General features: G+C 39.6%; 6 protein-coding genes across 11 annotated transcripts; 3 read left to right on the top strand and 3 right to left on the bottom strand.

Annotated features, from left to right (window-relative positions):
• The first annotated feature begins 52323 nt into the window (after positions 1 to 52323).
• rsrc1 (arginine/serine-rich coiled-coil 1) lies at positions 52324 to 215003 on the top strand. Of its 5 annotated transcripts, none has more exons than XM_058080729.1 (15): positions 52324 to 52554; positions 52695 to 52815; positions 54077 to 54249; positions 69084 to 69226; positions 78588 to 78720; positions 81110 to 81198; positions 83837 to 84022; positions 88622 to 88738; positions 111471 to 111647; positions 132843 to 132879; positions 146955 to 147006; positions 188084 to 188155; positions 210716 to 210822; positions 212970 to 213074; positions 214789 to 215003. In XM_058080729.1, exons 7-15 carry the CDS (start codon positions 83853 to 83855, stop codon positions 214879 to 214881), a joined length of 930 nt encoding a protein of 309 aa, XP_057936712.1. In that variant the 5' UTR covers positions 52324 to 52554; positions 52695 to 52815; positions 54077 to 54249; positions 69084 to 69226; positions 78588 to 78720; positions 81110 to 81198; positions 83837 to 83852; the 3' UTR covers positions 214882 to 215003. The 5 variants fall into 5 exon arrangements, with proteins under 5 accessions (XP_057936712.1, XP_057936711.1, XP_057936713.1 ...); XM_058080728.1 differs by having other exon boundaries at positions 52695 to 52781; XM_058080730.1 differs by lacking the exons at positions 52324 to 52554; positions 52695 to 52815; positions 54077 to 54249; ... (1 more) ...; positions 78588 to 78720; positions 81110 to 81198 and adding an exon at positions 83367 to 83464 and having other exon boundaries at positions 83823 to 84022.
• Positions 71841 to 80789, bottom strand: shox2 (shox homeobox 2). Of its 2 annotated transcripts, none has more exons than XM_058080734.1 (5): positions 80198 to 80789; positions 78604 to 78806; positions 76369 to 76426; positions 76115 to 76203; positions 71841 to 73056 (listed from the first exon to the last, which is right to left on the bottom strand). In XM_058080734.1, the coding sequence occupies exons 1-5, from the start codon at positions 80460 to 80462 to the stop codon at positions 72799 to 72801; spliced, it is 873 nt and encodes a 290-aa protein (XP_057936717.1). In that variant the 5' UTR covers positions 80463 to 80789; the 3' UTR covers positions 71841 to 72798. The 2 variants fall into 2 exon arrangements, with proteins under 2 accessions (XP_057936717.1, XP_057936715.1); XM_058080732.1 differs by having other exon boundaries at positions 71841 to 73092.
• LOC131134977 (POU domain, class 4, transcription factor 2-like) lies at positions 90345 to 95324 on the bottom strand. The gene is made up of 3 exons (XM_058080736.1): positions 94914 to 95324; positions 92702 to 92797; positions 90345 to 90535 (listed from the first exon to the last, which is right to left on the bottom strand). Exons 1-3 carry the CDS (start codon positions 95052 to 95054, stop codon positions 90368 to 90370), a joined length of 405 nt encoding a protein of 134 aa, XP_057936719.1. The 5' UTR covers positions 95055 to 95324; the 3' UTR covers positions 90345 to 90367.
• A 485-nt stretch (positions 215004 to 215488) lies between the features above and the next one.
• Positions 215489 to 222704, top strand: mlf1 (myeloid leukemia factor 1). Its single transcript, XM_058080726.1, has 7 exons — positions 215489 to 215687; positions 216971 to 217127; positions 220712 to 220795; positions 220879 to 221004; positions 221151 to 221310; positions 221395 to 221533; positions 221911 to 222704. Exons 1-7 carry the CDS (start codon positions 215638 to 215640, stop codon positions 221963 to 221965), a joined length of 771 nt encoding a protein of 256 aa, XP_057936709.1. The 5' UTR covers positions 215489 to 215637; the 3' UTR covers positions 221966 to 222704.
• med29 (mediator complex subunit 29) lies at positions 222536 to 224043 on the bottom strand. Its single transcript, XM_058080735.1, has 4 exons — positions 223860 to 224043; positions 223701 to 223759; positions 223541 to 223625; positions 222536 to 223233 (listed from the first exon to the last, which is right to left on the bottom strand). The coding sequence occupies exons 1-4, from the start codon at positions 224010 to 224012 to the stop codon at positions 223006 to 223008; spliced, it is 525 nt and encodes a 174-aa protein (XP_057936718.1). The 5' UTR covers positions 224013 to 224043; the 3' UTR covers positions 222536 to 223005.
• Positions 224044 to 224357: 314 nt separating this feature from the next.
• ppp2r1bb (protein phosphatase 2, regulatory subunit A, beta b) lies at positions 224358 to 232632 on the top strand. The gene is made up of 15 exons (XM_058080725.1): positions 224358 to 224526; positions 225346 to 225436; positions 225588 to 225688; positions 226859 to 227091; positions 227178 to 227325; positions 227407 to 227562; positions 227716 to 227830; positions 227903 to 227973; positions 228886 to 229020; positions 229511 to 229684; positions 229796 to 229856; positions 230855 to 231009; positions 231479 to 231621; positions 231760 to 231851; positions 231941 to 232632. Exons 1-15 carry the CDS (start codon positions 224449 to 224451, stop codon positions 231955 to 231957), a joined length of 1770 nt encoding a protein of 589 aa, XP_057936708.1. The 5' UTR covers positions 224358 to 224448; the 3' UTR covers positions 231958 to 232632.
• Positions 232633 to 236994: the final 4362 nt, after the last annotated feature.

Consider the following 236994-nt stretch of genomic DNA (forward strand, 5'->3'; position numbering starts at 1 on the left):
CTCGACAAGATTTTGGGGAATCTAAGAACAATTTGTGCGGTTTCAAAGGTTAGATGGGGTTTAGGTCAGGGCTTTTACAGTTATTCCACACCGGCCTCATTCTGGGATGCATTTACAAACCGTGTATTGCTTACCGGGGCATAAAAGTCCACAAGAATTGTCGGAAATATGTATTTAACACTGAGAATAAAGTCACGGACCGGCCAATGAATCCATTCAAAGTGTGGAATAAGAAACAGTTATCCGGATAATGTTCCTGCTGGCCAGAAGATGGCAGCACCCAGCTACACTTTGGTCCAGTCAGGTTCTCACCGGCGTGTTCTTTGGCATGCCGGGTCCAGTGGTGGATTGAGATGTTCTGTGGCCGCTCCACGGCGTAGGTCGCCAGGATGATCGGAAGCCCGTGAATCCACAGCTCATCCCAACTCTGACTACTAAATAAAAGTCAAGAAATATCTGTCTGGGGAAATGAATACGTAAGCGCATGCCTTTTAGCCCGACTGCTGAAACTTTGCAATAGCCTTGAAGTAATAGTTGTGGTCCTATTGTTAGACATAGACAGCGGAGGTTTATTTTTATTTGTTTGTATATGCTGCAGGGGATGCTAGCGCCGCTCCTCTCGGCCCTGTTATTTGATTTCCTGTCTTCCAAAGGCCACAGTCAAAGCTCATGTCAAAAGAATGCTAGCAATAACAAAACAAGCCTGACTGATAAATAGCATGTTTTCGGCGTGCGTGCGCCATCGCTTGTGTGTTTTTTCACGTCGTGTCGCTTCAGGGCCGCGCTGTGAGTGATCTTCCTCGAGCGCGTTTGACGGAAACAGTCTACCATGCAAAACCGAGGCGGCTTCAGAGTCTACCCGACCCTCTAATGATGCTTAATGATACCCGTCGCTACACACACACACACTCATACACACACATACACACTCCTTCAGGCCCCTCTAGGCGTAACTGCACCTTGCCGACTGTTGAATTACAGACAGGCGGTAATCAGGTCAGCCCGCAGGTCCTCGGGGATCGGAGGTGTTCATAAACATTCCTGCTGCTCTTTTGTGTTACTTCCTGCGGTAAAACAGCGAGGCGCTTTCCCGTTGAGCTGACACAGGCTAGCTGGTGCATCGGCTCGCCCGTGGGTACGCCGTCATCGTCTCCGTGTGGAGCTCGCACACACACACACACACACACACACACACACACACACACACACCTACTCTGGGATATTAAAACACACTCGGGCTTCATGTAGACATATCATCGGAATATTAATGGCAGGTATTAGCATAAAGAACCCTCCTAGTCATCTGCATCTGATTTGACATTTGGCATTGAAATCAGTACCTCGGCTTAAAATAATAATCTCACAGCATTATACATTTTAAAGACGGAACAAACGAGTGTGCGTTCAAACGTGTGTATGTGTGTGTGCGATATTACTCGGGGTTGGTGCACCGTGCCAACCACCACCTCCTCCGTGTGTGAACCTTCTACAAACAAAGACCAAAAGAACACAAAGGCGTGGGTTCTTTTCCCAAAGATGTCAGCCTCTGCTTTTCAAAGATTTGACTCTTGCTCGGCAGTCAAACAAAACAAAAAAGCCAACCTTTCGCTAAATTGATTAGACTCCCCGAACTTCAGGTTGTTCTGATGGAACTCGAAGTGAAGAGTTCAATACCGACTACAAAAGTTTCCAAAAAGCTGAAGGCTTTCCGTCTCTCCATTATAGCGGGAGTGACCCGGGGGCCTTCTGTCGACGCATCCCGCTGGGGTTTAAGTCCGGATAAGAGGGAGATGCTTGTGTGACAGCTCCATCTGTATTTTCTTTATCAGGAGTTTAACTTTTTGGAGCATGTTGTCGGATTTATATCCATTTCGTTATTTTGGCCGATGACGAGACGTTTGCGGGAAATTATGTTCCAACTCTTTGTGTTTTATGTCTAGTCCATAAACTCTTTGGTTTGACTCACTCGGCCTTCTTCTTCCTGCAGGTACTGCAAATGCACTGCAATGGTGCTTATGATTGACTATTAATCATTCAAATCAATTGCAGATTTTTCATACACAGCACTCATTTTGACCCCTGAATACTTGTACGCATTGCTGCTCTCAGGTACAGTAGAACCTTGCTTGGTAACATGAATCCATTCCAGAAGATTCCCAAAATGTACTTTTGTTAACCCTTAGATGCATAAGGTTGTTGTCAGGTTGTTTTCTTGAAATATCTTCATAATTATTATTTTTTATCATTTCATATTCCAGGTATTCCTCAAAAATATTTTTGATGCCATTCACATTTTAACTTACCTTTTTTACATTACCTTTTAAATCTTCCATAAGTGGGTGAAAAATGACCCGCATACATTTTCTATGGAATCCAATAGGAACCTTTGATTCTTATCAACTTTGGCTGTCAGGAATAAATGAACTGTAGACCACACAGACTATATCAGAAGTGTCACCTCTCAGGAAGATGACTTTACACATAAAGCGCTAATACATGTAAATATTATCTTCAGTGGACTTTGGTACATTGGATGACGGAATCATACTGGGTCTGGACATGGGTCTGATGTTGTCCCGGTCTCTACGCCAGCCATTGTACGACGTTAAAATGGGCTCACTGTACAGATCCACAGTCAAGACTGATAGATTGAAGGAGGCTTAGCTTAGCTTACCTTGAGGTTTAGCAGCAGGGGCTGAGCTCGGCTTTCTGGGTACTGGAGTAGCAATGGTAGGGCCACTTGAAGGGGGCGTGATAGAAGTCTTGTGTCCCGGTTTTGTTTGGGTGACCACCGGGGGCCGTGAAGCTGGCCGGGGTTTCTCCTGAGCGGTTTTCTGGACTTTGCAGGAGGCCGGGTGGAGGACGGAGACTCTGGTCTGTCTTTGCCATCAGAGTTCACGGAGCTTTCTGGAGGGAAAAATAAAAAGTTTAACATCACCAGATCGTGCTATGTATTTTATATTTAACTGTGTTCAAAATAAACAAACATTAGCATTACCGGTCAGTCCACAACAGTCACACAATCCCTCGTTTTTATAGGCCCAAGTGGGGAGAAAAGTAACAACAAAATAAACCAAAAATGCTCTGCCCTTGTGGATTTAAAGATGACATTTTTGTTCCACTTAAATCATATTTCCTTTTTTTTTTTTTTAATACCCACCCCACTTTTTTTCCTCCTCCTCCAACCAATTTTATTTCCCGGTGTTGACTTGTCATCCTCAACAACGGGCAATAAGATCTAAATACTGTCCAGACCTTGAGAGCGGCACCGCCATTCATCTCAGCCCTCCTCAATGTCAACATGTCTCCATTGGAGCTATGTAAACAGCTCAGCCACAGCGCAGCGCGCCGCACACTGTCAAAAGTCTGATTGCCCCACAACAGTCCCCAATCAAATGGAAATATGAAATGAATCACAAACGACAGGCTCTGCTTCGGGGGCTTTGCATTGGTTTGCTCTTGTGGGCCGAAACTGGGGGTCGGGTTGACTGCATCCAAATAAACCACCACTGCATTGTTACACTACTTTATACAGCAGTATATGTTTTATGTTTATGTTTTGCACGTTTGTCCTGACCTACAAATGTATTAAAATGTCGTATTCTCGTGTTAAACGATGCCAAAAATTCAGATAATTAGGCTTGCACATTTGGAAGTGAGCCTTGAAAGAAGTTTGGGATGGCTCAAAATGCTCGGTTTCAGGGGGCGTGGTAAAACTGTTTCTTTGTGATGTCACAAAGGAACAGGCTGTAGACCCTCCCCCAAGCTCTGCTTCTGTTACTAACAATGGCTCGTAAAAAGGGTTTCTTTGCATGTAAGGGAAAGCCATATTTGTTTACAATTCCTGAAGACACAAGTTGTTGGAGTTCCTGATTCCCTACCAGCAAAAGAAATGTATTTTGATCTGTCAACGGCATTTCACACTGGACTGTTTAGTAAACATGGGCCACTATGCAGCTGGACTAGCCCACAAACATGCTGAAGCCTAACGCCTTCCCGAATGAGGAATCAGAAGAGCAAGTAGTAAGTAACAATTTAACTTTTTTAAACACTACAAAACACATTAGACGTTACCGATGCTGTAGAAAACGCTGAAATGCTCCAGCTACTAACCTCTTTTCTTGAGAAACTTGGGACTGTCCAGTCTCTATTTGCGGATCGGATGCGAGATCCAACCCAGTGAGAGCCATTCTCCAAAAATGGTGAAAACATGGAACAGTGGTGGCCGGCCAACCAACATTACCCCAAGCAACAACTCATCCAAGAGGTCACAAAAGACCCCACAACAACATCTAAAGAACTGGAGGTTGCCTCAGTTAGGAACAGTGTTCATGTGAAAACAATTACTGAACAAAAATAATATTAAGGCTCGTCTCAATTTTACCAGAAAACATCTTGATGATGCCCAAGACCTTTGGAAAAATACTTGGTGGTCTGAGATAAAACTTTAACTTTTTGGACAATTAGCCCCCCATTACATTCGTTTATTTGGTCAAAGAACATCATATCAACAGTAAAATACGGTGGTGGTAGTGTAATGATCTGGGGCTGTTTTGCTGCTTCAGGGCCTGGAAGACTCAGCTGTGTCCCAAAAAATATCTGGCCATCTGTTGGTGACCCCAAACAAACAACGATCCAAAACTAAAGTCCACTTCTGAATGGCTAAAAAAAAACAAAATGAAGACTTTGGAGCGGCCTAGTCAAAGTCTTGACCTGAATCCTGAGATGCCGAGGCATGACCTAAAAAGGCTCTTCATGGCCAGGTGACGACCTGTGAGGCGTCTTTGTGTTAAACTACACACGCTCAGATATTTGTGCAGCGTTTTTCTGTCCTTGTTAGACCCAGTTTGTGCTGCTCTCTGAAGGACGTAGTTAACAGCATGGTAAGAGATTTTAGTTTAGATTTTTAGATATAGGTTTGGATTTTTTCTCTCTCTTAATAATAAAAAGTTTCATTTAAAACCTGCCTTTTTTTGTTCAGCTGTGTTGTCATTGACTTAATATTTTTCAGCCAAGAGACACTCAACAAAATGAAGACACGACCGTGAGACTGGAATAAATGAATACAAATGAAACAAGCACACATATTTAAGGCAACAGTAATACTTCCTGCAGTGTCTGCCTACATTTACGCTCCGAGTTCCAAAGTCAAATTAGCAGGCTTAGGGCCTAAAGCTGATATAGCTAACTGTGCGTGTGGGACTCGGGCAGCGGTTGCGGCGTGAACATGATGCTTTAAGTGTGATAGCTGTCTAATAGCATGTCATTAAGCTGTTATGGTTACACAGCTGAGTGGAGGAGAACAGTGGGTGTTTGACCTTGGACAAGGCAACAGCTCTCCGAGCATCAGCCTCGTAACTATTCACTGAGTAGAGGCCACAAAGGATTTGTGTATCCAGCCTTACAGTTAAAATAAGCACACAGTGCCTGTGCCACTTTTCAAAATCTGATCAAAATCCAATATATCTTGGTTGAGTTCAGCAGGGCTATGGTCCAGCACCCAAAGAAAATACACTGACAAACCATATTCAGCGTCAAGTCTTTACACAGACGACAAAGCAAGAGGGGAAGTTGCGGGGATTTTCCAATTTGAGGTATTTCCCAGTTGTTACCGTATCCCGACTGCCGTGACTCAAGTCCATCGTTTTATACCAAAACATGAAAACATGAGCCAAAAGTCCAAAAAAACTCATATCTTGATTTGAGTGTTTGTAAAACGCGGCCTCACGGGCTCCATTTTCATCTTCATTTAAATGTGCTAACACTTGGCCCCTCAGTGCTAGCATCTTTTTAGCCTCGCTACAGCTGGCTTTGCAATGCCTCACCGAAAGCACCCAAATTGGTTTGGCATCCAACAATCTGTGCTCTGACCCATGTTGTTAAAGCCAGTAAACACTAATGAAGGCAAGCAGAAATGTGACCTTCTTGCGGATTTATGCAGGCTCGCTGTCTGGCTGGGTTGTGATGGTTCATGCAGACTGGGGCCGTTGTCAGCCTCAACGCCGGCTCTCTGATCTCCGTCTTCCCCTGCCTTGCTTTTTCCTCTGCTAACAAGCCCTTTCATTTCCTGTTTGGGAAATCTGTTCTTCGTATTATCACACACACACACACACATGTACACAAAGCTAGAGTGGGAAAGTGGGAAGGCGCCAAAGAGAAAGGCAGAGGCAGTCAAATTTAGGACCATTTCCAGGACTTGATTGGTATTTTTATTCCATTTAGATGCGTGTGGGTTTCAGTGATGACGACTGCTTGTTGTGTGCTGGTCAAAGTCATTGAAGGTTGTACTCCGGACATTGATGCTCCACCATTGGACAATATGTAGAATAAGTGTGCAGGGTATGACTGAGCAAAACCCGAAAGACAAAGTACAGAAACACAATTACAGCCTGAGACGTCAAAACAATTGTTTTGGGGATTTGGACACAATTTAACTTTTTCGATCCCAGCCATTTCTTAAAAGCCGTCACTCTTGGTACAAGCAATTTTTTTTTAGGATTTTGACAGATTTTTCAAGGCACACAGAATATTGTGTTCTTGGCCTATATAGAGATGCTATACACTACCGCTCAAAAGTTTGGGATCAATTGGAAATTGTTTTTGTCCAGTCTGAGATATGGCTTTTTCCTGGCAATCCTGCCATGAAGTCCAGCATCTTGAAGTGGCCGCTTCACTGTTGATGTTTGACGGCTACTATTTAGTGCAGCTGCCAGGTCTTTGTCTTAAACTACACACACTCAAATATTTGTGCAGCGTTTTTCTGTCCTTGTTAGACCCAGTTTGTGCTGCTCTCTGAAGGGAGTAGTTAACAGCATGGTAAGAGATTTTTAGATGTCTTTTCTAATCACCTATTAGCCTTCTAAAATGATCAACTTGGATTAGCAGCCATACCAGGAGATTGATGCAGAGGACTGACAGTTGTTGATAGTAGGCCTCGATGCAAAAATATACATCCTTCTTTCTAAATCATCTCATTCATTTTCATTGTTTGGGAAATGGATAAAAATGTGTTTTTCTTTGGAAAACCAATACATTTGCAAGTGATCCCAAACGTTTGAGCGGTAGTGTAATTCAAATATTATTTACGTTTTAAGAAAGAAACACCCTCTTCTTTTTGCCGTTTGGGTAAATAAACTTCTCCGGTTTTGGTTGCATTTCTCGGTAAGGTTTGCTATTCTATGGCTCGTGAAATCACGGCCGCAAATCATAAGACAGGGAATTTGAGAAAGGGAGGACCTCCGTTTGACTCCCTTTGTTTACCCTTGTATTCTTCCAATTTTCCTGTGTTTTCCTTTCACGACTCGACCTCCTTCTCGGAGAAAACGCCACATCAACAGAAACGTCACATCCAGGATAAGCGCTTACCTTCTATCTTCTAATTGAAGTGCCTTCCTACCTTAGTGTCTGACAGCTCCTTTTGACAAGTGATGCGTTTTTTGAAAGTGAATCAGCTTTCTTTGGCTCTGAGTGCTATAGACAGCAGAGATCAGTGAGGGTCAAAGTGAATGCTGGTCTCCACGCTGACTTACTGCTGCCTCTCGCTATCACTGGGCTTGTCATTCATGTTCTATCATTAATCTAGGTATCTTCTCCAGGTTGATTCTGGTGTTCTTTGTGTGTTTGGCTTGACTACTGCTCCGTACGACCACGATGCCGGGACGGAGCTTGAGCAATAAGCTTTTGTGCTAATGTTTAAAGCCAAAGTGATGGTTGTATGTACTGTATGTTGGCAATGCATTCAATTAGGGACGCTGAGAAGTGACTTGTGGCTGATGAGCCAGCACAAGGGGACTGGTATCTGGGATGTTTAGTGCCACAACCACTTGGGGGGAGAGGGGCGGCATATGATCAGAAAGAGTCCATTTAAAATGCCCGCTAGTGGCATTTGGAGGGTTGAGTTTGATTAGCATAAAATCTAACCCCAAGTCATTTAAAAACACTAAATGGGGCAATTTAGGATTGGTGCCAAAGTGAAAATTGGAGATGAAAAAGAGAACGTGGTATAAAAAGTAACATGAAATTGTGCTGACTTACTTTCAAGGCTGCAGGTTTTCTGTATAAACATTGCAATGTTTTATGTTAATGGCGACCTATTACGCTCATTTCCCTTTGTATTGAGTTGTGATTTGTGGACTCTATAGAGCAGCTACGCTCGATAACCAACACGGAAAGCTTTATAGATCTTCCAGAATCTGCACCTATTGATGACTCATAAACTTAAAATAATACATTGAACTGTCATTGATGGGGTAATATATATAACTATATATACACCTATATATCGGTGAATGACATTGTATGTTATCTCCCGCATCTGTTTCCCATTTTCTGTGATGCCTATTTAGTGCAGAGGTCTCAAACACGCGGCCCAAATGTGGCCCGCAGGACACTAGTTTGAGGCCCCCGCCTTGATATGAAAGTTTGATATGGATGCTGTATGGTATCATGTACCCAGAAAAAATGATTACGTTTGATTCATGTTCATGTTAAAGGTTAAATAACTGTTAATAGTTATCCTCCCTATCCGTGTGGAAGTGGTAAGTTTTTGGCTATTTAAGTTGAAAGGAAATAACTTGAAGGCTACCGTTTAGGTGGCTAGCTCTCTAGTTTGCGAGTTAGCATGTGTCTCAAGACCCTGCAGTTGCGCAATATGTTGTAAATAAAAAGAGTATAAATGTGACTATAGTCGTGTTTTGTCATGTCTACATGACATTTTTTGTATTTGCTTTCTAGCAAGCCACTACTGTTGTGGTTAGTAATCTCTTATGTCTTCTGGAAGTGCAGTTTTTGATTTTTGGTGCAAATCTGGATATACCAGATGCTTGCCACTCTCAGTTTTATTGCTGTTAATGCTGAGCATTCCATGTCCAGTTGGGGAAAAAGACCCACATAAAATTTAGTGCTTGGTCCAGTCCTTCCATCGACCCGGCCACAATAATTTAGGTGTCTGTATGGATGCCTGATGGCTTCAATTCAAGTTGATGAATAGTATGAAAAGTGGTATATTTGTGTACTTTCTGTACTTTTTTGGAAATTCCAATGTTCCCGGCCAAAGCTGTGACATACATAAATACGTAAATGTAATCAAATAAAAAGAATATGAATATGTGGATTGTAGCAATTTGTAAATCCACTTTAATTCCCCGGCTGTTCATTAGTCAATTAAACGTAAACATCTGAAATGAGAGGCTTTAATAAAATATTTTTTTTTCAATCTACACTTTTCCTCCCTTCATCCTGGTCCATACATCCCCTCTTTCCTGTCTGCTCACCCCGGTTGTCTCGCTCCCCTCCCTGGAGTTCCACATTGAAAGCACAACAGCGGAATTTGTTTTGCCGCCTCTGATCAGATTAGTGTTGATTTTTCTGCCGCCAAGCTGTAGTTCAGCGGAGCGGATGAACTTCTTTAGCTGTTTATCACAGGCTCAGCGGCCCAGCGGTTTGTTACCTGCCATTTACTATGAAATGAAAATCAATGGACGCCCAAATTTCATTACGGCGCACATCGTAGAAAGCGTTGACGACTTCCTGCTGAGGCGGATATGGAACGTCGGTCGGTGATAACCCGAACCTATCGTTTAGCGCTAATGGTGCTCGTCAAGCCGGACGAGCGGCAAGTTAAAGTTCGGCATCCGATCGCAATATTTATGCCACACGCTCTTAGAAACGCCCTCGATAAAGAGCCCAAGTAAACCCAAAGCCTCATCACTTGACTGCAGCGGTGCGCCAATGATGACACAGTGTCCTGTCAGAGCGGCAATGACTGAGATTTACGCTCTATTATTAGAGCCGGGCCCCTATGAGTTGCCCTCGGAGACCCCTCATTGTCTCCTGCTGCTTCTGGATGAGGCTGCTAATGTAGCGAATCAGCAGGCGCGGGATAACATGCTGATAAGCACCAAAATAATCCTGTGTGTGTGTGTGTGTGTGTTCATCCCCTCTGTACTTACAAAGTCAAACATCAGATTACAAGATAGTGATTTTAATCATTTCTGCATTACGGCCTCTCAAGGCAGACAATAAATGAGGAGCAGGTTTGTATGTTTACTGCCGTTCATAACACACCTTGAGCAAGGAAATCATCTTTAAGTTACATTTTTTGATATTTTTTAAACATGTACATACACTACCACCTCAAAGTTTGGTATCACAGTCTGAGATCTGGCTTTTTCTTGGCAGTCCTGCCACCAAGTCCAGCATCCTGAAGCGGCCGCTTCACTGTTGATACTGACACTGGTGTTTGACGCCTACTATTTAGTGCAGCTGCCAGGTCTTTGTCTTAAACTACACACTCTCACATATTTGTGTAGCGTTTTTCTGTCCTTGTTAGACCCAGTTTGTGTTGCTCTCTGAAGGGAGTAGTTAACAGCATGGTAAGAGATTTTTAGATGTCTTTTCTAATCATCTATTAGCCTTCTAAAATGATGAACTTGGATTAGCAGCCATACCAGGAGATTGATGCAGAGGACTGACAGTTGTTGATAGTAGGCCTCTATGCAAAAATGTATCATCTGATTCATTTTATTTGTTTGTGAAATGCATGAAAATGTGTTTTTCTTTGGGAAAACACTCTCAGATATGTCTTCTTGCAGAGTTGTGCAGCGTTTTTCTGTCCTTGTTAGACCCAGTTTGTGCTGCTCTCTGAAGGGAGTAGTTAACAGCATGGTAAGAGATTTTAGTTTAGATTTTTAGTTGGGTTTTCTAATCATCTATCGGGAGGCTTGTGTGACACGCATTACGACACTGAAATGTGGGTTTGAATTTCAAAATGTACCACTTGAGAGGCGTGTGACTTTGGTGACCGTGGTTGTACGCACACTCACGGACACGCTAGAGGAGACCTGTGAGCTCCAGGCCCGGGGGGGGGGGGGGGGGTCTGCTGCCAAAGAAGGCCCACAAAAGTGAGACAAAAAGTGTCCGCTATCTCAACAGGCGGGCTCACAGCTGTCTGGCAATGTCACCGTGTCATCGCCATGGGAACACAGAGCCTGCAGACTCTTTTTGGACTAATAGGCAGTTGTCAAGGCAATGATAAGATAAATGCCGCGTTTGATGGAAACACAGTGCGATGGACACCGAGAAGCCCAAGCAATCAGGAGACAGCCAAGAGGGGAGAACCATGGGTGTCATGGGGAAGGCGGTTGCAAGGCGGGGGGGGGGGCAAACGGAGACGGCGAAGGAGTTGAGAGAGGGAATGAGGGGAAGAACATCAAACCATTTCTGTCCTGCTTTCTCTTTCGTCATTTTTCCTTCCTTGTTTTCTATCTACCCCTTTTGCTGTCCTCCAAAGGGTCTGGCAAACCCCAAAACATATGGTAATGGTAATGGTAATGGTTTAATTTCATTAGAACATGCATCAGATTCCAATTGAGTGCATCCCATAATCAGTTCCCAGTTCCACATGTCCAAAAGGAGTAGGAAGAAGCAAAGCTTATTAAATCCTACCCCTCCATCTGGTACTTTTACAATCAGTAACTGATACATTTGTTCACTTCCTGCTTTCCTAATATAACTGAAGTTATTTATTTCTTTATTTAATTAATTTTTGTATTTTTTTAAATACATTTTATATTTTTTAAATATTTTTTAAATATATTTTTTAAACTAATTTTAAAAAATTAAATATTTTTTTAAATATTTATTGTTTAAATAATTTTTAAACATTTTCATTTTAATTTTTTCCATTAGAACATGCATCAGATTCCAATTGAGTGCATCCCATAATCAGTTCCCAGTTCCACATGTCCAAAAGAAGTAGGAAGAAGCAAAGCTTATTAAATCCTACCCCTCCATCTGGTACTTTTACAATCACTAACTGTTACATTTGTTCACTTCCTGCTTTCCTAATATAATTGAAGTTATTTATTTCTTTATTTAATTGATTTTTGTATTTTTAAAATAAATTTTGGTATTTTTTTAAATACATTATTTTATTTTTTTAAATATATATTTTTAAATAATTTAAAAAATATTAAATGTTTTTTAAAAATAATTTTCATTTACATTTTTTTTCATTTGAACATGCATCAGATTCCAATTGAGTCCAATTGAGTGAATCAGTTCCCAGTTCCACATGTCCAAAAGGAGTAGGAACCTACTAACCTAGAACGTGGGTCATTTGAAAACCGATAACAAAATGAAAGAACCAAGGTTTGACTGTATGTGTGTGTGTGTATGTGTGTGTGTGTGGTATGCTCCAAGTCGCTTCCACACATGCAGACGGGTGAGGGTTGTGTGCTTATCTAATGTGGAGGATCGAATTCGGTTAGCCCCCGTGGGATTGGGTTAGGAGATGTCACAAAGATAGATGGGCGTCATGCTCCTGGCTGCCATTGTTTTGCATGCAGGTGTGTGTGTGTCGCTTACCGTGTTGCCGAAACACTCCACATGTCACATGTGTTTTTATGTTTTGAAATCGTGCAAAATATTCGTCTCTAATGGGCCATTGTGGTGGAAGGGAGGATTCCTTCATTGGTAAGCCCATATTTTTCAAACAATCTTACTGAAATTTTATCGACGTGTGCTTATAAGTCACTTAAAGGCATGTACCAAACTTGGTGGTGATTCGGATGAAGTGATTACGTTTGGTTCATGTTCATGTTAAAGGTTAAATAACTGTTAATAGTTATCCTCCCTATCCGTGTGGAAGTGGTAAGTTTTTGGCTATTTAAGTTGAAAGGAAATAACTTGAAGGCTACCGTTTAGGTGGCTAGCTCTCTAGTTTGCGAGTTAGCATGTGTCTCAAGACCCTGCAGTTGCGCAATATGTTGTAAATAAAAAAGAGTATAAATGTGACTATAGTGTTTTGTCATGTCTACAGGGCTCTAATAATGCTTTGTTCATTTTAATATGAAAAAAATCATTTGTCTACCCACCAACTATATGTGCTTTCTTAACTTTTTATTATTATTATTATATTTATTTATTACTGATTGATTGATTTTCTTTATTCTTGATTTGTTTATTTTTCATCTTATTTTGTGCAGAAAAATAAAAAGTAAGATATTTGAGAACAGTGGAATGTTTTATCAGAGCTTTTATTGTAGAAAATCGGAACCAAAGCACTGAAAAAGTTTGTATATTTTTCTGTTTTTAATAAATGCGTTGTTGTTGTTTTTTTGTAAAACCTGATGTGGCCCAGCCTCGCCCAGACTCTAGCTCCAGTGGCCCCCAGGTAAATTGAGTTTGAGACCCCTGCTCTGGATGAAAACATCAAATTTTTGATCAAATGGTGCAAAGATTAGCCAACAAATAAAGCCAGTGGAGTCATTTGAACGCAGCATACGTATATTTCTAAGTTGTCTTTGTTGCACCAAGCACACCGCGTACGCCTCTATGGGTGTGTACGCGCCGTATGATCTTTCTCTCAGGAGAGTCTGATAGACCGGGATGCCCTGCAGTAATGGCTACCGTACCTGGCCATCGCTGCCTTTCTCATGGCCTCGGGCAACTGCTCAGCAATTCCGCTCTGAATACAATAGACTCCACACACGTACACACTAAACAGAGCGCTTTCAAAGCTCCTGTCCAGTAATGAATTTCCAGACCTTGGACGGCTCCTTGTGATTCACTTCAAAGAGCGACTAACTAAAGTAGGCCCATTCTTTCACCTTTGTGTGCCTCAGTCTGCTTGAAACCGAGATAAAATGCAATTTTAGCCTCAAATAATTTAGTTGCATTCTCCGTTTAGGCATTGTCGTCTTTTGTAGCGTCATTTAAATTCAGCATCCTCCACCAGTTTCTTTTACGGGCAAATATTTGTACTTCTATTAGTCGTTTGACACGGCTTGTTTGTAAAATAAAAGACAAGAGCTTGTGGAAGAACCGGGCGCCACATATGAAGACGTGCCAATCACAGAGAGGAGACCAGACAAGCGGTTTATACAACGCCGGCTGGGGGGAAGGCCGCCGTTTAAAAAGAGAATACATTTCTGTCACACTCACTCGCCGTCTGTAGCGTCAGATGGTTTTTTTTCCCGCAGTCATTCAGACGCTGAAGTACACGGAAGTGACACAACATTACATTACCACGCCGGACTCCTTAGTCGTGGACGCATATGGACGCCTGGATATCCGTAACCATGGCGGCTGGATGCAGGGATCACCGGGGTGATGTTAGAGGCGTGTGGATATAAAAAGCTTGACTTCCTGCCGTCTCCTCCATTATGGTGGCTACAGAAACGTAATATGGCTGAGCACCGCCAGACTGCCTTTCTTTTCAGCTGCCCTGATCCGATGTTGGGGCCGCATCGTTTTCATAATATAATCCATTCATTTTCAAATGACCCATATCTGATGTTAATACAACATGGAGTCTAACAAGCAAGCAATAGCAAATACTGGAATATCCACGTATACATGGAGCCAAATATTCCAATTCCATTCAGGATATTTGCTCAAAGGGAAAGAATGTAACCTTTGTATACACCTCATTCCCAAAGAAAAGTGCCAATCCCAATGAATATATCATGGGATTCCCAGGGGTGGAATATTCCTTTCCCCAATCCCATTGAGGTATCTTGTACCCGCTCAAACGGAAAGTTGTCAGACTGCGTTCTTCTTCTTCTTCTGTTGTTTATTGGCGGTTGGCAAGCAGCTTTGGTGTGCATTAGCGCCATCTGTGGAACACAATCTAAACCCTTCTATACGCCATTCACAAGCCCAGTTTTTATTAAAATATTTAATATATATATATATATATATATATATAATATATATTTTTTATTAAAAATAAATAAAATATATTTTTTAGATTTTAATAAAAACTTTAATGAAATATATATGTGTATATATATATATATATGTATATATATATGTATATATATATAAATATTTTAATAAAAAACTTATCTAAAAAATATCTATATAAAAAATGTCCCGAGTTTAATTATAAAATATTATCTTTAAAACAAGTATTTGGAAGTACCTCCTGCACTAAAACTGCTACATAGTGTCCCAAATCTACACTGAGGTGGTACTCCCCAGATTTTGCCCACATTTGCAAGTACAGAAGGTTAGGAATTTTACAAGAATAAAGTCAAATTTTGAATTTTGTCAATTTTAGAAAATTTACAAGAAGAAAATTGTTGGGGAAAAACAGCTGTAAATTTACAATATTAAAGTAAAAATATTAAAAGTTGTATTTTTGAGAATAGTAGCATGATGTTGAAAATTGTAATATGCAAATCAAACAAAAAATAATAAAGTTGTCATTTTTGGAAAATGTTTTGGCCAAAAAGTCGTAATTAAAAAAAAAAAAAAAATTACTTTAAAACAAGTATTTGGAAAAGAAAAAAAATCGGAAAAAAATAGTCTGCTTTTTCTCCTGCGATGTCGCAACTCGTGTTTTGCAAAATATCCCAGCGGCCCTTCATTTTACGGTACGCGGCCCTCGGTGGGAAAAGTTTGGACCCCCCTGCTTACGCCGTGGGTGCGGTGACCATGGATGCCATTATTCCGGATTTTTCCCTCCTCCCTACATTGACCTTGCGTGTGGAGGGTATTTCCAGTCAGCAGAACGCTTTATCTCGGGGAGCGCCAATCAATAAGGATAATTAATGATGCCCGCCGCAATGATAGCCTCAGCAGTCATTACCAGGCATTAATCCGTGCAGTCAGAGGAGGGTCAAGGCCGGCCGCATCGCTCACCTGGAGGCGGGGCACAAATTAAAATAATCTACACGGCTGCTCTGTCAGGCCTTTTCTGATGCATTCTCCTCCGTCGGGCCGTAATTAAAGATGGCCCATTGCGAGGCGCAGGGGCGCCCGGGTGACAATCGGCGCCGATGTCTCTTTAATATACAACACTTAGCTCGGAGGATGACACTAACAGCAATCTGCGAGAACTCATCTCAACCGCAAGCGCGGGAGGGTGGATGTTTTCCCTTTTTTTTCTGTGGGTCTAGATGCGCCGGGACATAAATCAAACGCACAACATGCAATTTTCTAATAACGCGGCACGGTGAGGAATGCGATTTAGCAGTAAATATCATTTGGTGTGGGTGGGGGACAGATCAAGTGGATGTATTATCTTTGCTGTAATGCTCCGCTTAGGGAAGGAAATATCACCCCTTTAACAGGTGATCTTGGGACAACTCGGATCACTGCTGGAATGTCGGAATATAAGATTTAACGTTACATACTGTGATAGACCACGGCGGACCCACAATGTTCTTGGATGTCAAATGACTTTGCATATGAGATCGTTTGTTCAAGTGAACCATTCGCTCATTTTGATGTCTTTCTGATTGGCTGTAGCGCAGGGGTCTCAAACTCTCAAAAAAATTTACCTGGGGGCCACTGGAGCTAGAAAAAAAACAAACGCATTTATTAAAAACAGAAAAATATACAAACTTTTTCAGTGCTTTGGTTCCGATTTTCTACAATAAAAGCTCTGATAAAACATTCCACTGTTCTCAAATATCTTAATTTTTATTTTTCTGCACAAAATAAGATGAAAAATAAATAAATAAATCAAGAATAAAGAAAATCAATCAATCAGTAATAAATAAATATAATAATAATAATAAAAAGTTAAGAAAGCACATATAGTTGGTGGGTAGACAAATGATTTTTTTCATATTAAAATGAACAAAGCATTATTAGAGCCCTGTAGACATGACAAAACACGACTATAGTCACATTTATACTCTTTTTATTTACAACATATTGCGCAACTGCAGGGTCTTGAGACACATGCTAACTCGCAAACTAGAGAGCTAGCCACCTCAACGGTAGCCTTCAAGTTATTTCCTTTCAACTTAAATAGCCAAAAACTTACCACTTCCACACGGATAGGGAGGATAACTATTAACAGTTATTTAACCTTCAATATGAACATGAATCAAACGTAATAATATTTTTTTCTGGGTACATGATACCATACAGCATCCATATCAAACTTTAAACTTTCATATCAAGGCGGGGGCCTCAAACTAGTGTCCTGCGGACCACATTTGGCCCGCGGGCCGCGTGTTTGAGACCCCTGCTGTCGCGCCACAGCCTCGTTGTCAATGACGTTTAAAGTCATGGAGAGAAATTGAACCTGATTCCATAATTCACAAGTGACATTTTCATTGTGTCTAAACTTCAGGCTAAAAATTGGAAATGTGAGATGAAATTTCCGGTAATGTTTCAATGACTTTTGGGCTTGGCCGGCGTCCAAGCGCGGGGGAGCGCCGCGGGCCAGAGGGGAGATGTTTAAGCAGAGGTTGCGCTCGCTGCCAGCGCCAAAGTGTGGAGAATCTATAATAATGAAAAATGCATTTATCCCTCAGCTGCCGTTCCTGGTTTTTTTTTGTTTTTTTGTTTTCCCGGGAAAAACAAAACGTGCAAATGTTAGCGAGAATAGAATTAAGCGAATGTCACATTCAACAAGCACAAGTCAAGCGGAAAAATAACTACATCAACATCGGATAACCTCCAGTGCGTCCGCTTGGAACGCCGCTCCTCCTGAGTGATTAGGAAGAGTCAAACCGCGCGCATCACGCCGGGCTGCTTGATGATGATGGACAAGCGGCGGCTACGTCGGACTCCCACGCGCCATTATGCTGCATTCATCCGTCCTCCTCCGCTCGCTCTCACCTTCAGCTCGGCGAGGAGGCGTTGGGGCGCCGGGCAGCAGTTATTACCAAGTTAACTTGTGTTTATTGTCGGGTTTAAATGTCATATCGTTTAACATATTAGTGGTCGGGAAATCAATACGTCTTGAGTGTGAACTGTGACCTCCAAAAAATGGCCGACGTGTGCAATCAAACCTCGGTTTTTGAACACATTTTCTTATTTGTTTTTTTTTTTTTTAATGGAAATTTTCACCCAAATTTTACCTCAGTTTTAGTACAATGTCTCACTTAACAAACTTGAAATTAGAGATGCGCTGTTCTCGTATGCGGAAATCAATCACATCTGAAAAACATATTATTTTGGTATAATTCATTTTGGACATGCGTACACTTTACATCGGAATACTTCATGTTACGATTCCGCATGTGGGAAGAAGAAGAGCTTATTGGATCCTACCCACTTTCCGCGTTAGATCAATTGTGAATATATTTGATCACTTCCTGTATTCAACATGTACCATTTACCAGATCAAGAACTTTAGCAGTTAGCCAGTTAACTTATATATTTATTATATATATATATTTTATCAAAGGTTTTATTAAATTAGAAAAAATATAAATATTCATTTAAGTTTTTATAATATAAATAAATTTTATATAAATATAAAATATATTTTTTTATTTATTTTATTTTTTCATGTTTAAATTTTTTTAATTAAAATATATAAAAAATATATATTTTCATTAATTAATTTTTATATTTTAATGAAAATTTTAATAAAAACTGGACCAAGTATGGTCAATGGGATTGGGGAAAGGAATATTCCACCCCTGGGAATCCCATGATATATTCATTGGGATTGGCACTTTTCTTTGGGAATGAGGTGTATACAAAGGTTACATTCTTTCCCTTTGAGCAAATAACACCAATGGAATTGGAATATTTGGCTCCATGTATACGTGGATATGGACTGGTTGGAGGAAGCGGGATTGAGCCAAATGACCGATTCAGAGTCCGCATTACTGGCACCAATCTGGAGATACTTAAACTCCTCACTCTGGGGAAGGATCCCAGGCAAGAACCAATGGACTCGGACTTCTCATGCAAAATGAGCATCACAAAGCCACATGAAGTTTATGGATCAGCGGAAGAAGACTGATGCATGGAGAACTATTATATTTCAGTCCAAGTCCGGACTGAAGCAATGATAAAAACTGGATAGTGGAAAGTTATTTTTCAGCGAATAATACATAAATCCTAATACCGATACTCTGCTGTATGCGGGGTGGAAATATAGATAGCGTTTCATCATGTCTACCAACAACCATACAGTGTTTGTTTGTGGAAGCTAACCCTTCTGTTCTGGGACCGCTGCACACGAAAGAACGAATAATATAAAAAAATACAAAACATGCACCCCCGCTGTGTTGTCTGTGCTATTATTTCTGTGACAAATACACCAAAATGTGGAAAAGCCGGATTGACTCACACAGCTCAATGCACCCAACAATATGGTGAAGCATATTAAACACTTCCTGTCCGCTATACACAATTTAATTACGTTCATTAGTGTAATTTCCAATATGTACTCCAGTCACAACCGCGTATACAGCCGACAGATCCCAAACACAACACCCGCTTCTTGTTTCTAATTGATGGTTTGGGAGCGTTCGGCAGCCCAGCGAGGTGATGGAGAATTACAGAGATTAGTGGTATGCATATGAAGGACTGTCAATCATCTGAAATTCATTCTCTTACGCCTCTGATGACGTGATTGCTAGATTGCTGATGCTTAGACTATTAGCTACTGTCAGACAACACAATTGCCATGCCCGAAATTGCTTTCTCCGCCTGGAATTTGGGTAACACAATGCTCACGGCTTCGTTATGTATTTAGTCAGTTATTATTAATATTAACATATTGAGCGGCAGTGGGAAAGAATATTACTTGCGCAGACCAGTTATGGATAATCTCACCTTTCTTTACACGCAACGATATCGTCACCATGTGGCGCTAACCTTCCCCTTGCTGACGTCACGCTGTGCTTCCTTAACGGGAACCCATTATGCTATCTTCTGCTCTTTGTATTGACTTCCAGACTCCTGTAGAGCAGCTACACACAATAACCAGCGCAGAAAGCTTTCTGGATATGTTGCCCAAACTGCAGATGATTTATTTATTAATTATTATTTCATTTATTTATATAATAATAATAATAATAATTATTATTATTATATAATAATATAATTATTATTAGAATTATTATTATATAATAACAAGAATAATAATAATTATATAATAATAATATAATTATTATTATATAATAAGAATAATAATTATTATATAATAATATAATTACTATTATATAAACAATAACTTTAATAATAATAACAATAATAATAATAATAATTACATAATAATATAATTATTATATAATTATTATTATATAATAACAACAACAATAATAATATAATAATAATTATTATTATATAATAACAATAATAATAATTATTATATAATAATATAATTATTGTTATTATTAAAGTTATTGTCTATATAATAATAATTATTATTAATATATATATTATTATTATTATAGAATTATTATTATTATATCAACTATTTTTTATATCATGCCATTCACATTTTTAACTTACCTTTTATACATTTTAAGAAATTTTAGTTTTTGTGTTACTACCCCAACCTTCCATAAGTGGGTCAAAAATGACCCGGTCAGGTTGTTTTCTTGAAATATCTTCATAATGAAAATGTTTTATCATTTCATATTCCAGGTATTCCTCAAAAAACATGTTTTTGATATCATGCCATTCACATTTTTAACTTCCCTTTATGCAACACACAATGGATCCTCCCATTTTCTATTGTTGTACGGGGTCATTTTCTTTTTCAAAGATGTAAAAAAGTGAAAAATGAAGATGTTTCTAACATGAAATCATTCTTGTGTGGTCCTAAATATAATACTAAATATCATACAAGTGATTATTCCTAACCAAAATGGCAACATTGTCCTAAAAAGGCATTGATTCTAGTATGGGTGATTTTTGATCCACTTATGGAAGAGTGGAGGGTCCAGTCACTCGTGCATCCAAGGGTTAATGGCTGTTAAGTTAAGTTAAGTTAAGTTAAGCAAAGCCTCAGTGGATCTTCAATGGCAGCCATTGTTGATGAATTGTTGTGTGCAACATGCATGCCTCTGATTGTGTGATTGTTGGCGTCATGCGGTCTTCGTCGTCAGGTTGTATTTTTGCGTCAAGCTGCTGGCCGATTAATTCGAGCTGACTTGCATTCACCCCGCCTTCATTTGACTGTCAGCCCACCGAGCCACTTGCCGGCTAATTTCCTGCCTAAATTAGGGGGGCTTTGCTATCTCTCACCCAGGCCGAGTGGAACTTCTCCTTCATCTCCTCCGTGAAGCCCAAAGCAGGCCACTCCAGCAGGACGCTACGTTATGATTACAAGGCCAGGCTGGAAAGTTCAGGGAAACTTTTTCATTTTGTTTAAACGCCGCTTGGTGACAAGTGTGTGTGTGTGTGTGTGTGTGTGTGTGTGTGTGTGTGTGTGTGTGTCCGTGCCCTTCCTTGTCTTGGGAGTGTTTTCATCATTGCTTTTGTCCACCCTGTCCAACGGCCTTTTTCCTTTTTATAGTTTTCCCTCCATTAATTGAAAACATGACGGGGGGCTCTCAGGGCCTGATGGATGGAGCAGCAGAATTGAGAAAGCCATTAGCTTGACTGGAATCACAGCCTGTCAAGTAGTCCGTACACACACACACACACACACACACACACACACGCTAGCAAAGATGGCACAATTATCCCTTTTTATGAGGCAGCCATACACACTCTGTGCATAATGGGCGAGATGGCGATCATCTAAAATCAGCCATTCGTTACTGTCAGGTACACCTGATTCCAAGTTATTAAAAACACACATAATAGGAAGATTGAAAAACGTAATTAGTAAACAATTAGATGAGTCATCTTTCTAATTGACATGCTTGTGCCTTCCACTTTCAGACCACTTTTATATTCAATTGGAGTCAAATTAATACAGGTGGAACAAAGTATCCAAGTACTTTTCCCTCGCGGTGCTGATGCACAATATTATTATTGGCAAACTATTCTCAGAATTCGCTTTTAATTTTGGCAGTTGTTTTAATTACTTCATGCTGCAAGTATAGTAGATCCACGCTTTTTTTTCCTCCAGCAAATGCTAAAAAGTGTAAAAAGTGACTGATAAGGCCATACAAATGTCAATTCCGAAGTACTCATTATAACAATTAGACATCTTACAAATACATTAAATTCATCACACAGCAACTATCACTCAAACGTTATACCTCGGAAGTATAAAATCATGTATCAATACAAGCTTTCATGAACACCCAACACTTGAAATTGTGCTATAATGCTGATTCTGACCACCAGAGGGAGCCAAAGAACCCGAAGCCCAAAGCAAAACTGAGGAAGCTGACGTCACTGCAGCCCCGATGAATGTATTACTAAGACATAGTGCCTTTTCTCTTGCAGTATTATATTGATGCACAATATTATTATTGACAAAATATTCTCATAATTTGCTTTTAATTTTGGCAGTTAGCAATGGTTGTTTTCATGGTTACTTCATACTGCAAGTATAGTAGATCCACGTTTATTTTTTTCCTCCAGCAAATGCTAAAAAGTCTAAAAAGTAACTGATAAGGCCGTACAAATGTCAATTCCGAAGTATACTCAATATAACTCATGGCTTCATCTTACAAATACATTAAATTCATCACACAGCAACTATCACTCAAACGTTATACCTCGGAAGTATAAAATCATGTATCGATACAAGCTTTCATGAACACCCAACACTTGAAATTGTGCTATAATGCTGATTCTGACCACCAGAGGGAGCCAAAGAACCCGGAGCCCAAAGCAAAAATGAGGAAGCTGACGTCACTGCAGCCCAATGAATGTATTACTAAGACATAGTGCCTTTTCTCTTGCAGTACTATATTGATGCACAATATTATTATTGACAAACTATTCTCATAATTCGCTTTTAATTTTGGCAGTTGTTTTAATTGTTACTTCATACTGCAAGTATAGTAGATCCACGCTTTTTTTCCTCCAGCAAATGCTAAAAAGTAACTGATAAGGCCATACAAATGTCAATTCCGAAGTACTCAATATAACAGTCAGACTCGTGGCTTCATCTTACAAATACATTAAATTCATCACACAGCAACTATCACTCAAACGTTATACCTCGGAAGTATAAAATCATGTATCAATACAAGCTTTCATGAACACCCAACACTTGAAATTGTGCTATAATGCTGATTCTGACCACCAGAGGGAGCCAAAGAACCCGGAGCCCAAAGCAAAACTGAGGAAGCTGACGTCACTGCAGCCCCGATGAATGTATTGCTCAGACATAGTGCCTTTTCTCTTGCAGTATTATATTGATGCACAATATTATTATTGACAAAATATTCTCAGAATTTGCTTTTAATTTTGGCAGTTAGCAATGGTTGTTTTCATGGTTACTTCATACTGCAAGAATAGTAGATCCACGTTTATTTTTTTCCTCCAGCAAATGCTAAAAAGTCTAAAAAGTAACTGATAAGGCCATACAAATGTCAATTCCGAAGTATACTCAATATAACTCATGGCTTCATCTTACAAATACATTAAATTCATCACACAGCAACTATCACTCAAACGTTATACCCCGGAAATATAAAATCATGTATCAATTCAAGCTTTCATGAACACCCAACGCTTGAAATTGTGCTATAATGCTGATTCTGACCACCAGAGGGAGCCAAAGAACCCGGAGCCCAAAGCAAAAATGAGGAAGCTGACGTCACTGCAGCCCCCATGAATGTATTACTAAGACATAGTGCCTTATGGTAAAACTTTACATGTTTTTTTGTTGTTTAATTTAACCGTACTTTACGGTTGTACATTGCCATAGTTACATTTTAGTCATACATTTTTTTATTCTACTTTTCTTAAAAGTAACATTGAAATGTTGTCTGTTTCTCTTTTGTATTTATTATTATTATTATTTTGATATTCTCGCCCAAAGTCATACACTTGCGACCCTGATGAAATAAATGGATGGATGTTTTTTTAATATGACCTTAAAAGCCAAATATAGTTTATGGAACCGTGATTATGGCGTACCAATAAACTCGTAGTTTTTATCAATTATGGTGCATCCACTCAAAAAGATGATATTAAATTTATGCCAAAATACATACAAGAATCAAATAATCGTCGGCTTCTCCCGACATCCCTGGCCTTACAACCCCTTGTGTGTGTGTGGGGGGGGGGCGTCGGGGGGGTCATGCCCCTCTCTGAGCGGTGCTGAGCATGAGCAAGAGGTCAAAGGTTCATGGCAATGGGGCTCTCTTTGGTAATAGCAGGACACTGCGGGCTGTCTTTTTTGGGGGGGGGGGGGGTGCAATCAATACAATGCAGGTAGGGGGGCCACAGTGGAAGAAGCTGGGGGGGGGGGGGGGCGTGTCTGAGGGGATTAGCATTGTCAATATACGTGGCGTAGAAAAGTACACATTGTAAAAAAAACAACAATTGAAGGCACTTGAGTATATAGTATAGTATGTACTGTGTATTATATGTACTGTAGTACTGTGTGTGTGTAGGAGCGGAAATAACGGCAAATAAAAGAGAGAACCGCAGTATCTATCTCTGCCTACACTACTGTATATACGTAAGCACTTTACATAAGATTTATTACATCCAAGCAGAAATATTATCTTCTGTGGTTGTCATTCATCATCCGGGCTGTGAATGATGCCAACAAATTATGGAAATCAACCAGCTTGGTAACCTTGGTAACCCCCAGGTGCTGCCTCCCGACACATCCCCACTTGTGATGGTGGTTTCTCCACAAAAGCTCAAAAATAATGTTGGTCAAATTCAAAATTATTATTAATCATAATGTCTATTTTTAGTCACGGTTCTTGGACTACATTTTTATTGTTTCTGTTGTTTGTCACTTTAAAGGTTGTGTTAACAATCGGGTACAATTGCATAAGGAAGGGGTCTCAAACTCAATTTACCTGGGGGCCACTGGAGCTAGGGTCTGGGCAAGGCTGGGCCGGACCAGGTTTTCCAAAAAAAAAAAAAAAAAAAACATTTATTAAAAACAGAAAAATATACAAACTTTTTCAGTGCTTTGATTCCGGCAATACAGAGTTATTCCAACAAGTGAAAGAAAAACTGGAGGAAGTCGGTATCACGTGATGTTGGTGTTTACGTTTTACTGGGCATGCCCCATTGACTATTCTGGTTGATTATAGCGGCGCATGGAGACAAGAGATTGGAATATTCCTTTCCATGGATACCATTGTTTTCGGAAAGGTCATTGGGAAAGAGAAAAACTCATGTAAAGGTGGCTAACAACAATCTCACTAAGAAGTTTTATAATCGTGTCATATACAGTAAACCTGGGATATATCGGATTCAATTGTTCCCACTGGTTTTGTCCGATATAAGCGAAATCCGTTATATGCGTATACCGGAAAATGTGCGTTTTCCGCATATATGGGATTTATATCGGGTATATGCGTAAATGGGATTTTATCCGTTATAAAAAGGCACTTCCTTGACTATGTTTCCAATGTACCTGGACGCGCAGGCAACGCTGCAAACGCTGCAAATGACGTCGTATAGCGGCCTGTCACCATTCGGCCAATCGGAGCGCCACGATGCGGCCATCCGATATATGCCAGGGAAATTTCATGGAAATGCATTGGAACGGGACTGGAGATTTTGTCCGAAATAGGCGAAATCCGTTATAAAAAATCCGATATATGCAATGAATTTTTATTGGAAATGCATTACAGAAAAATGGGTTCTTTTTTATCTGTCCGTTCTCCCTTCACTGGCGCTTCTCGGTGCGCTCAGCTGACTCAATTATGATGCAAAAGGGCGTGTTTGAAAAGCTGGGCTCGTTCCTCATTAAGCCCCACGTTGGTACCTATTTGTAGCTCGTGTCCTGACATCATGCAAATGTTATGGAAATCAACGGCACTGATCCGCCGCTAGCGGGGTAGCGCCGGTGCGCTACTTTGTACGGGTTTGGTGTCTCATTGACGGCAACACAGAAACGGATAGGCTGACATTTGAATGAGAGAACATACTCGTACTGTAAACACTTGTTGATGATCCATATTCCTTACTGTAGTCTCCGAATGCCTTTACAGGCTACAAGTGACCCCCCCCCACCCCCCCCCCCCCCCCGCGGCTTGGCTCATTAACGTGCTCAGCCTGCCGTCACTGAACGAGCGCACAAAGGCTGGTTAGGCAGCCGACTGACCGTGACTGACCGTGACTGACCGTGACTGACCGTGGCGGCGTGTTATGGGGAGGTTAAGGACGTCAGGCTGTAACACGTCATAAACGTCTGTCATGGATGAACGACCACCGGAATTACATTAACTATAGTCGGCCATAAATTACCAGAACACATCGCATAATTATTCTCTTTTTTTTTTATGAGAAATAATGCAATAGAAAGTTATTTTTGTATACTCAAGCTAAACAAAACATTGTGCTAAATAGTCAACAAATCTGTGTAATAATTACTTAAAATTTTTATTTTTAATTCATTTCTAATGCTCAGACCTTGTATTAATGAGTTAGTTATATTTTCATGAAAATATTAATAATTTAATTTCTACAACAAAATGATGGTAATGGTAATGGTTTAATTTCATTAGAACATGCATCAGATTCCAATTGAGTGCATCCCATAATCAGTTCCCAGTTCCACATGTCCAAAAGGAGTAGGAAGAAGCAAAGCTTATTAAATCCTACCCCTCCATCTGGTACTTTTACAATCACTAACTCTTACATTTGTTCACTTCCTGCTTTCCTAATATAGTTTACGTTTTTTTTCTGTTTTGTTTTTAATTTATTTAATTAATTTTTATTAATTAATTTATTTATTTTAATATTTTATTTTTGGTTTATTTTTTGTCCCGTACCAAAGTACTGTGTGATATGAGCATCCAATGCCATAATGTGTACCATAGTGTGTGTCAATATAGTGATATATATAGCACATCATGACTGGTTCAAGACTCTTCATCCTTGGATTTAGCAAATTTATTTTATTTTTTTTATTTATTAATTTATTTTATAAATTTTTTTGTTTTTACTTTTTTTTTTGTCCCATACGAAGAAGTAAAGCTTATTAAATCCTACCCCTCCATCTGGTACTTTTACAATTAGTAACTGTTACATTTGTTCACTTCCTGCTTTCCTAATATAGTTTAAGTTTTTTTTTGTTTGTTTTTATTTTAATTTATTTTATTTATTTTTTAATTTTGTCCCGTACCAAAGTCTGAGGTGATTAGCAAATTTAATTAATTAATTAATTAATTAATTTTATTAATTTTTTTTTTGTTTTTAATTTTTTTTAATTTTTAAATTTTTTACAAGTATTGGATGACATTTTTTTTAGCTAATTGCTTATATTTTATTATTATTACATTATTTGAGCTGTTTGAAGATGAACTATATATGTATGTTATTGTAAATGGCAAACGTACTGATGAATGGTCTTTTTAACGATTTAACTATATTGTTATGAAAGTCTTAATGACTTCTGAATCTGAGTTTCATACCAATAGTTTGGAAAAAGCGTATTGATGTTGTGAAAACAAAAAAAACAAAAAAAAATGTATTTTGGAATGAATGAACAACAAAAAAACGAGGTACCAAATATTTGTGTCTCTAAATTTTCATTTTTAAAGTTGTGATGTTAGAATCCACAATCTGCCATTTTAGTTCACATTGTTGTGTCGCGTTGCAGACTTGGTCTACCTGAGTCATGTCTTTGTGTTGGTGTTCTGTCTGTCTGGGCCGTGCCGTCTATTAATTCCTTAATTGCGGCCCAACGTTGCCACATGCCTGAATGAAAATAAATTGCTTTCCCTTTTTGTGCTTCACTTAATTGCATTAGCGAAGAACCTGTGGAGCGCTTTTTCAAAAGGTGTCATCTCATGGACGCACTTGAAAATGAAAAGAAGCCCCCCCGAGCACCCGTAGCACCCCCTTTTTTTTTTTTTTTTTTTTTTTCTTCTCTCCCCTCACTCTCTCTCTCTCTCTCTCTCTCTCTCTCTCTCTCTCGGCGTCTCTGTTGCAGCGCCTCAATTAACAGAATGGTTTCCTTTCAACTAAAATGAATGTTATTGAAAGCAATTAGCATGGACTGGAAAATCTCTCGTTAATGAGGGGAGTGTGGGTGAGTAAACAGGAATGAAAAGATCAAATTAGAGAAGAGCCTCTTCTTGTTGGCCCGGAATAATGACATGCTTAGTCGCCTAATTGTCTGCTGAAAGGCACGGCTGCGATGGTAACAGATTGCGGTGTTTATTAGGCGGCGATGGGCCACCTGCTGCTGCTGCGGCGAGCCCGTGGTCCCCCCCCCCCCCCGTACACGTGTTTATCCCAGGGGGCGTTTTTTTTTTTTTTTTTTTTTTGGACGCCGCACTCACTGTGAAAAGCAAATGAGCTTGCCAATATGCTGCAATGCTGCGGCCTTATTGCCAAATATGTCAAATGAAATGAAATGAATGAAACTAAGTAGAGCTTCCAGTATTTTACCTTTGCGCCAGTCCTATGTACACATTGTGCAATTTGGATTGTGCTATGTGAGTGCGGTCGTCTATGCCGTTTATCCTCGCTAGGGCACATGTACACAAAGAAAAAATTATATTGGAATGTGGGAGGAAAGCGGAGTACCCGGAGAAAAGCCACGCATGCACGGGGAGAACATGCAAACTCCACACAGTTATTTTAGTTATTTTAGTTATTTTAGTTGACTACTGTTTATGAAAAACAAACCAAATAAATGGAGCGCTATCATTTACTTTGCAGTATTTGTCTTATTTTGCGTTTATTTGTGATAATATGAATAATATGTTGATAAGTTTGAGGCAGGCGTTCCCAAACTTGACCAACTCAGGGCCCACTTGAAAATCTGAAAAATGTCTGCGGCAGAGCACTTCATTATTAAATTATTTAAAATGTATCAATTTAAATAATAATAAATTATAAATAATAATAAATAATATAAATAAAATAAATAATAATTACATTACATTTTTTTATTAACTTTTAAATAATAATAATATTAATAATACAATATAATATATTACACAATTATATAATAATAATAATAATAATAATACATATTATTACATATAATAATAACAATAATAAATATTATTATTACATAATATAATAATAATTTTAAACTTTTATTATTATTATTAAGATTATTATAGTATATTATATAATAATAATAATAATATAATGATAATGATAATAACAATAATAATAATTATTATTATATTATTTAAAAGTTAATTTACAATAATTTAAATAAATAATTTTTGATATTATTATTATCTAATTATATATATATATTATATACACAATATTATGTAATATTATTATTATTATAGTATATTATATAATAATGATGATGATTATTATTATTATTATTATTATTATTTAAAAGTAAATTTACAATAATTTAAATTAATTTTTTATATGTTTTTAATTTATTATTATTTAATTATATATATATATATATCATGCATTATATATATAATATTATATAATATTATTATTACATAATTATATTATTATTAAGATTCAGGATTGAAATGAAAGCAGGGGGATAAAGGAAGCCCAAACTTTTAATCTGTGGTGTACACATAAGACCGTATTAATGCTCATACTTTTCATAACTGCATTCATGACTGGCATGATGACCATAGAGTTATGTTCCAATCATAAACTCCATAAGGTTCCTAAAATATTGTGACAGATCAATAACACTCAATAGGTTATTTTTTGGGTCTATAAATATTTTCTTTTAATCGTGCTATTTATATATTTTAATAGCTATTTTACAATAACAAAAATTACAAAAATAATATTTGGAAAAATGACTCATATTTTTAATGACCTGGGTCCACGGAATGAGTGGTTTGAGGGCGGCAATATCGGTATGGGTATCGGTATCCTGGGCGATGTGGCGTATCGGCAGGGCAGCCAATATGGATGAAGTGTAGAGGTTGTAAATCCATAAGATAAGGACGCCATTCATCACTCCTCTTATCATTTCTCATCACAGGCCTCTTTATTGCTGCTCATAAGCAGCACCAGGCATCATGCGCCTCTAATTGCAACGCGCATCAGGATGGGTGAGGCAGGGCGGGTGGGGGGGGGTCTGGCGTTCTCCCAGCATTTATACCCCACCCCTCCCCCGCATGAAATATTTAATAGCTCGCCGGGAGAAATAAACTACACACATTATCTAATTCATAACCCGAAGACGTGCATCCATATCTTCTTTGTCTCGCCCGCATTATCCCTGACTTCCAAGGAGCTGCTCCGTAGTGTCATGTTAATTCATCCAGAATTCCTTCCCACATTAGGACTAAGACTAAGACTAAGACAAGACTAAGGGGACTCAGTGGCTTGCGCTGTCGCTTTAAGGCAGACGCCGTGCGACAAAATAGCGTCGGCCGAGGCCTCTTATTCTGCAGCCCGTCTTTTGTGTACAAGTATTGATTTGTGTACATATTTGTGTGCATGCCCGACATACTCGGCGAATGCTAATCGGGTCCGCGTTGTTCGCTTCTACCGCTGTCGGCCATAATTATCTTGCAGATAACTTAAAGGCTGTCAATTAAAATGCTGCTTTTTTTTCTCTCCCTCCACCACTCGCATCTCTCATAAGTGCCCCTCCCCTCCATCCCCACCGTCTCCTCCTTCCTTGCCGGGAGTTAAGGTCAAAGGTCAGGGTGGAGGTGAGAGAGTGTTGGGTGGCTCCGGGGTGTTGTGAGCGTTATTTTGGAAGGCTAGCTCGGCGTCAGACCTGAAGGCTGCATCACGGCCATTCCGTGTTTTAGGACAAAGCTGTACCCCCCCCCGCCACCCCGGGGAGCGGGTCGGGTTCCACAAGGCTAAGCGTACCCAGGATGCCTGCCCCCCCCCCCCCCACTAACCCAATCCCGCCACCACCTCTGCTCACCTTCATCCCTGGGAGTATTCTCAGACGTGTTTATTAATACCTGGCATCAAAAGTGCAAATCCGAGAAGCCATGTTGTGTGTTTTGGAAATCCACAGGGACACTTTCACACCCCCCCTCCGTCCCCAGAGAGACTCACCCCCCGTTTAATTGATTTACTTTGTGTGCTGTGACACGCCCCGTTCACGTGTCCGTCTGATGGCGTCAGCGACACGAGCCCAGACCTAAATGATGGCCATCGGTGGCTCATCAGACCATGAGGGAACAGGACAGGACACTTCCATGCTTATCTCGTTACACTTTACTCCTGGAACACGTCACGACCTCTGTTAACCTTGACAAATTACACCAGAATAACCAGTTGTCCCAGTTAGGCCTATTATTGGGGGAAAAAAATAGTTTAATTATTTATTAAATTATATATATAAAATATATATATAATTTTTTATATATTAATAAAAATAAATTAATAAATATATTTTTTATATTTTTATAAAAACTTCAATTTAAATTTTTTAAAAAATATATATATATATTCTATTTTAATAAAAACTTTAATTAAACAGACAGCAGGCATCATGTACATTAGCGCCATTAATTCACAAGTCCAATTTTATTAAAATATAAATATATATATATATATACATATAATTTTTTATATATTAATTTAAAAAAATTAATTAATTAAAATATATATATACGTATATATTCAATAAAAACTTATATATATGTATATATAAAAAATGTCTTGAGTTTAATGATAAAATATTATCAAGATTGAATGTTATCTTTTCCTGTTTAAATTGATCCCGGGTGCGTTCTTTCAGCGAATGCTGAGATATGACGTAACACGCAGATCCAGACGTTCTTCACTTTTAAAAAATGGAGGCCAGCAATCGGCACTGGACTGCTAAGGAAAGTTTGTTTTTGATTCCAACTAAATTCCAAGACTGGACGAAGGAAAAACTGGCAATACGGAGTTATTCCAACAAGTGGAAGAAAAACTGGAGGAAGTCGGTATCACGTGATGTTGGTGTTTACGTTTTACTGGGCATGCCCCGTTGACTATTCTGGTTGATTATAGCGGCGCATGGAGACAAGAGATTGGAATATTCCTTTCCATGGATACCATTACTTTGGGAAAGATTCCATTGGGAAAAAGAAAAACGTGGCTAATAATCCATGATAAGGTGATATATTTATATTTTGTGTGAGAAAGTGATGAATGTGATGATAAAACAACTTAAAGAGCAAAGCAGGTATTGGCTAGTGGTCCATCCGTAGGGAAGGAGAGAGAGAACAGCAAGTATTGATGAAGGAATGACTCAGGAGTTATTGACTAGACCCATTGATTGGAAGCCAATTCAGGCTGAACGGATGCCAATAGGTCGTCTTGGTTCTTGAATAGCGGATCAGGTCCAGCGGAACGGTGGATGACCAGGATGGACCGGGATGGACCAGGATGGACCAGGAAGGACCAGGATGGACCAGGATGGACCAGGATGGACCAGGATGGACCAGGATGGACCAGGATGGACCAGGATGGACCAGGATGGACCACAACAGGCTGAACGAATACGAGTCTGATGGACTAAAGTGATTATTTGAACGTGTTGAAACTTTCTCTTCCTGTGCGGCTTGATAATCTAACTCTGACTTCCTGGTTTTATCATCTGACATTTCCTGTTTGGTGGTGCATTTCCTCCTCCTGGCGTTCACGGAGGAAACGCCACTGGAGTTGATTAGAAGGAAGTGTGTCTTTTATACACTCCGTGTTTGACCTCAGGGAGACGTTTATTGTGTTAAATGTCCGATGTGTTGTTGGAGTCGGACACGCCGGTATTCCGTTTCGATGGATTGACAATATTCTTCTGGACAATATGGCACATTTATCTGCTTTTTATTGCAGTTTTTTTTTAATCAATTAGTTTTGTAAAAGCTCTTTACTGGACTAGCATGACTGCAGTTTTTCTTGAAATATCCAGTATATAACTTCTTATTTTGGACTCCTCTGATTTAAGGCAAAGGCCTTAGGCTTTACAAAAATTCAACTTAATTAGATTTTTTATTTCCCAACAGGTCAATATATTAAGAGGGAAAAAGTTATATTTTAACAACCCAAAAAAGTTATCATTTTATGAGAATAAAGTCAAAATATTAGGAGGGATTATTTTTGTAGAAATGTGCTCAAGTTCAGGAAAAAATACATTTTGAAGTCATAATATTATGAAAAACAAACAAAATAAAGACAATTAGGTTGGGTAAAAATTTTAATTTCACTTTATTAATGTCACTTTAGTCGGACGAAGTTAAAATATTGAAAAATATGTTATAGAAAAAAATATATATATTATGAAAAACAAATAATAAAATTTATAATTTTCTCGACTTTATTCTCGTGACATAACTTTTTCCACAAACTTTCCAAAAATTCAAATTAATTATATTTTTTATTTCCCAACAGGTCAATATATAAAGAAAGAAAAAGTTATATTTTCACAAACAAAAAAGTTATAATTTTATAAGAATAAAGTCCTAATATTAGGAGGGATTATTTTTGTAGAAAAGTGCTAAAGTTCAGGAAAAAATACATTTTGAAGTTATAATATTATGAAAAACAAACAAAATAAAGACAATTAGGTCAGGCAAAAAAGGGTTCTAAAATTATGGAAATAAAGTCATAATATTACAAGAAGAAAATGTACAGAGAATATTTAAGAATATTTGGAAAATAAAACAAAATCAGCAAAAACGGGGGAAAAAAGATTCTTGAAATATCCAGTATATAACTTCTTATTTTGGACTCCTGATTTAAGGCAATTAAAATGAATGTAAATTCAATGAAATAAAATAAATGGAAATTATGAGAATAAAGTCCTAATATTAGGAGGGATTATTTTTATAAAAAAGTGCTAAAGTTCAGGAAAAAATACATTTTGAAGTCATAATATTATGAAAAACAAACAAAATAAAGACAATTAGGTTGGGTAAAAAAGAGTTCTAAAATTATGTGAATAAAGTCATAATATTACAAGAAGAAAATGTACAGAGAATATTTAAGAATATTTGGAAAATAAAACAAAATCAGCAAAAACGGGGGAAAAAAGATTCTTGAAATATCCAGTATATAACTTCTTATTTTGGACTCCTGATTTAAGGCAATTAAAATGAATGTAAATTCAATGAAATAAAATAAATGGAAATTATGAGAATAAAGTCCTAATATTAGGAGGGATTATTTTTATAAAAAAGTGCTAAAGTTCAGGAAAAAATACATTTTGAAGTCATAATATTATGAAAAACAAACAAAATAAAGACAATTAGGTTGGGTAAAAAAGGGTTCTAAAATTATGTGAATAAAGTCATAATATTACAAGAAAAAATGTACAGAGAATATTTAAGAATATTTGGAAAATAAAACAAAATCAGCAAAAATGGGGGGAAAAAGATTCTTGAAATATCCAGTATATAACTTCTTATTTTGGACTCCTTAATTAATTAGGCAATTAAAATGAATGTAAATTCAATGAATGAAAATAAACGTAAATGATGAGAATTTGATGTATTCCACTGGCGGTGGATCCGTATCGCTCTTTGAACCCACAAATAGAAACGTGTTAAAACAACACAGTGATTAATGCATGCAAAGCACATAATTGGACTTGTAATTAACAGTAACTCGTGTAATTTGCTCCCACTGTGCTCCTTATTAAATCCCCTTAAAACAAAAAAAATACGTGACATAAGAATCGTGGACGCGAGCATGACTTTTTCATGTTAGGAACACAGCTTAAAGAGAAACATTTATTATTTATTGTCTCTTTTGTTTGCGCCTGGGATGGCGGCGGCGAACACGCCAGCGATCGTTAGCTCTTTTTTTTTTTCTATCGCTGCAGACAGAACACAAAGTGCTCTGACTGATGTGGAGATCTTCACTTTATGCTACATAAATAGATGGGATTGGTCTCTCATTGCATGGGGGGAGTATTGCAGTAGTATTACTGTCAAGTTATTCACAATGTGTATTTTGGCTTCAGGGCACCCCAGCTTTATTTTTGGTCAAAACATATTTGCCTAAATGAATCATTTTCAAGCGTAAAAATGACAAAATGAACAAAAATACAAGGTATATAAATGAGACATTCATTGACGTTGGTTGATGAAATGTAGTACTCTACACCGGTCACTAGGTGTCAGTAATCTTACCAGACAATAATCCTTATTTATCCCTCGTAATAAAACCAAAAAACATTGAAAACAGGGGCTACTACCTGCTGTCAGTCTCTTTTTCAGGTCACACAGGGAAGACATTTATAGTAATAGTAGTAATAGTAGTAGTACACAAGCACAAGTAATATTTATGTCTTACATATACTTATTTGTTCCGATTATGTCTACTATATCGGGTGTCACAAGCGTAACAGAGACTACAGGGATGTTATTTAATGTGTAGAATAATGTAGAAAAATGTATTTAGATGGTCAAAAATATTCAATTCCTAAATAAGGACTCTTACTTCACTGATTAGTCGGGTCTGGAACTAATTCAATTTGTCTGTCAAGACGAGATATTGGCATATTACTCTCATTTCTACTGCACACCAAAGATTAATGTTCATGTTCTCCTCCGTCTGATACTGTATCATTCATTATTTTTTTTATTGTTATTATATTTATATAAAGTATATTATATAAATAATAATTATATAATTATAAATTTGTATTTTGTATATATTTTGTATATGTATTTTTATAATTTGTTATTAATTGTCAATTATCTGATTATTTATTATTATTTATTAATATTATTTTATTTATTTATTTATTATTGTTATGTATTTATGCTTTCGTTTTTGAATAAGTTGTAAATTTTTCTTTTATTATGTTTTCTTATGCGTGAAAAACGAAGAGAAAGCAATTGAAATGTTTTCCACTACTTGATATCGGAGATTTGTATTTTATTTGCTCAAAAATATGAATTATATTCATTTTATTTTTATTTTTATTTTTATTTTTATTTTTATTTTTATTTTTATTTTTATTTTTATTTTTATTTTTATTTTTATTTTTATTTTTATTTTTATTTTTATTTTTATTTTTATTTTTATTTTTATTTTTATTTTTATTTTTAAAATGAGTTCTAATTGATTTTCCATCTTCTTAGTTTTTCACCCATAGACAGCTCTGTAGTTTTCATGTTGTTTTCACCTCTAAATTCAATAATCAATAAGCAATGCTATTTATACTTAATCTTATTATTTCTTCTTTCGGGATGGAATAAACTGGTAGCAGGCATGCGAGCTAACATCCTGCATTTGTTGTTAGCTGCTGCAAGAAGAAAAAAGAACCAAATGGGAAATGGGCTATCATCAGGCTAACTGGGTGCTGCAGTCCACTAATCAGTTCAGGAAGCTGTGTGTGCTTTTAAATTGGGGCGGGGGCGGGGGGGGGGGGGGGTGACCCGTCAACACAACAACACGACAGTGACACACTAATATCGCTTTTAGGAGACGGCCGACGACAAGCGGGTGGGGCGTAAGGGTTTTTCCGAGCGTGCCGTGGTCCTCAACGCCAGTCAGCTGGCTGGTAGACCAGGGTAAATATTGACGTCCGGGCAAGGAAACAAGTATTTCCCTCCCTCGCTGAAGAACAATAATTACCTCCTTCTCCTGCTCTCTGGGTCTGCTTCTCAGAATAGCCTCAATTATCACACTTCCCTGCATTCATTGGAGGGCCTCATTGTCCTCAGCAGCCTGAAGGAGAAGAAAAAACCAAAGACCAGTTCTTACAAGGGCCTGGGGGGGTTAAGAACAACTTAAGGAAAGATGAGCTCATCAAGGATATCTCAATCTCATACAAACTCTTACATACTTTTAGTGCTTTTACTACAGTAAGCAGGGTATGTAGGAAATGGGACCACTGCATCAAAGAGGAGACTATGGAGTATCATAGTGGAACATCGAAGGAACGACATCCGAGCCACGTCGAGCTAGCGTTCACTAGCCAATCCAAGTCAACCACAGTGGAAAAAAATTATTCGGATCCCGACCACCTCAAAAGTGTAGTGCATAAATGTTATCGCACAGGTTTGCTTTAAACTGGCCACAACAAAAGGCTTCACAGAAATGTGTAGTTTTATGACACAGCACACACAAGTATTGAATGAGCATACAAAAGATGCGGCGATGCAGTAAAAAAAAAAAACACATGTTGGGAATGGCCTTTTATTGTGGCCAACCTTAGGAAACACCTGTGTAATATTCACGTTGCCTAATCAGCAATCTGTCCAGTGTTTAAGCTAATGTTGGCTTACTTTTAGTATTTCAATACAATAACACAGCATGACAAATCTATATATCAATATTTCTTTTGTAATTGTGCCCACAAGTAAAAATTAATGGTAATGGTAATGGTAATGGTAATGGTAATGGTTTCATTTCATGTGAACATGCATCAGATTCCAATTGAGTGCATCCCATAATCAGTTCCCAGTTCCACATGTCCAAAAGGAGTAGGAAGAAGCAAAGCTTATTAAATCCTACCCCTCCATCTGGTACTTTTACAATCACTAACTGTTGTATTTGTTCACTTCCTGCTTTCCTAATATAGTTAAAATAAAATAAAATATTTTTTTATTTTATTTTAGTTTATTTTATTAAAATTTTATTTTATTTTATTTTAAATAAAATTGTATTTTATTTTATAAAATGATATAAAATTTTATTTTATAAAATAGAAGTATTGGATGACATTTTTAGCTAATTTTTAGCTAATTGCTTATTTTTAGCCTTATGCGTAATTTTAGCTGTTTGAAGATGAACTATATCAGCAAGTTGAAGTATTTGTGATTTTAGAAATAAGGAGTTAGTATGTTCTCTGTAGGCGGCATTATGAATTATCCTTACTGACCTTTTTTGCAGTACATTTAGCCAGTGAAGATTGCTTTTATAGTTATGATCCCATATTTCCACACAATAAGTAAGATATGGTAGAACCAGAGAGCAATAAAGAGTGTGGAGTGATTTATGATTGACAACAAATTTAGCTTTGTTCGATATTGAAATATTTCTGTCCACTTTATGTTGTATATTAGCTGTTTGAAGATGAACTATATGAGCAAGTAAAAACCATCCTAAAAATGTATAAAGTCCATAAAGTGTGGCTTACAACAAATAGCAAATTGAAATAGCAGGAAATGTAATAGGTGCTCGTGAGAAATCCAAAATCAATACCTGCAGCCATCAAAGGAGGCCGTGAAGACAGAGAAAGTGTTCCGTTTTGAATAAATACCCCCCCCCCCCCCCCCCCCCCTTCATAACAATCAGCACATTGATTGGAAAGCCAATAGCACTCAGCCGGCCAACTAACTGGAAAATGCCAGCACGGACAACAAATGATGCGAATAAAGGCTAGCTTCACGCGAGGGGAGCCGTTGCGAACGGGACGGACTTGAGGACGGATCAAGTGTGCGTGTGAGGGCCTGTCAATCAAACACACACACAATTATTAGCGTCTGAGCTGATGAATCACCATTTGAAAGGCGTTCCGTCGGGCAGGAGAATCTCATCTTCTATACAATAACCCGACTACGATATTCCTGATGACAAATCAATCCAGTGAGGAAAAGAGGCAGAGAGTGACGGGAATGTGGGGAGGCGGGTTTATTTGGGAAGCTTCATTCCTAAGTATGCATGTTGATCCTGTTTGGCCGGAATGCAATAACAGACTCGCAGGGAAGCAAAGAGCCTCCCGACTCTTTTTGACGAGCGTCTATTTATCATCGGCGTATGGACTGTCGCCGGAAAGATGATATTGCTTTAAAAATTCGCCGCTGTAATAGCGTTGATACAATTTCCATACATTTTCATGGCAAATTTGATATTTTCTTCATCGGCGAACAACATAAACTATTTAGAGGATACCCATGCCGCCAACTTTTCCTACCGTTCCTAAATTTGCTTTTGGATATTCCGACTTGATGGATACTGCAGAAATAAAGCAGCGGGATTCACATATTGGGCAGTATAAGCCGGCTGATGGAGGAGGAGACGTCCGCGACCCGGGATGGTCCGTTCATAAATCTTTTACTCTCCCTGCATGCCGACTCTTCTCCCGTACAAATATCTACAGATGATGCCCGTAAACGTCCACTTTGTGATATGATGTCGTCTATTCACCCACTTAACTTCCTTTTTTATTCGCTTCGGTTACGTCAGGGGTCTCAAACATGCGGCCCGCGGGCCAAATGTGGCCCGCAGGACACTAGTTTGAGGCCCCCGCCTTGATATGAAAGTTTAAAGTTTGATATGGATGCTGTATGGTATCATGTACCCAGAAAAAATGATTACGTTTGATTCATGTTCATGTTAAAGGTTAAATAACTGTTAATAGTTATCCTCCCTATCCGTGTGGAAGTGGTAAGTTTTTGGCTATTTAAGTTGAAAGGAAATAACTTGAAGGCTACCGTTTAGGTGGCTAGCTCTCTAGTTTGCGAGTTAGCATGTGTCTCAAGACCCTGCAGTTGCGCAATATGTTGTAAATAAAAAGAGTATAAATGTGACTATAGTCGTGTTTTGTCATGTCTACAGGGCTCTAATAATGCTTTGTTCATTTTCATCTGAAAAAAATCATTTGTCTACCCACCAACTATATGTGCTTTCTTAACTTTTTATTATTATTATTATATTTATTTATTACTGATTGATTTTCTTTATTCTTGATTTATTTATTTATTTTTCATCTTATTTTGTGTAGATAAATAAAAAGTAAGAAATTTATTACATTTACATTACATTATTACATTATTATTAGATTTCATTTTGAAGATTTTAACAAGATAATTTTTTGTGGAAAAAATATTATTCAAAGAGTATCATTTGAATACATTAAATAAATCTTTAATTATTAAATCAGAATTTATTTTAAATTAAAAAAGATAACATAATTGTGATAATTGCAATGTTTTAATAATATTATTATTATTATATTTTATTATTTCTTTTGATTATTTCTTCCCCGTATACACACAAAATCACACATACAATAATATACTGTAAAAAAAATCATCAAAATCCATTTGACAGAGTTCGGATGTTAACTGAAAAGCCTGCTAACCAGGGCGTACATTAACCAAGGTTCTGCTGTAATTTGTGACTTTGAAGAATGAATAACATCATAGACAGGCTTCCCATTTCCATTCATTAGCAAGCTAATACGACGCTAATGTTTTGCGATCAAAATCCATGAAGATCACAGTTTGATAGAATTTGGATGTTAACTGAAAATGACGCTAACCGGGGCGTACATTAACCAAGGCTCCTCTGTCATTTGTGACTTTGAAGAATGAATAAAGACATGAGTTGGAACTGAAGCGTAAAAAAGTGGCGGGAGCGCCACGCCGTTCTTGTTGCCGTCATCAACTTCCTCACTCGGTCACATGGTCTGCGACTTGACCGTCGTCATTCCGGGGAATGTTCCGATCCATCGGCCGCCAATCAATACCAGCCGATTCCCATAAAAACGTGTGATCCACATATTGTATGTTGATAAGAACTGATCCTAAAAAAATGATCGATGACATGGGGAATTGTCAACCACCCGCATCTGGCCGATACGACATCAATAAATTGATAATTCCACAATGAATCCATGTGATCGATATCGGCCAATCACAGTCAAGGATGAATGATCAGAGTATCCTGACTAAACACAATTAAATGCTAACTTTTAGCACATTTACCTTGGAAGACTTTAAGTCAACTAAGCTGGGGGGGGGTGAGAGAAAGTCACATGACTCCTGGATGGGATCAACCAAACAGGGGCGGCTTGGTGACCCGGGTAGGTTTTTTGTGGGGGGGGGGGGCGTGAAGCAAGGACGTTAGACTGAAGTCGAATAAGTCAGCCGGCGGGGGGATGAAGGGTGGTGGTGGGGGGGGGGGGGGGGGGGGTATGTGGCTGCAGGTGAGAGAGCGCCGTCAGTGGGGGGGCGGCGGGGGGGCGGATTCATCTGTACCGGGTTCAGACGGGGCCTCATTAGTGAGCAGTGAATTACACTCCAGACACGTCTTTATGTAGACTAATCATATTACAGCTAGCGTGCTCAGCGTCACCCCCCCCCCCGCCCCCCCCGGGGAGGGGGAAGGGGGGCATGGGGGGGGGGGGCATTTGCAGAACTTTCCAATGTGATTTGTTGGGGCCCAACTCAATGTAATCTAGCACCTCTGACTGACATGGTTTTATCTAGCTGTCCATCTATCTGGCGGCGTGCGTCTCATGACTCCTCCCCTCCCTCGCTCACTCCCTCGCTAGCGGTCTTCCCCCATCTCTTCCTGCCCCCCCCCCCCCCCTCACTGAATGCTGTCACTTCTGACAAGCTGCTTTAATGGGCGCTGTGGCGCGTGCCTCTGACCACTGAGCACAGTCATTAACCTTCACTGGCATAATTGAATTCAAGGTTGATTGCTCCTGACCCCCCCCTGCACCCCCCACCCCCCACCCCCACCCCCACCGAGGTCCCTCTCAATGTACATATTCATTACAGGGCCCCGGCTCTAAATGGATTGCACAGGGAAAGCTGTAGCAATCATGCAGGCTGCTCGGCGGGGGCAACGGCATGCAGCTCAGAGGCCGCGAGGGGACCGAGGACGGAGCGTGGGGGGGGGGGGTTAGGGCGGCAGACGGGGGGGGGGGACTAATTGCATGCTAGAGGAAGAGGATCAGATTATGAAAAGAGTGAGAGAATGAAGATGGATCTCTGTGACACTGTCAAATTAAGGGCACGGCTTGTAACGTGGCGAGACACCCAAATGTACAGCGGGACCGGAGGAAGCGGGGACCGGGGGTATGGGTGGGGGGGGGGGGGGCGCAGATGGAGGATGGATGGAGGGAAGAAAGGCAGTGAGAAATGAATGAGGGTGCAGGGGGAGAGAGATGAGAGGGAGGCCATTGAGGCTAAGAGAGAATTGAATGTAGAAGAATGAAGTCATCGCCACACACACACACACACACATACACACAAACACACACAAACACATACACACACACACACACACACACGAGGGGAAGCATATATCATACCGCCCCCAACGCCATCGCCACCCGCCACCCCAAGCCAGCAGGTCCCTAACCCTACGCCCTCTAATAGCTGTCAGATTACTATCAGCCAAACAAGACATCCAGCCTTGCCTCCTCCCTCCTTCCCTCCTTCCCTCCTTCCCTCCTTCCCTCCTTCCCTCCTTCCCTCCTTCCTCCCTCCATGCTGTCTTTTTCCACATCACTCTCCGTTCCTCCTCCACTCCCTACCGAGCATCCCCCGTCTGTGTGCCTCATCCTTCTCCATCCCTTAAGACAAGGGTCTCAAACATGCAGCCCGTGGGCCAAATGCGACCCGCAGGACACTCGTTTGAGGCCCCCGCCTTGATATGAAAGTTTAAAGTTTGATATGGATGCTGTATGGTATCATGTACCCAGAAAAAATGATTACGTTTGATTCATGTTCATGTTAAAGGTTAAATAACTGTTAATAGTTATCCTCCCTATCCGTGTGGAAGTGGTAAGTTTTTGGCTATTTAAGTTGAAAGGAAATAACTTGAAGGCTACCGTTTAGGTGGCTAGCTCTCTAGTTTGCGAGTTAGCATGTGTCTCAAGACCCTGCAGTTGCGCAATATGTTGTAAATAAAAAGAGTATAAATGTGACTATAGTCGTGTTTTGTCATGTCTACAGGGCTCTAATAATGCTTTGTTCATTTTAATATGAAAAAAAATCATTTGTCTACCCACCAACTATATGTGCTTTCTTAACTTTTTATTATTATTATTATTATATTTATTTATTTATTACTGATTGATTGATTTTCTTTATTCTTGATTTGTTTATTTATTTTTCATCTTATTTTGTGCAGAAAAATAAAAAGTAAGATATTTGAGAACAGTGGAATGTTTTATCAGAGCTTTTATTGTAGAAAATTGGAACCAAAGCAAAGTTTATTAATTTTTCTGTTTTTAATAAATGCGTTTTTTTTTGTAAAACCTGATGCGGCCCAGTCTCACCCAGACCGGAGCTCCAGTGGGCCCCAGGTAAATTGAGTTTGAGACCCCTGCCTTAAGACGTTCCCCAGCTCTTAGAGCTAATAGATGCGTATGAAGGCTAAAAATAAAGAAATAAATCGATGTCGTGGAACTAATTTAGCAGCAAGCAGCTCCTCACTGCGGTCAACTTAACGATTTCTAACTCAGACTTAGTCTACTGCCGTCTTACCGGCGGACAGAAACACAAAGTCCATTCATCTCATGGAATAAAAACGATCATTACGATGCTACATCACTCATTAGCGTCATTAACGGTTACGAGCGTTTAATGACGAGCTTGTCAACACATCAGAAGCGGCAGGAGGTCATGACTCAACCGACCAGTCCGACCGCAGCCATCGTGCGCCTAAAAAAGGAAGTTACCGGAAGTTGACGTCACTCCCGGAAGTGCTCTTTCAACACACTTCCAAACTACTATTGTGGGACCTTCCAAAGTATTTGAAAACTAGTACTATATAGTAGTACAGTCGTCCCTCGCTATATAATCATGTTTGAATAACGCTACCTCAATACGTCACGTTTAGAAAAATAATAATAATAGTCACTCTTTCGGGGTTACGTCTGGTATATTATAAGTAAAAAATATTGACAAACAAGTTATATGTAGTATTCTGCTCACTAGATGTCAGTAATGTTGACATGATCAAAAAAAATAATGTTAGATTAATTACTATTCAAAAAAAAATAGCTTCTCGTATTCCATGTGGAAGTGGTAAGTTTTTGGCTGCATTGTTCACTCCGATTGAATTTTTATTTTTAGTTTAGTTTACAATAAGTCAATTAGAGAGGCTAACGAGTTGCAGTGATACCGTAGCCTGCGCTATGGGATGTAAACAATGAATAATAAGAGTGTAAAAATGACCATAAGGGCGTTATAAGTTCATGTCAACAGGGCTGTAATAATGTTTAAGTTCAGCAGTGTGGTTTTGCCATGAGATATTTCTGGAATTCACTATTGTTTCTCACCACAAGTCGCTGGCTTTATTTGGAAAAAAAAATAGCTTACATTCAAAAATATCTCACAGCAAAACACAACAGTGGTGTCCGTCTCACTTTTTGGCAACAATCAAATCTTCAGTGAAGGTAAAAGTAACTGTAATGTTGATATGTTTCCTTCATTCATCATTAATATCAATTTCAAATTATTTTTGCATGTAAAATTATAAAAAACTACAAAAACATTTTTGTGTTAGTTGGCAAAGAAATACAGAAATATGATAACATCATAGACAGGCTTCCTATTTCCCAGCTAATATGATGCTAATGTTTTGCGATCAAAATCCTTAGCTGAAAACCGTGCTAACCGGGGCGTACATTAACCAAGGTTCCGCTGTAATTTGTGACTTTGAGGAATGAATGAAGCCATTAGTTGTAACCGAAGCGTACAAAAGCGACTGGAGCGCCATCCCGTTCTTGTTGCCATCATCAACTTCCTCCCTCGGCCACATGTTCCGCTACCGTCGTCTGGCCGGAAATCTCCTCGCCCTTCCACGTCGGCCGCCGGGTCCGCAGAGAGCCATCCGACTGTCAGGGCTCCATACTGTTCCAACCTGGCGTATGTGTGTCAGATTGTCTTTTATTTCCCCTCATCATCACTAACTGGCTTTCCCAGGCTCTGGCCAGCGAGAGGGTGGGTCACAGGGCAGGAATCAAACAGCAGAACAATGGAGAGGTTCCTCCACTTAACCTCCTAATGGGCTCTCAATGGCTCCCCTGACTCCCTCAAAACTACCAGCCACTGGATTCACTTACTTCAACACACCGGCTTGTGTGTGTGTGTGTGTGTGTGGGTGTGTGTGGGTGGGTGGAAGTCTGAAAGCCAGACCATAGACAGGATCACCCAAAAGCTCTGATTTGATGACTTTGTGATTTTTGAGAAACGGCACCAGGACACAGGAAGCACTTTTCCCAGGACTCCAAAGTTTGCTAAGCTGTTTTAATATTCAATCTGGTCAAACTTTGATTTTATGGAAAATATCGGGATCCCAGTGGGATTCATTGGATTTGGAGACCCAAATTTGGAGACCCAAAGGCGACAACAAAGTCTTGGGCTACAATTTGAATGGTCCCCCACGTATGACGTTGGATCTGGAGGTCCCGTTCTTCAGTGTTCATCGGTCGAACCCTCCTCCGCTTCCGCTCTGGTGTCAAATGCTCAAGACCGATTGAATAATATCCAAATGGGAGTTCTACCAAGCCAAAACAGGAACTAGAAACCTATCAAATTAAATGTGAGGAAGTAAAGGTTTTTGCTGAATCGTCCTCATGATGTGCATCTCGGACTGGTTTTTGGTCATTTGGTAATTCTTGGTTTTTCTTATGGATTTATTCCAAAAAGTCAGAGAAAAATTGAAACACACAAAAACCAAAGCAATTTTTAAGTAAATTTTAAAGTAAATCCAATCTCAAGTGACTCTCATGCCAGTTCTAGATCAGGGGTCTCAAACTCAATTTACCTGGGGGCCACTGGAGCTCGGGTCTGGGTGAGACTGGCCTGCATCAGGTTTTCCGAAAAAAAAAAAAAAAAACGTATTTATTAAAAACTAAAAAATTTTCTAAATATTAAAAATTTCTAACTAAAAACTTTGCTTTGGTTCCGATTTTCTACAATAAAAGCTCTGATAAAACATTCCACTGTTCTCAAATATCTTACTTTTTATTTTTATACACAAAATAAGATGAAAAATAAATAAACAAATCAAGAATAAAGAAAATCAATCAATCAGTAATAAATAAATATAATAATAATAATAAAAAGTTAAGAAAGCACATATAGTTGGTGGGTAGACAAATGATTTTTTTCATATTAAAATGAACAAAGCATTATTAGAGCCCTGTAGACATGACAAAACACGACTATAGTCACATTTATTTAAATTATTTCTTTTTATTTACAACATATATGAACATGAATCAAAGGTAATAATTTTTTCTCCATATCAAACTTTGGATGCTATATATATATATTTTTTAATATATTTTATATTTTTGTAAATAATATTTTATATATTTGTTATATATATTTTATATATTTTTTTACAAATTTCCCCACTGAGGGATGAATAAAGGCATATCTTAAGGCATATCTTATTTTTTGAAATAATATTTTATATATTTTTTAAATAATATTTTATTTTTTTTTAAAGTTTTTTTTAGTTTTTATTAAAATAGAAAATATATAACTATATTTTTCATGAAAGTTTTTATTAAAATGAATATATATATAATTAATTAATTTATTATTTTTTTGAAAAAATAATATTTGCCTAAAAGTGTACTTGTGAATGGCGTATAGAAGGGTTTAGATTGTGTTCCACAGATGGCGCTAATGCACACCAAAGCTGCTTGCCAACCGCCAATAAACAACAGAAGAAGAAGAAGAACGCAGTCTGACAACTTTCCGTTTGAGCGGGTACAAGATACCTCAATGGGATTGGGGAAAGGAATATTCCACCCCTGGGAATCCCATGATATATTCATTGGGATTGGCACTTTTCTTTGGGAATGAGGTGTATACAAAGGTTACATTCTTTCCCTTTGAGCAAATAACACCAATGGAATTGGAATATTTGGCTCCATGTATACGTGGATATTGAAAACCGAATCCTGGGGCATTCGAAACCCAAGTTTAGACAGGTTCAAACGTCAGGGTACCACGGAATGGTGGTCAACATGTGCTCCGCTGTACTCGGCATGGCGGCACGTGACTCCCCGAGGTCCACTTTAACAATGATGACTTTCGGTGCTACCTTCTGAGTCCCCGGAGCACATCGCAAGACAAGTGGCCTCATTTATTTCCACGGAGGGAAATAATTTAGCAGTGTCAGCCGCTAACGAGCTCCGGCGCTGGGGTTTGGAGGGGGGGGGGGGGGGTTCCTAATTAGATTCACTTTGTTTGTGTCATTTTAATTACGTTGCGCTTTTCCCAGCAGTCGAGGCGCCGAGTGATCCTCGTGCGTCTCTCAATTCTGCTGCCATGCACGCTGCTGCAAGCGAGTCCCAGCAGGACCTCGCCGGGAAATAAACTAACTTAGCGAGTCAACCCCAGAACTGTGGACCAAAGCTGCGACAGGCTTAGGTTTATGTTCATTTGTTGATGCCGAGTACGTTTTGGATGCGGCGCCGCTTTAATCTCACAAAGCGCCTTAAAGGTCAGTGTCATGTGACGCAAAACGCATACAGCCTGTAAAGTTTTTTTTTTGGTGATGAATCGTTATTTATTGGCGTGAATGAAAGACGCAGGGGACAGCTTTTTGCCGCCTGTGTAGTCCTGAGCGGTGTGTTTATGTTCGCTTTTTGAAGAGAGCGCTTCGCTAAAACCGAAACCACTTTGAGGTTCTCTTTGAAGTGTTCCCCGGAGACGCGGTCGCTAATTATTTGCTGTTTCATGATGAATTCAGGCCGGCTTCATTAGGGTTTTTAACTGATGATGCCGTCTTAGATCCCGTTTCTTCAACGCGCACCATGAACCGTTTAGGTAATTGAGTGATTGATTGATGGCTAATGATCAACACGGACCTTATGTTCCACTTTCATTTATCACAATCCTTTATTGCAACTTTTTTGTTTGCATCAGAAACTTTTGTGTAGCTCACAAGGTTTCACCTTCACGTGACGAAGACACAAAAAACAAACCTTAAACCCTTGAGGTGTTGGTGTGTCCCATCGCCGGTGTTGTTAGGTAAGGTTTCATCATGTGGTGTGATCGTGATCAGTCTTTAGGGACCCACCTCCACTGATGAGGTCAGCCTCACCTGTCAATCACACGGGTGCGGGCCAAGGCCCGGTCTGCAGGGGTCACCTCAAACAAAGGATGCCAGACCCTTACGCCTTCAAAGTGTCTGTCGCCTATCTATCAGCGCTTGGCTCTGGAGTTCTTTGCTTACTAACGCAGCTACGCCGCAAGTCTTTATATATATATTTTACATTTTTTTTATACTTTTTATACCTGACTGCTTATACCCGCTTTTTCTCATGTTTTAACTGTGTATTAACCAATGAATGTTTTGAATCTTTTACTCTGTTTACTTGCTTTTATTCAACTCCATTCTTCTGTAAAGTGTCTTTGAGTATTTTGAAAAGCGTTATACAAATAAAATGTATTTTTATTTTTATTTTTATTTTTATTTTTATTTTTATTTTTATTTTTATTTTTATTTTTATTTTTATTTTTATTTTTATTTTTATTTTTATTTTTATTTTTATTTTTATTTTTATTTTTATTTTTATTTTATTTTTATTTTTATTTTATTTTTATTTTTAAATATAATTTTTATTATTTTATATTTTTTATAAATTTTAAATTTTTTAAATATATTTTTTCAAATGTATTTTTGACATTTATGAATCCATTATGAATGCATATAAATCACCAGTGATAGGGATAAATGAACAATCAACATGGATACCACCTTTGTGTTTATTTCTTGAATTCAGTCGTGTTTCTCACCTTTTTTCGAAAAATGCGTTTCCAACGTTTTCCAACGTTCTTTGACTCCATTTTGGGTTATTCTGCAGCTGTAATAAAAAAAAAAAATCAGAGACCTTATAAATAACCGAATTAAAAATATCTTCAATGAAGGTAAACATAACCTTAAATGATCATTTATCCAATTAATTCATCATTTACAATACATGTATACATGTAGCAATATGCAAAGTATGGTTTTCAGGAATGGATCAATTGTATGAGTAAAATTTCTTATTGAAAAAGAATTTTGGTTAGAGTACATTTCGGTTAAAGTCGCACTTTCTGGAACAAATTAAGGACACTAACCAAGGTTGTACTGTAAATGAAACCATTATGCATAGTCCGACTAAAACGCTTGTCATATCAAACCATGTACAAGTGATTCTCGATTTACGGGGTTTCGTGTTTACCAACATATTCCCATAAAATTATTTAAAAAAAAATACTTTTGGACTTGCTTGAGAACCTGGTACAGCTCACAAGTTCACGATGTGTCCAATATTGACAGGCTACTCAACTGTCAGGTATCCTTGAACATGTTAAAGGGTAGCAGTGCAGCTTACGCTAAAACTCTATTTACACGAGCGTCTCGGAACGGAACCGGGGGCCCACCTGCACGTTAACGGAGATAACGGAGATGATGAGCTGTGTAAACAACAGAGCTGAGCCCAGATATCCTTTTGTCCTGAAACAATATTTGAAACTCTGGAACAATGGATGCACAGCTGTGTGTACACCGTCGCTGTCCTGGGTCATCCCACTCAATCCCAAATTCTTTACAACAGGAAAAACTGGAGCTGGGGGAAAGGTTATGTCAAGTCTTATGATAAGTTTTATGATGCTGATGCTATTTTATGATGTACAATGGAAGCTTTGGATTTCTAGGCCCCTGTGTTTGACATTGTAGACTTGAATCCAAATGTTTGGGAAAATATACTTGTTAGCTACATCAAAAATATATGTGAAAAAGCCTATTATTAGCATGAACTTGAACTATGAAACTTTCTCCTTCAGTCATCTTCAGAGGTTGTTCTTATTGTAATATTATGACTTTATTTACATATTTTGACTTTATTCCCAAATTGTAACTTTTCCCAACCTAATTTTCCAGAGATTATAACTATATTTTTGTAATGGTAATGATAATGGTAATGGTTTTATTTCATTTCAACAACAATTCACTCAATTCCAATTGAGTGCATCCCATAATCAGTTCCCAGTTCCACATGTCCGAAAGGAGTAGGAAGAAGCAAAGCTTATTAAATCCTACCCCTCCATCTGGTACTTTTACAATCAGTAACTCTTACATTTGTTCACTTCCTGCTTTCCTAATATAATGGAAGTTATTTATTTCTTTATTTAATTAATTTTTTGTTTTTTTATACATTTTTTTTTAATTTTTTTAAAATATTTTTTAAAACAATTTTAATTTTTTTTAAATAATTTGTTTTCATATTTTAATAGTTTTTACAAATTTTAATTTTAATTTTTTTCATTTGAACATGTATCAGATTCCAATTGAGTGCATCCCATAATCAGTTCCCAGTTCCACATGTCCAAAAGGAGTAGGAAGAAGCAAAGCTTATTAAATCCTACCCCTCCATCTGGTACTTATACAATCACTAACTGTTCATTTGTTCACTTCCTGCTTTCCATAATACAGTTTTTTTTGTTTTTTGTTTTTTTTTCTCAAAATATTAATGATCAGTCTACTAGATTTGATGCAATTATTAAGTGTTATTAAGTGACTCAACATATTTATTGCTCTGAATGTGCTTCGTTCTGTTGCTGTTTGGCTGTAGCGTTTTTATATCCTTGTTAAAACATAAATTCATGAAAAAACATTTTAAAAAATCCAGTTGTCACCACTTTGGCCCCCCATAAAGCCCCCTTCCAATATGAACCGTATGTTTATGCTAATATGGAACATCCCTAGTTTCCACTACCTCCACAGTGACCGATTTAAGCCTTAAATGTAGACACACCGAGGGTGCCTCAAATAATATCGCCAAACTACGAAGCAAATAAATTCCAGTTAAAGTGACATAACCTCGAGTTTGAGGACGCCGCCGCTGATTTGCCGCACGAAGCTTTAATGTCGGATGAAATGTGACTGGAGACGTTTTTACTGAGGCGAGCAGGGTAATGTTATAAATCCGACACACTTGAGCATAAAACAAAGCTTTTAAAAATGATTTTAGAGACAAGCATCGGCCCGGCATGAGCACTTTTAATCAAAACTTCACCGCGGGAAAAACGGCGGCGAAGAGAAGTCTGAGAATCTGTCACAGTTGTGACAACTGTGATATTTGTATAATTAAAAAGGAGAGGGTATCCGATATGACTCCTGCATTGATGAAATTATCCGTCTTGAAATAAATTAATATGTTTATCAGGTACAGGGGACAATTTAATAACTCAGCTGTCAAAAGTAGCCGATTATGTCGAGGGAAAGCGGCAACTGGTAATTACCCACAATGCGAGTCGGCGCTTTGAATCTTGGCAAAGCACAATTGATGAAACACAATCTAAATTAGGTACAGTAATCTGTTCCCGTGTCGTGATGGGAAAAGGCCCCGTTGCGTTGCGGATAAATGAAGATGCCTCGGCTAGATCCATATACCCGTAAGAGCTCTTACAAGCTCGCTTTCGTTCACCGGGTCCTTCACTCTTAAGTTACACTAGCGCTCATCGTGCGATCCATTACAAGTGCAATGATAGAAGAGTGTCTCGTGTTCGAAACCACCTGGATGTGCATGAGAAAGCCACATGCTAAGTGCAGTCTCTGGTCCGTGCTTCGCTATCGGGTTAATACCGTAGATGTCTCTTAATGCATTCTGTGGTCGTTTACGGAGAAATGAATAGCGGCCCGAGCGCTCTCCACCTGTCTCCTATTTTCAAACAAGAGCATGTGTGAGGCGTTCACTGACCCAGGATTCTGAAAAACCTTCTGACCACAAACTTTACCAGATAAAAGTTCCTAGTAAAGCCGTGGGACTTTTCAGGGAGACGTGAATAATCTGAAAGGCTATTTCTACGTCATTAGAACAACATGACAACACTGTGGGACTCAAGTTCTTATGTGGCACTCACTGGAGCCAATCGAGTGCCTGAGTCAGTGAAACTCGAGTCATCGGAAAGCACCCTTGAGTCTGTGAAACTCCAATTTTAGTCAACTCGTTAGTCAGGAAAACTCAACTCTTTGTCGAGCACCCGTGAGTCGATGAAACTAGAGTCTTGTTGAACACTTTCGAGTCAGTTAAACTCAAGTCTTCATCATCCCGTGAGTCAGTGAAACCCAAGTTTTTGTTGGGCCAATGGAACTCGAGTCTTTGTTGCACACTCATGAGTCAGTGAAACTCAAGTCTTCATCATCCCGTGAGTCAGTGAAACCCAAGTTTTTGTTGAGCCGATGGAACTCGAGTCTTTGTTAAATTCAAATTTAAAAGTTAAATTCAGTTCATATGATTAAAATTGTTAAGGAAAAACTTATTCAATTATAGAAAATTAGCAAAGAAATTTAATAATTCCTAACTTTATATAATAGTTAAAAATATTTAAAAGTCTATTGGAGTTCGTGTTTTTATAAGATTTTGTCTACATTGTTAAAAAGTGTACTTCCCCTTTAAGAGCGCATAGAGAAGATATACTTCCTTCTTTAGATTTTGTCGTCAAAGTCTATTGGAACTCATGTTTTTATTATTTTTTTGTATACATTTTTAAAAAGTGTTCTTCACCTTTAAGAGCGCGTAGAGCAGATATACTTCCTTGTTTACATTTTGTCGTCAAAGTCTATTGGAATTCATGTTTTTATAAGATTTTGTATACATTGTTAAAAAGTGTATTTCCCCTTTAAGAGCGTGTAGAGCAGATATACTTCCTTGTTTACATTTGTGAAAGTCTATTGGAATTCATGTTTTTATTATTTTTTGTACACATTGTTAAAAAGTGTACTTCCCCTTTAAGAACGCATAGAGCAGATATACTTCCTTGTTTACATTTTGTCACAAAGTCTATTGGAATTCATGTTTTTATAAGGTTTTGTATACATTATTAAAAAGGGTACTTCCCCTTTAAGAGCGCGTATACTACTTCCTTGTTTACATTTTGCCGTCAACTCGAGAGTTAGAAGGCATACGATTTTCTTGCCTCTTTTGTCTATTTTCAGTTAGTTGAAAACTATTGTGTTAGCCAGCTATTTTGTTTGTATTTTTGGAAATAATAATAATTATAATTTCGTTACAAACAAAACGAGCTACGGACACGGCCTGTGGGATTCAACTTCTGGCAGTGGACAAAGCTAAAGGCTCTCAAGCTAATCAAACCTCTACACATACCACCTAAAGTAATGACTGGCTTTTATGGTTGCAGATACAGAATATTGCTCTGCATATGCAGATTAACTGGATATATATTTTTTTATCACACTCTTTTTAATGTGTCCGTCTGTGTCTCCTCTCTGTCATTAACCTGCCGCCCTGACAGCCTGCTCCCTGCGACACTGACCTGCTTCACCTAATGAGCTACCAATTACTACAAATTAGGCGAGAGAGAGGACGCTCATCTCAACAGGTCGGTGGGATTGGGATGCAGCATGGCGCTCAAGGTAGTAGCATAAATAATAACGAGTGAAGAATCTGTTAGTGTGCACCTACCTGACTTGGTGTTTAGCCTGGCACCTCTTGTGAGTTTCAGCGATCATTTGTATTAGCACCTGCTCCCGCTGTGTTTGTGTGTGTGTGTGTGTGTGTGTGTGTGTATTTGCACGCCTCCATGGTTGCTCTTTAACCCTGCCCACCTGGCAACCACTGTGAGACCAGCCTCCTCTCTGGCCCAGCTCAAATGTTTATTCATTTATTTATGGCAGGCCCGGAAATCATCGCCCTCGTCTCTTGTGGCGCCGAGAGGGAAGGCAGCCCAAATTTATGCATGGCAGCAGAAAGTAATTAGGCATCAATTAACTCATGCTAATGTGTACGCATCGGTTTTTTTTTCCCTAATAAGAGCCCGCCTGTTCGCTAATTTGTAAAAACTGTTTCACATAAGCGTATGCGGTTTGGAACAGACAGCGTCTTGTAGGCTAGTGGAATAGGAAATCAGAGTAGAATTTGGGGAAAGGCTGGAGATGTTAACAAACAAAGATGGGTTCAGGGGTAGTGGAAATATGGCCTCCATACCTGGCCTGGATCGGGAGAGAGAAGGGAAGCGAGGCGTTTATTTGTTGATTCGATCTTAACAGGCAGCTGGTGAGGTAAGAAACCCCCAGAGGTAGAGTTCAGAGGAACACAGTGTGGAAATGTGTGTGTGTGTGTGTGTGCTTGAAGCCCACTCCTTCCTTGGCAGTGTCTTTTTGCCAGGAGCTTTCAAACATCTCTCGCATTAACGGCCGGCAAGCTGGTCCAGCGGCATAAAACACTGTCACGTGATGCTTGGGGAGAAAGCTCAAGGGATGCTGCGCTCTTCTTAGCCTCAACGTTACAGACCAGTGATTCTCAATTTTTTTTCATGCCAAACCTGAAATGAAAACCCAATAATTCTGTAATTGATTGATTGTGAATTTATTCATTTGTACAAACAACTGTATGAATCGCTGGCACCCACATTATTAATGCATGAAGAAAGACTAACAGACCTGGAAGAAATGTTATCCAAAATGCAAGGAAAAGGATTTGGGAAGTGGTCTGTGCCTGTGACTGGGCCACTCCATCACAGCCTTTACAATCTGCTAGTTTTGGGACGTGCAAGTGTAGGATATGCTGGTCTCTCAACAGGAACATAATCCAGACTGAACTCAAAACTGAAGCCAACAAAATGCAGCAAAATGGTCAAAAAGTACACTCTAAAGTCTTCATTTGATTTTCTTTCAGCCCTTTAGGTGGACTTGCTGGGGTGTTTCGGATCGTTGTCCTGCTGCAGAACCCAAGTTGGTTTCAGCTTGAGGTCACCAACAGAGGGCCGGACATCACAGAAAGTCTGCCAGGTCCAGAAGCAGAAAAACAGTCCCAGACCATCACACTACCACCACCATATTTTACTGTCGGTATGATGTTCTTTTTCTGAAATAGTTTTCTGACATTTTCTGTAATAGGACACACACCGCCCAAAAAGTTAAAATTTGGAGTACCCCCCCCCCCCCCAAAAATTAGGAAGGGGTCAAACCCCCCTGTGTCGGCATTGCACACTTAACTACCACATTTCTACTCATAAAACGGTAAAAGGGGTATTTTAGGATCTAACATTTTAGTGTAAGCTTATGTGGTGAGCCTTAAAAATGAGAAACAGCAACCACAATAGTTACCATACTATAAATGACTTGTGGCTGTAGGCAACCCCCTGATTTATTTTCTATGAACTCAACATGATGGCAGTAGCTGCATTTGTATCATAAGTATCAGGAATTGTTTATCTACCTCAGCATCTACCTCCCAAATGACGGCCTGCCTCCAGTAAAATCCAGCGTTTGTGTCATGTGACGGCTGCTACATATGATGCTTATCTGGCTGGTCTTCTGTTAACCTTGTAGTCCGCGCTCATTGAGGACTGTTAGCGGGCTACAGGGCAGCTTGATCAATAGGTCAACATGCTGACAGCAGTCCTCAGGGTGCTACTGGACGCCATGTGGTTACCATGGATGGGCCGAGGTCCTCATTTCCTTGATCCACCAGAAGGTAAAAGATAAGGATCAATCAGATGTTTTCATCATATTTTACCGTATTTTCCCGACTATAAGTCGCACTTTTTTTCATAGGTTGGCTGTTCCTGCCACTTATACTCCAGAGCGACTTATAAATGAAAAACGTGTGCAACTTAATGTATGTTTTTTCTACCTGATTATGCATTTTTGGCCTTGTGCGACTTATACTCCGCAGCGACTTATGTATGGTTTTTTTTCTACCTGATTACTCATTTTTGGCCTTGTGCGACTTATACTCCAGTGCGACTTATGTATATTTTTCTGTACTTGATTATGCATTTTTGGCCTTGTGCGACTTATACTCCAGTACGACTTATGTATGTGTTTTTCTACCTAATTATGCATTTTTGGCCTTATGAGACTTATACTCCGGAGCGACTTATGTATGTTTTTTTCTACCTGATTATGCATTTTTGGCCTTGTGCGACTTATACTCCGCACCGACTTATGTATGTTTTTTTTTTCTACCTGATTACTCATTTTTGGCCTTGTGCGACTTATACTCCGGAGCGACTTATGTATGTTTTTTTCTACCTGATTATGCATTTTTGGCCTTGTGCGACTTATACTCCGCAGCGACTTATGTATGTTTTTTTTTCTACCTGATTACTCATTTTTGGCCTTGTGCGACTTATACTCCAGTACAACTTATGTATGTTTTTTTCTACCTGATTATGCATTTTTGGCCTTGTGCGACTTATACTCCGGTGCGACTTATGTATGTTTTTTTCTACCTGATTATGCATTTTTGGCCTTGTGCGACTTATACTCCGCACCGACTTATGTATGTTTTTTTTTTCTACCTGATTACTCATTTTTGGCCTTGTGCGACTTATACTCCGGAGCGACTTATGTATGTTTTTTTCTACCTGATTATGCATTTTTGGCCTTGTGCGACTTATACTCCGCAGCGACTTATGTATGTTTTTTTTTCTACCTGATTACTCATTTTTGGCCTTGTGCGACTTATACTCCGCAGCGACTTATGTATGTTTTTTTTTCTACCTGATTACTCATTTTTGGCCTTGTGCGACTTATACTCCAGTGCAACTTATGTATGTTTTTTTCTACCTGATTATGCATTTTTGGCCTTGTGCGACTTATACTCCGCAGCGACTTATGTATGTTTTTTTTTCTACCTGATTACTCATTTTTGGCCTTGTGCGACTTATACTCCAGTACAACTTATGTATGTTTTTTTCTACCTGATTATGCATTTTTGGCCTTGTGCGACTTATACTCCGGTGCGACTTATGTATGTTTTTTTCTACCTGATTATGCATTTTTGGCCTTGTGCGACTTATACTCCAGTGCGACTTATGTATATTTTTTTGTACCTGATTATGCATTTTTAGCCTTGTGTGAGTTATACTTTGCAGCGACTTATGTATGTTTTTTTTCTACCTGATTATGCATTTTTGGCCTTGTGCGACTTATAGTCCAGAAAATACGGTAAATGGGCCTGGAGAGTCACTTGTTGAATGTTCTGGACTCCTGTTTGAAAACAAGTGAGGCGGTTGCGGGGACGAGGTCTTTCTTACTTATTCACTTTTCCACCCCTTCCCATCAGTTTCCGTGCTATTTCCTACCGGTTCTCATCAAACTAAGAGTTTCCTTGAATGATTCCCACTCATGGGTGATCACCCACCTTCGCATCCTCCTTGACTGTCAAACAGGGGCTGCCAGTTTGTCGACCCCCAGTCCGTCCTCTCCTTTCGCCACGAGCCGTGATCTTGAGAAGGAGCTTTAAATTGGAAATTATTAGACATTAAACCGGCTGCGTGCAGGCCTGGATCGAACGCGATCAATAACTTGCCCGGCACGATAAATCAGATGCTTTCTCTCTCCCCTTCTCGGCTTTCCTCGCCTCTCTCTTTCTCAGGTGGCTGTAGGCCACTGTTGCACTGGGACATATTTAAATGTTCTTGTAACAAATTAATTCCAACATTTTCTCTTGATTGAATTAGGGCAAAGCGCCGGTGCTGTCACAAGTGTTTGGGCCGCTCCCGGGGAGAGACAAATTGCAAGGCCTGGACACGGGTAACAAGCGGCGGTGTTGAGTCGCTGATAATCTCCCCACTAATTCTCCATTACAGCAAAATGAGGCCATAAATCTTCCTGACAGATGATCGATGTAAACATTGTTTCCCCCATGATTGCCAGCTCTCCCAGTGGAGCTACTGTCCGCTCACAATCCGCTGAAATTACTCCCGAGCCAGCCTTCCCTCCCCTTCCTCTCCTCCGTGTAACGCGTGTGTATGTGTGTGTATGTGTGTGTATGTGTGTTGCATTGGCCTGGCGGGGAAACCAAAGTCACCGCCGTCCTGCCCGGGGAAGAGGTGGCCGTCTAATTTTAGCTCAAAGCCTGCTGAATAAATGGAGAATATGAATCAAAATGTCGCCACATTTCACCACTGCTCCGCATGCGTTATGAAATGCCCGTACAAATGAAAGCACACGCCGCCAGTAGAAGCGACGCTTTGCTTTGGTAACCGTAGCAGTCACTCTTTGTCCTTGTTTGTGTGTGCGTGGAAGAGCATCGGTATCGAACCAGTGAAAGATTGACTTGACAAACCGTGGAAGCGGCTCGGTGATCAGACTCTGCGATGATGATATTGGACGCTTTTATGAAAAGCCGATATGCATGCAATTACACAAGCGGAGATGCTGTAAAAAATCACAACTGGCGCTGACTTCATGTGGGCACTCGGGGTGGAATAGAATGGTATATTCAAGGACCGTAATATTAGGTACAGGAATTACAGTTTGCGGTTTTACGCCCAATGGATTCAGTGTTATCCAGTGTCTGGTTTAATGATCCTCTTTCCACTTCTACTTTATTTATATAGCACATTTTATAAACACACTAGCACAGACTAGCTAAATAAAACGACAAAATAAAATCAATAAAAGTACAAATTGAATTTCATTATTTTTAAATTTAATCAGGAACTAAAAGAAGAATGACATGTAAGACAGTAAAATATTAAAAAACCAGAAGCAAAGCAGTAAAAGTATAAATTTTTTTTAGTTTATTTTATTTTAGTTTTTATTTTTGTCCCGTACCAAAGTACTGGGTGATATGAGCATCCAATGCCATAATGGGTACCATAGTGCGTGTCAATATAGTGATATATATAGCACATCATGACTGGTTCAAGACTCTTTAGCTTCGTAATTTGGCCAAGTTATGTTTCTAATCTTGTTTTAGTTATTCATTCATTCATTCATTTTCTACCGCTTTTTCCTCACGAGGGTCGCGGGGGGTGCTGGAGCCTATCCCAGCTGTCTTCGGGCGAAAGGCGGGGTACACCCTGGACTGGTCACCAGCCAATCACAGGGCACATATAGACAAACAACCATTCACACTTACATTCATACCTATGGACAATTTGGAGTGGCCAATTAACCTAGCATGTTTTTGGAATGTGGGAGGAAACCGGAGTACCCGGAGAAAACCCACGCATGCACGGGGAGAACATGCAAACTCCACACAGAGATGCCCGAGGGTGGAATTGAACCCTGGTCTCCTAGCTGTGAGGTCTGTGCGCTAACCCCTAGACTACCGTGCCGCCCTGTTTTAGTTATAGTTTATGGAAAAAAGCTAAGAATATATCCAAAATGCAACACCGTAGCAACACTCATTGCGGCCATCATCTCCAAGTCACATGACCACAGGTGGCTCTGAGGCATCCCAAGCCACAAACTGAGATGCCCCCCCCCCCAACCCCCTCCCGAGTCAGCCTCTCCTGACTGAGTCGCCGGCATTATGACTTCATCATCACCCCCACCTTCCCCATGAGAAGACAGGCAAAGAAAAACAGTTTGCAGTCATCCGTCAATGTCCATCTGAAATTACAGCTCCACCAATCACCAGCGAGGATCAATAGGGAACGGCTGGACCGGCGGTGGGCGGGGGCATGCGGAGAAGAAGCGAGGTTCTGCAGATTGCCGCTGAAAGACAGAAGAATAACTGATCAATGTCAGAGATTGCCGACATCCAGCAGGCAGCGTGTTCGCCATCGTCACAACTTTTCCGACATGACGGCAGCGCCACATGATTTCATTTTCACTGGCGATCAATTTGCGTAGCCGGAAAGGGCATCCTCAAACGACCATCCGTCTGTGCTCGGCTGTAATTGCAAATTCATACGTAGCAACCGTCCATCGGAACGAGAGTGTAGTCGCTGATGAACTCGATAATTGGCGACGTTGTGTGTTCTTAATGGTTGTTTGATTGCAAGCCGACGCTTGTATTGACAGGTGAGAGCGCTGATTAATGGGAGCTTAAGCTAGTGGCGCTAACAGTCCTTCACACGGCTTATTTAACTCCAAAATAGTGACTGATGTTCCACGGCGGGGGCGTCCTCTAAATCGCTCCCCACTGTGAGCACCGTAATGGGGGCCGTTTATGCGCATCCCTGCAGGAAAATTTTAATACATTTTGCGCACTTGAAGCTAATTATGAGCTCATAATGAGAACCGTGAATATGTTGGATATTCTATGTTAAGGTCAGAGTAGTTTTTAATTGTAACGGCTGACATAATAAGTTTTTTTTTTTTTTTTCCGAAGGCACTGTGAAATTCCGGAATGTGCTTTGAACGGGAAGTAATTACTTTCTTGGTGGTAATTAATAACCTCCATGGTAACCCTGGGTTAAAAATGTTTTTAATTTTCCGAATTAGATTTAAAATATGGCAAAAGGCACAAATCCTCTCCTAGTGCTGGATGAATTATGCTGATCGTTTGACCTTGTGAACATTGCTTAACAGCGCCCGGGCAGTCCAAAGCAAAAGTCTTCTTCGTGCATGAATACAGAGTAGCGGGATTGTGTATTGTGTATGTCATGCGGGGTCAAAGGGGACTTGTTTGGGCTGGGATGGAGATCTGGTTTCAGTTTAGTGGATCAGAATAGCATAAATTGACACCAGGACCCATCTGCCCACTGAATTAATCCCGAACTGTCTTTCTTCCATTTGGCTGTTTTTGTGTTTCTTTATCAGGCCGATGCGCTTCTTTATTCATTCACTTAACTTTTAAAAGGGGAGAGGTGACATGTCCTGGGGCGTCTGTGTGTGTTTGGATACATACATATATACATATATATATATATACATGTGTGTATAAATATATCTAAATATATAAAATAACATGATTTCTGCAGGGTCCCCGCACCCAACCCACTTTCTCTTCCCCGTGAAATCGATTGTTTTGCTGGTAGCTCAAAAACATTTGCGTACACTGTAGAGGGATTCGGTGCCTTGCCGGCAACACCAGAGTAGAAATGCTGGCGGGGGAAAGAAAGAAGCCGGCGAATGGAAGAAAAGTTCCCCGGTCATGCTTAAGACCTCGGGGCCTGCAGGGAGGAAGCGTAGAGGCGGAGACATCGCACAAGCCGCCAACCTGATCTGTCTGAGCGACTTAACCGCATAACATAAAGCGTGATTTACCCCTCCCTTCCCCGACCCCCCCGCACTCACGCTGGCTTCAGCCTGCAACGTGTGCCGTCGCTCCATGATGCAACATGGCTTAGCTTTCGTCCTCTACTGGGTACAAGATGGTGGCACAGGAAGGATCTTTGACCTAAAGCAGTGGTCTCAAACTATCGGCCCTGGGCTCAATCTGTATTTAGTGGCCCCCCCTACTTGACATCCACTGAGCCGTAGCTGAGCGTGAACTCGTCCTCGCTCACCGCTGCCGTGCTGTCGTTCTCTAGGTTGTTCGGGCAACGCCTGGATTGACTCCATGTCCAGTTTGAGCAAAAATACCATCCATTCTGGTGGAGAAAGTTTTCCCACAAAATGTATCATAAAAAACAGATTTGTACACATATACGCATACATATACGCATACATATATGCATACAAGCAGCGGACTGTAGGCCACACATGGCCACATTATAAAATGACATGCATGAGTTGGTGAGGACAAGGCAGGTCTTTGCCAGCATCTTCTTAACACTCAAAAGGTAGACGGAAGTTTAAGGAAAAAAAACAACAAACAAAAACGTTATTATATTAATTATATATTATTATACATTATTATGGATGGATGGATGGAAGGATGAATGGATGGAAGGAAGGATGGATGGATGACGGAAGGATGGATGGAAGGATGGATGGAAGGATGGATGGATGGAAGCATGGATGATGGATGGATGGATGTTGGATTGACAGAGATGGATGATGGAAGGATGGATGGATGGATGATGGAAGAATGGACGGATGGATGGAAGGATGATGGATGGATGGATGGATGGATGGAAGGACGGATGGATGGATGGATGATGGAATGATGGATGGATGGAAGGATGCATGGATGATGGAAGAATGGACGGATGGAAGGATGATTGAAGGATGGATGGAAGGATAAATGGATGATGGAAGGATGGATGATGGAAGGATGGATGGAAGGATGGATGATGGATGGATGGATGGATGGAAGGAAGAATGGAAGGATAGAAGGATGGATGGATGATGGAAGAATGGACGGATGGAAGGATGGATGGATGGAAGGAAGGATGGATGGATGGATGGAAGGATGGATGGATGGATGGATGAATGGATGGATGGATGGAAGGAGGGATGGATGGATGCGACCAGTCCAGGATCAACCCGGCCTCTCGCCCCAAGTCAGTTGGGATGGTACGGCATACCGCCCTACCCAAGTGAGGCTAAGCGATATAGGAAATGGATTTGATGGATGGCGCAACAATGCTGCCTCTGTCCAGCCAGAAGAGCCCTGAGCCCAGAGGGAGGCTGACTTCAATGCAGCGCCCCCGGCAGACACCAATGATTGCTTTGCTTGGACGGACGCAGTGCATAATGGAAAAACACTCAAATTGTTCTTGTTTTTATTTTAAACTCATGTTAGTACTTGTTGGTGTTTATATATTTCTTAGGTATACCCTTTGAGTGTTAAGTTGCTGTGTGATGAGTTTAGTGCTCTGTATAGGATGACGCCATGAGTCAGACTGTTATATTGCATAATAGTAGCGCAGATTACTACAAACCAGGTAGTGCTGCATGGCCTTACCAGCGACCACATTGTAGATGCTCAAACGGGAAAACAAAAACCTAAAAATGACAGGAAAGTAACACTAAAGTCCAACTTATCATGTGGAATCCAATCCAATCCACTTTATTATTCTAGCACATTTTATTTAATGTTGGTAAGAAAGCCACAATGGAGCATCTCTCATGGCAAACCTTAAATTGGGACAAAGCGCCCCTCAACAAGAAGGCCGAGCAACAGGTGAGCCGCTTTTCCGCACGCCCGCCGCCCCTTTAGCGGGGACAAAATCAGACGGCTCGCTGACATTGGCTATCAAACAAACGGCACGGAAAAGATGTCTGCCAAGGAAACAGCCTCCGGAGAAGATGACAGGACGACACGCCCGGCGCGGACGTGTTTATTTGCCGAGAGACGCTACCCGGACTCTCTTGTCGCTGCGTCGCAGCGGCGAACCGAGGTGCCGCAGCCCCACGGGGGGTCAGCCATGTACGGAACATAAAAGGCCAATTTAATTTAGCACGTCCGGCGCCGCAAAGTATTTTAATTCCGACAGCTGTGACTGAGGAGTTAATATTTGAGGTGTCAGAAGCCGGGCGGGGGCCAGTGAATCATTGTAATTCTCATTAAGAGGCTTTCCCCCAGCAGCCACCTAATGCGCAATAATGAAAGTCAAGACGGAGGGAGCGTCTAATGCCGGTTGAGGCCTATCTTTTAATATTCCGCTCTTGATGGATTAGGGAAGCTGGAAATTCATCTTGGATCATAGAGCCTAATTGAATCAAGGATCATTCCAGGAGTATTGCGTTTTATAATAATGTCATTTAAAGTGTCGCCTTCCATTTTTGCCCGTCCCGTATGTACGCTTATATGATGGCGCCACCGGGATGTGTTTTTTGGCGCCGGTCTCTTCTCCGTACGCTCCGACGTAGCCTCTCTGCGGTCTTCTAGCTGGCTTGTTTCATTTTTTAATTTTTTTTTTTTTACCATCCTGGAGCCAATTGAATGAGCTGTTATGAGAAGCGCTGTTTCTCCGGTATGCGCCCCCCCCCCACGCCAACTCTCCCGTCTCTCACCAATTGTATTTGAGGGTAAAATCACGGTGGATGTGAGTGTTGGGATGGTGAATATCACCCAAAGGAAATCTTATCAAGATGTATTACATTTGCATCACCACTTTTCCCACTACTTTCTCAGAGAGGGCGTGTAGTATTTACCCGGCCCGCTCCAGGAAGAGAAATGGCTTTTGGGCAATAACGTAAACAAACGTGATTAATATGAAAACGTGTTGACGTTCGCGGCTTCCAGTACCACCTGGTGGAGCCGTGAATGGACTGTTTTGTCTCCCGGGTAGAAGGTACTACCACATGTTCCTCAACTTATATTACTTCTTTACTTTTCAGTGTCCAGAAGCAAAACTCATCTTCCCGTCGGATGCCACCTCGCACGTAAACACCCTTCTCTTTTCACCGGTCCTCTGTTGGGGTCATGCATTGTCCAACGCCGCGCCCGATTTAGACGCCGCAAACCGAACTTGTCGATGGTACAAGGGTGAACGCCTTGAATGTGACCCTTCTGAAGGGGTCGTTAAGATAAGGGGGCGGGCTCTCAAAGGAGCAAAGTGTTCCCTCTTTGACGCACTCGTCTCAGACGGCTTGGTCCAACTTCCGCCATGTTCCTCACTCGCTGCTCCTATCAAGGAAAGGAAATACTGGGGCTCTAAGTTCCATCGCAATTCCACTTTACGACTATCAGCGATTATGTTACACTTTTATTTTGTTAATATTAAGGTAACAGTATATTAATATTATGGAAAACCAGCTGAAATACAAGAATACCTTCCAAATATTAAGAGAAAAAAGTCCCATTCTGAGTTTAACATTTCTATTCATTTACTTAGCCTTTATTTAACCAGGTAGAAAACACATTGAGATCAACATCTTCTTTGCAAAAGTGACCTGGCCAATACATAATACGTCAATACATACATTTACATTATGCAACAATACAGACAATACAAAAACAATTGGAGTTAAAATGCTAAAGTGACTTTTGAAAACAAATAAAACAAAAATATATATATAAGTTGCATTTTTTTTAAATAAACTATATTATTATAGTATTATATTATATATTTATAAAGATATAATAATATAATTTTTATAATATAATATAAATATATGTATAAATAAATAATATATATATAATAATAATCAAAAAATATATATATAATATAATATATATTATATATTATATTGTGACAAAAAATGATACAAATAAAACAAAAAAATATATATAAGTTGCATTTTTTAAAATAAACTATATTATTATAGTCTTATATTATATACTATATTTATATATATATTATAATATAATATAAATATATATAAATAAATAATATAATAATCAAAAATATATATATAATATAATATAATATAATATGATATATATAATATATATTATATATATCATATTATATTATATTATATTGTGACAAAAATGATACAAATAAAACAAGAACATATATATATATAAGTAGCATTTTTTGTAAATAAACTATATTATTATAGTATTATATTATATTATATATTTATATATATATTATAATATAATTTTTATATTATAATATAAATATATATATATAAAGAAATAATATATATATAATAATAACCAAAAATATATAAATATTTATATATTATATTATATTGTGATAAAAAATGATACTTTAAAAAAATATATTAAACAAAAAAATGTTTTTAAGTCATAATATTCTGAGAAACAACCAAAGAAAATGAAGTTAAAAAAATTGTGATAAAAAGAGTGACGTTCATACTAATGATACACTTTTTCACGGATTTTTCCACAATATAGTACATAGAACTCCTTAGCATAGCTACATGTGTTGCTGTATAAAATGTCAAAATGTCATTTTTCCGTACATGGAAAAAGTTTGGACACCCCTGTCTTCCCTGCTGGGGTGAATTAGCATATAGCAACACTGTCAATACGGCCGTATCGGCGAGGGGACACAAGTGGTGGGATCAATGAAAACATGGGAATCAGACGAGCACTTCCCTGCTTTAAAATTCTATTACGTGCAAAGCTCTCCAACTCTCAGCCTCCACACCTATTGATAAACACTAGCAAAACCTCTTGGATTATTTATTAGCCCTGATGTGGATGTGATGTGGTCCATCAGGAGATCTTCATGTGGAAATAATATTACCAGCAATTAGGGATTAAGATAGCAACGGTCGGAAAGGGCGGGGCTTCAGGGTAATGGTGCTGATAAGGCAAAAACGATTTCTTACACCCGAGTCCAAACTAGCAACATCATCAACAGCATTTTTGTCACAGTATTATGAAGTTCCATTGAAGTACTTTGAACTCAAGCGGACACCGCAAAGCAGTTCCGTGTATTTAGCTCGGAGGTTTTCATGGCACGCGTCCTGTGACCTTGACCTCATCGTCATAATAAAATGGTGACACGTGCCAATAGTGGTGGCTGCTTTCATGACTAATGTACCTTTGATCAATTAAGGCGGATTTGGTGGTCGCTAGTTGTGTGTAAAATTACTACATAGGGGTCATTAGGACAGAGTTATTATTACGTCCAGCTAGCATTGCTATCAAACATTAGCGGTATGCAAGAATTGATTGATTGATTGAATTGAAGAAATTATTACGCAAAAGACAATGCAGCCAAAGTCATACGTCGAACCCTACTACTTTGGTGATCTAACGTTCTTTGAATGTCCCATTCTGCACCATACACCTAAATGCACCACTCTTCGGAAAAAGCTAGCAGCACTGATAGCGGTTTGCTAGTTTTGTTCTTGCTTGGTTAGCATGACGTGCCCAGTATCTGACTGGAATCTACCTATGGTGTCCCAACTCTGAAATAACCACGACCCCCTTCTTCGGAATAGCCTCATTTTTGCATGACTTTCCACTCACAGTAGCCATGTTTACAGGAGTTTTTCCAATGGAATCTTTCTGAATGACCTTTCCGAAAACAGTGGTATACATGGAAAGGAATATTCCAATCTCTTGTCTGAAGTTTTTTTTTAAATATATATAAAATATAAAAATATATATTTGTTTTTTAATTGTATTTATTAATATATTAAAAAAATATATATATATTTTTTTGTTTTATTTTTAATTTTTATATTTTAATAAAAAGTGTACTTGTGAATGGCGTATAGAAGGGTTTAGATTGTGTTCCACAGATGGCGCTAATGCACACCAAAGCTGCTTGCCAACCAATCTGATTGGTCCAGGACTCCAGCCTCTTACACAATTTTGAGTGTATAAAAGACCGTGCAGGGAAAGGAAGGGTGCTTTTTTGCAGCTACGCTGTAATAAGACCCGCTTACTTGTAGGCATACAGGGACGTCTGTATTAGGTATTGTTGTCAGAAATAAACAATCTGGTTCTCATTCTATGATTTCTTTAAGATTCCCTTATCCTCTATTCGAAACCCACTTAGAGTCCTCGGGGGGGTTTCTACACTAAAAGTTTTTTCATATTTCTTCACCTATTACCTATTGGTAATATACATTAGAAACATTCTTCGACTGCTTGTTGATCCTACCAGTGCGAGGTTGCCTGCTGAATGTTTGAAGTTAGCTTTCTTTGTCTCATTTGGACCACATTAGCGCTAACCCTGTGTTGCATCCTAAGCAGGCCAAATGGAAACAATACAACCCCCAATGCACTGGCTTGTTATGTCTTCCCCCGAGGGCAGGGAGTTAGTTATGGGCTATGTTATCTCATGCCAGCTGCAACTGGAAGCAAATTAATAACAACGTGAAAATGTATAGAATGCCCAAGGGCACCTTAAACAGGAAAGAGTGAAACAATTAGACTTCTTGTTTGATTCCGACCTCCGTTTTGTTCTACTTGGAAGCCAGATAGGCGTTGTAGCGTTTCTTTTCCCGTCTTGTAATCACCACTCTAAAGCCTTTCAAGTCCCAGCAGGGGTCAACGCTGTGCAAACACCCACTTTTCATCCTACGGTCAAATCAAATATAGCGTGCTCCGCGCATGCCGACTGCAACCCACACCGAGCGCCGCGGTCAGCCACCCGGGCCCGCGCGCATGCGATAACAGCCGGAGATACGCCGTCCTAATTGCTCGCCTGAGTCGCACGGGAAGGAGTTTATCGCAGGTTTTTTTTTCGTTTTTTTTTTTTCCACTTTCACTCCTTTTGATGTCTTTGAAGTCAGCTGCTTTTGTTCCTGTCGGCTGTTGTCTTTGTGAAGAAGACAAACCCTCATTGGGGCCATCTTTAGGTACCCCCGCCCCGGTACTGCTTAATAATCGGCATTTTTAGGAGGGACCCTAAACGCTCCAACCAGCACCTCGAGTCGCCCAACCACAGAGACCACGATGGTTGGCTGGTGTGGAAACCACCGTGGTCTCTAATTCACATAGGGCCAAAAAGGTTAGACTGTGGCTGTAGGCGACTTCATGATGTATATTTTTTTTAGAGAATGGATTTTTATTTATTTATTTATGTTTTATTTTAATGAAATCGGAAATCCACAAAATGTCCTCTCTAATTCATACAGGGCCAAAACGGTTAGACTGTGGCTGTAGGCGACTTCATGATATATATTTTTTTTAGAGAATGGATTTTTTAAATTTATTTATGTTTTCATTTTAATGAAATCGGAAATCCACAAAATGTCCAAAAAAAATTCATTTTGTCTTGTTAGTTTTGCCGTTTTTTTAATTATTATTATTACTATTAATGCTTGCTGAGTAGTTTGCTACTTACAGCTTTTACAACATTGGTTCTGGTGCTGCTGTGCGAGCGAGAGGCGGGGTACAACCCTGGACTGGTGGCCAGCCAATCCCAGGGCACATATAGACAAACAACCATTCACACTCACATTCATACCTATGGACAATTTGGAGTGGCTAATTAATTGGCAGATTCCAATTGAGTGCATCCCATAATCAGTTCCCAGTTCCACATGTCCAAAAGGAGTAGGAAGAAGCAAAGCTTATTAAATCCTACCCCTCCATCTGGTACTTTTACAATCACTAACTGTTACATTTGTTCACTTCCTGCTTTCCTAATATAGTTTTTATTTTTATTTTTATTTTTATTTTTATTTTTATTTTTATTTTTATTTTTATTTTTATTTTTATTTTTATTTTTATTTTTATTTTTATTTTTATTTTTATTTTTATTTTTTGTCACATACCGAATTGCATAGAGAAGTATTGGATGACATTTTTAGCTAATTGCTTATTTTTAGCCTTATGCATTATTTGAGCTGTTTGAAGATGAACTATATCAGCAAGTTGAAGTATTTGTGATTTTAGAAATAAGGAGTTAGTATGTTCTCTGTAGGCGGCATTATGAATTATCCTTACTGACCTTTTTTGCAGTACATTTAGCCAGTGAAGATTGCTTTTATAGTTATGATCCCATATTTCCACACAATAAGTAAGATATGGTAGAACCAGAGAGCAATAAAGAGTGTGGAGTGATTTCTGATTGAGAACAAATTTTTGCTTTGTTCGATATTGAAATATTTCTGGCCACGTTATGTTGTATATTTGTAATATGAGGTTTCCATGTGGGAGGAAAGCGGAGTCCCCACAGAAAACCCACGCATGCACAAGGAGAACATGCAAACTCCACACAGAGATATCTGAGAGTGGAATCGAACTCAGGTTTTCTAGCTGTGAGTCCTGCGTGCTAACCACTCAAGCACCGAATGAATCATAAAAAAGTTGAAATTGTGGAAAGAAGAGCCTCTCTCCAATCAGGTTGAGGGAAGTGAGAGCGCGGTGCATTGAGTTTTCGGGGGGGGGGGGCGGTGGCGAGGTAAATATAGCAACAAGATGGCACCCGTTGATACGAAGGATTCCAAGTGGTGTGCGGTGCTCGTGTTTGTGTGCTGATGATGTGCGAGGAAGTCCGGGCTTATAAGCACGGACCGTTTTAAAGTTATTACCGCAAATACTTATTACTGCTGTGTGTACAATGATCCATCACTTGGGTAGAAGGTGCTGGGGGGGGGGTGGCTGGCTCCCGGCTGGCTGGGTGTGTGTGTGTGTGTGTGTTAAGTGTGTGTTGAGAGGAAAGCGGGTCGTCTGTGTGTCTAATCAGCAGAACACTTGTGTGTCCCCGTCTCATTGTCTCCAGGGCCCCTCAGCAGCGAAGGCCCTCCAGTCCTGATGGCTTCCATTGCTCTCCTTCTCCTTCACACTTCAGTCAGGAGTCAGGAATTTGGACCAGGGAGAACGATACGTCCTAAAAGGATTGGAAAGGCAACAAATATGGAATTGGTGAGCTCAGAATTCCAAGCGGTTTTTGGAGAGTTACTATTTTTCTTACCGACCGTACCCCCCCCCCCCCCCCTAACTGCACCGTACAACATAATATATACAGCACATTTCAATTTCCTTCACAATATAAAATGTATGTAATAGATGTACAAAATATTCAAATGAATTCATTAATTAATCATAAAAAAATCTGCATTTAATTTTCATTTATAGTTGAAATAAACCATAAAAGGCCGAACTTTTCTACCTCAAACGACCCTTCGGCTTCATGCGATACAAGAATTCACTTTTTGTAAACGACTTATATTATACATATTTATACTCCACTACAGCTCCCTTCGCCGAAATAATAACGTTTATTTGAATTCATTTAACAGTATTTTTATTATTGTGATGTCGCCTGTCATCATAAAAAAATATAAATATCACAAAAACAGGAAATAAATATTTAGATTTTTCGCTTGAATTGTGTTATAAATGGATTTTATGAATTTTTAAAGCAAAAATTGCAGAATTTGCACAGAATTTGAGTTTATCCAATTGGATGGTAACTTCAGTTTGGAGAAACATTTATTATACACATCATTTAAAAAAAAAATTTTTACACATCATTATTCTTGCTAATCTGACAATAAACGGCAGACAAATGTTGGACAGTTGGCAGTACCGGCACAAGCTAGCTTGTGCTTGTTGCTGCCGCACTTCCACAGAAAGGAAAAGACATTTTGAAGATGAGAAGCAAAAAAGAAGTTTAGCAACAAAATAACAGGATTGGATGTATTTAATATAACAATGAAATGGGATTAAAAGATGAAGATGACATTTTTCCAAAACCAAACGACAAAAGCTAACATTTCTTATCAATACTGGTTTGATAGAACAGATTATATTGGAAGGTCGAGGTGAGCGCTAGCATCTCTGGTCAGGTTTCGGGGAATTGGGCTTGTGGGATGATTGTCCAGAGAGCGTTGAGGCGTACTAGCATGTTCATCGGACAAAATGGTCACTCAAAAGGACGGGAAACTTTCACCATCGACCGGCAAAGTTTGAAAGAAAGTTTGTTAGGTTGGCAATACTTAATTTTGGTACCGATAATTAAATGTTTTTGTCAGATATTTTTCCCGATCATGAAAATCGATATTAAAATAAATAATTCGATAATAATAATAATAATTACAATTAAAATAATAATACAAAAATAATAATACAAAATAATAAATAATAATTCGATATAAAACTTTCACCATCGACCGGCAAAGTTCGAAAAAAATTGCAATTGTTAGGTTGGCAATACTTAATTATCGGTACCGATAGTTAAATTTTTTTATGAGATATTTTTCCCAATCATGAAAATCTATGTTAAAATAAAAAATTAAAATTAAAATTAAAATTAAAATTAAAATTAAAATTAAAATTAAAATTAAAATTAAAATTAAAATTAAAATTAAAATTAAAATTAAAATTAAAATTAAAATTAAATAATCATAATACAAAAATAATAAATAATAATTCGATATAAAACTTTCACCATCAACCGGCAACGTTCTAAAAAATTGCAATTGTTAGGTAGGCAATACTTAATTATCGGTACCGATATTTTTCCCGATCATGAAAATCGATATTAAAAAAATCTGTTTCATATATATATATATATATACATACATATATATATATGTTACACATATCAGTATCGGATTTTAAAAGTTGGACAAAATCTGTTTTGGTGAAAAACGCCAATACCGGACATCCCTATCTCGCCTCGGGGACCAACCAACAATTGACTTTCATGTTGTTAAAATGGGCTGCCAACGATAGCTAACGGGATTAGCTAACAGGAGGAGTCGGGACATCACCCTCGGAATGAGCAACCCGTATTAACATCGATTAGACGACGAGAATTCCAAGTTAAAACGGTACGATGTACATCTGCATCGGGTGGTTTCTAACACTTTGGTACGCCCGCCGTCTCCGTAAACCACATGTGGGACATTGGTGCCTGCGACCTAGCCGGCCGGGGCAGCCCTCCCACGTTCACTTCAGTTTCCCAGTTCCGTCTCCTCCATTTACCGACGAGGCTCCCGATCAATAATTCAATAGATTTGGCGTCTTAATCCTTCCAGACGAGTGCAGACTGTGTGAGACGGCTATTAATTAATAGCTCGGGACACTCGGTTGTTGCTTGTGTGCACAAATTTTGGAGGGGACGGTAAGGTGATCCGGATGTGGAAGATTGGGTTAAATGTTCAATAAGATGCGATTAAGATGGCGGGGATTGAATCCGCTCCACATGAAGTCGTATTAACAGAAGGTTCCAGTACCAAATAACAACAGCATTTCGTAAGTTTTAGAAAAAAAACAGGAGTGACCAATCTCTTTATCCGCCATCTTCCTGTTTTGTTAGCTTGTCGACTGAAAATGATCAGATCAGTCCTCCTCTCCAAATGTTCCACAACCAAAAATCATGAATATTGCATGAGTTTGGCACGGGAACAAGCGATGTTCCTCACACAGACCTGTCACTCGTCACGCTATCAAAAGACTTCCGCCAAAGTCATGAATTATTAAAAAAAGGCTTTACCAATAAATAATATTCAGCAATGAAAATGTCAACGCATTCAGTAAAGAACCTTTAGTTCATTTATTATAGGAACAAAAAAAAACATTTTGGTTAAGTGGATTCACGTTTCACATGTGATGGAAAATTTTATGAATTTTTTTCTTTTTTTAAAAAAAAAAAAACAGTGCCTCAGGTGAGTTCACTTTCACTGTTATTAAAAAACATTTTTACATACAGGAAGATCGGGACTTTTCATACACGGAAACAAAAATACAAAAAAACTGCATAATAATTTGTTAATACCTGTCAACATTTGCGTTAAAAAATAAGGGAAATTTCTGGGAAATTGGAGCAAATTCTGATATAATATCAGAACTGTTTTTTTTTTTCATGAAAGTGAAAATACAGGAAATTATAATTCCAAAAAAGCGCTGTTAGCTGTGTATAAACATATTTTACACGTGTCGTACCGCTTGTACAGTATTTTGTTATATACTGTTATTAAATATAACATATAGAACATAACGAGCTCCTTTAAAAGGAGATCAAATAAAACACACCTTAGAAAAAAGAAAAAAAAAGCACATATATTATGATATCACATTTCTGGCTTCACCTTCACGGGAATGGGCGGGTCCAAAAAAAGGGTGAAATATGGAAATGAGAGTTGACTCATGCAAACGTTTGGGCTTTGTGTTGGACGAGAACGAGGCCAGCCTCTGTAAATGTTCCAAGTGGAGTCCGAATAGTCATGGAATAATAAAACAGAGTGCAGAATGGTTCGCCTTGTTTGACAAAGTATGGACCTGCCAGCTGCATCCTCCTCCATCCATCCATCCATCCATCCGTCCATCCATCCTCCGTTTCTTCTTCACCGTCAAGACGTAGAAAAAATCCCCTCCGTAGGCTATCAGTCACATTTCATAATCTCATAAATAGCCTATATTCTTATAGTTATACTCGTCGTCCTTCATTAGAAAAAAAAACAATAGTTCGTTTGCGTCCTTCTGTGACGTCACAGGCCCAACGCCGCCGCGTGTTTTTTGGCCTTCAGTCTCAGGTCGGCGATGCTGGAGTTCTTGCTCGTGTTCTTAGCGGCGGCGGCGGCGGCCACCACGGATGCGGCGGACGCCGACTCTGCGGCCAGCGTGGCCAGCGGCAAGCCGAAGGGCGGGGCCGGGAACATCATGTAAGGGGCGTGCGCCGCCAGGTGGGAGTGCAGGTGGTGCTGCGCGTGCGCCACGGCGCTGTCCAGTTGAAGCTGCGCCTGCACCTGAAAGGAGAAGGGCGGCACGTTGCAATGACTATCCTACAAGGGACGCACGCATGGGGGGGGGGGGGAAGAAAGAAGCGGAGAACATGCGTTAAGTTGGCAGTCGCTGATGGCTCATTCACTTCTACAGTAAACCTCGGACATATCGGACTCGGATATATCGGAAATTCGCTCACAACGGACAGATAAAAAAGAACCAATTTTTCTGTAATGCATTTCCAATAAAAATTCATTGCATATATCGGATTTTTTATAACGGATTTGGCCTATTTCGGACAAAATCTCCAGTCCCGTTCCAATGCATTTCCATGAAATTTCCCTGGCATATATCGGATGGCCGCATCGTGGCGCTCCGATTGGCCGAATGGTGACAGGCCGCTATACGACGTCATTTGCAGCGTTTGCAGCGTTGCCTGCGCGTCCAGGTACATTGGAAACATAGTCAAGGAAGTGCCTTTTTATAACGGATAAAATCCCATTTACGCATATACCGGATATAAATCCCATATATGCGTAAAACGGACATTTACCGGTATACGCATATAACGGATTTCGCTTATATCGGACAAAACCAGTGGGAACAATTGAATCCGATATATCCCAGGTTTACTGTACTTTTCTTAATAGCGCAGGGGGTGGCTAGCCGTTAAAAACACAGGTGTCCAAAATCCGGCCCTGGGGGCATTTACAGCCATAAGCTTATTTGACATCGGAAGTAAAAATGCTTTGTCATCAACAAAATTACTCACAGTCACTTCTGGATTGGGGTCCAAATGCTTCAGGGGATAAGCTAGCATTCGGTGGATTTCATAGATTTTATGGTTTCATTTCATTAGAACATGCATCAGATTCCAATTGAGTGCATCCCATAATCAGTTCCCAGTTCCACATGTCCAAAAGGAGTAGGAAGAAGCAAAGCTTATTAAATCCTACCCCTCCATCTGGTACTTTTACAATCACTAACTCTTACATTTGTTCACTTCCTGCTTTCATAATATAGTTTAAGTGTATTTTTTTTTATGTTTTTCATTTTTTTATTTTGTTTGTTTTATTTATTATTTTTTAATTTTTTGTCACATACTGAAGTAGCATAGGTATATATCATGAGGTGATATGACCATCCAATGACATAATGGAACAAAAAACAAATAAGGAACAAGAACCAAGATATCATTTTCCCACTTTTGGACAGATTTAGTCGAAATACTCAATAGTTTTAGGCCACCATTAAATGTACACAAGTACACACAATCTATACTGCAAAACCAGTGGACAGTGCTCAATGATATAATAACCATTATTATATTATTATTATTATTAGCTTGTTATTATTACTATCATTATTATTCTTCTTCTGATGATTACTACTACTACTACTAGTAGTAGTAGTAGTAGTAGTAGGCTAGTATTAGCCTGCTTATTGGCTTTCTTATTAGCCTGCTTTTGCCCTATTATATGAAATTTGTCAGAGATTTTTTTTTGGCTTAAAAAAATCAATAATTTTTTTTCGAGTTTAAAAAAAAATCAAAAAATTTTTTTCAAGTTTAAAAAAATCAATATATTAAAAGGTTCAAGGCTCCACCTGGCCTCCTATTCCATCATCCATTATTGGCGAGTACTTATCGTTTTATACTACTATACTGTAAGGGTCCGGCACCTTATCTAATGTATCATTTACAGCAGTCACTTTTATTGCAAATATTGATCTGAAATCGGAGGAGAAGGTCACTGTCAAGCTCAAGGAGTGTGTGGACGTTTCGATTCGCCAGGTGTCCTTGCACGTAATCCCCCGAAAAGTGGGGACCCAATTTCCTACTGATTCAAACAAACACTCTAAATGCAAGGTGGGAGGTTTGAGAAATTTCAAGTCAATCTGACTTATGGGGCTTCATTTATCAGTCAAGTCAGTCATGTTTTGGTAAATTTGAATATTTTATATATTATTTTGTTTCTCATGACTGTACAATACAAATCTATGATGGATGTTTGGGTTTTTTTTACATTTACTGCCTACCCTGATTTCATAAATATACGAGAATTATTCTTAAAATAGGGGTTTCAAACTCAATTTCGGGTCTGGGTGAGACTTTTTATTTTTCTAAACAAAATAAGATGAAAAATAAATAAACAAATCAAGAATAAAGAAAATCAATCAATCAGTAATAAATAAATATAACAATAATAATAAAAAGTTAAGAAAGCACATATAGTTGGTGGGTAGACAAATGATTTTTTTCATATTAAAATGAACAAAGCATTATTAGAGCCCTGTAGACATGACAAAACACGACTATAGTCACATTTATACTCTTTTTATTTACAACATATTGCGCAACTGCAGGGTCTTGAGACACATGCTAACTCGCAAACTAGAGAGCTAGCCACCTAAACGGTAGCCTTCAAGTTATTTCCTTTCAACTTAAATAGCCAAAAACTTACCACTTCCACACGGATAGGGAGGATAACTATTAACAGTTATTTAACCTTTAACATGAACATGAATCAAACGTAATCATTTTTTCTGGGTACATGATACCATACAGCATCCATACTAGGCCTCAAACTAGTGTCCTGTGAGCCACATTTGGCCTGCGGGCCGCGTGTTTGAGACCCATGCTTAAAATCATTTAATTTTTCTAAATGCATTTGCTGGAAACAGTGTAAACATAATATCTGTTATTTAGGAATGTATAAGTACAGTGATTGGGGGCATTTTGATAGGTTATGAATTGCTGGACAATATGGATATATCGGATATTGGTATTTTGTATCTTCATTACATCTAATCGGTCTTTGGTTGTCAGCATACGGGCCAAACCCCCCCCCAACAACTGCTGCCTGCCAAAGGCCCCTGCAGGGCCAGACTTTGGACACCTCGGGTGTAGGTTCAAAACAAAAAAAGCATAAGATGATCGTTGCAATAACGGAGACGCCACCCAATCCCAAGCCCTGCTGTGTTGGCACAACGTTTGCGTGGCGTGGCATCCGCTCTCCGTGTGCCAACACAGCAGCGTGTGTGTCTAGCGGGCCTTACAAGGGGCCCCGCAAAGCAACTTGCCTGTTGGAATGGCATCCGTAAAGCCCCCACGTTGACATATGGCGCCACGCGACAAGCTTCAAACTGGTTGGCCGCTCCGATCAGGACTCCTGAAGAAGACAACAGAACCAGCAATGAGACGCTAGGAAAACAGATTAGAATAGAATAGAATAGAATAGAATAGAATAGAATAGAATAGAATAGAATAGAATAGAATAGAATAGAATAGAATAGAATAGAATAGAATAGAATAGAACGCGGTCAGTACTTTATACCTTTATGTAACTGGTTCTCTTGCTTCCTGCATTTGGCTCTTCTGTTCTGGAACCAAACCTGCAGGGAATTAATTACAAATTACTCATTGCCACTTGCTTGTCTAATATCTCACTGCATGTGACAACAAAAACTATCCCAAAGGGGTCTCAAACACGCGGCCTGCGGGCCAAGTGCGGCCCACAGGACACTAGTTTGAGGCCCCCGCCTTGATATGAAAGTTTAAAGTTTGATATGGATGCTGTATGGTATCATGTACCCAGAAAAAATGATTACGTTTGATTCATGTTCATGTTAAAGGTGAAATAACTGTTAATAGTTATCCTCCCTATCCGTGTGGAAGTGGTAAGTTTTTGGCTATTTAAGTTGAAAGGAAATAACTTGAAGGCTACCGTTTAGGTGGCTAGCTCTCTAGTTTGCGAGTTAGCATGTGTCTCGAGACCCTGCAGTTGCGCAATATGTTGTAAATAAAAAGAGTATAAATGTGACTATAGTCGTGTTTTGTCATGTCTACAGGGCTCTAATAATGCTTTGTTCATTTTAATATGAAAAAAATCATTTGTCTACCCACCAACTATATGTGCTTTCTTAACTTTTTATTATTATTATTATATTTATTTATTACTGATTGATTGATTTTCTTTATTCTTGATTTGTTTATTTATTTTTCATCTTATTTTGTGTAGAAAAATAAAAAGTAAGATATTTGAGAACAGTGGAATGTTTTATCAGAGCTTTTCTTGTAGAAAATTGGAACCAAAGTGAAGTTTAAAAAAAAAATGTTTTTAATAAATGCGTTTTTGTTTTTGTTTTTTGTAAAACCTGATGCGGCCCAGTCTCACCCAGACCCTAGCTCCAGTGGCCCCCAGGTAAATTGAGTTTGAGACCCCTGATCTACAGTGAAATATTAACGCTGCTGCTTAATTTTCACTCTTACACTTCAAGAGGCAAATGTGCAAATAATCCATGAAAAAAAACTCAAACACTCAAAGGTATTGAATCCCATTTGAGGCAAATAGAAACAACCCTTGTGGAGATGAGCAGGACGATTGGAGTATAATAAATAACCTTGTCAGCGTCCGTTTCATCTTTCTATACAAGCGGCGTCCCTGAAGACTTGGATGGACTCGAATAGCAGCAGTTTTATCATCATGCTCATTTCTGCCTTCTCTTCTTGCACTGCTTTTGCTTTCATTAAACCACCACTACAATTCATTATTGTTGCCTATCCATTAAAAAATACCATTTTAAGAATAAATATATTTATTACATTTTTCCCAATTATTGATTTGATGTGAGGGTTTCTAAAGGTGCTTGGATAAAAGAAGAAAAGCAAAGAAAATGTTTCTATAGCAGATTTAGATTTGGGCTGCATGGGGAAAGAAAACATTTAATGTATGCAAATCCCTGACACAATGCCTCTTATTGGGGGGGGGGGGGTCTAATTCAGGCTTGGGGCACACCTCCACAAAAACAAGCCTCATGAGCTGCGGTATTATTATTATTATTATTATTATTATCCGGAATATTGAATATTTCTCCCATGAAAACTATGGAGTGGCAATGACATTGGTGATGAATCAAATAAGAGGAGCTACATTGTGTCACCCCCCCCACACCCCCCCACCCCCTCCCAAATGCTCTCATTACACATGTCTGAAGACCACCACCACCCCACCCTCTCCATCCTCTTTTGGAAGCCTTACTGGGTTTCTCGCCCAGATGGTCTTTGCTCATGGGCCCTCATGGTAACATGCACCAGGCCATGTACACGCACACGCACACGCACACACGCACGCTGATAGTGCTGCATTCAATGTGGATAATGAGGATATGAGGATATGAGGATATGAGGATTCAAATCAAGCATTCATGGATGAAAATGCGCTATTTATTCATGGCACCATGTGCGCATGCTCAGGTGGCTTTCAAATCGAATTAAAACCACCCCAGGATTGGAAATGTATTCATTTTTGTTAAAAATAAAAAATAAAAAAGCAAATAAGGCAAAAATAATAATGAGCAGAATTAAAAACATGATTTAAATATAACAATTAGAGTCCTGTCCTGGTTGCATTTTTTAAAAATCGGGTCCAATTATTAATATAAATTAGGACGTATAATTATTTAGCAGAATAAATGAGATTTTTTGTATGCAAAGTGATTTCCATGCATTATTATGATCACTTAATGATGTGTTTTGTTTTGTTTTGGTAAAAAGCTGGCATGTTCCTAACCTGCACCCGGGCCTCGGACAGCCCCAGCCTCTGGCTCAGCTCCTCCCGCATGAAGGCGTCCGGGTAGTGGGTCTCGTCGAAGAGCCTCTCCAGCTCGTTGAGCTGCTCCAGGGTGAAGTTAGTCCGGCTTCTTCTCTGCTTGATTTTGGTCTGGGCCTCATCCTCCATGGGCTTGGACTCCTCTTTACTCTCCTTCATGCTTCCTGTCCGGGTGGAAGCGACACGTCACTCTTTTTTTTTTTTTTTTTTTTGCAATTTTGCGTGATTGACATGTCATTCCAAATAATGACATTTTAAGCCAAGGTTATTCTGTGCGGAAATTTTCCAAATTGGAATCACGTAAAACGCAGTGAGACCTAGAACCGTGTGATCCGGAGACGTACCCACGCACCCCCCCCCCCCCCTTTTCCAAAACCTCAAAAAACGATCAGAGCTCGGATGTTTTGTCGAGCTACATAAAGCTCTTTAATTATTAACTGCTTATAAATATGCAAGCGCTGTGCCCACGGATGCTGTGTGTGTGATCCACGCACAAAACACACGGTCACATTTTAACAACCTTTTTTGATCGCCTTTTGATCACCTTTTTACATTAAAAAAATGCTTTTTATTAATAAAACGTCAGGATTGAATGGACGCAAAGCAGACAAATATTAAATATGTGCACTTTAAATTTAGCTTCCTCGTCTAAATCTTTATCATTTATTCACTTCAATGCACTTAAACAAGCCTGCATATGTTCCTAAATAAAACGTGTGATGAGCAGATCTTCCACCTGTGCACATAACAGGACTTGCATCATTCCCCTCTCTTTTTTAATGCATAAACATTATTATTTTTAATACACTATTGTACTGAGATTCTGTTTGTTGTTGCTGCACCGTGCATATGACGTAAATTGTGCAATTTATTATGCACTTTATCATTAAAATACTCATTTAAACAGTCAACGGCAAGGCATTCTAGAAAGTATTTTATGCAAAAAATACAATTAAACAAGTTTGATTAATAAAATGAAATTTTTAAGTTCATTCATTTATTTTTGGGGGGCTAAAAAACAATAATATAATAATAATAATTGATACACTTCTGATGTATGGTGAAACTCAATGTTGGTTATAAAGTCATTTCGTATGAATTTGACCATAAATGATATTTTAAACATTCGATGTGAAGTAAACAATCATTTTAGAATGCTTTGTTTGCAAAAAAGAATAATAATGGACTTGAATTACGGCGAGTATGCAATTCATGCATTTAATAATGATTATGCTTTTTTAAACAGGCAACAAAAAAGGCTGCAATTGTTTTAGATTTAATTAGGCTTACTAAACGCCACTTTTTCGAATAATGTTGTATTTTTACAATTCCTGGTGTTTTTTTTACGAGTTAATGTAAATATTTTTGTTCAAAGAAAATCGCTGCAACAATAATAAACGAAAGTGAATCTAAAGCATGTTGATAATAATGGATGCCTTGCTCATCGGACCTGATAATCAGGCAAATTCAGTGGATTTAACCCAATGGAGAAGGTTTATTTAGCCTATGGACTTCCTCCCTAGGAGATCCATACCCAAGTATCGACTCTCCTTACCGTCGATGAGTTTGGGACTACCGGCGTCTCTGGTTCTCTCCGGCCCGAGCACGTCCGTGTCCCTGCCCGGCGAGAGCGCCACGTTCCGGGCTACAACCGCCGCCGCCGCCGCCTCCTCTCGACCGCCGGACTCCGCGGTTAAACTCTCCCGGCTCCCCGCTCTTGCCGCGCCGGTCTCCAGCACCTCCCTGTAGGTGATCACCTCCTTCTTCTCCTTGACTTTTTGATCGAAAGACTTCGACACGAAGGCGGTGAGCTCTTCCATCACTCTTTCTCCTCTCCTCTCTCAAAAGAGAAGAAAAAAGAACACGCCACTCTCTCTCTCACGCACACAGACACGCACAAACACGCACTCACTCACACGCACACACGCAGGCTCCCTTTGCTCCACGACAGCTTAAGACATCAATGGTGGGGCCCCCTTGAAAACGGAGGTGATGCTGCCAACTCTCTAGGAAGGCACCGCAACAACAACAACCCCAAAAATGGCACTTAAAGACGCGCGTCTTCCTTCTCGGCCAATTTCTCCTCCTTTGGTGCTGCGGACTTGGGAACCTGCTGGTGATCCTCTATTGAAGTCACACTATTTATACTTGGCGGCGCCTTGCCCCCTTGATCCGTGCAAATTACCTCCCCTCAGGATGCCGGGATGAGCCCCCCCCATACACCCCCCCCCCCCCCCCCTGTACTCAACATCGTCCACCCTCCTGGAAGTGAGAGAGTAAAAAAAAAACATTAAGCTGCACCTCTGCTGCTATTGGCTATTAATCCAAGATTGACAAGAAGGACTAATTAATTTAATTAAGCTCTCATTGGCTGCTATTGTCCTCAGTTACTTTTTAAACACCCCAGAGAATGCAATGGATCTAGCTCTCTTTTTTTACTCTCTCTCTCTCTCTCTCTCCTCTGCAGGGGTGTGGCTTACTGATACGTGGAAATGACAAGACTGGAGCCCACGGATGAGGACTTCTGACTCACTTCATCACTAAAATCACAGTCAGGTACCAAAATACTAGGATACCAAACAAAAGCAGTTGGTGTGTATCTCCTTCAACGTAAAGTGACCACGCATGCGTCATTAAAATACATTCAATTCAATCAATAATATATTATATATCCTTATTTGTGAAGTATTTATTTATTTCATCCTATAGACTATTCTTAGAAAGCAGTAACAGGTGTTAAAACACACACCACTTCTGCTTCTTCCTGCTCCTTTTCGGACATCACTCTCAACTCATTGACGTTTGCTTGGGGGCCACTGGAGCTCGGGTCTGGGTGAGACTGGACCATCAGGTTTTCCAAAAAAAAAAAAAAACGCATTTATTAAAAACAATTTAAAAAAAAAACTTCGCTTTGGTTCCAATTTTCTAGAATAAAAGCTCTGATAAAACATTCCACTGTTCTCACATATCTTAATTTTTATTTTTCTACACAAAATAAGATGAAAAATAAATAAACAAATCAAGAATAAAGAAAATCAATCAATCAGTAATAAATAAATATAATAATAATAATAAAAAGTTAAGAAAGCACATATAGTTGGTGGGTAGACAAATGATTTTTTTCAGATTAAAATGAACAAAGCATTATTAGAGCCCTGTAGACATGACAAAACACGACTATAGTCACATTTATACTCTTTTTATTTACAACATATTGCGCAACTGCAGGGTCTTGAGACACATGCTAACTCGCAAACTGGAGAGCTAGCCACCTAAACGGTAGCCTTCAAGTTATTTCCTTTCAACTTAAATAGCCAAAAACTTACCACTTCCACACGGATAGGGAGGATAACTATTAACAGTTATTTAACCTTTAACATGAACATGAATCAAACGTAATCATTTTTTCTGGGTACATGATACCATACAGCATCCATATCAAACTTTAAACTTTCATATCAAACTAGTGTCCTGCGGGCCACATTTGGCCCGCGGGCCGCGTGTTTGAGACCCCTGCTATAAATCAACATAAGTGCGATTTCACGTTTAATTAAAAATGCTAAACGTACCAGTATAGAATTAAGCCACTTCTTTTTTTGGTTTAGTCATTCCGGTGTTGCCTTCTAATTTGCAGATGATGAGGCTTAAAATGATGAGCATTAGTAATAATAATAATACCGCTACATAGTAATCCTCAGCGGGCCTTTTAGGGCCATGGTTATGGTGTTAAATAGCAGCTAAACGTTCAATTAACGCGCCACGTTGCCAATGGGCTCTAATTACTGCTAGAGAAATCACTGCTATTAGTGTTATTGTCTGTGTTTGCAGAATAAACAAAAACACTCAAAGAAATTAAATACCCATTAAAACAGGTTCATTTTTTAAATTTTTGATCAAATGAAAGGAAAAACTCCCGGATGAGTTTGATGCTAAACGTGTTTATTGATAATGTGTTTCCACGCCATGATAATAATTCCTCCGGATTAAATATTAACGACTTTTTTTTTCCAGCGCGAACCTTTAGGCATTAATTACTGCATGCTGAAAGCAGCATGAATCCCTAATTGAGGTGATGAGCATCCTGTTTACCCTGCAACCCGAATTAATTTGTTGCAGGCAAATTGTATTATGGATTCATCTGCACCTACTGCCTCCTAATGTGTTTGCACTCTTCATTTTTCCATGCTGCAATTAATGCTGTTTAGCCCGGACTCGTGTGAACGATGCCTTCATGTGTGGCAAAGATCACCTCATTCAAATTAGCTCAATGCTGCAAACGAATGTGCATGCTTTTCATATATATAGTCTATATATATATGTGTGTGTGTGTGTGTGTGTGTGTGTGTAGCCTATGTCATGCATAAACATTTATCTTCAATTAACTGCAGACCCTACAGCATGATACTTGAAGGTAAATCGATGAAATTAATCTCCGTTGAAACAGAGCGTTAATTAATTAAATGATCATTGTCAAATCACTGAGACATCATTTTATTGTTTTTGTGTTGTTACTTACTATAATACGACCTATATGCGGTGTTGTGTTTAGATTTAGAATATTGTTGAAATCACCTGACTAAACTTCATCTTTCTAAAGCGGTTTTATTAATAAATGTATTGGAGAACAAAATATACATTAGAATTAACTTCTTAAGGGGAAAAAAACGACGAAAAGACACTCAAAACGTCATAAGACCAAAGCAGTCGATCCATCGATTGGTTTGCGCTTAACTAGACAGACTCCTACTCAATCGAGGCTCTCAAATTTGACTACTTTTGCCCGGCTGTGCATCGCATGTGTGTTGTGTAGCTCTACAACGCCGGTGAGAAGCTATATTTATAAATTAGATTATATTATTTTCACTCGTTTACCCCCCGTAAGAGAAATTCGGCATCTTTGTCATTGGTGCGCCAAAGTGGACGTCTGTAAAGTCACAGATTTAGAACGTACGTTGTTTGAGTTAGCCGTGTTAGCTTGCTAGTTAGCCAGCTAGCTAACCACTCAGTCCAAACAAAACGTCGCTAAAGAGATGGTGCTGTAAGACATAAATATGCAGCAGGAATGCTCGGTTTTCCTCCAAGGTCCATTTAAAGATAAACCGCACCTTCTGTTACTTGTTTAAGCTGTTTTTTTGTTAACTTGTGAAGCGTTGATAAGCATGAACCGTCTCTGCGTGTATGTTTGTCCCCCCAGCTGACAGCCAACCAGCATGGGTCGCCACACATCCAGCAGTGACGAGGAAAGCAGGAGCAGAAAGAAACGGAAACAACGTCGCCGTTCATCGTCCTCTTCATCGTCGTCATCCTCCGGAAGCAGGGTGACAAGCAGCAGGAGCCACAGGTCCAACCGCCGGAGCCGATCACGGTCCAGGGACAGGAGGTGAGGGCGTGAGGTTGCTGGGTCGCAACCTTCACTCATTTTGCCTCCTTGTATTTTCCTGCAGGGACACTACATGGAGATGCATTTAGTGCATCTCTCACCCCATAATCACACCAGACAGTTTTCAAAAGACCCCCCCCCACCACTGGCAATACCAAAAGAAAGATTAGACTTTTGTCTTTCTTTAGAAAACAAAGTTTGTTTCTGCCTTTATCTCGTTCTTCAGCAGTAGAACATAGCTAACTTTCAGCAAAATATCATTTCTTGACAACAAAAAGGGAGAAATTGTTTAGTAGCGCAACTTAATTCTCCTAAAAAATTACATTATTCTGAATAATATGACTTTTTTTCCCTAAAATGACCACAAATTGACAAAAAATAAGGACTTAATTAACTAAGGACTTCATTCATTCATTCAGCGGGGGTGCTGGAGCCTATCCCAGCTGTCTTTGGGCGAGAGGCGGGGTACACCCTGGACTGGTGGCCAGCCAATCACAGGGCACATATAGACAAACAACCATTCACACTCACATTCATACCTATGGACAATTTGGAGTGGCCAATTAACCTAGCATGTTTTTGGAATGTGGGAGGAAGAAAAAGTTAAGAGATGAAATTGTATTTTTCAAGTTTAGTGCAGCTTTAGAGGTGAAATTTTGAAGAAAATGTTGCTCCAAGTATGAAATAATTTCTTTTAGGGGCCTTCAAATTCAACATTAATGGTTAACATTAAGCACAAAACTGTGGTGTGTTCAAGGACTGCTGGGACACGCTCTGTAACACAATGAAACAAAACAACATAAAGTGAAAAGTACCAGCTTTCTGGTATGTCTGACATGATTGTGACAAAAGGTTCTCCCATTCCATGTGGAAGTGGTATGTTTTCCATCCATCCATTTTCAATGCCGCTTATATTCATTAGGATCGCAGGTATGCTGGAGCCTATCCCAGCTGTCTTGGGGCGAGAGGCGGGGTCCACCCTGGTCTGGTGTCCAGCCAATCACAGGGCACATATAGACAAACAACCATTCACACTCACATTCATACCTATGGACAATTTGGAGTCACCAATTAACCTAGCATGTTTACTCGGAGAAAAGCCACAAATGCACGGGGAGAACATGCAAAATCCACTCAGAGATGCCCGAGGGTGGAATTGAACTCGGGTGAAAAAATACATTTCAAGCATAACTTTCACTTTGACACAAATTTAGACATATAAATTTAGCCAAAATATCTAAGCAACTTTGCCACAACATGAACAACACACAAATGGTTGTTTTAAAGCAAAATCATTTATTTACAAATATAACTCTATGAATTATGTTACAATTTTTTTAAATTACCATTACAATTTTACACGATGTCGTAACATGCAACAACATACAAAGAGGACCACCTATACCATGTGCACTGTGTACGGTGTATGGACTTCTTTTAAATTTGACACCAACATTTTGCCTTGGTTTAAGTACATTTTCTGGTTAGCATACTGTACCGCTACAAAATGCCAACGGAGACCGGAAGTCAGCTATGTCACCCGTCTATATATTTCTGGCTTTCTGGAACAGATTCATTGGACTTCCATTATTCCTTATGGGAAACATTGATTTGGTTAGCATTCATTTTGGTTACAGTCGCCTCTAGTGGAAGGAATTAATGAGGTTCAACTTTAACGGAGTCCCTGTGTGCTCATTTTGACAGTGTCGTGCTGTTGCCGTGGTTCCACATTCATGATCGCCACAATATCTATCTGCTTCTTCTTCTTTTCTCCTTTTAAAATTGGGAATTGTGAATCCCTCCTCTTCCGCCACGCAGCCGGGATGGCAACATTCGGTTACTGACATCGCATTACTTCTCGGTCAATCATAGTGTGCAACTATGCACTTTTTGTCCTCAATAAGCAAAGTCAAAAGTGTGTATCTTTGAGGGAGGACAGAAATACCGCATCATGTTTTGTAAGGGCATGCCTCAAATGTCACTTTCAAGCTTCTACAAAGTTTGAAATTCCGTTATTATTCATGATTGTTCTTGGAGATGAGCTTAGTGAAGTGGAAAGTGGAAAATAACCCCTGTCCAATACCCTATTTGTCTACTTCTACTAGTTTGGCCCCACTTGAACACGACTTAATAGTGTTTAGAGTAGTAATAATTCATGCAAAACAAAAGGCCAGGATAAATGAAGTATCACACCCTGCTTCAGCTGCTATTTATTCATCATATGCACGGAGAAAGGAGTTTTTTTTTCTTTTTGAAAGGCTACAGCGGATGGAGCCGATCCCCTCCGCCAAAGCATCCATCCACTCCACGGCTGCCACCGCCTGCGTGCGGCTCTGCTCAGACAAGGCCAGTTGATGGTAATTATTTATGAGGTCTGGTCAAGGTCCATTACCACTGATGGGAAGCCATTGCCTGTCTACACAGGGCGGGGGGGCTGTAGTAAAAACCCTGGGAGCTTTCGTCTCTCATCTACTCACCAATACATTTTGATCAATTAACATGCGTATGTGGCGGAAGAAAAAAGCTAGTTACATTTTGATGACATAATTACAACGGTGGGACCTGAAGAGGCGGCTCCAGAGGGGACCGATTACTTTTGCTTCAGATGAATCCAATAAAAATAATTATTAGTTCAAGCCCTAAACATTCGTGTACATAACTTTATTGCAACACAGCTCACTTTGTGGCACTCACATTGTTCTTCTTTAATTATTAGCGGGATCACAAGATCTTGCGGGATTCAAACGATTTCTTGGCCATAAAAAAAGTCTTGTGGGCACCAGGCCTGGGACCATAAGAAATAAATTAATCACACAATAATCATTTTCCGAACCCCCGATACATTGCCATGTGTCTGTGTTCCTATCATATCTTGCCTCCAAAAAGGCCTCACTCTGCACATTGATTTCAGCACCTTGGAGTGTTTTTTCATAGAACAATGGCATGAATGGAGTGAGACCTTTTGTCAGTCATACAGTCTCTTTTTCCGGTAACATACATCATGTAGGAGAGTGTAATGCAGTAGAAATTAGTCGCTATATTGTCATCCATCCATCCATCTTCTATGCCTCTTATTCTCACAAGGGTCGCGGTTATGCTGGAGCTAGATATATTGTCATATTTTTTTACGTTTTCACATTTTTTATTACTTTTCTTAAAGGGGACATTTCTAATCTAATCTAGAAAATAGTTTTTTGATGCATCGATTCATCTGATTGATTTTTAAATCGGATTTGATTTCGATGAATTAAATACAAATTTTTTTCTTTCCAATATATTTTTATTAACAACTTAAAAACTGAATTGTGTTGAACAATAAACAATTAAGTGCACAATTGAATCCTTTAATTAATGGTAATGGTAATGGTTTAATTTCATTAGAACATGCATCAGATTACAATTGAGTGCATCCCATAATCAGTTGCCAGTTCCACATGTCCAAATGAATTAAAAATTAATTTTTAATTAAATATTTTTATAATTAATTTTTAATTAATTAAAAAATAAATACAACTTCAAAAAACATAATCTAAACCAACATGTCATCAACATAAAATAAATTAAAAACTAACAGCTGCAATTTTCAAAATGCACAGGGTGAGATCACAGGCTAACGACCAATTGACCCAAATGAACGACTCTTTTTAGTGAACGGTTAATGAACGGTTTTGCCCCCCACTAATTCTGAGTGAAGGCGCATCGACATGCAGTTCTTGGGACGCGTCCTCCCAGTCCTGGTGGAATCTAATGTCCGGTTCAGCAGGTTCCCAAAACCTAAAGTAGGCTCTGACTGTTGGCTCGTTCTTTGGCTCTTTCTGCGCGATTGAGTTTGACACCCCTGCTGTCGATGCTCACTCGGTATACTTTCGAGGTGTATTTTTTTCGAGCAAGACAAGAGAAACGAAATGGGCCAATGAACAAGAAGAAAAGTATAAAGGTTCTGGATCAGCAGCTTGTTTCAGTCTTTTTTTTGTTGACTTTCATTTTGGGTGAGCCAACACTGCACCTACAGAAAAGGGTTACTAGTGTTGGGAAAGTGTGCAGTGTTGGAACGTGGATCAGTTCTCGCTCGTGGGATCTAACTTTTCCAATACTTTTCACCTTTTCTGCACCGCTTGAATCTCGTTTGTGCCATTTAGCTAGTTGTTCTGTTTTTATTTGCCTCTCTTCCATCCCCACGCAGCATCCCCCAAAGGACGCAGGAGGAGTGGTGGATAGAAACTAGGTGTTTTTTTTGGCTTTTTGTTGAAACAAAAGATTTTTTTTTAATGAATGTTGCTCTAAGTGTTTGCACTGCTCATTCACCCACTCATAAATGCCTCCTGCTAGAAGATATCAATAGGAGCGCGGTGTGAGTTGCTTGTGCGGTAGATGCTATGCACATCGCTTGCAGGAGAGCACCAAAGGGCCCCCACGGAGGAACTCGTAGGGCAGTCCACATGCTGCCCCTCAGCTGTGTGCGCTGATGCAGAGTAGCTGTTGGAACCCTCCGACTGAGAGCTTGTGTGGGACATCGGGGCTCGTTAGAACGGTTTCAAGTGTTGCCTGATTGTGTTATTTGCAAGTCCCGTTTGACTTAAATATGCCTTTGTGTTTCAGACGGAAGAGACGCTCCAGCAGCAGCTCGTCTCACAGTTCATCTCGCAGGAGGAGGAGTCGTAGCGGCGACAAGGGGAGGAGCCGCCGCTCGCACAGGTCACGCAGCCGAGACAGACGGTAAAAAAAATAAAAGCACACACTCATTCTCCTAATTAAACACAGTATTTACTTTTAATTCATCAATGATCGGTTGAGCTACCTTGTCCACAACCACGGAGCGGTAATGTGTGGCAGAAAAATACAGCAAATATAAAATAACCAGCCGAGACGGTCCCATCTAGGTGTGATGGGAGACATTCATTCATTCATTCATTTTCTACCGATTTTCCTCATGAGGGTCGCTGGGGTGCTGGAGCCTATCCCAGCTGTCTTGGTTCGAGAGCCACGATGGGAGACAGAAGCCACGTTTACATGAGGAGTTTTTCTCTTTCCCAATGACCTTTCCAAAAACAATGGTATCCATGGAAAGGAATATTCCAATCTCTTGTCTCCATGTGCCGCTATAATCAACCAGAATAGTCAAAAGGGCATGCCCAGTAAAAGCGCCATCTGTGGAACACAATCTAAACCCTTCTATACGCCATTCACAAGTACACTTTTAGTCAAATATTAAAAAATACAAAATAAATATATATAATTTTGTATATATTAATTTAAAAAATAATAAATTAATAAATAAAACAATATATATTTATAATAATAATAAATATAATAATATATATATTTTAATAAAAACTTCATTTCAATGAAATATATATATATTTTTTATATATTCATAAAAATATATATATATATATTATATTTTTATAAAATCTTCAATTAAATATATAAATATATATTTATTAAAGAAGAAAATACATAACATTCTTTCCCTTTGAGCAAATAACACCAATGGAATTGGAATATTTGGCTCCATGTATACGTGGCTACTGAGTCATTAATAAATTATTTATTATTTCTGTACGGACCGGTACTGGTCCCCGATCCGGCGGTTGAGGACCCCTGTTGTAAACCACACCCACAACATCTATGATTTAAGTTGTGAGCTTCCATTGTAGTTCAACCAACCAATCAGATCGCTGACTCCATACACCACAACGCAGATGGATTTCATTCAGTTTGTTATTTTTTGCGAGGCAGGTTGGTAGTTCTGCATCAATTTTATGCGGTACAAAAATGTTGCTAATAATCTATCAACTAATAATCTATGGACCTATTTATGACATAAATGCAGGCAGTATCCTTCTCAAATCTCTTCTCATGCCAATTGTCCATTAATGAAGCCATTCATGTGATTAAAACACCATTACCACACATTGATTTGTTTATTATTGTAATCACTATATCCAATATCGCTTGTTTTCTTTTTTATGTCAAGAAAGTAATGAATTCATGCACAACACCTGCAACTCACTCACACACACACACACACACACATTTAGGGAGCGAGCGAGCGAGCGAGTGAGCAGTGTATCCCTTTCAACAACATAAAGGCAAAGTCTCCCTGTGTGGTGCTCCATGTCATTAGCATAGCTAATCTGGTGCTAATGAACCAGTAAACTGTTCATTTTTTTTCCTTAATCCCTTGCACATACGCGAATGCACAGATGCACAACTGAAGAGTCCTAATTTATGCGCGAGCGAGGCCCTTTGTTTGTTTGTGTGTGGCTGCGGGGGGAGAGCAGAGATCATTTTCATCACAAAAGAAAAAAAAAGCGTTTTAATATCCTCATTACCGAGGTGTCATCATGAGACTTTTGACATATGAGCAGCTTGATGATGATGATGATGATGATGATGATGATGATGCTGCGGCAACGTCCGGCCTGATGTTGAAACTTTTGACAACGTTGGCGGGACGGGCGACGACCGGAACTCGGCAGTCGATGGCCACGGTGCGGGGGATTCAAACATCTGTCCAGAAAAGGGTTTTATCGGGAGATGAAAGGTGTGATGGATTTGTGTATTTATATGAGATTTCCAACTACAGTCGATGACACGGGTGCATACCGACACCCACAAAGCGCTGGGATTATGATAGTTGTGTAATCGGCTTAGTGGGGTGCCAGGGGGACTGGGGCAGGTGTGCAGTGGTGGACTGAATGGTTGTCACGTATTTGCGGCTTTTATTGGGGGGGGGCGGGGAAATCTGTAGTACTAGTTATTGTCTGATGGGATATTTTTTCTTTTCTGCGCAACCACTTGTTAGCATGTTAGCATGTTAGCCACACAGTCAGAAGATGGGTAAGACCTGGAATCGAATCTCCGCTGATGTTGTGGATTGATGGAAGGAATAGTTTGAAGATCTTCCAATGAGGCCTGGGGACTCCACGGTGGGCTCTTCTATCCCCGGGGCTGAGGTTGTCAAAAAGGTCGTTAGTGGCAGGGCCCCGGGGTTGGATGAAATCCGCCCGGAATTCCCCAAGGCCTGGATTCTGTGGGCGCGTCTTGGTTGACACGGCTACGCAGCACCGCATGGTCATCGGGGGCAGTACCTCTGGATTGGTTGACTGGGGCGGTGGTCCTTTTTAAGAAGGGGGACCACCGTAGGGTGTGTTCCAACTATCACGGAATCACACTCCTCAGACTCCTCAGCCTCCTTGGTAAGGTCTATTCAGGGGTCACGGAGGGGAGGATCCGTTGGATAGTTGAATCTAGGATTCCGGAAAAGCTCTGTTTTTCATCCTGGTTGTGGAACTGTGGATCAGATCTAAACTCTCAGCAGGATCCTTGTGGGTGCACGGGAGTTTGCCCAACCGGTTTCCATGAGTCATGTGGACTCATCTCTGGGAATTCTGTGGCGAGTACTCCGGGAGTATGCGGTATCGGAGCAGCTAATTCATGCTGTTTGTTCCCTGTTGAGTGCCTCTTAAGTGGACACGGCAATTAATTGAGAAACAACATCTTTTGGGGGGGGGGGGGGGCGTTGTTTGAAATGATACAGTATATCAGGGGTCTCAAACACATGGCCCGCAGGACACTAGTTTGAGGCCCCCGCCTTGATATGAAAGTTTAAAGTTTGATATGGATGCTGTATGGTATCATGTACCCAGAAAAAATGATTACGTTTGATTCATGTTCATGTTAAAGGTTAAATAACTGTTAATAGTTATCCTCCCTATCCGTGTGGAAGTGGTACGTTTTTGCCTATTTAAGTTGAAAGGAAATAACTCGAAGGCTACCGTTTAGGTGGCTAGCTCTCTAGTTTGCGAGTTAGCATGTGTCTCAAGACCCTGCAGTTGCGCAATATGTTGTAAATAAAAAGAGTATAAATGTGACTATAGTCGTGTTTTGTCATGTCTACAGGGCTCTAATAATGCTTTGTTCATTTTCATCTGAAAAAAATCATTTGTCTACCCACCAACTATATGTGCTTTCTTAACTTTTTATTATTATTATTATATTTATTTATTACTGATTGATTTTCTTTATTCCTGATTTGTTTATTTATTTTTCATCTTATTTTGTGTAGAAAAATAAAAAGTAAGATATTTGAGAACAGTGGAATGTTTTTTATTGTAGAAAATTGGAACCAAAGCAAAGTTTAAATTTTTTTTGTTTTTAATAAATGCGTTTTTTTTTTTGTAAAACCTGATGCGGCCCAGTCTCACCCAGACCCTAGCTCCAGTGGCCCCCAAGTAAATTGAGTTTGAGACCCCTGCAGTATATGATCTTGCATACAGTGGTGACGCAAGGTCGGCGTGGACTGCTCAGGTGCTTCTCCTGCCATTATTCAGTGTGTGTGTGTGTGTGTGTGTGTGTGTGTGTGTGTGTGTGTGTGTGTGTGAGGCTGTTAGCTGATGGATCAGGGGACGATTGAGTGGACAGGGCCTCATGATGGATACACAGATGGGATATGAGCTGCCGCATGTTACCCCCACACCATCCTGACACCGACACAGGAATATGAAAGAGGGACAGGAAGTTTGAAAGCAGCAGAAAAGTTGAAGAGGAGAGAAAGAACCAGGAATAATAACACCCAAAGGGAAGATTAGGACTTAGCGAGTGAACATTACCTTCCCGTATGAATAAAAATAAAAAGATACACAAATGAAGAACACTACTCCGCAGTGTGGTTACCATCAATCGTGGCTCTATTGCTCTCTCTTCCTCTTTTTGTTCTGTGCCCTCAATCAAGAGGGCCCGCCCGGCCCCCCAGAGGCAGTCAATCTTGCCCTGAAATGTAAAACAGACAAGAGGAGCAGATTACCTATTTGCCATTAATGTTTATTCTCTTTGATGTGAGCAGGCATAGCATAGCGCGCCTCTGCCTGTGTGTGTGTGTGTGTGTGTGTGTGTGTGTGTGTGACTGATTGAGCGTATTTATGCGCGTCAAGGTGTGCAGCATTCCGACGTGTGCGGCGGTGTCGGCGGTTCCGACATCGACGACGCAGCCGCTCATCACAACCGGATCACAGGCTCGTCTTGCGGGGCGCCGAGCTCCCGTGTGCGACCACCGACATGTCGGCGTGGTTCCGTCAGTCATTCTGTCAGAGAAGCCCCCCCGCTTGAACCGTCCGTACCTGCGCCATGTTAGCACTAGCATCTTTGCATGAGGATAGGCCTTGGGTTACATATGACCGCAGCTTTGTAATAGTCCAACACACAACCACTCCACTTCTCCCTGTGTGTAGGCCCGCTATTTATTTCACTCAGCAACCCCCCCCCCCCCCCCCCTCGTCTCCTGTATGAGATGAGGTGTCGTACATCTGCTAGATAGCTTTCCCCGTCTCGCCCCAACGTGGAGTGTGCAAGGTCACACCGGGGGAGAAATGAAGACAAGAAGCGAGCTGACGAAATCAACGTCTTTTTCACCACGCCACCTGGAGATCAGTACCCCCCCCCCCCCCCCCCCCCCCAAGTGTCGCGTATCAATGTGCAATGTTGCAGGTGGTTTTGGGTGTCACTTCCTTTTTTATTTTATAGGGAGGACATGTTTGAGGACATGACGTGAAATCTGGTTTCCTTAAAGATTTGGCTATTTATTATAAGAGCCTTTTAGGGCTTCATTGGATTGAACTGAGTTTAGTAAACAAGTCTAAAGTCCTCTCTCATTGCGGATTCCATCAGGGGTTCCTGGACACCTGGGCCTGTCATATTGGAAAACCACCGTGTGGCCCCCGTTTTCTGTGCTTCACCATATTTGTGCTTGTTTGCATGAACCGCAGATCAGATCATCAAGGCTGAAGAAAATTGACAATCTGTGACCAAATGGACTTGGGTCCTAATTGAAATTATATATCGTTTTATATGCTAATGGTAATGGTAATGGTAATGGTTTTATTTCATTTGAACATGCATCAGATTCCAATTGAGTGCATCCCATATCAGTTCCCAGTTCCACATGTCCAAAAGGAGTAGGAAGAAGCAAAGCTTATTAAATCCTACCCCTCCATCTGGTACTTTTACAATCAGTAACTATTACATTTGTTCACTTCCTGCTTTCTTAATACAAGTGAAGTTATTTATTTCTTTATTTATTTAATTATTGTATTTTTTAAAATTATTATTTTTTTTAAATACATTTCTTAAATTTGTTTAATATTTTTTCAATCTTTTTTTTATTTTTTAAATAATTTTTTACAATTTTAATTTTTTTCATTTGAATATGCATCAGATTCCAATTGAGTGCATCCCATAATCAGTTCCCAGTTCCACATGTCCAAAAGGAGTAGGAAGAAGCAAAGCTTATTAAATCCTACCCCTCCATCTGGTACTTTTACAATCACTAACTGTTACATTTGTTCACTTCCTGCTTTCATAATATAGTTTGTGTTATAGTTTTTTTATTTTTTTTGTCACATACCGAAGTATGAGTTGATATGACCATACAATGACATAATGGGTGTTTTTATTTTAGTTTAGTTTAGTCCCGTATGGAAGTACTGGGTGATATGAGCATCCAATGCCATAATGGGTACCATAGTGCGTGTCAATATAGTGATATATATAGCACATCATGACTGGTTCAAGACTCTTCATCCTTGGATTTAGCAAACATCAACTGCTTGTATTGTTTCTTGAATTGGCTCATCGTTGTGCATTGTTTGATTTCCTTACTCAATCCATTCCATAGTTTGATTCCACATACTCAAATGCTATGGCTAGCATAACGTAGTCCTAGCATAGAAGTGTTTCAAATTTATATCATCATATCGTGATACGTCCCCAAATTATATGATATATGCTCAGGTCCATATTTCATGTTGGGAATCTTCCGGCTTCCCGGCATGCTTTGCGGCACCTGTAACTTTGTAAAAGTTACGTGTTTAGACATGGTGTGTTCACTTACCTGATAGATGTTGCCTTTTTGCATTTGCACGGTGGTTCCAGGTCGTGTAAAAATCAAAGTAACATCAAATATATGTCTCAGTACCAGTAAAGTGTCGGATGACGGAGAGGTTCTGATAATATGATACAACATACGGTACATTATGCCGTGGAGCCATGTGGCGTTCCTCAACAGGGCAACACTTTTCCTCTTTCTTGTTCTATTAGCGGACGTGCTAGGTGTTGATTCAAGCTGAAAGATGACCCGGTTTACTCCGTACAACTCCACATGCTCCTCGTCATGAGATGTGAACACAATAGCGGAGTGTTGTGTGTTTCCCTCTCCTTTCACTCCTGGACTCTTTCTCTGTGTTGTCTTTTTTTATTTATCCGCTCTAAAGGCCAGTCAAGCGCCGCTCGCCTTTGTTGTCAGAAAACCTTTATTTACCAAAGGGAGGGTATAAGTGACTGACACAGACAGCCGCTTTCATCCTCGCCTCGCCGCAAGCAGTAACCCCCCCCGCCCTCCACCAGCCATCCTCCAAAATCTGATTCCACCACCACTCCACCCCGCAGGCTCCAAACACGCTAACCAAATCCCCGGGGGGGCTGCCTTGTCTGCACTGTGTAACAGGCACGCACTCCAACATCACCTGGAAAAAACAGCTATCACAAGGTCTCGTGTACGTGGTCACGTAGGTCACGGGACTCTTCCTAAATATGGAGGCGGCGCAACGACATCGCCAATAATATATACCATGTACATATGATCTTTATGCGGCTGATTTCGATACCGATCATCCACATGGATTTCAATGCATGCATTGGACAACAAAGCATGTTTTTGAAATGATTCAAGTTGTTATACTGAAGCTTCTTACCATAAATATAACTCCAAAAGTGTTTGCTCTGCAGAAGTTCTAAGCTGATTGTTTGTTTGATTTGTTCACCTCACAATGACCTGGGGAGGCTAGCACAGTATCCATTAATGATCATGTTTTGGTGTCTAACCATGAAAATGCGGTAAGGACATATAATACACACCAGTGTGTATTATATCTTCAATCTTATTTTTAACACTCATTTCTGTTATGTTTTACTTTACAATGTCAGCAGAAAAAAATGATCATGTTAAGAAAAATAGAACCATAGTCTCCCTACTTCTGCTTTATGCCGTAGTCACACTAGAGGAAGAATGAGTTACATTTCCTGGATATTCCAGGTGCATTCTAAAAATTCTCAAACGCGTTCTGAGTGCGTTCCTAAAATGAGGGCACATTCTTGCATTCGGCCCAAATGATTGCCGGGCCGCATCAGGTTTTCAAAAAAAAACCTTAAACGCATTTATTAAAAACTGGAAAAAAAAACCTACAAAAAAAATCTTCAATACCTTTGCTTCTGCTATACCCTACACTTTTTCAGTACTTTGGTACTGGTTCCGGTTTTCCACACCAAAATATCTGATAAAACATTCCACTGTTCTCAAATATCTTCATTTTTATTTTTCTACACACAAAATAAGATAAAAATAAATAAATAAACAAATTAAGAATAAAGACAATAAATCAATCAATCAGTAATAAATAAGTAAAATAATAATAAAACAGCAAATAAGAAACGTAAGAAACCACATACAATTGGTAGAGAAATATTTTATTTCAGATTGAAATGTACAGTATTAATTTCATTTCCTGCAATTTACTTGTACCCAGCGTCATAAGCCTTTTAGCTTCATTGCTAATCCAAAGCAAAACGGGGCGGGGTAACAGGGTAGGGTAACAGCACGGGCGGGGCAAAATCATGTTAATTGTGTCCGGTGTGCACACAGCTTTAAGCTGTCATTTCAACATTAAACTTTGGTATCAAGGTGGGGGCCTCAAAAGAACGTCTCGCGGGCCGCGAGTTTGAGACCCCTGCATTAGAATATATTTCCTTGCAACTATTCGACTTGTTTGTTGTTGTTTTTCCCAGACCGGCATACAAAAACTCCATTATGATCAGAAGGGATTTGTCCTTTAAAGTAACCAGGGTACCAGACAAGTTAGCAAGTATCCAAAAACCACCCGTCCAATGTCAAATAATGCAGCCTGGCTCATTGTGCCGACTTGACAACGATGAAAAGACTCGCGCTTCTGGCCAGACCAACAAAAAGACAGACAGAAATGCTTTTAGCACCGGCATCAGAAAATCCACACCAAATGTATCTCTCTCTCTCTCGCTCTCTCTCGCTCTCTCTCGCTCCTTCCTGCCTTCTCCCCGTCTATCTTTCACTCTCTCCCCCATTTAAGCTTCTTGAAGTTCTTCCAAATTGGGTTTTAAATGCCAATTAGGAGGTTGAATGTAGTAAAATAAAAGAAAATGCAGGCAGGATGGCCTCACCTTCTGGCTGCTTAGGCTTCAGAGAGAGCCGAGCCGGACCTTTGGCTTCCAGCGAGGCTTTGAGAGAAATATCCTGCCTAATGAACACATTAATTAGAACCATAACTATTTATAAGATGATAATTAGAAACGAAGGGAGGTAAACTGGGCTTTTCCTGCAATTAATGGCGGCTTAATTATGGGAGCTAATGAAGTGGATTTTTGAAACGCGTGGAGGTGAAGTACAGAGATGTGCGGCTCGCTTTGTGATCACTGGCATAATTATTTTCTCCAGCACCAAAGCTTTGGAGGCCGCGGCCCTCGCTGGCTCGGGCCGCCTAATAAGCATCATCGCATCGTTATATATGCACTTAAAAAGACTCGCCACCGCAATGGCTGTCTAATTATTTCTAATTGGCGGACCCTGTGTGTTGTCATTGAGCCGTTTGGATCTGCGGCGCGGCCTCGCCGTCTAATAACACCCCGGGCCGCCGAGCAAAGAGCGAGACAGACACTGAGAGAGAGACACCAAAGGAAGTTCTACCAGTTGCTTTGCTTCTTAGGACCAGACAACAAGCCGCACGTTTATTACTGTGGCTGTGTCACCTTGCCTTGGAAGCCTTTTTGGGAAGTTTTTACTGACTGTTACGCCGCACATTTATTTGCATATTCTGTATGTACGCATTTTGGACTGTTTGGGAGGTCGGTGTAGTGATGTTGTTACCCGCATCAAACCTTAATGATATCATGGCAATTATGCATATTTTTTAATTTAATTTTATTTTTTTAATTTTATTTAATTTCATTTTTTATTTTATTTTTTAAATTTTATTTGTATTTTTTTATATTATATTTTAATTTATTTTTATAACGATGCTGTAACATTAGCATGTGTTAGAGATGCTCAATCCTAGGTTCCATCCTCCGTGCTCCCGTGAGAATGTCAAAGTATCCTCAGGCAAGATTCCTGATGCTCCGCCATCAGTCGGTAAATGTGCTAACAGTAGCCACGTTTACATAAGGAGAATAGAATCTTTACGAATGATGTACCAGAAAACTGTGTATACATGGAAAGGAATATTCCAATATTTCCAATATCCTGTCTACATGCGCCGCTATAATCAAACGCAGTAGTCAATGGGGCATGCGCAGTAAAACGTAAACAACATCACGCCATTCATCAAAGATGGCGGACAAATGAACAAAGCATTATTAGAGCCCTGTAGACATGACAAAACACGACTATAGTCACATTTATACTCTTTTTATTTACAACATATTGCGCAACTGCAGGGTCTTGAGACACATGCTAACTCGCAAACTAGAGAGCTAGCCACCTAAACGGTAGCCTTCAAGTTATTTCCTTTCAACTTAAATAGCCAAAAACGTACCACTTCCACACGGATAGGGAGGATAACTATTAACAGTTATTTAACCTTTAACATGAACATGAATCAAACGTAATCATTTTTTCTGGGTACATGATACCATACAGCATCCATATCAAACTTTAAACTTTCATATCAAGGCGGGGGCCTCAAACTAGTGTCCTGCGGGCCACATTTGGCCCGCGCGCCGTGTGTTTGAGACCCCTGCCATAAAATGAGTTTTAACACACAAAATGGTATTCGTGTAAGCACTGTCTAAATTAAGTGTAGATTTGGGCCAATAAACGTCCAACACCCAATTGTGATATCTCAGCCAACCAGTTAGCCATTAGCTTTAGTCATACAGCACAAGTCAGAATTGAATTACCAACCCCTCTAAAATAGTCGAGCACTAGTGTCTTAATAAGTGATGGTGTACACACACAAACACGGAGGTAATCCGAGGTGTGTGATGGAGCAGGCAGGTTTGGACCAAGTCCTTAGAGACGCATGGACAAACCTCAGTCAATCAGCTTTTACCTTGAACTCCGGTTGTGATCCGGCTCGAACCATATGGACATTTTCTGGAAGGATGGTCTTTATAGCGTGTTGGCACAGTGACTTTTAGGTCACATTCATCTGACGACACAGCCTCGGAGTATGAGTGAGCAAATGTACGATATTATTATATGGGCGGTACCTTTGCTTTCGTTATTAATTTGTTCCAAAAGGTCAATCTGAAATATCTGCTAAAATTAGGCAATTTTTCCACAGAAAATAATATAACTCCAGTGAATGTGCTCCAGACATCCTAAAATATTAGCACTATTAAAACTATTTAATCAAGAATAAGTATACTTTTATAAAATATGACATATATATAACAAACAACAGCAATTCATCATCTGTTTAGGACTGTCCCAGAAGAGCTGACAATTTTTTTACCCAATTGTAAATATTACAATATCTGAGTATACGTCTAATACAAGAAATATACCTCTTAGTTTTACTTTTCATGACGTGTTTTGATGTCATGAGCGTTTTAATTCAGTTTGAGCAAGTGTAGAATAACTACAGCTTTTGTTTGGACGACCAACCATCTTCTATCACCAACAGGTTTTGAAAGACAAACAATTTTTTCCATTTCACAAACATTTTTATCCATTTCCCAAACAATGAAAATGAATGAGATGATTTAGAAAGAAGGATGTATATTTTTGCATAGAGGCCTACTATCAACAACTGTCAGTCCTCTGCATCAATCTCCTGGTATGGCTGCTAATCCAAGTTCATCATTTTAGAAGGCTAATATATGATTAGAAAAGACATCTAAAAATCTCTTACCATGCTGTTAACTACTCCCTTCAGAGAGCAGCACAAACTGGGTCTAACAAGGACAGAAAAACGCTACACAAATATGTGAGAGTGTGTAGTTTAAGACAAAGACCTGGCAGCTGCACTAAATAGTAGCCGTCAAACACCAGTGTCAGTATCAACAGTGAAGCGGCCGATTCAGGATGCTGGACTTTGTGGCAGTTTTTTTCGGCGCATGCTGAGATATGACGTAACACGCAGCTCCAGACGTTCTTCGGTTTTAAAAATGGAGGCCAGCAATCAGCACTGGACTTCTAACTAAATTCCAAGACTGGACGAAGGAAAAACTGGCAATACGGAGTTATTCCAACAAGTGAAAGAAAAACTGGAGGAAGTCGGTATCACGTGATGTTGGTGTTTATGTTTTACTGGGCATGCCCCATTGACTATTCTGGATGATTATAGCAGCACGTGTAGACATTCCTTTCCATGGATACCATTGTTTCCGGAAAGGTCATTCGGAAATTCATGTAAACGTGGCTAATGAAAGAAAGAGACTGACAAAGTGTGTGATGAAAGAATTATAAGCTAACGTTCAATGATGACGTTTGAGTGGTGTTAGTTCCGAAGTGGAGACTAACATGGTGATTGACTTTTTTTTTGATAGGACTGGGTGATATACTTTTCAAATATTGATATTTCTTTTAAGCACCATATCAAAACAAGCATATTGTCTTGAGTGTATGGTGATGGTTGGTGGTGGGTCCAAGACGGGTGAATAAACGAGCAAGGCTGTGATTTTTGTCCATCCGCATCTTTATTAGTACCACAAGGTTCAACGTACCAAAGGGTCAACGACAACAATTTCTTGCGTTCAATCGTGTATAAGAATCAAGGCAACATTTTTATTAGAAAGCCCAATCATTTGTAAACAAACACAAATACTTATATTTGTAAAGGATAGCCCAGGAGTTATGTGTATGTTTGACTCTCAACTCATTCTAAGAACAGCCATGTGTGTTGTCTTGCCAAAAACAGAACCCCGTGTCATCGCTCATCCACCCCCCAAACTTGAGAGCAAATTACAGCTAATGGAACCACTGCCCGCACTTGTCCGTCAAGTAACACACACGTACTTTCATTCGCACGTCCGTTCATTTATTTGTGGTAAAGGAATGAAACGAGGAACCTGACTGCTAACCCTGACAGTTTTTAAAAAAGTAATGAAACACTTTCCTAGCATGCAGATGACGTTTTCCATTGAACTTTTTGGTCCCCTCTACGTCCACTTGGGCTTTTTGTCCGAGCGGCGGACCCGAGGAGGAAGTGAAGATAGACGGGGGTCAGCCAAAGGATACACGGCCAACTGTCGTGTGATTGGCCCAACACACAGCAGATCACTTTGTGTGACTCTTGGAGCCAAATCAAGAAGGGGGAGGTTTAATTATTATTTGGAATGGCAGTCAACAGCTCCACGGACGCCAACATATGCCAGATGCCTCACTCGTGGATGGGATATTAAAATAACATCGCTGCGTCGTCATTGTCAATAATAGCAACTTTACATACCGCGATATCACCACAGCAGCTCATTTTCCTCCTGCAAATGTAAATATCCATTTTTATGGTGTTCACCACAGTCTTTTTTTCACTTATTCATTTCCTGATCGGCCCCTTTGGTGTTGGCTCTTGTTCATGCGGACATCAGCTCATGATGTCTGTCAAACGACAACTTTATGTTTGAAACCGATAGCCTCCCTTCCCGCTTGTTTTCTTGGGTGTTTAATTAAGTGTAGTTTCCCTTTTAGTAGTCGGAATGCGCGTCTGCTTTTTGTCCGCCCCTTCCTCGGCGCCTATTACAGTCCGCCCACATGGTTTGTTTCAGCGTTTATGATTTTTCTTATACCGCACTTGTGAGTTGGCCCTAAATCACTTAAGCACACGGGGCCCACGTTTAAACAATAAAAGGCTGCTGCGCCGAGGGCCCTCAGATCTCGCTGCCACTTCATAAATACGCGATGTGTAGAAGAAGCAGAAAAATACATCTTCTCCCCGAGCTGCTGGGAGTGAGAGCACACCTGCTAATTGGAGCCAGCTTGACGTGCGGCCATGTTTTATACACATTTATGTTCTTTGGGCTCCACTTGTCACACCCTGGGCGACCCAACGCCTACATTCTGCATGTTGGAATTATTTATTCTCAACGCAAGTTCCGTTTCTTCAAATAACACTCACACTGTACACATAATACATAAAATACAGTAAAAAAAACACTAAATACAAGAATTTAATTAACCCTTAGATGCATAAGTGGGGCAAAAATGACCCGGTCAGGTTGTTTTCTTGAAATATCTTCAGAATGATCATTTCATATTCCAGGTATTCCTCAAAAAACATGTTTTTGATATCATGCCATTCACATTTTTAACTTATTATACATTTTAAGAAATTGTAGTTTTTGTGTTACTACCCCAACCTTCCATAAGTGGGTCAAAAATGACCCGGTCAGGTTGTTTTCTTGAAATATCTTCGTAATGAAAATTTTTTTATCATTTCATATTCCAGGTATTCCTAAAAAAACATGTTTTTGATATCATGCCATTCACACTTTTAACTTACCTTTTATACATTTTAAGAAATGTTAAGAAATCTTCCATAAGTGGGTGAAAAATGACCCGCATGCATTTTCTATGGAATCCAATAGGAACCTTTGATTCTTATCAACGTTGGCTGTCAGGAATAAATGAACCTAAATATAATACTAAATATCATACAAGTGATTATTCCTAACCAAAATGGCTAAATTGTCATAAAAAGGCATTGATTCTAGTATGGGTCATTTTTTTTTCATCACCTGGTCGGGGTACAATATACAATATACAATATACAACATACCATCTTTGGGAGGAGCAGTGTATCAATACGGGGTATCAAAACTATGTCCTGGGGGCCGTTTGTGGAGCACTGTATTTTCTTATTCTAAAACAAGAAAACAATAACAAAAAGGGGGAAAAACAGCAGTGATTTTATGATCTTGACGTGGAAATATTTGTTAATCATGTACTTAAAAACATGCTAGGTTAATTGGCCACTCCAAATTGTCCATAGGTATGAATGTGAGTGTGAATGGTTGTTTGTCTATATGTGCCCTGTGATTGGCTGGCCACCAGTCCAGGGTGGACCCCGCCTCTCGCCTGAAGACAGCTGGGATAGGCTCCAGCGACCCTTAATTAGTTTCAAATAATGATATTATTATTTTATGTATGTTCATTTTAGTGAAAAAAGTCCTATTATTCGGAATAATGTAATTTTTATAATAATTTTATAAAATAACAATTTAAAATAATAAAAATATATTTATTTTATAATTATTTATTATATTATTATATATTTTATTATTATTTTATTACAAATAATAATTTAAAATAATTAAAATATGTTTATTTTATTATTATTTTATTCATTATTATTATTTTAAAATAATAATTTTGTAATTTCAAGAAAAAGTTGTCATGTTCGGGGAACAAAAGTGTTCACGTTCCAAGAATAAAATGGTAATATTCCGAGGAACAGATTTTTAACCTGTTCAAGGATACTGCCAGTAATGTGTAGTGCCAAAGAGTTTGATGATTTCCTACTTTCTGTGAGGCCGTGAACATGACACAGGCTATAGTGTGTTTTGTTTTTGCAATAAAGTGTAAGAAGTACAATAAGTGTAAGATGTAAAGGTTTTAAAGAAGTCCTGACTCCTAGCTGTGCCCCCTTCCAGGCCACAACCAAAAACACCCCTCCCCTAAAAAAGCATAACTAATCACGATGGAGAGATTGGGGGTGTCCCAGTACGCCTGAGTGACTGTGAGCGAGTTGGCAAGTTAGCACCTAGTCGAAGCGCGACCTTCACTTGACCTTCAAGCACCCGCCCGCTTCCCACCTAGTCTCCAGCTGCTAATGGGTGTCATGTCAAGCTTGTGGCTGCACAGAGGTCAGAGGTGGCGGCGGGGGGGGGTCGCGCTCGCCAGACCACCAAGTTTAGGATTGCGACGGCGAGGCTGAGTGACGCTCGGCATATGTGGCGGCGAAGGTGGCGGGTACGTCGGCGTGCACGTTTAAGCGCACGTCTCTCTGCAGAAAGCGGTCTTCTCCCTCCTTGTGGCTTCATATAGATCTGAGGCAGGGGTCTCAAACGCATTTTACTTGGGGGGCCACTGGAGCTTGGGTCTGGGTGAGACTGGGCCGCATCAGGTTTTCAAAAAAAAAAAAAAACGCATTTATTAAAAACATTTTTTTTTTTAAACATCCAATTTTCTACAATAAAAGCTCTGATAAAACATTCCACTGTTCTCAAATATCTTACTTTTTATTTTTCTACACAAAATAAGATGAAAAATAAATAAACAAATCAAGAATAAAGAAAATCAATCAATCAATAATAAATAAATAAATATAATAATAATAATAAAAAGTTAAGAAAGCACATATAGTTGGTGGGTAGACAAATGATTTTTTTCATATTAAAATGAACAAAGCATTATTAGAGCCCTGTAGACATGACAAAACACGACTATAGTCACATTTATACTCTTTTTATTTACAACATATTGCGCAACTGCAGGGTCTTGAGACACATGCTAACTCGCAAACTAGAGAGCTAGCCACCTAAACGGTAGCCTTCAAGTTATTTCCTTTCAACTTAAATAGCCAAAAACTTACCACTTCCACACGGATAGGGAGGATAACTATTAACAGTTATTTAACCTTTAACATGAACATGAATCAAACGTAATCATTTTTTCTGGGTACATGATACCATACAGCATCCATATCAAACTTTAAACTTTCATATCAAGGCGGGGGCCTCAAACTAGTGCCCTGCGGGCCACATTTGGCGCACGGGCCGCGCGTTTGAGCCCCCTGATCTGAGGGGTCTTTGAAGGACTTTGAACTCTGCCAAATGACTTGACCTCTGGGCTGGCGTCTGTAGCCGTGTGTGTGTTTGGGTGGGATCGGCGGAGGCGGCGTCTGGGTGGGCCCCCACGTCGTCTCGTTTCGGCCTCGCAGCTTCCAGCGACGTTTGTGTTAACGGCGGCTTAAATTGAAAGCAAACAGCAGATTATGACAAATGTAAACATGGCTTTTATGAAGCGGAGAGGGAAAAATCTCTCTGTGGATCTTTCATGCTCTGCCTTTGCTGTCTTAATTGTGTTCACAATCAGCTACTTTGCCGCCATTCCTTGCGTGTTTCGTGTGTACGCGTCTATATGTGTGTGCGCTGTGAACCCAGGGAACGGATAATGTGACTTTGGAAGGAGGAAGCAGCTTGGGAAATGATTTCAACAGCTCTCATAATTAGAGGAATATCATAAATTAAACTTGTGTCTGCCGCGGCGTTTGAAGAGCACTCAAAAGTAATAAATTCTGGATGGTTAACATATTTGCATTCCGTTCAGCTGGCAGCGTTAGGCAGGAACAGCTGTTTTCCACGTCTTTTGGCAGCAGGAAATACACATTTGCTCACTCAAGGTGCTTTTTAGACACATTGAAACGCCAGGGAGGAATAAAAAAAAAAAGTGACTTTTAAGTCCGACGCTAAGCTGCTGCTGTGTGCTCTGTCAGTGGAAATAACTCGGCAGGGAACAGCGCATTAATGAACTTCTTCAAATGTGGACTCTTTCTGTTTCAGTTTGTCTCCTACTTGGAAATGTTGTTGCCAAGCAAGCATTTTTCTAAGCTATAGTTCTTTTTCTGTGTGCTGGTGGGGGGGGGGGGGTGGTTTGTTTATGTCAAATTATTGCTACTGGATGCGGGTACGCTGGTTTTGAACTTATAGGAGACGCTCCTCTTATATTCATCACAATCTTTCATTCTTAACATTTACCGTAAACCCGCCAAAGTTCGGATTTACATTTTTTTTAAATAATAATTTTTATAAAATAATAATTTTAAATAATTAAAATATATTTATTTTATTATTTTATTATTTATTATATTATTATATATTTTATTATTATTTTATTATAAATAATAATTTAAAATAATTCAAATATATTTATTTTATTATTATTTTATTCATTATTATTATTTTTAAATGAAGAAAAAGTTGTCATGTTCGGGGAACAAAAGTCTTCATGTTACAAGAATAAAATCGTAATATTTTGAGGAACAGATTTTTGTAACATGTTCAAGGATATTGCCAGTTATGTGGAGTTTCCAAGCTATAGTTCTTTTTCTGTGTGCTGGTGGGGGGGGGGGGGGGGGGGTGGTTTGTTTATGTCAAATTATTGCTACAGGATGCGGGTACGCTGGTTTTGAACTTATAGGAGACGCTCCTATGTTGTTGTAAATGTTGTCCTCCCAATCTGTGTGGCAGTGGTACATTTTTAACATCGTGTTATTAATACGCTATGTTGTTTGGTTATTATGTATTTATAAATTCTTACTAATCCACGCTGAATGAAAAAGGGGCTTATTTTTAAAAAACTTTGAGGTTGGTGTATTTTTCGATTTATTTTGAAAATGTTAAAAAAAATTGCCTCGGTTTGCGTTCAAACGGGTATTGTTGTTATTAATACGCTATGTTGTGTTTGGTTATTATGTATTTATAAATTCTTACTAATCTACGCTGAATGAAAAAGGGGGCCTATTTATAAAAATGTTTGAGCTCAATTCTGTGAATATTCAGGGTCATAAATGCAGAACTGCAAATCTGCGAGGATCACTTGCATATATGCAAAGTGCTGGTTTCTCATTGGTTGAGTCATCGTCGCATCATTTTAACTTTTGAGCAATCATGACTAAAAATCACAACATGGAAATATTAGCTAGCTGGTTCATTTTCTTTCCGCCCTCAGTCTCCTCTTGGATAAAATGTGTCTCCTCACACGATGACGTGATGACAGCATTAGTCGGGTTAGCCTCACTCATCACAGCGTTGTCGCTGGTAACACAAATCCTGGTCACGCAGAGGTCATTATCGCCGGTGTCAACTGCAGCGGGATAAGCTTCCAATCACACGGGCATTCATCTCGGGGCCCTAATGGCCAGTGACTCTTCTTGTGGGGCGGCAATGAAACCCTCACAGGCTTTGTTAGTCGGCGGCTATCTCTGCGTTTCTGGATAAAGTACAAACTGGTTTGATTAGCAAATGGAGGAAACGCAAGAAGTCGGTAGAAGATAAGGTTCACTGTAGCCCCCTCTGTACAAAAAAGGGGGCGCATTGTGAATAATGACTCAGCCGGGGTCAGATGCCAGCAGAAGCTTCCTGTATCTGACTGGAGTCGTATCGCGTAGCTGCCGTTAATGTCCAATTTTCTATAAAAAAACAAAAACAAACAGCATTCAGACTGATAAAGTTACCACACCATTCAGCTTCACACCCGGCCACATAATTACCCCAATGGGCCGCGGCGAGGGATCATATCCCGGCGCCCACCAGTGGGTCAGCGCGATAAGCGTTAGCACAGCTCCCGACATGCAGCATAATTACTCCATTGATAATTCACCCGCAAAACGGAAGCGACCAATTGCCAAGCTGGGATTTAATGGACTGGACGGCGAAAACCAGAAAGGAATGGAGCGAGGTTGGGGGGGGGCGGCCTACGTGTCAGGGGCTCATACTAGCAAGGGCCTTTTATTAGAAATGAAAATATGTTTCAGCCATAGGGGACCTATTTTCCCCGGAGATAATAAGGCCAATAAAATGTAAAGCAGAGGCAGGGCTCGGCATGGGGTCCGGCTGGGGCTGTTTATCTGTGTGTGTCCCGCATTAGCCCGTTTATCCACTGCCTCAAATTAGCTAATCATTCTCCAAGGGGAAGGACTTGGTCAGGAAATTGACATTTAGCAGCATAGGCTCACTCTATTAACTAGAGTAAATTTCATTTTCCGCACACCCCAGAAGTGGGCTGTTTTCTTCACAGGGAGAAAAGCGAGCGAGAGACAGAAAGAGAGATGGCGTTTATTGCATCTGCTGCTTCTGGCCGCAATTTGCTTGGCCGTGAATGTGAGACTAAGGACTTGGAACGCTGCAGTTCTGTCCTATTTTTTTCCCTCATGTACTGCTGATTACAAACATGCGCAGGCATTGTCAGCACACAGAGCCGCTCATTCCAAACTATGTTTGCGCCATTGATGAATTATCTCGCCTGGAGATTCCAAACCCCCAAAATGCCAAAAATGTTTTTCTTTTCCCTTTTTTCCGCCATTAGCTGTGATTCTGTGTGCAGCCTAATGGCCGCTGTGGTACACGCTGATAAATGAAACCCAATCAAATGTGCAGCGCTTCATGAATACTTTTACCTCTGCATCAGATGTTTGATTAGAAATGTTGTTGTTGAAAAGAAGGGCTGCCGTTAGCGGTGCTTCGCCCAAACCATTCAAAGGTCACGCAGTCAATTAGTCGGTAAAGAGGGCTTACAGCATGTCACGAAGGTGAATGAAATGTCTCATTCTTTTGCTTTGTCCCAAAGCAAGCCAAGCGGTTCATAGGAGTAAATGTTGAATTGAATGCATCCCGCATAGGGCGTCCCGATAGGGTTTGATAACCGATATGCAGACAATACCGATATCAATCCAGCAAAAACCATCATGTCATCATTATCATCATTATCCATGGTAATGGTTTCATTTCATTTGAACATGCATCAGATTCCAATTGAGTGCATCCCATAATCAGTTCCCAGTTCCACATGTCCAAAAGGAGTAGGAAGAAGCAAAGCTTATTAAATCCTACCCCTCCATCTGGTACTTTTACAATCACTAACTCTTACATTTGTTCACTTCCTGCTTTCCTAATATAATTGAAGTTATGAATTCATTTAATGAATTTTTGTATTTTTTTAATATATATATTTTTTTACATACATTTTTGTATTTTTTTAATGTTTGTATTTTTTTAAATAAATGTTTGTATTTATTTATATATTTTTTATTTTTAGAAGTATTTTTTAATTTTTTTTAAATAAATTTTTTAAATAAAGTTTTTTAATTTAAATTTAAATTTTATTATGTCCAACAGGAGTAGGAAGAAGCAAAGCTTATTAAATCCTACCCCTCCATCTGGTACTTTTACAATCACTAACTGTTACATTTGTTCACTTCCGGCGTTCCTAATATAATTGAAGTTATTTATTTATTTAATAATTTTTTGCATTATATATATATATATATATATATATATATATATTTTTTTTTTTTTAAATACATTTTTGTATTTTTTTTAAATAAATGTTTGTACTTTTTTAAATATATATTTTTATTTTTATATATATATTTTTTTTAAATAAAGTTTGTAAATGTGTAAACGTGGCTACTGTGAGTGGAACGTCACACAAAAATGATTCCGAAGAAGGGGGTCGTGGTTAAAGATAAAAACCCCTCATGTGAACGTGGCTGGTGAGGACAGTATCTGACTTAATGCAGTCCTGAACTTCAAGTCCAAAAAAACCCCCCACCAGAATTGAAGGTCCTTTTCCCAACAGCGATGGGAACGTCGTCCCGTGCTCCTAATGGACTGCAACAGTTGTCAGACTGTTGTCTGTTCGGATGGTGACAGGCGTCTGAAGAAAGTGATTAGTTTTCCGTCGGCAGAGAGACAGCTGTGGACGTCCCAAACTGCAAACTAATAAAGGTGGGGGGGGAGGGGGGGGGGAAGCAATAAAGCTTGCGGACAGCAGGTTTGACTCTTTTTATAGACAAATCAATAAAATGATAGATGATGGAAAATAACGGTATCGCATCCGCTGATTTCTACTGGGGGTTGAAGCTAACGTTGCGTTAGCTTGAATGGTGTGACAAGTAGCGTTAATAAGTCATGATGGTTTTTTGGTTTGAGGTTGAGGTCATGCTCGGGGTTGCGATGCGTGTAAACAACTATTTGACTCGTGGGCTTTAACTACCAGAGTAAATCCTCCACTGTAAATCTTTTCCAGACCAGAGGGTCAGCGTCTGGGATCAATACCGAGGATGGGTCCTCCTCCGAGCCCGCCTCTAATTGGCTCCATCTCTGCTCCGTGTGTGTGTGTTTGATTTTATGTAAGCGTGTCGTTGGAGGCAAACGGTGAAGGATGAACTTCCACGCTTTAGGAAGACGGTCCCAAGAATGACATGGCCTCTATCTCTTATAACGACTCCATGAAGGCAGCGTTACATCAGCCGGGCTGTCATCTGCAATCGATTTCTTTTTTTTTCACCTTTAATGTCATGTTTTTTATGTTTTTATTACATAGTGGATATGTTCTTGTCAGAACTATTGACAAAAGTGGGGGTTACGACACAGATCCATTTTTCCTATCTCTACGGGACTGGTAATATTTGTTGGAGCAAAAATCATCTGCTTTAAATGTCTCTTCCTCAAACTGGGAAAAGTTTAATATACATCGGTATCTTGGTTTTTGTTCTTTTTTTCCAAAAAATGTTGTTTTTCAAACCTTTTGGACATGTTAAAATTAACATTTTATTTAAAAAAATTATTTAAAAAATAAAAAAATATATTTATAAAAATAAAGAAAAATATTAAATACAAAATGTATACAAAAATATATATATATATATTATATATTATTATATAAGAAATATATATTTAAAAAATACAAAAATGTATTAAATAAATAAATAAATAATTATATTAGGAAAGCAGGAAGTGAACAAATGTAACAGTTAGTGATTGTAAAAGTACCAGATGGAGGGGTAGGATTTATAAGCTTTGCTTCTTCCTACTCCTTTTTGACATGTTAAAATTAAAACATTTTATTTAAAAAAATATTCAAAAAATTAAAAATATATATATTTATAAAAATAAAAATATTAAAAAAAAAATTTAAATACAAAAATGTATTTAAAAAATGAAAAAAATATTTATAAAATTAAAAAAAATACAAACACTTATTTAAAAAATACAAAAATGTGTTTAAAATATATATATTTAAAAAAATACAAAAATGTATTAAATATATAAATAACTTCAGTTATATTAGGAAATCAGGAAGAGTGTTAACCCAATTATCGCTTCAAGACCCCCAAATATATAATAAAGAACAAAAAATACTGCCACCCTGTACTGGTGGCCAGCCAATCCCAGGGCACATATCGACAAACAACCATTCACACTCACATTCATACCTATGGACAATTTGGAGTGGCTAATTAACCTAGCATGTTTTTGGAATGTGGGAGGAAACCGGAGTACCCGGAGAAAACCCACGCATGCACGGGGAGAACATGCTAGGAACATTCCGAGGATGGAATTGAGCCCTGGTCTCCTAGCTGTGACGTATGCGTGCTAACCACTCGACCACCGTGCCGCCATACAGAAAGTTGTTTCTTGAATTCAAAAGTGTTTCTCACCTCCTTTATCACAATTCGGCACTTGCAACCTTCTTGGGCCCCGTGGCGGGTTATTTATCCGTCACCGACACTCGTGGGATTTATTTGTCTGACTAGTTTGGTGCTCACAATATTGTACGATACCCGAGACCGTGTATGAACATGAAGGCAAACATTTGGGTCTATAAACGTACGTCTAAAAGTAGCCTCCATCTTTGTAGGTCCCACTCTCGCCACCGGCGTTCCCGCAGCCGGAGCCACGGCCGCCGTAGGAGCCGCAGCAGAGAGCGGAGCAATCGCAGCCGACACAAGGGCCGCGACCGGGACAAAGACAAGGATAGGGACAAGGGACGGGACCGAGGCGGCGAGAGGAGCAAGGACAAGTCTGAGAAAAAGGGGTAAGTGATTTGTAGAACCCCGAACCAGTGGACTCAAACACGATCTCACTTAAAGTCCACTCCACAGAGGACATGCGGACTAAGACGCTAAATATGAACCTTAGCCTCACATCATCCATCCTTTTACCGTCAGGCTTTTCTCCTCCAATTTCCCTCCGCAATCAAACATCGCCTTTACCTTCCTGGTAATCTCATCTAGTTCCCTCTTGGAAGAGAAGATACAAGGCTTGTAACCTCCTCAGTTCCTTTTTTGGCAGCTGGGTAGAAGTTGGCCATCTCCAAGCCAACTTAGACCCACCTGCATTGGGTTCATAACATGATCTTCAGCATCTCCGGTGTCTTCAGCGCGTCCACCCAGGGTGAAAGACAACACAGTTATAGCGTCGTAGCGACAGACGGACATCAGCAAATCACATTGCAGACTTAAAGGTGGAAGGATGCTCTGCTTCAGGTCAAAACTACCTTAGAGGTCTCTGCCTTCATTCTTCCCGACCATGGCATGCTCCAATGGGACTGAGGACACCCAAAGATGAGAGCCTGGTACTGCAAGAAACCAATTGCACTTCATTTTTTGCTCAAATTTCTCAAAACAATAAAATACAAATACAAATACTAACCTCCTTAAAAATCCTCAGACGCTAACGAGCCTAATCAAAGTAGTCAAAGATTTGAGGTGAGGCATTTATTTAGTCAAATGGATGCTAATCAACTGAGGCATGGCTTCTATCTAGAGCAGGGGTCTCAAACTCAATTTACCTGGGGGCCACTGGAGCTAGGGTCTGGGCAAGGCTGGGCCCCATCAGGTTTTACAAAAAAAAAAAACAACGCATTTATTAAAAACAGAAAAATATACAAACTTTTTCAGTGCTTTGGTTCCGATTTTCTACAATAAAAGCTCTGATAAAACATTCCACTGTTCTCAAATATCTTACTTTTTATTTTTCTACACAAAATAAGATGAAAACTAAATAAACAAATCAAGAATAAAGAAAATCAATCAATCAGTAATAAATAAATATAATAATAATAATAAAAAGTTAAGAAAGCACATATAGTTGGTGGGTAGACAAATGATTTTTTTCATATTAAAATGAACAAAGCATTATTAGAGCCCTGTAGACATGACAAAACACGACTATAGTCACATTTATACTCTTTTTATTTACAACATATTGCGCAACTGCAGGGTCTTGAGACACATGCTAACTCGCAAACTACAGAGCTAGCCACCTAAACGGTAGCCTTCAAGTTATTTCCTTTCAACTTAAATAGCCAAAAACTTACCACTTCCACACGGATAGGGAGGATAACTATTAACAGTTATTTAACCTTTAACATGAACATGAATCAAACGTAATCATTTTTTCTGGGTACATGATACCATACAGCATCCATATCAAACTTTAAACTTTCATATCAAGGCGGGGGCCTCAAACTAGTGTCCTGCGGGCCACATTTGGCCCGCGGGCTGCATGTTTGAGACCCCTGTTTTTAATGTAGAGCCCTGTTCTGACTCCAATGGAACTTATGATGTTATAAGTTTAGTTCCGGACGAGATTCGGAATAACAGGACATTTGCTAGGGATGCAGCTTTGGGATGTGGCATCATTTGGGATGCTGCATCTGACTTTGGAGGCCGACTGGCGGGGCCGGTCCCAGCAATCCGCCCCCCGGTTGTGCGAGTAGACGCCAGGATATCCAGTTTGAACCGTATTAAAAAGGTGGACAGCACAACCGTGTGTGCACGTGTCTCATATAAAAAGACCAGCGAGAGCGAGGTCAGAGATAAAGCGTCAGATTCCTATCAATGCTGAAGGATATTGAAGCCTTAATAAGAAAATGGATATAGCCGTCTGGCTTAAAAATATGTATTTTTTTTGTCCTAGCTTTATTTGCTTTGCTGATACGGATCAAAGAAAGGCAATATACAGTATAATGTATAATGTATATATATCATGTAATAATGTATGGACAACTGTTCCTTGAAAATGAATGTTGACAATGTTGAAAGTAATACGCCTTCAATCAAACCACTTTGAAGTGATGATGAATTATTTTGTTGTGTTTTCATCTCAGCGTATCCGTCATATAAAATGGTCTACTTAATACATTGGAAGCACAGAATTCCTCAAATTCCTCAAAAAGCAGCACTTCCACAACCTTCACCTTGTCCTTAACTCTAAGAAAACCAAATGCATCGTCTTTAACCGGAAACCTGATCTCACTCCAACTCCCAAAATGTTCTGTGTCAACGGGTCTGAAGTGGAGTTTGTGACCTGGTACAAATATCTTGGCCTCTGGTTGGACACGTCGCTTTCCTTCGCCACGCATATCAAGCCAGGGCTCGACATTAAAATGTTAACATGGCATACCATACTACCTTACACATGGTAGTCGTAGTAAGCAGTGATATTTACAAGTTGTGCACCACAATCAAACATTATTGAATAGACACATTTGTGTACTAGTAAAGTGTTTTTAATCCAGAAAAAAATGCTCAATGGTCAAACAATAATTTGTGAAAAATACACAGAGAAATGGAAGCGCTAGATTTTGTAGCTTGTAGCAAAATCAGCACTTGGTATTGGATCTAATCAGGGGTCTCAAACACGCGGCACTAGTTTGAGGCCCCCGCCTTGATATGAAAGTTTAAAGTTTGATATGGATGCTGTATGGTATCATGTACCCAGAAAAAATGATTACGTTTGATTCATGTTCATGTTAAAGGTTAAATAACTGTTAATAGTTATCCTCCCTATCCGTGTGGAAGTGGTAAGTTTTTGGCTATTTAAGTTGAAAGGAAATAACTTGAAGGCTACCGTTTAGGTGGCTAGCTCTCTAGTTTGCGAGTTAGCATGTGTCTCAAGACCCTGCAGTTGCGCAATATGTTGTAAATAAAAAGTATAAATGTGACTATAGTCGTGTTTTGTCATGTCTACAGGGCTCTAATAATGCTTTGTTCATTTTCATCTGAAAAAAATCATTTGTCTACCCACCAACTATATGTGCTTTCTTAACTTTTTATTATTATTATTATATTTATTTATTACTGATTTTCTTGATTCTTGTTTTGTTTATTTTTCATCTTATTTTGTGCAGAAAAATAAAAATTAAGATATTTGAGAACAGTGGAATGTTTTATCAGAGCTTTTCTTGTAGAAAAGAAAAGTTTGTATATTTTTCTGTTTTTAATAAATGTGTTTTTTTTTTTTTTTGTAAAACCTGATGCGGCCCAGCCTTGCCCAGACCCTAGCTCCAGTGGCCCCCAGGTAAATTGAGTTTGAGGCCCCTGAATTAGACCATGTTGGCAGGGACGCCATGATAGATGTTTTCCTAGTCAAACCATCGCTGATTGGTTGATCGCCAACAACCGACAAAACGGTCTAAATAAAGGATTCTGATTGGTCCATTTCAAGATTTGCAAGGATTGGTTTGCAAATTAGCACCAGAATTGCCCGACGGGAATATCACTGATTGGATTTATTGCCCCAATTTAGTTAGAACTTGTTTTAACCATCGGTACATCGTTATTGTCCAGCCCTGCAGAATAGAAATGGATAGTAAACTTCTTCTCTCTACTGGAAATGTCGCCGGCCTATCTTTGGTTCTTGTCGTATTGTCATCAGCATCCAAAAGCGGGATGACACGGATGCTTCTCAGATGCTTCCACAGGAGATGAGGTTCCTGACAAATGCTCCTTGAGCCCAGGAAAGACAGCTGACAGATGTGGCAAAGCTTTCAGGAATATTCCTTGCCATCTTGTCTTCTCGCTCATTTCCTCTCTTCCTCTTCTTGATCTAATGCTGATGATGGGGGGGGTTGGGTCTTATTTTAAGCGCCGTGATCCTTATCGTTTAGTCGCTCACACACACACACACACACACACACACACACACACTGCAGTAGTACTCCAGCCTCATTTACATCCAGGTTTGCTTGCTGGGTGGTATTCGGCAAGCGGCATATTGATGGCAGGGAAGCACGGGAGCTTTTTCGAGAGTCTGTCAGGATGAAAGAGGGAGCCCCCCCCCCCCGTCAGAGCGAGCGGCACCACCCTGACAACCGACTGTGTTGCGCGCGTGCTGTTGTCGTCATTAAACATTTAGCACTCCTCTAGTATGACAGCGTGCATCTCGGTGTTCCGCCGCCATGTTTCCATGCAACATTTATTGAAAGCGACGAGCTCTTGTTAAGAGATCTTGTTGCTTTTCAGCGGTGGCAAAGGCTAAGCGGGTGATGCTAGGGGTGTGCGAGTGCGAGTGTTTACCCAGACTTGTGTACGGGGTCGGAAGGTCAGCCTCGTGTTTTGTTTCCCCTTGGCTTTGGAGTCTGACTGCTTGTCTGCTTTGGCTTAATTGAGGCTTTCCCCGGCAAAGTCTGTTTATTATGTTAGCCTACAATTCACACTTTTGAACGTTGTTGGCAGGCTGCTGTCGGGGGTGCGTACTCCAACGCCAGGGGAGCGACAGGCCTAACTACTAACTGCTGAATATCAACTTTCCTTGCCACTATTAAATGCAGGAGACTGCTTATAATATTGTATATATTTATTATAGTATAAAAAAAAACAAAAACAAACAAAAAAAAACTCAAACTGTATTATGGAAAGCAGGAAGTGAACAAATGTAAGGATAATTCATAATGCCGCCTACAGAGAACATACTAACTCCTTATTTCTAAAATCACAAATACTTCAACTTCCTGATTAGGTTCATCTTCAAACCGCTAAAATAAGGCATAAGGCTAAAAATAATCAATTAGCTAAAAATGTCATCCAATACTTCTCTACAAGAGAGGAGAAATATGATCTCAGGGAAGAAGTACATTTGAAACACTTCTATGCTAGGACTACGTTAGCGTTAGCATAGCATTTGAGTATGTGGAATCAAACTATGGAATGGATTGAGTAAGGAAATCAAACAATGCACAACGATGAGCCAATTCAAGAAACAATACAAGCAGTTGATGTTTGCTAAATCCAAGGATGAAGAGTCTTGAACCAGTCATGATGTGCTATATACAGTAAACCTCGGATATATCGGACTCGGATATATCGGAAATTCGCTCACAACGGACAGATAAAAAAGAATTTTTCTGTAATGCATTTCCAATAAAAATTCATTGCATATATCGGATTTTTTATAACGGATTTGGCCTATTTCGGACAAAATCTCCAGTCCCGTTCCAATGCATTTCCATGAAATTTCCCTGGCATATATCGGATGGCCGCATCGTGGCGCTCCGATTGGCCGAATGGTGACAGGCCGCTATACGACGTCATTTGCAGCGTTTGCAGCGTTGCCTGCGCGTCCAGGTACATTGGAAACATAGTCAAGGAAGTGCCTTTTTATAACGGATAAAATCCCATTTACGCATATACCGGATATAAATCCCATATATGCGGAAAACGGACATTTTCCGATATACACATATAACGGATTTCGCTTATATCGGACAAAACCAGTGGGAACAATTGAATCCGATATATCCCAGGTTTACTGTATAGCACTATATTGACACGTACTATGGTACCCATTATGGCATTGGATGCTCATATCACCCAGTACTTTGGTATGTGATAAAAATATAAATAAAATAAAATAAGTAAATAATAATAAAAAAAAACTACCACCACCATATTTTACTTTTGGGATGATGTTCTATGTCTTAAATGCAGTGGGCCAATAATCGGTCGACAACTACTTCTCATGCACGTCCTGATGTGTTGTCCGTACGGCTGATGTGTGTCATTCGTAGGTTTTGCTGGCGTCGGGTAAATGTTTTCGTACATCGCACTTGTGGAGTCCTATGTGTGTCGTGTGCAATACGCATCCACCACGTATGTAATCAATGCGGCCAACACACGTTCAGATATTTTGTACGTATGGTCACCACAACTACTACTTGATAAAAAAAAAAAACACAAAAAACACAAAAAAAATCTAAATTTTGTGGTCGGTGCCTGGGCTTTAACACCCCAACGTTCCATTGGGTGTCGTGAAGAGACGCATGTTTTTGTATTTTTCCCCATGAAAACAGAGCAACTATGTAGTAGTTTGTTTGAAGCGTGTGTACAAAAACACGCGTGCATTGAGCTCCTTTCATGAACGAGCGTTTGCCTGCACCCAAACGCTCGGCTGACAGAAGCATCCTGCCATTCCTCACCTATTGTTGTGATCCGCTTCCCAACTGCAAACAACACAAGCGCACAAGTGTCGACTCCAGTAACAGATGGCACTTTGTCACAAAAGGTGGAATACTTTTCATGACAAATTTGAAAAGAGGCCGCTATCGTTATTAAGTACTGCGGTTGTTCAGACTTTGATCATTTTTGCAGAGGAGTACACTGAGGTGGCGAAATGTAAAGGATGTGTTGCTGTTGGGTTGGCGTAGGTGGGATTATCAAGATTAGCAGCATCACGTACGCAGTCATCAAGTTGATGAACCCAAATATTCCAATTCCATTCAGGATATTTGCTCAAAGGGAAAGAATGTAACCTTTGTATACACCTCATTCCCAAAGAAAAGTGCCAATCCCAATGAATATATCATGGGATTCCCAGGGGTGGAATATTCCTTTCCCCAATCCCATTGAGGTATCTTGTACCCGCTCAAACGGAAAGTTGTCAGACTGCGTTCTTCTTCTTCTTCTGTTGTTTATTGGCGGTTGGCAAGCAGCTTTGGTGTGCATTAGCGCCATCTGTGGAACACAATCTAAACCCTTCTATACGCCATTCACAAGTACACTTTTACTCAAATATTAAAACATTAATATGTGTATATATATATATAAATCCAATCCAATTAAAAAAAATTAAAATAAAAACTTTAATAAAATATATATATATATATCTATATTAAAAATATTAGCAAGACGGCAATACGGAGTTATTCCAACAAGTGAAAGAAAAACTGGAGGAAGTCGGTATCACGTGATGTTGGTGTTTATGTTTTACTGGGCATGCCCCATTGACTATTCTGGTTGATTATATGTTGACACGCAATTGGAATTTTCCTTTCCATGTATACTATTGCTTTCGGAAAGGTCATTCAGAAAGATTTCATTGGGAAAGAGAAAAACTCCTGTTGGTGTTTACGTTTTACTGGGCATACCCCATTGAAAAACTCCTGTTGGTGTTTACGTTTTACTGGGCATGCCCCATTGAAAAACTCCTGGAAAGATTTCATCGGGAAAGAGAAAAACTCCTGTTGGTGTTTACGTTTTACTGGGCATACCCCATTGAAAAACTCCTGTTGGTGTTTACGTTTTACTGGGCATGCCCCATTGAAAAACTCCTGGAAAGATTTCATCGGGAAAGAGGAAAAACTCCTGTTGGTGTTTACGTTTTACTGGGCATGCCCCATTGAAAAACTCCTGTTGGTGTTTACGTTTTACTGGGCATGCCCCATTGAAAAACTCCTGGAAAGATTTCATCGGGAAAGAGGAAAAACTCCTGTTGGTGTTTACGTTTTACTGGGCATGCCCCATTGAAAAACTCCTGTTGGTGTTTACGTTTTACTGGGCATGCCCCATTGAAAAACTCCTGGAAAGATTTCATCGGGAAAGAGAAAAACTCCTGTTGGTGTTTACGTTTTACTGGGCATGCCCCATTGAAAAACTCCTGTTGGTGTTTACGTTTTACTGGGCATGCCCCATTGACTATTGTGGTTGATTATAGCGGCGCATGTAGACAAGAGATTGGAATATTCCTTTCCATGGATACCATTACTTTTGGAAAGGTCATTGGGAAAGATTCCATTGGGAAAGAGAAAAACTGGTGGCTAGTGTGTCCATCACCTGAGTACTCACCTTGTCAGTCTCCGCCTCTTTGTACCGGACTACGGAGGTAAGAACGTGGCCTCAATCCTTAAATCCATGGAGCTCTTCCCAATTAAGGTGAACTCCCCATCTTTGCAGGGTCGGCCCGCCTCCATGTCATACCACTAGCCTGACTTTGGGATCACGCCGGCACAGGGATCAGCGTGGAGAGACTCGTAAAACCCAAGTTGGTTTAATGAGCTTTGGGGTTGGACACAAAACCAAATGCCCGTCTCCGTTTCATTAGAGCGTCTTGTGATGTCTTTGTCTACCAGCGAGTCGCGTTGGGAACGTGTGAAGGAGCAGGAATAGAGGAGGGATTGCATTTAGATTCAAGCCTTGAACCCCCCCCCCCCTTTCATCCGCTTCTTATTCTGTTGACCAAATTCTCCCATTAGCACATTTTTACCCTCGACAAACAGAAGCCAGCAACACGCCACCGGGGTCTCATCGGGGCCCGCAGGCCTGAGCTTGGCTAGCATTGCTCCATCTCTCAGCCTTCACCTCTGCAAGACAAGACGCTTTAAGGCAGACAGAAAATAAAATAACACAAACACAAACACACATGCACTTTGTGTTGTTGTTTGACTCCCTTCTCGCTTGACTCTGAGGAAATGATTGTGTGTTTTTTGCGTCTGTTGAACATCTATCAGCTCATTAGTGTAGTAATACACACACAAAGTACGAGTACGCAGGCAGCCAAAGCCTGCGGCATCTGCTGGGCCTGTTGGGAAGAGCGTGTATGGGTGGTATGGATGCGACTGTGTGTGTGTGCGTTTGTGCGTTTGTGCGTTTGTGTTGCGTTGTACTCTAGGCTGTGTCTGGTTATGGAAGCGGGACTTTGGGAGGTGAGAGAGACTTCAAACGGCGTCCTCGGAAGGTTAGGATGTTCTCACATCGGCTCCGATCAATGAGCTCTTATTCGTGCGGGGGGGGGGGGGGGGGGGGGGGGGTTGTCGTGGGGGTGAGGTCAAATCGGAATGATGCCTGCTTTTTACGTATTGTTTCTTGGCCCTTGGCTGGATTTAGTCATTAGGTACGCTTTCCATGATGATGATGATGATGATGATGATGATGATAATGAACATTGCATCCAGACTTGAAAACACATGAAACCGCCTTTTAGGATGAATACTAGATCTTTTTTTTCCCAGCTTTATATCACTGCTGCAGAAAGAAATGTGTTTTTTATTGTAATAACACAACCTGAAGTCATAATTTGAATGAAAATTTCCTTGACTTTGTGGATTATTTCCACTCATTTAGAGTTTTTGTATATATTATGCTTAACCTTCCTCTTGTGTTAGCTTTCTAGTATCTCTTACAGGGGTCTCAAACTCAATTTACCTGGGGGCCACTGGAGCTAGGGTCTGGGCGAGACTGGTTTTCCAAAAAAAAACCCAAAAAGGCATTTATTAAAAACAAAAAAATTTAAAGAACTTCGCTTTGGTTCCAATTTTCTACAAGAAAAGCTCTGATAAAACATTCCACTGTTCTCAAATATCTTACTTTTTATTTTTCTACACAAAATAAGATGAAAAATAAATAAACAAATCAAGAATAAAGAAATCAATCAATCAGTAATAAATATAATAATAATAATTTATATATATATATATATATATATATATATATATATAAATAATAAAAACATTAAAATGAACAAAGCATTATTAGAGCCCTGTAGACATGACAAAACACGACTATAGTCACATTTATACTCTTTTTATTTACAACATATTGCGCAACTGCAGGGTCTTGAGACACATGCTAACTCGCAAACTAGAGAGCTAGCCACCTAAACGGTAGCCTTCAAGTTATTTCCTTTCAACTTAAATAGCCAAAAACTTACCACTTCCACACGGATAGGGAGGATAACTATTAACAGTTATTTAACCTTTAACATGAACATTAATCAAACGTAATCATTTTTTCTGCGTACATGATACCATATAGCATCCATATCAAACATTAAACTTTCATATCAAGGCGGGGGCCTCAAACTAGTGTCCTGCGGGCCACATTTGGCCCGCGGGGCCGCGTGTTTGAGTCCCCTGGTCTAATTCTTCAACAACTTGTGAAGGAAAAGAGCAAAAAGTGATGAACCAGTGCCTCCTAAACAAGTATTTTATTACCACTTCCACACGGATAGGGAGGATAACTATTAACAGTTATTTAACCTTTAACATGAACATGAATCAAACGTAATCATTTTTTCTGGGTACATGATACCATACAGCATCCATATCAAACTTTAAACTTTCATATCAAGGCGGGGGCCTCAAACTAGTGTCCTGCGGGCCACAGTCGGCCCGGGGGCCGCGTGTTTGAGACCCCTGATTTAATGCGAGACCAGCATGGGATAATTAGTCCAGCCGTAACGCTGCATGAGTAAAAGTGTGTGAAAAGCGTTTTCGGCGCCACTTTCTATCATCAATCCAACCTTTGCCTTGGAATGACCCGTTTGGGCTCCATGTCCAAATGTGTCCATGTGTGCCTGTTTGTTACGGAGAGAGAGCGAGGGGGGGTGACGTGGGGGGGGGGGATCTGGCCACTTTTAATCACAGGAGAGACACCCCCGGTGAGCGATAGCGAGCTGTGACAATCCACTTAGTGCGCTCTGTAATCTGGTTAACCATTTAGTGAGTTGTTAAAGGAGTATGCAAATACTTGCATGGAGGGAAAAAAAACTACACACACACACACACACACATAGACATAGACACACTGGGGGGGGGGGTCATGGGACAAATCTGGCTCCTGGACCGCTGGCGATTTGTAGCGCTAACACATTTAGCGTTGTGAGCGTGCACGAGTGTGTTGATGTGTTTGAGACCTGCTGCAGGGGCAGAAAGAAGCCAGGCCTGGAGCGCGATGACAGAGACCAGACCCGGCCAAATAGAGGACCCCCCCCCCCCCCCCCCCCCCCCACACAAACACACACGCCACCGATCCAATTATGCCGTTCCCCTCCTTTTATTCTCTTATGTCCTCTGTTTGCATACATGCATACTACGTATAGTCTTCCACTCATTTCCACAGTAAACAGTCAAAGGTCTTTTCTCACGCTTGTTTTAGCTAACAATAACAATCTTGCACAGGAAAAGACGATACAGGCCGCATGACACATAATTAGGATATCACACTTAATGATATTTGTGGTCAAAATGCTTATATTTGACCACAAACAGTAGATGATACCTCTACCCCTGCAAATATGTCCTGATGTCTAGTTTTACACATTCCATGTACTAGTGTTCATTGTATTCATCAGGCGACATGCTTGTAGTAGTACAGGCTGTTAAAATATACAACAAACTATCTATTCTATCTATGACTGTAGTAGTATATAGTACAAAAGGTGTCCCTGTTGGTACCGGCCATTTCTGATGATTTTGACTGATTTTTCAAGGCACTCAGATTATGTTCTAGGACTATATAGACATGGTATTACCAAAATGTTTCATCAGAAAAAAAAGTTTGTTTCTACCTTTTTCTGTTCTTTACTAATGGTAATGGTAATGGTAATGGTAATGTAATGGTAATGGTTTCATTTCATTTGAACATGCATCAGATTCCAATTGAGTGCATCCCATAATCAGTTCCCAGTTCCACATGTCCAAAAGGAGTAGGAAGAAGCAAAGCTTATTAAATCCTACCCCTCCATCTGGTACTTTTACAATCACTAACTCTTACATTTGTTCACTTCCTGCTTTCATAATATAGTTTTAATTTTTTTTAATGTTTATTTTTATTTTTGTCACATATCGAATTGCATAGAGAAGTATTGGATGACATTTTTAGCTATACTCTTTTTATTTACAACATATTGCGCAACTGCAGGGTCTTGAGACACATGCTAACTCGCAAACTAGAGAGCTAGCCACCTAAACGGTAACCTTCAAGTTATTTCCTTTCAACTTAAATAGCCAAAAACTTACCACTTCCACACGGCTAGGGAGGATAACTATTAACAGTTATTTAACCTTTAACATGAACATGAATCAAACGTAATCATTTTTTCTGGGTACATGATACCATACAGCATCCATATCAAACTTTAAACTTTCATATCAAGGCGGGGGCCTCAAACTAGTGTCCTGCGGGCCACATTTGGCCCGCGGGCCTCGTGTTTGAGACCCCTGGTGTACAGTATACATAAGTTTTCTATAGTCTCTTGTTTTCTCGAGTGCATGCACGCTCCTGACGTGTCTCCCTGCAGGCCAGGCTGAAAGCGCTCGGGGCCATGTTGTTTTGTATTCTGACGGACAGACGGGAGTAAAAAAAAAAAAAAAAAAAAAAAGACTTACCCCCGCAAGTGATTACGCCGCATTGACACCCGCAAGAGCAGCGAGAAAAGAAGACAAGTGGAAAAAGGCTCGCCGTGCAGATGAAATGAATAACAAATGTATGCGACGTGTCTCCCCGGACCCCCGATAACCTTGCAGACCGGACCCCGGTCCCTGTGACAGGCCGGCCTTTGTGGACGTTTTATCCTGCCTGTACACTTGGAAGGTAGAGCCGGGATAATCGCACCTAATCTAATTAGGGCTAAAGAGGGCCATGACTGAGGCTGGCCAGAGGCTGACGGGACGCACACACACACACACACACACGCACACACACACACACACACACACACACACACACACGCACACACACACACACACGCAGGTCAACAAACACAAATCCCGTTTGCATCAGAAAAATAAGGTTGTCATATTGATTATGCAAAGGAGACGCTAACCGCGGCTAACTGCCTCTGGAGCCAGCCGGTTCCAGCTGACAGAAGCTAAAGAGGAGGAAAGGATTAGAACAGGTTTAGCTTTGTGTTCTTTCTCTCTCTCGACCGTTCTACACGTCCTGCTTTGCCTTTCTCTCCAGCTTTAGCTCCAACGCTGCTGCTGTTTTCATTTAGTCCATGCAAGGGTGAATAAATATCACCTGGATCAATTGTGTTCCAAATGATGCCGTCTTGTGTCAAACTTTGCTGAAAATAATGTATTGGTTTTCAATCAGGGCCCAATCAAATTCATTTTGGATCCTCATTCAATTGTTCTTTTACATAAAGGCACAGCATTTATGTCAGATTTATGAATGTGATATGAAAATGGATGGATGTCAGGAATGTTTTGTTTCAGAGTAATTCTTTGACCCAATCAGCTGCAGTCAATTAGTCACGTCAATTACGGCTCATTTTAGAGAGTCGGTTCTTTTGGCTCTTTTGTCTTCATTTATGACCAAATGAATTACTAACGATGTGAAATAGTTCCTGTTTTTGATTGATTGAAATCGTCACTGAACAGCTCCAAGAAAATATATTGTAATATGTTCTAAAATACTAAAACAAAGACCTGTCTCAGTAGACAAGGTCAATTGGTCATTCAAAACTGGCCACCATTTCATCAAAATAATAATATAATATAATATATAATATTATATTATATATTATATTAATATAATATAATTAATTGAAAATATTGAAATACAATATTATATATTATATTAATTAAATATAATTAATTCTATTATCTTATATTATTATTTTTATTATATTATTATTTTATGATAATGCCAATATAATATAATATATAATATTATATAATATAATATATTATATTAATATAATATAATTAATTGAAAATATTTTGTTTGGCATCACTTGGAAATTGTTTTGGTCCAGTCTGAGATCTGGCTTTTTCTTGGCAGTCCTGCCATGAAGTCCAGCATCCTGAAGCGGCCGCTTCACTGTTGATACTGACACTGGTGATTGACAGCTACTATTTAGTGCAGCTGCCAGGTCTTTGTCTTAAACTACACACTCTCACATATTTGTGTAGTGTTTTTCTGTCCTTGTTAGACCCAGTTTGTGCTGCTCTCTGAAGGGAGTAGTTAACAGCATGGTAAGAGATTTTTAGATGTCTTTTCTAATCATCTATTAGCCTTCTAAAATGATGAACTTGGATTAGCAGCCATACCAGGAGATTGATGCAGAGGACTGACAGTTGTTGATAGTAGGCCTCTATGCAAAAATATACATCCTTCTTTCTAAATCATCTCATTCATTTTATTTGTTTGGGAAATGCATGAATTTTTTTTTGGGGGGGGGGAAACAAAAACAATATTCAAGTGAGTAGTGTATATCTAATATAAATATAAATATAAATATAAACACCCAACAATCCAGACCACATTAATCGTCAATTTTGATGTGAGTTAAGGGGCCGGGCCCCACTCAATATGTGGAATCCACTTCTTGCTTCCACCGTCCAATATTAGGCCCTCACTGACAATATAAAAAAATCAAAAGTTGTATTATTAAGGGATGAAAACAGAGCGTCGTTGAATTGCGGGATAGCTTGAATCGTCGTCTGGTAGCCGTTCATGGACGGGTAGCCCACACCACCGTTACACCGCGTGTGCAAATGTGGCGATGATGATTGCGTCTTCAGGTGTGTGGCGTCAGCCGGCAGCCAGATTGCCCCCCCCCCTTCCCAGCAGTCCCAGGCTCTTTTCAGGATGAAGGTGCGATGTACAATGGAATGGCAGGATTGAAAGTGATTACCTTGTTAACTCCTGGCACCCAACCGCTGGCTGGAAATGGAGCCGAGCGCCGGGGCCTGATTTGCAAATGAATAACCTCTTGCCCGGCCCCCTTCTTCTTCCTCCAACCCCCCCCCCCCCCCCCCCCACCACCATTCCACTGTCGCCCTCCCTCTCTTTTTTTTCTTTCTCCATTGGATGCCAAGATGATGGTTTTATATTGTGCCATGACAGATGCTACGCGGGGCTGCCATTGTTCCCCATCAGCTTTCTGGGGCCGCGAGGCGAGCCAAAAGATTTCCACATGTGATTTTAACACTAACCCACGCCCTCCCCTCCGCACCCCCGACTCCATAGCAGCCCGGCGCTCTAGTCTTTGTGTATCAGACTTTCAGGAGCACAATGATGATGGGGGGGGGCGTCATTGTCTCCTTCTCAATAACGGAGAGGTAGCTCTGATTAGGGAAGCATCTAATTGGGAGATATGAAAAGGGTCGCCTTCTATTGAGGGAACCACAGGGAAATTGATCGCTCTTTCCCGATGTATGCTTCTGTACCACGCTCAGTCTCTCTTTTTTATCAACTCCATCCCTCCAGACCGCGTCGTCGTGTACAGCCGGAGAAGTCTTTTGCTCGGTGACGTTCGCGTCAAAATGATGTTGATTTTTTAAAATGTATTTACATTTCAGTTGACAGCGTCAAAAGCTGAGGAAACATGATTGAAGAAACATTACCAGTTGGCTCGTGGGTCTGGAAAAGGAAAGTGACAGTACGGCCAAGGGAACTATACATCTAGTGTTACCTGCTGTTTACTGGTTACATTGGTTTTGTGGCTCTAATTGGGTTTACATTTGGTAGATTTGGTAGAAATGATGCTAAAGGTTGCCGACCCCGGATCTAGGCTCTATAGTCATCCTTTCTCCAATTCTTCTCTCTGTACCTCTCATGGTTTGTGTTGCAAAAAACCAACAAAGAATAACATCATCATTTTCATGCACAGAAAGTGGTAATGGTAATGGTAATGGTAATGGTTTCATTTCATTAGAACATGCATCAGATTCCAATTGAGTGCATCCCATAATCAGTTCCCAGTTCCACATGTCCAAAAGGAGTAGGAAGAAGCAAAGCTTATTAAATCCTACCCCTCCATCTGGTACTTTTACAATCACTAACTCTTACATTTGTTCACTTCCTGCTTTCCTAATATAATTGAAGTTATTTATTTATTTAATTCATTTTTGTTTCGTTTTTTAATTTTTTTTTTTTTTCATTCATTTTTGTATTTTTTCCAATAATTTTTTGTATTCTTTAAAAATTAAAAATAAAATTTAAATACATTTTTAAATTTTTTAAATAATTTTTCTAATTTTAATTTTATTTCATTTGAACATGCATCAGATTACAATTGAGTGCATCCCATAATCAGTTCCCAATTCATTTAATTAATTATTTTTTTTTATTAATTTTTGTATTTTTTAAATACATTTTTAAAAATAAAAATAAAAATTGTCCCATTAGTCATTGTATGGTCATATCACCTCATACTTTGGTACGGGACAAAAAATGTAAATTAAAAAATTAAGAAAATTATTTTCAAAATTAGAAAATTATTTTAGAAAATACAAAAATGAATTTAGAAAAATACAAAAATTAAAATTAAATTTTTTTGTTGCATACTGAGCATCCAATGCCATAATGTGTACCATAGTGCGTGTCAATATAGTGATATATATAGCACATCATGACTGGTTCAAGACTCTTCATCCTTGTATTTAGCAAACATCAACTGCTTGTATTGTTTCTTGAATTGGCTCATCGTTGTGCATTGTTTGATTTCCTTACTCAATCCATTCCATAGTTTGATTCCACATACTCAAATGCTATGCTAATGCTAACGTAGTCCTAGCATAGAAGTGTTTCAAATGTAGTTCTTATTTATCTTGGGAGAAAATATGAATTATTGCTTGAAACGGCTTTTAAAAAGGCATGTAAACACCTGTAGAGTTGTTGTTGTTGTTGAGGCATTTTGGGAATGCATTACTGATTGTTTTATTCACTCTTCATCGTCGTGCTTGGAAGAGCGACAGGCCCTTTTGAACCCCCCCCCCCAAAAAAAAACCATGTCCTTGACTTTTTATCATCTGATTGTGTGTCCTGATCCTCCTGTTTGCCGTCTAAACCCCTGAGAGGTTGCTCTGGTAGTACCCACACAAGAATGCAATTTCAATTCCTATTGGCAGCCATGTTTAAAAGGCGCTCTATAGGCGATAGCAATCAGGCCCGTGGGGACGCCCGCCTTCCCGCCTTCCCGCCTTCCCGTATCGTGTTTGCGTGTTTGTATGGACCGCTTCATATCAAGCGTTTGCCTTGTGTTGGTAAAAATGCAGCATGCCACTGATGGGAAATGTTTATTCAGGCATGCTTTTATTTGCATGTGTGTGTGTGCATGTGCGTGTGCTTGTGTGTGTGTGTGTGTGCACGTTCCGAGGTGTCCCTATCCTATTGACTTTCCCATAAATATGCCTGCCATTATGTCAGCAGTCAAACAACATATGAATTCTCAATGACACGCTTGACAAGGCATGCTATTGTGGCAAATGGGGTTGCATGACACACACACACACGCACACACGCACACACACACACACACACATATGTGTCACAAGGTAAAAAAAATAATAGCCGGCCTTTTAAAAAAAAATTTAAAAAAAAGGACAAGGTCTTTTATTAAAACATTAAATGGTTGCTCCATCATGGTTATTATTTTATTATTATTTTAGCTGTCATAATTGAATTCCTCGGTCCAGCATCACTTCATTCAAGATCCCCATTTGAAATGCCAGACCACTTCCACATGCATGGATAGAAATGACAGTGGCATTGATGATGATGATGATGATGTCATGATTGGGGGTTGGTCTCAACTCCCTCTTCAAGTCGTTTATCAGCTCATCCCTCGCTCTACCAGAAAAAGAAAAGAGTTTTTCTTTGAATCCAGATGTCTCTCAAATGAACAAAGATCTGGAGAGGAGCGAAGGAACGCTAAATATTGACCTGGAAAAATCATATTTTCTTGGACGTTAAATGACTGCATGTTAAAGAGTTAAGAGTACGCTTGAGTCAAAGGGTTAAAGTCTCCGCACATTCCAAGAGAATGCGTTGCTGATGAGTGCCTGGCTAATGGGTACTAGCTCCGTTAGCTGGAAATCCTCCTGATTTAAGATTTCAAATCTTAGATTTCTTCATTGACAGACTAAAGATGGCCGTCTATGTTGTCTCCTTCTGGCAGTGAAAGGGCAAATATGAGATGATGGGCTTCCATACCAGAGTGGAATCTTGAGGTTCAACTCAACCAAAAGTTTGGAGTTTGAGTTGAAGCGTAACAACCTTGTTGACCTCAGGTCATAACAATGGCAGACATGTTGGTTTGCAGGGTCCACTTACCGCAGATTTTATGGACTATAAGTCACTGCTTAGTATAAGTGGAACAAGGCCAAAAATGCATAATCAGGTAGAAAAAAACACATATATAAGTCCCTGCGGAGTATAAGTCGCACAATGCCAAAAATGCATAATTAGGTAGAAAAAAAACATACATAAGTCACACTGGAGTATAAGTCGCACAAGGCCAAAAATGCATAATCAGGTAGAAAAAAACATACATAAGTCACTGCGGAGTATCAGTCACACAAGGCCAAATATTCATAATTAGGTAGAAAAAAACTAGTTGCACTGGAGTATAAGATGCACAAGGCCAAAAATGCATAATCCGGTAGAAAAAAACATACATAAGTCACACTGGAGTATAAGTCGCACAAGGCCAAAAATGCAGAATCCGGTAGAAAAAAACATACATAAGTCACACTGGAGTATAAGTGTCATTTTTTGCGGGTAATTTATTTTCCAAACTACTTGACCAAAACAGACATTAGGTCCTCTTGGAAGGCAAGTTGTAACAATAAAAGAATAGAGAACAGGCTGAATAGGTGTAAGATATGCTAACACAATGCTAATTCAGCTACACAAAAAATAAACATGAAGTTTTAATAAACTTGCAGAAATAAACAAAAGGTTTTTTCATTTATAAGTCGCTCTGGAGTATAAGTGGCAGGAACAGCCAACCTAGGAGACCTAAGTGCGACTTATAGTTTGGAAAATATGGTAAATAATAAAGCAAATTAAATAAAATGAGGGTAGAAAAATATTTTTACTTTTACTCAACAGTAAACCAAATGTAAAAAAAATCTTAAAATAACACATTTATTATCATTTATTTTTTACAGTGGTATTTTTTTTAGTCATTTTAAATTTTATTTAATTTGTATTAGTTTTGAAACAAATATTATTTTTGAATGGCAAATTTATTTGAATGTTTAAAAGTTTAAGTTAGTTAAAGTTAAGTTGAAATGGTTACATTTTATTGATTTAGTTTTTTTTCGAAATATATACGTATTTGACCTCATCACCGTTCCATGTATAGCGACCTGCGCCCGACTCCCGCCATCGAGTCTCTTCCATCGGCTCTCCCGAGTCTCGCCACACAGCCGCGTAACGTGCCGCGTCGCACGTCGCCAAGCGCGGCGGCGGCGGCGTCTCCCCGGCCTCGTGCTTCCACCGCCATTACTGTCTGGCCGGCGTCCCGCTCCAAATTGGATGAACAGGCTCTGACACATTTTCAATATTATTACATTAAACCAAGTGGATTTTGATTGATAACCTAATATTGGCCTAATGCAAAACATCAATCACGGCAAGTATATTAATTATTTAATATTGTGGCGTAATTCAGAAATCAATGCCGCCTGCTGCTTTCCGAAGGAGCAAGGGAGGGGGCGAGGAGGAGGCGAAAAGGAGATCTGGCTCCCCGAAGACCTCGCGGCTGATATGATGTTCGGAGATGAGATGTTAAAATGTTTGAGCGCGTCTAATGGACGCCGACATGACATTCGCCGGTCGGCGAGTGAAAATTTTATTTTCATTCCCCCAAAAAAATGAGACGTGGAATACGAGCAGGTGGAGAATGAGGAGGAAGAGGAGGAGGGATGGAGCCCCCCCCCCCCGTGTTAGATTGTTTCCTGCTAATTGTGCTTCATTAGCGGATTACACACACTGTCACCACGGTAACAAATGTCTCGCTGTCGGCCCGCTGCGCGCCCCCGTCATGTATAATGAATGTGGGGGGGTGTTTGTCACGATGTCATGGAATTACAGCCAGATGAAGTTGGCCTTAAGTGGTTGACTTTATGCCGAGGAGGAGGAGGAGGAGGAGGAGGAGGAGGAGGAGGAAACGGAAAACGGGTTTTCTCGCTCACCTTTACAACCTTACTGTTTTTTATCCATCTGCATGTCATTCCTTTGGACCGTACTCGGAACCCGGATGGATGGACGGATGGATGGATGGATGTTTGGGAGGGAAGGGGTGCGGGTGGGAGGGTGTATTAGACGGTATGTAATTTTAGAGATGGTATAGATTTACACTGCCATGCTGCTGGCTGCATTAGCAACTGAAGCCTGTCGATAAGCCATCCTCTCTCTTCATCTACACACACACACACACACACACACACACACACACACACACACACACACACAGTTGTCAGTAATGGGGGACCAGGGTTGGTCGGGGTGGCGGGATCCAAAACGGAGGCTGTTTGTATTCTCTTCATCTTTTTGATTTCCACTGCTGCAAATTTGAAATGTGCCAAAATTGCATCTATTATTTACTGCCAATTTGCTTCTTTTTTTTTTTTTTTTTTTTTTTGCCTCCCTCCCTCCCTCCCTCCCGACTAACACACAAATACACACTAGGTTTCTAACTTCTTCCAACCGCTGCTACTGATGTGTTGGTAATCAGACACACAGTATTATTATTTTACTATAAGAGTTATACTACTACTATACTAATAATGGTTAGAGTTAATAACTATAAAAGCAATCTTCACTGGCTAAATGTACTGCAAAAAAGGTCAGTAAGGATAATTCATAATGCCGCCTACAGAGAACATACTAACTCCTTATTTCTAAAATCACAAATACTTCAACTTGCTGATATAGTTCATCTTCAAACAGCTCAAATAATGCATAAGGCTAAAAATAAGCAATGAGCTAAAAATGTCATCCAATACTTCTCTACAAGAGATGACAAATATGATCTCAGGGAAGAAGTACATTTGAAACACTTTTATGCTAGGACTACGTTAGCGTTAGCATATGGTACCCATTATGGCATTGGATGCTCATATCGCCGAGTACTTTGGTATGGGACAAAAAATAAAACAATAAAAACTTTTTTTTTTAAAATAAAAAAAACAATAATCATAAAAATCAATAAAATAAAAATTAAGAAAATTTTAAAAAATTTACAAAATTTTAATTTTTTTCATGTTTTTTAAAAAATTTAAAAATGTTTTTACATATTTAAAAAAATTAAAAACAAATTACAAAAATAAAAAACGTAAAACTATATTAGGAACGTTGACAAAAATAAAATAAATAAAAAACATTTATAAAATAGACTTAAACTATATTATGAAAGCAGGAAGTGAACAAATGTAAGAGTTAGTGATTGTAAAAGTACCAGATGGAGGGGTAGGATTTAATAAGCTTTGCTTCTTCCTACTCCTTTTGGACATGTGGAACTGGGAACTGATTATGGGATGCACTCAATTGGAATCTGATGCATGTTCTAATGAAATGAAACCAGCATGCCAATGGAGGTAACCTCTAGGTGGCGTGCATCCAAATACACACCGACTGTTTTGATTGTAAAATAACGATAATACTTCCAAATGTGTGTGAATCTTAACGTGCTAAAACGTGTTCTTGTGTTGCAGGGACGCCGGACTCATGAAAGCGAGATTAGAACATTTGGTGAGTTCTATTTGACACACATCTGTGTTGTTATTAAAATGGCCTTCAGTTCTGGTTAAACACACACACACACACACACACACACACACACACACACACACACACACTAAGTGTGCTCATAAGGATGAACGTGAGGACTTTGCAAACTCTCTCATGGGACAAAAGGTAAAAATTTAATGGCCATTTCCAGTCTTTCTCTGGCTACTTGCTTCAGTGCAAGGTCACAGTGCCGTGCAACACAAAGTGGAAAGGTTCACGCTCCTTTTTTTTGGGGGGGGGGGAAGAACCACAGGCTTTTTTGCCCCTTGGATGAATTATAGACACGGGTCAGCAAGGGTCCTGGTTCTCTGTGGATGTCACACGCCCTGGCCCCCCTGCATACTAAACCGCGCACACACGCAAATGACCCTGAATTTGCCGCCGTGATGTCTGACCTCCATATTCAAACACCACATTGGAACCTTTCCTTTGCCGACTGTCGCCATCTTCACACGGGCATCCAAAACGCCCGATTGAAAGGTACGACGGACGTGTGTCGGTAAAATTCCAGGATTGTTGATCTCCATGACATGCTTAGAGGACCGAGTTGTGGCAGGGTAACTGCTTGACCGGGACACCAGCCGAGAAGAACATCTCCAAGGTGGCTGTGATGACCAAGCTACCACGCATTCTGGAGCCATCTTTCCAGGAGTGCGTTAAACTCCAGAGTTAAAAAAAAACATTATGCATTTAGATCAACCATACTAATACTACAAAATTTAAAATATAAAAAAAATTAAAATATAAAAAAATAATAATTAAAACAAGTGAGCAGCATTTATGAATAACTCAATTGAATAAAAATGTTTTGGGTTAAAAAACAGTATGCATTTAGATCTACAATACTACAAAATTTAAAATATAAAAAAATTTAAAATATAACAACAAATTTAAAATATAAAAAAATAATAATTAAAACAAGTGAGCAATTCATGAATGAATCAATTAAATAAAAATGTTTTGGGTTAAAAAACATTATGCATTTAAAGCAACAATACTAATACTACAAAATTTAAAATCTAAAAAAAATTAAAATATAACAACAAATTTAAAATCTAAAAAAATAATAATTAAAAGAAATGAGCAATTTATGAATGACTCAATTAAATAAAAATGTTTTGGGTTAAAAAACATGCATTCAGATCATTAATACTAATACTACAAAATTTAAAATAAAAAAAATGTAAAATGTAACAACAAATTTAAAATCTAAAAAAATAATAATTAAAACAAGTGAGCAATTTATGATCAAGATCTAGATCAACAATACTAATACTACAAAATTAAAAAAATATATATATATTTTTAAATATAACAAATTTAAAATATAAAAAAAAATAATTAAAACAGACTCGATGAAATAAAAATGGTGTCTGTGATGACGAAGCCACCACACATTCTGGAGCCATCTTTCCAGGAGTGCGTTAAACTCCAGCGGGAGTCCTTTTCGGACGTTTTCGGACACACCTCATAGAGTACTGGTGGTAGTTTGAATCCGGAGCTGAAGATATGAATGGAAAAGATGTGTAGATGCAGTAATGTGGTTCCTGTATTATGTAATGTATGACTATGAATAATGCAGGCAAGGGTTCCATGCATTAACAATATTAATCACTTGGCGTATTGAAATAGTGAGCAAGTTGAGGTCACGAGATGCACTCAGCTTAAATGCGTACATAAAAGCCATTCAACTGTAAAATGTGTACTATAAATACGTATTGGCAGTGACTACATGGATGATGGCTCGTTCACTGCCTCGTTTGGACTCAAAGCAAAATAGGCAATTAAAAAGAAATAAGTTACCTTTTGCTTGAGGCAAGTTAGCTTCCAGGGTTATTTTAACCACCAGTTCAATTCCTAACCGTGGTTAATGACGTCAAAGTTAAACGTGTGCTTGACATCACTTGTCGGCGCCAATTTATCCCACAATTCCACATTTTGTTGACTTTGTTGACTAACTTGCCGTGCAGCCCACTAACAAATTTAAAATATAAAAAAAATAATAATTAAAACAAGTGAACAATTTATGAATGACTCAATTAAATAAAAATACTTTGGGATAAAAAACATTATGCATTTAGATCAACAATAATAATACTACAATACTACAAAATTTTAAATATAACAACAAATTTAAAATATAAAAAAATTATAATTAAAACAAGTGACCATGAATGAATCAATTAAATAAAAATGTTTTGGGTTAAAAAAACTTTATGCATTTAGATCAACAATACTAATACTAATACTACTATTTAAAATATTAAAACAATTTAAATATAACAACAAATGTAAAATATAAAAAATAATAATTAAAACATTGGGTTAAAAACATTATGCATTTAAATCTACAATACTACAAAATTAAAAATATAAAAACATTTAAAATATAACAACAAATTTAAAATATAAAAAAATATTAATTAAAACAAGTGAGCAATTTATGAATGACTCAATTAAATAAAAATATTTGGGGTTAAAAAACATTATGCATTTAGATCTACCATACTACAAAATTTAAAATATAAAAAAATTTAAAATATAACAACAAATTAAAAATAAAAAAACAAATTAAAATAAAAGAGCAATTCATCAATGACTCAATTAAATACAAATGTTTAGAGTTAAAAACATAATTCATTTAGATCAACAATACTAATACTACATAATACTACAAAATTTAAAATACAAAAAAATTAAAAATATTACAACAAATTTAAAATATAAAAAAAATTAAAATATAACAACACATTTAAAATATTAAAAAAAATAATTGGACCAAGTGAGCAATTTATGATTGACTTAATTAAATAAAAATGTTTTGGGTAAAAAACATGATGGATTTAGATCAACAATACTAATACTACAATACTCCAAAAAAAAACCCAAGGTTGAAGTCCCAACGGTGCACCTTGTACGACTGTAATCGAACCCGCTTCACATAAATGCGTTGCATCTTCCACTTGGTGGAGATAATGGTTTCATCTCTGAGTGTGTTCAGCCAAACTAATGACTATTTTTGTAAAGCCCACATTTTTGACACAGCTTTTGTGTTGGCGTGCATCCCGTAGCGTGGCGCGTACGCGGCTACGTCTGCGGCTACGTCTGCGGCTACGTCTGGCTTATTTCTCATCAAACGTATGAAAGGTCTGCGCTACGGCGGCAGCATCTTCGTCATCATCGCTTCCAGCCGTTGGATTTTATACACTGGAGTATATTTTTAACATTACACTGCATTTTAACATTATACACAACCGTGCCTTTATCCTCGTATATTTTTGTGTAAAACATCTCGGGGAATTGAACACCCCCCCCCTCCTCTCTCCGCCACCACCACTGCGCAGTGTGTTTATGCTTATGGTGAGATTGCACCCCCGGCAGTCAGCATGCCCCGTGGGGACGAGCTCAGGGCTCTTGATTGCGACTCGGGAAGCGAGAACGGTAAATAATGATGCGCGTTTCACGCCCCCCCCCCCCCTCCCCCCGCCCCCCCCCACCCCCCGAGGAAGAGTTGCAGAAGTGTTCAAAATGTTGTTCCCCCTCAGTCATTCACATAAACATCCCCGTAGACTTCCACGCGGCGTTTATGACTGCCTGTTGATGTACTGCTGCGGAGATGGGCGCGTCAACTTATCCAAGCTGGAGACATATTATTCCTTTAGATGCCGGCCTTCCGTCTGATTGGATAAAACATCACTCTCTTTTATTTGGGGCTTGCTTGGGATACAATCACTTTCTAATAGGGAGTGTTGTTTTTATAGCATTCGGGGGATTTGGACTCGGGATGTGCATAATAATGGACTAATCCATCTTCAAGGACCGATTGATTGATTGTGTGAAACTGTTGATTAATGGGAGCCAAAATGGGTGCACTACCTGGCCGCGACCAGAAGAGGCGCTGTTATGTTTGGTTGCTTTTCAACCCGCATTTCTTGGCTCTACTTTTTTTTTTAATCGATGACGATAAAAGCAATTTCTGATGCGTGTATAGTCCGGTAAAATCATTAGACAATTGTTCATTGACTTATGGGCAATTGGTAATTTGGTAATGGTTTAATTTCATTAGAACATGCATCAGATTCCAATTGAGTGCATCCCATAATCAGTTCCCAGTTCCACATGTCCAAAAGGAGTAGGAAGAAGCAAAGCTTATTAAATCCTACCCCTCCATCTGGTACTTTTACAATCACTAACTGTTACATTTGTTCACTTCCTGCTTTCCTAATATAGTTTAAGGCTTTTTTTTGTTTTTATTTTATTTTATTTTTGTCACGTCTGATGTTCATATCACCTCCTACTTCAGTATGGGACAAAAAAAATTACAAAATTAAAAAAAACAACCCTTAAACTGTATGGTAAACTGTATACATTTTTTCACTTCCTGCTTTCCATAATACAGTTTATGGTTATTTTTATTTTTCATATTTTATTTTTTTGAATTTTAAATGAATTATTAAGTTGAACTAGGGATGGGTATCGTTTATCTTAGGGCCATCACAAATAACGTGTTAACAATGTTCACTAATCATGTCAAAATCTTCAACGTAATTATGATAGCATGCTCATCATAGCGACAAAAAAAAATATGGGACAAAAAATTACAACATTTAAAAATTAAAAAAAAAAAAAACCTTAAACTGTATGGTAAACTGTATACATTTGTTCACTTCCTGCTTTCCATAATACAGTTTATTTTTATTTTTATTTTTATTTTTATTTTTATTTTTATTTTTATTTTTATTTTTATTTTTATTTTTATTTTTATTTTTATTTTTATTTTTATTTTTATTTTTATTTTTATTTTTATTTTTATTTTTATTTTTATTTTTATTTAATATATATATTTTTTATTTTTTTCCATTTGCATGCGTGTGTCTCTTCATCATCTTCATCGTCTCTCGCCTCCAAACGTGCATTGGTTCAGGACCTAGACGCTTCCTAGAACAACACGGTTCCATAAAACAACAGCGCTGGAACAGAGTGAGACCTCTTGTCAGTCATCACTCTTGGCCCGCTAGCAAGTCAACTTTGCTCCACATATCCCATCCACACGGACCGGTGTGGACAATCCGAGTCCACTTTGTGGACTGGAGCTACTGTACGCCCGATGGCGTCCCTCGGCGAGTTGAAGAGTTGACGCAGGCTCGTAGCCGGCTTGGCCTCACGACAGACAGCGACAGGCAGCTGCACAGGGAATCAAACCTGGCAACGCAGTGTGAAGGAAGGTTGGGAGAATCAGCGTCACATTCCTGCTCTTTTCATGGAATCCAAAAGATAAAGTGGAAAAGCAGTTTGAGAGAGAAAAGAAAGATAAGTGAGATGAAGACGAGTGGGGGGGGGGGGGGGGGGGGTGATAATCAGCAAACAGATTTCCTTGCCTATTACACTAATGATTTCATCATATTTCATGTGTCGGCAGGGGGTGGGAGGCGCTTTAAGCGGGCGGTAGCGGAATGTGGGAGGGGGGGGGGGTATTCTCTCTCATCTCGTGGCTAAATGATGGAGTCATTTCAGTGACCCCCACCCCCCCTCCCCGCCCCGACTCGGGGCAAGCCCGCTTGTAATTGCATGTCAGAAGCAGGGACACACATGACTTGTTCTTCATCTCGTCATCAGGTTGGTAGGCTTTAAAGGACCCCTCCCGAAAAATAACAACTCCCTAAAAAAGCAAAGATTGCATTCATTTCTAAATGATGATATTACATTATAGACACGACGCTGTCATATAGCAAAAATAATGTTAACCTTTAGATGCACGACTGACTGGACCCGACACTCAAATATCACCCATACTAGAATCAATGCCTTTTTAGGACAATTCTGACATTTTGGTTAGGAATAATCACTTGTATGATATTTAGTATTATATTTAGGTTCATTTATTCCTGACAGCCAACGTTGATAAGAATCTAAGGTTCCTATTGGATTCCATAGAAAACCTTATGGAAGGTTGGGGTAGTAACACAAAAACTACAATTTCTTAAAATGTATAAAAGATAAGTTAAACATGTGAATGGCATGATATCAAAAATATGTTTTTTGAGGAATACCTGGAATATGAAATTATTTAAAAAATGTCATTACAAAGATATTTCAAGAAAACAACCTGACTGGGTCATTTTTGACCCACTTATGGAAGATTTCTTAAAATTTCTTAAAATGTATAAAAGGTAAGTTAAAAATGTGAATGGCATGATATCAAAAATGTGTTTTTTGAGGAATACCTGGAATATGAAATGATTTTAAAAAAAATTTAATTTCAAAGATATTTCAAGAAAACAACCTGACCGGGTCATTTTTGACCCACTTATGGAAGGTTGGGGTAGTAACACAAAAACTAAAATGTCTTAAAATGTATAAAACATAAGTTAAAAATGTGAACGGCATGATATCAAACACATGTTTTTTAGGAATACCTGGAATATGAAATTATTTAAAAATGTCATTACAAAGATATTTCAAGAAAACAACCTGACTGGGTCCTTTTTGACACACTAATGGAAGATTTCTTAAAATTTCTTAAAATGAAACAATTTTTCATTAGGAAGATATTCCAAGAAAACAACCTGACCGGGTCATTTTTGACCCACTTATGGAAGGTTGGGGTAGTAACACAAAAACTACAATTTCTTAAAATGTATAAAACATGTTCACGTTCACAAACGTGAACGGCATGATATCAAAAACATGTTTTTTGAGGAATACCTGGAATATGAAATGATAAAAATATTTGAAGAAAACAACCTAAGTGGGTCATTTTTGACCCACTTATGAAAGATTTCTTGACATTTCTTAAAATGTATTAAAGGTAAGTTAAAAATGTGAACGGCATGATATCAAAAACATGTTTTTTGAGGAATACCTGGAATATGAAATGATACAAATATTTGAAGAAAACAACCTAAGCGGGTCATTTTTGACCCACTTATGGAAGGTTGGGGTAGTAACACAAAAACTACAATTTCTTAAAATGTATAAAAGGTAAGTTAAAAATGTGAACGGCATGATATCAAAAACATGTTTTTTGAGGAATACCTGGAATATGAAATGATACAAATATTTGAAGAAAACAATCTAAGCGGGTCATTTTTGCCCCACTTATGCGTCTAAGAGTTAAGAAGGACTCCCCTACTGTATGTGCTCCATCTTAATGGTACATGGCTGGATGTCAAGGGCATGGAGGAAATTAAATCGGAAAGTGCAGATAGACCAAAGAAGATATTATCTCTGGATGATTGCAGTTTTGATAGGTATTCCCGTGAATTTCATTTTCTCCGGATGGAGAGAAGATGAGTTAGGCTGCAGATTTGCTCATTTTTCTTCCACGTGATTTATGGGAGTTGAGCGTCAAACCCTCCCCCCCCCGCCCCCCCACCGCTTCCCCCTTTTATGGAGAAGGAGTCCATGCACGCCACGCACACGCCACTCCACTCCAAACAAGCGTCTTGTTTGTTGCACTTTACAAGCGACGCCTGTATATTGGTGCTTTTCATGTGGGGGGGGTGGGGGGGGGTTGGTAAGCCGAGCCCGGTATGTTGGAGTTGTGTATGAATCCGCACCCGCCGAGCCCATCATCAGAGGAGGGAACCATTCCAAGCAGCGTCATTACTCAGACTTGTTTACATTCTAAATACGTAATGAAATCTTGTTGGTAATAATGACGGGAATAAAAGTTTGTGAAATTGTAAAAGTGGTGAAGTTTGACAAATGAGCCCCGGCCCGTGAAATAGCATTTGGGGGCAGGAAAGCACGTTATTATGCAGCGCTCCTGCCTGCCCAGACATGAAGATGAACTGCCGGTGGGCTATAAAATGCTGTTAGCCTCGGCCTGAAGTATGGCGCATTGTAAAAGAGCCCCTGATCCCATATTGACAATATATAGAAAGTATAGCCATACGCAACATTATTTTTCATAGAAGATGAGCTCGGAAACAGCAGCCCCCCCCCCATACATCCACTGATAGGCAGCCCCCCCTTTATAAAATATCTAAATAAACATATTGCCATGGAACCCATCTCTGCCCTGATCTTATAGACTTTGATATTAAAAACAGAAATATTGCATTTTCTTGAAGCTCCGTTTTCTTCTGTCCTCTTTTAGCGACGGGTTGAATCGGGAAGATGGCCGCGCTATATTATGCTTCATAATGAGATGAATATTGAGTATCAACGCCGGGGTAGTATATGGGCGCTGTGAACCATCCTTTTCTGCCAATGAGCTTTTGCAATATCGAAGCAATGCTAACGGCGGCGGAGGATTAAGACTGATGTTGCGTCGCCTTTTTTGGATCAAATTAGTTCCTAACCCGCATTCAGCTGTTTTGCTGTACTTTAGGTTTAGTAAAAAAAAAAAAAAATATTGATGTAACCCGTTGCTGAAATCTATATTTCACTCCGCCTGCCAGTTATTAAAGGTTCCCACTTTTGCAACTTCTGACTTTTTAATGGCGTTGTGACAGTAAAAAAAAAAACACGAAAAGCAGGCTTCACTACACATCTTAAATGTAATCATTTGGTTGTTCAACAAATATGCTAACATTTGATGTAGCTGTTAAATGTTAGCAGTGTAGCTCACATAGCGATGCTATTGTTGCTAGCGTTTGTGTCCTCCTGTCCCACTCCTTAATTAGATTCATCCTTAATTAGTACTTGTATGTGATATATGGTGTTTTTTTACATTGTGCAGAGTTACTGTGTATATATATGTACAAAATCAGGGCCAGCAAGGCCTTCTCTGCTGGCCCAAACACTCACCTATGTTTATATGAAACTTCATTCATTCATTTTCTACCGCTTATCCTCACGAGGGGGTGCTGGAGCCTATCCCAGCTGTCTTCCGGCAAGAGGCGGGGTACACCCTGGACTGGTGGCCAGCCAATCCCAGGGCACATATAGACAAACAACCATTCACACTCACATTCATACCTATGGACAATTTGGAGTGGCTAATTATGGGGTCCGGAAACCAGAGTACCCGTAGAAAACCATGCATGCACGGGGAGAACATGTAAACTCCACACAGACATGGTCGAGGGTGGGATTGAACCCTGGTTTCCTAGCTGTGAGGTCTGCACGCTAACCACTCGAGCGCCGTGCAGCCTGAAACGACAGTATGTTAATTTGTTATTCCATAGCCGGCCATGCTAATTTTAGCGCTGCATTGCTTGTGCGTTAGATGTTTTTGTCCAATCATATGAAGTGTTGCCCCTTCCATCACCATGAGTGTGAAGGTCCAGCCTGGTCCAAACGTCCTCCTTAAAAAGCATCTGAAGTTGATCCTCCAGTCCTGTTAATACCAGCATTACCACTCAGGCCCTTTATTCAATTATTCATGCGTGACTCGATGCCCGAGCTCTCGGATGAGCCCCGGATGGAGGAGGAGGATGTCCGGCCTGGCTCGCATCTCGTTGGCTGACGTCACCGCAGCGTTAACGGACACGTTCTGTTGAGTCTAAGTGCGTCCGTCCCATTAGTCCCAAATAAACACCAGCCATTAGCAAAATAAAGAACCCTCGCTCGGGTGGGTAAAAACAACGCTGCACACGTGCATAACGAGGCGGGGCATGCAGGAATCGATCATCTACTTCTAAGCGAGAGCTGATCCAAGGGGCCGCTATGTTATTATTATTAGCATTATTGTTCCGCCTGAGGACCACCAGGCAAAGCAAAGCATGGCGGGTCTCCACATTGGATCAAGAAGCCGAGCATACAGTGGGATGAAGAAGGATCTGAACCTTCTGGAATTGATCACATTTCTGCATGAAATCAACATCAAATGTGATGTCATTTTTGGCAAAATCACACAATGAAAAAAAACTATGTCTGCTTTAACCCTTAGATTCATAAGTGGGGCAAAAATGACCCGGTCAGCTTGTTTTCTTGAAATATCTTTGTAATGAAAAATTATCATTTCATATTCCAGGTATTCCTCAAAAAACATGTTTTTAATATCATGCCATTCACATTTTTAACTTATCTTTTATACATTTTAAGACATTTTAGTTTTTGTGTTACTACCCCAACCTTCCATAAGTGGGTCAAAAATGACCCGGTCAGGTTGTTTTCTTGAAATATCTTCATAATGAAAAAATGTTATCATTTCATATTCCAGTTATTCTGAAAAAACATGTTTTTAATATAATACCATTAAAATTTTTTACTTACCTTTTATACATTTTAAGAAATTGTAGTTTTTGTGTTACTACCCCAACCTTCCATAAGTGGGTGAAAAATGACCCGGTCAGGTTGTTTTCTTGAAATATCTTTGTAATGAAAATTTTTCATCATTTCATATTCCAGGTATTCCTCAAAAAACATGTTTTTGATATCATGCCATTCACATTTTTAACTTACCTTTTATACATTTTAAGAAATTTTAGTTTTTATGTTACTACCCCAACCTTCCATAAGGTTTTCTATGGAATCCAATAGGAACCTTAGATTCTTATCAACGTTGGCTGTCAGGAATAAATGAACCTAAATATAATACTAAATATCATACAAGTGATTATTCCTAACCAAAATGGCCAAATTGTCCTAAAAAGGCATTGATTCTAGTATGGGTGATTTTTGATCCACTTATGGAAGAGTGGAGGGTCCAGTCACTCGTGCATCCAAGGGTTAAGTAAAACCACCCAAACATTTGTAGGTTTTCATATTTTAGTGAGGATAGCATACAACCAATGACAGAAGGGGGAGGAATAAGTAACTGAATGGAGTCTCATTTGGATAATAAGTCCCTCGAACCGACCTGCCTGACACCGTTTGCCATGTCCATAACATTAGGTACACCTATATTATCCGCATAAAGACCAGTGTGTCTTGTATCTTGTCAAACCCTCGGACATTGTGTGAGTTGAATTCCCTTTTCTGCTTCCACGCCAAATGTTATTGAAGTTTTTACGATGGTATCAGTCGGACTCTTTGCATTACGGATAGAAATGTTAGAAGTTCTCACAGCGACACACAGTCCTCGGCACCTCCTGTTTGTGTTCTAATTGAAGGGGGCGCTACTTCAGCCGCCTCTCCTTCGCTCGCTCGCGCTCAGATCTGCCTCTGGGGAGCGCAATTAACGCCTCTTTATTGTTTACTAATGAATAACACACAGAGGAGGTGTGCACGCGCGTGTTAATTACAGAGGAAGAAAATGCCTTCTGAATCATTGGTTGGAATATTTTTCTTATATTATCACTATATGTGTATATGTCTTAAATATGCCACATCTTCATTGCTTATGATGACTTACTTTAAATAAAAAGAGTTTTTTTTATTTATTTTTTTTATGTAGTTTTAGCAATTTAGCGTTGTGTTCCCAAATGAAATCTGGCACAAGTGTAAGTTTACATGAGCACACTTGGCCTTGCAAATGCCTCGAGGCCAGTGTAAGAGAATGCTAATTGAATTACAGATGTGCCCGCTTCTAATGAACTTATATGCGAGGAAGGAATCCAATTATCAAGTTAGTACAACCCAGTGGAAATACACAATATACCCAACCTTTCAACTTTATCACACTGTCTATGTTTTTTTTTTTTTTTTTTTTTGGCCATAAAGCTGCTAGAAACTAAATAAATGAATGCCTATAAGCCAGGAAAAAATAGATAGAATTGTGCCATCAACATCTCCTGGTAAAGATTGTGTGCCTTCCTCTTCCCCGGCATAATAGTGATTGGTAATTTCAGCTGTCAAGCATGGCGCCCATCAATGTGGAGTGTGATCCGCAATGTCACCTGCTATAGCGGATACACACACACACACACACACACACACACACACACACACACACACAGTAAGTATGCCTTAATATGCGTGTAGGATCCAGCACCCTGACATCGCTGCATTAACCCTTAGATCCACGAGTGACTGGACCCTCCACTCTTCCATAAGTGGATCAAAAATCACCCATACTAGAATCAATGCCTTTTTAGGACAATTTGGCCATTTTGGTTAGGAATAATCACTTGTATGATATTTAGTATTATATTTAGACACATACACAATATTATATGAAGATAATACTTGTCGTATTAGCACCTTATGTAAAATCATCTTCCTGAGAGGTGACACTTCTGATATAGTCTGTGTGGTCTACAGTTCATTTATTCCTGACAGACAAAGTTGATAAGAATCAAAGGTTCCTATTGGATTCCATAGAAAATGCATGAGGGTCATTTTTGACCCACTTATGGAAGGTTGGGGTAGTAACACAAAAACTACAATTTCTTAAAATGTATGAAACGTAAGTTAAAAATGTGATATATCAAAAACATGTTTTTTTAGGAATACCTGGAATATGAAATGAAAAAAAAAATTAATTACAAAGATATTTCAAGAAAACAACCTGACCGGGTCATTTTTGACCCACTTATGGAAGGTTGGGGTAGTAACACAAAAACTAAAATTGCTTAAAATGTATAAAAGGTAAGTTAAAAATGCGAATGGTATGATAGCAAAAAACAGTTTTTTAGGAATACTTGGAATATGAAATGATAAAAAAAAATTCCATTACAAAGATATTTCAAGAAAACAACCTGACCGGGTCATTTTTGACCCACTTATGGAAGGTTGGGGTAGTAACACATAAACTACAATTTCTTAAAATGTATTAAAGGTAAGTTAAAAATATGAATGACATGATATCAAAAACATGTTTTTTTAGGAATACCTGGAATTTGAAATGATGGAAAATTTTCATTACGAAGATATTTCAAGAAAACAACCTGACCGGGTCATTTTTGAAGGTTGGGGTAGTAACACAAAAACTAAAATTTCTAAAAATTTATAAAATGTAAGTTAAAAATGTGAATGGCATGATATCAAAAACATGTTTTTTGAGAAATACCTGAAATATGAAATGATAACAATTTTTCATTACAAAGATATTCCAAGAAAACAACCTGACCGGGTCATTTTTGACCCACTTATGGAAGGTTGGGGTAGTAACACAAAAACTAAAATTTCTTAAAATGTATAAAAGATAAGTTAAAAATGTGAATCGCATGATATTAAAAGCATGTTTTTTGAGGAATACCTGGAATATGAAATGATAACAATTTTTCATTACAAAGATATTTGAAGAAAACCTGACCGGGTCATTTTTGACCCACTTATGCATCTAAGGGTTAAAGGGGGTCATTATATTTCCCTGCCATCGTAAAGTGAGGTTTTTACAAATTGACACGTTTACAGTTTGATAAATCATTTTTTTGTTGTTGTTGGGGGGTGCCAGGAGGGAAACAGTGGGAGGGAGGCTGTCAGCGACACCCCGGCCCCGTCGCCTAAATGATGCTCCCGGGCAGCGGTTTCAGATCCCATCCCCATTAGCATTTAATTTCTATCTAATCGTCCACAGTTTCCACTGCTGCTTGGTAACGAGGGTTGCCGTGCGCGACGCCGCGTCGCACCAAAAAGCCTTGGAAGAGCAATCTGATGCATCTTTTTTTTTTTTTAATGGCCCCCCACACGATCCTTGCCATCATTCTTCCTTGACAATTAAGATCCTTAAATCTAATCGCAGAGATATTGGTATTACAGCCTGGCTCAAGGCGGTCTCCCGGTGCAACACACACCGACAGGAAGTAGCGCGTCTCTTCCTGTGTGATCTTTTCAAAATGTGCTCTGTGCCCACTTACCCCGCTCTCTCAAGACTTGTCACCAGCACCTTTTGTTTTCTTGCTATAAATTCCTCTTTATGTTCTCCTCATTGATCCTCCCCGGTGTGTCGGAGAAGCGCCGCTTTCTTTCTTTTTTTATCAAACAGGCGCCGGTGGCGACATGCTGGAAGTTGTCCCCTGGTACCCGGCGAGGACAGTTTAAGCGCAACATTCCCGCTAATGCTTTCAGTTAAAGACGGTCTTGGGTAAAATACGCTGGCGCCAAAGGGGAGCCAGCGGCTTTCCGAGTAGATTATACGGATAAAAGTTGCGTCGGCTTGGGGCTCGTCTGTGACACGTCTCGGTTATTCTTTGGCCGTTTGTTCCTGGCCGTAAATATCAAGTCAATAACTTGAATTACTGTTGTGTTGATGTCTCCGACAGACGCCGGCAGAGCAGGCTAAAGTTCGAATGCAGATGGTCCTCCAGGCTGCAGGTAAGGACATTTGTTATACTTTATAAGAATGTTATAACAATAAAAGGTAGAGATGCACGATATTGGCTTTCTAACCGATATCTAAAATACTCATATTTATTTTATTTTGTTTCCACAAAATAGTCCTTAAAAGTCATTACGTGTCAACGGCAAGGATGCAATTTGGAAAATTGCACATCTATATGTGGCACAAACATCTGTATAAGAAATAAGTAAAGTGCAATGTGTCAAACTCTAGATGTTTACCGTATTTTCTGGAATATAAGTCGCACTTTTTTCATAGGTTGGCTGTTCCAGCCACTTATACATTCATGTTTATTTTTTGTGTAGCTGAATTAGCATTGTGTTAGCATATCTTACACCTATTCAGCCTGTTCTCTATTCTTTTATTGTTACAACTTGCCTTCCAAGAGGACCTAATGTCTAATGTTTTGGTCAAGTAGTTTGGAAAATAAATTACCCGCAAAAAATGCCACTTATACTCCAGTGCGACTTATGTTTTTTTCTACCTAATTATGAATATTTGGCATTGTGTGACTGATACTCCGCAGTGACTTATGTATGTTTTTTTTACCTGATTATGCATTTTTGGCCTTGTGCGACTTATACTCCGCAGCAACTTATGTATGTTTTTTTTCTACCTGATTATGCATTTTTGGCCTTGTGCGACTTATACTCCGCAGCAACTTATGTATGTTTTTTTTCTACCTGATTATGCATTTTTGGCCTTGTGCGACTTATACTCCGCAGCAACTTATGTATGTTTTTTTTCTACCTGATTATGCATTTTTGGCCTTGTGCGACTTATACTCCGCAGCAACTTATGTATGTTTTTTTTCTACCTGATTATGCATTTTTAGCCTTGTGCGACTTATGTATGTTTTTTCTACCTGATTATGCATTTTTGGCCTTGTGCAACTTATACTCCAGTGCGACTTATGTATGTTTTTTCTACCTGATTATGCATTTTTGGCCTTGTGCGACTTATACTCCAGTGCGACTTAGGTATGTTTTTTTCTACTGTATTATGCATTTTTGGCCTTGTGCGACTTATACTTCGCAGTGACTTACGTATGTTTTTTTCGACCTGATTATGCATTTTTGGCCTTGACTTATACTCCAGTGCGACTTATGTATGTTTTTTTTCTACCTGATTATGCATTTTTGGCATTGTGTGACTCATACTCCGGAGCGACTTATAGTCCAGGTTTTCTAGGTTTTTTCTAAGTTTGCTTTATTATTGAGCTGCAAGGACTGATTCTTCCAGATGTGTCATATTAGATTATTTTATTTCAAAAATAGAAACCAGTGTCGAAATGAACAGATTTTTTGGTCAATATCAAGACGATAATATGATCAAACAACATGGAGACAGTTTGAGCACCAAATGTGAGAAAAACCTGGCATCACGCTCTATACTCTTATTACTATACTCGTATTATACTCGACACGTTTAAGAGCGTCCGCTGACTCAGAGATGATATCATTTAGTGAAGGTTTGGAAAACTGGGATTCAAGCTTCTGCATTCCCTTTGTTAGAATAAATGCATCCCGGTCCCAATAAGACCCTCACCACACACGGAGTGGAGTGGAGTGTTCCTGGGTCCATATTCGTTTCAAACACACCATCCTGGACATAACTCCTAGATGTCGCCCGGAACGCCACCACGTGTGAGTTGCGAGCCGCGCGTGACAGGCGGGGGGGGATTGACTGCGTGGAAAGATGTCTTCATGTTTACAGTCACGTACCCACACGCTCCGCCTAGTACTGCTCTCATTTCACCACAGGAAATATATGAAACAAGTGGGCGTCCATACATCACCCCCCCCCCCCCCCCCATACACATACTGTATGTACTGAGCAGACGGGGTCTTTGGCCTCATTGGAGGTTGCTCAGCAGCAGCTGCTTGCCGTCTCCACTTTTGGGGCTTTGGACCATCTGACCCGTCCATCATCATCTTTTCATTTCACGCTACACAATCTTACACGCGTGTAGCGGACCATGTTCTTCAGCAAGCGTGGAGGTTCGAACACTCGGTCACAACAGTCTTGTCGTCCTGGTGTTGAGGCAGCTGCTCCGTCTGCAGCGACTTGGCTACGGACCACAGAGTCGCGAGTTTGAGGCTGGAAGCCGATGACCGCCGTGGTGCCTCTGAGCTAGGCCAAATAACGCTAATCCACTATTGGTAATGGTAATGGTAATGGTAACTGTAATGGTAATGGTTTTATTTCATTAGAACATGCATCAGATTCCAATTGAGTGCATCCCATAATCAGTTCCCAGTTCCACATGTCCAAAAGGAGTAGGAAGAAGCAAAGCTTATTAAATCCTACCCCTCCATCTGGTACTTTTACAATCACTAACTCTTACATTTGTTCACTTCCTGCTTTCATAATATAGCTTAAGTCTATTTTTTTATGGTTTTTATTTATTTTTTATTTTTTTGTCAACGTCCTGCTTTCCTAATATAGTTTTAAGTTGTTTTTTTTATTTTTAAAATTAAATTATTTTTTTTTTTAATTTTTGTCACGTACCCAAGTATATTAGTATTATTCATTTAGAAGTAATTGCGGCATTTTTTTGTTAGTTGTTTTTAACCCTCCACTCTTCCATAAGTGGCTCAAAAATCAATTTTTTGCCATTTTGGTTAGGAATAATCACTTGTATGATATTTAGTATTATATTTAGGACCACACAAGAATGATTTCATGTTAGAAACATCTTCATTTTTCACTTTTTTACATCTTTGAAAAAGAAAATGACCCCGTACAACAATAGAAAATGGGAGGATCCATTGTGTGTTGCATAAAGGGAAGTTAAAAATGTGAACGGCATGATATCAAAAATATGATATTTGAGGAATACCTGGAATATGAAATGATTAAAAAAAATTTGTTATGAAGATATTTCAAGAAAACAACCTGACCGGGTCATTTTTGACCCACTTATGGAAGGTTGGGGTAGTAACACAAAAACTACAATTTCTTAAAATGTATAAAAGGTAAGTTAAACATGTGAATGGCATGATATCAAAAACATGTTTTTTGAGGGATACCTGGAATATGAAATGATAAAAAATGTTAATTATGAAGATATTTCAAGAAAAGAACCTGACCGGGTCATTTTTGACCCACTTAGGGTTAAACGATGTGTCGACAAACAAATCTCTGACACACTTTTACAATTAACGGCTAATCGTTGCAGCCTTAATGGTTAATTATTAATGAGTAAGAGTGAATTCAATGTGTTTTCTATGGAAAAATGACCTGTTTTCAGATGTAAAAAAAAAACATTTGCCGGGCTTGCGAATGCTGAGTTGCAAATGTTCAAGGATCCCCTGTATTATGCATGTTCCACTTGGTAGCTCCATCCTTGAAGTGTTGAAGTGGTGGTTTAGCCCGGGGACCACATCCAGTTCTTGTCAGCGTTGTGGTCAAGGAAACTGGAAACTTTCTGGTCTTTGGAGACTCCCAAGCATGCTGACAACATGCCAAGTCCACCGTGAGTCGGGGGTTCATGGCGGTTCAAGATGGAATTGAACCCGGGGACCTTGTTGTTGTGATGCAGCGATTGAACACTTGGCACTTTTGATATCTAAAAACAGGTTATTTGGGTCTAAGTATCGGCTTAGTGCAAGCCCAGACGGATGAGAAGGTCTTGAAGGAGACAAGTAGAAGTAAGTTTGTGGGTCTTTGTTAGCAGCGTTAGCAGCGTTAGCAGCGTTAGCAGCGTTAGCAGCGTTAGCAGCGTTAGCAGCGTTAGCAGCGTTAGCAGCGTTAGCAGCGTTAGCAGCGTTAGCAGCGTTAGCAGCGTTAGCAGCGTTAGGTCTAAGTATCGGCTTAGTGCAAGCCCAGACGGATGAGAAGGTCTTGAAGGAGACAAGTGGAAGTTATTTTGTGGGCCTTTGTTGCAGCGTTAGCAGTGTTAGCAGCGCTAGCAGCGTTAGCAGCGTTAGCAGCATTAGCAGCGTCAGCAGCGTCAGCAGCGTCAGCAGCGTCAGGCCGATATGGAAAGAAGGTGGCACGGAGGGCAAGAAGGAGGCAGCAGATGTTGGGAGGTGGTGTGAATGCTAATGTCCTGACGTAGCCGTGGAGCTTAAGCCGCCTCCTCTGCTCCCCTCCATTCCTCTGTGAGCGCCCGCCAGGCTTTCTCTCTCGGGGTCTCCTGACATCCTTGAAGCCCGCGGCTCTCCTCTTTCTCGCCCCCCCCCCCCACCCCCCCTCCTTGGTTGCTTTTGTCCGTCTATGGACTCTCTCCAGTCAGTAGAGAGCAGATCATCCCGTGGCTAAAGCGGATAAGGCCTTTGTGTTGGGGGGCTCTGCGGACCTGTAATGAGCCCCCTCGGCTGGCCCGCTGGCCTGCTTAGCGCTCACTGGGGGCTTTGACTGTGCGAGCGAGTGTGTGTGTGTGTGTGTGTGTGTGTGTGTGTGTGTGTGTGTTCTGGAGTGACAGTGTATGTGGATTATGAGGAGGCGGAAGGGGGGGGGGGGGGGGGGGCATCACTGGCTCTCAACGAAAGAGCTGGATGGATATGTTTATGGGTCACTTCCTGCTTGGCCTACATATCCAATATGTGCACACACACACACAATATTGTTTCATTATTCACACACTTATTATTATATACTCAGTATATATTGTATTTTACAATTATATTTGAAAAGTTACATCTTTAAAAATATAAACATGCATTAATAATTATATTATATATATTATTCATTATAATGAAATATAATATATATAATATTGTAATAATATAATATATAATAATGTAATCATATAATGATATTATATTGTTATATATTATTAATTATAATGAAATATAATATTTCATTTTTTATTTTTAATATTTATTTAATATTTGTAAATATTATTAATTATAATGACATATAATATATATAATAATATATTATATTATAATATTGTATTATTATATTATATATTATTACATTATTATATATTATATCAATATAATATAATTATATTATTATATTATATAATATAATATAATAATATATATTATTATATATTATTAATTATAATGAAATGCAATGCACGTTTTTCTTGTCTAATGCTAATGACCCCCCCCCCACTGCCAAGATGCACAGTAGCAGCACTCTTACGCATGTATTATATCACATATTATATCACATATTATACTACGTATTATACTAGGTATTATACTCCTTCCCTTTCAGCCTCCAGCTCAGTTCTGGGCTCTTTTGAGAGCAGAGTCAGTTTCCACTCAAATGAGCATAAGCGCCGTTGTGAGGTGGTTGCAGCGGCGGCGGCGGCAGGCCTCTCCTTGTCCCCACGTCAATAGGGAGTGTTTGCAGAACACCCACCGTGGGCCCCAGGGGCGGCAGGGTCATCAAAACCTCTGTCCTCTCCCCATTTGAACCTTTGACAGCAGCAAAACAAACAGTCCTTAAGCTCTCATCACAGGCTTGAACTTGGCAGGGGCTCGCTGGCTGACAATTAACTTCCTTCCGTGGTTTGCTAGATTCTTCTTGACACCTCCGTCTCCGTCTCCATCTCCATCTGCATCTCCATCTCCATCTCCATCTCCATCCCCATCTCCATCCCCATCTCCATCTCCATCTCCATCTCCATCCCCATCTCCATCTGCATCTCCAGTTGTTCAGGCCAGAGTCCCGTTCGGACTTCTTCTTTTCATATACTTTTAATAACTCCAAAGCGTTTCGCTTTGCTTTGCTTTCCCAAGGTCTCTTGAGCTGGCCTCCAAAAGTCATTACACCAACAAGCTCTACTGGACACTTCATTAGGTACACCTCAACTTCTGGTCACGCTGCCCACGTGTACACGATATACACTCCTGATCAAAGGTCGTATTCTTGTGCTAAACCATGCTAGCGTGTCAGATAGTAAGGTTTGCGCATTTGGGAGGGAGCCTTGAAAAAACGGATGCAGCTCGGACTTCCATAAATGGGCATGCCCAGGTATGCTGCGTGGCTCTGTTCTCCGTGTTAGCAATGTTTGTTTTTGTTTATACTTATACTCCAGTGCGACTTATGTATGCTTTTTTTCGACCTAATTATGCATTTTTGGCCTTGACGACTTATACTCCTGTACGACTTATGTATGGTTTTTTTTCAACCTAATTATGCATTTTTGGCCTGGTCGACTTATGTATGTTTTTTTTCTACCTGATTATGCATTTTTGGCCTTGTGCGACTTATACTCTGGAGCGACTTATGTATATTTTTTTCTACCTAATTATGCATTTTTGGCCTCGTGCGACTTATACTCCGGAGCGACTTATAGTCCAGAAAATACGGTAATTCTAACAGTCCATGTGGAATTATTGTATCTGTAAAAATGCCATGCAACCTGCTATTTGGGCATAAGTCCCTTATTTCAGGAGCACTTTGTAAACAGACCACATCAAATAATCAAATCGATTAAAAAAAAAAAAAAAGCTACCTAAATCATGAAAATGTTGGCTCAAGCCATGATGCCATGTTTCAATGAAATACTTTGTGAGCCACATTTAAACACTTGGCGGGCCGGATGTGGCTCTCGGGCCGTAGTTTGCCCACCGTTGCTCCAGGTGGTAAAGATGGCTTCCCGGAGGGCGTCCACTGTCTGGAACTGATGTCCATTTTTGTAAACCTTCCCTTGAGCGATGTCCCCACATAGCTAGGTGCCGTTTTACGCCCCTGCACATTTGTGACTTGTGTGACAGTATCATTTGATTTGGCTAGGTTTTTACTACTCTCGGTTGTAGTATTTTTTTGTATGGTAGTTATTTTATAGCAGCTCGATGATGTCCCCGTAGAGCTTCAAAGGGGTTTTTTTTCGCAGGACTAAGTCATTCATTCGCACAAATACTTCTCCTTCCCAGCAGGGGTCCTGAACACACACATACTTCCTTTCAAGCTTTTTACTCTTCCTTGTGTCGGCAAGTTCCCCCCCCCCAGCCCCCCTTTGCCTGCCACCCCCTCGGGCCGTGGCAGATGTATGGTGAACAGACCACAGACCACATACATGGAGGGTGTCACCTTACCCCCTCTGGAACCAAAGGGCTAATGCGCCGCATTTAGGAGGCTGCCGCCCTTTGTTCTGCTAGGATGAGACCTAATAGGGATGCTAGGACCTTGTTCTTTTTAGACCCCGCCCTCTTTTTGCACGATGACTTTTGTCACCTGACTGATATGTACAGGAAGTATCCCTGGAATGCTTATTTTCCTGCTCGTGTGCTCCCAGCCCCACCGTGCCGTGTCAGTCATGAGTAATGTAACCACTATGTACGCCCGCCGACGTTGACCTTCATCTCAAAGGGGATTTGATCACAATTACAGAGTAATACTCGCCCAATGACCCGTTGTGTTGTGACAAACGCCGCACGCTCCTTTTCCCCGAGTACTTCAAGTTGCTGAGGTTGGAAGGTTTGTTTTAAACTTCAACTGTTGGAGGCAAATATGTTTAAGGCAGAGTTTAAGACGGAAAACCACTGATTTTCTGTTCCGTAATCCCTCGTTTATCACGGTTCATCGGTTCCAGACCCGACTGTCATTCCCACTGAATTCCCACAAAGTAGGATTCCTTAGTTAGGAAAAGGAATGTTTTTGTCGTTGGGGAGTAGAAAACCTGTTTACAAACTGATAAATTATTATTTTTTTACATTATTAGAGCCCTCTCAGCATGATATAACAACCCTATAGTCACCTTTACACTCATTTTAGCCAATATAGGAGACACAGTGACGGTTTGAAATGTTTCTTGTGTCACACATTCATTTCTGAGATCAAATAAATCATTGTAATGGTAATGGTAATGGTAATGGTAATGGTAATGGTTTAATTTCATTAGAACATGCATCAGATTCCAATTGAGTGCATCCCATAATCAGTTCCCAGTTCCACATGTCCAAAAGGAGTAGGAAGAAGCAAAGCTTATTAAATCCTACCCCTCCATCTGGTACTTTTACAATCACTAACTGTTACATTTGTTCACTTCCTGCTTTCATAATATAGTTTAAGTTTAAATTTTTTTTTTTTATTTTATTTTTGTCACGTACCAAAGTACTGGGTGATATGAGCTGAAATGCTATGCTAACGCTAACGTAGGCCTAGCATAGAAGTGTTTCAAATGTACTTCTTCCCTGAGATCATATTTCTCCTCTCTTGTAGAGAAGTATTGGATGACATTTTTAGATAATTGCTTATTTTTAGCCTTATGCATTATTTGAGCTGTTTGAAGATGAACTATATCAGCAAGTTGAAGTATTTATGATTTTAGAAATAAGGAGTTAGTATGTTCTCTGTAGGCGGCATTATGAATTATCCTTACTGACCTTTTTTGCAGTACATTTAGCCAGTGAAGATTGCTTTTATAGTTATGATCCCATATTTCCACACAATAAGTAAGATATGGTAGAACCAGAGAGCAATAAAGAGTGTGGAGTGATTTCTGATTGACAACAAATTTAGCTTTGTTCAATATTGAAATATTTCTGTCCACCTTATGTTGTATATTTGTAATATGAGGTTTCCAGCTCACATTTTCATCTATTGTGATCCCCAGAAATGTATTTTCCTTCACCCTTTCAATGTCTACAGCGTCTATTTGTATTTGCTGGTGCGTGTCCTTTCTGCTGTTAGCAAACAGCATGATTTTAGTTTTATTTAGGTTCAAGGACAATCTATTATCATCAAAGCGTCTTTTTCATGGGACCATTTCTCTACTCGGCGAGTTCTTCCACTAAATCCTGTACTCTATTTTCCCCAAACCTACATCATGTAGGTCTTGTTGCTCAACGGCATCAGAAATCCCCTTTGCGTCCATCCACGTACGTCTACTTGTGTCCTTTGAGAGGATAATGGCCCGGGGGTGTCCTGTCATTTAGCCTGGCAACCACTGATCAGCTGGATTTATGCGCCATTACTTCACCGTTCCAGTCAACACTCGTAATTATGTCACAAACAAACACACGAGGCCTCCAATTTCCTGCAAGCCAAATACCTGAATTTACCAGGTGACACTGGTGGTGGACCAGCTGACCTGCAGGTGGGAGGGGTGGAGGACTGCATGTCAAGGCTAATTAGAGAACCAAGGAATGCGTCACTAAAGAAGTTGTCTTAGTTCCAAAAGAAATATGGCTTCCAGTCTACGAGTGGCTCCATCAATGGCAGGGAGTACTACCTTGATCAACGCTTATGTACTATTGATTTCTTCACTTTATGGCCATAATAAACCACTAGAATGGCATGACGTATCCCTTGTGCGATATTAAAGCATGTGCTAATCCACTGACTGCGGTAAATTCATTGAAATGATATAGTATTCAATGTCAACAAATACAATATTTTCAGAGTATACAAAAATGACTTTTGAAATATAGTTGTTAACATTATTAGAGCCCTGTCTACATGAAATAACACACCTATAGTCACGTTTACACTATCATTGTTTCAAGCAACTTACCACTTCCACATGGAATGGGAGGATAACATCCTATTGCTGACTTCATGCAGTGTTAAGGTCATGTAATGTAAGTAATGTCTTAACGTTTTGTAGCATTACTGCCACCTAGTACTACATATCACTTGTATTTGAATGTTGACAATTAAGAGACAATTAATGAATTTCTGTATATTCTGATATTGCAATGGAAGACATTATATGTTTGCTAATAGGTCTTTTTTTAAGTATAATTATGTTTATTCTTTGATTGGCTGGGGAAAATAACATTTTGGTTGTCTTTACGACTTATGACTTTAAGTCTTGAAGTTACCCGTCATGTTAATATTTTCTATAATTTTGTCAGGTTTACGCACCGTCACTGGGAAAAGTAAGGGAATATGCAAAATGGAATTATGAAATGGTTCCACTGCCTTACTATACTCATTTTGACTCAAGTTGAAGTTATCGGTTATACTCAAACCTCTATTGTTGTATGGTTCGGTTTTTGTTGATATACAATGTTGATGGACAATTATTTCACACTGTATGTTCATGTATGTTCATGCACAAGACGAGACACACACAAAGTAAAAGCACGTCTAGAAACCTCAAGGTGGGGCTTAACAAGAAGAAACTGATGTTTGGGTTCTTGTTTTTTAATGCACAAGATTAGACGCATGCGATCCAGAAAATGATATGTAAATGTTACACTTATGGGGGGGGGAGTGGGCTAATAAATTGACAATAAAAGCATAAATACTGCAGATTTCAGAAAACAACAGATGGAATGATACAGCACTCTACGAGAAGCAATGAAGTCTGGAAAATTCAATAATTAAAAAAAAATTGTTACAACTATAATGATGAAAATGGTCATATTAATGATGATTATAATAATGGTAATAGTGGTAAAGATTATAACAACAATGATAATAATAATAATAATATTCCAATGATAATAATAATAGGGGAAAACAAGACAGTGGCATGAACATGATTATATCTTGCAAAAAGGGGTAGGCATTTATAAGCTTTTGCTTCTGCCTACTCCTTTTGGGCTTGTGATCAGATAGTTGAATACAAATGGAAATAATGGAAAGTTATATTTTCATTCATGTAAGAAATGCACTGTAATGGTTCATATATTTGCCCCCAAAAAAATAAAAATAAAAAAAAGTATTAAAAGTATAATATAATAAAAATAATAATATTATTAAAAAAATTATATATTATATATGTATTATAATAATATAAATAATAATATTATAATAGGAAAAGTATAATATTTTTTCTTGATGAATTGTATGGAAAAAAGGCATATATTTCATAGTGTTGATATTCTTACACTTTGTCAACATGGTGTTATTTCCAGGTTAGATGAAATTGACTAAAATCCTCCCATTGTCGTCGCGGGGAGCTCCGGTATCTAAAGCGCGGATGTCATCCACCGAGAGGAGGTTGTCTGATTGTTGCGGCGCTTGCTGCGTGTTTGTGAGCATCCCTTTGTTTCGTCTTCTGTGGGCAGATTTCAAACAGCATCTGGTGAGCTCTTGAAACACACCAGTGTGAGCGTGTGTTCCAATCCCAAACTGAATTATTCGCCAGTGTGTACAGACACATGGTGGCATCTCCTCCTCCTCCTCCTCCTCCTCCTCCTCCTCCTCCTCCTCTTTCCTTGCCTGTCTCTCAACATGTAGACATTTCCATAACAGGAAAAAAGAAGGTTTATTTTTTTAATTTGCTGCTTTCCGTAATTTTGCAACATATGGTATAAACGATTCTGATGCAAATGCATGCGCTAATTATTTGCAGACGAGCCTTAAACAGGCCCCATCAGCACTGAAGTGGAATGAAAGCAAATTTGCAATCGCCGTTAAATTTTGCTAAGCGTTTGCTGTTAAGTAAACTTTGCTAAGTAATTTAATTAGCATGGCCCGCTGGCAGGCGCTCAGGGCTTTTTGTGTGTGTGTGTGTGTGTGTGTGTGTGTGTGTGTGTGAGGGGGTGTGTGTGTGTGAGGGGGTGGAGAGGGAAAACGGGATGCAGATTGGGAGAGATGAGAAGGACGGAGTTAAGGCCGTTTCTAATGTTAACAACATATGGTAAACACTAAATGCAGTCCATGTATACAGCACCTCATCATGATTGACAGGTGTACAAGGTAACTGATCTTAGTACATATGTAAATCTTTTCACCAGCTGTATGGAATAACATTATTATTATTATTATTATTATTATTATTATTATTACAGCACCAGTCAAAAGTTTGGAGACACTTGGTCATGCCATTGAATGGGAAGGCGTCTCCAAATTTTTGACCTTGGCCTATAGTCAATAAATTATTTTAGTACAGGGGTCTCAAACTCAATTTACCTGGGGGCCACTGGAGCTAGGGTCTGGGCAAGGCTGGGCCGCATCAGGTTTTCAAAAAAAACAAAAAAAAAAAAACGCATTTTTTAAAAACAGAAAAATATACAAAGTTTTTCAGTGCTTTGGTTCCGATTTTCTACAATAAAAGCTCTGATAAAACATTCCACTGTTCTCAAATATCTTCTTGATTTTTATTTTTCTGCACAAAATAAGATGAAAAATAAATAAATCAAGAATAAAGAAAATCAATCAGTAATAAATAAATATAATAATAATAATAAAAAGTTAAGAAAGCACATATAGTTGGTGGGTAGACAAATGATTTTTTTCATATTAAAATGAACAAAGCATTATTAGAGCCCTGTAGACATGACAAAACACGACTATAGTCACATTTATACTCTTTTTATTTACAACATATTGCGCAACTGCAGGGTCTTGAGACACATGCTAACTCGCAAACTAGAGAGCTAGCCACCTAAACGGTAGCCTTCAAGTTATTTCCTTTCAACTTAAATAGCCAAAAACTTACCACTTCCACACGGATAGGGAGGATAACTTGGCCCGCGGGCCGCGTGTTTGTGACCCCTGTTTTAGTGTTTTAAATTTTGATCTTGAAATTAGTTTCTTGCTTGCAAGTTAAGCCATCCCACTCAACCAATCAAATCAACTCTACGTATGAGAGATGGAGATATGAAGATATAAACGAATGACAGAAAGATGAATGAAAACTTTCCATTTTTACCAAATGTCAATTTTTCTGTTTACTCCACCTTGAAGGAACAGCTTCCTCTTTTTCCGACCCTGAGAAGAAAGGATCATCCATATAAAACGCATCCATAAATGTCCGGTGACGTGTTCTAAATGATGCAGGAAGTAACCTTGGCCTTCATGCACTCATTCCACACCGCCTGTATTGATGGCTCCTTCACTAATTGAATCGATTGGCTGTATTATTCTTAGTTTACATTGGACGCCACTTGGATGTCAACATAGGCGCTTGACAACATACGCTACCGCTCAAAAGTTTGTCTTAAACTACACACTCTCAGATATTTGTCTTCTTTCAGTTGTGCGTCGTTTTTATGTCCTTGTTAGACCTTGTTAGCCGATGTATTGCTGTTGTCTAAGACCACATTACTGATACATTGAAAATCAACTATTTTAATACACTACGGCTTAAAAGTTTGGGATCACTTGGACATTTTTTGGACCAGTCTGAGATCTGGCTTTTTCTTGGCAGTCCTGCCATGAAGTCCAGCATCCTGAAGTGGCCCCTTCACTGTTGATACTGACACTGGTGATTGACAGCTACTATTTAGTGCAGCTGCCAGGTCTTTGTCTTAAACTACACACTCTCACATATTTGTGTAGCGTTTTTCTGTCCTTGTTAGACCCAGTTTGTCTTAAACTACACACTCTCACATATTCTCAATTCTCCATCCCATTGAGGTATCTTGTACCCGCTCAAACGGAAAGTTGTCAGACTGCGTTCTTCTTCTTCTTCTGTTGTTTATTGGCGGTTGGCAAGCAGCTTTGGTGTGCATTAGCGCCATCTGTGGAACACAATCTAAACCCTTCTATACGCCATTCACAAGTACACTTTTAGTCAAATATTAAAAAATAATTAAAAAAATTTAAAAAATCTAATAAAAAAAAATAATAAATATATTTTTATTTTAATTAAAACTTTAATAAAATATATATGTATATATTTTCCATTTTAATAAAAACTTAACTAACTAACTAAAATATATATATCTATATATATATCTATATAAAAAATGTCCCAAGTTAAATTAAAATTAAAATTAAAATTAAAATTAAAATTAAAATTAAAATTAAAATTAAAATTAAAATATTAGAGATATGACGTAACACGCAGATCCAGACGTTCTTCACTTTTAAAAATGGAGGCCAGCAATCGGCACTGGACTGCTAAGGAAAGTTTGTTTTTGATTCTAACTAAATTCCAAGACTGGACGAAGGAAAAACTGGCAATACGGAGTTATTCCAACAAGTGAAAGAAAAACTGGAGGAAGTCGGTATCACGTGATGTTGGTGTTTACGTTTTACTGGGCATGCCCCATTGACTATTCTGGTTGATTATAGCGGCGCATGGAGACAAGAGATTGGAATATTCCTTTCCATGGATACCATTGCTTTCGGAAAGGTCATTGGGAAAGAGAAAAACTCCTCATGTAAACGTGGCTAATGTTAGGAAAAAGCCTTTATTTAATCAATAGTTAAAAAAGTCTTTCTATGGACTAAACAGCCCATGTTGGGTCATGGTCTACATACGGGTGATATCTGTTCATGTCATATTATCATTCATGAGTGATGAGTACTTCTACATTTTATACTTCAAAGTGTGATACCAGCAATAGATCTTTTTCTGGGCGTCTCACTTAATCACGGATTTCCGACTTTCGTTGTCGGTCCCGGAAGGTAACCTCCATGACAAGATGGGGATGTACCGTCTTCCGGTTTTAAACGGATGTGTTCATCGCCGACAGCGACACCCGGGCTGGCGTGTCGAGGTACGGCGGCGAGGGAGGGTAATTGTGTATAAAGACAAAGTTTTTAATCCCATCCAAGCGTCCATCCCTCACAGTTAGCCCGGTTCCGTTCCCGCCAATGACGGCGAGAGCGCCACAAACAGGAAGCCTCGGTCTCAGATGCAATTGAAGTAATAAAAACCCCTTTGTTTTACTTTGTATTGGGCCATTCATCATCACTATTTCATCGGGGCCTGTAATGGTGCCATCCCCGACCATCGCTAATGGCCGTGTTCGCCCGTGTTTGCTTTGTTGATGGAAATGAATGAAATTAGGATAAACAACCAGAGAGTCGCGCGTAATCAAGCTCTGATTAATGCGCCAATCGTTTCGGCGCCGTCCCTCATTCCACAACACCTGATATCTTTCTCATAAACAAATTATGTTTGTCCAAATGAAGAAATGAAATGACGCATTTGATGAGTTTATGATTGACCCGGTCCTTTTTTATTTTTTTTGTGGCTCATTACTCCGTGTGTCTGTTGGGAGGCCGTCCCACGGTGGCGTGTGACTAATGCTCCGTCACTTCCCACATGAGGATTTATGGCCGCCGCTGATTAATGGCAGCCAAACGGCATTTTAATAATTTTATGATTGTGGTTTCTGGCAGCCGCGCGGAGAGATCAAGGCAGGGGAGGCATTTCGATGGTCCAAAGACGGAAAGTCTTCCTCCCAGATGAAATGGTTTACCCCATAGCAGGACCAGCAGACGGAGGCGTGATTATGCGCCGCATGAACATCCCCATGAATCTCACACATGAAAAGTATTTGATTTGTATGCGCGTTTAATGAATTTCTACCCCTCATTATTATTATTATTATTATTATTACATTGCGTTGACTTTATCTTGTGCATTGCATCAAATTTACAACAAATGTAGTATGAACATGAAGTGAATATGTGTAAGGATAGGAGGATGTCAGTCATTAGATACCAGCAATTAGAAATATAATAATAATTATTACCAAACCTCCCTTGTGTGTTTCACTTTGCTGGTTTCTATTCTTTCAATTTTTACATTTACTGTACCTTATAAAAGTACACAAATACACCAGTGTGTCACAGTACAGTTACTGTCGCAGTATAAATACCCCCAATAATCCATTTTCTATGCCGCTTGTCATTGCTAGGGTAGGCAGCGGCATAGCTATCCCAGCTGACTTGGGGTGATGGGGGGGGGTACTATTTAGTGCAGCTGCCAGGTGACAACCTGTGAGACTCTCAGATATTTGTGCAGCGTTTTTCTGTCCTCGTTAGACCCAGTTTGTGCTGCTCTCTGAAGGCAGTAGTTAACAGCATGGTAAGAGATTTTAGTTTTAGTTTACATTTTTAGATGTGTAGCGTTTTTCTGTCCTTGTTAGACCCGGTTTGTGCTGCTCTCTGAAGGGAGTAGTTAACAGCATGGTAAGAGATTTTTAGATGTCTTTTCTAATCATCTATTAGCCTTCTAAAATGATGAACTTGGATTAGTTGTTGATAGTAGGCCTCTATGCAAAAATGTACATCCTTTTTTGAAAATCACTCATTCATCAAATCATCATTCATTTTAATTGTTTGTGAAAAGGAAAAAAAATTGTTTGTGAAATGCATGAAAATGTTTTTCTTTGGAAAACAAAGAAATTTACAAGTGATCCCAAACTTTGTGGGAGCAGAGTGGAATGGCCGGACCGGAGCAGGAGGGGATAGAAAAGAAGAAAAAAGGAGGGAGTGCGGGGATAATAGAAACATAATAGAAACATTCTAAAATATTTCCCATAATTAATGCAATTACTCCTCACAAGTTACATAATGCTAACCATCACATGTTACAAACCGATTCCAAAGATTCCAAAGTAACCCACAAAGTGAAAACCTGCGTCATGGCCGCTCAAATAAATAATGTGATGGCTCCATTTGGTACCTGCCACATTTCATGAAATCAGTCAATAGAAAGACTCCAAAATGAGCCCCAAAGTCAGAAACTGTGAGGCTTCCCGTGATAATTAATAATAATAATTACCGTATGTTCCAGACTATAAATCACACAATGAAGACGACAGCAACGTATATATCGCACTGGACAAAAAGTTGCATTTTGGGGGGAAATTTATATTTTATTGTATGTCACGCTTTATAAAATAGATCAACAGAAAGATAATCCACAAAGTCAGATGTCATATGTTCAATGTGATGGCTCCTCCTCGCCAGTTACATATGATTATGATTACATTTTGGAAATGCCGTACACTGTGCACATGCAAATCACATCATATTCTCGGAAGAGAATATCCCGGGAAAATAAAACATTAGGATTTCCCCACACAGCCCATGACAAATTAAGGAATGAAGCATATCGCATACCAAATCATAGCAACAAAACAAGAGATGAATCTATTGTACATATTTGCTTTTAATGTTGCGACCTATTACTGTACTTGAATCATGGCACGCACACCCTCGCATTGCGTTTGTTCTCACGGGGCATCCGTCTGTGCCACCGCACCAGCAACCCTCCCCAAAGTGCAGCTTTTGTTTGAATTAGATTAGTGCGGGTCAGCTTTTTCCCCCCTTCTTGCTAACTCAAAGACGCAGCGCCCCTAATAAACATTTAGACACCTGTCGCCTCTAATATCGCGTTGCGGACCTCGGCAACAGATGGAGGTGAATTCTTTCAAACTTGCAGCGTTAGGATTCATTTCTCACAGATTGCACTGTTAGCCCTCGGAATTGAACTGAACCCGTACACGCCGCATACTGAGATACGGCTTTTTCTTGGCAGTCCTGCCATGAAGTCCAGCATCCTGAAGCGGCCGCTTCACTGTTGATACTGACACTGGTGATTGACAGCTACTATTTAGTGCAGCTGCCAGGTCTTTGTCTTAAACTACACACTCTCACATATTTGTGTAGTGTTTTTCTGTCCTTGTTAGACCCAGTTTGTGCTGCTCTCTGAAGGGAGTAGTTAACAGCATGGTAAGAGATTTTAGTTTTAGTTTTGATTTTTTAGATGTGCATCGTTTTTGTGTCCTTGTTAGACCCAGTTTTTGCTGCTCTCTGAAGGACGTAGTTAACAGCATGGTAAGAGATTTTAGTTTTATTTCGGATTTTTAGATGTCTTTTCTAATCATCTATTAGCCTTCTAAAATGATGAACTTGGATGACCTCATAGTAAGTAGTCGAGTGGGGGTGAAGTTTGGTAATTGGACCATCCATTTCATTGAATAACCTAATAGCCTGAATAACAATGACTCAGCAATAAGTAGGGTGTCTCGTTTGGACACTAAATTCTGGAGAATGATTCCTGGAAGTGCACTATATTCCAAATAATTTGAGCTTTTTTATGATTTTATTAATATTCTTTTATTTATTATTATTTTATATTTTATTTTTTATTATTTTATATTTTTTATTATTTTCCATGTATTTTTTATTATTTTTTCATGTATTTTTTTAAATTATTTTTCCATGTATTTTTTATGTTTTTTGTTGTAAAAAAATCAGTCACTGTAGCCCTAACATGCTCAAATACCCAAGCAAATGTAATGTTTGAAATTCTACCACAAGTCCTGTATTTGAAGTGTTTACGGTCGCGTGTCGAGTACGACACACACGATCGCACCGACATTTGCACGCCATCAGTCCGAGCATAACGTTCCCGTTTGTGAGCGAGACAAAACGATAAATGAATGTTGTTTGTATGGCAACTCTGCTCCATTAGTAAAAACAAGCAGCAGGAGGCCCCTGGGTACCTGGCTATGAGTATAAAGATGTATAAATATCACAAAGTACACATTGGGCTCATTCATCTCTCTGCCGGAGAATTAATGTTCATTTAATTTGCCGTCTTTCTCCTGCTCGTATATTTGCATTCTTGGGGTATTTTGTCTGGTGTATACACAACACAGTACTGGAGGTACTCCATCTGCAGGACACATGTTGACGTTGGTGGAAGTATGTTTACCATTTTGGATATTGGTACCAAACGTTGGTTCCATTTCTACAACAATTTTTTACAGTGACCTCAGTACAGTATAGTACCTGTCAGTGTAAACCTCTAGACCAGGGGCCTCAAACTCTATTTACCTGGGGGCCACTGGAGCTCTACACGACTATAGTCACATTTATACTTTTTATTTACAACATATTGCGCAACTGCAGGGTCTTGAGACACATGCTAACTCGCAAACTAGAGAGCTAGCCACCTAAACGGTAGCCTTCAAGTTATTTCCTTTCAACTTAAATAGCCAAAAACTTACCACTTCCACACGGATAGGGAGGATAACTATTAACAGTTATTTAACCTTTAACATGAACATGAATCAAACGTAATCATTTTTTCTGGGTACATGATACCATACAGCATCCATATCAAACTTTAAACTTTCATATCAAGGCGGGGGCCTCAAACTAGTGTCCTGCGGGCCACATTTGGACCGTGGGCCGCCTGTTAGAGACCCCTGCCATACAGCATCCATATCAAACTAACATTAAACTTTCATATCAAGGCGGGGGCCTCAAACTTGTGTCCAGTGGGCCGCATTTGGCCCGCGGGCCGCCAGTTTGACACCACTGCTCTAGCCTCACACACACACAGGTCTTGCATGTGTGTGTGAGATTAGCGGAGCCGCAGCTGCGAAACAGATGTAATCTGCCCAAAGGTTGAAATCCCCATTACGCGGTAAAACACATCCAGGTATGACCTTTGACCCCGAGCTGATGGAGTCCCGGGAGCACGGTGGCGTGGATAGGTTCATCTTCTGTGTCTCCGCGTCAGGACTTGATCTCCAAGATCAGCTGCGGCGAATAGACCGCTGTCATTATGGTGACTCGGTGAGGATATGATGGCCATATGACGGCCATATGATGGCCATATGACGGCCATATGATGGCCATATGACGGCCATATGATGGCGATATGACGGCCATATGACGGCGATATGACGGCCATATGATGGCGATATGACGGCCATATGATGGCGATATGACGGCGAACGAGGTTTTAATCCGTCGGCCGGCATTGTCGCACACGATAAACGTGTAATCCTGCACACACAAACACACGGACCATTAATCCCAGTGGATTACGGTGTTGGGAATTACAGCAGGGATTTCGGCGGTTTCTTCTTTCAGTCGTCGACATCCCCACTTGGCCCGGCCCGCCATTCCGAAGCTTTGATGAGGCACTTTCAGCTGTTTGTTTGCCCCGCAACGAGCGTCGCCCAATAGAAAGAATGTACGACACGCAGAAAAACGGGAGCCAAAGAAAAGCTGCCGAAGAGCAAGAATGGCCGTCCCGGCTTGTGATAATCTGCCACCTTCCTCCTCTCCGCCTGTTGTCTCCCTCGCAGGTCTCATTCTCTTCGGTCTTAAGTCTTGTCGCTCGCCCTTTATCTCCTCCACGCTCACCGTGCCAAGCGGCGCCTGATTGCCGGTGTAATCACTTCCATTTTAGATGATCCGATAGGAGAAAAGGCCTCCAAATCATCTTAACGCCCCTCCCGCCCCCCCCAAACTCATCCTCCAACTACTTGACGTATTTGTTCTCACTATTCTCCTTCTTTGCCGCTCAGAAAGCCAGTTGGAACAATGGCGGGGTAAGCCCATTCTGCCAATATCCGCCGCTTATTTCATGTAATGTAAGCCCTGGATTTGCCCGTGGAAGTAGATTGGGCCACAATGTGAGCACAAGTGGAGATGATGCTGCTAACTTTCTTCTAAGTGGATGCACGACACGTGTTGGTGGACGTTACGCTTCCCGTAACGACTAACTTTTAACCCTTAGGCGCAGAAGTGGGTCATAAATCACCCGCTCAGGTTGTTTTCTTCAAATATCTTTGGAATTAAATTTTTTTTATCATTTCATATTCCAGGTATTCCTAAAAAAACATGTTTTTGATGTCATGCCGTTCATATTTTTAACTTAACTTCTATACGTTTTAAGAAATTTTAAGAAATCTTCCATAAGTCAGGTCAGGTTGTTTTCTTGAAATATCTTCGTAATGAACATTTTTTTATCATTTCATATTCCAGGTATTCCTCAAAAAACATGTTTTTGATATCATGCCATTCTACCATTTATAAATTTTAAGAAATTGTAGTTTTTGTGTTACTACCCCAACCTTCCATAAGTGGGTCAAAAATGACCCGGTCAGGTTGTTTTCTTCAAATATCTTCATAATGAAAATGTTTTATCATTTCATATTCCAGGTATTCCTCAAAAAACGTGTTTTTGATATCATGCCATTCACATTTTTAACTTACCTTTTATACATTTTTTATACATTTTAAGAAAAGAATTGTTTTTGTGTTACTACCCCAACCTTCCATAAGTGGGTCAAAAATGACCCGTATGCATTTTCTATGGAATCCAATAGGAACCTTTGATTCTTATCAACTTATCAACTCCTAAATATAATACTAAATATCATACAAGTGATTATTCCGAACCAAAATGGCAAAATTGTCATAAAAAGTCATTGATTCTAGTATGGGTCATTTTTGACCCACTTATGGAAGGTTGGGGTAGTAACACAAAAACTAAAAATTCTTAAAATGTATAAAAGGTACGTTAAAAATGTGAATGGCATGATATCAAAAACATGTTTTTTGAGGAATACCTGGAATATGAAATGATTTTCATTCCGAAGATATTTCAAGAAAACAACCTGACCGGTCGGGTTAACTTGCTTAAGTTCACTTGTGACGGCTGCACTTTTGGATGAAAAAAAACCACGTTTTTTTTTTTTTTGTCTTATAACATAATGTAAGCATTCCAAGTTAGAGGTAAGATCGTCACATCTAATCAATTAGGTAATTAAGCAATTCATTCATAATGAAGTGCACTACTCGGCTAAAACCAGCGGAGGTGCTGTTGAGTCCGTCTGCTGTCGAAAGAATATTTGAGCTACAACCGTACAGATTTCTAAATTTAAATGAAAATTTAAATTTGTTAAAATTAAAAGAAAAATCGCCAATAAATTGATGGAATAAATATGATGTTAAAAATATGTCATATCTTTGTACAATGAAGTAAAACACCCGTAGAGCAACAGTGAAGATCACAGCACAGACAACAATATTGCCAGAAAAACTCCTGCAGCCATAAAACTAATACACTTGATGTTTTGTTTTCTTGTGGGTGTTTGTGTTGGAAATCACACACAAAGAAACCCCCAAGCAGCAGGCCGGGGGCCTTGCGGGCCCACTGGTGGGCCCACTGGTGGGGCCACTGGTGGGGCCGGTGGGAGTGGCGGGGGGAACAGATTACGATGGTCTCGGGGCACCGATAGATGAACCGCATGAACCAGCAGGGGCCCCCTTTCCTTTATTCATTCCCCCAGTGGACCCCCTCTACAGGTCCTGAACATGAGGCCAAGGCCGCATGATCCATATAATCAACATTTCATGAAACGCTCGTCTGATTCTCTTTTAAGTAGTAGATCTTCACTTATGGATGGATTAGCATTTAGCATCATATTTCTTACATGTGACTGTAATGATTTACGTCAGGCTCCAATTAAATCCACTTTTGTGGGGGACATTAATTCCACATTATGTTCCTGATCAATAGCTTCCTTTCAACGCGGACTCAGTTAGTGGCTTTAAACCCGTGTCGCCTTGACCGTGTTGGTCAGGACTCTCATTTATTATTGGAGGCCTTTGAGTACAAATCAATACAGACAATATGTCGCTTCAGAAGGCCGCCTGGCCGAGGGACAGCATAGAGTGGATATTATATCACAATCACACACGGGCCCGTTTGGGACTCCGAGGGGTTGGACAACCTTGGGGCAAAAATAGCACGCTTTCACTCCATTAGAATTGGAAGACATTCTAGTTTTTGTGTTACTACCCCAACCTTTTGATATCATGCATTCACATTTTTAACTTATCTTTTATACATTTTAAGAAATTCTAGTTTTTGTGTTACTACCCCAACCTTTTGATATCATGCCATTCACATTTTTAACTTATCTTTTATACATTGTAAGACATTTTAGTTTTTGTGTTACTACCCCAAACTTCCATAAGTGGGTCAAAAATGACCCGGTCAGGTTGTTTTCTTGAAATATCTTTGTCATGACATTTTTTTATCATTTCATATTCCAGATATTCCTCAAAAAACATGTTTTTGATATCATGCCATTCACATTTTTAGATTGCTGATTAGGCAACGTGAATATTACACAGGTGTTTCCTAAGGCTGGCCACAATAAAAGGCCACCCCGACATGTGCTTTTTTTACTGCATCGCCGCATCTTTTGTATGCTCATTCAATACTTGTGTGTGTTGTGTCATAAAACTGCACATTTTGGTGAAGCCTTTTGTTGTGGCCAGCCTAAAGCATACCTGTGCGATAACCTTCATGCACCACACCTGTGAGGTGGTCGGGATCCAAATAATTTTTTTCCACTGTGGTTGACTTAGATTGGCTAGTGAAGGCTACCGTTACTATGACCATAATTATCGGACATCCCTAATCATAATAAAACACAGTTCTTAATGTACTACTGTATCCTTATCACGGTGAATCGGTTCCAGACCGGACGGCGCCAAGTGAACTTCCAGAATGAAGAGACTATTTTTGTAATTAGAGCATAGAAAACCTGTTGGACTTTCTAGACGTTGTAGACAGGAAGTAATACCCCGATAGTCACCTTTACATTTTTAGTTGAAACCACATTCTGCAGGTTGTGGGATCCCTGCCCCCTGAAGAGATAATTAATCAAAACCAGATTAATGATATCGTCAGTCATGTTTGGGTTGACACGTCAACTATTGTCGAGTTGGTGGTCACTCCTGGCTCTTCTCTATCATTGACTTCTCTTCTTTGAACCAAGTTCCCCCTTGGGGGCGGACGGCACGCTTGATTTCTTGAAGAAGACCAGAACCTGAAATTACGGAAAGACTTGACAAGCTAGTCATTACAGAAAAAAAGACCGTCCTTTAAGTGTGTCAGTGCTGAGCAAGGCATCATCATCACCGCAGCGCTCTTGAGCATTAGTCTACGTTCCGTCCAACCAGTCTGTCTTTAAAATAGCCCCGCCTTAAGGACGAAGCCGGCACAAATGGGGCCGGTCTAAGCCTATATGCAAACAAAACCCGAGGAATTAAGGCGAGCGGAGGTGGCCTTGCTCGGAGTAACGACTCGGAAGGCCGAGCACATGACAAAAAAGAAGCGATGAGTTGTGATGAAGGGCGTGTTCTTTTAATTGCGTGGAACAAACCAAGCGGGACCGGGTAATGGGGTTTTAAATGCAAGCACATTTGGATGGATTGTGTAACGCCCTGTGTGGGTGTGAGGCAGGGACGAGAGAGAGCGAGCGAGCGAGAGAGAGAGAGAGAAAACGACACTGCGGGCGAGTGGGCGGTATTGTGTGGCGGGAACAAAAGGCGAAAAGTTGGCAAATGGGGGCACCTGGCAAAAAGCTTGGAACCAAACCGGCTGACTAATTAACTGCGGCGCTTTGTCAAGGAGGAGCAGACGCAACAAAAAGCTGGATAAAGATGAATTTTCTACCTCGTCCTCCTCGCTGTCAGACACACAGCAACAAATCCGGCAAATTGAAAAAGAAAATAGAAGTCGGTAGAAGGGATCAGAGGGGATAAAGCGCTGCTGCTTTAGCGGAGCGCCGGCTTTTATTCCACCAATCCCTCTTCACACGTCTTACAAGCTCGCTTTTTCACGCTTTATGAAGGAAAGTTTCCCATGAATGCGTAGTTGTTGTTTTTTTTTTAATCTGGCGTCATAGGTTGCCGAGGTAAACAGATTTACGGGAGAAAATGGCGTACGGTTAGCGTAACGTTTCTAAATGAAATAGTCATTTTCTGTGGTGTACCGCCTTGGAGATTAGCCGCCAAAAGGCTGTTGGCCAACGCACGAATTAAGTCAGATGCACGTGGACGTTAAGGTGATATTTTGCTATACAAATATACATAAGACATATTTTGTGATGATATCTTGATCACAATAGTCATGATTGAAAATAATCATACTGGAGATGCTCCATATTGACTTCTTATCAATAGCCCATGTATTCCACCACCGATACTGGCATCAAATTTCACACATAAGCACTGGTTGTAAATTATAATAGTCATTTAAAATCATTTTAATGTCATTAAAATTGAAAATCAACTATTTTAATACACTACCGCTCAAAAGTTTTTTTGTCCAGTCTGAGATCTGGCTTTTTCTTGGCAGTCCTGCCACCAAGTCCAGCATCCTGAAGTGGCCGCTTCACTGTTGATACTGACACTGGTGATTGACAGCTACTATTTAGTGCAGCTTCCAGGTCTTTATCTTAAACTACACACTCTCACATATTTGTGTAGCGTTTTTCTGTCCTTGTTAGACCCAGTTTGTGCTGCTCTCTGAAGGGAGTAGTTAACAGCATGGTAAGAGATTTTTAGATGTCTTTTCTAATCATCTATTAGCCTTCTAAAATGATGAACTTGGATTAGCAGCCATACCAGGAGATTGATGCAGAGGACTGACAGTTGTTGATAGTAGGCCTCTATGCAAAAATATACATCCTTCTTTCTAAATCATCTCATTCATTTTCATTCTTTGTAAAAATGGATAAAAAATGTTGTGAAATGGAAAAAATTGTTTGTGAAATGCCTGAAAATTTGTCTTTCTTTGGAAAACAAAGAAATTAATAAGAAAGTGATCCCAAACTTTTGAGCGGTAGTGTATGTTTTCAACAACAATTCGGACATTATATCATATTTTTATGCTGCATAAACATCCATAAAAAACAAAGTAAAACGCAATTGCTTTTCATTATGTTGTTGCGTCACACCGTGTGACTCAAGTGGGTTTTATTAGTTCCCAAATAATGAAGGAAGACATTTTAAATAGCACTTTAAAATCATACAAATGGCTTATTTGCATCCGCAAAAGCAAAAATAATAAATAATAATAAAATCATTCCAAACCACAAACAAACTGATAGCAAGCTTTGTTGCTATGCGGAGCACGGCGCCGATATCATAATCGTCGGAAAAAGCTAAACCAATGAATAACGATATTCCATATTAGCCGATAATATCGGTCGGCTGATTATTACTGGATATTGCTAGTAAGAAATGGGTAGATGAAGGTTTGATATCGGTGTGGCTGCTTGACTCTGGAGTGGATTGATTGTGTTTCCGTTATTTTTTATGGGAATAAATATTTAGAAATGTCAATAAATTCCAGGTCACTTTTAGACATTTGATCATATCTTGCGGAATGATTATGATTGTGAATATTGAACTACTAACTCCTCCTGGCATTCCACTTCTGCATCCACTCCTCTTCGACTTTTTGCCCTTTTTGTTATTTCTTTGTTCTGTTTTGACGAGCGTTTCAAAAAGTGGACCCGCTACACACTCCCTTTTTCCTCAACCAAGGTGTGTGCATGGGCGTACGCTGGCGGTGTTGAGATGAAAGAGATGGGAGTCATCACCATTCCCGCCCCGCCGCTGAGCGCGGTTCAAAACCCCCGACAAAACTGCCAGAACGCATTTGGGATCCGCCGCTGGAGTCGGCTTGCTCTCGTCGTTTACAGTCAGCCCAAAGTCCGACTTGCCTTGGCAAAATGCTCCGAGGGCGGCGAGGGAGTCTTTCTTCTCGCTTCATTGGTTTATGTGCCAGCTTTGTTTGCACCTTTCATATGTTAGGTGACCTACCTTCATGGTCTGCAATGACTTTTTCTCTTTCCCAATGGAATCTTTCCCAATGACCTTTCCGAAAACAATGGTATCCATGGAAAGGAATATTCCAATCTCTTGTCTCCATGCGCCGCTATAATCAACCAGAATAGTCAATGGGGCATGCCCAGTAAAACGTAAACACCAACATCACGTGATACCGACTTCCTCCAGTTTTTCTTCCACTTGTTGGAATAACTCCGTATTGCCAGTTTTTCCTTCGTCCAGTCTTGGAATTTAGTTGGAATCCAAAACAAACTTTCCTTAGCAGTCCAGTGCCGATTGCTGGCCTCCATTTTTAAAAGTGAAGAACGTCTGGAGCTGCGTGTTACGTCATATCTCAGCATTGGCTGAAAGAACGCACCCGGGATCAATTTAAACAGGAAAAGATAACTTTTAATCTTTCTAATATTTTATAATTAAACTTGGGACATTTTTTATATGGATATATATCTTTTTTTTAATTAAAGTTATATATTTTTTATATGTTTTATATAAGTTTTATATATATATATTTCATTGATGTTTTTATTAAAATATTAAAAATATATAATATAATATATAATAATAATATATAATATATAATTTTTTTTATTGATATATAAAAATTATATATTCTTTTAAGTTTTATATATTTTATATAAGTTTTATATATATTTAATTGAAGTTTTTATTAAAATTTAAAAATATTTTTTATTGATATAATATATATATATATATATATATATATATATATTATATATATATATTATATATATATATATATATTATATATATATATATATATATATATATATATATATATATATATATATATTATATTTGAATAAAAGTGTACTTGTGAATGGCGTATAGAAGTGTTTAGATTCTGTTCCACAAATGCCTTGCCTGATTTCTGTTTAATTAAAGTTTTTATGAAAATAGAATATGTATATATATTTCATTTTTTCAAGTTTTTATAAAATATAAAAAATATTTATTTTTATTACTATATTAAAAAATATATATACATATATTTCATTGAAGTGAAGTTTTGACTAAAAGTGTACTTGTGAATGGCGTATAGAAGGGTTTAGATTGTGTTCCACAGATGGCGCTAATGCACACCAAAGCTGCTTGCCAACCGCCAATAAACAACAGAAGAAGAAGAAGAAGAACGCAGTCTGACAACTTTCCGTTTGAGCGGGTACAAGATACCTCAATGGGATTGGGGAAAGGAATATTCCACCCCTGGGAATCCCATGATATATTCATTGGGATTGGCACTTTTCTTTGGGAATGAGGTGTATACAAAGGTTACATTCTTTCCCTTTGAGCAAATAACACCAATGGAATTGGAATATTTGGCTCCATGTATACGTGGATATTGTCATATTTAATAATCATAATGTGAGGGTTGTTGGGATTTCCAGTAGTGAATGAAGTGATATCAGAATCCTACATCTGGACCTTGACCTGTGACTGGATGAACTCTTTAGGAAGGACTTTGTCCATCCTTTTGTTGGATGAATCCAGCAGAACCTTGGAAGTCAACAATTGGAATTGTCCTCGACCCAGGTCTTCCTCTCTTTTTGGACTAAACCGATTTCAAGGGTAAATGACCTTTGCCACTTTCCATACGCGACCAGACCTCAACCTCATTGAGGTTTCCCATTAGAATGTCCAACTCCGCCCGTCATCAATCAAGATGTTGGCCAAGCGCCTGCTATTCTTTAGCAAGGGAACTTTGGTCTTGTGATATTTAGGCCAAAGGATGTAGAGCCATGCCTCTTTGGACCGTGGATGTAAAGGCTTTGCCGTGCCGCTTTAACCAATTTCTCTGGGAGGCTTGGCACCGTCACAAAAGCATCAGTGGGTGAGAGCGCACCTCGTCAACAAGCGAGAAAGGCGGGGGGGGAGCGCACCTCGTCAACAAGCGAGAAAGGCGGGGGGTGTTTGGCTTGGCTTGGCTTGGCTCCAGTTGTGGTGCGAGAGAGGAATGGTCTCCTGGTCTGCCTGCATTTCCACGTAGAGACGGGAGAGAATGAAAGGCCCGGGTGAAGGGGGTGGAATGACAGTTTAGTGGGAAACCTTTTTTGGCTCCGTCCTTCAGGTGTGAAGTATTGTTATTACACAATGCAGTGGATCCCCCACACAGTCACCATTTACCATTCACACGTTAGTTAAAAAAAACACACAACTCATTGGTGCTGGGTAATAAATACAAGCTAATGCAGGTAAGCTATGCAGCATACGTGTACCATTGTTTACCAAAAATGGAAAGTTCTTACATGTTTAGGCCTTGATGCTTCACTGATGGATGTTTTCCCATCAAGCTTTAAGATTTCACACTCCTTTCCACTGTCTCCGACAGAAACGCAAAAGTAGACAAATGTTCATTTATCCTCGTCATTCATCATTTATGCATTTCAAATAGTTTTCTGCATGTAAAACTAGAATTCTTTTTTATTTTTATTTGATTTTATTTCATTTTTATTTTTATTTTTATTTTATTTTATTTTATTTTATTTTATTTTATTTTATTTTATTTTTATTTTATTTTTATTTTATTTTTATTTTATTTTTATTTTATTTTTATTTTATTTTTATTTTATTTTTATTTTATTTTTATTTTATTTTTATTTTATTTTTATTTTATTTTATTTTATTTTATTTTTATTTTATTTTTATTTTATTTTTATTTTATTTTTATTTTATTTTTATTTTATTTTTATTTTATTTTTATTTTATTTTTATTTTATTTTTATTTTATTTTTATTTTATTTTTATTTTATTTTTATTTTATTTTTATTTTATTTTTATTTTATTTTTATTTTATTTTTATTTTATTTTTTTCTATATATAAAATATATTTTTTTTTAATTCATCATTTATGCATATGCATTTCAAATAGTTTTCTGCATGTAAAACTAGAATACTTTTGGCTTTTCACTGGACTTACATTAGAGTCAGACCTTTTGGAATGAATTAATGACGCTAACCAAGGTTTCACTGTTGTGCAAAACTGGTGGAAAAAAAATCTGAAAAATTGTTTTAATTCATCATTTATTTCAAATAGTTTTCTGCATGTAAAACTAGAATTCTAAAACGTGTATAGTGTTTACATTTTTGGCTTTTCACTGGACTTCATTGATGCTAACCAAGGTTTCACTGTGGTACAAAACTGGAAAACAAATTCTGAAAAATTGTTTGAATTCATCATTTATGCGTATGCATTTCAAATAGTTTTCTGCATGTAAAACTAGAATTCTAAAATGTGTATAGTGTTTACATTTTTGGCTTTTCACTGGACTTACATTAGAGTCAGACCTTTTGGAATGAATTAATGACGCTAACCAAGGTTTCACTGGAGTACAAAACTGGGAAAAAAATCAGAAAAATATTTTTCAAACATAGCATGAGTGAAGGAGCGGCCATTTAATAAACGTGATCGCTGCTGTCTGGTGTCACGAATGCTAACCACCACCTTGCAACTCAACTCCACATCACACTCGCAATAATCCCCAAAATGAGGAAAATTGAAGTCATCTTGCTGTGTTGTAACCCATCGGAGCCCCGCCCGGACCGGCGGTGGCGGTGGTGACCGGTCTCGTCGTGAAACGTCGGTAATCTCCGCGCCGGCATGTTAATTTCCAAGTGAAAAGGGGCAGCTCCCTTTTGATCCCAGAAAAGGCTGGCGAATATTCAGCACGCTGCAGATGTTCATGAATAATGTCCGCGGCCAAACCCCTGGCTGAGGGAGCGGGGGGGGGACGGAGGGGGGGTGGCGAGGCCAGATGAATTACACGTAGGGGGGATCTGACAGGCGGCGTGGAGCTTTGTGATCATTCCAAAGTTCTAATAATCTCTCTCACCTTCTCCATCTCCCCGGTAATGAAAGAGAATAGGTGATTGCACCTCAGGCCATGTTCGCCGCCGTAATGACTCCTCCGAAGGCGGCGAGCCGGCCCAGCAAAAGATGAACTTTGAATGAGCGCCGCTGATTGGCCCTGACAGACTGATGGACCGCGACACCCGTTCTTGCCGCCAAAACAGACGTCGTGCTAATTGATTATCAATATTTGAAGCAAAGCCATGAAAATAAGCATTAAGAGACGAGTAGGCAAAGGGAGGGAGGCGGGAGAGATCTTCATGGGGGGGGGGGGGTACATTGGGGGGGGGGGGGGTGTCATTTGTCCAATCTCCCTCTGCTTTCGCTCTCTCTCCCTCTGTCTCTCTTTGCGTTTCAATAAAGTCTCTCTCCTCCTGCCAGTTTGACATTGGAGCTTTATCAGCCTTTACAAAAGTCGTAATTACAATTACAAAAGTCGTAATAAAGCAGTAATAAAGTAGCAAAGTGTGTAAAAACAAATCAATTCATTAGTTCTTTGTCAAAAACATGATGTGTCAAATGTGTCAAAATGTTGGGGAATCTAAGTGAAAATAATGAACAACATAAAACAAAGTGATTATTTAAATACATTTTATTTAAATTCATTTCAAAATAATAAATAAATCATTTCTCATTAATAGTAATAATAAGAAAATAATCTGAGATAAATATTGCTAAATTGTATACATATAAAATAATCGAATCCAGACAAGATTTGACAGCAATTTAGACCTAATACAGTAAATCCTAATCCGTGTGTTCAGATCTTAATCCATCTCAGATTACCAATATTATAAACGTGGTTTCTTCCTGGAACTTCAGAAACAAAATAGAGCATCTGTTCCTATAATGTCATGACACAAAGTGGCAATATAAATGAATGCTTAATAACATACCAGATGTTCTGGACTATAAGTCGCTGCGGAGTATAAGTCGCAAAAGGCCAAAAATGCATAATCAGGTAGAAAAAAACATACATAAGTCACACTGGAGTATAAGTTGCACAAGGCCAAAAATGCATAATTAGGTAGAAAAAAACATACATAAGTCGCTGTGGAGTGTAAGTCGCACAAGGCCAAAAATGCATAATCAGGTAAAAAAAACATACATAAGTCACACTGGAGTATAAGTCGCAAAAGGCCAAAAATGCATAATCAGGTAGAAAAAAACATACATAAGTCACACTGGAGTATAAGTCGCACAAGGCCAAAAATGCATAATCAGGTAGAAAAAAAAATACATAAGTCGCTGCGGAGTATAAGTCGCATAAGACCAAAAATGCATAATCAGGTCGAAAAAAAAATACATAAGTCGCACTGGAGTATAAGTCATACAAGGCCAAAAATGCATAATCAGGTAAAAAAAAAAACATACATAAGTCACACTGGAGTATAAGTTGCACAAGGCCAAAAATGCATAATTAGGTAGAAAAAAACATACATAAGTCGCTGTGGAGTGTAAGTCGCACAAGGCCAAAAATGCATAATCAGGTAAAAAAAACATACATAAGTCGCACTGGAGTATAAGTCGCACAAGGCCAAAAATGCATAATCAGGTAAAAAAAAAAAACATACATAAGTCGCTGCAGAGTATAAGTCGTAGGAACAGCCACCTTATGGAAAAAAAGTGCGACTTATAGTCTGGAAAATATGGTAGTTAGGGAAAGAAAGCGGACCAGTTTTGGTTCCAAATCCACCCTTTTATGAAAGAATGTTTTATTTCCTGTTTGAACGTTGAATGTGTTCACCCAAACGCTTCCATGACCTCCACACCTAAAAAAAGGGCAGTCGGTCCACGGCGAAGACCACCAAGCCGGTGTTGTTGCGGTGTGTGTTTGTTCCTGTAATGTGGTCAGTTGCGCTGAGCCCCCCCCCCCCCCCCCCCCAAGAGCCTCTCCTGCCTTTTCTCTTCTTCTAAGTGGCCGCCCCCCCCCTCGCCCCTTCTTCTTCTCAGCCTCCTTGTGTCATATTATGGCGATTAGCTGCCCCACTTTACCTTTCATGTGCGTCCGATTGTGATGGTCTTAGCCCCCCCCCCCCACTGCCGCCACACAAGACACACACTCAGCGCTGTGCCCTCACAATGGGATCCAACAGGCTTTCAGCAGGGAGAGTTTGCCTTATTCTCCCCCATTCAACACTGCAATCAAACGCCCCCCCCCCCCCCCCTGAATAAGTAAACACTAAAACTGCAATGCTCATTCTAAGTTTTCTCTTGTAGTTTCATGCCATTAAAATAATAAAGCTCATATTGGATCTCTTTTTGTTAAGAAACGTTCATAATCATCCACATTAGGATGCCGAGTGGGGTACTTTGTGGTCATCTCCACCCATGCAGTTTTAGCTTAGTGTAACCTGACAAATACAAATCTATTTTATTTTTCTACAATTTGACAGCCGAGCTTAAAAGCCAAACGATATCTTGTTTACTCCCAAGTCGGGAAGGATCGGAGGACACGGAGAACGAGGCTAACATCACAGCTAGCCGAGCCGCCTCACGTCAGGTTGATGTGGTGGAGTAAACACATGGTTGAAGGCTGCGTGGCCGCATCTTCTTGACCTTTGGCTTGTGCTTCTTGGTCAAGAAAGACATTTTAAAAACTCTTATTTGGGCCTGGACATAGACTATAAGGGTGTTATTTCATTTCATAATGGTTAAAAAAAACTACAAAAATATTCCATTTACAAATTGTAAAACCTACTTTGTGAAAATTCACTTATCACGGTTGGGTGTGGAAACAATTAACAGTGATAAACGAGGGAAGCCTATTTTATAGATTTATTACCTATAATATTTCCACAATGTATTTCTGATATATACTTTTACTGGTTGTAGAGTGTTTGGACTGTACTGTATTAGAGGTGATGGATTGGGGGGGGGGGGCATCATTACATCATCATTGAATTTGCATAATTGGCCTGTAACTGTGATGGACGCTGTAGGCGAGAGGAATAGCGTTGTGATGTCGTGATGATATGTAGTACTCTACACCGGTCACTAGGTGTCAGTAGTGTCACTGTAATGTTTGGTGAGACACACAAGCACCAGACTCAAGGCTTTTTATTGCAGATTCCTCCATTTTTACTACATTTTAAAATGGTCTGGTTTTTTGGCCCTTTGTATTGAGTTGTGGACTCCTATAGAGCAGCTACACACAATAACCAAGCTTGAGTGGGTTAACTTTAGGGGATTCTCATTTTGACCGTTTTTTTTTCTCCAGTATACCAGCATAAAAACAATGTCCAGACATGTGACGTGAATTCAATATTCAATTTATGAATATGATTCTTTTGAGGTTGATTTGAGCATTTTTGTAAATAGAAATGGAGGGGTATAGTGACAAAAAAAGGCCTCCATGCCCACACCAAAAGTATTAAAAGCAACATTTTCATGGATGAGGAAGCCTAAGAAGGTAACCAAGACATGACAAGCTAATTTGATGCTAACTTATTGTTTTTAGTGGATTTTATAGCTCATTTAATACACGACCCGTTAGCATAAGAGATGCTAGCAGAAAGCTAACACAGAGGAAGGCTAAAACAAGACGATCACAATAAGCATCTTTAAACCAAAAATCCTGCAAGCTGACCTTTGCACGTGTAGCATCAAACTTGCTTCTGGTAGCAACGTGGAAGCACGCCAAGCACGCCAAGCACGCCAAGCACGCCAAGCACGCCAAGCACGCCTAGCACGCCTAGCACGCCACGTTTTGAAACAGGTAGTCTGGCCAAGCATAAGAGCCAAATATGTTCCTTGTACCTTTTTATGTTTTTAATAACGGAGGGGAGCAGACCATCCAGTCTAAGGAGCGACTAAAACAGATGCCAAGAAGGAAAAGAGCGGTTTTGAAGAGAAAAGGGAAGATTTAAAGGACATAAATGAAATAAGAGATAAAAAAAATCAGCATAACAAAGAGGAAGTAGCGTGTGGAAACGGGGGTTGAAGTGGAGGGTGAGATGTCACGGCGAGGCCGCGGGATGCTTTAATATTTCACCAAGTGATGCCTGCATTATGGATTTGCTCTGATTGCCCTCCCAAGACCCGCGTTTGCACTTAGCAAAGTTCTCCTAGCACAACTTCAGCCTGGATGTGAAAGGCGTCCACGCCCTCCCCGGCACGCCAATTAAAGACGCGCACACACATAAGACGCTCCGTTGTTTTCATATCGTGGGTGAGCCTACAAGGGCCGTTTACACACCGGGTTTCCATACTGCCGCTTCCAGCTTGAACTGGTTTTGACCTGGTGGCGATATTATGGAAGCTTTGTTGTTAGCTTTTCGCCTCGGGCTTCTTTGACGTTTGTGTGTATGTGTGTAGTTTGTGTGTAGCTTGTGTGTAGCTTGTGTGTTGTTTGCGTGTTGTTTGCGTGTTGTGTGATGCTCGGTCCTCCGAGTAACTTTCCTCTCTGATCCGTCCGACCGCTGGAGGCCTCTTTGCTCCTCCCTACTTTTGCCTCCGCTTGTCCTCATTGGCCCCACGTCCACGGCCGCCGTGCATCTCAGGTCAGGGGCTGCCGGTTCTGGTCTAAAGTGCAGGTTCAAGTCCCGGGCACCGAGACACCCACTCACATGTAAACCCTGAACCCGTTTGCTTTTGGTGATGGTACCTGCTCTCAACCTCTGACCTCCTGGTGCACCTGAAGGAAAAGAAGAGAGCAACATTTGGAAATCTTAGCTAACATATGTATAAATTTTACCTCCATATTTCCTCAAATGGTAGCAGTTATGTGCGATAACCGGGTGGAAGGGGAGTGAACTATTTGACTGTATTGAACCAATCCCAGTCTATATTTTATCATGCCATCGTTACCACTGAAAAGCCATGTTTTGTGGAAATTGAAGCGCAAAACTTTATTTTTCTTGCAAATATTAACTTGCACTCTTCGCTACGTGAGACATGAAAGACCCGTCTCGCAATCACAACAGGAAGTTGAAAACAAAACCCGTCCCTTGCGCCCAACCCCTCCCCTTTCGATCGTTCCAGGGTGAATTATGTCCCAGTAACTTACCACTACAAAATATATTTTTTTGGTAATGGTAATGGTAATGGTAATGGTAATGGTTTAATTTCATTAGAACATGCATCAGATTCCAATTGAGTGCATCCCATAATCAGTTCCCAGTTCCACATGTCCAAAAGGAGTAGGAAGAAGCAAAGCTTATTAAATCCTACCCCTCCATCTGGTACTTTTACAATCACTAACTCTTACATTTGTTCACTTCCTGCTTTCCTAATATAATGGAAGTTATTTATTAATTCATTTTAATTTTAATTTACATTTGTTCACTTCCCGCTTTCCTAATATAATTGAAGTTATTTATTTATTAATTAATTTTACTTTTAATTTACATTTGTTCACTTCCTGCTTTCCTAATATAATTTAAGTTATTTATTTATTTATTTATTTTAATTTTAATTTGTTCACTTCCTGCTTTCCTAATATAGTTTAAGTGTATTTTTTTAATGTTTTTTTATTTAAAAAAAATATTTTATTTTTCTCACATAACGAAGTACTCGGTGATATGAGCATCCAATGCCACCTTTTTAATTGTGTATTCATGTTGGGAAGTTGAGGTCAGCGTGTTTTATTCAGCCATCTCTATTTTTTTTTTTATTTTATGAGATGTTTAAGTGTGAAATATCTTATTCTTTGATGTACGTATATACATATGTATATCTATGTATATCTATATATATATATCCTGATGATGAGCGGATAAAACCTTCAGTATGCGTTCCAGCCAGGCCAGGCTGAAGCCTCCCAGTCATGTTGCCTGTGTAGTGTGCCACCTAGCGGCTGTAGTGAGTGTTACCACAGAGTGGTGGTGGTGTGCATTTGGACGCTTCCAGAAGATCTTCTGTTGACTCGGTGGATGATACTCGTGTTGGAGATAGTTTAGAAGTATTTTACTCATGTTCAATGCACTCTTTTTTATTTTTCTTATCTTTTGTTGTTTGTTGCTCCCCTGACTGAAAGGACATTTTTCCAATGGCGGCGCCCGGCGTCTAATATAATGTTTGTCGTTGGCCGTGAGGTTGATTTATCCGGCTTCCTCTGGCGCTTTTCGCTTTGATTGGCGGCCCACGACACCCACCGCCGCCAGCCACCCGCCACACACGCTCAAACCGGCTGTTGTGCCCACCGTCGGTAGTCATGTACGCCAACACGCGGCCTTTTGCGTTCAGACACGGAGACGCCAACACGCGGGCTAAGTGAATAACTGTGGAGCTGACCTCAGCAGGCTGCTTTTCACATGTGGTATCGACTTGTTGGCAAAAACGTGGGCTGGATGCTCTCTTGTTGTTCACTCGCCTCGCCGAGTCTAGAATGTCTTTTCTAATGTATCGTCCCCATCTTCTTATTAATAACTCAGCTTTACCTCTAATTGCTTATCTGCACATAAACGTATTAACCCCGCGCTGTGTTTGCGGTCCCAGGGGGCCCCCCTCCCTTCACGACAAGCCTCACCGACGTCCAATGAATAGTCCCTCTCGGCGCGGTAATAGGGAATCAGCATCGCGGCGGCGAGCATTGGCAGCGTGTAAAGAGATAAATCAGATCGGGGTTCTTGCTTTGCCAGTTTATTGAATCTAAATTGCCAGCGCGTGCGTGGCCCCCGCCGGCCCCCGCACGGCCCATCCATCTCCTGGCTGATAATGGCCCCATTCCACCTGGTGGGAGCGTTATTACATCCCCCACGCTCCGACCAGACCTTGCTAATCCTGCCGAGGGAAGAGGAGCGGAGAAAGGAGCAAAAAGCAGGAGTTTGGGAATCATGGCAATCTGCCTTTTTCACTCCCGCTCACATTTCGGGTGCCCCCGAGCTGCGATTAGACATGGCCTAATGAGGACAAGCTCCTCCCCTTTCGGAGACCAAATGAAGTGAAATGTCTCCTGTCCCGCACCGTTGATGACCTACTTTCATCAACGTCCATCATGGAATGACCTCATCATCAACTAAAGATTCTTTCATGGGTGCAGCCATCTTCCCTCCTTTTGTTTTGCACGTGTAGTCATGACCAGCGGTTCTTAACTGGTGGGGGGGGGGGTGCACGATATAACGATTACTGCTTCTCAAGTGTACTTTGTACACACGTGGAGGTAATACCTGTATATTTGTACTATGAACAAAGCTAAACAATAACTACAAACAACTACATTTGAAACACTTCTATGCTAGGACTACGTTAGCGTTAGCATAGCATTTGAGTATGTGGAATCAAACTATGGAATGGATTGAGTAAGGAAATCAAACAATGCACAACGATGAGCCAATTCAAGAAACAATACAAGCAGTTGATGTTTGCTAAATCCAAGGATGAAGAGTCTTGAACCAGTCATGATGTGCTATATATATAACTATATTGACACGCACTATGGTACACATTATGGCATTGGATGCTCATATCACACAGTACTTCTCTACGTGGCAAAAATTTAATTTTACAATTTGTAAAAAAAACAAAAACAAAAACTTAAAACTATATTAGGAAAGCTGGAAGTTGACAAAAATAAAATAAAAAAAAATAAAAATCATAAAAAAATATTTTGACAAACTATATTAGGAAAGCAGGAAGTGAACAAATGTTAAAATAAAATAAACAACACCCATTATGTCATTGTATGGTCATATCACCTCGTACTTCGGTACGTGACAAAAAAATTTAAAAAATAATAAAATTAAACCATATTAGGAAAGCAGGAAGTGAACAAATGTACAAATGCGTGTCTCTTGTATGTCTCTTTTGTCCATGCGGTGTTAGTTTTTGCAGATAATCTGGTGTTGTAATTTAACGCCATCCCCGGCTCGGCGGACGGGTTGACTTTCATTGTTTTGAAGGGGGCTGCGGGCCCCCCCGCGAGGCCAGCACAACTGATGAGAGATGGATAAACAGTTTGATTTGCTGCTACGGCCCCCAGGCACGATGTACTGCAGAGAAGAGCGAGGGGAGGAACACGAGGAGGGGTGGGTGGAGGGCAAAAACAGAAGGAGAGCGGATGAGAGAGGCTTTTGGCGCACGGATGAAGGGATGGAGGGATGGAGGTGGAGGACAGACCATGTTTTTCTCTCTTGTTTGCTTGTCCCTCCTCAGTTGTCAGTTCTTCCTTTTTCCTGTCCGCCCGTACCCCCCCCCTTTCTCTCCCGCATCACACCGCTAATACGGCTCGTCTCTTTCCTGCATCCCCGTAGCCCCGAGCAAGGCACACACAGGTGTTCTCACGCTAACGTGCAACTCTGCATGCAAAATCACTTCTTGTCTACGATGAAAGTGAAAGTGAAAGGCGAATGGATGAATACCAGGTAGCACGACAGTACTCCCCCCGGCTGAGACTGGAGATAATTATTTTTGCACTCCAACAAAACAACATAAAAGCTTCTTTACGTTACGTCTTCATCGTGGACGTTTTACTCGTGTCAAATAAGTCTCGGAGGTCCACGGAGTCTCAAGTAGACCTGTCACGTTAACTAATTATGCCCGACTACAAATTATTGTCGTTAGCCACGTTTACATGACGAGTTTTTCTCTTTCCCAATGACCTTTCCGAAATCGATGGTGTACATGGAAAGGAATATTCCAATCTCTTGTCTACATGCGCCGCTATAATCAACCAGAATAGTCAATGGGGCATGCCCAGTAAAACGTAAACACCAACATCACGTGATACCGACTTCCTCCAGTTTTTCTTCCACTTGTTGGAATAACTCCGTATTGCCAGTTTTTCCTTCGTCCAGTCTTGGAATTTAGTTGTCAAAAACGAAAAAAAACTTTTGCTAATAGAACGCACCCGGGAACAGGAAAAGATAAAGTTATTTTATAATGAAAAATTTTGTATATAGATATATATATATTTTTAATTAAAGTTTTTATTAAAATAGAAAATATATACATATATTTTATTAAAGTTTTTATTAAAATATAAATATTTATTTATTTTATTTTTTAAAAAAATTATGATTTACTAAAATATACATTTATTTATTGATTTATTATTTGACTAAAAGTGTACTTGTGATTGGCGTATAGAAGGGTTTAGATTGTGTTCCACAGATGGCGCTAATGCACACCAAAGCTGCTTGCCAACCGCCAATAAACAACAGAAGAAGAAGAAGAACGCAGTCTGACAACTTTCCGTTTGAGCGGGTACAAGATACCTCAATGGGATTGGGGAAAGGAATATTCCACCCCTGGGAATCCCATGATATATTCATTGGGATTGGCACTTTTCTTTGGGAATGAGGTGTATACAAAGGTTACATTCTTTCCCTTTGAGCAAATAACACCAATGGAATTGGAATATTTGCCTCCATGTATACGTGGATAGTAATCCAAAAATTTTTTTGATGATTTTTGTCATCAGTTATATGGCATAAAAATGAGAAATAAACATTTCTCAATAGTATATATAACATTGTAACTGGAATGTCAAAAGCTTTTAAATCCATTCAACCAACAACATAGTAAAGATGATAAAGATGGAATAAATCAGAAGTAGAAGATGAGTCTTTGTTTCGGTAAGTAGCATATCTATATAGTACTAGAACATAATATTCTGTGTGCCTTGAACGATGTGTCAAAATGGTCAAAAATGTCCGGTACTGCGAGGGTACGACTAGAATTGAATGACTTATTGACTTATTTACAACCATCACTCATGCACACATTTCTGTTTTTACATCATGGAAAAGACATTTTCAATTTGATTATTTCTGCTTCAAATATTTCCCATGTGGAAAAACGATTGCTAAATTAGAAGCAGCATATTGGACATTGTTAGCTAAGAAAGCTAAATTGCTTTAAGCATTCACACACACACACACACACACACACACACACACACACAGCTACACACTTGGGGTGAAGGAAGTAGCCGAGGGTTCAGTCACCCGTGTAGAGTCATTGTTAGTAAAGATGCGGAACCTCCAGACTTAACCGGCCGTAACAGCAGTGTGACGGCTTCTTTGTCTACGCCAATTAGTGAACAAAACCGGCAGCGTAGTCGCGGAGATTCCACCTCACCCTGTGGCCTCACACACACACATATATTTATATATATATATATATACATATATAGATATAGGCTGTGTGTGTTTTTATGTACCATATTTGCTTGGCAGCTATACAACAATTGACTTGCAATGATGCATTTACACAAAAACAACACTTATTGTTGTAAAAGTGCAACAATCCCAACAGTCCCACTCCCACTCCCACAGCAGTGCCCTAATGCATACATTTAGTATATGCGCTACACCCACTCTCACACTGCTAACTTCCCCCCCTCGCTAAGTTTCAACTCATTAAGTGTAATCATATTGCAGACTCCATTTTACATAACTCACTCATCAAACGGCGACATGGCAATAACACCCAATGGCTCCGCCGAGGCCCGGCGCCGCAAAATAAATGACGCACCGCTAACGGAAATGTAATTAATTTACAGGCAGGTATTGATAGCCCTGCCATGCGCGGCAGTATATATTCCTTTAATGTTGCTTAACGTCTTGATGATTGTTTTTTCCTGATTTGGTTTGCCATGGAGAAACAACATGGAGAAACAACATGGAGAAACAACATGGAGATAAAACAGCTCATAAAGAGAGATGATTTTCAATTGCCCCGGACGAGTGTTTACTCCTGCTAGCCGGGCTTTTCTTTCTTTTATCAAGCGTTTCATTATGCCCACGTGATAAAGACCTGTCACGGACGCAGGCGTCGAGGACAGGAAAACGCTTCCTGCCTGCGTGACGATGATTTCCACACACTGGAATCCACGTTTAGATAAAACAGAAAGTGTGTCTGTAATTATATACTGCAATGATGTCGTTAATATTACTGAAAAACCACTATGGAACACGATAACGCATTTTTATTTTATTACCAACGACCCCTCATTTATTGCCGTTAATTGGTTCCAGTCTCACCCAACAATTACTGACACCTAGTGGCCAATATAGAATACTACAGTCACAATTTCAATTGTCTTGAATGCCTGATAGAGTATTTGTACTTGAGTTCATTTATCCATTCATCTGGCCTTAATTACAGGGTCTCTTTCTGTACTTCTGTGATTCTGTACTGGAATGCATTATTATCTATAAATATATACGCTATATAAGATTTTGAATTCTTCAACTGTTCTAATTCTGCTTTGTTCTTTTTTTTATTTTTAGCCAAGACAGATGAAGTTCTCAAGGCCAAACTAGGCAAGCTAGAGGAAGAGGCCCGAAGAAAGTTGGAAACTGGTGAGTTTTGGGATGTGTGGGTTTTATAGTGAACGATGAAGGAAAGCATAAAAAAACTATTTCATATATTATCATTTTTAAACATTTTTAAACTTTAAAAAATTAAAGTTTCTCCCTTAAACATAAAAAAATTAATATATTGTGATATTTCCATCAGATTTTATTAATTTATCATTATTATTATTATTATTATTATTATTATTATTATTATATACACTTGGATACAAGTACAACATAACAATAATTATTTATTTATTATAATAATAATTTGTGTAATTATAAATTAGCAGTATGTAATTATAATTTATGTTCTACTTGTATCCACGTGCATATAATTATTATTAGTATTAGTATTATTGTTATTATATGCACATACAAATATTATAATAATTATTATTTAATATAATATAATTTATAATAATAATAATTATGCAGTTGGATACAAGTAGAACATAATAATAATAATAATAATAACAACTATTGTTATTATTGAATTTATTGTTATTATTGTAATTTATTTATACATAAAATATTATTTTATTTATTATTATTATTAAATTATATGTATATTATTATTATTATGTTCTACTGCTATCCAAGTGCATACAATAAAAAAATAATAATAATAATAGGGGGACTTTGCCCATCATTCCCAATCCGTATGTGAAACAAATATTTCTTTCCCCTTTCAACGGAGAGAAACGAGTTAGTATATGGTACTACCACATCATGGGTGGTACCTATTTTCACCCTAAAGTCCTAACAAAAAAAAAACCTCCCCAAAACAGCAATAATGTTCCATTCACATCACTGACTTGTATGAACCAAGCTATGGCGATATTGTTATTGGAGCAGCTAACATGAAAAACTACAATTATCCGGCCAAGTAGCACTCGATGCTAACCGCTAGTCTCAGCGTCACTCACAGTGTGATGCCTAGCTCTCAACTTTACTACGAAGACTCACCAAGATGCTCGTTTTTTTAACCTGAGAACTTTAGCACACGTCTTGTGCTGGAAGATACAGCCATCCCAGTGAGAGTGTCGTGGCTGCATCTGTGCTGCTGTTGTTAACGACAGTAACGTAAACTCCTTGTATATGTGAAAACAATGCGCCGAGGAAAGAAGTTTTGGTCATGTTTTAAATATATACAGCATCAAATATATTAGAGTATTAAATATAATATTTTTTTTTAGAGGGCTTCGTCATCAAAATAGGTCCCTCCCTAAGATGTGTCTTGTTAGCTAACTCATACGAACAAACTTGTTTTATGTTGTTAGAATGCACAGAAAAAGTCAAGAAATACGTGTCGATGCTTTGGAATGATGGGCAGAATTCCAGAAAAAGTCAAGAAATACGTGTCGATGCTTTGGAATGATGGGCAGAATTCCAGAAAAAGTCAAGAAATACGTGTCGATGCTTTGGAATGATGGGCAGAATTCCAGAAAAAGTCAAGAAATGCGTGTCGATGCTTTGGAATGATGGGCAGAATTCCAGAAAAAGTCAAGAAATACGTGTCGATGCTTTGGAATGATGGGCAGAATTCCAGAAAAAGCTCAAATGTGGAGCCTCGTATTTACATGTTCTCTACATATTAACTCACATATGTCTGTTTTCATTAGGACGCACACAATTTGCATTAAAAAATGCATGAACGTATCCTGCCAGATGTGTTCCCCCCCCACGGCCACAGACATACGTAGCATACATACACGCAGCTCAATAGACATGGAAGAGGGATTTCCAGCGGTTATGCTGGCGATAATAAAAATCCTGAGGTAGAATAATGAGGCGGGTCCTTGTTCTTCTGACCAGGGCGCCATATAAATGACAACGTGTGCATGTGTCTTGCAGTAGTAGTAGAATCATTTGCTGTAGTGTGGGTGGGTTTTTATATATATATATATGATATATATATGTATATGATATATATATATATGGCTGGACTGGCTCATGTGGCTTTTGTGTATTTTTTGCGTGCTTGCATGGAGGAGGAATGGCAATGTGACCTTTAAAGATAGCTGACCTTTTGGCCAAATGAAAGTGCGGCCATCAGAAACTAATAAGCCTTGCACTCGTGCTTTGGTCCCCAGCTCTGGCTGGAATGGATTCCGTTTTTCTTCTCCTTTCAGTGCAGTAATATTCATCCGCAGAGGTGACAATCACGCCAGGTACTTCTCTCTCTCTGCTGATGCTCCTTTGCATCATGTTTGCACCTTTGTCTGCTCCTTGTGGATGTGGTGCTCTAAAACGGAGACTAAGAGACTTGCTCGGGACAACACTGTGGGAGTTGCGTTCGAGAATCGCCAGCGAATGGCAAACAGCCGTGAGTCATTGAGACCCCAATAAAAACTGATTTCAGATCCACATTTGCAATCGAAGTGACGGTTTGAATTATTTGATTAGATATTCATCTCCAAAAGCTTCCCCTTCTCGCTATAATTTCCATTGTTGAGTCCCGACTCAAACAAACAAGCATAATGCAAAATGTATAATCCAGGTTTATAATCTATAGGCACTCACCGCTCATCAATAATAATAATAATGTAATGTGATCGATAAACAGATGAACTCTAAGTCACGATGGTGCTTTCAGGGTCCGCCCAGCAAAGTGCCAAAGCATAAAGACTAAACATGTACTTGTAATGTGTGCTGTACATTTTCCCTGTTATCACATTCATATTCATAAACTATTACGGAGGTACGGTGAATGAGTTGTGCTTTTTGGAGGGAAAAAAAATCATATTTTTGGGGAAAAAAAAAAAATTTGACCAAGAAACCAAGAATTTCACTAATTGCAGTTATTACAATTAAAACATAACAATTATTAAATGTTATACAGGATTAAAGTCGGAATATCAAGTGGTTCTAAAAATGTTCTTTTTCTTTTATTATTGCAAATGTTTTCTCTCAACACTTATTTTTGTTCCCACTTTGAAGTACTTGAAAATCCCAAAATTTTCACGTAAAATTTCACGAAAAAAATCCTATTTTTGGACCAAAAAAAAAGGTTTGACCAAGAAACCAATAATTTCACTCATTCACTGCACTTTGCGTAGCAATTATTACAATTAAAACATAACAATTACTAAATGTTATACAAGATTAAAGTCGGAATATCAAGTAATCCTAAAAATTTTGTTTTTCTTTTATTATTGCAAATGTATTCTCTAAACACTTCATTTTGTTCCCACTTTGAAGTACTTCAAAATCCAAAAATTTTCACGGAAAATATAATATTTCAGCTCTAAATAATTACAAAATAATAATGCTTATTAGCATTTATTTATTTTTTTAAAAAGTATTGCAAAACTGTACAATAAAATAAGTCATTCATTCATTACAGCTAATTAGATATTTTTCACTATTATCTTTCTGATGTGTTAAGTATGAAATGCTGCAGATATGAAATTAATAATGCAGGACAAAGTTTTTCTTATTTGTCAGATCATCAAACAACACTACTGAACACAAAATGCAGTTTTGGTAATGGTAATGGTAATGGTAATGGTAATGGTAATGGTAATGGTAATGGTAATGGTTTCATTTCATTAGAACATGCATCAGATTCCAATTGAGTGCATCCCATAATCAGTTCCCAGTTCCACATGTCCAAAAGGAGTAGGAAGAAGCAAAGCTTATTAAATCCTACCCCTCCATCTGGTACTTTTACAATCACTAACTGTTACATTTGTTCACTTCCTGCTTTCATAATATAGTTTAAGGGTTTTTTTGTTATTTTATTTTATTTTATTTTATTTTATACTGCATTGATACTGCATTGATACTGCATTGATACTGCATTGTCTGTATATAAAAAGGACCACAGCCGATTTAAGGTAAAGCCACCAACGTCAGCTAACGTTAGCTAACGTTATCGCACACACGGCCAAACACACACGTAGTGCAGCATCGGCATCCCGGCGTATCCTCGGCCTTCCAAGCACGACGGAGGAGAGGAGGCGGGCCACCGCTGCAGTTTAACAGCGGATCGCCGAGGGTCTCTGCATTCCTCGCGAGGGTACCCCCGAGGTGGACGCCGCTAGAAAGTTTCCACTTGAACCTTTTAAGAGCGGAAGGGGAAAAGTGAAGAACAGCACCTCCTACACGCCTCGTTCGGAAATAGATCCGAGACGCGGCCGCGCGCCCGTGTTAGAGGAGCACTAATCGAAACCACCCGGATACCATTCATGTCAACGCTGTGATGTGCGCGCCGCCATTGCTGATGGAAGCCTGCAAGAAGAAGAAGAAGAAGAAGACAAAGGCGGGGGGGGGGGGGGTATCATCAGGGCTTTTCTGAGAGGAAGACGAGGATCAATAACTGGCCCTGTGGCCATCAGTTAACAAAGTAGTCTCCACTTAAAAGGAATGTTTGGCTCGCTGGTTAAGGGCAGCCAGATGATGCTAGCGTTGAAAAAGGAAACGTGTGAAATGAAAGGATGCGAGAATGAGAAGATGGGAGAAGATGGGAGGAGATGGGAGGAGATGGGAGGAGATGGGAGGAGATGGGAGGAGGGCTCCTTTGTTAGCTTCATGCCTCGTAGTCGGGCACTTTGTCAGCCCGGGAGGCTGTTAGAACAGAGGAACTTTTATTTTTTATTGACAACTTGCAATAATGAGGGAAATATTGGCAAACTCTACGGGACGCAGCATTAGGTACGCCTGCACAATCACACCGAGCGGGGTTATGCAGGGTTTTAATCTTTCAAGTATTTCAAGTGTTTTTGATACTGAAAACTGAAAAAAAAAAAATGCCGGGGGGGGGGCCCACATTAGTATTTTTAGGTTTAATGTCACAATTAAAAAACTTTCTATATACTTAAAGACAAAGCTTATATTACTTATCAATATCATTCATTGGTATCAAATTAAAAGTTTTCCCCATTTTTACCATTTTTTTAGCAATTCTATTTTTTCCATGTGTAGCATTTTAATTTTAATTTTAATTTTAATTTTAAAAAATTACAATTAATACATTATTAATTATTAGGAAAGCAGGAAGTGAACAAATGTAACAGTTACTGATTGTAAAAGTACCAGATGGAGGGGTAGGATTTAATAATTAAAATTAAAATTAATTTTAATTTAAAAAAATTAAAATGAATAAATCAATTATATTAGGAAAGCAGGAAGTGAACAAATGTAACAGTTACTGATTGTAAAAGTACCAGATGGAGGGGTAGGATTTAATAATTAAAATTAAAATTAATTTTAATTTAAAAAAATTAAAATGAATAAATCAATTATATTAGGAAAGCAGGAAGTGAACAAATGTAAGAGTTAGTGATTGTAAAAGTACCAGATGGAGGGGTAGGATTTAATAAGCTTTGCTTCTTCCTACTCCTTTTGGACATGTGGAACTGGGAACTGATTATGGGATGCACTCAATTGGAATCTGATGCATGTTCTAATGAAATGAAACCATTACCATTACCATTACCATTACCATTACCATTACCGTTACCAAAAGTGCATTTTGTGTTCAGTAGTGTTGTTTGATGATGTGACAAATAAGAAAAACTTTGTCCTGCGTTTTGTTGATTTGACCAAAGTCCAAAACCCGTTTTCTTTGTGCAGGTACCTACCATAGATACCGTAGTTATGATACATGATATGAATATGAAAGCAAGCTAAGTAAGGTTGGCATTTTGGCCCCCCCACCTGTCCCGGTGTCCCCTCCATTACCTCAAACCAGCAGCAGATTGTGAGATCATATATGTGAATGAGACGTATAATAGCTCTTTAACCATATCATTAGGGGAATATATAAAGCTAGCGTTTGCTCTTTGGCCAGCTAAACCAGAAGGACTGTTTCCCTAATTACTTGGTGTGTAGGACGGGTCAACGGGTTGGGGGTGTACCAGTCTGTGTGTGTGTACCAGTCTGTGTGTGTGTCTTTGTTCGTGAATTATATCACCATTAAATATTCAGCTGCCGGCCCCCCACCCCCCGTCCGCTCCCCCCGTGCTCGACCCAGCGTCCATTAAGGCCTCATTGCTGCGTAACTAGCTCTGTTGTCAATCACCACACGCTTGGGCCATGCATTGTTAAGCGTGACGCTCAACGGCCGCTTCATTAGGTACCTCTGGAGAGCGATGCTTGGTTTGGAGAATCAGAGAACTTGGGTGGGCGGGTGTTTAGAGGACATAAATGATGAGGATTGGCTAGGATTGCGTCTTCAGCCAATCAGAGAACTTGGATGGGCGGGTGTTTAGAGCACAGAGACCATGAGGATTGGCTCAGGTTTTAGTAAAATTGCGTCTTCAGCCAATCAGAGAACTTGGGTGGGCGGGTGTTTAGAGCACAGAGACCATGAGGATTGGCTCAGGTTTTAGTAAAATTGCGTCTTCAGCCAATCAGAGAACTTGGGGGGGCGGGTGTTTCGAGCACGTCCAAGTGCCGGGTAGTCGATACAGCATAGCGAGAGATGGCGAGTGAGAAGGACTCGAGTGAGAAGACAGCGATTCCCAAATAAAAGTACAGATACTACTTTAACCTTGTTGATATCCAAGGTCAAAATGTACATTATGTCCCCCCAAAAAAACTTTGTCCAAGTCTTGTGTGAGGAACTCAAACCCACAGAAACATCTGTCAAACATCTGTCTACTGTAATAAATACTAACCTCTGTAATGGGCTTTGCTGTGGTGGGGGGGGGGGGGGGGGGCAGGAGTTACTTTTACTAGTAACTAGTTACTTTTGTAGTGGAGTAACTCAGTTAGTAACTCAGTTACTTTTTTGGAGAAGGAACTAGTCACTATAATTAATTACTTTTTTAAAGTAACGTGTCCAACACTGGCGACAAACATTCATTCATTCATTTTATACCGATTATCCTCACAAGGGGGGCGGGGGTGCTGGAGCCCTTCCTCAAAAAACATGTTTTTGATATCATGCCATTCACATTTTTAACTTACCTTTTATACATTTTCATATTTTTTAGTTTTTGTGTTACTACCCCAACCTTCCATAAGTGGGTCAAAAATGACCCGGTCAGGTTGTTTTCTTGAAATATCTTCATAATAAAAAAAAATTATAATTTCATATTCCAGGTATTCCTCAAAAAACATGTTTTTGATATCATGCCATTCACATTTTTAACTTATCTTTTATACATTTTAATAATTTTTAGTTTTTGTGTTACTACCCCAACCTTCCATAAGTGGGTCAAAAATGACCCGGTCAGGTTGTTTTCTTGAAATATCTTCGTAATGAAATTTTTTATCATTTCATATTCCAGGTATTCCTCAAAAAACATGTTTTTGATATCATGCCATTCACATTTTTAACTTATTTTTTTTTTTTACCCACTTATGGAAGAGTGTAGGGTCCAGTCACTCGTGCATCTAAGGGTTAATGTAAGAGCTGCTGACTATATGATATCAGTTGATATTAATATTGGAAATGAAGTGAAATCGATATATAGGACATTGCTAATAAAGCCAATATCATACAGTTGATGAATGTAATAATTGTGACAGGAACATATGAGTTGTTAAAAAAAAAAACATGTTTTGTGGTCTGTCCAGCATCCTAAAGCGTCATAAAGATATTTATTAGTCATGATTAGACGCCGCACTCAACAATTTGGCTAAAATGTCCGTTCCTCGCATTCAGCGTGGTTGTGCGTGTGCGTATGATCATAAACCATATGCTGCCTTTTCTAATTGAAAGTAAGAAGTCATCCCGCGGATAACAAGCTCTCGTATGATCCCAAAGCGTGGATATCCTTTCACTTTGCGGCCTTTCTCGGCCGCAATAAAAGACAGGAAATGAGAGGCAAGTGAGATGGCCGTCTTGGACGTTGATGCTTAATGTAATCTGCCTCCAAATCAAATGATTTGACCTGAAAGCCTAACAATACCAAACTGCTGTTAAATATTTAGCACGCGCCTGTCATGAATACAAATGGCACGCAAATTAGAATCTACAGGCGCGTGACCCCCATATCACACCCTGGGAGCACGGGGGGGGGTCCTGGGGGGGGGTCGGGTTAGTGCTTTAAATGTTTTAATTACCGGCGCCACCACGCTTCCCTCCTCGCCGGCACGTGAAGGACAAGCGGCCAAATTCGAGCGCTGGTAAACAAGGAGATTTTACTGGCGACCATCTCATCATATTAACCTTCCTCTTGTGTTAGCTTCCTGCTAGCATCGCTTATGCTAACGGGTCGTGTATTAAATGAGCTATAAAATCCACTAAAAACAATAAGTTAGCATCAAATTAGCTTCTCATGTCTTGGTTACCTTCTTAGGCTTCCTCATCCATGAAAATGTTGCTTTTAATACTTTTGGTGTGGGCATGGAGGCCTTTTTTTGTCACTATACCCCTCCATTTCTATTTACAAAAATGCTCAAATCAACCTCAAAAGAATCATATTCATAAATTGAAGGTTGTTTTGTTAATTGGCTATTACTGAGGGATATAGAACATATCTCTTAAATCAATGAGTTGTATTTATTTTCTCATTTGAGTATGAATGACTAAAGAAACATGTATGGTGTTGGGGTGAATTTTGACCCATATATATTCATGTCAAGAAAAGGTAGAAAAACTTATTGTTTTCAGCAACACAACTTTAGTATAAAGTGAAATGAAAAAGCAGAACAGGTCCAGATCTTGGTTCACTGTACTTGTTGACATTCTTTCCATCATCCAAATTGGAAATGTGAAATCAGCCAATCAAATGAGTGAATTCACGTCACATGTCTGGACATTGTTTTTATGCTGGTATACTGGAAAAAACAAAAACGGTCAAAATGAGAATCCCCTGAAGTTAACCCACTCAAGCTTGGTTATTGTGTGTAGCTGCTCTATAGGAGTCCACAACTCAATACAAAGGGCTGAAAAATGAGCATTACAAGCTGAATAATAAGCTCTAGCTTGGTTATTGTAGCTGCTGTAGAAGAGGAGCTGGTTGTCATTGTGTTGGCTAATTGTACACTTATGATTTTATTTTTGGCTCAAAATATTGCTTTCTAGTCATATTATTATAACCGGGTCCAAACCCACCCTAACAATACAGTGGTCATCATTTCAAGCAGACCATTTTAAAATGTAGTAAAAATGATTTTTTTGGTTTTATTTAGTTGAAATAGAGTTTCCTGACAAAGTGAAAAAGCGTTGATGCAATTAACAAAAGTTATGGGATTCTTTTTCTGCATTCAAATGAAGACAAGAGGAGGTTTAAGATGTTATTAGTCGTTATTATGTCATGTATGTTTTTATATGATCCAACCAGGAAGTATATGGCTTTTGTGCGGCCTCCCCATGAGGAAAGCTGAGTGATTTTATGTAAGAAAACCTTGTTTGTATTGATTCCGTCATGACGGGTGGACGTCCTTCCACGGCCTGTCGCTACGTGCGATAAACAGCCTGATTTGTCGTCTTATTATGTTCAACGCAATCCCGCCATGAACGCTCACATGGATATATTAATCCCATACGTCTATTTGTTCCGGGAATAAAGCGTTTTTTGGAGTCACGACAAGGAAAAAAAGGAAGAAGAAAAGCGATTCATTCCACTTTAGCTTCATTGGCGTCTTTTAAAAGGCTTGGCTGGAAACTTGGATAAAACTCATCCTCCTGGTTTTTGATTGATTGATTGATTGATTGATTGATTGATTGATTGATTGATTGGAGATGAAAAGTGCCACAGGCTGTCTTTATTTCCTGTCTATTCATTCAGGTGTGTGCATGATGCATGATGCCCCCCCCCCCCCCCCCAAACCCGCATTGAGACCATTAGTTATGCAAGGCTGGTAAGCAGTGAATCAGAGTTATGGTCCCCAGGGAAATAAATTTGGCAGAAAATCAGTGTGAGAAGATTTAATTATCACGTGAAGACCTTTTTTTTTTTTTTTTTTAATTGCCGGGGCCCACTGAAGCCCAAACCCAGTTAAGCCGCCAAAAAAATACCTCCAATAAATAAAAAATGAAGTATTCTCCTTTACCTTCTGCCACGTCTCAATTTGTTTCATTTCAGCGTGATAAGCCAAGTAATTACCGTTTTATTGATTTTTTTATCACGGAAAATTTCCCCCCACTTAGTCCCATCATGACTGGGGGGAGGAGTGGGTGACCTGTCCCGTGCGCCGCTTTTTAAAAATATTGGTTTCATGATCGTGATGATTGATGGTTTTTAGGCTGATATCCGGACGATAATTATCAGACGTCCCTAATTTCAATTGTTAATATATCGATTTTTGACATAAACTGAACAGTTGTTCTTCGCAACATCACTCTAATGCAGGGGTCTCAAAGTCAATTTACTTGGGGGCCACTGGAGCTCGGGTCTGGGTGAGACTGGGCCGCATCAGGTTTTATTAAAAACAAAAAAACTTTAAAAACTTCGCTTTGGTTCCAATTTTCTACAAGAAAAGCTCTGATAAAACATTCCACTGTTCTCAAATATCTTACTTTTTATTTTTCTGCACAAAATAAGATGAAAAATAAATAAATAAATCAAGAATAAAGAAAATCAATCAATCAGTAATAAATAAATATAATAATAATAATAATAAAAAGTTAAGAAAGCACATATAGTTGGTGGGTAGACAAATGATTTTTTTCATATTAAAATGAACAAAGCATTATTAGAGCTCTGTAGACATGACAAAACACGACTATAGTCACATTTATACTCTTTTTATTTACAACATATTGCGCAACTGCAGGGTCTTGAGACACATGCTAACTCGCAAACTAGAGAGCTAGCCACCTAAACGGTAGCCTTCAAGTTATTTCCTTTCAACTTAAATAGCCAAAAACTTACCACTTCCACACGGATAGGGAGGATAACTATTAACAGTTATTTAACCTTTAACATGAACATGAATCAAACGTAATCATTTTTTCTGTGTACATGATACCATACAGCATCCATATCAAACTTTAAACTTTCATATCAAGGCGGGGGCCTCAAACTAGTGTCCTGCGGGCCACATTTGGCCCACGGGCCGCGTGTTTGAGACCTTTGCTGTACACCATAGAGCAGGGGTGTCCACAGTGCGGCCCATAATTCATTTATTATTGAACTTTTGGACCTTTTCCAGGTCCAAAGCCAAACACGGATGTTCCCAAACAATAGAAATATCTGCACCAGCTAACATGATCCAATTCTCTTCTCTATTCAGGTGAATATAAATATATGAATATACATTGAGATGTAAATATTGCATGATAGCAGCTGCAGCGTACTTCACTCAAACCAGACTATTAGTCTACAAGTGAGGTCGTAAGAGGAGGGCTGGGGGGGGGGGCATTTTCCTAATTAATTGTTACTCAGGAACACACACACGGCCATGACCTTTAACCATATATTTTGCAGCGGACCACACACACACACACACACACACACACACACACACACACACACACACACACACACTTGCTGTCAAGCAGTCCAATGAAGCGGGAATCAATTAGAACCTGAGCGACTTGCTGGATGGCTACATGTCAAGAAGATTGTCATGTGGGAGGTGTGTGTGTGTGTAGGTGTGTGTGTGTGTGTGTGTGTGTGTAGGTGTGTGTGTGTGTTAGCTGAGCATGTTTCCTGGATTCGGATGACATCATTTTCATTTTAAAGAGGTTTCTCCAATTAAGTAATTAGCTGCTTGGTGTTGGTTCATGAAAAAAAAGAGCTTCTGACCTACTGGGGGAATGAAAAACCCAACACACACACACACGCACACACACACACACACACACTTGCATTAGGACGTCCTCATTTAGCGTCAAGTAAATATGGTGGACTGCGTGTTGTTTCTGGTAAAAGGGCAGGACTTGATATTCTCATCACACTAAAACAAGACCGTGCTCAATAAAGACGGACAGCTCGGACGTTGGCGTATTTCAGCGTGGAAACTAAATCGTTTACGTTACGTTTACGTCTTACCAATGATAATCAACTGGTGTTAGCGCCAGACGCAGACGGCAGTGTATCATAAATGTTCATGTTCATGCAAAAAGCATGGACTCAAATGCAATTATCAATGTTTGGTCAAGCGGCCAGTCTGCCTTTGGCGTTGTTGATAAGAGAAAATGGCCGCCGCCTTTAAGATCTCACCACTCAGCCCGTGAAAGACTTGAGCGTTTAATGAGATTCCGTGATGCTGACCAGGCGTACGGCGTCGCCTAACACTCGCACACACAAACACACACCTGGTTTGTGTTATCATCCATGTTTGCACTTCTTACCTTGGTGTTGGCAGCCGTGTGGCGGGTGGGACTAACTATTTAACTATCGGAGAGCTGCAGCAGCTTGACAAAAACAAAAGACAAATTGAGCTGCACTGTTATGCATTGCTTCCATTTTTTTATTGGAATTCAAGATACAAGCAGTTGATGTTTGCTAAATCCAAGGATGAAGAGTCTTGAACCAGTCATGATGTGCTATATATATCACTATATTGACACGCACTATGGTACACATTATGGCATTGGATGCTCAGTATGCCACAAAAAAATTTAATTTTAATTTTTGTATTTTTCTAAATTAATTTTTGTATTTTCTAAAATAATTATCTAATTTAGAAAATAATTTTCTCAATTTTTTAATTTTATTTTTTTGTCACGTACCAAAGTACGAGGTGATATGACCATACAATGACGTAATGGGACAATTTTAATTTTAATTTTTAAAAATGTATTTTAAAAAAATTAAAAATATATTAAAAATTAAAAAATGTATTTAAAAAATACAAAAATTAATTAAAAAAAATTAATTAAATGAATGTGGAACTGGGAACTGATTATGGGATGCACTCAATTGGAATCTGATGCATGTTCAAATGAAATAAAATTAAAATTAGAAACATTATTTTAAAATTTTAAAAATGTATTTAAATTTTATTTTTAATTTTTAAAAAATACAAAAAATTATTGGAAAAATACACAAATTAATGAAAAAATATAAAAATGATTTTTAAAAAAACAAAAATGAATTAAATAAATAAATAACTTCAATTATATAAGGAAAGCAGGAAGTGAACAAATGTAAGAGTTAGTGATTGTAAAAGTACCAGATGGAGGGGTAGGATTTAATAAGCTTTGCTTCTTCCTACTCCTTTTGGACATGTGGAACTGGGAACTGATTATGGGATGCACTCAATTGGAATCTGATGCATGTTCTAATGAAATGAAACCATTACCATTACCATTACCATTACTGTAGATCCCCCCCATTCATAGTGGTTATGTTCCAAGACCACCCATGAATGTCAAATAATTGATGTCTATGTTTGACACACAGCTGGGTCCTCCTGGATTATATTCTGGATTCGTGTCCAGAACGTCCAGAACCCCAATAGTGTTGGCATCATACTCGTCTGTTTCTGATACATTTCAATTAGACGACTCAAATTGTGCTTCCACAAATCTGCAATTGTACGCATCGTGTATGAATGACCCAAAAAGGATACATCTTAGCCATCGTCTTTGGAAATTATGATTTTATTTATTTTTTTATGATTGGATCTTGTTAGATCCTAGTGAAGTCGGCACTTTATTTCACAATGGGGTCAGCTAAGGAAAGGAAGGTGTGATGGAAAAAAGGGGGTAGAAGTGTGGCGGCAGATAGCGGCGACATGGCGACATGGCGACATGGCGGCACGTGGTCGCCTGTGTCATCCTGTCATTAGCAGCTTGTTTGGGTCTTTAATTCATCATTCCGTCCGTTTTATTGACTGCCAAGGGGGGAGAGATCACTATCACTATCAAGTGTGTGTGTGTGTGTGTGTGTGTGTGTGTGTGTGTGTGTGTGTGTGTGTGTGTGTGTGTGTGTGTGTGTGTGTGACACCCAGTCACCAGCTGCATTTAATTTCCTGATGCCAAATAGATATCATATAAAATATCACATCAACATATCTTCTCAAGGTCAAATCATGACAGGTTCCTGTCCCAAAAAGTGTGCGCTAGCCTAACCATGCTTAAAAATTAAGATTAAAATTAAGAAATTTATTTTCAAAATGAAAAAAATATATTTTTTTAAATACAAAAATGAATTTAAAAAAATACAAAAATGAATTAAATGAATAAATAAATAACTTGAATGATTTTAGGAAAGCAGGAAGTGTACAAATGTTTGTCATGGCAGACTCGTTCTTATTATTAATAGAGTGGTGAAAGAGAGCTACATTTTCTATTTCACTTTCTCATGCAATCCAAATCATGATTGTAATTTTGAAAAAGAAGTTATTATATAGTTAATTTGATGGTCCTTGTTTTTTCTGATGCTGGGCAGATGAATAATCCAATTGGTCCCTATGCAGCTACATTAGCATTGTTTATTAGTTCATACCAGGGGTGTCCAAAGTGTGGCCCAGGGGGAGTTTACGGCCAATGCCTGTTTTTTTATTGGCCTGTAGCACATTCTTAAAATATGATTAACAAGAAGAAATAAATAATCATTTTAATTTGCACTTCTGTGTGAGTATTGTCATAATATTATGGAAAATGTTATAATATTATGGGGGTTAAGTCAAGACATTATGAGAATAAAACCATAATTAAATAAAATTTCTTTTCCTAAAAGAAATCTGTCGTTTTATGATGAAAAATTAAAATTTATTTTCAAAATGTAATTTTTTTAAATAATACAAAAATTTATTCAAAAAGATACAAAAAATAATTACCGTTAACTAACTTCAATTATATTAAATTAAAATTAATACCATAATAAAATTAATAAATAAATAACTTTAATTATATTATGAAAGCAGGAAGTGAACAAATGTAAGAGTTAGTGATTGTAAAAGTACCAGATGGAGGGGTAGGATTTAATAAGCTTTGCTTCTTCCTACTCCTTTTGGACATGTTAAAATTAAAATGATTGTATAATAAATATTAAATATATAATATATACTATTAAATATAAATATTATATTTGATGTATTTATTTGTGACCGTCTCAGTAGATAATTTAGATATTTAGTATTTAGGTTAAGTTCCAGTCAAAGTCATCTTAGGTCTTTTAGGTAACTAACCCCCCCCCCCCCCCCCCCCCTCCTTAATAAAAGGTGCAGTGTACCTAATGATGTGTCCAGTGAGTGCATGTTCGTCAAGGGTCGGCGTGGGCGTGACGTACGCTTGTGTGCAAGCTCTCACGGGAAGGCACATTAAAGTGGCTTAGCCACCTGCTTGGCCATCGGACATCTCGCTTGCTCACAAACACTGCCGCACTATTAGCAAGGCATACGTACGTGCTCGCCTCCTCCGGGACCGCTGGAGACATCTGGCTCTGTTTTCCATCATTCCGGGCTGGCCCGTTGACCTCCGACAGCCACGGGCGGCGGCGTCACATCCTGCCCTAGCAAAGCCTCACCCACACACACCCACACACACACACACACACACACATTTTTATTGTAAACTCCTACTCCACTTTGGATTGTGTGTTTTCCTTGTCCTGTGTTTTTATCACCAGAGGCCACGGCCTATTAGCTATGCAAATATCCACACGCAGCTTTGGCCTGCCAGCTATCAATTGGAATCAGCAAATCCATGGGCCTAATAGCTGCTCATTAGCCACTTGATGCATTTGCAAAGGCCGACATCGGGAGCTGTCAGCGGCTCATAATCAATACACTCGAAAAGTATTAGCCAGCCAAAGGCCCCCCCCACGGTGGCCCACACCTTCTCAGGGAAAGGAGCGAATCGGACTCGGTACTACTCAAGTCATCGATGTTGCGTACATATGTAGTAGCGTTACACGTTATTTTCCGTCATGCCCCCCCCTCAAGGGACACAAATGTTTTCAAGCCCTGGGATTTGAAAAACCAGACAAACTGGTAGTTCTTTATTTACCTGTACTGTACTGGCTGCACTGGAAGCAGAAACATGCAGAGTACTATAAAGGTGTACATGCTAATGCTAATGCTAATGCTAATGGTAATGGTAATGGTTTCATTTCATTAGAACATGCATCAGATTCCAATTGAGTGCATCCCATAATCAGTTCCCAGTTCCACATGTCCAAAAGGAGTAGGAAGAAGCAAAGCTTATTAAATCCTACCCCTCCATCTGGTACTTTTACAATCACTAACTCTTACATTTGTTCACTTCCTGCTTTCATAATATAATAAAAGTTATGTATTTATTATTTTTTATTAACGTATTAATGTTTTAATTTTAATATAATTGAAGTTATTTATTTATTCATTTAATTTAATTAATTTTTGTATGTTTTACATTTTGGAAATATTTTTTTATTTTAATTTTAATTTAAAAAATCCTACCCCTCCATCTGGTACTTTTACAATCAGTAACTGTTACATTTGTTCACTTCCTGCTTTCCTTATATAGTTGAAGTTGTTGTTTTGTTTTTGATGCCCCCCCCCCCCCCCCCATCGGTCATATCACATGTTGGCAGATGTGTTTGGTTTGGCTGGATATGCTAAGCTATCGGACCAAAACATCCACATCTTAGCTTTGAGTTATAGGGAACAAATGCCCGCTCCAAGAATGGGCCGCAGGCCCCCCTTTGGACACCCTGGTCTGGAATATGTTGCTATCTTGTGCATTGAAAGCACCCGATCACGCAGCTTGACTCCCGTGGTGAATGGCTGCTATTTAAGAAAAGAAGTATTTGCACATCCCGGCTCCCAGGGGGGGTCCCCCCGCATCGCCCCCAGCATGCAGCCCCGCTAAGCTTCACCTGGCTGTTTGATGCCAAGTACGGCGAGTGTGTGCGAGCTTGGGGGCGGGGTCACACGAACAAGAGCAGCTGGCCTACAGGTGAGGCCCACAGGAGAACATCCCCAACCTGAGGTGGGGGGGGGTGTCGCTGCAGCCCAACGTTGGCCAATTGTTTGGGGCGCAGGCTTTGGGCAGATGGGGGGCATGTGGGCGGATGGGAGAGGGAGAGGAGGCTGGCACCGGGGCAGTTGGCCGCTGGTGCAGAGACGAAGAGCGAGGGGGAGGATGATGGGGGGGGGGGGGGGGGGGGGGTGGAGATAAATGATTAGAGAGCAGGTTATTGGAAATGCAGAGAGATAAAAGAGTAAAGAAGGCAGTAATTGCCTTAAAGATCAGACTACAAAAGCATTACTGTGGATTTTTACAAGGCCGGCCAGCAACAAAAGAGTTTAATTTATGAGCTCGGCGTAAGAGAATCGCATAATTACATTAAAAATTGATGCTAATGAGGGCTAAAAATGGGAAGGTGCTTATTATGAAAGTTTGTATTCATCTTCCCAGGCTGAGTGATGGCGAGTGGCTTGATTAATGGCTTCATTTCTATCAATTAGCAAGCCAGGGAAACAAAAAATAAAAAAAAAACTCCTCCACTGATACGAGCCTGACATTGAGGATTGAATTACATCTTTAGAGCAGCGCGGGGACGCCGAGGGGATGCTTTCAATGAATGCTGGGAATTGTGCTGCGTGAGCATGTCCTTCTATTAGGGATGCTGATATTGTCTGGTGCTCGGTTTCCAATGCAGATATCAACTCATACCGATGTGGCCAACACTTCCAGATGATGTGAGCTCACGTCGTGTGGAATGAGTGGACGCCTACTTTCCTGTGACGCTACTGCGTTCCACAAATAAACACGGCCATTTGCAATACAAGTGATGACAAAAGGGCCTTTTTATTTTAAACGACATCTCGGTGATTAAGTCACAGAGCCATGGCATGCCCGACATGACATGATGAAAACAGGTCCCCTCCCATTCCATGTGGAAGTGGTAAGTTGTTTGTCCTTCCTCCCCACTACGTTTGAACACTTACATTTTTAATATGTAAATTGGACTAACCTCAAACAATGCACAACGATGAGCCAATTGAAGAAACAATACAAGCAGTTGATGTTTGCTAAATCCAAGGATGAAGAGTCTTGAACCAGTCATGATGTGCTATATATATCACTATATTGACACGCACTATGGTACACATTATGGCATTGGATGCTCATATCACCCAGTACTTTGGTACGGGACAAAACAGTAAAAATTAAATAAAAATTAAAATTGACATTTAAATTTAAAAAATTAAATTTAAATTAAAAAAATATTTAAACAAATTTTAAAATGTATTTAAAAAATAAAAAAAATGATTTGAAAAAATACAAACTTTTATTTAAAAAAATATATATATATATAAAAAATACCAAAATGTATTTTAAAATATATATATTTTTAAAAAAAATATTAAATAAATAAAAACATTTATTTTTATTTAATATTTTTTTTTAATTTAATAAATAAATAACTTCTGTGTTATTGTGCAATGACAATAAAGAAAGTCTGTCTATCTATCTTAAATTATATTAGGAAAACAGTACCAAAGTACGAGGTGATATGACCATACAATGACATAATGGATGTTTTTGTTTTGTTTTGATTTGATTTGATTTGATTTGATTTTTGATTTGATGTGGAGTTTGCATGTTCTCCCCGTGCATGCGTGGGTTTTCTCCGGGTACTCCGGTTTCCTCCCACATTCCAAAAACATGCTAGGTTAATTAGCCACTCCAAATTGTCCATAGGTATGAATGTGAGTGTGAATGGTTGTTTGTCTATATGTGTCCTGTGATTGGCTGGCCACCAGTCCAGGGTGGACCCCGCCTCTCGCCTGAAGACAGCTGGGATAGGCTCCAGCACCCCCGCGACCCTCGTGAGGAAAAAGCGGTAGAAAATGAATGAATGAATGAACTGCTTGTATTGTTTCTTGAATTGGCTCATCGTTGTGCATTGTTTATTAAGTGCACCAAGTGAACTAAACCCACTTTGCACATATTAATCCGCTGAACGTGATGTAACTAGTCGTGTTTATGGACCAAAATTAAGTTCTTCATGCGTTCATAACCAGCTGTAATGTAAATAATGTAAATAATAAACATATACACATAATAAACATAAACACAAAGAAACGATTGTGCCGAATATGTCCGTTATTTGTTAATGCACTTCTCAAAAGATTTGTCAATATTCATAATATTGGTGCTCCACAAATGGGATCCGAGTCAAGTTGTCTACGATGTGTTGTGGAACAGCTCCCTCTGGTGGCGGCGGCGGAGAATGCACCTGTCCGCTCCCAAGTGATAAAGTTAAAGAGGTCATCTTCCCTCGGCTGCTGCTCTTAATCAATGGAGTAGACAAACTGCTACTTAGAGACAACAATAGCGTATTGATCCCGAGGCCGCTCATCCGTGCTGGTTGTCTGTCTAACTAATCTTAGTAATGACTCCCGCTCCTACTTCAACACGCACATGTACACACATGTACACACATGTACACACATGTACACACATGTACACACGCACACACACTTTGCTGCAGTTTCCGGGATTCCTACGTGCTGTCGTGCTTTCCGCCCATCTCACTTTGCACTCATCCCCGTCACACAAAGCGGCCTAATGCGCTGACAGTCCAATTCACTCGTCAGATAACGTGTCAATATTAAATATCAACTTTGACCTCTCCGGGCTGCAAAATGCGCTCACCCGTTATTGATTTTTTTTTTTTTTTGCGGTCCGCCTCTGAGCTCACTGGACTCCAAGTCCATTATTTTAGATTTAGCTCATGAAATAACGTATCTTCACAGCTGACATGTGACAAACACGATGTCAGTCATTCTATCCACGACTGATGTCTTTGTAAAATCATAAGAATCATAATCTTAATGGATTCCTGCAGCAAACCAAATGCTGACAATGCAGCCAAGCCCGATGCCGCTAATGACGCCGTGACGAGCCCAAAGGCTTAATTCCACTTGTCACTCACTTGTCCCATTCTGCAGGGCATTTCAATCAAACCAGTTAGTTTGGGCCTTATTATCAATGATTATTGTGTGTGTGTGTGTGTGTGTTGGAGCAGGGACAAATATTCATGTATTCATTACCACCTCGCACCATGAAGATGTGTCGAGACGCCCTAATGACCTGAATTAATCCTTGCTAATAGTATTGCAGGATAGCATGGAAGCGGATTGGAGTTTTCTATTGGAAGTACAGTGAGACCCATTCATTCCATAAGCCAAACGTACTACGCTGGTCCTTACTGTTTGGTGAGACACACAAGCACCAGACTTGATTGCAATTTTTTTCTTGCAGGTTTGAATTATAATAATCCCTACCAAAAAAAAAAACGGGCTGCTTTTGCGTCACAGCAAACTCTGAGACTCAATTTAGAACCCCAGATGTCACTTCCTGTCCGTCACTCACTCTGCTTCCCCAGGGAACACACACACAGGGCAGAACATATATTTAACACACAAACGCTATTTTATGCTTGTAATTTTCCTTGAATTATTTGTCTAAATGTATTTGTAAAAGTATTATACTATCAGCTGTATGTTCTCATGTCCCTTTTTCAGAGCGCTTCATTTGACAGTTTTCTTGTTTGTTTGTTTTTTTACTCAATAAGACATCCGACTTGCAAGTCATGTTGCCAGTTTTTATGTTAAAAGTTGAAATACTGAAAAATACTGAAAAAGCAACTGGCCGGCCGGATTCAAACGCTTGGTGGGCCGCATGTGGCCCCCAGGCCTTAGTTTGCCCACCCCTGCTCTATGGTTTAGTCTGAGGTGTTTAACAAGCGGCTGCTTAGTGGGGGAAGTAAACAACATTGATTCTTTAACAAGATATACCTCCTAGTTGTCCACAACCGCTGCTGTTAGCGGCTAGCATCAGCCGTACACCCCCCTGTGGACACGTACGGTACAGCAGCTAAACACTCAACCCCACTCACCCCACTCACCCCACTCACCCCAGTCAGTTAGCAACACATGCTAACTAGTAGCATTAGCAATCAGTCCCAATTATGCAGTTTTACAGTTAACAAAAAACATGTCTGACCACGACTACTTTAATAAGCATGTTGTTCTGCATTACAGCATGGGTGTCTAAAGTGCGGCCCGTGGTCCATTTACAACCAGTGGCTGATTTTTTTATGGACACTCAGTAAAAAAAACAGCAAAAGTGAGGGAGTCATATTTCAGAAATATTGAAATCGTCATAGTATTAAGAGAAAAATGTGTGTAATACTGAGGAAACAATATTTTTGAATCATAAAGATCAAATATTAAACCAAGTTTAAAGTTATAGTATTAAAAATCAAAAATGAATAGAGGTTAAGTTGGAAAAAATGACCAAAACAAAATATATTATGGAAGTAAACTGTAAATTTGTGTAGCTTATCTGACTCACGCTGTCATCTTACAAAGAACGCTAAACTCATCACACAGCAACTTAACACTAAAAAGGTATATCTAAGAAATATACATAAATGAAATAATTACAATTTTTAAGTTTTTCCATAAAGTGTTTTCTTTGAGTAAAGAATTTAATTGGAGGACAAGCAGCATAGAAAATGGATGGGCGGCGCTGCGTGCTGCCTCTGTCCACCAGGGAGGCTGACGTCATTGCAGTGCCCCAATGAATGCTCAGAAAACTTTTTTTTATTTAAACTAGTGTTGGTAAATGTTTGTATATTTCCCAGGTATATCTTTTCAGTGTTAAGTTACTGTGTGATGAATTTAGTGTTTTTTAAATTGTAAATTGGAAAAACAGCAGCTTTGTTTGTTTCTTTCTGCTTTTTTTTCCTGATTACGGAGTCGCCACAGCACTTGTTTTGATCCGCATGCTAATTTTGGCTTGAGCGTTCCTGACAAATACCAATGATGCTTACTAGTAGAGATTCGAACCCGGGGCATTTGCAAAAATGTCCGTTTAAAAGACAAAGGTGAGATGCAGGCTGTTTTCTTTAACGTTTGAACACCTTCCTGCTTTAGAGGCACAAGTTGAGTTTCTGAAACCGTTTTTGTCGTCGCAGTTGGAAAATGTCCAACTTCCGTGTTAGCGGTAGCCGGCTTGCTAGGTAGTGTTTGGGGCTAACATTTAGCATCCCTGATTGAGGGTTATAATAAAATATCGCTAACGTTTTTGTGCATTGGCGCGTGTCCACGTGGGCGTACTTGCCTCGCCCGTCTGCGATTGACAGATGGAGAGATGGGAGCGTGCAGGAGAGGATGGAATGATGGCGGATGGAGAGGATGACCATTGACTGATCAATGGCGTGATTGACAGCTCCACAATAATGCCACTATTCAGACTTTTTGTTTTTTTCCTGTAAAAGTTGACTTTGCGTGCATCCTCCTCCTACGCTGATTCTTGCATGATTCATTGCGTGATGTTCAATTCCTGATGTGTTTATATGCAGGAGTCATTTACCGGAAGAGCTCTGCGTCTGATTGGACAAAGCGGAGCAAAGATAGTCTGCAATGCACGAAAAGTGTATGAAAGCTAATCCTATTTCTGTGTCCCTAATGAAATTCCATTGCAGCCGGTTTGTGTTCCGATTTGTGATGATTATTTTACGATGCATTATTCCCGGTCCGCTCATCTTGTTACCATTTATTTGCCTTCTTTCGGGCCTCGACGTGCCCTTGGCGGCGGAGCCTGAGACGCTCTCGCTTGGAGATTGGAATAATATCAAATATGTCCGATTACGTGTCTGAGAGCATTATGCGGACGGATCACATGCAGTCGGCCGTGGACCCGCTCTAACCGGCGTATGGTAACAGGTGACCCCTCCCACTCTTGCCTTTCCGTGTGTGTTTCAGATGGAAGTTCTCTGGAGGACCAAGTGCGAAGGATAAAGGACATCGAGGCCATCGAGAGCGACTCCTTTGTTCAGCAGGCTTTCAAATCATCCCGGGACGGTATCAAGGTGCAGTCCGTCTCCATCGCTCTCTTATTGAATTCTCCCGGCCCGCACTGCGCCGTCTGTCCGGGGCCGGCCTGCGACAAATCAAACGTCCCCATTTGGACGCGTTTTCAGGCTGAGCTCAGATGTTTTTTATCAGGCGCTCGTGCAGCGCCAGACCAGCTATCCTGTCTCGCTTTTGGTAGCACAGACAAAACACAGAAGTCATTATTGAAATGTTCCCCCGACTAGATTTGTTGGTCATGTGACAACATGTGACAACATGTGACAGCTACTTGTAGGACACACAAGGTCAACGACCATTTTTTTTTTATGTACACAGTGGATTGGAAAACGGCTTGCATGTTTTAGGTCATCAAACGCATTTAAAAATGAGTCGATGACAACACAACTGAAATGAAAGTTATTATTATTAAGGTAAAAAAAACAAAAAATCAAAAAAACCAAACCAACATGGCAACCACGGTGGCAAGGCCACAAATGGTGAAGACATGGAACAGCGGTAAAAATTCCCCAAATTACACCCAGAGTTGACTCATTCATTCATTCATTCATTTTCTACTGCTTATGCTAGGAATGCTAATAAATGAAATAAATTTAAATCTAACATGCTAATGTTAGCATGCTAACACATAGCATAATAGCATTAAACGTTCAAGCCCAGCTTTGAAAATTAGCATGCTAACACCTGACACGACAGTGCTAAGTGTCAGCTAAAAAAGCTAAAAACGCTACTATGCTAATATTAGAATGCTAGTAATGCTAATATAATGTACCGGGAAGGTTAAATGTCTCAAACAAGTGCTGTGACCTTTTTTTTTTCCTTTGTGGAGTTACGTGTACCTGACACGACAGTGCTGTCAGCTAAAAAACGCTACTATGCTAATATTAGTATGCTAGTAACGCTAATATAATGTACCGGGAAGGTTAAATGTCTCAAACAAGTGCTGTGACCGTTTTTTTTTTCTTTGTGGAGTTATGTGTACCTGACACGACAGTGCTAAGTGTCAGCTAAAACAGCTAAAAATGCTACTATGCTAATATTAGACTGCTAGTAATGCTAATATAATGTACCGGGAAGGTTAAATGTCTCAAACAAGTGCTGTGACCTTTTTTTTTTCTTTGTGGAATTTGTATAAATTTGTAAAATAATAAGTTTCATTTAAAAACTGTATTTTGGCTTCCAGTGGGGGTGTACTCATCTTTCACTTGTAGTCATCCAAGGCAAAATATTTGTATACATATAGTTTGTGTATTAGAGCGCATTAAATTGTGACTACCCCCAATAGTCTTATTGCATACAGCAGTCCTGTACTACCACCTTGTGGACAAATGTAGGTCTGCAACAACCTTTCTAAGAAGTACATGCAAGTACAAATTCAAGCTGACTCGACGTAAATGTACATGTCACACATTATCCCTTCAATAATAAAAAACAAATTCAACACTATTTTAGAAGTTGTTCTTATATACTTAAAATCAATCATGAGCATTTTTGTCAAGATCTTACATTAAAAATGCAACATTTTTGCAAAAAAACTGCAGATGTTGCGTTGCACCTTCTTCTCAATGGCAATTCAAAAATATAGAAAAAATATACAATTGATGAAATAATCAATAAATGTATTTTATTCACACTTTTAGTGATAAAATAAATTATTGTAAAAGTTTTATAAAATAGAAAGTCATTTTAGTTTTATTGATATTATTTATTATTTATTATTTATTATTTATTATTTATTATTTATTATTTATTATTATTTGAGTTATTTTTTATTATTTTATTTATTGTTTTATTTATTTGTTTATTATTATTATGTATTTTTGTTTATTTATTTATGTGTTTATTATTTGATTATGAGGGATGAGCTTGGGGGCCACACGGTGGAGGAGTGGTAAGCATGTTGGCCACACAGTCAGGAGATGGGGTTTCCTCCCCCATTCTAAAAACATGCTAGGTTAATTGGTGACTCCAAATTGTCCATAGGTATGAATGTGAGTGTGAATGGTTGTTTGTCTATATGTGCCCTGGGATTGGCTGGCGACCAGTCCAGGACTCCGCCTCTCGTTAAGCGGTTAAGCATTATTTGTGTTAATCAGTCAATCAATGTGTGACGATTCCTGCTTTTGTTGCATTTTGTTTCCTTCAGACGGAGCCCGTGGTGAAGCAGGAGTCGGACCGCTCGGACCCTGTGGACGTCCACCTTTCCACATCCATCGTCTACAACGACACCGATACTCTGGCTCATCCTGCCGTAAGTGGTCACCGTGGCAACCCCCAACAATAACACGGCGGCAATCAGGATCTTTTTAATCCACAGTAGAATAGAACTGTTAGTCCGAAGTGGCGTGCACATAGCATCCTCCTTCAATCACCCCCCCCCCTGCGGTGCCATGATGAAAAACGAGAAGGGAAACTTTCAACTCCTCTAATGCTCCCTGGGGCGTCCCACTCATCTATCTCCACTGGGGAAACTAAGTTATGAGCTGACGTATGCTGATAACCCCCCCCCCCCCACACACACACATATAAATACACAGAAGGCCCCCACGACAGGCTGATGTATGGTACCAATATGCCCCAGGCGGGCCCGGCCCCGCTTCCAATTAGAACAGATGAGCCCCATTAGCCTCGGTAGTGTCACCCCACCCACACACACCGCCTCATTAGCAGGGCCGACAGACGAGAAGTCGCCGGTGTGGAGTGTAACGTAGAAAATAACACGCATGTCGTCGTGTGTACGGGCGTAAAAAGCATCAATTGACTGGTGTTGCTAATCAATCTGCACAACTGACTCAAATCAGCATGGAATTATTCTTCCAGACACCCAAGAGTATGAATAAAAATATATTTATTAAGCAAAATTATAGTCTTACATGCAGAAAAAAATTTTTTGGGAGCTCTGTTCTGCAAAATGATACAGTACATGATATGATTTAATATAATAGAATTAGGCTTGGAGAGCCCCCCCCATATTGTGATTTACACCCTAAATATTACTATTGCATTGATTGTATCTACATATTTACATTTCTTCAACATGAAAACATGGATTTGAATTCTAATATGCTAATGGTAGCATGCTAACACATAGCATTAAACTTTTAAAGTGCCCAGCTTTGAAAATTAACATGCTAACACCTGACACGACAGTGCTAAGTGTCAGCTAAAACAGCTAAAAACGCTACTATGCTAATATTAGAATGCTAGTAATGCTAATATAATGTACCGGGAAGGTTAAATGTCTCAAACAAGTGCTGTGACTGTTTTTTTTCTTTGTGGAGTTATGTGTACAAATGCTGAAAATAGTCCAAACTGGCAATGTTTAAAATTCCTTCCTGGATTCACCCGCAAAATTGAAACAGTTCTTCCATATCCCATTTCCGACAGTTACTCAAAATTTCATCCAAATCCATGCAAACTTTTCAAGTTATTTTCAACATAGACGACCAAACAAACAGATAACAAACAAAAACATAAATCAAAGTCAAAATATTCCAAGAAAGAAAACTTAAGAGAAAAAAGTGGACTATGGAAATATAGTCTTAACATTACAAAAACAAAATATACGATTCAAGAAGCAAAATTAAGTATTTGGAAAATGGTTAAAAATAGCAAAAATAGGGTGGGGGTAGTAAATTTCATACTTTATTTTTTGGCCTTGCATTCTGTCAGTATGTGCATTTTCCAGTACACTTTTTCTTGTTTTCATGATCACAAAATCATGATTGAAGGTTAAAAATGAAGTTACACGCAAGCCTCCGTCCAAATATTGCTTGCTTCCTATCAAAGCCCAGTCCCCTTTGCAGTGGAGGTAAACAAACACCCTGGACCTGGACGTAGCTGAAGCACCTTTCCATGACACGCAGTGATTCTGGCTCAGCATAATGGCGACAAAACCTTGAAAACCCATCTTGAAAGTTGCACGCTGCGAACAAAAACGTCTTGTTCTGCTTCTTGTCCTGCAGCTGTTCATGGACAAAGACAAAGCCGAGGAGCTGTGGCTCAACAGACTGCGGTCCCTACGCCAGGAGAGACTCATGGGAAGTCCTGTGTCCTAACATTGAAGCTGCATTTCCTTCATTTCCTTCTGCTGTTAAATGATGGTCACATAGGAATTGATCATGTTTGTTGTGTTTATCTCTTCTTAGAGCACCTTTAATAAAGTTGTCTTCTGCTTGCATCGCTTGCGTCGATGACCTCCCTACTTGATGCCGTTGAGTAACTCGTGTTTATGGCTTTACTTTTAATTATGAGTGACAATTCAAGGCAAGTGCAGAGAATCCAGAGCTTGGAGCGGGGAGGCCTATTTCTGGAACAAGCCAGATGGTAAATCTATACTAAGCGTGGGACACTTTGTCACTCCCTTTGCTCCAAATAGCCAGTGTGGTAATGAAGTCTTTAATATGTTATATTACAACTCGCATACAGTTAACATTCATGTTATTTCATTCTTGGCTGAGTTTTCATCACAGTTAAAAGAATCCTCAAAGTGTGTAATATTCACAGAACTCACGTAATACTTTTTTTGACAGTTATTTTGCCGATGACGCGTGTAAAAGAAATGACTTTTAACTAGAACGTTCTGGAGCGTGGTCGCCATGGCAGCCGTTGCCAAAACCAAACCAGCCAATCAGAAGACTGGGTTTGCGTCACGTGGCCCACGGTCCTCAATAACGACGCTGCCAACTCCTCCATTAGCGACACTGAAGCACAGCGTTGGACCTGCTGCTGCTGCTGCCGCACCTGTGGATTATGTTTTTGTAAACATATTTTTTAATATTTTATTTGGGCATACAACGGCTACATCGGTGGAAATGTTCAGTAACGGCAACTTCAGGGACTTTGACGACGACCCCTTCTTCTCGTAAGTTGCTAGCTTGAAACTCTTAGCTGTAGCTTCTCCAATTTCACTTATTTTCGTCAGTTAGTAAACAATTATGTTACTTACTTATATAATGTTACTTGTTATTTGTGACCTTTAAATGTTGCTTCAAGGTTTTTAGGTCGAATTAATGTGAGCCTTCACTACTAACATACTATAAACTGCTAGCATTATACATGATGTCAACCCTATTTAGATGCTATGATATAGCCTTAAATGACTGTGAGCTATTATTACTTTTGAACAATAAGCAATTATTCTTGAAAAAAATACGGAAATTAAATCCTCAATGAAAAACAAAATTGGCATAGGTTTGGTGGAATTCCCGCTGAGGAACGTAGTCCATTAGTTGATGGGGCCACTTAAAGGGATAGTTGGGAGACGCCCGCCTTTTCTTGCCTGATGGAGCACCGCGGCCATCTTGTTTACGTGCGTTCCACAGAAGAAGAAGATGCAAGCCAAATTCCTTACTTGTGTAACTGCAGCAACCACCTGGAAGTATGTTTTTCGTCACTGAAATCCGACCAGGACTGGACTCGGGGGATGAAGTCGGGGGGGGGGGGGGTAAATCACCGTTGATGCACTACACTGCTGATGGGGATGTCATACAACAAAAAATCCCAACTATCCCTTAAGAGATTAGCTTCTCAAAACCAAATGTGTTCTAAATTTGCATCATAAAAATGCCTTATGGGAAAAAAAAATCTGATCTCAGAATCGAACACGTTGTATCCCGTCGTGTTTCCCTGTTTCCCACAGGACTATAATCTATCTGTGGTATTTAGTTGAGCAGGTGTAGGTAATGTTATTGTCCTATTTGCATAATTAGCTACAATACAAAATGCCAGTTGGGGTGGAGATTTTTAAAAACTGACTCATTTTGTTTGAAATTATTTCCATGTTTTTTAACCTTATTTAACAGAAAAGGATGATGTTTTGCGGTCTCCGTGTACCTCTGTTCTTAATATTTCACTGCATTGATAAACAGATGCAGTGTAAGGTGAAACCAATGCGTGTATGTGGTTGCATACACAGTCCCATTATAATGTGTTTGGGAGCAGCAAAGCGCCAATTTTTCTATGTAGCACCAAATGTATCTGCTGCAGTAATTAAATTAAAAAACACAATGTACTGTGTTAAAATCCGAAGCTCTGTGGCTCACAAAGTAGCCACACTTGACTCCATCACAGTTTTGGAATCAACCATTCCCCCTGGCATTTGTGGAAATAGAAAATGAATAATTGTGTTGACATCCTCCTGTGCAGCGATCCATTCCAAGCACACAGGGATCACATGCGCCAGATGATGAGGAGCTTCTCAGAGCCGTTTGGCAGCGGTGCCTTCATGCCCAGCATCACAGACGGGAGAAGCCGTGACGCGACGGAGCAGCCTGCTTCACCGCCATCGCTGAGGGGACACAGGGTGAGAACATGAGTACCAACAACCACATGACCTCATATAATAAATAAGCGTCCTAATTTATATCTGCCTATGTCTCATTAGACAAAGCCACTGCTCGGTTTCTTACAGCTTAAATGGAGCAGCCATGGAGGCCATGTTAGTGTCTGTTGAGTGGAAGGTCAACACCCTTGGCCTCGCCAGCCATTCTATGTATAGCCCTGAGGAGCTCTATTTGTAGGGCATTGTTCCACTGACACTGTAGTTTTTTGGACAGCACCATGGAATAACATGAATCCATACATTCAGTTGGCAAGTGGTACAGTCTAGCAGGGCAACCTGGCAAATGCCTGTTGCACCCTGTCTTGTATACTCGAGCCTGGAGCGCTAGTTAATGCACAAACGGGACGTACAGTAGCATTCGCCCACTCCCTGATTTATTTCCTTTTCCCATGTTTGTCACACTTAAATGCTTCAGATCATCAAGTCAATCACAACACAACCGAACACAAAATGCTGTTTTTAAATGACACTTTTTTTTATTATTAAGTGATTCCCCCCGCTGTTAAAGCAACATAACTGAGATTCATTCAGATCTATCAGTCAGGAAAAGGTTCTAAAGCCATTTCTAAAGCTTTGGGACTCCAGCCAACCACAATGAGAGCCATTACCCACAACATGAAACAGTGGTGAATCTTCCCTGGAGTGGCCATCCAACCCAAACTACCCCATGAGCTCAGCGAGGACTCATCCAAGAGGTCACAAAAGACCCCACAACAACATCTAAATAACCACAGGCCTCACTTGCCTCCACGTTAATACTTGATGATCTCCAAGGTCTTTGTGAAAATAGTTGAACTTTTTGGAAGGTGTGTGTCCCATTACATCTGGTGTGAAAATAATGCAGCATTCCAGATAAAGAACATCATACTAATAGTAAAATATGGTGGTGGTAGTGTGATGAATTCATGTTTCATTTCAAACTGCAGTTTGTGTTCAGTTTGTTTTGTCATTGACTAATATTTAAATTAGGTTGATTATCTAAATCACTTAAGTGGGACAAAAAAGTAGAAACCAAGAAGGAGGCAACTTGGTTCTCTTAATTAGTGTAGCTGGCTGCCTTTAACTACCAGATAACGCCTCTAACAGGCTTTTTCACGTATATCTCAAAGCTGAGTTGCTTTCCTTTCATTTTTCAGTAGGGCTCTCAGCAGAAAAAGTTTGGACACCCCTGATTTAATGTATTATTTTGAATGACAGCTCGCTCTCCCATATCACAGCAGTTTGATCCTCCAAGATACACATTCACAAATGCACAGTTCTAAAAAAAATAGCAAAGCATACGTTCTACCCTGTAGAGTTTGTTTTAGTTCGTAACACATTAGAATCCCCGTTGGAAGCCGGCTTAGAGTGTTCCCAGTTCCCAGTCTCCTGAGCGTAGCCATCAGTGCATCATATCGCCTTTCACAGGCATGTTTATAAATGTACGTGGTGTTTTTGACTCCACATGTTTTGGTTTAGAAGAAACACATCAATTGGCACAAGCCAATATTTTTATGTATACGCATTTAACAATTATTTTGGTGCTTTGTGGTAGTGGAGAATAGTACACAGAGAGCAAAAATATGCAGTGACTCCTGAACAACTTCCTTATCCCCCCACACCCCCCCCTGTCCAAGCAGCCTAGTCTAAATATAATCAGGTCCCAAATGGAACTGGCATTTATTGGTCCAATAGATGCCGTAAATACAGGATAAAATTGGCCCGGTTGATCGCGGCCATGAGTGTTATGTTGACATCAGCTTGACCTTTTGGAAAAAGAGCTGAGCGAGCAGCCTTGGACTCCGTGGCCACAGCCTTTCCAGAATGAAGCCTGGTTTCAGTGTTAAAGCCAACACTAATCTCTGGCAATGTGACCCAATCCACCGCACGTGGACCACCAGTCATTTAACACCAACCTGCATCTCAACACACACAAACTAATACATTGTGGCTTGCAGAGTCTTTTCCAAGATAAAACCCCTTCTCTGCTTTGTAACGTGATGCTGTTTCAACCTTCAGGACCTCAGTCGCTCTTTGCTTCCCTTTGGCTGTAATGACAACACGGTCAGTAGATTCACCTGCAAACAGCACTATGCATCCTCATGATCTATTCATTCAGCAAGTATGGTCTTGGCCTTACGTCGGGAGATTGGTTCACATCTCCATCGGAACATCTCTGTGTGGAGTTGGCATGTTCCCCTCATGTGTGTGTGGGTTCTCTATAGGTACTTCGGCATGCTAGATTAATTTGAGACGCAAATGGTTGTTTGCTAGGCTGCACGGCGGTCAAGTGGTTAGCACGCAGACCGCACAGATAGGACACCTGAGTTCAGTCCCACCCTCGGCCATCTCTGTGTGGAGTTTGCATGTTCTCCCCGTGCATGCGTGGGTTTCCTCCCACATTCCAAAAACATGCTAGGTTAATTGGCGACTCCAAATTGTCCATAGGTATGAATGTGAGTGTGAATGGTTGTTTGTCTATATGTGCCCTGTGATTGGCTGGCCACCAGTCCAGGGTGTACCCCGCCTCTCACCCGAATACAGCTGGGATAGGCTCCAGCACCCCCCGCGACCCTCGTGAGGAAAAAGCAGTAGAAAATGAATGAATGAATGAATGGTTGTTTGCCTCCCGTGTCTGTGTCCTGCGATTGGTCGGGGACTAGTCCAGTCTGTGCCCCGCCTCTTAAGTATAGTTGGGATAGGCTTCAGTGAGAACAGGCATTACAGAAAATGGTCCCCCGTATACTTGATATTCAGCATTCACAGCCCTGCAAAAGTCATTTTTCTCATAAAAAATACCCTTCACCATGAGTGGTTTAATGATAATACAGGTCAATGCATGTACCACCACTTTTGGGTCCTTAAAAGCACCATAATTGGTGCTAAAGAGTGACTTCAACTCCATCTATTCCATAATTATCTTAAATTATCATTTATGGATACATTTAGATATTTTAAAGTGAGGCATTTGTAGGTCTTAAACCTGGATTGTGTCATGAATGAACAATGGCAATTGAAGAGAGAAAGGCCAGCGTTGTGTAGCTATAATTACAAAAATCACTCTTGTTGCAAATGATGACCTGAAACCAGAGGAGAACATCACTGTCAAGCTAGCAGGAAGGTTTCGGACGAAGGAGCGGTCAAGGTCAAAAACTGACATCTTTACAGACGTGTGGATTAGTTTCTTGGTGGTCCCGCCTGAATATACGCTTCAGTAGTCATATAGTTGAGTAATTCTGCTTTAAATAAAAGTTTCAGTGATCTAATTCAGCCTTCGTGAAGAAACAAACAAACTAAGCTACAGTTTCTGCATATGATGGAACATGGCCAATGTGAGCACAAATTCAAAGCATTCATATTTAAGCATGATTCTTGGCGTTAAAACAACAAAGCACGCCAAGGCAGTACATTGTATCGATGCGAGTGGTTCCAACTAATAGCAATGTCATCGTTTGCTGGTTTGGCTATGCTATCATGGTTATGCATGTTTGGTTGGTTTCTACACATGTAACTGAGCTGTTGATCAGCTGCCGTGGCTATTCTTTGTATCATGTGTGTTTGTGCAGGACATGATGATGAACCCTTTCAGCATGGTTGACAATATGATGGTCAACATGAGGACCAGGATGGATGGGATACACAAAAACCTTGTGAGTTCATGCCACTAAGCCTTGAGAGAGCTGAGAATGTCGTGAAAGCGAAAACGGTGCGTTTGCGTGCTGTTGTATTGCAGGAGATGTCCGCAGACACCAACGCCCACACGTTCAGCTCGTCATCAGTCATGACATATTCTAAGGTTGGGAACGAGGCTCCGAAGGTCTTTCAGGCGTCATCGTCAACACGTCATGCCCCAGGAGGTGTAAGTGCATCAACAGGTGGAACTGTTGACCCGAATATTAGACAGTACATTACCTCACAACTGAGCATTCTGGTCTCTGTAAGGCAGAGTTTTGGGTGCAACTCTTGTATGGGATGTCTGTATGACCTTTTGTTTCCAATGTGCAGGTCAAAGAAACCTTGCGAGCACTGAAAGATTCTGAAAGCGGTATGCAGAAGATGTCCATCGGTCACCACATTCAAGACAGAGGTCACGTTGTTGAGAAGAAAATGAACAAGAAAACTGGAGAGAAAGAGTTCATCCAGGATTTCCAGAATATGGACGAATGTGTGTGAAGTCATCTTTGCTGCAGGCACAACTGTCACCAAGTCCAAGTGATATCGTTCTAATAATGGCCTGCATTTCTCTCAGCCGAAGCAGCGTCTTTTGACGAGGAGTGGCAGCAGGAGCTGTCCAAGTTTAAGCCCACTTCCGCCATGTCTCAGCTAGAGCCACGCTGCCACCAAGGAGGTCAGCGAGCAGCCCTCAGCGGTCCCGAGCGGGCCCACAGGTTAGCCAGCAACTCTTTATTAGCAGACACATTCAACAAGAGTTAGTAGCTCCTTTCATAGAGAAATAAACCAGGGTCAATGGCAGTCAAGGGTAAAAAAAGATAAACGAGATCTTTTTTTACCTGAAAAAAACAGCTGAGCTGTTGAATGTTGCGACAGTGCTCCCAAAATATCACACAATGAGTGAAATATGCAAAGTAGCTAACTTTTTGTTTACAATAACTATATATGTTGTAAGGTTGTAAAACCCCTCAATGCACTTCATACACTTTTCTTAAACTCTTTTTTTATGCATATATTCAATTTATTGTTACCTTTAGGCCACTTTGTTTGATAGCTTATTGGGTATGTTTGTCTTTGTTTTGTGCTTCCACAGAGAACAGCCCAAGGCCAAAAGTAACATGAAAGCTTCAAGCCCAACAAAGCAGTAAAATGATCAACGTTCTCAAGTTGCTCTTGTTATGCATACACATACACACACGCACACAAACAACGGTCCCTTGACAGAATCAGAAAGCACCTTTTGGCTTTGTTGCATGGGTCACTGCTGACCAGCTTCTATCAGCTCTGTCTACAGTCTGTAGTGCCTCACTTTAGTCCAAATTGCACACATGGTTCAGGGGAACGGCATTGAAAAGGTGAGAATATGTCAGGTGTTTAATGACTGATAGGATTCTGCACAAGTGGACCAGTCATGAGCTGTGGTGAAAGCAAGACAAAAGTGCAAAATGTCAACAATGGCAGAATCTGAAGATGTCAGCATAGATGCTACAGTTTTTAAGATAGCTGCATGATTAGGTAATGTAGTAGTAGTCTACTATTGATCTGATTGGTCAAACAAGGATGCACTACGCATGATAATAGCGATTAGAAGAAACTACATGGAGCCATCGCATAACACATTAACACCTTGAGGTAACTGATTCTCTGTTCAGGGATCATTAATGCACTTAAAACCACATCAACAATTATCTGTGTTTATGTTGTCAAGCAGCTGAAATGTCTCGTATCTGCTGTAACCTTTGTAAAAAGAACTCATTCTTTCCCTTTTTTATCGTTCATCTGAGGTTGGTGTTTGCAAAGCACCACCTGCATTGGCAGCCATTGTCCTTGCTGTATATTTTTAATATACACTTTGCATCTAAAAATAAACATTTATAATCTACTGTATATAGCGTTTGTGTTCTGACACAGTGGGTGACTGCCGGTTACTGTGAACTCACATGTGCTATTTTTGGATGCAAGTACTTAACAGGAGCACACAATGATTTGGTGCACCACCCAGCTGCGGACTCCCCACCTGCTCATATCTCAGTCGGCGCATTACTACTAGCTCACCTGTTCATTGCACAATACCATGTAATTAATTACATCAGTCTTTAAAGACATCCGTGCAAAAGTTTTAATGTTAGGTACATTGCAAAATATAAGTATCTAGTAGAACAATGAGGTACAAAACAATGGACTAAGACTACATGATCCCTGGCGGTTGTCCTTTTCCTGCAATCTTTTTGGAACACTCCAGTAGAGCATTATGGATGTCCTTGGCACAAGAGATCTGAGACTTGATCATGCCAAGGTACTGGCCGTAAGACATGGACTCTGTCTGCACTGTGTCCGGTTTGGTGGCGGTCGGGACCAAGTTGGGGGAATGCTTGGCGCTGTCGATGCTCTGGGAGAGGCACTCATACGCCAACCGCTGCACGAGTGAGAGAAGAGAAGTGAGAGAAGTGTACCTATTGCATGCGATGTATATAAAATACAACAGGCCCAGGGGGAAAATAAATAGCATTGAGGCCACAAAATGAGAAACACAAGCATCATGTGTTTTTATCCTGAAAGTAAACAGTCACTCCTCAGTATAATGGGGTACAGCTGAACACTTCATGCTGCTAACCTAAGTGCATTGTTGAATATGGCTGTCAATTTCACCTAACGTCCAATAGAGGTCACTATAGCTACATGGAAATGATGCGAGCCTGTTAAATGAGATTTTTGAGTCTCACCAAACACAGCTCCAGTTGATCGCAAAGAGCATAAAACTCCTCCAGGCTTTTGTCAAAACGCTGAACAGTGGTGTCGCTACTTTTACTACAAGACGAGGAAACAACACATGATTGATTAGACACTCATGACAAAAAGCACGACAAAGACAACTGTACTTACACTCCGTTATCTATTGTCGTGTTGTGAGCCAAGTTGAGAGACGCAATCTTCATTAAGTTCTGAGAGGAAAAACAACACATACTTAATTGGTCCGTTGTAACGTCTTTGGTTAATCTTTGTTTTGGGGCTCCGTGGTGTGTACCTATTGACCATATTTACCTGCAGGCTTTCTTTCAGCTGAGGGATGAGCATTTTAAAACGGTGAACCGGATCGAAATCTTGTTGACTCAACTGGTGCTGCTGCTGTTGTTGCTGTTGTAAAGATGTAGGTTGTAATCCTGGGCCACCCGGTTGCGGCTGCTGGGAAGCCATCTTGGATTAAACAACCGGAAATACAAGATGGTGTCTTAGGAAAATAAAAGCACATATATAGATATAGATTTGATTGGGATAAAGATAAATTAGACTTGAATCTATGGTTGTTTTAAATACCAATTCCAATTTGACTTACACTTAATATATGAGTGTTTTTTTTAAATATTCAGATCGTTTTAAAGCTTTCACAGAATACCTAAATGACGTGAATCAGATATTATACCACAGAGACTGCTTTGGTCTACATTATAAATTAATATTTTCAATTGATAATTTCACATATTTTTTACCCGATCAACCCGTCGTTTTTAAATACATGCTTTATTTTCCACATTTCGTTGAAGGCAGGCGCAAAGAGAGGCGCTCCCCATTTAACTGGGACAGAAACCCCGTAGTCAACAGTCACAGGCACAACAGCGCTGCAGTATCCAAAATGGCTGGAGCCGATGGAGACGATTCTCTCTACCCTATTGCCGTTCTCATTGATGAGCTGCGGAATGAGGATGTTCAGGTTAGAGCGAGAAATGTATTTCACAGGTCCATTTGTATTCCGCTCGATATTGATTCTTAGATGACTCGGGTTTTGTATCCGGTCATCCGGGTGTTTGCTAGCTCATTTGCTAACTCGCAGCTATGCTAACATTCCCGGCCAGGCCCTACTTCCCCAGCGACAAACCCTGTCCGTACTTGGTTGTAGTCTTTGTATTGACCAAAATTAATACTTGTTCTTATGACACATATTCGTTGGGTTGAATTGTACTATAGCAAAATCTGTAACAAAGATAGAATTAGGGGCTCAAGTAATGGCGCTATTGACGTCTTCAATTGAATGGTTCACAGCTAGCAATGACAGCAGCGCCGCATTTCAGCCCGCCGATTTTTATTTTGTTTCCACTTTTTATGCTATATTCTCACAGGTGTATGTATTGTATCAATATATGTTAAAATATTTAGGTTCCCTGTGATTTGTGTCACCGGGTGACCACCGGCGTCACTCCTTGGGCTTGTACCATGATAACGAACGTGTTTTAGCGTATTCTATACATCAGGGCATCTCGAACTTGATATTTAAGCGTCCAAAACCCAAGTGTCATCACTCTCAAGTATCCGGAATTATTTGGCGATAGAAACTCTTTTTAATAGCAATGCTTGTGATCTGTAGCCAATATACAATTACAGTTTTGATTGGACTATAAGGGTATAGTCTACCCTTATGGAATATCTACACACAGTGGTGAAATGTTGTCTTCTCCCGCAATGTACTGTAATCATGCCTGTTGAATGCGGTGTGTCTTATTTATTTTAAACATCCATGTCTTTTTGTATGCAGTTGCGGCTGAACAGCATCAAGAAGCTTTCCACTATTGCACTGGCTCTTGGTGTGGAGCGCACTCGCACCGAGCTGCTTCCTTTCCTCACAGGTAAACCATTCACACCCTGTAAACCGACCTTTTTTATGACGCAATAGTCACAAGCTTGTAACAATAGAGCCATTGCACAAGATGCCTTAAAAGCGTGGGATCACATGGTGAGTTCCAGCATGATTCTTGACATTGCTTTTCCTCCCGTTAGACACCATCTACGATGAAGATGAGGTCCTCTTGGCCTTGGCTGAGCAGCTGGGTAATTTCACCATGTTGGTGGGAGGCCCAGAGTATGTCCACTGTCTCCTGGTAAGTCTTCTGCCTTTTATTGAGCAAATATGTTTTATTGTTTTGGTGGGTAAGCCAACCTAACACTTCATTCTAGATCTTGTAGGTTTGTTGTAAAAAATGTCAGCTTCACAAAAATGGCTTTAAAAATATTTATGCATGTAACATACTGTATGTATTACATATTGATTACATTTTGGTGATCGTACCCCTTCAAAGGCTAGTGTGTATGCATGATTAGGAAGTCAAAGCCAGCAATTCCAAGTTGAAAATTTAAAACAAATGATAGCATCATGTAGGATTTGTCATTTTCACTAGTTTGTTCACAAGGAACACGTCTCAGGTTTCAGGGCTCCAGACTGAGACTTGAAGAGTCGAATTTGTTGAGTTGAATTTGTGATAAGTTACTGTAAAAATAAATTCTACTTTGTACTTTTATATGGTTCTTTCTGCCTCTATCCACTTTGCAGCTGGAGTGTAGTATCAGAGTAAAGTACTCCTACCCTTTTGTTTCAAGTCTGGTCCCCAATCACCCTTAGTTTGTAGGGCTGTACACCCCTTAGCAGTTACCCTACCCCGTGTTTAAAGCGGATTTGGACACCACTTGAATCTTGTGAACACACTAAAATAAGGGGTAAGTGGAAGGATGGGATTGGGATTCAGCCATAGCCTCTGTCGCGACATCCCTGGTGGGCTACAGCTTCTTCCATCTTTCCATGAATACATTTCCACTGTTTTGAAACAATACTCTCTGCACCATACTCGCTCAGTATGGTGCTCATAGAAGTGTACACTCGTACTACTTTGCCAGGTCGACTACACTGGTTTTTAATTGTACTCCATACTCCCTTTCTTCAGACCCATGGTTGGAAAATTGAAATTTTGCAAAATAAAGGCAAGCTCGGAATATCGGATACTGTGCAAATGTTAGTGTTCACTGTGCTGTTTTGGAGGTGTCTGAAGCTGGCGTGTACCCCAGATTTTAGATCTCAACTTGAAGCAAAAAAAAAAGAGTTGAGAAACAGCATATCTCAAACATCAAAAGTCAAGGTTCTGCTGTATGTGCATTCAACATAGCCAAAAACAACCAAAACTTAAAAACTGAATAGCACATAATGTCCCCAGAATCTCTTTAAAAAAGTTTAAAATGAGACCAGAACTGTTGTTAGCTGACCTTTCCCTGGCACACAGCCTCCTCTGGAGAGCCTAGCGACAGTGGAGGAGACTGTCGTCAGGGACAAAGCCGTGGAGTCCCTGCGGAAGATCTCTCAGGAGCATTCTCCAGTTGACCTGGAGGTCCATTTTGAGCCGCTGGTCAAGCGCTTGTCCTGCGGAGACTGGTTCACCTCTCGCACGTCTGCTTGTGGCCTTTTTAGCGTCTGTTATCCCCGTGTGTCCAGCACAGTCAAGGCTGAGATTCGCCAGTAAGTTAACCGTTGTTTGGCGTGCAAAGTCCCTCAACCCGTTTTGATGCAGGCTTCCTCATCATGTCTTGTTTGATTGCGTCCAGGCATTTCCGCACCCTGTGTTCAGATGACACTCCCATGGTTCGTCGCGCTGCAGCATCTAAACTGGGAGAGTTTGCCAGAGTGTTGGAGCTGGACTATGTTCGAAGTGACATCATTGCCCTCTTCACTGCCCTGGCTTCTGATGAGCAGGTACAGTCAGGCAAAATGACCTGAATATTTTACCACAGACAGTTCTTGGTCGTCATTGAACCCATCCTCTACTTCCATCAGGACTCTGTGCGTTTGCTGGCAGTGGAGGCTTGTGTCAGCATCGCCACTCTGCTGCCTCAGGAGGACCTGGAGACCCTGGTGATGCCCACCCTGCGACAGGCCGCTGAGGACAAATCATGGAGGGTCCGCTACATGGTTGCTGACAAGTTCTCTGAGGTGAACTGTTGTTGGCAGCATTGACCAAAGTCAATATAGTTTCTTCTTCTTCTTTCAATTGGTGTCCTGGTAACATGCAACATGTCGGAGTTCATGCGATCCAAATATTTGCATATAGAAAATTACACTCAATTGGTTTCTTTTTCTTTTCAGCTTCAAAAAGCAGTGGGCCCGGAAATCACAAAGAATGACCTGGTGCCAGCTTTCCAGAACCTTCTGAAGGACTGTGAGGCTGAGGTTCGTGCTGCTGCAGCAAACAAAGTCAAAGGTGAGTCCCTGAATATACCTTGGTAAAAATCTGTCACGTCCGTTGCTTGATATTTCTTTTTCATCTTATTAGAATTCTGCGAGAACCTCCCAGAGGACAACCGTGAGCAGATCATCATGACTCACATTCTACCCTGTGTCAAGGTAAAAATAAACAACTAGCTTTGCACTGCCGCTGCTTTCAGGTGAACTAACACTCGGTTTGTTTTGAATTGACTTTATAAAGACTTAAGGCGTGTCTCTATAGTTTCGATCACTGGTTCTCAAATGGGACTACTAGTACTCTTGTGGCGTTCAAGATCCCACTGTCAGTGACTGATGATGGCTGGGTTTGCTTGAGCGATGAAGAGGAGGATCACAAGTGGGTCATACAATTTGACAAATTCTGAGCCTAGCGATATCATAATATACAAATTAGAAGAGTACATTTACTCCATCACAAACTTTGGGTCATACTGATGAATTTACAGTATGCCTTTATCTCTAAACATTTTCAGGGCACAACAGTTTGAAATTTTGTACATGTCTTGTGTTAACATTCACTTGTTTTTTATCGAGGGAATGAAAAATACATACATTTGTAGTCAAGCGCCACAAGGTCAGCCTACTATGACAGCGTTTGATTGCTCACATTTGACTTTCTGTTGGGTAGTTCACCAAATATCTGATTCATCTCTCTGCAATGATACATTCTTGTAGTATTCCTAATATTCCAAAAAACACGTTTCTCTGGATGAGGGCTACCTTGCTGAAAAAAAATCCATAGCATATACTGGTGGACAAAACGTTGCCAGACTGTAGGTTTAAATCATGTCGCTGTTGTATGACGATACAGCAGGGGGCGCCATTGGTTACTACAAGGAGCAGTCTTGAAGCATTACATTTCCTTCATCATGCTCATGTAAAACCAGTTAATTCACCCTGGTTTTTGATAGACTGTTAATTCTTTATATATGCGTGTCTATGTTTATATGTATGCACTTCCCCCCCCACTTGGCTTTGTCTCCCTGTGCAAGTATTACTGCATGTCCCATTCCATGTATGTGGCATCTGCAGGAGCTGGTTTCAGACACCAACCAACATGTCAAGTCTGCCCTGGCCTTGGTCATCATGGGTCTTTCTGCCATCCTGGGCAAGGACAACACAATAGAGCATTTACTGCCTCTTTTCCTGGCTCAGCTCAAGGATGAGGTAAATGAAATGTTGCTTTTGTTTCTCTTTTCGTTTGGCGTTTTCTGCCAGCTTGACTAATCGGTTAAATGGGATGGGTCTTGGGGCTTTGTTTTTGTAATGTTGTCATTGTAACAAGGAGTAACGGTTAAAGATATCCAGAGGTCTTAAGGCATTCGTTTCGCTTTTCTATATTTGTGAGGAATCCTGACGCTCACTGTCATCTCTTGTCTTCCTCAGTCCTATTTAAAGTTGGCCCACTTTCTTTCCTGTGCAAAACAAGACCAACAGTCTAATTAGATTACTGTCCAAACTGACAGCTTTGACGTGCAAATTTACATAAATCAAGGTGAAGCGCTCTGAAAGCTGCAACATGGAGAGTGGCGTCTGTTAGATGCCTAGAGTTTTTTTGGGGGGCGGGGACAGTCCTGAACTGCTAAAACATTCTTAATTGCCAGAAATGTATATCAAACCTGTGACACCACATTAAGCATGTTTTGTTCTTGTCCAGTGCCCCGAGGTGCGCCTCAACATCATTTCCAACCTGGACTGTGTCAATGAGGTGATCGGCATCCGTCAGCTGTCCCAGTCCCTCCTGCCAGCCATTGTGGAGCTGGCTGAGGATGCCAAGTGGAGGGTCCGCCTGGCCATCATCGAGTACATGCCCCTGTTGGCTGGTCAGCTGGTGAGTCGTGCAGCAGAGGTGCAGGACTGAAACTCCCTTGCTCTAACTTTGCCTTGAGTCAGAAAATGCAGGCTATCGGTTTTGATTTTTTTTTTGTTTGTCTTTTCTCAGGGAGTGGAATTCTTTGATGAGAAGCTCAACACACTTTGTATGGCCTGGCTTATTGACCATGGTAATATGCACTCATGCTTTGAACTCATTTCTGGTCATGATTGGCTGGCTGACCATGTAAACTAACACTGAGGTGTCTTTCCATTCAATCATTCTTGTCAAAGGAGTTTGTCATTTGTGGACTTCTGTGATGGAAGTGTCAATTTCTAAACCTACTGAATATCCATCTCGGGACGCGTCCCCGACCCCATTAACCCACTTCACACTGCTTATTAAAGCAGCTTGTGTGAAAGCATATCCCGCAATGCCGGGACCAAAGTGTGAAATCAAGCACCCAAGACCTGTTTCTCTCGTCATGTTGTGTTGAAAGCAATTGTCACTTTCCGACATGTTTGTCACATGCACTCGAACTGATTAGCGGGTTACTATGTTGCTGTATGAACACACACACACACACACACACACACGGTTGTGCGTACAAATGCATTGAGTAAATCCAGGCTTCCACGGTCAAGTGAATGATGCTAGTGTCTTTGTACGCGGTTGTAAAGCGCGCTCTTTCTTCCCAATTAGAGAGACGTGTGATTGAGGACAAAGGGCCAGCTGCATTACATCATTGGAATGTTGTGTGTGTCTGGGGTTAGGGTAAGGGCTGGGCTGGGCTGCAGTTACATAAGAAAGGACGCACGCACACGCTCAGAACGGTTTCCTCACTGACTTCACACAATCATTTTTAGCACCCTTCACCATTAGTGACACTTCAGTAGTCTTACCTAGTCCAACTGTACCATTATTGTGAAGTAGCATCTATTTTATTATATACAGTCATGCTGTCGTTTTCACCCACGGCAGACTGCTGTGGGTTTTTTTTTTTAAAGCAGCGGCACTCTTAAACACAACCACTACACCACAAAGGACGCCGCTAGCACCACGCTGGAGAGCGCTAACAAGTTTTGGACAGCCTGTCCCCTGGTTTAAATAAATAAAAAAAATAAAAATTCATGTTTTGCTCGCCTGATGAAGCGGTGCACTCATGGTGTCGCTTTGATTGATCTGTAGTGTACGCCATCCGCGAGGCCGCCACCTGTAACCTGATGAAGCTGGTGGAGAGGTTTGGAGCCGAGTGGGCCCAGAACACTATTGTGCCAAAGGTTCTGGGAATGGCCAATGACCCCAATTACCTCCACAGGATGACCACGCTCTTCTGCATCAATGTGAGTAATAAATCCACCTTTTACATGCACTTTCTTCCATCCGCCATAGATCTGCTACGACAACCTAATATTGAGGAATCATCTTTTTGCTCTCCCACGGGGAGTTTCCTACGTGATCCACGATGAGTGGTCAGATCAGTGCCTTGCAAAAGTCTTCATCCCCTTGAACTTTGACGTTTTGCCACGTCATGGTGCAAACATAAAAATCGAAAATTGGAATTCAGCCCCGTTACTGTCGGTGCAGCCACCCTAATCCTCAAGTTCCCTGCGGATTTGTGAATGATCCATTGTATAAGATGTCAAATTTACGTTTGGGACATCCTTAATCTGCCATGTTGGTATCTGACGGACGGCGAGCTGGCATCATCACCTCTTCTTTCCAAAGTAGAGCAAACATGGGAGGGAGATGATAGACAGCCTAGAACATTATTCATACGGCACTGATGCATGACGTGTCCCCGGCTTTCAGGCTCTGTCAGAGACTTGTGGACAGGACATCACCACCAAGCACATGCTGCCTGTGGTCCTCAAGATGTCCAACGACCAGGTGGCCAACGTGCGCTTCAATGTGGCCAAGTCTCTGCAGAAGATTGGCCCCATCCTGGACGAAAAGTAAGTTTGGGGATTGGAGATGTTGGCTTTCATACCCGTATCAGGATGCTTCTTGGACTGTGATGCCGCTGGATGCTGATATCACCATCATCAGAAAATGTTATTCAGAAGAGGCTCATGTGGCGATGTTGTCCTTAGCACCCTGCAGACGGAGGTGAAGCCGGTGCTGGAGAAGCTGGCCACAGACACGGACATGGATGTCAAGTACTTTGCCCAGGAGGCCATCAGCGGTAAGTACCATTCCCACCCCCCCACCCCCCCATCCTCATCACCAATGAAGCATCTTAATCTATCATCTCTTTGCCTCTTCTCTCTCCAGTTCTCCCCCTGTCATAAGTTGGAGCGCCGCCCCAAAGCAACACTTTTCCAAGATATTTATTGATGTTCAGGATCAAGCGGTAACTGTATAGACATATGGGATTTGAACTTAGGTTTTTTTTCTCTCCATTCGTCCCGGCATCCTGTCCTCCCCTCCTTTTGCTGTAAATGTAAGCTTATCACAGGCCACATGTGGTGCATGCTGACTAATACGCTACTAGCTAGGCATCGCTAACCCCGCCCCCTCACATTCTCCTAATCACCTCCTGTTGCTTTGGATGTCCTACTTGACACGTCCTGCATGGAAAAAACCACCTGCAAGGGACCAGATCGCTCCCCTCCAATCCCAACATGGATGTCATTGATCATCTGTGAGCCAATGATGTTGATCCATCAGCAGGCTTTTACTCTCCTGTATGGATTGGAGCCACCAGGGTCTTACAAGGACTCCATGCATGGAGCAGAAGGATGCTTTATTGTAGAAAGAGGTGTCCTGTGTCTTCACCTTAACATCTGGCCAAATTCAAATGTGACAGTAATGATCCATCAGCACTTTCATGATGGCTTCTATGAACACGTTTGCTATGATGTCTTTTTGTTTTGGTAATAGCCTCCTGGTGTTTTGTTTTCAAATGGATACTTGGGATGCTGTACTACTGTATCTTCATCTGAATAAAAGTAACGCCGACCACACATCAAGGCCTCCTTTTTAACCCCCCCCCCAGACACCAAGGCAGGAGGACCTCATGGTCTGGTGCTCGGCTAATGAACAAAGCAGCCGTCACCCATCAGAAGGACATTTGTTCCTTCAATGCTCTTTCTCCAACAAGCAGCCATCTTCTCTCCTTCCTCTTCTCTTGCTGCCTTTGATGGCCTTGTGTGTGATGTACATCAGCATATCTGCAGCTGGAGCTCCGTGGGGAGCCTTGGAGGAGTAGGAGGAAGGTAGATGGCACCTAAGGGAGTGATCAGCCTTCACACAAGTTGACCAAAAACTGGAAGAAACGCCGTCATGCGAGGCTGCCGTCTATTTCGCTACAGTTGCATCCTGCTACTTTGGGGGTGGGGTGGGGGGGGCACTCAGTCCATCTGACGTCAATGCAGATGCCAAACACGATGATGTCACACATAAGCAGTCAAATGTAAGGGAAACGTTTATTTTAGAATTCAAGGTCATACAATATCGAGTGTCAATAAGAATAGAAACATTATAAAATATAGCTGGATATCACTATAAAAGCAACAGTATACTTGACAATTACTTATAATAAACTTATAATAATAAAATTACACATTTAGGCCAAAAGCAAAAGGCTTATTTGATGTGACTTAAAAGCAAATGATATCAACTACAAGGCATCTGAAAAATAAATATCAAAATGACAATTTATCATATAGATGTATGTATATAGAAAAGATGACAGCTGTACTACACACAGTATTTGTGTGTAGTAGAAGTGTGACTGGTTACCCTGAGCGGAAGGATGCCGTCATCCACGCTCCCTCCTCCCGTTGCCATGGCAACCATTGATGTCATTCCACGATACTTTGACCTGATGTGTGAATCGGCCTCAATATAACTATAACTATAAATAACCTATATATAACTATAACTAACCTTCACGTCAACACAATGTCTACTCAAGTGACTGGTCATTTAATTAGGTACAGGGTTATGCAAAAGGCTGGCAGGAAATACTGTTTCCATGTTGTGAAATGTGACAGTTATATTACATATAACTATGTAATATGTACATACATACATATACACATATACTAGTCCTTCTCAAAAATGAGCATACTGTGATAAAGTAAATAATTTTCTGTAATGTACTGATAAACATATATTCATCATATAGACTTTGTGTAATATGTATATTTTAGATTGATTCCACACAACAGAAGTAGTTCAAGCCTTTTATTCTTTTAATATTGATGAAGAAAAACACAAATCCATGTGTTATTGTATGTATGAATGTACATACTTAGGTATATATGTATGTGTCTGTGTGTGTTATTGTATGTAGGGATGTATGTGTTGTTATATGTATGTATGTATGTATGAGTGTATGTATGTTATTGTATGTATGTATTTTTTATGTATGTATGTAGTATGTATACTTACGTATGTATGAGTGTGTGTATGTGTTATTGTATGTTTGTATGTATGTATGTATACTTATGTATGCATATATGTATGAGCGTGTATGTATGTATGTATGAGCTTGAACTACTTCAGTTGTGTGTAATGAATCTAAAATATATGAAAGTCTAATAAATACATACACACAAATACATACACACACACACACAAAATAACCCATTCATACATACGTATATACATATACATAAATACATGTGTTATTGTATATATTTATGTGTTATTGTATGTATGTATGTGTGTGTGTGTGTAACCTATGTCATGCCACGACACTAACGAGGAGCAGTCATATGACTTGGTCAGCTGACGTGAGGTCCCCTCCTGATTGGCTGTCTGTGCCGGAAGGAAGCAGTAAAGGGCCAGCAGGTGTAGGCAATCAGCGGCTCCTGCTGTGGCTGGTCAACAAGCGGCACACTCACAACCTCCCCCACCCCCTTTTTTTCTTTAAATCCAACCTAAAGAAAAGAACTTTGTGGTAAGCTTTTCCCTTCACCGGCCACGTCTGCGGCCGCTCCATATACATATATATATGTATATGTATGTATATACGTACGTATGTCTCAACTGCTAAACGCATTGCTAGCCAGTAAAGCGGGATGAATGACACACGAGTGAACAGATACTGAGATGATCAAGTGTAAATCGACTACGGCCATCTTGAATTGAAATTGGAATTGTTTACAATGTTTATGATGCCTGTTTCTGGCCTGCACAGGTCAGGTTTCTTCATACACGCCTTTGGTTGTGCACCGAGCAAGGAAGCCTTCACAAGTGGCAGCCAACGGGTAACGGGTAACGGGTAGGACTGTCTTTCCTTTTCACTCTGTGGATAGTGGACTGGATCGGGTAGGACTGTCTTTCCTTTTCACTCTGTGGATAGTGGACTGGATAGTGGACTGGATAGTGGACTGGATAGTGGACTAAAGGATGGAGGAGTGGAGTTCCTCAATCCACCGTTACCCCAGAGACTCATCAACCTGTTATACCAGATACTTGACAAAGATTGTTGTGATCCTCTGTTTTGTGAAAACTTGCTTTTGTTGGTCATTTTGTTCACCTTACACCCCCCCCCCCCCTGCCCCCCCCCCCATATTTAATCTGACTTAAAAGCACCTGTGGTTCTCTTTCATTCACACCAGTTCAGACGTATGTATGTATGTATGTATGTATGTATGTATGTATGTATGTATGTATGTATGTATGTATGTATGTATGTATGTATGTATGTATGTATGTATGTATGTATGTATGTATGTATGTATGTATGTATGTATGTATGTATGTATGTATGTATATGAATGCGTTATTGACTGTATTTGTGTATGTATATATGTATGTATACTTACTTATGTATATATGTATGAGTTTGTACACACATGAGTATGTAAATACATGAGTATGTAAATGCATACATACATACATACATACATACATGCATACATACATGAGTATGTAAATGCATACATTCATACATGCATACATACATGAGTATGTAAATGCATACATACATCCATTCATGCATACATACATGAGTATGTAAATGCATACATACATCCATACATGCATACATACATGAGTATGTAAATGCATACATACACACATACATACATGAGTATGTAAATGCATACATACATACATACATACATGAGTATGTAAATGCATACATACATACATACATGAGTATGTAAATGCATACATACATACATGAGTATGTAAATGCATACATACATGAGTATGTACATACATACATACATACATACATACATACATACATACATACATACATACATACACACATACATACATCAGTATGTAAATGCATACATACATACATGTACACATAAATGAGTATGTAAATGCATACATACATACATACATACATGAGTATGTAAATGCATACATACGTACATACATGCATACATACATTAGTATGAAATGCATACATTCATACATGCATACATACATGAGTATGTAAATGCATACATACATCCATACATGCATACATACATGAGTATGTAAATGCATACATACACACATACATACATACATACATGAGTATGTAAATGCATACATACACACATACATACATGAGTATGTAAATGCATGCATACATACATACATACATACATACATACATACATACATACATACATACATACATACATACATACATACATGAGTATGTAAATGCATACATACATACATAAGTATGTAAATGCATACATACATGAGTATGTACATACATACATACATACATACATACATACATACATACATACATACATACACACACACATACATACATGAGTATGTAAATGCATACATACATACATGTATACATAAATGAGTATGCAAATGCATACATACATGCATACATACATGAGTATGTAAATGCATACATACATACATGCATACATACATGAGTATGTAAATGCATACATACATACAAGCATACATACATGAGTATGTAAATGCATACATACATACATACAAGCATACATACATGAGTATGTAAATGCATACATACATACATACATGCATACATACATGAGTATGTAAATGCATACATACATACATGCATACATACATGAGTATGTAAATGCATACATACATACATACATGCATACATACATGAGTATGTAAATGCATACATACATACATGAGTATCTAAATGCATACATACACACATGAGTATGTAAATGCATACACACACATACATACATACATACATACATACATACATACATACATACATACATACATACATACATACATACATACATACATACATGCATACATACATACATGAGTATGTAAATGCATACATGCATACATACATGAGTATGTAAATGCATACATACATACATACATGCATACATACATACATACATACA

The sequence above is a fragment of the Doryrhamphus excisus genome, chromosome 8 (genome assembly GCF_030265055.1).
Source record: "Doryrhamphus excisus isolate RoL2022-K1 chromosome 8, RoL_Dexc_1.0, whole genome shotgun sequence".
In the NCBI taxonomy this organism is placed as follows: Eukaryota; Metazoa; Chordata; class Actinopteri; order Syngnathiformes; family Syngnathidae; genus Doryrhamphus; species Doryrhamphus excisus.

Coding starts and splice junctions, on each gene's coding strand:
- ppp2r1bb (XM_058080725.1), top strand. CDS start 224,449: ATGGCTGGAGCCGATGGAGACGATTCTCTCTACCCTATTGCCGTTCTC. Junction 227,092..227,177: donor GTCAAGGCTGAGATTCGCCA/GTAAGTTAACCG, acceptor GATTGCGTCCAG/GCATTTCCGCACCCTGTGTT. Junction 229,021..229,510: donor TGGCTCAGCTCAAGGATGAG/GTAAATGAAATG, acceptor GTTCTTGTCCAG/TGCCCCGAGGTGCGCCTCAA.
- LOC131134977 (XM_058080736.1), bottom strand. CDS start 95,054: ATGTACCGTATGTTGTATCATATTATCAGAACCTCTCCGTCATCCGAC. Junction 92,798..94,913: donor AAAAAGGCAACATCTATCAG/GTAAGTGAACAC, acceptor TTTACATTTCAG/GGCAAGATTGACTGCCTCTG. Junction 90,536..92,701: donor CAATAGAGCCACGATTGATG/GTAACCACACTG, acceptor TTTTCTGGACAG/ATGTTTGAATCCCCCGCACC.
- med29 (XM_058080735.1), bottom strand. CDS start 224,012: ATGGCTTCCCAGCAGCCGCAACCGGGTGGCCCAGGATTACAACCTACA. Junction 223,760..223,859: donor AGCTGAAAGAAAGCCTGCAG/GTAAATATGGTC, acceptor TTTTCCTCTCAG/AACTTAATGAAGATTGCGTC. Junction 223,234..223,540: donor ATCAACTGGAGCTGTGTTTG/GTGAGACTCAAA, acceptor TCACTCGTGCAG/CGGTTGGCGTATGAGTGCCT.
- shox2 (XM_058080732.1), bottom strand. CDS start 80,462: ATGGAAGAGCTCACCGCCTTCGTGTCGAAGTCTTTCGATCAAAAAGTC. Junction 78,807..80,197: donor TAGTCCCAAACTCATCGACG/GTAAGGAGAGTC, acceptor CCACCCGGACAG/GAAGCATGAAGGAGAGTAAA. Junction 76,427..78,603: donor TGTCCGAGGCCCGGGTGCAG/GTTAGGAACATG, acceptor AATTCCCTGCAG/GTTTGGTTCCAGAACAGAAG.
- rsrc1 (XM_058080729.1), top strand. CDS start 83,853: ATGGGTCGCCACACATCCAGCAGTGACGAGGAAAGCAGGAGCAGAAAG. Junction 132,880..146,954: donor AAGCGAGATTAGAACATTTG/GTGAGTTCTATT, acceptor TGTCTCCGACAG/ACGCCGGCAGAGCAGGCTAA. Junction 188,156..210,715: donor CCGAAGAAAGTTGGAAACTG/GTGAGTTTTGGG, acceptor TGTGTGTTTCAG/ATGGAAGTTCTCTGGAGGAC.
- mlf1 (XM_058080726.1), top strand. CDS start 215,638: ATGTTCAGTAACGGCAACTTCAGGGACTTTGACGACGACCCCTTCTTC. Junction 217,128..220,711: donor CATCGCTGAGGGGACACAGG/GTGAGAACATGA, acceptor GTGTTTGTGCAG/GACATGATGATGAACCCTTT. Junction 221,005..221,150: donor CACGTCATGCCCCAGGAGGT/GTAAGTGCATCA, acceptor TCCAATGTGCAG/GTCAAAGAAACCTTGCGAGC.